Below are 288,358 nucleotides of genomic sequence, written 5' to 3'. Positions count from 1 at the left end.
CTCAATCAGCAACCAAGCTAAAACACAAAGAGTTAAAATCCTTGAAAACTATATATAGTTTATATAGAATATAAAGTGCAATGTCCAGTGCAGAATAGGACAATTGAGGATGGTAGATGAAGATGAATTTGGGAGTGGGCCAGGGCACTGGAGGGTCTGGTTGCGGGTGGCCTAATTTACACACAAAGGACAGAGGGTGCTAGTCTAGAGGGACCCATGGCACCCGACTCGAGTATAAGCCGAGGGTGACTTTTTCAGCACATTTTGGGTGCTGAAAAACTAGGCTTATACTCGAGTATATACAGTATCTCTCTATACAAGCTATGGACTATCTTAGAGAGAAAACTAAAGCCTAACTAAAGCAGTAGGGCAGAAATGTTGTACATTATGTCTGGTGCTTCTGTTCCAGCTCAGGGCAACCCCAGCCCTTTAGCAGGGAAGATCTGTGCCCCTGAATATGCCCCCAGTAGCCCCCCATCTTCTTTTCGGCTGCTGTCACTTACCTGAGCTTAGGGCCCGACTCACAATATACTGTATATACAGAATATAAATTCCACAATTTCTAATTAATACATATAATTACTACATGGCAGCTCTGAGACCAGTGCAACTATCATCAAAATTTAATAATCAGACCTGTAGCATCAGCTTATATTTCAGGCCAGCCTTGATTTCTGCTTGACGACCCCTAAGCTCAACCTCCCAGCTGCTCCGAGCGTACTGAGCATGTGAGTGTCACTGACACTTCCAACAAAAGCCAAGATGGGGCGCTCCTGTGATAACTGTAAAGACCTGGATCATTGCTGCTATAAAGATGCTGAAACTGGTGCAGTAAGTTCAGTGGCTTCTTGTAAAGGTGAAGACAGACAGAGCTACTAGTAGCAGCTACTTGTCATCGCTACTAAAATAGACAATGCTGATCATTTACTGATAATTGTCTCTACGTGTGTTTTAGCAGAGGCAATTCTTGGTATTGTCTATGGCAGGGGATTTTCTGGCATTAAGCAAATTGACAAGTAGCTGCTACTAGAAGCTCAGTGTGTCTTCACCCAAAGGGCCACCAAAGCAAGTTTATATTCAAAGATAACTTTTGTTTGGGGTCCAGCTGCGCACAGCATTGATGGGCATAAGGCCTAACTGCCTGGCATAGTACTGGTGGTATATACAGGGCCAATTTTATCTGAATGCTGAGCAAATCAGAGCAGAGGACAGGAGGTTGTCCTCTATAATACAATGAATACTTCCAAATATAAAGGCAATCTAAAAAAGAAAGTTTAGTTACCCTTTACTGGAATACATTCCTTTAGTAAATAGTGAAATATGAGAAAACAAGACACAATTTTGTAAACTTGCAAGTAGCCAATTAATATCAAATGGAAACGCCAGAAGTCTGAGTAAGACTTATATGTTTATACTAATAATAAATCCTTAATTTGTTCTTAAATGTTTTCAGCCACATTCATTTTCACATATATTGCTTGAATAATGTTTCCACGTTCCCGTGTGAAAAAATTCATGCAATTGTTTTAATTACCAGGAGCGATGTTTGCCAGTATTGAGTGGGTAATATAAACACCAGCGTATGACCTCAGTTATTTGGGTAATTCCACTCATCACAGTTCCATGAGGAATGCCATCGTGTATGCTATGGCATAAATAAAGTATAAATCAGTATTTCGCTACAGTGATTATTCCCATAAGGTGTTGCCGTAATGAATTTAGGGAGAGTAAAAAAAGGTTAAAAAATGTTTTACAGAATTAAAAGTGTTTAACAGGTTTTTAACTACATCAAGGCTCATTTACAAGAAACTGCTCTAATCAGACACATATTGCTATTTTTACCCATAATGCAGCTCTGGTTTTTAGAATTTTAGAATTCTAGCATAATAGTGGGCACCGATTAAGTAGTGTGCACTGCAACTTGTAACCAATCAAAGCTCACACTGGGCTCAAACTGGGCAAACTTGCATTATGGCGTATTATTTTCTAGTCAGTAGTAATGAGCAAATCTGTCCGAAAAATTCTTGAATCTTTGAAAAGAGTCACGAAGTGGCGAAAAATTTTCAAAACGCAAAAAAAGGTTGCGGGGTAAAAAAAAAAATGTTATGCTTGCATCAAGAAAAATGGCATCCGCAACAATTTTTTGATGCAAGCATTAAAAAAATTACGCAGCAAATTTTCCAACAGTTAATTTTGCCGTCCATTTTGCGAAAAAAATTCGCCAATGGCGAAACGTGGAAATTCACAGAGAATCCATGCCTGCCGAATTATTTCTCCCAACACTACTAGCAAATATATTAATCTTAAATTTCATTGAATTTTACCACATTATGAAATTTTAAGCATCAGTTCGGCCAATGGCGAATTTCCGCATTTCGTAGTGGAAAAATTGGTCGCGTGACAAAAGAAGTCACAGTCGCGTCAAATTGCCAGCAGTCATGTCAAAATAGGCCTGGTCGCATCAAAATTGGCACAGTCGCAATGAAATAGACACGTGTAAAAAAAGAAACCGGCGACAAAAGACACGGGCGACAAAAGAAGACGTGGGCAACAAAAACTTTTTTGGGAATTTTTCGCCGTTTTGCGAATTTTTCTGCCGTTCAGTGAATTTTCTGGCAAAACGAAATGGGACACTCCTTCACTCATCACTAATTGTGAACCTTCAAGATAGAATTAACCCAAATCAAGTGCTAGAAAATGATGTAACAAATAGGATAACACATGGTAACGACTCACGTAAATCAAGAATAGTCGTGTAAATTCCAGATAAAAACGTATATATCCGATTCCAATTTTTTTCAATGGTATCTTGGAAGCTGGAAAGATGATCGATTCAAGTTTAATATATAATAAATCTGATGAAATCTTCAAATTGTTCTAGAAAATGAATCCCGCTAAAAAGTTGCCCAACATTGATCCAAAACTCTTGTCACTAATCAAATTCAATTTGGATTTTCCAGATAAATTTTAAAAAATCTGGAAAATTTGAATTTAAAAACACTTTGTCAACAAAAACCTAGGAGTTTCTAAAGCAGTCACTGGGAGGTGTATTTGTAAAATAAATGCTATTTTGTTTATTTATTTTTTTAAATTTAAAAATTGTAAATCAAAACAAATTCACTCCCCCTCCCATCAGAATGTGTGATCTGAGCTACCAGCAGCTAGAGCTGCAGCAGGAAGCTATGAACACCAAGCTAAAATGGCAGCTGCACTCTTAAACAAACAGAGACAGCTTCTAGGGCTCTTTACTCAGGTATGGTAAAGCTTTCTGCAGAAAAAATATATTGTTCTAGGTGGCACTAATGTGGCAAATCTATTCGCAGTAAAATGCCAAAATGACTTTGCTTCTGCTTTAATTACTTGCTTGTCGTGGTGCCTGTTTTCATAGTAAAGATGGTGTACACCTATGAGTGTGGTGTCAACAACTGCATTAATGTTGGATTCACTTGGTGTAAGTCAGTTAGGCCCACGGATATAACCTGCCTGGGGGAATCCTGGACTTATTGCTTTGAGATCCATGTCATCAGAATATACTGATTGGACCCATTGGTGTTCTCTGCAAAGTTGCTAGGGGCATGTATGGGCACAGGTACCTTGTGAATAGCGTCAGCGTGAGCTCAATTTTGCTATGTAAATGAGCCCAACGAAAAACAGCAGTTTGGGGCAATAATCTCTTATTTTTAAGTACGTAGCCAGAGCATCACAGTTTCCATTTCCTACAATCAGTCTTATTCTGTGACCGGGGCAATCCTTATTCTGTGACTGGGGCAATCCTTATTCTGTGATCGGGGCATTCCTTATTCTGTGACCGGGGCAATGCTTATTCTGTGATCGGGGCAATCCTTATTCTGTGACTGGGGCAATCCTTATTCTGTGACTGGGGCAATGCTTATTCTGTGACCGGGGCAATGCTTATTCTGTGACCGGGGCAATGCTTATTCTGTGACCGGGGCAATGCTTATTCTGTGACCGGGGCAATGCTTATTCTGTGACCGGGGCAATGCTTATTCTGTGACCGGGGCAATGCTTATTCTGTGACCGGGGCAATGCTTATTCTGTGACCGGGGCAATGCTTATTCTGTGACCGGGGCAATCCTTATTCTGTGACCGGGGCAATCCTTATTCTGTGACCGGGGCAATCCTTATTCTGTGATTGGGGTTCCCCTAAAGGAAAAGGAAAGCTATAAACCATGGGTTCCATTAGTCTCTATGGAATTCTTGGAATCAATCATTTTTCGAAGTAACCCAGTAAAGCATGCAATTCCCATTCCCCCCCTAACAAGACTCAATACAGAACTGAGAATATTAAACCGTGGTCATTTCAAAAGGTGCAACCAAAAACAAAAATAGGTTTTTCTTTTTATTCTAGGGAGCAGATATTTATTGCTCTACCTGAGCGGGGCCAACGAGCAGAGCATCAATCACTGGGCAGGATGTGTCGCCAAGGCCCCGATGAATGATGACAATCAATTCCTTGTCGGTTTCACATGGCTTTGATCAATCAATGCACTCTAGGTGAACTGAAGATAAGTATTTCTGAGCTGATATCTACATTTCCAGTGGAAGTTGTAAGAGGATCAGACATGGGGGGGGGGGGTATAGGTGGAGGCAAATTAAAAACACCTGCTGTTTGGTATATAAATAAAAATGCTGCAACAAAAGATCAATAGTTTCATATGGAAATTGGGTATTATTCTCTTCCTAGTCTCTTACTTTTTTATCAATAACTCAATACAAGCTATGGAGGTACTCAACCAAGAATGAGTCTAGAGGCGCTACACCTTCAGCTGGAAAAAAATCTGTACCCCTGAAGATATGAAGACACACCATTAACCCCCCGTATTCTTTACTCCTGATTCCCAGCACATGCTCTGGGCTGCTGTCACTTACCTAAACGTTGGGACCCATTCACAATATACAGAAACAGTGCATACTACTAGTGAGGAAAAAGTTGCGGTAGCATCAAAAAAGTTGCGATCGCGTAAAAAAAAGTCGCCGTCACATCAAATACATTGTGGTTGCATCTTGGTAGACTCAAAGTTGGTAGACTCTTTGAAAATGATGAGTATGATGATGAGATTGTGATTGCTTTTTCAACTCGACAAGGTATAAATTCAAATTCAACTCAATCATTGCTGTATTTATAAAATGTTACGATAATGCTTGAATTGTTCATATGAACATTTTGAGTTTCCATTCCTGAATTTTTCGAGTTGAAAATTTGAGTTTAAATGGAAGTTTGTTTCCATGAATCCTTGAATTATTTTTCCCAAACAGGAATTGCCCCAGCAGCCATTTAAGGAGCATTGGCACTCATTCTTGAAACTGGGTGAAACAGAAAACAATTATGGGGTTGACTTCCCCTTGAAAACGTGTGAAATAGAAAACAGTGAGGGGATTAGCTTCCTCTTGAAGCTGGGTGAAACTGAAACCAATGAGGGGATTATTTCCCCTTGAAGCTGGGTGAAACTGAAAACAATGAGGGGATTAACTTCCCCTTGAAACTGGGTGAAACTGAAACCAACGAGGGGATTAACTTCCCCTTGAAACTGGGTGAAACTGAAAACAATGAGGGGATTAACTTCCCCTTGAAACTGGGTGAAACTGAAAACAATGAGGGGATTAACTTCCCCTTGAAGCTGGGTGAAACTGAAAACAATGAGGGGATTAAGTTCCCCTTGAAGCTGGGTGAAACTGAAAACAATGAGGGGATTAACTTCCCCTTGAAGCTGGGTGAAACTGAAACCAATGAGGGGATTAAGTTCCCCTTGAAGCTGGGTGAAACTGAAAACAATGAGGGGATTAACTTCCCCTTGAAACTGGGTGAAACTGAAAACAATGAGGGGATTAACTTCCCCTTGAAGCAGGGTGAAACTGAAAACAATGAGGAGATTAACTTCCCCTTGAAACTGGGTGAAACCGAAAACAATGAGGGGATTAAGTTCCCCTTGAAACTGGGTGAAACTGAAAAACATGAGGGGATTAACTTCCCCTTGAAATTGGGTGAAACTGAAACCAATGAGGGGATTAACTTCCCCTTGAAACCGGGTGAAACTGAAAACAATGAGGGGATTAACTTCCCCTTGAAGCTGGGTGAAACTGAAAACAATGAGGGGATTAACTTCCCATTGAAACCAGGTGAAACTGAAAACAATGAGGAGATTAACTTCCCCTTGAAACTGGGTGAAACCGAAAACAATGAGGGGATTAAGTTCCCCTTGAAACTGGGTGAAACTGAAAAACATGAGGGGATTAACTTCCCCTTGAAATTGGGTGAAACTGAAACCAATGAGGGGATTAACTTCCCCTTGAAACCGGGTGAAACTGAAAACAATGAGGGGATTAACTTCCCCTTGAAGCTGGGTGAAACTGAAAACAATGAGGGGATTAACTTCCCCTTGAAACTGGGTGAAACCGAAAACAATGAGGGGATTAAGTTCCCCTTGAAACAGGGTGAAACTGAAAACAATGAGGGGATTAACTTCCCCTTGAAGCTGGGTGAAACTGAAAACAATGAGGGGATTCAATTCTCATTGAAAGTTCACAGACTATTCTATTCCTCTACTATTCTAAGCCTCCATAGGACACAATGGTACTTGACAGATCAAAGATTTTTTTTTTCTTGACAAAAAAAGTTAACTAAACATTAATAAATCACAAATTATGGGAGTTATTTTCGAAAATCTCGAATTTTTCGGGAAACAATAACGAAAACCAATTCATAAATCACAAAATTATCTAGAAGTAAGAAAAAATCCGACTTTATCTCAAAATTGCTTAGTAAATGAGCCCCTAAGTGATTTTTCAGGATTTTAGTTATTTTAACAAAGAGTTTTCGGCGGAATGCTATCAGGTAGATTAAAGAATTGTTGTAGAAAATAGCAATATCTGCATTTTTTTTTTTTACACAAAATCAAGAATGTAATCTATTTTTTTCTTTATGTCATGGTTTCGGGTTTGTAAATCCATCTCCAAACAGACAGGGAAATGGGAAACTTCACTAGGCAACGACTTGTCTAATGTTCTACTTTTTACACATTTGATACATTCCGAGTGCAGCTATCTAGTCAGATTCTATTTGTCCTTTTGCTGGAGTCACTATTGCAGGAAATTACTGTCTTCCACACCTAGATTAACTTGATTGAAAAATGCACCACTTTCACTCAATGGTCCGTAAATCAAAACCTAAGTATCCCCAACAGCATCAACATGATATGGCTTCATTTCCTTAGCTCTACCTCTGATCATCGGAACAGCCGGGGACGAGAAGAGAATACTGATATTAAACTTTTCTACCATTGCAGCAGTTTATTTAGAGCCATTACACTGAGTTGCTCTGGTCTGGGAAATTTCAGTCATCTCCCCCCTCCAAAGATTTATATTTGTTTTTATTCATCAACTTTTTTTTAAAAAGGGTAAAAACAATTACTGGGTAATTTAAAAAAGGCACCAGGTGTAAGAACACCTACCTCCTTGGGGTAGAAAAGAGTCAAAGTGAAAAAGATTGTAGAAATGTTACTACATCTACAGACATTTGAGTAGGTAAATGTCGCACTTTTTAAACAGGGGGCCAGTCAGTGTCGGACTGGCCCCCCAGGATACCAGGAAAACTCCCGGTGGGCCAAGGTGTCAGTGGGCCCTCCTGCTCCTGACCATTTGGCCTGTTTCATGGCCATTCCCTGTTTTGGAATGGGAACAAAGAGGAGAAATAGATGGAAGAATAGATGCTAGCATGTAAATAAAAGAGACTAGGAGAATAAAGAGATGGAAAGGAGGAAAAATAGTTTGGAGAGCCTATGATCTAAGGTTTTCTGGTGGGCCCCTGGGGTTCCAGTCCGACACTGGGGCCATAGTTCATGGTCCCTCAGATTGTTCGGGGGTCGGACTTTAGTCCTCAAACTAGCCCCCTCCCCTGCTCCCTGCTGCGTCCTCAAACTATGGCCCGCTCCCCACTGTATTCTCCCACTCCCTGTTCCCCCACTCCCTGCTGAGTCCTCCCCCAACCTGCTCCCCGCTGCATCCTCAAACTATGGCCCAATCTCTGCTGCGTTCTCCCACTCCCTGTTCCACCTCTCCCCGTTGAGTCCTCCCCCAACCTGCTCCCCGCTGCATCCTCAAACTATGGCCCGATCCCCGCTGCATTCTCCCACTCCCTGCTCCCCCACTCCCCACTGATTCCTCCCCCAACCTGCTCCCCACTGCATCCTCAAACTATGGCCCGATCCCCGCTGCGTTCTCCCACTCCCTGCTCCCCCACTCCCCACTGATTCCTCCCCCAACCTGCTCCCCGCTGCATCCTCAAACTATGGCCCGATCCCTGCTGCGTTCTCCCACTCCCTGTTCCCCCACTCCCCGCTGAGTCCTCCCCCAACCTGCTCCCCGCTGCATCCTCAAACTACGGCCCAGCTCCCTGTTGTGTCCTCAAACTACGGCCCAATCCCCGCTGCGTTCTTCCACTCCCTGTTCCCCCACTCCCCGCTGAGTCCTCCCCCAACCTGCTCCCCGTTGCATCCTCAAACTACGGCCCAATCCCCGCTGCGTTCTTCCACTCCCTGTTCCCCCACTCCCCGCTGAGTCCTCCCCCATCCTGCTCCCTGTTGCGTCCTCAAACTACGGCCCAATCCCCGCTGCGTTCTCCCACTCCCTGTTCCCACACTCCCCGCTGAGTCCTCCCCCAACCTGCTCCCCGCTGCATCCTCAAACTATGGCCCGATCCCCGCTGCGTTCTCCTACTCCCTGCTCCCCCACTCCCCGCTGATTCCTCCCCCAACCTGCTCCCCGCTGTGTCCTCCTGTTTCCTCCTGCTGCATCCTTGCGTCACGTCACCGTGATGAGACAGACAGGTAGTAGCCAGGGGTGAAGACACAGCAGGGGCCGGAAAAATTACCTTGGGGACCCATGGGCTATAGTTTGAGGACCCCTGACTTATATCAATTCACCAGGAGGCTGAGGCAAAGTCAAATAAAATCAAAAGAAGAAAAGGAAAACTGCTACTCCATTAGAGCCGTTGTCATCCTTTCCTTCTTCTGATTCTGTGATAGTGAAAGCCGCGGAGGCTATGCCCCTGAATTACATTCTGTTGTGTGTGTAACTAATAAGCAATGGTGAGTCTGGGTTGGGATCCTCCTTCCTAAGTCAAATCAATCATTAATGGTTATTTTATAAAACAGGTCAAGTTGGAAATACAGTATAAGTAAAGGGCTTATTTACCAATGCAGCCGCAATAGCGGTCAAGTAAAAATGGACACAGTTGTTGCATGCATTGACATCATTCATTAAAGCTCCTTGTATTCATTTCACCTTTCCAACTGCGCAGAACTGCACCTATTGATTGAGGGGAAGCTGGCAGCAATTCCAGGCTCCTTTCTGGGGGCTCCATCAAAAGGTACAGTAGAGTTGTGGCTAAAGAATGAGACACATTTTGATGCTGGGAACTGGAAAATTTAAGTGCAATTGAGTCAAATTGTTAAAATGCGTGGGGCACAACTCATTTTCACAGGCGCAATTACGCTACATTTATGGGAAAACACTGCAGATTTGGTAAAAAAGCACAATAGCTTCTGTCTGAAACTGCACTTAGCACCCCTATCATTTTCAAACTTTAGTTTTTTTATACATAGGGACCTTAATTCAAGTTTTAATCTCAGAAAACAGAGAGGAGTGGACAGGGCTCAACTGTCAGTCAGTTTTACAAAAATTGTTTGGTTTTTTTTGCAAGTTTCTTTAATCATGCAAAAACTTTGAATAAATAAACCCCATAATGTTTAATGAATAGACTAATTAAGCCTTTGTGAAGTGTGAGTAGCCATCAACCCTACTTCCCCTCCAACTTCCTGTATAATCCAGTAACTTCCTGTACAATCATAGAAAGACAATGAGTTCCTTTGGCTACATTTTACAAATTCCAGATCTGCTGGAACCAAGTAGCAGACTGCCGCCCTATGAGCCAATGATTGGCTGAATATCAGGGTCACTTCTGATATTTTGAATTATTTTGAAACATACGTGATAACATTTTCGAACTTTCTACCCTACATCGCTACAATAATTCATGTCAGCGGAATGCTAGAATGTTAGAGGTAGCAGCCCAAAAGTGGCTAGAATTTGCAATAACTGAGTTTAGTATTAACAATGAATATGTCTACAATACACAATTTTGACCAATAGACCTTGGAAACCCAGGGCTGACGCCCTCTTTGCATTACACCAAAGTCATCTCTGGCTGGCACAATACAAGATGACAGTTACTAGTGACGAGCAAAACTGGACCATTTTACTTAATTGAAAAGTACACAACAATTTTGCCAAATGCATTGGAGTCAGTGGGGCTCATTTATCAACACTGGGCAAATTTGCCCAGTGTTGATAAATGACCCCCAGTGGGTGTTTTTGTTGCTTTTTTTTTTTTTTTAGAAAAAAAACACAATCAAAAAAACAAAAAAAAGCATGTCAATATTCAGTAAAAGATCTGTATCCCTGCCAGTGACTGCTACTATATTATATATATTACTATACTATACTAATCAATGAGCCTGTCATGCCTTATACTGTATATCTCCCATTATGTCTGATACTTCTTCCATCTTCCCATCGCCCTTTCTATAACATAACAATCGATACATATTCGCAGTACTTCTCTTTTGACTTCCATTGTTCCATTGTCCTTACGAGGTATTTGATGGTAGCAGAGATCTCCGAGATACAGTCTGGCGCGAGCATTTGATACATCAAAAGAATTTCACCCTCCGCTCCAACTTCATTGAAAAACTCTGCAACTAAAAGTGCATGAAAATAATAGGACGGTAAATTACTCTTCGCCGCATACACAAAGTTGCTAGGGAACAAGTCATTTCCTTGCGAGCTGCCAGCACGATTACATTTGCAAACATTTGACAAGGACTGACCTTTGTCTACTCCTCGCTGTCTGCCAGTTACCAGGCATGGAGTAGCTTTGTAACTTGACGGACAGCCATGATGGGCAGATTTCCAGACAGTTTGCCGTGTGAATGGCGGAGCTCGCCTTGTCTCGAGATCTGCTAGGAATCAAGAAGTCTTTAAGTGAGTCCTTACATCGTAACTGTTTGAGAGAATAAAAGCTTCTACATTGACTGGTTTCAATGGAACTCGCAGTGATGAAGTGCGGAGCTGGATACGCCATTGTGTGTTTGCGAGTTATAAAGAGCAATATGTTTGTTGGAGAGTTCGGACCAGGAATCTAAAATCAATATGAGACATGAATAGAGGCTCACACACAGGTGTACATACAGTATATAATACGACTTTTTAAAAAAGTATATTTTACCCATGATTTTATCAGTTTATTATAACTTAGCACCCAAACAAAACACAAATGTATGTATGTATGTATGTATAACTTTATTTATAAAGTGCCACAAGGGTACGCAGCGCTGTACAGTCTTACAGAATACAAAATTACACACAGGGAGGACAAGGGATATAATAAATAAATATATATATATATATATAAGTGCCATGTGGTATGAGACACAGTAGGAAGGAGATTCCTGCCCCGTAGAGCTTACAATCTAAGTGCTTGGGTAACATACAGGCACAAACTGGAAGGTAAGAGTGCATCAGGTATGGGCATTTGCCATTAAGCGCAGGACTGGGCAAAATAATGTGGGGAGTGTTCCCCAAATCATTCAAATATCCATCATTTCTCATTTTTGTTTTACTTTCAAATTCGACTAAATTCATTTTCCTGAATGTCTGATATTTTCTAAAAAAAAAGTTGCAATTTAACGTTAGAAAAAGTCATGATTCTCGGACAAAACCCAGCAAATTACCAGCGAGATAAAATAACTTCAAGGAAAGGGAAGGGACCTTTGCTATTGACTTCTACACGAACGCGGTAAATTTTATCTGGCAATATGTCGAATTTCACATAATTTTTTCTCTGTGACTTAAACAAAAAAAAAAAAAAAAAACAGAATTGAATCTAAAATAAAAAATCAATGGTTAGCAAATGAGCCCCTGAGTGTTACCAACGCACTTGGTGAGTTTCGTGAGTGCAATTTACTTGTGGAGCAGCAGCAAAACAACTAGAAATATTTGGGGTCACCCCTGTGACTCCGCTTACTGGTTCTTAACCAGATAGTTCAGCCATAAGGCTTTATTATCACTGGCAGCAGACAGCACCCAAGCTCCTCTGGGAATTCCTTCCATGGGCAGGTAGGCTTTCTGCTCTCTGTCCTGCTTAGAGGGATCATCCTAAAATAACAGACAGCATCAAGGTTGCAGGAGATGGATACCCCAACCTTACTGCTTAACTGATCCATTTCCTTCATTTGACCTTTTGGGGACAAATATCCAGTTTGTGGATTTTAAAGGACACAGCCTTAATTAGAATCAGAACAAAACTACAAGTCAAAGATTTAAATATAAAGTAATTGTGGTTGCCAAGAATAGCCACCATATAGCTTCCTGGGCTTCCTGACATGATAGCCACACAACTCCCAGGGTTCAGGTTGTACCAAACCTGCAACAAACCGATAGCTGTGACAGTATTGATAGCCTAAATATGTGTGGGTGCCATGATGGAATAAAGGCTTTTTAACTTTATTTTTTACCATATGGTGCTGTCTTTTACATACATTACACATAAAGCCTAACTTTGCTTTCCCAACCAACAACTGCTTGGTCTTTTTAACTATTTTTCTGTTCTTAACTGTAAAATACAGAGTAGAGCAGCAGAGTTGCTGCGCCCAATCTGGTGCCACTTTGGTTTTCAATGAAAGAGATCCAAAGAAGCGTCAGATATTGCCTTCCAACCCGAAATGTTGGGCGGAAAAAAAAAATTGTCATCCGTGACTATTCTTTTGACACCCACGACTATTCTTGCAACAATTTTTGGACACGCGGTGAATTTTTCCGCAGTGAATTTTTTTCATCTGTTTCACAAAACAATCCGCCAATGACGAAACGCAGAAATTCGCCGTGAATCCATGCCTGCCGAAACATTTTGCCCATCACTAGTCATTGGTTGTAAGGGAAGAGAAAGACCTGTGGAGGGAGCTGAGGTCCCTCTCCCTTTTTATCTAGCCACTGGAATTGAAACTGTGAAGGAAAACGTGATCTAGAAAGTGAATAGTTCAATATTTGAAAGTAGTGATGAGCGAATCTGACCCGTTTCACTTCGCCAATAAATTCGGCAAAAAATTCACGAAATGGCGAAAATGTTGCACGGAAAAAAAATTGTCACGGGCGACTATTCTTTTGACGCCTGCGACTATTCTTGCAACAATTTGGACGTGCGACTGTGTTTTTTTGACGCCTGCGACTATTCTTGCAACTATTCTTATGACTATTCTTGCGATAATTTGGACGTGTGACAATTCTTTTGACACCTGCGACTATTCTTGTGACAATTTGGACGTGCAACTGTTTTTTTTTTACCCCTGCAACTATTCTTGCGACAATTTGGATGTGCGACTGTGTTTTTTTTACGCCTGCGACTATTCTTGCAACTATTCTTATGACTATTCTTGCGATAATTTGGACGTGTGACTATTCTTGCGACAATTTTTGGACGCGCGGCAAATCTTTCTGCAGCGAATTTTTTCATCCGTTTCACAAAACAATCCGCCAATGGTGAAACATTTCGCCCATCACTATTTGAAAGGATTGCCCCCTGGTCTTGTTTCCTTCCAGGCCTCGGCACCCCGGTCTGTTACTGGTTAGGCCCTGTACATCCCCAGTAGTTGAGTGTGGAAGCCAAACACCTAATACGACGACATTGCAACCTGTCTGGTGAGTGCTGTCTGTAACTTACACAAATTATAACGAAAATGACAAAATTTCCCATAAAAACACTTCAGATTCAACTTTGTAATCATCCCACAATATTGCTTTAATAAGTCCATTTCCTTTCTCGCTAACGATTTTGTGCCAAGGACGTGACAAATTATTTACAGAATTTAATAATTGCAGCTTTTCTCAGAAGTGACAAGAAAACAATCTCGGCACGAAACTCCTCCGTGAGAATGGGGGGGGAAACGCACATTGACATTAAAAAAAGACTGTCCAATTAAAGGTTGTGCAATTAATTAAGTGCGCATTCTGTAAATCTCCACCAAGGAGAATATTCATCAAACCCATGAAATATGACCTATCTCGTCCCAGAGCCAAACACATTTAGCAAAAAAAAGATGAAAATTGATGGCAACATTATTACAAGTAAAGTGCTGGTAGAGCAAGACGGGGACAGGTGCGCGCTGATTGGGCAGCAGAAGGTTCACCTTATAGATAGAGACATTCATCTTCTGCTGGAGTTTGTAAAACTTCTTCATCTTTAGTCCCTGAAGTGCCATAGACTCTATAATGAGCTTCAGTCTTGTGACGTCTCCTCAGTCATTGCCCATGTACCAAATAATATGGAAGAACACTTTGGGCCTTCAAAGAGAGCTGTTGAGCCAAAAGCCCGCCTAGCTGTCTAAAACTGCTGATATCTCAAAAACCACTGAAAACAGGATATTAATGCACATGGCAAAAGTACTCAGGGGACCACTGGGAGTAAGATTTATTTATTTATTATTTTTTGGGTTAAGTTTCTCTTTAGTTTATTTTTTAATGTAAGTCATGTCATGTTTTAGAATAGGGTCAACAGTAGTGATGAGCGAATCTGTCCCGTTTCGCTTTGCCAATAAATTCGCAAATATTTCAAAAGATTCGCAAATGGTGAAAATGTCGCGCAGAAAAAAAATTGTCGCCCGCGACTATTCTTTTGACACACGACTATTCTTTTGACCCCTGCGACTATTCTCGCGACAATTTTGGACGTGCGACTATTCTTTTGACCCCTGCGACTATTCTGGCGACAATTTTGGACGTATGACTATTCTTTTGACCCCTGCGACTATTCTTGTGACAATTTTGGACGTGCGACTATTCTTTTGATGCCTGCGACTATTCTTGCAACTATTTTTGCAACAATTGTCCGCACAACTATTCTTTTGAATAACACACAGGATGGGCCTCTGCTGTGTGGCAGGATCAAGGGGAAGGTAGTGCAACTACAACCCACTTAAGCTGTGTACAAAAGTAATGAAATAAAGGACTCCAAAGGGTTCTTGCAGCTCAAACAGAACTGGTTTTATTTGCCAAGACAAATGATTCACAGGGATAAACACAAAATGATAGCACAACATAGATTTAGAGCAATGGATTGGCAGGTTCAATGCATAACAAGTGAAATACTGGTGCACTACTTAATGTACAGCACTGCGGAATATGTTGGTGCTTTATAAATAAATGTTAATAATAATAATAATAATACTGTGGAGAGTAGCTTGGGCAGTAAAAAATGTCCTTGGGGTTTCTATCTCTGGTGGTCCGGATCCCATACAGCAGACGTGGATCAGGGAAAATAAATCTATGCCTGATACCCTTGTCACTACTGTGGTACCTTCACTAAGGCAGCAGAGCCTGTAAAGGAGAATACTCACAGCTATCTCTCCCGGTTGGAGCAAAGAAGCTGCTCTTGCTAGCTAATTCTGATCTGACTTACTTTCCTAGAAAGTGCTATAACATATATCTATCCTGCACTAACCAATCCTAGGTCATGGGGTCCCTTTGGCTTTCTCTATGGCCAAACACGTCTGGGTCGTGTGGATCCCAGGCTTCCTGGAGTGTATCCACATAGATCAACAGCTGAAGGCCAGGAAGGAAGATCCACCCCTAACCAAACACTCTGTTAAAGTGTGGCAGGAAGTGGTCATAAGGCATATGGCCAATAAAATATAATACAATATGTAAAAAGGAAAAAGAGATACTTGGGCTTCTGCCCAGTAACAATGGAAATAAGGAAGGTAGGATTAAAAGCTATAGGGATTTTTAACCTTTAGGTTCCTGCACATACTTATTTGCTACACTGGCTGGACTGCCCACCCTACGGGTTATAGCATTGGTTTTATATACAGAGGATCTCATAAAGAAGCCCCAGCAACTCTACCATTGTCTGATTGATACACACCCGCTTGAGCAACTTCGCAAATTAACAGAACTTTTCTGAAGCTGACAGTAAAGAAAACTGACGTGACGCTTGTTGTGACTGCAGGAAATGAAAGCCTGTTCCGTTCATATTAAAATGTAATGGCCCCATTAAAGCAAAGAGCCACTGTTAAACTTGATTAAATAAATTAGTTAATTAACCATAACACTCCTTCCAGGCATACCTCTATACTTTGCAACAAGGAGGACTTGTGTATTTTTCCGTTTAAAATAAGCACAATGTAGGACTATTCTTATCTAATGTTCCACTCATTGCTGCAGCAGCCGGTATTGGGGTTTGCGGACTGGGGGGGGGGGGGGGGGGGGGGTGAATTCTGCTTTGCAGTTTGCCATGAAAACAGAGGAAATCAAAACCTTGTTTCATCCCATTGTAATTTGTCAATGCCACTAAAACAAATTCTGAAATGTTTTCTGACACTTCACTTGTCTCTCCTTGAATTTCCCCTGCCTCGGGGCACTTTATGGAACAGTCTGCCCTTTCCTTCTTCATTATAAGGGCATTTTGCTCTGATTGCAGACACACGCATATCTAATAGTATCGTTCATGTGAAGCTTCACTCAGGCCCTGTGTTTAGAGCAGACACTCAGAGATATCTACAAAGACAGACTGCGTCACAATGAGGTGGAGGGGCCCAACAATATGCACAAGGACCCATTAACCACTCTCCTCGTCTCTTCAATCAGTTTCTCTCTATTTTGACTCTCCCCAACTGTTCATTGTCTCTCTGCCCTTCCTTTCCTTTCTCTCTTCTCCTTGTCATCTCATCTGTTTTCCTTTTATCCCCAACTACTTGTCCTTACTCTTCCTCATCCTCCCTCTTCTGCTATTTCTCATTACTTTACTATTTTTACTTCTTTCTCCATTTATTTGACTTCCCTTCTCTTTCTTAAAAACTTGAAAGGGTAACGCCAAGCCTTCTCTTTCTAATACCATTTTCCCTCCCCTCTATAGTGTCTATTGCAACTGTTGAATAGTTTCCAAAAAAGCCGCAACCCTGAGACCCTGCTTTACAAGTTCCCAGTTGTGGTCCTGATGGAGGCCATGTTAAGGAGCACACTGCTCTTTGATTGGACAGGAGGTGAGGCCTGAAATTCCTGCAGTGCCCTGAAGCAAAAGTGTTATAAGAATATACAGCTGCCCCCATACACTGATGCTAAAGGTGTTCACACTCAGTTAATCCTTTTTACATTACCACATATTGCCTGTATATAATCTAATAGGGTATCTACAGTACTTTATTTCTATATGGAGACATTTACTAGATTTCAGACCAATGTAAGTTTACATGGATAATGTGTAAGGGTAATTCATAGATTATTTAAACGTGGCATAAAAACTGTAAAGTGTTTTGAACCTAGATATGCACGTTAGTCTCCACTTTTAGCTCATAGTATTAGGCTGGGCCTCTTAGGACCCACCAGAGAACCTGACTTTCAAAGGCCAATATTAGGAATATGTAAAGGTTGCTGGGAATTTTCCTTGACTAGGACCCACTAGGACTAAGCACACTAGAATATTATCTGGTACTCTGGCAGCTCAATCCAAGCTTGGGTGCCACTGAATATGGGGTATCTCCCAGCCAATTCCCTAAAAAATATTAATTCATGGAACATAATGTTCAGCAATGCAAAAATCTTTAATTTAGCTTAAACAAAACAGTAATAAGAAGGATAAGTAAGGAACGCTGGAGAACAAGAACAGCTCTGCTCATGTGTTCAAGAAAATACCAAATTCCCAAATATCCAACAATTATACTGGTCTCCATGTTTCCAGGCCTATTAAGCACAAAAATACCCCTCCATTTAATTCTATGTACAAGAGCTGTCACTCCATCACCCTGGAAAAAGCTGCCCTCGGCTGAATGTGGAGATCAGTCATTTAATCCTTTGAAACCCAATGCATGTGCAGAAATGGGTCATTGGTTGGCTTTTTTTGCTTGTTTTGGCCAATCAACTTTATCCCAATGGCTTATCAATAGGTAGAGCGACCGCAATCTCTTGAAAGTTGACTTAATTCTATGGAAAAATAGGATGGGTGGCCATCTTGAGTGCTCTATAGTCTGTGAAGAACAGAAGCGTGAAGTTTTGTATCTTTGATCTTGGATCACTCTTGGATCATGTTCCAATGCACTTATAAAAGGGAAGGATGAAGATAACTTGGAGACATGCTGTTGACGAAGGGACTATGGGACAGTCTTGGAAGGAAATTCCAAGATTAAGTATCTACTTTATTTCTAGGGTATCTACTTTATTTCTATATGGAGACATTTAATAGGTTTGAGACCAATGTAAGTATACATGGATAATGTGTAAAGGTAATTCACAGATTATAAATATGGATAAGTAAGGAACCCTGGAGAACAAGAACAGCTCTGCTCATGGGTTCAAGAAAATACCAAAGTCGCTACAAGGGATGGAAATATCAGATTCCCAAAGATCCAACAATTATACTGGTCTCCATGTTTCCAGGCCTATTAAGCACAAAAAGCCCCCTTCCATTTATCTTGGATCACTCTTGGATGTTCCAATGCACTTATATAAGGGAAGGATGAAGATCACTTGGAGACATGCTGTTGACGAGGGGGTGAAGACTATGGGACAATCTTGGAAGGAAATTAAACTTCTAGCTAAAATAGGGTCAGGTAAGCTTTGTAGAGAACTATGGTTCAAAGAGAGATTGCAGCCATTGGGGTCAAAGACCAATCACTTTCTGGGAAGGTTTCTGCTTTCTTTACCCCACTATTTTGCTTTCTTTTTTTGTTCAGAAATCAAGAAACTTCCACCGTTTCCAGCTAAACAGGGAAATTACAAGCCACTTCACTGATAGTCAGGCTCCATAAACCGTGAAAAATGCATAAAACAATCTAACGGGTGGACAGCTGTTCCAGGGATCCATCACTTAAAATAAAAGATATGTAGTGATTACTTACAGTAAAAATGCAAACAGCTTAGCATTTGCAGATTGATTTTTTTTTTTAGGAAATGCGAGCAGCATCTTGCGATCATGTGCACAATAAAGTAAGTGCTTCTGTTCCTATGCCAACCAGAAGAAAAAAATAAGAGAGATATATAAATTTGTTTCGGTCTCAGAAGTGCGGCAAGAAAGCACTTTTAATCCCACGTGACTTTAAAACAACCCTATGAGTGCCGAACGGATCAATGTAAGGGATATGTCTAACGTATAAAAAAAAACAAAAACTTCCCAAATCTAATTTCGAAAGGAAAACACAGCATATATCAAAATCACCTATAGGCCACGGCAGCTGGTCAACTGGTTTCTATCACAATTAATATTAAACAGAGCTCGGCCGTTATAAATATTTATTTTACGGAATACATACGGTCTGGGGCTTTCATGTAGGTTAACGCTGTAATCTTTGGCTTGTCAGCTTCAGGATATAGCAGAGGATAAATCACGCTCTCTTGAACTGATAGATGTCTGGGCTGTTGTATACAAATGGATGAATATGTCAGTGTGTACGCTAGTTTAGGTTGCATTTTCTATAAACACTGACATTCCAGAAGAGTGAAACCATTTGCTGGCTGAGGAGTTAAGGGCTTCAGCGCGTTTGATGCTTTTTTCGAGTTTTAATAAGATCTTAATGATTTCAGATGTTTGCAATTAATGAAGCCGAGATTAATTGGCGGATTATGGCTACGGGGATTTCACTACGTGGTGACAAGACATTTAAATTGGCGTTCAGAGGCTTTTCCCGCAAGTGATCGTACTTTTATGAATCCTCACCCTTGCATGAAAAGTGTATCGAGGTTCTGATTGGAAAAAAAGAGTATTGTATTTTTGTAATGGGATTATGCGGTTGGATTTGGTTGAATGAGATAATTACACAGGTACATGGAAGAACAAAAAACATAAAACATTGAATGTTTTGTATAATCTGGAGTTCATGTGGCCCCTATAGCTGGTTTCCAACAGAAATAGTACGGTATTTTTGAGATGAGGATGAGGTTGGATTTGGTTGGGTGAGATAATTGCACAGCTATAATCCAAATCTTGCGCAAGGTAGAACAAAGAACATACAACATAGGGAACATTTAAAGCCACATTTTGTACAAAGTGGAGTTTGTGTATCCCCCATGGATGGTTTGCCTCTACAGTAATTGTAATGGGATTTGGTTGTATGTGATAGGTACATAGGTACGACCCAAATCCTATGCAGAAGCAAAAACAAAGAATAAAAAAGAACACACTGAATGTTGGAAGCCATATGTGGCCCCTATAGCTGGTTTCCAACAGAAATAGTACGGTATTTTTGAGGCGATGAGGAGGTTGGATTTAGCTGGGTGAGATAATTGCACAGGTACGATCCATATCTTGCGCAAGGTAGAACAAAGAACATACAACATAGGGAATATTTGAAGCCACATTTTGTACAACGTGGAGTTCGTAAAGCCCCCATGGATGGTTTGCCTCTACAGTAATTGTTATGGGATTTGGTTGGATGTGATAGTTACACAGGTACGACCCAAATAGTACACAGAAGCAAAAACAAAGAATAAAAAAGAACACAGTGAATGTTTGAAGCCATGTTTTATATAATCTGGAGTTCATGTGGTCGATATAGCTGGTTTCCAACAGAAATAGTACAGTGTTTTTGAGGTGATGATGAGGTTGGAGTTGGGTGAGATAATTGCACAGGTACGATCCAAATCTTGTGCAAGGTAGAACAAAGAACATACAACATAGGGAACGTTTGAAGCCATGTTTTGTAAAACATGGAGTTGGTGTAGCCCCCTATGGATGGTTTACCTCTACAGTAATTGTAATGGGATTTGGTTGGATGTGATAGTTACACAGGTAAGAACCAAATCCTACGCAGAAGCAAAAACAAAGAATAAAACAGAACACAGTGAATGTTTGAAGCCATGTTTTGTATAATCCGGAGTTCATGTGGCCCATATAGCTGGTTTCCAACAGAAATAGTACGGTATTTTTGAGATGATGATGAGGTTGGATTTAGTTGGGCGAGATAATTGCACAGGTACGATCCAAATCTTGTGCAAGGTAGAACAAAGAACATACAACATAGGGAACATTTGAAGCCATGTTTTGTTCAACGTGGAGTTCGTAAAGCCCCCATGGATGCTTTGTCTCTACAGTAATTGTTATGGGATTTGGTTGGATGTGATAGTTACACAGGTACGACCGAAATCCAAAACAGAAGCAAAAACAAAGAACTATCTGGAGTTCATGTGGCCCCCATGGCTACTTTTTTGCTGCTTACATTGGAGCAACCCCGGCCGGCTGAGGTTTGCGTAACTACAAATTTCAGGCTAGCGATGAACCCACGGAAACATCAAAACTCACCAAATCATTTTGTTTCTCTCTAAACACAAAATGCAGCGTTACACCAATGGCTTTTCTTTTTCTTCCTTCATTTTTTTGCTTTTATTGCTTTTATGATCTTTCCTTCTCTTTTGCTCTCATGATGATTTATAGTCATTTGTGTGATTGTCTCCTTGCTTTATGGCAGTTTATGTCATCCTGCTTTTGTCACAAATGACTTCCATAAAGAGCGGTAGAACACTATAAAACATTAGCTCAAGTCGCTGAATGTCAAGGTTCTTGAGTGTATAAAAATTGACAGATAATGACAACTGATCCAAGCCAGAGAATCGTGGGAAAACGCAAGGGGTCATTTGAAGAAGACCTTCTCATGACAACTTGTATTGCCCCATTTTTCACCCCAGGGCTCAATAGTCTATGTCGACGCTGCAGTTCTTAAAGGACTGTCACTGTATGGGTGAGTAATGAGATGAAGCACATCTTCCCGAAATGTACAAGTTATAAAGATGTAGTGGCATTGGTGCAGTGTTTTCCAATAACAAAAGCACAGACTTAGAGACAAAAGACATAAATGGTCTTATATATAAAATGATACGTAAATGATGCTTCTTCCCTCAGCATTAGCCAGAATGCTGGGAACTGTAGTTTAGCAACATCTGATGGGCTTGAGAATGCCGAGCTCTGTAATAAAGCATAAGAGGTTAGCCTTTTGAAGAATATTAAACGTATGAAGGACTCTCTTCCTCTTCAATTGGCTCTTAAACTGGGATTTAATTGACGCCAAATCTGTGAAATTACATTGGTAATGGGTCATTGGGTTTCTTGCCGGTGTAAAGAAAAAATGGGATATTGTGATGGATAAAATGTATTCAAATAATATGTACAAACTAGAAATTCACTATATTCACTATTTGTCTGTCCTCACTTTGTCCCTAGGTTTTCAAGTCAGGAAATGTTTCTGCATTTAGCCACTAAAAGCAGTATTTCATTTACTATTGTTGCCCTACTATACCCTTTATATACCAGCCCCAGTCCCTTCCCAAAGGCTATAATCCCACTGCTACTATAGGCACCATCTCTCCCTACTATACCTGCTATCCCACAGCCCCAGTCCCTTCCCAGAGGCTATTATCCCACTGCTACTATAGGCACCATCTCTCCCTACTATACCTGCTATCCCACAGCCCCAGTCCCTTCCCAGAGGCTATTATCCCCCCACTGCTACTATAGGCACCATCTCTCCCTACTATACCTGCTATCCCACAGCCCCAGTCCCTTCCCAGAGGCTATTATCCCTCCACTGCTACTATAGGCACAATCTCTCCCTACTATACCTGCTATCCCACAGCCCCAGTTCCTTCCCAGAGGCTATTATCCCCCCACTGCTACTATAGGCACCATCTCTCCCTACTATACCTGCTATCCCACAGCCCCAGTCCCTTCCCAGAGGCTATTATCCCCCCACTGCTATTATAGGCACCATCTCTCCCTACTATACCTGCTATCCCACAGCCCCAGTCCCTTCCCAGAGGCTATTATCCCACTGCTACTATAGGCACCATCTCTCCCTACTATACCTGCTATCCCAGAGCCACAGTCCCTTCCCAGAGGCTATTATCCCCCCACTGCTACTATAGGCACCATCTCTCCCTACTATACCTGCTATCACACAGCCCCAGTCCCTTCCCAGAGGCTATTATCCCCCCACTGCTACTATAGGCACCATCTCTCCCTACTATACCTGCTATCCCACAGCCACAGTCCCTTCCCAGAGGCTATTATCCCCCCATTGCTACTATAGGCACCATCTCTCCCTACTATACCTGCTATCCCACAGCCACAGTCCCTTCCCAGAGGCTATTATCCCCCCACTGCTACTATAGGCACCATCTCTCCCTACTATACCTGCTATCCCACAGCCCCAGTCCCTTCCCAGAGGCTATTATCTCCCCACTGCTACTATAGGCACCATCTCTCCCTACTATACCTGCTATCCCACAGCCACAGTCCCTTCCCAGAGGCTATTATCCCCCCACTGCTACTATAGGCACCATCTCTCCCTACTATACCTGCTATCCCACAGCCCCAGTCCCTTCCCAGAGGCTATTATCCCCCCACTGCTACTATAGGCACCATCTCTCCCTACTATACCTGCTATCCCACAGCCCCAGTCCCTTCCCAGAGGCTATTATCCCACTGCTACTATAGGCACCATCTCTCCCTACTATACCTGCTATCCCACAGCCCCAGCCCCTTCCCAGAGGCTATTATCCCCCCACTGCTACTATAGGCACCATCTCTCCCTACTATACCTGCTATCCCACAGCCCCAGTCCCTTCCCAGAGGCTATTATCCCACTGCTACTATAGGCACCATCTCTCCCTACTATACCTGCTATCCCACAGCCCCAGTCCCTTCCCAGAGGCTATTATCCCCCCACTGCTACTATAGGCACCATCTCTCCCTACTATACCTGCTATCCCACAGCCCCAGTCCCTTCCCGGAGGCTATTATCCCATTGCTACTATAGGCACCATCTCTCCCTACTATACCTGCTATCCCACAGCCCCAGTCCCTTCCCAGAGGCTATTATCCCCCCACTGCTACTATAGGCACCATCTCTCCCTACTATACCTGCTATCCCACAGCCCCAGTACCTTCCCAGAGGCTATTATCCCCCACTGCTACTATAGGCACCATCTCTCCCTACTATACCTGCTATCCCACAGCCACAGTCCCTTCCCAGAGGCTATTATCCCCCCACTGCTACTATAGGCACCATCTCTCCCTACTATACCTGCTATCCCACAGCCCCAGTCCCTTCCCAGAGGCTATTATCCCCCCACTGCTACTATAGGCACCATCTCTCCCTACTATACCTGCTATCCCACAGCCCCAGTCCCTTCCCAGAGGCTATTATCCCCCACTGCTACTATAGGCACCATCTCTCCCTACTATACCTGCTATGTCACAGTCCCTTCTCCAAAGGCTATTTTCCTCACAAAAATTACATTTGTGGGACATCATAATACATTTCATCACTTTCCCACCCACAATTGATACTCTTCAGAGCATTATTATTTATGAGGTCTGAGGCAGTCACACTGATTGAACACTGCTAAAGACATAAATAATATTATGGAAATTGGAGCGTTTTTCCTTGCAGAATCAGCTTTGACTATTTTACTAAACATGCAAAGTAAAATAAAATGAAAGTAAAAACTGTATATAAATATCTATTTTTATATTAAAAAGAAAACATTATTATCTTCCAAATAAAGCCACACATATTCGTGAGTTTCAGATATCCTCCTGTTCAGAATGACTTTTTTTAGCTTCCAGACATAACTTTGATTATTGGCTCCTGCTGGCAGAGCCCACCTGTTCCATTTTCCATATCGAGGGCCATATTATTTATATTGCTAATAGATGTTTATTGGAGGTACTTGGGTTAGACAGCAGCAAAGTTAATAACAACGTCGGTGCACAGCTGGCATAGACTTTACATGTACGATAAGATATGCAAAAACACACAAAAAAATCAGAATGAAATGTATGTCTGAATTTATAATTATCATGTATTCAAAGCTGTCCTGGTCTAGGGTAGTGTTCCTTAAGGAGAACATATCACATATTATGTTGAGGTCTCTTCTTGGTTTGATGATTAATCAAGAGGTCATTTCCAGGAGATTCTCGATCCAAACATAATTTGATTTCAATCATTAAAGTTTCGAGTGAAGGCTATAACCATGTGTAGGGGTGCTTGTGAGAATTATAGCCCTGGGGGTGGTGCTCATGAAGCTTGTAACCATTGATGGTCTTGCTCATGAATTTTAAAACCATTAGTGGTGGTGCTCATGAAGCTTATAACTATCAGTAGTGGTGTTTATGAAGTTTATGGCCATTGGTGGTGGTGTTCATGAAGCTTATAACTATCAGTAGTGGTGTTCATAAAGTTTATGGCCATTGGTGGTGGCGTTCATGAAGCTTATAGCTATCAGTAGTGGTGTTCATGAAGTTTATGGCCATTGGTGGTGGCGTTCATGAAGCTTATAGCTATCAGTTGTGGTGTGCAGGAAGTTTATGGCCATTGGTGGTGGCGCTCATGAAGCTTATAACTATCAGTAGTGGTGTTCATGTAATATATGGCCATTGGTGGTGGCGTTCATGAAGCTATTAGCTATCAGTAGTGGTGTTCATGAAGTATATGGCCATTGGTGGTGGCGTTCATGAAGCTTATAGCTATCAGAGTGGTGTTCATGTAGTTTATGGCCACTGTTGGTGGCGTTCATGACGCTTATAGCTATCAGTAGTGGTGTTTATGAAGTTTATGGCCATTGGTGGTGGCGTTCATGAAGCTTATAGCTATCAGTAGTGGTGTTCATGAAGTTTATGGCCATTGGTGGTGGTGCTCATGAAGCTTATAGCTATCAGTAGTGGTGTTCATGTAATATATGGCCATTGGTGGTGGCGTTCATGAAGCTTATAGCTATCAGTAGTGGTGTTCATGAAGTTTATGGCCATTGGTGGTGGCGTTCATGAAGCTTATAGCTATCAGTAGTGGTGTTCATGAAGTTTATGGCCATTGGTGGTGGTGCTCATGAAGCTTATAGCTATCAGTAGTGGTGTTCATGTAATATATGGCCATTGGTGGTGGCGTTCATGAAGCTTATAGCTATCAGTAGTGGTGTTCATGAAGTTTATGGCCATTGGTGGTGGCGTTCATGAAGCTTATAGCTATCAGTAGTGGTGTTCATGAAGTTTATGGCCATTGGTGGTGGCGTTCATGAAGCTTATAGCTATCAGTAGTGGTGTTCATGAAGTTTATGGCCATTGGTGGTGGCGTTCATGAAGCTTATAGCTATCAGTAGTGGTGTTCATGAAGTTTATGGCCATTGGTGGTGGTGTTCATGAAGCTTATAGCTATCAGTAGTGGTGTTCATTAGAGATGTAGTGAACTGTTCGCCGGCGAACAAATTCGCGCGAACATCGGGTGTTCGCGAACGCATATGTTCTCGAACTTTCAGCGTATGTTCGCAGTTTGGGTTCACGCCGCGTTTTCCGCCGCGTTTTTTATCTTCGCAAAAGTATTGTACAATACCCCGCACAAGTCACACATGGCGTTTTTACGCAAAACCCGTTTTTATGGTGTTTAGCGCGACATAGCAAAAAAGCCGCATATTTTCGCTAGAATAGATTGCGTTTTTTGCGCAACGCCGTGCCAACAAAGTATTTTTCACAGAAATTTTTGCCCTTGATCCCCCTCCTGCATGCCACTGTCCAGGTCGTGGCACCCTTTAAACAACTTTAAAATCAGTTTTCTGGCCAGAAATGGCTTTTCTAGGTTTTAAAGTTCACCTTCCCATTGAAGTCTATGGGGTTCGCAAAGTTCGCGAATATTCGCGGGTTTTGGCGTAAGTTTGCGAACATGTTCGCAAACTTTTTTTTTTAGGTTTGCTACATCCCTAGTGTTCATGAGGTTTATGGCCATTGGTGGTGGCGTTCATGAAGCTTATTGTCATTAGCAGTTATGTTCATGCAGCTCCTGACAAGGTAGTACCATCTAAGGGAATGGGCATACTTTAACCCTTTGAGGCTCACTCAGTATTGTGTCACAACTGCAACAACAATGTGATCTGAAAAAAAGGAAATGTGCTCTGTTGTTCTTTACACAGTGGCCAAGCCAAAGGGACATGTATGTGTTTAGCATTTGCTTCACACATGAACCATACAGATTTTGGAAAAATCTGAAAAAACCTATTGTAGGCAGTTATTAATGATATATGGTGCTGGTTTCACTTTGCTCTAAAATGTAATACTATCTGTAAAAATGGTCCTTTTATTGGTGTTCACAATAGATCCTCTCAGGTCTCTGTCCATGTTTCAAAAGAGGGGTGGGCGTGTCCTAACAGTTTCTGCCAGAAGCATAGTAGGAGGGGAATAGGCAACCACAACCCTGCAGTCACATAACGTGTCTCAGTTGCCTATCAGGTCACCCTAGCTGCTGATTGGTTCCTAACCTACAGTGCAGTGTGCTGAGCGCTGCTGGCCCCCCTGAACAGCCTGGGAAAGTAGGCAGCAGGAAGTGGAACAGATGGGCAGATCTAGTAGGGTTTTTGGGGAAGTTTTTACACTGATGGCTCAGCTAAATCTAGTCTGTGGCTGATGCAGGATATGGTACATAAAGGTTTACTTAAAATGAATATGAACAAGTCACCAGGGCCAGATGCAATACACCCTCGGGTACTTAGCTTAGTTCCGTTTTAGACCGGCCTCTAGTCCTCATTTTCTTAGACTTGCTTTCATCTGGTATGGTCTATGGAGTGGCGGAAGGTTTATATAATTCCTATATTTAAAAAGGGATTACGATCTCAGCCTGGCAATTATAGGCCAGTAAGTTTGACATCTGTGGTGGGCAAGTTATTTAGAGGCTTGTTAAGGGATCACATTTAAAATAACGGCTGCTTTCTAAGCTCTGGTCTGTTGGTCTTAGTAAAGATGTATGTACATTGGGTACAGAGGGAGGTTGTTAATGGTACATTTGTTACTTGGTGTAAGGTTCTAATTGGGGTTCCACAGGGTTCTAGGTTGGGTTCAGTTTTATTTAAATTGTTCATTAAAGGGGTTGTTCACCTTTGAGTTAACTTTTAGTATGACGTAGAGAGTAATATTCTGAGACAACAAGCAATTGGTCTTCATTTTTTTTTTATTATTGGTAGTTATTTATTTATATTACTTTTTGTTAGGCAGCTCTCCATTTTGGAATTTCAGCGGTTATACTTGTTGCTAGGGTGCAATTTACCATAGTAACCAGGGAGTGGTTTGAGAGAGTGACTAATATATGAATAGTAGAGGGACTGAATAGAAAAATAAGCAATAAAAAGTAGCAATGATAATGAAATTACAGCCTCACAGAGCAATCGTTTTTGTCTGCTGGGGTCAGTGACCCCAATCAATAGCTGGAAAGAGGCAACCAAAGAAGGAAAATAAATGAAAAACTATACAAAATAAAAAAAGAAGACCAATTGAAAAGTTGCTTAGAACTGACCATTCTATAACATATTAAGTTCCGTAAGGGGCAACAACCCCTTTAATGACTTAAAAGAGGGTATTGTAAGTAATGTATTAGTGTTTGCAGATGACACCAAACTCTGCAGCCCAATTAACTTCATCTATCTTGACAAACTGGCAGTCTGGGCGGCTAAGTGGCAAATGAGATTAAATATGGATAAATGTAAGGCCATGCACCTGGGATGTAAAAATATGCAAGCCCCGTATACCCTTAATGGGACTGCACTAGGCAAATCCCTAATGGAGAAGGACCTTGGAGTCCTTGTAGATAATAAACTTGGCTGTAGCAAGCAATGCCAGGCAGCAGCTGCAAGGGCAAACAAGGTTTTGAGCTGTATTAAAAGGGGTATAGATTCACGGGAGGAGGGGGTTATTCTTCCCCTTTACAGAGCGCTGGTAAGGCTCCATCTAGAATATGCTGTTCAGTTTTGGTCTCCAGTGCTCAAACGGGACATTATTGAAGGCAGAGAAGGGCAACTGGCCAAGTTGGGGCTGTTTACGCTGGAGAAGAGATTCTTAAGGGGGGAATATGATAACTACAGTACGTATAAATACATAAGGGGATCATATAATAATCTCTCTAATGCTTTATTTACCAGTAGGTCCTTCCAGCAGACACAAGGGCACCCATTCTGATTGAAAGAAAGGAGGTTCCATCTTGTTGTGGAATTCTCTTCCTGACTGACTGATACATTAGATGTCTTTGAGAAGCGGTTGTATGGCTGTTTAGCTAGTGAGGAAAATTTGCCCCCTAACGCCCCCCTCAAGGCAAATTAGAAAGGGTTTGTTTTTTTTTCCTTCCTATGGATTAACTAGCAGTTAGGCAGGGTTTTATATAGACAAAAAAGGTTGAACTTGATGGATGTGTTACTATGACGGCATCTCCTCCATATGCTGCTGGCTTTGCTGCCTCTATCTATAAAGCACCACACATCAAGCCAAATATCAGACTGACTTTAATGTGCGTGAGTTTTGCACTTCTGTTACTACATGACAGTATTAAGATTCAAGACCTACCTATTCTAAGAGAGGCCTAGTGGGTTTAAGACCTAGATAGATCCAGAACTGATCAGTGGGAAAAGTACAAGTCAACTCAATACTGGAAGTACAAGAAGATAAATGAATATAAGGTATGGCAGCATGACAGAGACCAAGTACAAGACACATGATGCATATATGAATGGGTACTGTATTAATAAGTCAAATAATGGACCCCCACATATGGTTGGCCTATTGCAATGTGAGTTCTGTATCTGTCAAGAATTTGGTGTAAGAGATGACATCTTGTATAGATTGCATTATTTTCCGTATGATAGGAAATATGCTTGCAAACGTCTGGCAAGGGGGAATCAGATAGGCACCCTTTTTTGCCGATATGGCTAAGATGCAGGAAGAATACAATATAGTACCCATATATATGTCTGGTCCTGGGGTGGTGTGGGTAAAGTTTATCTGTAGTTTGTGTTTGTGTAAGTGTTGCTCATACTATGGCATCACAATGACCCTGTTAAATATTTGAATTGTGCTTAGTACAGGGGAATCCCTATGCTGCCATAGTTTTATGGTATCTCTCTGTACAGGCTGTGAGCAAACTTAGGGGGCTGTTCCTGCTGAATTGTGCTTAGTACAGGGGAATCCCTATGCTGCCATAGTTTTATGGTATCTCTCTGTACAGGCTATGAGCAAACTTAGGGGGCTGTTCCTGCTGAATTGTGCTTAGTACAGGGGAATACCTATGCTGCCATAGTTTTATGGTATCTCTCTGTACAGGTTATGAGCAAACTTAGGGGGCTGTTCCTGCTGAATTGTGCTTAGTACAGGGGAATCCCTATGTGCCATAGTTTTTGGTATCTCTCTGTACAGGCTGTGAGCAAATTTAGGGCGCTGTTCCTGCTGAATTGTGCTTAGTACAGGGGAATACCTATGCTGCCATAGTTTTTGGTATCTCTCTGCACAGGCTATGAGCAAACTTAGGGGGCTGTTCCTGCTGAATTGTGCTTAGTACAGGGGAATACTTATGCTGCCATAGTTTTTGGTATCTCTCTGCACAGGCTATGAGCAAACTTAGGGGGCTGTTCCTGCTGAATTGTGCTTAGTACAGGGGAATCCCTATGCTGCCATAGTTTTATGGTATCTCTCTGTACAGGCTATGAGCAAACTTAGGGGGCTGTTCCTGCTGAATAGCATCTGGGTGCCTGGGTACTTTGCACCTTGTGAGTAGTGCATGAATGCAGTTTACTGCTGGGTGTTTGTATAATTATATTTATAACAACTCCCCAATAAAAGACCTTAAGCTACCCATGCCAAGCACACTCCCCATACACATGCCTGGGTGCGCAGGGAATGAATATTCAATGTAGAACTGTTGTTCCAAACTTCTCTCTCTTTTTTGTCCCTTGATTATTGGAAAAGATTTACTGGAATCAGCCTGTCTGAATGATGAAACGGAGGAAGCTTTTAACAGGCACCTATATCACATTAATGTAGCCGATATGTACAAAAAGCCCTGTCTGCTTTTTATTACGTCAAATAGAGACAGACTATTAGTTTGAAAAGCTTTCTCTAAAACCCACATGATGAATTGCGCATCATAAATGCACCGCTCCGCTCCGACTAGATCCGCTTGCAATCCAAACCCGAGGAATAATTACTTGTAAATAGCAAAGAGGCAGATACAGCCCCGAAATGTGGCTCTTTTCTATGTAATATAGGATATATACATTTTATATAATTTATATAGACAAAGACACACACATGCAGGGTATGATAATGTTCTCCAATACACAGCTCATGTATATATGTACCTTCGCTTCTGTAACACTTGTAATTATAAACAACTTGCTTGGGACATTTCCCCACAGAAATAGGGGTTGGTAGCACTAGATAGGTACCTAATATATAGGGACAGAGACAGGGGAAAGTGTTGGGAGGGTTACTGCCTGCCCTGCTCTCATTTCCCTACAGAAATAGGGGTTGGTAGCACTAGATAGGTACCTAATATATAGGGACAGAGACAGGGGAAAGTGTTGGAAGGGTTACTGCCTGCTCTGCTCTCATTTCCCTACAGAAATAGGGGTTGGTAGCACTAGGTAGGTACCTAATATATAGGGGCAGAGACAGGGTAAAGTGTTGGAAGGGTTACTGCCTGCTCTGCTCTCATTTCCCTACAGAAATAGGGGTTGGTAGCACTAGATAGGTACCTAATATATAGGGGCAGAGACAGGGGAAAGTGTTGGAAGGGTTACTGCCTACTCCGATTCTAGTATCAGTGAGGCCTTATTTTGGGTATTCCTCTTTTCTCTTGAGCCTGCCCTGACCTTGAAGGAGTTGTTTCATGTTCTTTACATCAGAGAAACAGGTGCTGTATAAGATACAGCCAAGAAACAGATGTTTTGGAAGAAAAGTTGGCAAAACAGAAACAGAACAAGTTATTGAGAAGAAGAAGAAAGTGAGGAATCTGCAGATAAGCATTTCATTATCATTGGTCACTGTGCCAGGACTGTAATTAGAAGGGACTTTTAATTTAAACTGCAAACGTGGAATTCTGGGGTAAAACATGATTAGACCCAAGGCTTCATACTGGCACCACAGTTACAGGATGCCATTAAGCCCTTCATCAGGATGAACCCCCTGCATCGTTGCACAGCCCTAGGGTTCCCTGTGTTTGTGTTGCTATCAGTGACACATCGACAGTCCCACCTATAGGAAATCTGGACACAGACATTCCAGTCAAACACACAAAGCCTGTTTTTCATTCCTGAAAGAATCTGATCCCTGTATTCGGCTGTAGCCCCAATAGGTGCCATAAAATGAAAGATATCAATATTCTGACCATTTGATTGGCTGGTGGGAACCCTTGCATCCCATGCATTACTAGTGTATGGAGATAAACACTCTAGCAGCCAATGGGGAGGAGAGACAGTCAGTGACTTGTGTAGTAGGCGGGGCTAGGACATTCTAGAAAACTATAGGGGGAGGATCAAGGTGTCAAGGATAACCTGTACTTTTCAGTCAGTATAATATAGTACTACTACTACTTTCATTATTTATTAGTAGCCTGAGTTTGGTAAAGTTAACCACTGAAATTATATCTCTCCCTGATTTCTGCAGGTGATACAGGTATATACACCAAGTTGGTTTGCAAGCAATTATAATATTATGAATTATTAAAAATAATATTACAGATATAGAACTCGTTATCCAGAATGCTCGAGTCCAAGGGTATTCTGGATAAGGGGTCTTTCCATAATTTGAATCTCCATACCTTAAGTCTACTAAAAAAAATCAATAAAACATTAATTAAACCCAATAGGACTGTTTTGCATCCAATAAGGATTAATATATTTTTGTTGGGATCAAGTACAGGTACTGTTTTATTATTACAGAGAAAAGGGAATCATTTAACCATTAAATAAACCCAATAGGGCTGTTCTGCCCCCAATAAGGGGTAATTATATCTTAGTTGGGATCAAGTACAGGTACTGTTTTATTATTACAGAGAAAAGGGAATCATTTAACCATTAAATAAACCCAATAGGGCTGTTCTGCCCCCAATAAGGGGTAATTATATCTTAGTTGGGATCAAGTACAGGTACTGTTTTATTATTACAGAGAAATAGGAAATCAGTTTTAAAATTCTGAATTATTTCATTAAAATGGAGTCTATGGGAGATGGGCTTTCTGTAATTCGGAGCTTTCTGGATAATGGGTTTCCGGATAAGGGGTCCCATACCTGTATATGCCGTAAAACATGATTACTGCAGTGTGTTATTTTTCTGTCTTTCTGGGGTTGGAATATTTTTTGGTTTGCAAACCAGTAGAGAGCACTCTTTCTCTGCTACAGTATTGGTTCAAGCTAGTGGCAGCATAAGGATTCCCCTGTACTAAGCACAATTCAGCAGGAACAGCCCCCTAAGTTTGCTCATAGCCTGTACAGAGAGATACCATAAAACTATGGCAGCATAGGTATTCCCCTGTACTGAGCACAATTCAGCAGGAACAGCCCCTAAGTTTGCTCATAGCCTGTACAGAGAGATACCATAAAACTATGGCAGCATAGGGATTCCCCTGTACTAAGCACAATTCAGCAGGAACAGCCCCCTAAGTTTGCTCATAGCCTGTACAGAGAGATACCATAAAACTATGGCAGCATAGGTATTCCCCTGTACTGAGCACAATTCAGCAGGAACCGCCCACTAGTGCTCACCTGACCGTGTGTGCTGCTGGGTGCTGATCGCAGGTTGTGTGGTGCTCGTTGAGCTCAATCATGAGCAATTGCAGCCCTGGAGGGTGTGGTGCGCCCAGGGATGCTGATCCAGGAAAGCCCCAGGCCTCATCTGAGTCACCTAGGCCTCGGGGTGCTTCTGCAGAAGGAGGAGTTTCTGAGGGGCCCCAAGCGGAGTCCCCAGTGCAAGTTGCGGGGTTTGACCCTGACATGCTGCCGCATGAACCGGGATTCCAGGAAAATCTGGCCAAGGGAATTCAGAAGTTTAAGGAGAAAAGGGCTGAGCTTGCGGCTCTGAAATCTCTAATAAAGACCAAGAGGTATGAGTGCGCTAAGGCCTACAGCCTGGCCCGGCCCCGCAAGAAGGTAGAGATTGCTGCCCTGTGCGACAAACAGCGCACTCTGGAGCGGGAGCTGGACTTCCTTGGCAAGGGAATCGGCGCGGTAAAGGAATCCTTTGATAATGCCGAGCGGTTCCGGGAGATGGAGCAGAGGCGCCAGGAGGAAAAATACAGGCATCGCTGAGAAGCAGAGCCATTACAGAGGTGTCCAGCGATGAGGAGCCTGAAAGCTCTGGGGCCCTCCAGCCAAACCGGCCAGTTCCAAAGAGCCCTGGGATCCCCACTGGCACTCCTACTGGTACCCCCACTGGTACCCCCTCAGGTACACCGGGCCTCCTAAGGGAGATCAGGCAGGTGGAGTCTCCTTGCTCCCTGAGACCGCAAAAAATGGTCTTTTCTATGGAAGAAATTGAAGATATTGACCCCAAGGAAAAGGTAAAAGCGAAGGAAAAGAAACAGCAGCTGGAAGTAAGTAGCTTTGTCTACACAGAATCTGATTTCCCTGTCCTGCCCTCACCCCAAAATCAGCCTATATCTATGGGTGTCTCCCAGGCTGCCCCTCAGTCAGCTGAGGATGTTGGGGTGCAGTCAGCCCCTGCTGCGTTGGCCAGTTGGGCACACAAAGCAAATGCCAATATGGCTACAGCAGGGAAAAGTGAGAATCTGCCATCTGGGAGGAATGTAGGGCAGCCGGCGCAGAACATGGCTGAAAGGGAATCAGTTTGCCACACTGCTGCAAATATCGGTGCAGAACAACTAGCGGGCCCTGAGGGTGTCATCTCACAGCAGCCAGAGGCCACTACATCCACTACTGTGTCTCTCCCAGAGCAGGAAAAAGCCAGTTGTGATGGGAACAACTCGGAGCGGAACCATAAAGGCAAAGCTGCAGTCGCTGAGCAGCAGGAGGAACAGCGAAAGGGAAAGAAGAAGAAGAAGACCAAGCCTGCTCCTAAATCTGGCAGGAAGAAGGCGGCTGCAAAAGACTCTGCAGCGGACTCTTGTAGTTCAGCAATTCCAACTGCTGCCATTTCCAATGGTGCAAGTGTGCGTGGGCGTGACTGCAGTGAGGGGATCGGTGAGCGACTGCCTGAGGCTGGTGAGTGCACTGGGAATGTGAATTCTGTGGGTGTAAATGTGTGTGGGGGGAAAGTGTTGGGGGGCTCGGGTCCAACTGTGCAAGGGTCAAATGCTGTTGTGCAAGAGGTGAATGTGGGTGCAGATACAAGTGTTGTGGGTGCAGGTATGAGTGCTGTGGGTACAAGTGCTGTGGGTGCAGGTACGAGTGCTGTGGGTGCAGGTATGAGTGCTGTGGGTGTGGGTACAAGTGCTGTGGGTGCAGGGGTGAATGACCCAACTGGTGCAGTTAATGCCACAGCGGCGGGTGTGAGTGCAGTGAATGAGGTGGCGGGAGTGAGTGGCCAAAGCTTTGCTAATATTGTCCGTGGCAAGGCTAAAGTGCCTGGCAGTGTGAATGTGGCGAAGGTGGCAGTGAGTGGGGCGCGTGTGGGTGACAAACCTGCAGTGGGGAATTACCCCCGACGTGGGAGGATCTACCCCGCAGACTCGGGGAGGCGCAGGAATGTGGTGCGGTTGCAGTGGGAGGGGGAGGGTCCCTTGCCTGAGGGAAATAATGTTATTGATAAGATCTGTGATATGGGCTTCACTGCAAATGATATTTATTGTTTTGTGCATAACAAAGTTTTCAAAGATTATACCATCAGCTTCATGAGGCCCCAGGAGTTAGATGAATTCTGGGAAAAGTTTAGGGATGCCACAGGGATGTGGGAGGGGTTTCGGGCAGTGCCCGTGTCTAGGCCGGGGGTCTGCAAGGTCACCATTCTAATAGAGAATGAGTCCATCCCCCCCGCAGACCTTAAGATCTGGCTCAGAAGGTATGGGGATGTGATAGGGGAGCTGGAGAGGGACTTTGGGTACAGGGGGATATGGACGGGGGGCTGGCAGGCTAAGGTGCGCCTACGCACAGTAGGCAATGTCACCCAGCACATCCCCAGCTCCGCATACATTGGCCGGGATTTAGTCTGCTGCTTTTATCCCGGGCAGCCCAGGGAATGTTGGAAGTGCGGCTCCACCAGGCATTTCAGTATTAGTTGCGATGTACTGAAATGCGCCATGTGCCTTGGGGTAGGTCATGTGGCAAAGCACTGTCCCAAAAGTATCCGGTGCAACTTGTGCGGAGAGCTCGGCCATGCGTACGGTTCCTGTCCTATGTCGTGGCAAAGCATTGATGAGGAATACCACAAGGAAATGGGGGTGCTGGAGTCCGAGGCCACACAGGGTCAGGTGGTTGGGGAAACTCAGCCTGTGCCTGATCCTGACCCCCCGTTCATCCCCCATAATTCATCTCAGCCTTCCCATGGCCCCCAGCCTCCCCAGGGCCCCCAGCCTTCCCGGGCCCCGCAGTCTTCCCAGGCCCCGCAGTCTTCCCGGGCCCCGCAGTCTTCCCGGGCCCCGCAGTCTTCCCAAGCCCCGCAGTCCTCCACATCCGTTAGGGCAACACGGGGAAGGGGGAGAGGACAACCTAGTGGACGGTCACTAATGTCCCAAAGGGTAGTTCAGGAGACCCCCCCTTCTGAGCGGCCTAGTGCGGCTAACAACACATTGGGGGATTGGGTCAAAGTAGGCGAACCCCAGAAAGCCACCTTGGCCAAGCAAAAGGCTACCAACTCGAGTGGGGGGAATCACAGAAAGAAAGAGGAGAGGGCAGAGGGTGCCCATACAAAGGAGGGGGCTGATCCCTTTCCTTTATCCGTAAACAGATTTGCTCCTTTATCTTGGGGGGAGAGGGCAGAGTTGGAGGAGGAGGAGGAGCTAAACAGGGAGCTTGGCCAGTCTGATAACGCCAACTCTTCCTCTTCGGAATTTGAGGACATAAGTCCTGCTGAAGCTGAAAAGCTTCCATCTGGTCTCTCTGCAAAGAGGGAATGCTCTGACGATGATAGGAAGGTAAAAAGGAGGGTGGAAACCTCCTCATCTTAATCACCCTGTAAATGGCTGTTCCCCCTCCGATACGCGTCGTGACCATTAATGTCGCGAGCGTTAAGTCTGTAGGTGCAAGAGACACGGCCTTCTTTTTTCTCTCCCGAGTTGAGGCAGACATTTTATTTTTGCAAGAGACCAGATTATGCAATCTTCAGGTGCTCCATAGGGCCAAGAAGGAATGGGTGCACGGTCCTTCTTACTGGTCTCTTGCGGCCGAGATGTACAGCGGAGTGGCGGTCCTTTTTAAGACCAGTAAGGTAACAGTCAAACGGGTGATTGAGGTAGAGATGGGCAGATGTATGGTCTTAGACGTCCTGCTGAATGGGCAGAATCTTCGCCTTATTAATGTGTACGGTCCTCAGACCCTAAAGGCGAGGAGGGACCTGTTTAGCAGGATTAAGCCCTTTCTTTTACAGCCCGGCCGATAATTTTTGGCGGTGACTTTAACACCGTGACTAGGCCTATGGATAGGGGAGGTGCCGCAGGTCGGCTGGGCTACGATAGCATTTACCTGAATAGCATAGTTAGTCAGGCCGGCCTAGAGGATGTGCACATTCGCCACTTCCCTGACCGCACGGGTTTCACTTTTTATAGAGGAACATGTAGAAGTAGGATAGACAGGTTTTTTGTTAAACAGGACTTCATAGTGTCTCCTCCTGAGGTGACAGCCGTGGAGTTCTCCGATCACTGTATGGTGAGTGTGTCCTTGAATGTTTCAGAGTCCCCTCAGAGGGGAAGGGGTCTTTGGCGCCTGAATTCGGCCCTCCTGGGGGAGGAGTGTGTAAATCAGTCCTTCAGGGAGTTCTTTCAGGCTCAGGAATCCTTATTAGATCTGTGCAACACTAAGGCGGAGTGGTGGGAGATGGTCAAAAAGAGGGCAGCAGGACTCTTTCGAGGCCTAGCAAACAAGATACAAATTGATAAAGATCGTGCCTACCAATCTCTCAGGAGAAAGTTAGACAGACTGGTGTCTGATGGGGCCCAAGGTGGGGAAGTTGCCAGGGTCCGTGCCCTCATGAAGGAGTATCAGTATGACAGGTACTCTTCCCTGGTTTTGGAGAGGGACTACGGGAAGCACCACTCGCCCGACCCTTACCAAAACTGCCGGGAAGTGTTTTCCCGCAAGTCCATACACGGCTTGCAAAATGAGGCTGGGGTGCTAGAGACTTCGGTCCCTGGTATTCTCAGAGTTGTTAAGAACTACTATGCTAAACTCCTGAAGGGGCAGGGGCTCTCCCGGGCCAGTATGTCTTCCTTTCTGGAAGAGACCCCTATTCTGCAAGATGAGAATATTTCTTTGACGAATTGGAGTGTGAGATTGGAGTTGAGGAGGTCAGGAAGGCAATTGAAGGCTTAGGCCTCAAAAAGTCTCCAGGGCCTGACGGTTTAACAGCCGAATTTTATAAACAGTTTGTTGATGTCCTGGCCCCTCGTCTCACAGAGGTATTCAATAGCACCCTGGAAGAGGGCCTACTCCCTCCCTCTATGAGACACTCAGCTCTTATTCTCCTCTCCAAGGGTTTGGACCAGTCTAAGGTTGAGAACTGGCGCCCCATCGCTCTTCTCAATACAGACCGAAAGATTCTGGCAAAGGTCATGTTCAACCGCCTTTTTCCTTTTGCAGAAAGGCTTCTTTCCCCCTCTCAGCACTGCACAGTGAAGGGCCGCAGCACCTTTTCCGCTGTCCTTGGCATCCGGGAGGTCCTAGAGCGGTGCAGGATCTGCGAGTGGGGTAAGTATCTGCTGACTTTGGATCAGTCAAAGGCTTTCGATAGGGTAAACCACGAGTATCTCTGGTTGCTCCTTGACAGGTACGGTCTTCCGGGTAAATTTGTTAATTGGCTAAAGATTTTGTATAAAGGGGCCGAGAGTTTCCCACTTGTGAATGGTTGGTCCGGGGAGAGCTTTGGGGTTTCTTCTGGGGTCCGACAGGGCTGTCCTTTGAGCCCTTTGCTTTATGTATTTGCCATTGATCCCCTCATAAGGCGGATAGAGTGCGATGCATTAGCAGGGGTTCCTCTGTCTCCCGGGAGGGCCCTGAAGGTCTCCGCTTATGCAGACGATGTCACAGTAGTCGTGTCTAGTGGGGAGGAGGCAGAGACTGTGGCACGGGTGCTAAGGGACTACTCAAGGGCCTCTGGGTCCTTGATTAATCAGAATAAGTGCAAAACTTTCTGGATGGGGAAGGGAGATCCTGCCTTCGATCTTCCGGATGTCTTCCCAGTGGCCCAGCCCAAAATTAAAATTCTTGGTATCGAATTTGGCCATGGCGATTATGCCAAGCAAATTTGGGAGGGCAAGTTGGAAACCGCATCTGTTCTGGTGAACCGGTGGAAAGGGTTGAAATTTACCCTCAGAGAAAGGGTGGATCTTATCAAAACCTACCTGATTCCAATCTTTTTGTATCTCAGCCATGTGTGCCTTTTGCCAGAAGCTTTCTACGTTAAGATCAAAGGTCTCTTCTTCCAACTGTTATGGGGGAATAAGACAAACCTCATCAAAAGAAATATTACCTACCTACAAAGGAAGGAGGGGGGTCTCGGTATGGTGAACCCCGTTGTGTTCTTCGTGAACACCTTTATTAAGTATAACTATAACAACCTCCTGTTGGAGAAGCCTCCTTTGTGGGTGGAGATCTTCAGAGTTTGGGCCCTTCCTTTTCTTGAGTGTTGGAAGAGAGGCGGCTTGGTAAAGAGCGTGCGTGCTCCTCATGCCCCTCTCCCGCCTTATGTTGCCGTGAGTCTGAAGGTGATGAGGCGGTGGTGTGTGTCTGTTGGGGAGATCAGGGCTTCTCCAAGAAGGGACATCGATAGGAGAGTCTTGGGTTCCTACTTTCATGCATCACTGGCCCTGAAAGACTGTCCAGACGAGGTGTTGAGATCAGGGCTCTCTTTAGTCAATTCCCCAAGGGTTCCCCCGAAGCTCAGGGATGTCGTCTGGCGCTCCTTCCACGGGAAGCTCTATGTTAATGGGAATCTGAAGTACAGACGCACTGATGACCGTGACTGCCCACGAGAGGAATGCTCTGGGGAAGTGGAAACGATGGACCACTTCTTGCTTCAGTGCCCCTTTAACATAGATGTTTACAAACAAGTCTCTGCTGCCTTGGGCATTCCTTGCCTCTCTGGTTGTAATTACCAGGAGTGGGCCTATGGGGCATTCAAGCGACACAGGGGGTATGATTTGGGCACTCTTTTCTTAGTCAGCTCTGTTGTCCGCTTTTACACCTGGAACACACGGTGCAAGGTTTCTCTCAGGCGTGAAGTCCTCCCCTGTCCAGTGGTGGTGGATATGGTACTGGGTGAGCTCGGGAAGATACGCTCTTTGGAGAGACAAAGGATGGATGAAGCAAGGTGGAAGGGTCTGTGGAGGGGCATTCAGTTTGACCCACCGTGAGTCTCTTGCTAATTCTGATGTCTCTTTGGTGTTGGGCTAGTTCTTTTCACCCCCCTTAGATTTTTGCCTTCGTCGTATTTTTCTGATGGGGCTTCATACAGTTTTAGGTGAGTAGCCCAATCTTTTGCCTTCCTGGAGTCAGAGCCATGTTTTGTGTATATAGTTGTTTATAGTAGAGTGGCCCCCAGCCAGGCTGAGCCGCTCATTGAAGTTGAGTTAAAGTTGGAAATTGAGCAGCGTTGTATAGCTCAGGTGCGACTATACATCAGCTTTGTAACATTTGTACAGTTGCCCACAGAGCAAGCGGATACGTTTTATGGATAAGCTAATTATGTTTACTGCATGTAAATCTATTTAATGCTTTTGCTTATTTGTTATGTTATTTTAAGCTTTATTGTATTAGGATGCAAGAACTCAATAAACAAAAATTTCCCCTGTACTAAGCACAATTCAGCAGGAACAGCCCCCTAAGTTTGCTCATAGCCTGTACAGAGAGATACCATAAAACTATGGCAGCATAGGGATTCCCCTGTACTAAACACAATTCAGCAGGAACAGCCCCCTAAGTTTGCTCATAGCCTGTACAGAGAGATACCATAAAACTATGGCACATAGGGATTCCCCTGTACTAAGCACAATTCAGCAGGAACAGCCCCCTAAGTTTGCTCATAGCCTGTACAGAGAGATACCATAAAACTATGGCACATAGGGATTCCCCTGTACTAAGCACAATTCAGCAGGAACAGCCCCCTAAGTTTGCTCATAGCTTGTACAGAGAGATACCATAAAACTATGCCCACAGGAAGCAGTATATTATTAGGGTATTGCAGGCTCTTTAGGTATAGCCAATCTCTTGACAGAAGCATAAGCCATACCACCCACCCTCTGCAGTTCACAAAATATTAAGCAAGTCATCAGTTTAATTAGTTTTCTTCAATTAGCCTTAAATTAAGTACATTACTTGCAGGCTGCTGAGTCCATGCGCATCGGCTAATTAAGATTATCTGTTTGTTTAGTGGTGACATCATAATTAATAAACAGAGGCCACAAACAAGGCCGAAACTTACTTTCACTTTTAATCCACGTGTAGGGAATGATATGTGTGTGTGTGTGTGTGTGTGATTATTGGTGCTTTAGGTTGGGGCCATAGACCCCATATGGGGTAAGTATTAATATCAGGCTGCAGTTCTTACCTAACGTCTATCACCATCTGCCTGCTCTATTGTTTCATTCTGTACTGAGCTCCCTCCTCCTGCAGGGGCAGGACCTGCATCCTGGCACCTCAATATGGAACACTTTTTTCTAACCTTGTGAGCTCCACCTGCTGGAAGGAACAGATTATTACAACTTAAATTTAAAAAAAATGGCACATTGCCTCCCCAGAGAGGCAGAGAAAACAAGTAGCAATTATGGAAAATATTATCACTCACCTGTGACCCTATTTCCCAATTACTGCTACTTGCCTATTCATTGAGCCCAAGATGTCTGCCATGATCAGTTATGTGTCTAACCAGACTTAATGCGCCCAAAGCCAGTCTTTGCCCACTTTGCTCCCAACAACACCTATATTTCCATATTGCTTGTGTCTCGTGGTGGAGGCGGTAGACACAAAAACCACTGGAATTCTGGGAAATCACAGCAGGGATTGCTAGATATCTGACACTTTCAGGGTCAGTTTGCTCACTATTTCATTAACATGATTAATATTTCGTTAATAGGTGCGCACAGGATTACTGTATCATTAGCTTTAATATATTCTTGGGAGCTGACAGTCTCTTTCTAGGGAGCATATACTCTAGAGTTCAAAATGTCAAATTTGATCAATTTTGCACAACAAATTCTGCCATATTAACTTAGTATTGAAGAACATTGGTGTCTCCTCGCCAGTAGCAAGCAATTTGCCCTGTTTTGCTTCAACAAAAAATCCGCAAAATGATGTGGCGACTTTTTTTTACATGACCACAACTTTTCCGTCAAATTTTTGCGTCCGTTCTGTGAAAAAATCTGCAAAAAATGCCACATTTTACTACGAATCCATGCCTGCTGAAAAATTTCGCTCATCGCTACTCGCCAGGCGTAATTAGTAAACAGAAGAGTTTAAGATTTTTTGTTTCCCAATTAAAGGTACAGTAATAACCATAATTAACGTTTCATTCATTGCCATCGCTCCCAAATATTATTAATATATTTTCAACGGAAACTTTGCCCTCGGCTGTTGGCGAAGCAGTGGGTTCCTGCATGTCTGACTCCCCGGCTGCTCAAATATGTTTTCAACGCTTTATATGTGAAATTTCTGCAAGGAAGTAGGGTTTTTACTGAACATATTTGTGCCAGATGACAAAAACGTTGACAGGGTGCAAATTGAACACAGATTTGCCATATAAAAATAGAATAAACCTTTAAAGGGGAAAAAATACCCCCAAATTAACTTGTAAGTGTCTGAAACGCGCTTCGTTTTGTATTAAGCACCATTACACTGCGTAGCTGGAACTACACAAAGGCTTTAGAATGAGAGAAAAGGGTTAAACCTGATGGGCATATGACTTTTTTCAGCCTTATGTTATTACTGCGTTATATAGAATATAGCACTTTTCCTAGACATGCAAATATTTCTCTGTTTTGGCAAAATTCCAATTAATGAGCTATGAAATGTGGGAACGGGACAAGGTTTGGCCACGGTGGCCTGATTAATGCTAGCCGTGTCAGCCTTTCACAAAGGCACAAATGATCAACAACTCAGAATCGTTTGCACTATGTAAACACTTCATTAACGGTTTCGCCACTTCGCTCCAATCTAAGGGGCTAATTAAAAGAAAACAATAATAATAGATGTGAATGTGTTTTTGCTCAGCTGAAGGTTTAGTTGAAACCCATTATTTTTGCCTCCATGTCCGTCCCCAACCATTATTCCTTCTCACAGGTTTATAATAGTTATTCATGGCTCTACTGCAGGTATCTAAATCCAAATCTGTTGATATGTGTCTAGGCAAGCCTACAAACCCGTGAATATATAGAGTCCCCTTTCTTACCCGCTAGTCATCTCAGTTGGGCTCGGTATTGAAATAGTACTGAAATTGCCCTTTGGTGCTAGTTTGTCAGGTTGGTTTGATGGGTCAGACGGAGGCATGAAGATTTAATCCTATATTTACTGATCAGTGTTGTAAAACTATACCCCCAGACAATGTAGGTCTCTATAAAAATGTATTTCATAAACTCATATGTAAAACCCTGCTTCATCTAAATCAGTGATCCCCAACCTTTCTTACTCATGAGCCAGAGTCAAATGTAAAAAGACTTGGGGAGCAACACAAGCACCATAAAAGTTCATGGAGGAGCCAAATAAGGGCTAAGATTGGCTATTAGGGGCCTCTATGCACACTATCAGCTTACAGGGGGCTTTATTTGGTAGGAAATCTTGTTTTTATTCAACCAAAACTTGCCCCCAAGTCAGGAATTCAAAAATAACTCCCTGGTTTGGGGGCACTGAGAGCAACATCCAAGGGGTTGGGGAGCAACATGTTGCCCCTGAGCCACTGGTTGGGGATCACTGATTTAAATAAACCATTTTCATACAAATATACTTTTTTAGTAGTATGTGCTATTGGGAAATCCTAAATAGAAAATTGCTATTTTAAGAATTAAGGGCCGCCTCCTGGGATCATAGGATTCACAGTGCACACAAACAAGCCAAGCCATACATGCTAGGCCCCATCAGCCATTAAATGGACAGAGTTCTGCCTTTTGCTTCCACACTACTTCCTGTTACAGTCAGAGCTGCATTATTTCTGGTCATGTGATCTCTGAGGGAGCACACAGCCCATCACTAAATGGCGGCTCAAGGGAAAGGATGTAAAAGGGCAATATTTACTGATACTGTATATATATTCCAGTTTGGTGAGATTCTTTAATAGGCCACTTAACATAATATAAACTGTCTGTTGGTTAAGTATTCATTCTGAGGGTATAGTTCTCCCTTAATATGAAGCACTTTAAAAGGAAACCCATTGTCAGTAATCTGAGATCTCTTGTCCAGCCAAATCAGTTTGTTACCGCTGTTATATTACCCAGGGGTTATTTAACTTAACTTATTTCTTTTTTCCTTGGTGCGGGATCTCTATGCAGTTTTGACACTTAGGGGCAGATTTACTAATTCACGAATCCGAATCCCGAAAGGGAAAAAATCGTATTGGAAACGAAAACTTTGCGACTTTTTCGTCGCCGTTGCGATTTTACGTATTTGTCGTGACTTGTCGACTTGTCGCCGCCGCGACGTTATCGTATTTTGCGCGACTATTTCATCGCCGTCGCTATTTTTTCGTATTGAGCGATAGTAAACGGCGAAAAAACAAATCCGATTTTTTCTCGACGGCGCCGAAAAAGTCGCGGAAAATATATGAAAAAGTCGCGACAGCGACGAAAAAATCACAGGACATACAAAAAAGTTGCAACAGCAACGAAAAAGTCGGAAAATTACCGATCATTGCGAAAAAACGCATTCGGACGCCTTCGGACCGTTCGTGGATTAGTAAATCTGCCCCTTAGCATCTTAAAAATACCGGTGAGACGTAAGACTGGGTCCATAGCTTTGCCTGGTAGAACAGGACGTACAGTGCCCTTGGGTAGGGTGGCTGGCATGACAGGTAACCCACAGTCTGTGGATGGTGGCTAATTGTGGCATTTTATCGGGGGTTAGTTAAGTCATTTAGTTATGTCTGTAAATGTAGTTGTAAATGCAGTTATTAATATTTCTGAATCAGTTATTAAAGCTGATTCCCCCTTTATTACTATGGTGTAACCAGGCCCTCACAGCTAGAAGATTTAATAATCTCAATTAAATACTGTATTAGGTGGGTTGCTATTTCCCCTCCATTGATTTCTATAGCATTTTACAAATCCCCCGTAAGTGCAAAATTATATTCCATATGAATCAGATGATCTGCTCCTGGCAGTTAAGAGCTTTAACCTATGCGACTTATTTGATGTCTGCTAAAGAAACTAAGCGTATTGATTTATTGACTAAAGCATTGCGTCCCCAGAGCTTACGCCCAGAGCCGCTGAATTCCACTACTGTGTTTAGAACACAAATCCTCCCGATCAGGAATTAAATAAAAAAAAAAAAAGCGGTTAGTGTCTGAAATGCTCGCCAGATTTTCGAAAATCCTCCAGAGACTGGTTTTCACAGCGGAGGCAGATCTCCCCACGGAGATTTTACATTACAAGAATTACAGGTTGTAAATGTATTTAAATCCATATGATTATGGGAATTTCTAGTTCCCTTCTCTGTGCGAACTGGCGTATTGTTTTAGCAACCGATACCGGTATTTTGGGGCAATAGGGCTTTTTATAATCGCTGTTTCTCAACCCATTTTCCACTTTGTTTTACATAAATATACATATATATATAGAGATTATATATAGAGAGATAATAAATATAAATATAAATATATATATATATATATATATATATATATATAGAGAGAGAGAGAGAGATAATATATATATATATATATATATATATATATATATATAGGATTGATCTGCTCCCAATAAGGGGTAATTATATCTTAGTTGGGATCAAGAACAGGTACTGTTTTATTATTACAGAGAAAAAGGAATCATTTAACCATTAAATAAACCCAATAGGGCTGTTCTGCCCCCAATAAGGATTAATTATATCTTAGTTGGGATCAAGTACAGGTACTGTTTTATTATTACAGAGAAAAGGGAATCATTTAACCATTAAATAAACCCAATAGGGCTGTTCTGCCCCCAATAAGGGGTAATTATATCTTAGTTGGGATCAAGTACAGGTACTGTTTTATTATTACAGAGAAAAGGGAATCATTTAACCATTAAATAAACCCAATAGGGCTGTTCTGCCCCCAATAAGGGGTAATTATATCTTAGTTGGGATCAAGTACAGGTACTGTTTTATTATTACAGAGAAAAGGGAATCATTTAACCATGAAATAAACCCAATAGGGCTGTTCTGCCCCCAATAAGGGGTAATTATATCTTAGTTGGGATCAAGTACAGGTACTGTTTTATTATTACAGAGAAAAGGGAAATCAGTTGTAAAATTCTAAATTATTTGATTAAAATGGAGTCTATGGGAGACAGGCTTTCCATAATTCAGAGCTTTCTGGATAATAGGTTTCCGGATAAGGGATATATTCCCCTTTTCTCTTTTTCTTCACATTTATAATAAGATGAGTTATTTGCTGCACATTCTTCCCCTAAGGCAGATGGTGGGCTATATAGAATTTCTTCTGGGCAGGGCAAAATGCCCATATAGAGCAAGAAAAATCTGCAGCAAAATAAAATGCCCATTGCCTCCAATAAATTTGGAATGAGAAAAAAATTGAGAAAAAACACCCAATAACTCCAGTGCATAGAAATGTCACCATTTTTGCAACAGGGTAGTTTTCTAATAGACAGATAGCAGCTTATAATGAAGGAAAATACCAGAAAGGCTCATTTATGAACACGAGTTGCCATGTTTGTTACCCACAATGCAAAGGTAAATTCCACTGCCCCCAATGAACTGACTGACTTTTTAGCACATGAATTATGTTTACTATTTTTCTGAACTACTACTGACTAGTTATTGGGTCCCACAGAAACATTATTAACTTCAGCGTTTACGTAACTTATTTGTAACTTTTATACCAATCGGTGACAGCATAGAGCAGGGGCAGGTAGGTAGGAAGGGGTTAAACTTTGGGCAAACTCCACTGACCCCCTATAAACTGAATGACTTACTAGCACATTAATCAATGGATAATAAACTGCTTATTATAGAGTATTTATTTATATTGCAAACACAAGGGGTGTGGGCAAAATGTTGGTAATGTTTGCTTGCATTTATGGGGGACCCCATATAAATAACTTGTGCAGTCCCCAAAGTTTCTGATGGTGGTCCGGGATGGCACCACTTGTGGCATTCAGTATTTAGATATTATTTGTATGTGATACTTTGGGCACGTGTTCAGGCAACTTGTTGGTGAAACCCCAGAGCTACTGCCATGTTCAGGGTGGGGGTAACACCAGGGTTCCCCAGGATCAGTGGGGACAGTTTTTCCATTGGTGGCAGAATGAATGGGTGCTCAGCTTTAGAATGTTTGAATGCAAGTACATTCAATGGACAGTGTAAATACATGCACAGTCTTGCTTCCATTTTAGCTCTTCCTAGAAAATCCAGATTATGTTCCCGTGGGGGTTAAATGCAGGAGACTCGCTTCCACCACTTGACATGCCATTTAAAAAATACAGGAACATATGCATCTCCTTATTTAATCCAACAGCATCTCAATCTTCTATTGCCTGAAGCAGCCCCTTGGTTAATGTTCCAGCCGAGCAACTAAGTGCCGATCCCAAGAAAACTTTCCTCACTCCTGTGACCGAAGGAGGAGATGATTCAACTTCATAAAGTCAGCAAGTGACAGCGGCAGGAATGCTCCCGGGGGCTTGGGAATCATATAAATAGATACTATGTTTGTAAATCAGTTTAGTTATTAAAGGAAAGGGAGTAAACGAAGGTAAAAATAAGGAATATAAGTCTGCTGCCCTACTGCCTAACTGCAACCTGGAGACTTGGGGGCCATGGGTGAAATGAGTGGGGATTAGGTAAACGTGTCATTGCCAATGCAACAAAAAATGAACTGTAGGGGCCTAAGCAGGTATTAAGGGAAAATAATGGTATAAAATTATCTGTTGCCCTTAATCTATCATTACACTACAATTCTCAGCATGATGATATCACTGAACAGGAGTCATCTCAATGTCATGAGTCACCAAGTGCCTGAACCCACAGGACGTCATTGTACGTGTTAATATGAGTCAATGTAATGCCGTTGTTCAGTAATCAATAAAAGGTGCAAAAACCAACAATATATCATTCAGAATGAGACAAAATGATATAAAGAAATATAGAAACATTGAGGTGATAGCTATCCTGCTATAGTTCCAGGGGTACCCAGGGCACAAATAACCACTCACCCCAAATCCCCCCCTAACTGGCCTTCAGGCTGGGCCCCCTTAGCCCATAACAAGGTTACAGATATATAGAAACACTGGGGTAACAGTCACCCTGCTATAGTTCCAGGGGTACCCAGGGCACAAATAAGCACTCACCCCAAATCTCCCCCTAACTGGCCTTCAGGCTGGGCCCCCTTAGCCCATATCAAGGTTACAGATATATAGAAACATTGGGGTAACAGTCACCCTGCTATAGTTCCAGGGCCTGACCATTAGCTATGAGTTGCGATTCCTCCAATAACAAAAGCAGACATGCTGCTCATATAATGGGTTTGCACCTTTAAGGCTAAGTATTATAAGAAAGTGAGTGCAGGGCAGTAAAACATCTCCCGCTTCCTTATGGCGCTCATTTCCAAGGTTGTTTTAGGGCTAGCAATTAAATTTTACACTTTTAATTTCCTCCATCATCACCGTTTTTATTTTTATTTTCTACCCCTGCAGACATTTAATTTAAACAACCAGAGAAAAAATACTGTTTTCTATAAAGGGAAGTGCAATTACTCGGCGCTGCGTATAGATTTACAGCAATAATATTTTACCAACCGAACCAGGCAAAGTGTGGGCTGCGCGGGCTGCAGGGGGAATCAGCTTGTTAATTAGCAAAATTAACAGTGCGCTGTTTAAATGTATTGACAGCCATAAAACTGGAGCTGTGTAACTGATGCACTCACAATTGAATGGGGGGGTAACAAAAAGAAAGAAAAAAAAAAAAGGCAGATGAGATATTTACACCAAAGCTGTTGCGACTTTTGAATACAATGTCGGGAGAAGTGTTTTCATACTTGAGAGCTGACGTTTGCAGGATAAAAGATGGGCAGAGCTGTAATCACAAGCTTTACTTCCCCCATGTCTTCACATAGCAACCATATGAATATTTATATGGGGGGAGCATTGAGAGCAAGAGCAGAGATCTTACTGTAGGAAGCCAATGAGTCCGTAAAGAACTTATCTAGAACCATAACTAACCTGGATATTCGGAGGTGGAATCTTCCAGATAGGCCATTACTGGGCAATATTGGCCACCGGGAAAAGGGGCTGGATGAAGGCATATGGGGAGGGACCAAGAGTTGTTACACATTGGGGGGGGGGGGATTTAGCTTTGGCTGGTGTTTTATTGGCTAAACTGGTTATATACAGTACCATCCAGGTGGCAACCCTACTGGTACCAGCAGTGATGGAATCTCAAAGAATTAATGTTCAATAAAAATCCCCCCCCATCATCCTCCTCCCACATAATGCACTCGGACGATCCAATGAGAATTCTACTTGGCTCCCTGTTCTTTCTACATGTGGTTGGTATGTTAAGTATGTTATAGAACCGCCTATTCTTAGCAAGTTTACAATTGGTCTTCATTTTTTATTCTTTATAGTTAGTGAATAATTTGCCTTTCTGTTCTGACTCTTTCCATCATTCCAATGGGGGCCACAGGCAAAAAACCATTGCTCTTTGAAGCTAAAGTTGTTTTTGTTACGGTCTATAACCTATTTCTCTATTCAGGACCTCTCCTATTCATATTTCTGTCTTTCTTTCAAACCACTGCTTGGTTGCTAGGTTAAAGTGGACCCTAGCAACTAGATAGCAGCTGAAATACCAAGCCGGAGGGCTGCTGAACAAAAAGCTAAAAAAATTGCTAAACAATAGAAATAATATTAACAATAACAATCCAATCTGTTTGGTTGCCAGGGTCACTAGCCTTAGCAGCCTGATATTATTCTTATTTCCACTTGCGAGAAAAACCGAATACGTCAGTTTGCATAATTCTAACCATTTAAAGGGTAACTTTCCCAACATGTTCTTTCCGTAATCAAGCCCAGTCTGTGCCAACTTATAAAACGAAAATGGGTCTGCTGTGCCAAAAGCCTCTTAAAATGTGACATTTGGTTCAGAATAAAACCATTAAGTTCTTCTTTTATCTTTTCTGTTTGCTAAAGGTGCTTGTGTGTGAGTCCTCTAAGGACACTTACCAGCATCAGATGAAATGACTTTCAATAGATTCCTTAGTTCGACACTCCAGCAGAAAGATGGAAGATATTGCTTGCCGAATGTAATATACAGATAGTGCACTTTTCTCTTTTTTTTTCCCCCCCGATGTGATTTACATGCACTGGAAAGCTAATGTGCAACAATATCCTGGCGTATTGATTTTACAAGGTAATTCTAATGTCTAGGTCACAGTGGGCAATTTCCCTATCTATCAGAGCTGCTCTAATCCTGATCTCACCAATAAATAAAGGGCACAGACACTGGACATGTCCTGCTCGAAATCTCCCCGTCTGAAATACTGCAGAGATGCTTAACCCTTGTGCCTTCCCGCGGCAGATAAATTAGAACTTTTGGTGCAACGGGAAAGAGTGAAACTTAACTTGGAAAGATTGCCCATAATTCTCAGTGTACGTTAGGCTTTTAGCTGAAAAATGGTTGTTTATGCCACTGAATGTAATTATCGGTACAGGTATGGGACCTGTTATCCAGAATGCTTGGGTCAATGTACTGTTTTATTATTACAGAGAAAAGGGAATCATTTAACCATTAAATAAACCCAATAGGGCTGTTCTGCCCCCAATAAGGGGTAATTATATCTTAGTTGGGATCAAGTACAGGTACTGTTTTATTATTACAGAGAAAAGGGAATCATTTAACCATTAAATAAACCCAGTAGGGCTGTTCTGCCCCCAATAAGGGGTAATTATATCTTAGTTGGGATCAAGTACAGGTACTGTTTTATTATTACAGAGAAAAAGGAAATCATTTAACCATTAAATAAACCCAATAGGGCTGTTCTGCCCCCAATAAGGGGTAATTATATCTTAGTTGGGATCAAGTACAGGTACTGTTTTATTATTACAGAGAAAAGGGAATCATTTAACCATTAAATAAACCCAAAAGGATTGTTCTGCCCCCAATAAGGGGTAATTATATCTTAGTTGGGATCAAGTACAGGTACTGTTTTATTATTACAGAGAAAAGGGAATCAATTAACGATTAAATAAACCCAATAGGGCTGTTCTGCCCCCAATAAGGGGTAATTATATCTTAGTTGGGATCAAGTACAGGTACTGTTTTATTATTACAGAGAAAAGGGAATCAATTAACGATTAAATAAACCCAATAGGGCTGTTCTGCCCCCAATAAGGGGTAATTATATCGTAGTTGGGATCAAGTACAGGTACTGTTTTATTATTACAGAGAAAAGGGAATCATTTAACCATTAAATAAACCCAATAGGGCTGTTCTGTCCCCAATAAGGGGTTATTATATCTTAGTTGGGATCAAGTACAGGTACTGTTTTATTATTACAGAGAAAAAAGAAACCCTTTTTAAAAATGTGAATTATTTGATTAAAATGGAGTCTATGGGAGATGGCCTTTCCGTAATTTGGAACTTTCTGGATAATAGGTTTCCGGATAAGGGGTCCAATACCTGTAGTTTTAAAAGGCGCTGCTACCCCTAGAGCAGCCAGAAAGCCCAACTTGAAGTCAATGAGGGAGCTGAAAGGTAATTATTGGAACTATGGCGGAATGACTGGCACAATTTTTTTCACAATTTCTTCTCTAACCCAGTGATCCCCAACCAGTAGCTCAGGGGCAACAAGTTTCTCCCCAACCCCTTGGATGTTGCTCTCAGTGCCCCCAAACCAAGGAGTTATTTTGAATTCCTGACTTGGGGGCAAGTTTTGGGTGAATAAAAACAAGATTTCCTACCAAATAAAGCCCCCTGTAAGCTGATAGTGTGCATAGAGGCTGCCTAATAGCCAATCTTAGCCCTTATTTGGCTCCTCCATGAACTTTTATGATGCTTGTGTTGCTCTCCTAGTCTTTTTACATTTGACTGTGGCTCACGAGTAAGAAAGGTTGGGGATCCCTTCCTTAACCATATCAGGTTATATCAGGCCTGATCAAAGGTTGGACTTCTATATTGGGTTTAATATGAAAAAGTCCAACAACACTTTAGGATTACCAGGATCGATTGGCATATAACTGATTGTTGGTGATATATTTCTCCATGGGGGTTGCTAAGTTCTTTTTTCCACTGGAATGGGGGGGGGGGGTGTGGCTTAGCAAGAGTAAATGAAGTTGGCCCATAGCACATAGCCTGAAGTCAGAGACATAGCTTGGCATCAGGTACAGGCATCTGACTGGATTAGACAGAAAAAAGGTGTAGCCTAAGTTACGTCTTATTCATTACCCCATGGATGGTCCCATTACCCTCTCTGCCAATAGCTATACAGGTACTATGGTCAACTCCACCTGCTAGGATCATAAACCCACACACAAGATATCTTAACAGACCATACGATTCTAGATATTCTGTTGCTTTATATGCCTTAAATGAATGGTTACAGTTTTATAAAGATAAAAGGATAAAGCCGCTATTGGTGTATCTTTACATAAGTGGAGGACAAGGACTCAATAGAGTGTATATCCTTTAGTATTGCCAACAATACTGAGAATGGATGTGCTTTGGGTATAAAGAGGTCTGCTTCAATGTCTAATTAACTGTATATTTTACACAAAGCTGATAATGTATTTTAGCATTTTGCCTTTTAGACACCTAAGGGCTCCCTAGTTAAGAAGCCATGGCATTGAAACTAGTGCAGTACTGTCCTCATGTTTAGTATAAAGAACTGCAGTTGTGACAACCCTCTTACTCTATTATTACATAATGGGTTACCCTAAATTTAGCTTATGAGTAAGTGCTCCTTTAGACACAGAATGCATTAGGTTTCCCTTGTCCTAAATGAAAGCTTTATTTAACCCTATAATTGGCTGCTACTATTTTTTTAAATCAGGGATCTCCAACCTTTCTTACTTGTGAGCCACAGTCAAATATAAAAAGACTTGGGGAGCAACACAAGCACCATAAAAGTTCATGGAGGAGCCAAATAAGGGCTAAGATTGGCTATTAGGCAGCCTCTATGCACACTATCAGCTTACAGGGGGCTTTATTTGGTAGGAAATCTTGTTTTTATTCAACCAAAACTTGCCCCCAAGTCAGGAATTCAAAAATAACTCCCTGGTTTGGGGGCACTGAGAGCAACATCCAAGGGGTTGGGGAGCAACATGTTGCCCTGAGCCACTGGTTGGGGATCACTGGTGTAAGGTATCACCTTTTTTGGTTGGGATTTTATTTCCTACTTTTTTTTTTATTTTTTATTCTAGAGATACATTTTACTTTCCCTATCTGGATGTTAGGCCCTTCCAGACCTCCAATGACTCCTCTCCCTGTGATAAAGATGGAAACGTGTGACATCAATTGAAGGCAATCATGGCCTAATCGGAGGCACGGTGATGGTATTAGCTCTGTATGGAGAGCTAAGCTTATAGAATGACAGAGCTAAACCCTCCTGAATATTTCACATTAGGTTCACGTCTAAAATATCATCTTGGTTGAAATATGTTAAAGCGAATGTAATGCAGTCACTGAACATAATGAAAAGTGACATGTTTTTGCAATGTGTATAAAAAGTGCTTAGCAAATCAGAAATCTTACATTACCCTGAGTATTCGGCTTTTTTTTCCCACTAGCTAAGGCATGTTGGCACATCATAATTCCCAGAATAAATGTGTATTCCACCATCTATATATCATGACAAAATATCACTTATGATTCCCCTAACCAGTGGAGAGGGGCCTTAGGCTTTTTTCCCCTTCATTTTGGTAATAGAAAATGAGTGGCATAAAAAGTAAAAGAGCGGTTCCTTGCTGTACATGGCTCCAGACCCAGCAGGTATTATTTGAATGGATAACCCACAAATGAGGAATTTGGGAGATTTTACCATCAAATATTATGATCCCTATGGATGCACAATAAAAATCCTCACCATATTCTCTTTACCCACAAGGCCACGTTCATTGCCAGAATTCCAGCGTAATTGCTCGTTATGCATCTATAACTAGTGATGGGCGAAATGTTTCGCCAGGCATGGATTCACGGTGAATTTCCACGTTTCGCCATTGGCGGATTGTTTCACGAAACGGATGAAAAAATTTGTTGCGGAAAAATTCACCGCACGTCCAAAAATTGTCGCTGGCGTAAAGAATAGTCGTGGGCATCAAAAGAATAGCCGGCGATGAAATAATAGCCGGCGACAAAATAATAGCCATGCGACGAAATAATAGCCGGGCGACGAAATAATAGCCACGGGGACGAAATAATAGCTGGGCGACGAAATAATAGCCGCGGGCGACGAAATAATAGCCGGGCAACGAAATAATAGCCGCGGGTGACTAAATAATAGCCGGGCAACAAAATAATAGCCGCGGGTGACAAAATAATAGCCGTGCAATGAAATAATAGCCGAGGGCGACAAAATAATAGGCGGGCAACAAAATAATAGCCGTGCGACAAAATAATAGCCGCGGCAACGAAATAATAGCCAGGCGACGAAATAATAGCCGGGCGACAAAATAAAAGCTATGGGCGACAAAATAATAGCTGCACGACAAAATAATAGCTGCAGATGATAATTTTTTTGCTGTACGACATTTTCGAAACGGAACAGATTCGCTCATCACTATCTATAACACTATTTGCAAGTGACTCAGCTGGTACAAGGGTGAGCACCAATAAACACAATATGGAAACAAGTGCTTTGTATTCTGCAAAGCAAGTTCAACCATCATATTGGCCCAAAGGGCAAATACTCAGAAAGCATTTCAAGAAATGGCAATATGATGGGTGCAACTATGCACCCATTCCTGCACCCAGCACTATGCCTTTTGATCAAAGATCAAGTTTGTGCAGAAATGGGGCTGATATGGAAGCGTGGCTGAACCTCTACCAGAAATGAATGTGTTTTCAGAGGTGCAGGGTGATGCTCTCCATACTGGATTCTTCTTTCAGGTGGATAAAGTAATGTGAGTCTAAAAAAGAAATTAATACACAAACATACAAAATGCGGATCTTATGAGAGAGGTTGGGCGATGAAACGAGAAGCTCTGCGAAAGCGAGGGCTAAGAATAAACGAAGCAGCATGCGGTGATGCACTTGGAACAAACAGAAGAGGAAGGAGGCAATAAAACAGCCTTTTCTACCCCCTACACAACGCTCTATAAATGGGAAAGTGGGCAAGTGAATCGGTTCTGCAGTCTGTGCCAGAGGGAGGAGATGTGCCAGCACCGTCCCACACTACAGATAACAAGGAACATGCAGTGGCACAAACACTCCCAAATCTGTTTGTTAGAGCTGAATCTTCTTGGCAACCACCATTGCAGTCAAATGTAATCAACCGAAGCATTTCATTGCCTTTGGTTCAGTGTGTGCATCATGGTGGGACTGGGAACGTTAGGCCTGTGTTGGACTCACAAAGGAAATTGGTGCCACAAAATCTTATAGAGCCTTGCTGAATGGGGTACCAGTGATATCTCACTACTTGCGTCAAAACATTTAAACTGTATATTAACAGAACCGCTTGGCCAAAGGTGTTGTTTCATTACATGTCATGTTTGGAGAATGATTTGGTTATAGGACAGAATACCATAGCCTGCCTTTGATGTCTTTTATGACCCTTTCCTTGGTCTTTAATACATGACATGTTAATATCAGTTAGTGGCAGTGTTCCAAAATTTGCTCTTTGGGTATGTTTATTTGTGTAAGAGACTGGTTGTAAACACCAGTATAGTCTTCCCCCTGGACCTGGTCACCCCAGGCCTGCTAGAAGAGTGTGAGGAGCAGGCTCGCAGCACCAAGAGCCAGGGAGAGCAGCAGGAGTAATCCAAAGGCTGAAGGACACAGCTACAGAGATCCCCCACATTTTGGAGGGTTAATAACAAATATTGGTTGAGGGCTGCAGGCGTTGAAAGAAATGTGACTTTCTGCTCGACCCTCTTCCCCTCTAAAGATATTAAAGTGGCTGGTAGCCTTGGTCCTTGGCCAAATACATCACCAGAGCTAAAATTGGAATTTTGTCGTAGAGAAGAATTAGAAGTGAACTGTGCTTGGCTTTAGAGGTGCCATTAGATATTAAGACTGACAGTAGGCATGACCTTTGGCAAGAAGAATTCTACTTTGTGATTGTCAGAGAGTTTGCACCTGTTACTATAGCTGAGGCCCTCTGTGTCTTTATGGCAATTGATCATCTTAGCTAGTGATGAGCGAATCTGTCCCATTTCGCTTCGCCATAAAATTCGCAAAACTGCATGAAAATTTGTGAAACGGTGAAAAATTTGTGATACGCATTTGTTGCGTGAATGTTTTGTCGCCCGCGTCTATTTTTTTCCGCCTGCGGGTTTCTTTGATGTGACAAATTTTTCTGTGGTGAATTTTCATGGAAGTTTCGAAAAACTATTTGACAATGGCAAAATGCTGAAATTCGCTGCGAATCCATGCCGGGCAAAAAAATTCGCTCATCACTAATCTTAGCAGTTGTCAGCAATTTTGAGAGACATTCACCAGAGCTTTAAGTGTACCCATGGGTCCAGGAAAATGGTATACAAATTAATGGGACAAACTGGATCATTTTGTAGTTTGTCTATTGAGCAGCAATTCACTTGGGCAACAAGGTCCCTAAATTGCACTGGCTCGCCTGTCCAATTATAAATAGGCCTTGTAGTCTCCTAATGCATGTATGGTTCCTATGGTTCCCTTTGAAAGACTGGAACCATATACATCAAAAAAAGTCCCATGTGACTACTCTTGTGATAGAGGAGGTGGGTGGGTCAGGGATTTACAGCTAATGTTATAGCATTGATTTGTTGTTCTAGGTTAAGAAACACTAAATTGCTGTTTCAGTGTATACCCGTAGCAACACAGAGAATGTGCAGTAGGAAATAAAAAAAAAATAATATCTGCAATAACTACACGAACAGCAGATCAATATAATTAAATAGACATCACTGTGCATTGCTGCTTTCCTGCTGGTTTATTTGTTTTTTTTTTAAATAAAATAAGTGGATTTTCTCTGTAGACATACTACTGACTTTGGTGGGGACTGATACAGGTCTTGTAGAGCAGTAGTAAGTAGGAAGAGGGGTAAGCGGGAAGGGGGGCGGAGTAGCGGGTCCAGTAGGGTATAACAACTTAAGGACCAGATGATGACAGAAAGGCAGTCTGGTGAGATGCAATGTAGACAGATAGAAACAGTAGCACAAGATGGAGACAATAGGACAAGATGGTATGACAGGAAAATGTGGTAAAAGTAGGACATGATGGAGACTGCGTGAAAAGATGGCAACATAAGGGCAAGATTGTGTCAAGTAGGGCAAGATGTTGACATTAGGAAAAGATGGCAGTAGGGAATGATGAAGAAGCTTGGACAAGATGGTGAATAGCAACAGTAGGAAAACATGTAGACAGCAGGGCAGAATGCCAACATAAGGAATAGATGGTGCCAGTGGACAAGATGGTGACAGGAGGGAGGCATGGCAATACATGGCAAGATGAAAGTAGAACATGTTGGTGACAGTAGGGCAAGATACAGACAGCAACATTTTCTATTAGTGTTACCCAACCTGTAGATCCTTCAGTAGCACTTCCAAACTGGGTAATATTGGCAGAAAAGTAAACTGTCACTATCTTGTCCTTTTGCCACCATATTTGAATACTCTTGCCATCTTGCTCTACTATTGCTCTGTAGTCTTACAATCACCAAAAGGGGGGTTGTGGGAGCACACCAAGGGTAAGTAAAAATATATAAGTACATTGGAAGTGCAAGTGATTTGGCTTAATTTGCTACAAGCATACAAAAGAGAGGGGGGGTTGATCAATGCACATTCCCTGGTCCCCGGTTTCACTAGTAATTTAGTATCTAACCAAATTTATATAAATATATATATATATATACTGGTTTGTCCCTGAAGAATAACACATTTAGGGGCACATTTACTTACCCAGGAACGGGCCGAATGCGTCCGATTGCGTTTTTTTCGTAATGATCGGTATTTGGCGATTTTTCGGAAAATTGTCACGACTTTTTCGTTGCCATTCCGAATGTTGCGCAAAATTTGGCGATTTTTTCGTAGCGTTACTACTTGCGTGAAAAGTCGCAACTTTTTCGTAGCCTTCGCGCCGAGTACGAAAGATTCGGATTCATTCAAGCTTCAATATGGTGACTTTTCTTGGGCCAGGTTGGAGCTGCAGGGTGCCATTGAGTCCTATGGGAGGCTTTCCTAGGGCCAGGTTGGAGCTGCAGAGTGCCATTGAGCCCTATGGGAGACTTTCCTTGGGCCAGGTTGGAGCTGCAGAGTGCCATTGAGCCCTATGGGAGACTTTCCTTGGGCTGGGTTGGAGCTGCAGAGTGCCATTGAGCCCTATGGGAGACTTTCCTTGGGCCGGGTTGGAGCTGCAGAGTGCCATTGAGCCCTATGGGAGACTTTCCTTGGGCCAGGTTGGAGCTGCAGAGTGCCATTGAGCCCTATGGGAGACTTTCCTTGGGCCAGGTTGGAGCTGCAGAGTGCCATTGAGCCCTATGGGAGACTTTCCTTGGGCCAGGTTGGAGCTGCAGAGTGCCATTGAGTCCTATGGGAGGCTTTCCTAGGGCCAGGTTGGAGCTGCAGAGTGCCATTGAGCCCTATGGGAGGCTTTCCTTGGGCCGGGTTGGATCTGCAGAGTGCCATTGAGCCCTATGGGAGGCTTTCCTTGGGCCGGGTTGGAGCTGCAGAATGCCATTGAGCCCTATGGGAGGCTTTCCTTGGGCCGGGTTGGAGCTGCAGAGTGCCATTGAGCCCTATGGGAGGCTTTCCTTGGGCCAGGTTGGAGCTGCAGAGTGCCATTGAGCCCTATGGGAGACTTTCCTTGGGCTGGGTTGGAGCTGCAGAGTGCCATTGAGCCCTATGGGAGACTTTCCTTGGGCCGGGTTGGAGCTGCAGAGTGCCATTGAGCCCTATGGGAGACTTTCCTTGGGCCGGGTTGGAGCTGCAGGGTGCCATTGAGTCCTATGGGAGACTTTCCTTGGGCCGGGTTGGAGCTGCAGAGTGCCATTGAGTCCTATGGGAGGCTTTCCTAGGGCCAGGTTGGAGCTGCAGAGTGCCATTGAGCCCTATGGGAGGCTTTCCTTGGGCCGGGTTGGATCTGCAGAGTGCCATTGAGCCCTATGGGAGGCTTTCCTTGGGCCGGGTTGGAGCTGCAGAGTGCCATTGAGCCCTATGGGAGGCTTTCCTTGGGCCGGGTTGGAGCTGCAGAGTGCCATTGAGCCCTATGGGAGGCTTTCCTTGGGCCGGGTTGGAGCTGCAGAGTGCCATTGAGCCCTATGGGAGACTTTCCTTGGGCTGGGTTGGAGCTGCAGAGTGCCATTGAGCCCTATGGGAGACTTTCCTTGGGCCGGGTTGGAGCTGCAGAGTGCCATTGAGCCCTATGGGAGACTTTCCTTGGGCCGGGTTGGAGCTGCAGGGTGCCATTGAGTCCTATGGGAGACTTTCCTTGGGCCGGGTTGGAGCTGCAGGGTGCCATTGAGTCCTATGGGAGGCTTCCAAAATCATGCTAAGTCTGAAAGTTTCGGCCGCCGCTTACGAGCGCTCAATACGAAAAAGTCGCGACAAGATACGAGCGAATCGGAATGGCTACGAAAAACTCGCGTTTTTATATATATTTATATAAACCCATATATTTACAAAAACTTTTTTTTAGTTACATAATTATGATTGTAAAATTGACAAGCCACCATACCACATCAAGGTAAACTATGTAGAGAGGTGCCAGCCTATGAGAAATTTGACCGGGGGAGAATAGTTAGGACCAGCACTTACTGTAGGGTTTTAGGGTTTACCTTGACTTGCTTTGGTGCCTTATCGATCTTATTATCATCATTTTGTAACTAAAAACCCCTTGTTTTTTTAAATATATGCCCTTGCATAGATACTAAATGACTAGTAAAACAGGGGACCCGGGTGCATTGAGCAATCCCCCCTCTCTCTTTTATAGTCTTACAAGTACTTTATTCCTCCCTGTCGTTCCCTTGCTCTATACTCGCTATCTTTCCCTTTTTTCTAGGTGCTGCTCTAGGTTACCTCACTATATCTGGGACCCTGTTTGGACCCCATAAAAACAGCTCTCCAGTGAAACATTAAATAGATTAAAGGGTAAGAACATCAACATCAACTCATGAAACTCAACATTTTTTTATTCTTTGGAACTTTCTACAAAACCAGTAGGGGGAACCATTAGTTTTTTGCAGCCTTTGATGTGGGATTTTTTTTTTTTTTTGGAGTCCTGGTTATAAAGAGAATAGTAGAATAAAGCAATAAACTAAGAAAATGGATCCCATAACCAGGATTATTACTGACCATCTGGTCACAGCAGGATCAGAACCTTCCAAACTCGGCAAATTTAACGGCTTTATAGAAAAAAAAAGTTTCCTTTCCTTTGAAAGTTATGAACAAAATATTTTTTGAATGCAATTAGGTTTTATTTGCGACGCTGACATGAGTATGCCTTTTTTTTTGGAAACCTTCCACCCAATTCTTAGCAAATAACATGCCGCTCGGCGAATGGAGCCCCCTTTGAAATATCACAAGTAAAATGCTGGCGTCGAGGCCAAGACCCACCCACTGCCTTGCTCTCTCTCTTAATGACAAACATCTCGCTCAAGCTGTTCAACAAACAGTTGCTGAAAGCCGACTCGGGGAAGAATTTCCTACGTGTTTACAGCTCTATAAGGTTGTGGGGGGGAACTTTGATGTCAGCGTTCGTTGCTGGGTCAGACCTGGGGAAGAATTATTTTCACATGTGTGTATAATGCTTATATATATGTATGTGTGTGTAATGCTTTTATGGGGAGAAAGGAAGGGAGAAGAGATCAACTGGAATCTTTTTGTAGTTTGGAAAATTGGACTGATACTATAGAAAATTATATCAAAATTAAAATTTGAGCTCAAAAAGTGCAGGGGTTACCAGCAAATACACAATCTGATTGTTTTCGTCTCTCTGGGGAGGGAAGCCGCCATTTTGTTTTCTTGTTTTAGATGGAATGTTTAGTGTTGTCCAGTAGCTGAAACCTGCACCATAACAGAGATGATATTACTGGCCTGTAGAGAAGGAGGGTATTGGTATTGAAGGCTTTCCATTGGAGGACTGAAGATTTAGAGGGGGGTAGGGGTTAGACTCCCCAAAAAGAGGCAAATTGCGCTATATTATTATATAATGATAGGTTCCCCAATGGAAAGACTTTTATTGTAGCCTCCCTAAACCTAAATCTCACCCTTCTCAGCTGCACATAATTATCTGCACCAAAAGTATCAAAAAGTGCAGAAAAAATGCTGCATATTGAATTGTGTCAAAAAATGGCAGTTTGCACACTATAAGTAAATGCCACATATGGTTCCACAAAACTGATATAACAATCTTGCCTTACTGTCGCCCTCTTTTTGCTTCTGTTTCCATCTTGTCCTACTGTGTGCATCTTTCTCTATTGTGTCCATCTTGCCCTACTGTATTCATCTTGCCATACTGCCTCCATATTCTCCTACTTTCTTCATCTTTCTCTATTGTGTCCATCTTGTCCTACTGTCTAAATCTTGTCCTACTGTGTCCTTCTTTCCCTACTGCCTTCATCTTGTCCTACTGTCTCCATCCTGCCCTACTGTCTCTATCCTGCCCTACTGTCTCCATCTTGCCCTACTGTCTTCATCTTGTCCTACTGTCTCCATCCTGCCCTACTGTCTCTATCCTGCCCTACTGTCTCCATCTTGCCCTACTGTCTACATCTTGCCCTACTGTCTTCATCTTGTCCTACTGTCTCCATTCTGCCCTACTGCCTCCATCTTGCCCTACTGTCTTCATCTTGTCCTACTGTCTCCATCCTGCCCTACTGTCTCCATCTTGCCCTACTGTCTTCATCTTGTCCTACTGTCTCCATCCTGCCCTACTGTCTCCATCCTGCCCTACTGTCTCCATCTTGCCCTACTGTCTTCATCTTGTCCTACTGTCTCCATCCTGCCCTACTGCCTCCATCTTGCCCTACTGTTTTCATCTTGTCCTACTGTCTCCATCTTGCCCTACTGCCTCCATCCTGCCTTACTGTCTTCATCTTGTCCTACTGTCTCCATCCTGCCCTACTGCCTCCATCCTGCCTTACTGTCTTCATCTTGTCCTACTGTCTCTATCCTGCCCTGTTGTGTCCATCTTTCCCTGCTGCCTTCATCTTGCCCTACTGTCTACATTTTGTCCTACTGTCTCTATCTTGTCCTACTGTTTCCATCTTGCCCTACTGCCTCCATCCTGCCTTACTGTCTTCATCTTGTCCTACTGTCTCCATCCTGCCCTACTGCCTCCATCCTGCCTTACTGTCTTCATCTTGTCCTACTGTCTCTATCCTGCCCTACTGCCTCCATCCTGCCTTACTGTCTTCATCTTGTCCTACTGTCTCCATCTTGCCCTACTGCCTCCATCCTGCCTTACTGTCTTCATCTTGTCCTACTGTCTCTATCCTGCCCTACTGTCTCCATCTTGCCCTACTGTCTTCATCTTGTCCTACTGTCTCCATCCTGCCCTACTGTCTCCATCTTGCCCTACTGTCTTCATCTTGTCCTACTGTCTCCATCCTGCCCTACTGCCTCCATCTTGCCCTACTGTCTTCATCTTGTCCTACTGTCTCCATCCTGCCCTACTGCCTCCATCCTGCCTTACTGTCTTCATCTTGTCCTACTGTCTCTATCCTGCCCTGTTGTGTCCATCTTTCCCTGCTGCCTTCATCTTGCCCTACTGTCTACATTTTGTCCTACTGTCTCTATCTTGTCCTACTGTTTCCATCTTGCCCTACTGTGTCCATCTTGCCCTACTGTCTCTATCATGTCTTCAGTTGTCTTTTCGCTCTTCCTATCACTGCAGATGAACTCTACTAGATCTAAGGCCATGGGCAGTTGCACCTTTTTGGACAGGGAGTGACAGTAGTTTTTAAGACTTAATTATAAGACACCAACATATTCAGTAGAGATGACACCCCCTGATACATAATTCCTAATCTAATAAAACAGAGGTAGAACATATTGAATAAACATGCTATGGGGACAGGGCAAGGCTGTGATCTCTTTTAACCCATTAAGTGATATATAGAGTGAGTAAAGCAGATGTGCTGTATGGGGATATTGCTTGGTAACACTTCTATAATTGCCAAGTGCTTGGCACAGATGGTCCCACAGTCCCACGAGATGAGTTCAGTGACTCTGCTTTATTTTAGTCTTCTGCTGAAAACAGCTTTATATTTGGCACTAATTATTGGTCTGTGAAACAAAAGAACAAGAGAAAAAGATTGTGATCACATTGTTTCAAGTTCCCCTACATCAGATGCTGGTTCTATGGACAAACAACGTAGTCATTACAGAACTCCTGCGCCAGAAACTTTGTTCCACCCAGAAGGTCAGACAGGAACGGCAGGGAAGCAGGTGGCAGGTCCATTTTCTTATTTCTTGGCTCCTTTAAAAGGGCCCTGCACCTTCACGTTTTATTTTAACATTGGACTGGTCTAATCTCACTACAAGCTGAGTCTGCCCTAGTCTTGCCCAAACTGCCCTTGTCTTGTCTCAGTCTTATTCTCCTGTACTAAGCACAATTCAGCAGGAACAGCCCCTAAGTTTGCTCATAGCCTGTACAGAGAGATACCATAAAACTATGGCAGCATAGGTATTCCCCTGTACTAAGCACAATTCAGCAGGAACAGCCCCCTAAGTTTGCTCATAGCCTGTACAGAGAGATACCATAAAACTATAGCAGCATAGGGATTCCCCTGTACTAAGCACAATTCAGCAGGAACAGCCCCTAAGTTTGCTCATAGCCTGTACAGAGAGATACCATAAAACTATGGCAGCATAGGTATTCCCCTGTACTAAGCACAATTCAGCAGGAACAGCCCCCTAAGTTTACTCATAGCCTGTACAGAGAGATACCATAAAACTATGGCAGCATAGGGATTCCCCTGTACTAAGCACAATTCAGCAGGAACAGCCCCCTAAGTTTGCTCATAGCCTGTACAGAGAGATACCATAAAACTATGGCAGCATAGGGATTCCCCTGTACTAAGCACAATTCAGCAGGAACAGCCCCCTAAGTTTGCTTATAGCCTGTACAGAGAGATACCATAAAACTATGGCAGCATAGGGATTCCCCTGTACTAAGCACAATTCAGCAGGAACAGCCCCCTAAGTTTGCTCATAGCCTGTACAGAGAGATACCATAAAACTATGGCAGCATAGGGATTCCCCTGTACTAAGCACAATTCAGCAGGAACAGCCCCCTAAGTTTGCTCATAGCCTGTACAGAGAGATACCATAAAACTATGGCAGTCCTAGAGTTTTCTGATGTTTTTTTTTGAGTCACAGGTTACTGAATCCAGAGCAAAATTTGAACCTATTATTATTTTACCCCCTAAGGAGCAGGAATGCAGTGCTGTATGACAATGACACCATGTGTCCTCTCTACAGGCCTCGGATTCCTTGGGGACTCTCAATGTTCTTTTAAATGACAGTAATACAGAGATATCTTTAGAATCTGCAAAAGCTTAGTGACTTTATACAGGTCACAAAACACCAAGGTGAATCCTCATATATATATATATAGTCATTTATATTTGGGAGAGTATCCCCTGATTCACACTTGGGGCTGAATGCTCTTGCCTTTGCTTATGCTTAATGGAGAAGTTAAAATCACTGGGGTGTCAAATGTTAGGGACCCCCAACTGATTGTAATCGATTAGTCAAAAAGGGGTTGTCCACCTTTGAATTAACTTTTAGCATGTTATACAGAGGGCTTTTCTGAAACAATTTGCAACTGGTCTTCATATTTTATTATTTGTTGTTTTTGAATTATAAAGCTTTATATTTAGCAACTCTTGGAATTGTAAAAGCTATGTGGTTGCTAGGGTCCTAATTACCCTAGCAGCCAGGCTGTGGTTCAAGGTTAAAACTGAATTATGAATTGAAATGGGTCTGACTAAAAAGATATATAATAAAAAGTAACAATAACAAGGAAATTGTAGCTTCAAAGAGCAACAGTTTTTTGGCTGCCGGGGTCAGTGACCCCCTTTTGAAAGCTGGAAAGAGTTAGAAGAGAAAAGCAAATAATTAAAAAATGTAAAAGAATAAAAAATGAATACCAGTCCTTCCAACACTTTCCCCTGTCTCTGTCCCTATATATTAGGTACCTACCTAGTGCTACCAACCCCTATTTCTGTAGGGAAATGAGAGCAGAGCAGGCAGTAACCCTTCCAACACTTTCCCCTGTCTCTGCCCCTATATATTAGGTACCTATCTAGTGCTACCAACCCCTATTTCTGTAGGGAAATGAGAGCAGAGCAGGCAGTAACCCTTCCAACACTTTCCCCTGTCTCTGCCCCTATATATTAGGTACCTATCTAGTGCTACCAACCCCTATTTCTGTAGGGAAATGAGAGCAGAGCAGGCAGTAACCCTTCCAACACTTTCCCCTGTCTCTGTCCCTATATATTAGGTACCTATCTAGTGCTACCAACCCCTATTTCTGTAGGGAAATGAGAGCAGAGCAGGCAGTAACCCTTCCAACACTTTCCCCTGTCTCTGTCCCTATATATTAGGTACCTATCTAGTGCTACCAACCCCTATTTCTGTAGGGAAATGAGAGCAGAGCAGGCAGTAACCCTTCCAACACTTTCCCCTGTCTCTGTCCCTATATATTAGGTACCTATCTAGTGCTACCAACCCCTATTTCTGTAGGGAAATGAGAGCAGAGCAGGCAGTAACCCTTCCAACACTTTCCCCTGTCTCTGCCCCTATATATTAGGTACCTATCTAGTGCTACCAACCCCTATTTCTGTAGGGAAATGAGAGCAGAGCAGACAGTAACCCTTCCAACATTTCCCCCTGTCTCTGTTCCTTACCTTTCCCCGGCCCTGTGTTTAACCTAACATGCTCACCCCTTGCTTTATGATTGTATTTAATTAAAGTACTGGCAATAAATTAATGCTATGATGTAGTTATTCAGTTTGGATGTATACAATGCACCAGTGGATATTTCCCTGCACTTTACAAATCCCCCTTTCCCCTATGTTTGAACGTGGAATTCTGGCTTCTCTTCTCATTGGCAGTTTCATCCCCTTAAAATTAAGTTTACTGCGCAACGGTCTCCATAATACAGTCAGGCAGTTAATCTGGGCTGTCACTGTGCGCCAGTCTATAATACGGAAGAAAGGTGTAATAGGGGTCTTCGTGTTACGGGCCCTTGGGTGAAGTTAAATACAGTGAATGATCTCCATAGCAAACGCTGACTTGCCTTTGGTCCCAAAACCTCAACGTGTCCATCTGCGAATCTCATCATCCCGGCGTTACATCGCACTATACAGCCCCCCCTTTGCCAATATTTTATATTTCTCTTGCATCGTGAAGCCAAGTGAAGGCCGAGCGAGATTTATTACCAACCTCTTCGCACATCATCAGACTTTCCCCCAGCTGCAGAACAATAGAAAATCATTTGAGAAACAGCTAAACATCTTCTTAAAGAGATAGTAATATCAGATATTTATTTAAAAAAAAATAGGTTTGTCCCCGTTACATTAATTAAAACTGTTCTTAGTTTAAGTGCCATCTTGGAGTCAGGAAGAAATTTTTTCCCCTCTGTGGCAAATTAGAGAGGCTTCAGATGGGGTTTTTGCCTTCCTCTGGATCAACTAGTAGTTAGGCAGGTTATATATAGGCATTATGGTTGAACGTGATGGATGTACATCTTTTTTCAACCCAACTTACTATGTTACTATGTAAGAGGTATTTTAATTAGCTATGAAAGAACTGATATTTGCACTCTTGCTGTGGGGAGGGGGGGGGATGGATTTTTTGGTAGCTGCCCCTGATTGGTTTATGGCAGGTTTCCGAATGAGCCCTCCTATCAATTAGAATGAGGCTCATATTAAAAGAGCACATTCATTGGCCTTGCCTTATTATGTCCGAATCCCCACAATTCCCCCAAACCCTGCTTACTCCCCTATAAGCTCCACCCCCTCTGCTCCTGACTGTAGCACCTCCTGTACCTCCTGTACCTTTCTGTTGGCCTGTCTTGATACCATGAATTTAAATGGCATTAATGTGGGAATATTTGATGTACATCAGCGCCATTTTATGTCCCTATATTATAACAATGTCCCTTTGTGCCGGAGGAGACGCAGCCGCAGCACTACAGTAGATCTAGTCACACAGACACCTCTGAATGTATTTTCCTATTATCCTAATTGCTGCCGGCAGGGATATGACTGGCACATTTATCAAACTCAATTGTTCTTTGGAGCTTCATAAAAACTCTCGTTTTTTGGGTAAATAATTATCATATTCTCAGTTTTCATACAGCAGGTCTCCCGAATCACCCTGCCTGGGTAAATGGGATAATTACTATTGTTAGTTGTTTCACATTGTGTAAATAATGAAAGGAGCTCTGTCTTTATCATGTGAGTCTCAGGATAAGAACTGTAGCCAAAGGCTTAAGTAAAATGGAGCTGCTGATGAAGGAAAAAAGAAAAAGGGGTGGGACTGTAGGAAAATGGGTGGGATTTGTGGTATCAAGGTGGGTCTATGAAATAGTGGGAAGGAAGTGGTGAGCATACAGGAAATTGGCTTCCATGAAAAGGATACTTGCACCTTGAAATATGTTGTGCTCTCTGAGAACATAGTCAGGTGCTGATATACACCATCTTGTCCTCCCTTCATTCTTCTCCTCTTTCCTCTCTAAATCTACCCTTTCTTCCTTTTTTATTGTCGTTTGTTTTTTTGTCACCCTTTATATTCTTCTCAACTATTTGGCCTTACTCTCCCTCATCCTCTCACTTCTCTCTCCTTCAGTATTACATCCTCTTCTTTGGTCTCGCTACGCTATTACCCTCTTTTTCTTACTTTTCTTTCCCTCTTCTTTTTCTCTTTCATCACTTCTGCTCCCCTTTCCAACTGGTTTGCCTTACTCACCCCTATCCTCTGTCTTCTCTCCTCTTCTATATTCATCCTCTTTTTCCCCATTTGTCTCTCTACCTCTCAATCTCCTTTTCCTTATCCTCTCCTTCTAGCTCTTATCCCCTCTTTTTTCCTTTTCTATTCTGCCCCATCTGTTTGTCTCTCTACTCCTTAACCCCCTTTCTCCTTCTGTGTCTCATGCCCATTCCTTTCCTATCCCCCCAGTTGTTTGGCCATACCCTTCCCTATCTCTTCTCTCCCCTTAATTTTTCCTCTGCATTTGTCTCTAACAATTTCTGGTCTATTCTAGATCTAAATCTCTACTCCATATTTAGTGTGGAGATGGCAGGGGCCCACCAGAAAACCTTGGACCATAGGCCCACTTTCTAAACGATTTTTCCTCCTCCTTTCCTCACTCAACCTCTTTATTATCCAAGTGTTTTTTCTCTATCCTCCCATGTCTTTTTCCCCACACAGAAATAGGGAATGACCATGCAATTGGCTAAATAGTTAGAAGCAAGAGGGCCCACTGACACCTAAGCCCACCAAGAATTTTCCTGGTATCCTGGTGGGCCAGTCCGACACTGTCCATATCTCTCTTTGTTTCTCCTTCTTTTCATCCCTTGTTCTTTCCTGTATTCTCTTTAACTATTTAGCCTTACTCTCCCACATCCCGCTGCTTATCATTCCTTTCCATTTTTCTCCATACTTTCTAACCACTTTTCCCCATCCTATCCTTTATCACATCTATTATCCTTTTTCACTTCATCCCTCTGTTTGGACATTTGACCTTGATTTTCTCCTATAGCGCTCAGTTTCTCCTCCCTTCACTCACCCAGACATGGGGTGGTACTGTACAAGTTCCAGTTGCTGGCAAAACGGCAGATATTTTACATGTACACTGCCCCAGAGTGCTTGTTGAGTTTATGATATGGACCATGCTTGAGATATCCCTACATAAGGAAGGAGTGCCATGGTGCTTGCAGGGAATATACAATGTTATCCTGCTTACCAGCACTTAGCAGATATGGACATCTGAACTTGCAGCCTGAACTTTCCTCGCCTCCTTGTTTGAACACAAGCAACCGCCAACGCACTTCTCTTGGCTAACGTCACACTCAGTGCAAACCCACAGCCACTAATTGTGTTTTCATTAGTTCTTTATAGAAGGTTAGTGCGTCGCCGAGATTTCTCATCAGGAGACTCCATTCTTGTAATTATCACAGCGTTGCAAATTGAAGGCGCTTCCCCTGGAAGTGAGTTAAACAGAAAAGCAAAGGATTCTTTATTTTTGGTAACGTGGAATTAGACTTAAGCGGGGAGCGTGTCAGGGCTGCTCTTCATACCTGTTAGCTGCAGGCTTCTGCTTAATGGCACAACCCCCGAAAATACAACTTTCTGTAGCAAAATGGAGGCAATGTTTTCTCTTTTCTCATACACGCACCAGTATAATCGCATGAAACATAGTTTTGAATGATTTTCAAACCGTGTGTGGGCTCCAAAATATCATCCTGATCATATTTGTACCATGGCGATTGGTCATTTAGTTGACTGGACAGGTTAGAAAATTTTGGTCGGATAACAATAAAATCTGTGCGTGTATTATGTATCTGACGATATCCTTGGGGGGACCTACATGCATTTCCATGAAGTTACTTTCTGGTGTCTGGCAACTATTTCATGTTCAAAGCATCCTTCTATTTGTTATTTTTAGTGCTTTATCCTACAATTTCAGTCTGAATGTTAGTTTTAGATCATTGCATTTAAATGTACAATTGATATCTGAACGTTTGTCAGTAGAAGACCAAAATCGAAATGTGTATGGCCATCTTTATTCTGAGGAGAAGCAACAGAATTATCCGACTGCAGGGTGACCTTATTGGATATGTGCCTTTTCCATCCCTAACTGCTCTGTTACTTGTTTACAAGGCCAATACAATGTTAAATTAAAAAAAAAAAAAATGAATTTTGCAGTCAAAAGACAAAACAAAAGCCATGTATGGGATTATTCCTAAAGTCAGAAGATGTGACATTAATGCTACATACTTTGCATCACTTTAATAGGCTTAGTGGCAGGAAGTCTTATGTGCACAGGAAAATTGCATTGCGGACACGGCAGAACATAAAAGGTTGATGAAGAGAGCACTCTGGTCAGATCCCAGGACCCCAGACATCATGACAAAAAAATCATCTTATATTATAATCCCCATATGTTGTAGCCTATTATATACTAAGGGCTTATTTACATAACCAGTGTTGGACTGGCCCACCAGGATACCAGGAAAACTCCCGGTGGGCCCAGGTGTCAGTGGGCCCTCCTGCTCCTGACCTTTTGGCCCGCTTCATGGTCATTCTCTATTTCTGAATGGGAACAAAGAGGAGAAATAGATGGAAGAGTAGATGTTGAATTGTTTGGAAAGCGGGCCTATGGTCTAAGGTTTTCTGGTGGGGCCCCTGGGTTCCCAGTCCAACACTGTACATAACCAGTGCAAAAAGGCTTAGGGTGCCAACAAGCTGGCATTTCATGGCCCTAGCCATTATTACATATTTACTGGGTATCTACTTTGTAACTGTAACTATTTGTCCTTACCTCCCCACCCTAAACCTCTCCAAACCTTTCCAGTCCTCCATACCCACTCCCATCACATGCAGTTTCCCTACCTGATATCACTGACCCGCCCCATCTCTGCAGGCCAGTAAGGTGCCACCATAACCAAGGCTGCCACTAATTTTAGGCTTCCTTCACATCACTGCACTTGTATGTAATTCATCAGAGCAGCCTGGAGGGGCGCATTGGCATTTCCATGAATTGGTGCAAGTTCCTTTCTGAATAGCGTCAGGGTGCACTCAATTTTTTGTCCATTTGCATTTGAACACAAGCCCTTAACTGCATAAACCATAAGCATTTGGTGTCTGCCCTTGCCAATAGGCCTCCCTCTTGAATAATAGGGGATTAGCTACTATAGAATGACCAGACATAAAGGTGGGATAGAATTGTGATGTATCTGGGTCATGTAAATTCTGCTACCCGCACCTATAATATACCTATAAAGCTTCCTGCACCCCATCTTCATGTTGCCCGGTGCACTCATTTCCTAAAGATTTCCATTTTTAATATAAAACATCTTGGTCGGGAAAGCGACAGTGCAACATTTATGAGTGACAAGACTGTAAAAGTATTGTAATACGTGTTTTTTTTTTTAAGGGTATTTCTGCGCTGAGTTATTTCTTGGAGATTCAGATAATGACATTATAAATCTTTCGTTGCAGGCAATTACTAAGGAAGAAACAGCCTATTCCCCATTGGCTTATAGGCTCAGCTTACTGACATATTACAAGCAGTCTTACCACGGTCATTAAGAACTGATCTGGGATTTATTGTCCCTCTTTAAAGTCTCAGTACTTTGGAAAGTATCGAGCAGGAAGGAATACAGATTCCTGTAAAACCAACAAGCACATTAGATAAATATACAGACACACACAGTATATACACATACACACACACATATATTTGTTAATATTATTTGTCTCTTGGGTGGAGTGTGGAGCATGTGGGTGTGGCCTGGTAAATAAGGGGTGTGTTAGTTCTATTAACAAAACATTCCCTCCCATTTGTTGTCCTTTTTTACCCAGGACCCTAACCTTAATATTACACTGCCTTTCATTTCATATAATATACCTAGTGTGCCAGTATCCTCTGTCTGCCACTATTGAAAATATGCCAGTACTCATTGTCTTTTATTACATATAATGAGCCTGGTGTGAGCATTTTCCAACTCTAAGCATGTTAATTTGAAATAAAGCACCCGCAATTGTACTTCTGTGTGGCTCCCAGTGGTGCAACTACTGGAGGTGAGACTGCACCCAGGCCCTTTCCCCTTGAGACCTAATGGAGGCGAAGAAAAGGGGACCCAGGAATGGTTCTGGGTGCACCTCTTGGCCCCTGGCCCAGTCTACCCTAGTTAAGCCATTGGTGGTTCCCATTGAAGTCAGTGAGGTGCAGGAGATACTAGGCCTCTCCAAACCAAAAAATCATCCTAAGCCTACGCTTGTCATCATATTAATGTAGTGTGCTGGCAGTGATTCCAATTAAACTCAAATATTGGCACTGGGTCTAATGGTGATGGTGGGGGGAATGCATTTCCTGGGTCCGGAGGGGTCATGGTTATGGGAACACTGGGTGCATTTATTTTCATTAGGATCCTATTCTACTTGTTGGCCGGGCCTACCATTCAGGGACTAATGGGCTAGTAATTTTGATTGTGCTAGTAATTGTGCTAAGTTTGTACATGCAACTTGAAATCAATCTGCCAGATGCTAGTTTGTGTCCATATCAGTAGAGATGTAGCGAACTGTTCGCCGGCGAACAAATTCACGCGAACATCGGGTGTTCGCGAACGCGTATGTTCGCGAACTTTCAGCGTATGTTCACAGTTTGGGTTCGCGCCGCGTTTTCCGCAGCGTTTTTTATCATCGCACAAGTCACACATGGCGTTTTTACGCAAATCCCGTTTTCATGGTGTTTAAGCGCGACATAGCAAAAAAGCCGCGTATTTTCGCTAGAATAGCTTGCGTTTTTTGCGCAACTCTGTGCCAACAAAGTATTTTTCAGAGAAGTTTTTGCCCTTGATCCCCCTCCTGCATGCCACTGTCCAGGTCGTGGCACCCTTTAAACAACTTTAAAATCAGTTTTCTGGCCAGAAATGGCTTTTCTAGTTTTTTAATGTTCGCCTTCCCATTGAAGTCTATGGGGTTCGCGAATATTCGCGGGTTTTGGCGTATGTTCGCGAACATGTTCGGGAACTTTTTTTTTTAGGTTCGCTACATCCCTACATATCAGTGGATCAAACGCAAGTGGTGATGGTTGTGGTTGCTGGAATTCTGGGCAAAGCAATGCATTGTGGATACAAATGTGCAAACCTGCTTCCAAAAATTGCACCATAGGTTACTTTAGTAAATGAGTCATCTCAAGAGAAAAGTAATAATATCGCACATTCGGATAGGGGCCACTTTTAATATTCTCCTGAAACCAAATGTAATAAAAGTAATTAACGGGAGAATAAATATGTTACATTCTTCCCATCCACACAATAGACTATGCAGCAGGTTTGCATTGTGAGCAATTATAACTCGCATTATAATCTCTGTCTAATAAGGAAAATCACATTCCAAAATGCGAATATTTCCTCTCCTTTATGCAACTTTTTCCATTTATGACTTTGATTCCCTCCCCTATATAAGTTCTATAAGTATATAAACCTGCACTCTGCATTATAATGACACGCAGGCTTTATTCCATAAGGATAATTGGCTAACAGCCAGGTTTATAATTAAAACGTGCCCATTAAAACTTTTTGTCTAGATTTAAATTCTTTAATATGCTGAATGACCTTTAAGCTTCTGAACAGAAAATATTCCAATAAAAGTTTATCGGCAAAATATATATATATATTTATATTTTATTACATGCTGAATTTCTTCCATATGTTTTTACAAATTCAAAACAGAAAATAATGAAGCTCCACGACACCCCAGAGGTGACCAAATGGATTCCTATAGTACTCGCCTCCTTCCTTGTTATTGCAATAAAATTCTCTGTAGTGCCCCCAGAGGAACCCGGCGGGTCATTGCGCTGGCTTTATAAAGAGAATAAAAATACAGTATGTTATAAACAATGGCTAACAATCAACCAAACCCAAATATTCTCACTCCCTTCTATTTACCAGAGGGAGCCAGAGGAGAATGGATACATATAACAGTCACTGGAGTTAAATGAACTGAGAGCCGTACAAATCTCAGCCAAACTGCTATTTGCTCATTGGCCCGTGCATGTTCCACTTCCCTTAAACACCCTGAAGCTCATTGGCTGAGTTTGTCCCCTGAGCGCACATATTACATACCCCATTTAGTATCTAATTATACCCCAACAGAGGCCCTTGTATTCATTAGGCTGAGAGGGAGCCTCCTAGACAGGGAAGAACTCACAGAACTTTTTTTCAGCAAATTTCTCATATTTTTTTTCCTTTTTATTTGGGAACTTAAAAACTTCAGTGTTACATTTTGATATACAGAATATTTATTTACAGTTCTTATCAATATCAACAGAATTTAGGAATATATTAATATATTTCCATCTGAATCTTCCCACATAATTGGTGTCATCCACATATTGTCCAAGTTAGCATGAATAAAGTCTTAAGACCTGATTTGTCACATACCAAGTTAGCACTCATTACTTTCTAGATCCCATTAACACACCATAAGGTTACGGCCCTAAATATTCCTTCCTGGGATACTAAACTACAGTAATTTCTGTTTAGCGGATATCAGTAGGGTGGCATCGGCAAGTGAATGGAGACTCTAAATAATGAAGACTTGTAGCCATGGACTTCTTTTTCTTATGGATCAAAGCAATTAATATATCATACTATGATGAATGGCCTAGGGCATTTATTCATAGGATAATTTTCTATCATTAAAATGTTAACATTCACTGAGTAATGATGAGCAAATCTGCAAAAAACTTTTTTCACGCACCTGACTTTTTTGATGCAACCACACCTTTTTTTTACATGAATGTGCCTTTTTTCTGACCCTGCCTTTTTTTTTTCTACGCGACCGTGCATTTCTTACGGCTAAATTTTTTGATAGTTTCTCCAATGGCAAAATGCAGAATTTTGCTGTGAATCCACGCCGGGTGAAAAAATTGGCTCATCACTATCACAGAGCTCAGTAGGTAGAACTTAAGAATATTCCATAATAATTTTTCTCCACCCCATCCTCTCCTCAGGGTCCTTGTAGCTCTCATATGGAGCAATGGGGATAGGACGCGCTGACGTTTTCTGCGTGTCCCATCCACAGTGCTCCGTATGTGAGGAGTTGCTGGACGGCATGCCACCCCAAAATTCATGCCACCCTAGACCTGGGCCTTTGTTGTCTCGCCACAAATCCGAGCCTGAGTAGAACGATTGTTAGTAGAGGCCCAGAGCTGACCAACCCCTTGCTTGACCAATTGAACATTAGGAGCATTGTATATGTTCCAACAAAAAGCTTAGTTATCACGGTGCAATTAATGTATGAATTAACACTAATCATTAAAGGTACTTGGGTCCAAAGCTGCTTTTTGTGCAGCAACATAGTTGTGCCTAATTCCAAAGTGGCTGCATCAGTCTTTGCCGACAGCCAGAAATGACACTTTTGCTCCAAGCATGCTTTGCACACTGCAGTTGCACTCCTGACTCCTAATGAGCACTTGTCTTGAAAACTTTCCGTACGTCGTCAAAGTGCAATTAAAGAATAAATCTCAGAAATTTTGGAAAACTTAGCCAGAAGCGATAGACACAGGTTTGTGAATTATTTGTGAGTTATTATTGCCCTGAGACTGATGCAAATCAATGAGCAACCACCGCTGGGAAATCTCTGGGAAACTTTCTTGAAAACACTGTGACTCACTGATGACTTTAAGAATATTCCATCATAATTTTGGAGAATATTCCATCATAAATTTGCACCAAAAGACCTCATGATGCATTCGTGAATCATCTCAAAGTAAAAGTGATGACAAATCCAAAACCATTATGGAAAGAGAGGGGGACGGTGTCTTAGAAGTTACATTTGACAAAACCCCTCAGTTGAACCCCAAAATCTGCAACTGGAAATCCTCAAAATCAGAATCTTGCATCTCTGCCATCTTACCTTTTCCATAGGGAGATAACAAGGATTACTGATATACTAATTCGGGCAAAGTGTGGTTGAGTTGCAGTATTGGGAAAAGGGTGTCTGTCTATGGTTTCTGAAACTTTTCACATTATATTTGAAAAGGGTAAAAAAGTCCCATAACAGAACAATTTGTACATCTGCTGCATTCACCAGAGATATACACAATACATGCATCGTGGTAGTATATACACTATCCCTCCTGGGAGCCAGGGAAAATGATTTTAAAAGGCAGAAAACAGCAATTACATGCCTTAGGAAAAGTCTTTGAAGAGATGATGGTGTTGTTACAAGCGAAACGCAGCTTTAGAGATATTTCTGGGTGTATATTGTGTGTGCTGTGTTTTTGGTGAATACAAATGGCTGTAATTTGTCAACTGCTAAATATAATTTCTACAAAGAGCAAACAAGGCAAAATTACAGGAGCCGCGCGGAACGCAGTGTGGGATCTTCAGTAATGGAGAGATAAACAGAGCCGGGGCTAAATGCACAGTCTCATCATATGCTCTGGGGTACTGGGATTGTTTGATTTGTTGGGGTTTAGTCATTTGTGGCCCTCTGTCTTAGTTCCCCATAAAACAGAAGTCATCTGACTTATCCATTTAGATCTTATAGGCTCTCCTTAGCAAGCTCTGCTTGCCTCTGTATAGAGCAGTGATCCCCAACCAGTGGCTCAGGGGCAACATGTTGCTCCCCAACCCCTTGGGTGTTGCTCTCAGTGCCCCCAAACCAGGGAGTTATTTTTTAATTCCTGACTTGGGAGCAAGTTTTGGTTGAATAAACATAAGATTTCCTACCAAATAAAGCCCCCTGTAAGCTGATAGTGTGCATAGAGGCTGCCTAATAGCCAATCTTAGTCCTTATTTGGCACCTCCATGAACTTTTATGGTGCTTGTGTTGCTCCCCAAGTCTTTTTACATTTGACTGTGGCTCACGAGTAAGAAAGGTTGGGGATCCCTGGTATAGAGCTATATGTATGGGGATATCCAAGAGTTACTTCCCAAGCCAGATATTAACCCAACTGACCTTCAAGTCAGGCACCTTCATTCAGTGCTTAGGGGCCCCAAGCCCCACAGTTTGGGAACCATCACCATAAATATAGTGCACCTATTGACACATCTGTCTATGGGAAACCAGGGTGGCAGTAGCTTTAGGATTCCCTCAGAGAGGTGCATTAATAGGCACAATTGCACCGCCTCCACTGGCACCAGTGATAATTGCCTGACCCACAAGTGCACCAACAGGTTGCAGGTGGTGATAAAATTCGCAAAATGGCAAGAAAATTTGCGAAACGGCGAAAAAATTCACGAAACACATTTGCCGCGCAATTTTTTTTGTTGCCCGCATCTATTTTTTGTCGCCCTTGTATATTTTATTGTCGCCCACGCTTTTTGACATGACCGCGCCCTTTTTGACACATCCGCGCCCAATTTGATGCGCGACAAAAAAAAATCCGTTCAACGAATTTTTCCCAGGCGAATTTTCACTGAAGTTTCGTGAAACAATTCGCCAATGGCGAAATGTGGAAATTCGCTGCGAATCCATGCCTGGCGAAAAAATTCGCTCATCACTAGTTGCAGGCAATTATCAGTGGATACAGGGGCAATACCCAATGTTAAGGTGCCTACCGAGCTGGAAATCTATGGTTTGTTATTGTTAATTGAATGTTAAATGTTCTTGAAAGCCAAGTCTATCAGTCAGTTATGGGGAAGGGCTTGTTTTTGACATTCCTGGAAGTACAGCAGGGTGGCCAATAGACAATATATTTATATAATTAGTATCCTTGTCATTTCGTATGGCAGTGGGGGGTGGAGCCCATCATTACATATGGCAGTGGGGGGCGGAGCCCATCATTACGTATGGCAGTGGGGGGGCGGAGCCCTGACCAGCACAAAACAGTCATTTGGCCTCTGCTTCTGTCTATGTTTCCCCCATTTCACACTAGAAATTATAAAGGATAAAGGAATATTCCCAGCTGCGTCGCTCAGACAGTACTGATCCAGCAGAGACAGCAAATCAATAGAACAAACATAGAACCCTTTGCAGAAGGGATTTCAATAAATAGCAAGATTATCTTCCAACTCATAGAGATCCAGAATAATGGTATTTGGGGACTGGAAGATAATAACACTAATCAGAAATCATCGGGGGGGGGGGCATTGGAGAGCCATATTGAGTCCCCAAAGGGGAAGGAATTGCTACGGAGAGTCACTTAGGGGCTGGAGAGACATAGAAACTGCCCTTTAGTTCACATTTAAATGTGAGATCTTTAGCCAATCAGCATCCAGGCAAGAGGCAATGCTTAAAGTGGAACTCCTCTGGGTGCTGTGTTAAGAAAACCAATGCTGGCCTTTTTATGATTTATAATGTAATAATATGGTTTGGAACAGTTCCCTAAGCCCCACCCCCTGTTCCCCTGCTGATCTGGCTGACTACTTTGAGGCTCAAATAAAATATAACAGTAAGTGAATGTCATCAACCTGCCTTCAGTCTACATCCTCCCAATCCCACAATTCCCTGCACACGTGATGTCAATAAGAAATGGACTATCACAGTGCAGTGCATTGTGGGTTATGTAGTTCCTGCATGTTTTTGCTAAGCTGTACAGAAGTTGTTACAGTTTGTAACATCATTGTTTTAGTCCCTCCTCCCCTGCCAGGCTTTCAAATGATGAAGAAAGGCATAAACTGTTTTGCAGCTGGATTTCAGCATTTGGTATTTATTCATCATTTTACAAGGATAGGTATATTAGGGGTTTCTCTCTTTTGTGGGGCTCTTTAACAGATGTTGGTTTGGAAGCTGGCGTTCCCCTTCCAAATATAAGACTTTGCAACTTTCTGCTTCTTCTGCTGAGCACTCGCTACTTAATATATGGACCTTCATTTACCCATGGGGGGATCCCCCAGTGTCTCACTTAAGCTTATTATCCACTAGGGCCTAGGTGCTCACAGTTTAGATGCCATAGCCATTCCCACAATTCCCTGGCATGGTGGGTAATAATCATTCTCACTGCAAAACAAAGTTTTGGGGTCCCTGGATAACTGAAGTCCTTTATGTAATGGTGTCTGTAAGGTACCTATGATGCCACCGCTTACACGCAATTCAGCTACCTACAGGCTGCTTGTACCTACCTCTTCTAATCTACCCAACTACACAACCCGCCCCGCTGATGATTTTGTGATATATTGGCAGTTTTTATTGGGGACTGCCAGAAGGAATGTTTATCTCACAATTGCTTTGCCTCCCACCATAGCGAAGAGAAAACACAAGGGGGTAAATCGGCAATGAATGAATGCTACATCCGGATGGTAAAATATTTATGGCACTAATATTATTTTTGCCCTTGAGTGCTTTGGCGGCAATCAATACAGCGCAGGGTACAGCAGGTTGCACCGTGGAACATCCCAGCGTGAGACTTTCATAGCAAGGCATTTATTATCTTGCAGGAGAGCAATGCAGAACAACAGTCTCGGGGCTGCGCCATGTGGCCGATGCGTTGCTACACACACCCGAGTTACATAAGCACTTAAATAGGTTTTATAAACCTTTCATATAACCTCTTGCATAGATTGTCAATAGGGAAAAGGGTGTGTCACTCAATAACAGCAGCGATGTATAGTTTTATCCTATAGTGTTGTAAGCTTAAGTGCAACTAAGCATTTCTATCCAGAAACCCACTGTAAACAGCAGTCCTGCCCTGCTTTATGGCTGAGATTCTAGCTATCTGTATAACAGAGCATTCTGTCACAGTGGCACAGATCCTATCTGATACCCATTGTAAGCAGCAGTCCTGCCCTGCTTTATGGCTGAGATTCTAGCTATCTGTATAACAGAGCATTCTGTCACAGTGGCACAGATCCTATCTGATACCCATTGTAAGCAGCAGTCCTGCCCTGCTTTATGGCTGAGATTCTAGCTATCTGTATAACAGAGCATTCTGTCACAGTGGCACAGATCCTATCTGATACCCATTGTAAGCAGCAGTCCTGCCCTGCTTTATGGCTGAGATTCTAGCTATCTGTATAACAGAGCATTCTGTCACAGTGGCACAGATCCTATCTGATCCCCATTGTAAGCAGCAGTCCTGCCCTGCTTTATGGCTGAGATTCTAGCTATCTGTATAACAGAGCATTCTGTCACAGTGGCACAGATCCTATCTGATACCCATTGTAAGCAGCAGTCCTGCCCTGCTTTATGGCTGAGATTCTGGCTATCTGTATAACAGAGCATTCTGTCACAGTGGCACAGTAAAAATGGCGACTTGCTTTCCTAACTGTATTAGAAATTCAGAAGTAGAAAGTACATTTTAAATATATTTTTGTAACAAAAAGTAGAGACCTTTAAAAATCCAACATTTGCTACAAATAAATGTATTTCTCTTGCTGGTCCCTGACACATTGTTTTCCTTTCTTGGCATCTCTTTGCAAACTACCGATCTTCCTCTGCGCACATTACCTCTCCGATCCTCCACCTAAATGAATATTCAGAGGTAGCAAAGACATTTCAAGATTTTCACATCTACATATAAAACATATGGAAACCTTCCATAAACAAACTCAGTAAGAGCGTGTTATGTTGCATTCTCAAAATGCTTCTGCCAGTTGTCAAATCAGTTGCTGTTCACCCTGCTGCCGGGCGCCTATGCAAATGTACCACCTTTTGGAGTAATTTCATTTGCAGCTCTTGATTTGTACATAAATGGGAGAGCGGAGAAGGAATGAGAGACACAAGATGTGGCCAACATAGCTCATTAACACGGCCATTTTGCTTTTAGCTACAAAATTAACCTATGTAACCTTTATAATTTAAGTTCATTGGGTCAACTCCAGACTAAATAGTCATGTTATACAAGCTTAAGTGCTATTAGTACAGATCTGTGGAATATAAATAACATCTTAGCAAATTTGGAGCTTTCCTACCCGATTCCTACCATATAGTAGGGAGAGATGGTGCCTATAGTAGCAGTGGGATAATAGCCTCTGGGAAGGGACTGTGGCTGTGGGATAGCAGGTATAGTAGGTAGAGATGGTGCCTATAGTAGCAGTGGGATAATAGCCTCTGGGAAGGGACTGTGGCTGTGGGATAGCAGGTATAGTAGGGAGAGATGGTGCCTATAGTAGCAGTGGGGGGATAATAGCCTCTGGGAAGGGACTGGGGCTGTGGGATAGCAGGTATAGTAGGGAGAGATGGTGCCTATAGTAGCAGTGGGGGGATAATAGCCTCTGGGAAGGGACTGGGGCTGTGGGATAGCAGGTATAGTAGGGAGAGATGGTGCCTATAGTAGCAGTGGGGGGATAATAGCCTCTGGGAAGGGACTGGGGCTGTGGGATAGCAGGTATAGTAGGGAGAGATGGTGCCTATAGTAGCAGTGGGGGGATAATAGCCTCTGGGAAGGGACTGGGGCTGTGGGATAGCAGGTATAGTAGGGAGAGATGGTGCCTATAGTAGCAGTGGGATAATAGCCTCTAGGAAGGGACTGTGGCTGTGGGATAGCAGGTATAGTAGGGAGAGATGGTGCCTATAGTAGCAGTGGGGGGATAATAGCCTCTGGGAAGGGACTGGGGCTGTGGGATAGCAGGTATAGTAGGGAGAGATGGTGCCTATAGTAGCAGTGGGGGGATAATAGCCTCTGGGAAGGGACTGGGGCTGTGGGATAGCAGGTATAGTAGGGAGAGATGGTGCCTATAGTAGCAGTGGGGGGATAATAGCCTCTGGGAAGGGACTGTGGCTGTGGGATAGCAGGTATAGTAGGTAGAGATGGTGCCTATAGTAGCAGTGGGATAATAGCCTCTGGGAAGGGACTGTGGCTGTGGGATAGCAGGTATAGTAGGGAGAGATGGTGCCTATAGTAGCAGTGGGGGGATAATAGCCTCTGGGAAGGGACTGGGGCTGTGGGATAGCAGGTATAGTAGGGAGAGATGGTGCCTATAGTAGCAGTGGGGGGATAATAGCCTCTGGGAAGGGACTGGGGCTGTGGGATAGCAGGTATAGTAGGGAGAGATGGTGCCTATAGTAGCAGTGGGGGGATAATAGCCTCTGGGAAGGGACTGGGGCTGTGGGATAGCAGGTATAGTAGGGAGAGATGGTGCCTATAGTAGCAGTGGGATAATAGCCTCTAGGAAGGGACTGTGGCTGTGGGATAGCAGGTATAGTAGGGAGAGATGGTGCCTATAGTAGCAGTGGGGGGATAATAGCCTCTGGGAAGGGACTGGGGCTGTGGGATAGCAGGTATAGTAGGGAGAGATGGTGCCTATAGTAGCAGTGGGGGGATAATAGCCTCTGGGAAGGGACTGGGGCTGTGGGATAGCAGGTATAGTAGGGAGAGATGGTGCCTATAGTAGCAGTGGGGGGATAATAGCCTCTGGGAAGGGACTGGGGCTGTGGGATAGCAGGTATAGTAGGGAGAGATGGTGCCTATAGTAGCAGTGGGGGGATAATAGCCTCTGGGAAGGGACTGGGGCTGTGGGATAGCAGGTATAGTAGGGAGAGATGGTGCCTATAGTAGCAGTGGGGGGATAATAGCCTCTGGGAAGGGACTGGGGCTGTGGGATAGCAGGTATAGTAGGGAGAGATGGTGCCTATAGTAGCAGTGGGGGGATAATAGCCTCTGGGAAGGGACTGGGGCTGTGGGATAGCAGGTATAGTAGGGAGAGATGGTGCCTATAGTAGCAGTGGGGGGATAATAGCCTCTGGGAAGGGACTGGGGCTGTGGGATAGCAGGTATAGTAGGGAGAGATGGTGCCTATAGTAGCAGTGGGATAATAGCCTCTAGGAAGGGACTGTGGCTGTGGGATAGCAGGTATAGTAGGGAGAGATGGTGCCTATAGTAGCAGTGGGGGGATAATAGCCTCTGGGAAGGGACTGGGGCTGTGGGATAGCAGGTATAGTAGGGAGAGATGGTGCCTATAGTAGCAGTGGGGGGATAATAGCCTCTGGGAAGGGACTGGGGCTGTGGGATAGCAGGTATAGTAGGGAGAGATGGTGCCTATAGTAGCAGTGGGGGGATAATAGCCTCTGGGAAGGGACTGGGGCTGTGGGATAGCAGGTATAGTAGGGAGAGATGGTGCCTATAGTAGCAGTGGGGGGATAATAGCCTCTGGGAAGGGACTGGGGCTGTGGGATAGCAGGTATAGTAGGGAGAGATGGTGCCTATAGTAGCAGTGGGATAATAGCCTCTGGGAAGGGACTGGGGCTGTGGGATAGCAGGTATAGTAGGGAGAGATGGTGCCTATAGTAGCAGTGGGGGGATAATAGCCTCTGGGAAGGGACTGGGGCTGTGGGATAGCAGGTATAGTAGGGAGAGATGGTGCCTATAGTAGCAGTGGGGGGATAATAGCCTCTGGAAAGGAACTGGGGCTGTGGGATAGCAGGTATAGTAGGGAGAGATGGTGCCTATAGTAGCAGTGGGGGGATAATAGCCTCTGGGAAGGGACTGGGGCTGTGGGATAGCAGGTATAGTAGGGAGAGATGGTGCCTATAGTAGCAGTGGGATAATAGCCTCTGGGAAGGGACTGGGGCTGTGGGATAGCAGGTATAGTAGGGAGAGATGGTGCCTATAGTAGCAGTGGGGGGATAATAGCCTCTGGGAAGGGACTGGGGCTGTGGGATAGCAGGTATAGTAGGGAGAGATGGTGCCTATAGTAGCAGTGGGATGATAATAGCCTCTGGGAAGGGACTGTGGCTGTGGGATAGCAGGTATAGTAGGGAGAGATGGTGCCTATAGTAACAGTGGGGGGATAATAGCCTCTGGGAAGGGACTGGGGCTGTGGGATAGCAGGTATAGTAGGGAGAGATGGTGCCTATAGTAGCAGTGGGATAATAGCCTCTGGGAAGGGACTGGGGCTGTGGGATAGCAGGTATAGTAGGGAGAGATGGTGCCTATAGTAGCAGTGGGGGGATAATAGCCTCTGGGAAGGGACTGGGGCTGTGGGATAGCAGGTATAGTAGGGAGAGATGGTGCCTATAGTAGCAGTGGGGGGATAATAGCCTCTGGGAAGGGACTGGGGCTGTGGGATAGCAGGTATATATAGGAAGTTATAAAACTCTTACTTTACCTAGGGATTTCCTCTGGATACCGTCAGCTCATTTATTCAACAACCTGGTTACTCAGTACATCTCTTCTCTCCAACTTCATACTCCACCTAAACACAGTTTGCCTCTCCTTACACAATGACATGGAAGGAAGCCTTGGCATAGGTAACACATGGATGAAATGCCACCCCGCTAATTAAGGTGAACAAAGGGGAGAAAATAGTGGGAGAAGCAAGCAAAAGATAAAGGAATGAGACTTACGCTACAGAAAAGAGCAGAAAATAAAACAATTAAAGACAAACTAAAGGGGGGGGGCATGTGAGAAAACTTAAGGTGGCCATACACGAGCAGATCCGCTCGCTTGGCGATGTCGCCAAGCGAGCGGATCTTCCCCCGATATCCCCACCTACGGGTGGGCGATATCGGGGACCATTTAGGTAAAAAAAATAATAATCCGATCGTTTGGCCCTGGGGCCAGACGATCGGATTATGTGGGCGGCAATGGGGCAGTCGGATCGGGGACCGCATCAACGAGCCGATGCGGTCCCCGATCCGACCAGATTTTCTAACCTGGCCGATCGAGATCTGGCCAATTTCAGGCCAGATATCGGTCGGCCAGGCCGATCTGCTCTCCCCATACACGGGCCGATTTGCTGCCGAATCGGTCCAAGTAACAAAATAGAAGGATATTGGGGAGAACACTAAAGATAAGGAAGAGGGAAGCAGAGAGAATAAGAAGAGAAAGAGGCTGTAGGAGAGGTGGAAGACAAAGCACAAGAAACAGGGCACTTTTAATCCATTGATAAAACAATGGGTGCAGCACTGCATCTGCACTTTACTGTAGAAGACATGTACTGTCTGTAATGATTGTGCGGAGCAGCTGGAGTTCTCGGTACACAAATAAGCCACGGAGAGTCAGTTGAGCTCAGCTCAAATGAAGATAACATCTGAACGGATGGAGAAATATAGTCTTTGCCTTGTCACATTACTGCGGCCCTATCAAGCAGCAGTTTATCAAGAGGCAACTCACAAGGTTTTAATGAGCATGCTGCCTGTTCTTGTACAATACTAATTAATCCCATTTTTTCCACCCTGGCTTGATTGCCTCGTGAAACCCGGCATTGTTTCATACTCAGCAGCAATGTAACAGCGGCTGATTAAATCTCGTCTTCCCATCGCCGGAGCCTGACAACTGAATTATACCTTGCTCAAAATAATAATAGGTATCAGCTAATAAATATGGTTTAACGCATACGCAAAAAAAAAAGGGGGGGGGAAATAAAAGGAAAACCAGCAGCCAAAATCCCACGGCAAAGATGGAATCCCTGAATTATGGCACAGCAGGGCCCGCATTAACATCTGGAGCGTAATTCATCGGTTCCTCCCCCCCCCAACACATAATAAATGAATTGATGAGAGCACAGGCAAGTGTATTTATTAGCTAATTGTTTATATCTTGGCTAACGAGTTTCCTTATGTTATTAGGGAAATAAATATGAGCAGGGTTCTGTCGGAGGCTAATTTCGCCTTCACATTTCCTCTGTCAATTTGATATTGTTGCCAGAATAAAATAGTTCCATTGTGTATTGGGGAGGTTATCTGTCATGTGATTGTCTGACTTCCTTTTTGGCAAAATTGCAGCATTCCTGTCTTGCTTTATGGGATGGAGTCAATATCCACAACACAACAATATGTAGCGTAGATAAGAGTCAGTGGCAGTTGCACCTAGCCCTTGGAAAAATCACCCTATATTTTCATATTATATATATACAGGTATGGGATCCGTTATCCGGAAACCCTTTATCCAGAAAGCTCCGAATTACAGAAAGCCTGTCTCCCATAGACTCCATTTTAATCAAACAATTCTGATTTTTAAAACTGATTTCCTTTTTCTCTGTAATAATAAAACAGTACCTGTACTTGATCCCAACTAAGATATAATTAATCCTTATTGGAGGCAGAACAGCCCTATTGGGTTTATTTAATGGTTAAATGATTCCCTTTTCTCTGTAATAATAAAACAGTACCTGTACTTGATCCCAACTAAGATATAATTACCCCTTATTGGGGGCAGAACAGCCCTATTGGGTTTATTTAATGGTTAAATGATTCCCTTTTCTTTGTAATAATAAAACAGTACCTGTACTTGATCCCAACTAAGATATAATTACCCCTTATTGGGGGCAGAACAGCCCTATTGGGTTTATTTAATGGTTAAATGATTCCCTTTTCTCTGTAATAATAAAACAGTACCTGTACTTGATCCCAACTAAGATATAATTACCCCTTATTGGGGGCAGAACAGCCCTATTGGGTTTATTTAATGGTTAAATGATTCCCTTTTCTTTGTAATAATAAAACAGTACCTGTACTTGATCCCAACTAAGATATAATTACCCCTTATTGGGGGACAGAACAGTCTTTTTGGGTTTATTTAATGGTTAAATGATTCCCTTTTCTCTGTAATAATAAAACAGTACCTGTACTTGATCCAAACTAAGATATAATTACCCCTTATTGGGGCAGAACAGTCTTTTTGGGTTTATTTAATGGTTAAATGATTCCTTTTTCTCTGTAATAATAAAACAGTACCTGTACTTGATCCCAACTAAGATATAATTACCCCTTATTGGGGGCAGAACAGCCCTATTGGGTTTATTTAATGTTTTATTGATTTTTGCGTAGATTTAAGATATGGAAATCCAAATTACAGAAAGATCCCTTATCTGGAATACCCTTCGTCCCGAGCATTCTGGATAACAGGTCCTATACCTGTACAATATATTACTTTATAAAAGGGTTGTTCAACTGAAAAATTCTTGCTGTTGTTAAACTACAACTCCCAGCATGCCCAGCAGTCCTCCCCAATGAGCCAGTTAAGTCAAGAACGGTAACGTAATAAAAGCAGAACTTGGTGCCGAAAAAGATTCCATTTACATACGATAAACAATAGCTAAATAATGAAAATGTCAAGCATTCTGGCATCTTTCATGATAATTTGGTCACTGGGGGCAATAAATGGCCTTTTATATTACCTGAGTAAGGAACAGGCCGGCTAATATATGCAAGTATAGCGACAAATAGGGCACTGAGCAGACTAACAAACGCCGGTGTGTTTTTCTCCAGAAGTGAAAATACACACGACCTACAGTATATAAAGTGATCCGATATATTGCTATTAATAATGGTATTTACAAATGCAAGCTAAAGAGCAGCAATGGAACCCAATGAGCAAGCACTGAGGCTATTCAGAAAGATACATGCACTTGTCCCTTTAACCTGCTTGTACTTGGTCAGATCCTCTCATTTGGTGAGGTCCCTAAATGAATGGATCTTTACCCAAACTGGCCACCAATGTGCCATCAGTACATAGTGAGGGCCTATAGAGTCCTTGCATGGTCGGGTTTTTAAACCACTCTCAGACTGCATCCCTCACCACTGTGGGCTTAACCTGGCAATACATCAAATGGCCAAATAAGTGGACCTTTCCCCCAATATTCCCACCTAAGGTGGCCGATATCACCCTAATCAGATCATTTTGCCCTACAGAGCTGATATCTAGTGATCGGGCAGGTTTGTTTTCCCTATTGGATCTTGGACTGTATCGGCTTATTGATTAGGTTCTCCAATGGGAAAATTAAACCTGCCGATCACTAGATATAGGTTGGGTAGACCCATACACAGGCAGATACACTGCTGACTTGGTCTGAAGGACCTCAATCGGCAACTTAAATCAGCCTGTGTAGGGCCACCTTTAGTCTGAATTGGCAGTTTTTATTGGTCTGGGCAATGCCAACGTAAGGTCCCCATACACGGGCCAATAGTAGCTGCCGATTGAGGTCCCTTGGACACAAGGGAAGGCTGGAGGTACCGACAGTTTGGGCCTGGCAGTAATTCCATGGTTCCTACTGTGGACTCAGTAGCCAAACTGACTTGTGCCAAGTGAATCAGACTCTAATGCCATTGTAGCTGCCACAACTTGCACATGATATACCATGGTGCACTGGAAGCAATGGGAGGAAGCGGGTTGTACTTTACTTAAATGGGTAACTTAATGGATGTGTCTTTTCTAATCTAATGTATAATCCTCTACCTTATTCTTGCAGATACAACTCATTAGGCTTCATTTGCCACCTGGGTGGTGCAAGTGCGACAGCATTAATGGGTGCAAGAGTAGTGCAGAAGAGGCACCTGCCTAGGGCACAACGATTGGGGGGAGCCAGGCAGGAACCCCTCCTGCCTACCCCTAGCCCCCACCGCTTGTCATTACGCGGTGGGGGCAATGACTCCCTCCCGCCACTCCCCACCTGACGAAATTGTACATGAAGTTCCGAGGAGCAGGAGTGAAGTGGCAAACCAGGTTGCCTATGGCACCTGGTCGGCTTGGCCCTCCCCTGGGCACAACCCAGCCTTGTCCTTATGGCTGCCTTAGCGCGGGCAGTGTGTGCCCCCTGCTGCTCTGTACCCTGCATGTCTGCATGAAGTGCAAGGTGCAGGGCAGGTACGGGGGGTGGGGGAGAGGGGACACCTCTGCAGGTCTCTGCACCCTGAAATGGAGGGAAGAGGCCTGGAACTGTTTGTCCTATGCCCCACATGGTGGGTAAAGTGCAAAAAATGACCGATTGCAGCCTTTTTTGCACTTGCCACAATGCATGGGTCATAGCAAATGACCCCTCTAGTTTTTATAAAGGGTTGGATGCATTTTTACCTTTAAGCATTGGTGTTCCTACCTTCCCCCCCATACATAGGCTTTCCTTGGTATGCTACTGGGCCCAAAGGGTCATTTACAACTGCACGTGCAATTTTGAGTCCCACATTGCAGTGCAGAATTCCAGCATCACTGATGTGTCAACATTAGTGATGAGCGAATCTGTCCCATTTCTCTTTGCCATAAAATTTGCGCAACAGCAATAAAATTCGTGAACCACATTTGTCGTGCGTTTTTTTTTTTTGTCACCCGCATCTTTTTTTTATGCGACTGCGCCCAATTTGATGCGCGGCAAATTTTTCCGTGGTGAATTTTCACAGACGTTTTATGAAACAATTCGCCAATGGCTAAATGCGGAAATTCGCTGCGAATCCATGCCTGGTGAAAAAATTCGCTCATCACTAGTCAGCATCAGTCGGACTACCACCTGGTTCGAACGTGGCGGTAGCTCCAGGGGTTCCTCGCATCAATAAGAAAAGTTTCGCCAGGCATGGATTTGCGGTGAATTTCCGCGTTTCGCCATTGGCGGATTGTTTCGCGGAACGGATGAAAAAAATTGCTGCGGAAAAATTCGCTGCACGTCCAAAAATTGTCGCCGGTGTCAAAAAAGAATAGTCGCAGGGTCAAAAGAATAGCCGCGCGACTAAATAATAGCTGCGGGCAACAAAATAATAGCTGCGGGCGACAAAATAATAGCCGCGCGACAAAATAATAGCTGCGGGCGACAAAATAATAGCCGCAGGTGACAATTTTTTTTGGCGAATGACATTTTTGGAGTTTCGCTAATTTTTTGGCGTTTCGCGAATCTTTTGAAAGCAAAATGGAACAGATTAGTTCATCACTAGTAACAGGAGGCAGATACGACAGAACAGCACAAGTCCTTTTCACGCAAGTTCATTTAATAAAATGGATTTTTTGCGTTAGGAAATATATCATGACTGTAAATGAGCCCCCTTCTGTTTCGGAATGGGGAAACGCACCCGTAAACAAACAGCTGAATCTTTATTAATGAGATTACAGGAGGGCGAATTCCATCAGGAACCTTTATTTCTATACATTTGTGTTAGTAATAACGTTTCACCTTCGACTGGCGAGATCCGTTGCAACTGTGGCGGCAACATATTTACAAAAGCGGAGGAGGGGCAAGGGGTTTGTAGTTTAATACCAGCTGATATGTAGCTTGATGGCACTTTGAATCTTATTAAGTGCTTGAATTTCTTCCTGTGTCTTTTTAGCCGGGATGACTGTCTCTCTCGCTCGGTGACAGCCTCCGCGCCACCAAATTGACAGCTCTTTAAAGCCGGCTGACGGAAAGCAGCATTAATTAAGTCATTGCCGGACGGTAATTGTGTTAAGAAGTAAAAATCTAATATGAGAAAAGGTTACTCAGCCCTCTCTTGTGTCAGACTTTCTACTCTCCATGAATATTAATGGCCTTAATGAAGACAATCTTTGCTTCATCAGACGCCGCTCTGTATTCAGGTGCCAAATCTCTCCGCCATTGATTTGTTTTTAAAGAACAGATATGTCACACACCGAGCGACTGTCCTGCTCCTTATCAACATCGCACGGGAGGCTTTGTGCGTCCCGCAATGGGGGGGGGGGGGTGATATAGGGTTTCTGGGTAGCGCCTACGTGACTGCTGCTAGGTAATAACGCCGAGCGCTTAAAGACAGTTTAATATCGGGGTAAAAAAAAAAACGCATAAATAGAAGCAATGAGTTTTTAATTTTGTTGTCAGAAACAACAGACGGGATGTCACAGGGAAGAGAGGCCGCGGATATTTTCTTATTGATTCCGCCGCTCTCCATAGGAGATGGTAATTTTATCAGGAGGAAAGTGTTCTACCAGGCATCCTTAAGGGGACAATCTAACCTATTTATACTGGCTTTCTCTGGCTTATTCTCCCGTTAATGCACAATACAGAGTGAGGGAAAAGCTTATTCTTCCTTCCGAAAAGTTCTTCTTTCTATATCTGTAAATGTTATTTATATTTATATATATTTATGTTTGAAGCTGCCATGTTGTTTCCTCAGTACAGTATAAGGGTGTAACTTGTGCACAGAACATTTGTTTACTGCAGCGGTATGTACCCTTGTACCCTCATCTGTATGTGCCCCTCACCTTCCCCTCTGTCTGGGCAGGTCCATCTGTGGTTCCTCAGTCTGTATGTGCCCCTCACCTTCCCCTCTGTCTGGGCAGGGTCCCTCTGTGGTTCCTCAGTCTGTATGTGCCCCTCACCTTCCCCTCTGTCTGGGCAGGGTCCCTCTGTGGTTCCTCAGTCTGTATGTGCCCCTCACCTTCCCCTCTGTCTGGGCAGGGTCCCTCTGTGGTTCCTCAGTCTGTATGTACCCCTCACCTTCCCCTCTGTCTGGGCAGGGTCCCTCTGTGGTTCCTCAGTCTGTATGTGCCCCTCACCTTCCACTCTGTCTGGGCAGGGTCCCTCTGTGGTTCCTCAGTCTGTATGTGCCCCTCACCTTCCCCTTTGTCTGGGCAGGGTCCCTCTGTGGTTCCTCAGTCTGTATGTGCCCCTCACCTTCCCCTTTGTCTGGGCAGGGTCCCTCTGTGGTTCCTCAGTCTGTATGTGCCCCTCACCTTCCCCTTTGTCTGGGCAGGGTCCATCTGTGGTTCCTCAGTCTGTATGTGCCCCTCACCTTCCCCTCTGTCTGGGCAGGGTCCCTCTGTGGTTCCTCAGTCTGTATGTGCCCCTCACCTTCCCCTCTGTCTGGGCAGGTCCCTCTGTGGTTCCTCAGTCTGTATGTGCCCCTCACCTTCCCCTCTGTCTGGGCAGGGTCCCTCTGTGGTTCCTCAGTCTGTATGTGCCCCTCACCTTCCCCTCTGTCTGGGCAGGGTCCCTCTGTGGTTCCTCAGTCTGTATGTGCCCCTCACCTTCCCCTCTGTCTGGGCAGGTCCATCTATGGTTCCTCAGTCCGTATGTGCCCCTCACCTTCCCCTCTGTCTGGGCAGGTCCATCTATGGTTCCTCAGTCTGTATGTGCCCCTCACCTTCCCCTCTGTCTGGGCAGGGCCCCTCCGTGGTTCCTCAGTCTGTATGTGCCCCTCACCTTCCCCTCTGTCTGGGCAGGTCCCTCTGTGGTTCCTCAGTCTGTATGTGCCCCTCACCTTCCCCTCTGTCTGGGCAGGGTCCCTCTGTGGTTCCTCAGTCTGTATGTGCCCCTCACCTTCCCCTCTGTCTGGGCAGGGTCCCTCTGTGGTTCCTCAGTCTGTATGTGCCCCTCACCTTCCCCTCTGTCTGGGCAGGTCCCTCTGTGGTTCCTCAGTCTGTATGTGCCCCTCACCTTCCCCTCTGTCTGGGCAGGGTCCCTCTGTGGTTCCTCAGTCTGTATGTGCCCCTCACCTTCCCCTCTGTCTGGGCAGGGTCCCTCTGTGGTTCCTCAGTCTGTATGTGCCCCTCACCTTCCCCTCTGTCTGGGCAGGGTCCCTCTGTGGTTCCTCAGTCTGTATGTGCCCCTCACCTTCCCCTCTGTCTGGGCAGGGTCCCTCTGTGGTTCCTCAGTCTGTATGTGCCCCTCACCTTCCCCTCTGTCTGGGCAGGGTCCCTCTGTGGTTCCTCAGTCTGTATGTGCCCCTCACCTTCCCCTCTGTCTGGGCAGGGTCCCTCTGTGGTTCCTCAGTCTGTATGTGCCCCTCACCTTCCCCTCTGTCTGGGCAGGGTCCCTCTGTGGTTCCTCAGTCTGTATGTGCCCCTCACCTTCCCCTCTGTCTGGGCAGGGTCCCTCTGTGGTTCCTCAGTCTGTATGTGCCCCTCACCTTTTTTGGGAGTACCATTGTCAGATATTTACCAAATTGTCCTGTAATATGTTACCTTTACTTTTTTTTCAATATCTTCCCTACAGTTACCTTATGGAATGTAATTTATCACCAGTATGAATAGTCCTAGACACCACTGATGAACCTACCTGATCACATTCCATACATCAATAAAATGGTACGTTTGGTTGCTATGGTGGCATTTGTTCTTGAGCAGGCAGGGGTTAAATTAAAGCCAATGATATTAGGAAGATGCAGACCCCCAAGACATAAGCTGGAGCATTACCGTATGGCACCTTCTCTCCCAAACAAGGTGGAGCAAGATGACTTGTTTACCATTGGCGAGCAAATCCCTTTACAGAAAGCAGATACCGCTCACACAATTATGATAAAGCGGCAGCTAAATTTGGTGAGAGCGCGCGCTACATGCCTTGTTAATAAGAATCAGAACAGAGCTAACATATGTTCCTGGGAATTTCTCAAAGCAGCCCCATTAGTCATAGAGGAAAGATGATGGCGTTCTGATAGATTGGTTTGAAAAGCGAACGTTACACCTATTTGTGTTGTACAATTTGCATAGATTTTCCAGCAGCTTTTGCTGTAAGTTCCAAAAATACAAGCCTGGTAAATGCTCAGGCGCCCAGAGGGTTTGTCTCAAGCAAAGTACAGGAGATTGATGGGAATTTGTATATACCGGCGGGATCTGCCATACTGCCTCCATCAGGGCTAACGCAACATTTCTTTCACTGGGGCTCACTAGAAAACCTTAGGCCAAATGCCCAATCTACAAGCTATTTATCCCTTTCTCATCATTCAGCCTCTTTATTCTCCTAGTCGCTTTTCCATCCAAACACATTTCTTTATACTGTGTCTTGTGCTGAAGAGCCATTTGCACCTGCTTTGTAGCCTAAGTAGTGTTACCACCTGACCAGGTGGCCAGGGCAAGAATTTCTGCTCCTGGTCCACATCTGACCCACCCCAAAACCCTTTCTCTGCTCCCCCAAATCCTGCCTATTCCTGGCCCAGCTGACCCTAAGACCGGGGTCCCCAACCTTTATTACTCGTGAGCCACAGTCAAATGTAAAAAGACTTGGAGAGCAACACAAGCACCATAACAGTTCATGGAGGAGCCAAATAAGGGCTGTGATTGGCTATTAGGGGCCTCTATGCACACTATCAGCTTACAGGGGCTTTATTTGGAAGGAAATCTTGTTTTTCTTCAACCAAAACTTGCCCCCAAGTCAGGAATTCAAAAATAATTGGGCACTGAGAGCAACATCCAAGGGGTTGGGGAGCAACATGTTGCCCCCGAGCCACTGGTTGGGGATCACTGCCCTAAAACATCATGGCTCCACCCACCAAACATTACAACTCCTCCTTCACTGCCCCATCCCCTAATCCATTAACCAGTAACACATGAAGTAAAAGGTGGCAACCGTATTGACCAACCTAGCTGCTAAATCTCCAGCTACGGAGAGTAAACTTGGCCCTTTTCTTTCCTTACCTTCATGAACAGCCCCCAGCTGGTCACCCTTACCTGCCCCCAATCCCACCCAGTTCCTTCCACATGATGTCACTGCTCCACCCTCATAAAGTGACCTATCAAACCCTCATCACTGCAGGTTGGCAACGCTATGTGCAAAATAAAGAGAATACAGATGCCAGGGATCCCTGGAATTAAGACCTGCATTGGAGAGAGGGTACCTCTGGGGCTTCAATATTTGCAAAGTAGAAAGTGAATGGACCACATGATAATGGTATTTAATGGAAGGATTCCTGAGTTGGAAATGCTGCACCCACATTAACAGCTAAATAAACACTATTTTGCCCAATTGACTATCCCTGACCATCATGACCATGGCCCCTAAGGAATTAACGTTACTTCTATACCCTCCATTCTATAAGTCCATTCACAGGATCCCAGTTGATCCAAATCTTTCATGCTCAGCCCATCCCAACGCAAAAAGTTATTGGACAATTAAACGTGAACCTATACCTTATATGTGTATAAGGGGGCACATTTTCCCATGAACGCCCCTTTGTACGTATGTGAGCAGATATTGGCATTCCCTCCCCTCTAATAACTACGAGGATGAAACTCTTTAACAGGCGAGCACGGAGCACGTTAATACCCATTTAGTAGATCATCTCTGCCAGTAACCCCCTTTTTACAGCCATTAACCTTATATCTAATGGACTTGGAAAGTCTGCTTTAACTTCATTTAAAAGAAGGAAAAAAAAACCCTCTAATGACTTTGTCAAACTCGCGGCCCATCACAATTCTCCATTTAGCTGCCTGGGAGAAGCAGGAGAAGGAGATTAATTCAGCCCTTTAATTTATGCCATTTATAAATGATCTGAGCCCAGAAAAGGCGTTTTCCATTCACTCTTATAATTACGTAGCACATAATAATTACAAGTAATTTCAGGCTGGATTTGCTTCCCTGTCTCTTCCATACAATGCAGTAATATATCCAGGGATTAAATCCGCCGGCAGAATGAGGAGCAATTCCTTCAGGAAGTGGAATCTCAGGGAAAGGAAATGGCGTTACAGTGCAACTTTCGCCGTTACTGGTTGCAAATTCATTTATTTTGCTTGGTGACTTGACGGTCTGGGAAGCATTTGGGTCTCTTGGCAAAGCATCTAGGCCCTGAAGGCTAAAGGCTTTTATGCCCACCAGGCCACACCTAGGGCATGGCCCATAACACTATCCAATTCAACCAATCCAGGTCGGCAAGCTCTTGTCTCTTCCTAGTAGTCCGGCCCTTCTACTGGGACCAGGTCCCTGACAGGCCCCCCTCAATGTCCCCTCCTCATGGTGGAAAGGCATTGGGCTAAAGCAGTCCATCCCAATGGAGCCCATTGGATCAACTCATCAATAATTGGGTGATGTGAGTGATGTAAGATGGCAGAGCTATAAGTAATCAGGGGGTAGGTACTAGGTTTGCCTTCAGCCAGGTGCCACATTGTCCTTCTCAAGTGTGGAGGCTACTACTATTTATAAACCCCTCCTGATGGCTTTGCTTAAGGCCTAGTAACCCATAACTACCAATCAAATGTTTGCTTTCAGACAGATGACAAGTCATGTAAATGACCCCTAAGGAGTCACTGGTACCTGCCAATTGCTTTCTTTTTTACTAATGTAACATTTTGTGGGCCACATTAAAAAAAATAACAGTAATTGTCCCAGAATGAACCCAATTCCTAGTTTCTGGGCATCAATGGCTGCCAATTACGAACTGTCAGAGTACAGTTCCCTAAGGAACACTTGACTCCTGAAATATGCCTTGAACATACAACAGTCACTAGTGCTACCGACCTCCAGATACATTTGTTACGCTCTGCAGACCAGATCTTTGTAGGGTGTAAGGGGAAAGGGAGGACAATTTGCAGTAGAATTTGAAAGGCCACGGGAGCATCTAGACCTGTGAAAACAGAACCTGTTGTGATATGAGTACATATGGATGGGACTCTCATTTTCAGGTGAGGATGCTGGGAAATTAGGTAGATTAGGTAAATTAATAAAAACTGAACTGGGCCCGAGGCCAGCCAACCTTGGGTATGGGTTCATGAATCTGTTCCACTCTACAGTGCTGACCACACTGGCAGGATGCCCTAGGAAACCCAGCTGGCATTCTTGCCCAACCAATTCCCCCAACCACGCTTACCTCCTCAGCACCCCCCATTGCACCCTAGGAACATGCCTATTCTGCCCCCCCTTAGTTCCGGCCCTGCCACTTTACACAAAGTATAATTACTGATGCAAATTTCCCAAGTTTTTACCCATAGTGCAACATTTCTCCTATAATTCCAGCCTAATTGTAAGCATGTTCTGAGTTGCGTCCATCATGTCAATAAGGAGTCAATAGGCAGTGATTATTTTTGACTCAATTTGGGTACAAGTTACACCTAACAATTTCACAGTGGCGGTTGCATCACATTCAAAATGGCACTTGCATCCTGCATCCAACTCTCCTCCTATTGACTGGAGCCAATAAGAGTCTTAGAATGGTTATGGGGATATAAGAGGGTTGTGGAACTTATTCAACTGCAGCTCCGATATTACAATGTTGCTTTATAGTAGATTACAGAAAGTGGTACCCCCCATAGAAAGGCAACATTTCCATAATATCCATGTGTTATGAGGACATTAATAGAAAAGCCTGCGTATTCCCTGGCTCCCTGGGGGGGTGACGCTCTTGCTGAGCTTCCCAGATTAACATTCACAGTGAATTCCGACTTCACCTATGCAGACTCGCTACACTGTATCCTTAACACGGGCTTTGATCTCGCCCGCTCCGCGCTCTGCATCCTTGACCCCTCCGGTGAAGGGCTGCCATCCTCGCTGTCCCTCTAATCATGATTATTTCTGCCTTTGTCCCCCCTCCGCCTCCCCTCCCTCGCCTCCGCTCTCAATTCAAACAGTTAACAGGCCTTAATTTTTCCTCACTTTGTGAATATTTAATTCCCTCTTCTTTTTTTTTTTTCTCAACATCATTTTCAGGTTGTGTGAATCATTTTCAAAGCCCTTGCCAGTCTCCTTCCACTATCATCTGCATATTTTATGAAATGGCTCGGTAGGCTCTCCAAGGGCCCTTGATAAAAACGAAGCTGGCAGCCTGTTCATTAGCTGTTTACCTGGAGCGCTGGTGATTCCCCAGAAATTGGAGATGTCCCCTTTGGATTTAGGATGCTCTGAAAACCAAGAATCCTGAATTAGGCTTTTTCTGTTTTTCATTTTTCCTACTGAGCCTCATTATATTTCCTATTTTAGTAACTGCGGCTGAACAGAAAAGTAACGGAACTTGCCCAGACAGCACCTAAAAAAAGGGCCAACTTATACATGGAATTCAGGGAATAGTCAGTGTCCATGCATCAATACCTTAAAAATGAATTAGTGCCATTGCCCAGGCAACATAATAAGACAGTTTGCAGTTGGTCATTATTTTATTTTTTATTATTGATTTGTTTTTTCTGTCTTGCTTCAGTTTGGAGTAAAACTTGTTATGTGGTTGCTAGGGTCCCTGCTACGGCCTGATAAAATTATAACAATAACAATAACTTGTTCTTACGATTAACTTGTATGTATGTATGTATAACTTTATTTATAAAGCGCCACAAGGGTACGCAGCGCTGTACAGTCTTACAGAATACAAAATTACACACAGGGAGGACAAGTGATATAATAAACAAATACAATAAATACACATATGTATATATATATATATATATAAGTGCCATGTGGTATGAGACACAGTAGGAAGGAGGTCCCTGCCCCGTAGAGCTTACAATCTGAGTGAACAAAACTTGTTTGCTGGGGACAGAGCAGGGGCATCTGAATGATACAGAAGTTAAGGGATAGATAGGAAACATGATGGGTGACCCCTTATAAATACAGCAGTGGCAAATTCATTGGGTGGGCACAGGTCTCTGCACCCCAGAAACAGAATGCAGAGACCCAAAAGAATTCTTCACTGTGCAGGGCAGGGAGCAATGTGCAGAGAACATGGTGGATTGTGTCTGTAATTTTGCTCCCAGCGCTACACATAATAAATGACCCCTTGTACGTGAACAGCCAGCAAAGAAAACCCATAGAAAAGCAAGTCTTCAGTACAAAATTCCCTTGTAGGCATAGCAGTGCACTTTGTCCTTTGTGTCCACCAAGTCACCAAATATATGCTAGGCGCTAGTGCTTTATGGGCACTGGGCCCACTCTTACAATTTCTATATCACATCGTTAAACTCCCAATTCTGCGTTAGATAATAGTGCAGAGGATGGAAGTTTCTTTTTTGAAAGGAACTATGGCAACAATACATGTTTTCCTATAACAACAGGGGTTTAATTGTATGTTCCGTACTTGGCATATTATCAATAATAATGTGTGATATAGTCATAATTTGCGAGTGTAGGAGAGTATGAGATTCTTCCTTTAGCTCTCACAGATAATTGGTCTGATAAATGACTTGAGTTACTCATATACATACACCCTTATAGAACTGCATAAAAACAGAATCTAATTTAGATCAGGAACAATTTGCTGCGCTTAAACACAAAAAGGTGCTAGGGTGAAGAGCATGTGGGTGTCCTGAAGAGCGGCAGTTGTAAAGTAGGGAGAGATATAGAGGTCCCATGATTTCTGAAGGCACCCCTGCCCCAAACAATAAGAAATACAGATGGAGCAATGGGAAGGCAAGATGGCAACAGTTGAGCAACATGGAGACAGTATGACATGATGGACACAGTATGACAGGAAGGAGATGGTAAAATAAGGTGGAGAAAGTAGAGCAAGATGGAGCAGAAAGCCAAGGTGGTGATAATGTTGCATGATGGCAACATGAGGACAAGATGCTGATTGTAGGAAGATAAAGAAAGAAGGGCACAATGGGGATAAAGAAAGAAGGGCACGACAGAGATAAATAAAGTAGGGCAAGTTGACCACAGTAGAGCAAGATGGTGGACACAGAGAAAGATGCTGACAGTAGGGCAAGTTGGAAACAATAGGGAAACATAGCAACAGAAGCATTTCATACAGTTCAACTTTATATCAATGCATACAGTGGGCATCTTTAAAGCCTGCCCCATAAGGATAGTTTTGTTGTGTTGTGTTGATGTTAATAGTGCAGCCCTATCATCCCTTACTATAAGGTTCTAAGATGACCCACAAGGTGGTATTGCCAGTTTAGATTGATATTGATTCTGATTCAAAGTTGTGCATCTGTTTTGATTGCATGTTTCACAGACACATGGACTTTGTGGACAACAGGTTTTTTACATTTATTCGAAATATCTTCACTTCAGGCTTACAAGCCAACATCTCCTTAGCTTCTTCACTTGGTGCCAAAACTATTCTTTTTATCACATTAACCAAATTCTGTTGTTTTGGTGGTGATAGCCAATAAACTAGCCAACTAGACTTCCTCATTGTTTCTCTTTATAAATGTGCCCTGATAATCCCCCATCACTGAGATTATTGTCTTGGGGGTCCCAACTAATTAATTCCCTCTCCTAGTGCCTTGGACCCCATATAAGCACCATATGGGCCCAGATATTATCTTGCCTGCCCCAGTAGGGCCTCAAGAGCTCCTGCTCCTATACCAATGACCATAATTAGGTTTTGCATTGCAATGCAATTGTAAATAATGAGTAAATGTCTTTTAGTGTCTGCTAGTTATTGGGGGCAACATTAGGACAAGGTGAGTTGATGGTTATGTAAGAGCCATAAGAGCATGGGGCCATTTTGCTTTCATTATTCCTGTTCATACAAGGGCCACCACCACCAGGCAGACTCTAGATACTGAAGCAAGTAAGCTGAGCATCCCTGTAGGTAAGTTGCCAGGTTGCTGTGTACAGTCAGTAAGTGTCTTAGATCAGTTGAACCCAAACATTCAAGGGAGCAATGACTAGGACTATTGCAGTCATTAAGAATAATGGCCCAAGTATTCATAGTAGAGTAGAAATATGGGGTCTATATGGGACCTTGCTGGCCAGTAGAGATGGAAGCCTATAGGCCGAATATGACAATGCTTCTATGACTGTCTAATCTGTCTTCCTTCACAGACTGGTTCCACCAAGCATGGTTGGCATAGTGGGTAATTCTCACTCCAGGATTTGTATCAGACTGACTGCCCCCTACACAATCAGCTAAAAAATCATATTATGGTTCACACCCCTGGTCTGCCCCAGCCACACCCAATCACGTTGAAATCTCCCCTGATCCACCTAAACAACGGCCATTGTCCTGTAAGCTTCCCACCCAAATTGGGTTTAGTAATAGAAAAAAAGAGGAGGGATTGGGGAGGTCTTGGCATATGGTAAGATTTAATACACAACATATTTCTTTTCGAAAGCATCTTCTTTCAACTGCTTGTTTCATCCATAGTAACATAGTAAGTTGGGTTGAAAAAAGACATACGTCCATCAAGTTCAACCATAATGCCTATATATAACCTGCCTAACTACTAGTTGATCCAGAGGAAGGCAAAAAAACCCCATCTGAAGCCTCTCTGATTTGCCGCAGAGGGGAAAAAATTCCTTCCTGACTCCAAGATGGCAGTCGGACCAGTCCCTGGATCAACTTGTACTGAGAGCTATCTCCCATAACCCTGTATTCCCTCACTTGTACTGAGAGCTATCCCCCCTACCCCTGTATTCCCTCACTTGTACTGAGAGCTATCTCCCCTACCCCTGTATTCCCTCACTTGCTAAGAATCCATCCAGCCCCTTCTTAGAAGTTATATAATGTATCAGCCAGCACGACTGATTCGGGGAGGGAATTCCAGAACTTCACAGCTCTCCCTATTTAAAGGTAACAAACAGTTATTTTAGACTCCACCCCTTATACTTTTTTTTCACTTTGTTTTTCACTTTCAACCTGCCTCTGATATTTTAGATTGGAACACTTTGCCTAGTAGTTTCCTATGCTTAAATGCTAATTAACCAGCATAGCAACTGCACCAGAGCAGTTACCCATAGCAACCAGCCGGATGCTTGCTTTCATTTTGTATCCAATGATAGACTTATTCAGTCTCATTACTGATTGGCAGCTACACCTATGTTCCCAAATCTGCCCCTCCTCTTCTCACTGTGCATCACAAACATCCTAAGGCAAAGCACTGCTTAGTCAATGAGTCCCACGTCGTCGGTGGTGGGAATTGAACTCACAGAACGGTAAATCCAGGCGAAGCTTCCGTTCCTCCATAAATCTCCCTGCCTCCCTTTTATGAACTAGATAACACAGGCTTCTATTAATCACAAGCAGGTCCCTGGGTATTTTGAAAACTGATGAGGCTGCCAATTTGTGTTCCTCACTTTGTATGCAAATGATAAATTATAAATGAGAAATGGCGAGAAAAAAAAACACGTTTCTTCCTGTTCCATATTGAAAGAGGCTGGGTTAATAACGGCAGGTGGGGGGGGGGCAACTACGTGTATCCTTGGCCTATTCCTAGTGACTTTGTTTGCCCGTCTCCCTAAGCATAAAAATGGCAATGATTAAAGAAAGCGCGGGGAAATGAGTAAAGTGTTCCGTAACGTGTAAGCAGGGCCTAATAATAATTAATGAGCGCCTCCTGTTTAATAAAGCTCATTTTTAATTCTTGATGAATCAGGGCATTATGTGAGCGGACGGTGTCCTTGTCAGCGGCATGTAGGGAAAAAAAAGAAAAGCAGCGATCACGGAGACGTCAAAGCCTTTATCATACGGCGAGCGTAAATATTGGATGATGGGATCCGCTCGTTAACCTTGGAAATCATTTGTAATTTTCAGAAGGCGGCAAAAAAAAAAAAAAAAAAAAAATTGCAGATTCAGCAAATAAATGGCCGTAGGGTCTCCAGGCAAAATCTACTGCAAAGGAGGCCATTTTTCTGGTGGGTTTCCTGTGATTGAAAATGTTTGCCAAGACCCCTCGGTTACAGCGTGCCCACCACCAATCACCGAGCAGCATTTATAGAATGTTACAGAGCCTGCCGTACTAGGCATTAATGATAGATATTGACTGAAGCACCTGATTGGCAGTTGCAGGCTGGTGGCCCATTGTTGATCAGGAGAGTTTGCATCTCCTTTAACTCCACAAGGCATAGCCATGGAGAAGACTCTGGTACCCATTAGTAGGGCTCGCTTTAGAAGTAATGGGGCACCTTACACCTGGCTGGCCCCACACACTGGTCACCCCCATTATGCAAAAGCACACCCCTGGTCTGCCCCAACACCAGCTCCTCTTGGCATGTCAGGACCCCTCTCTGCCCCCCATAATGGCAGTTCTGCCTATTTTTTCATGTAGGGCAGGCAGGGTACAGCAAAGGCCAGTAGCCTTGGACAGCATGCACATTAGGGCCTTACCTTATTGCAAGATGCTGCTAATCCCCATGCACTGCCCCCTAATGGACACGTGTGGTCAAGGACCAGTAACGTTACACCTATATGGCCCTATATGTCTCTGTGTGAACCCAAATACCCCACCTGTAAAGAAAAGCACTTTCCAGACTTACAAACAACATCCTATTCATCATCTGTTTAAATACAGCCCTTCCTGGCCAAGAACCCCCATAATGCTGGACCCTTACTGTGGCAAATAGAGCAGCATGACAATAAGCAGACAACTTCCAATGGATTCTGCACATGTGTGAGTGGCTGCTGAGCACTATTTGCATTTAAAAACCTATATTTATCCTCGTTTTGCCTAATATATAGGGACAGCGACAGGGGAAAGTGTTGGAAGGGTTACTGCCTGCTCTGCTCTCATTTCCCTACAGAAATAGGGGTTGGTAGCACTAGATAGGTACCTAATATATAGGGGCAGAGACAGGGGAAAGTGTTGGAAGGGTTACTGCCTGCTGTGCTCTTATTTCCCTACAGAAATAGGGGTTGGTAGCACTAGGTAGGTACCTAATATATAGGGACAGAGACAGGGGAAAGTGTTGGAAGGGTTACTGCCTGCTCTGCTCTCATTTCCCTACAGAAATAGGGGTTGGTAGCACTAGATAGGTACCTAATATATAGGGACAGAGACAGGGGAAAGTGTTGGAAGGGTTACTGCCTGCTCTGCTCTCATTTCCCTACAGAAATAGGGGTTGGTAGCACTAGATAGGTACCTAATATATAGGGGCAGAGACAGGGTTAAGTGTTGGAAGGGTTACTGCCTGCTCTGCTCTCATTTCCCTACAGAAATAGGGGGTTGGTAGCACTAGATAGGTACCTAATATATAGGGGCAGAGACAGGGGAAAGTGTTGGAAGGGTTGCTGCCTGCTCTGCTCTCATTTCCCTACAGAAATAGGGGTTGGTAGCACTAGATAGGTACCTAATATATAGGGACAGCGACAGGGGAAAGTGTTGGAAGGGTTACTGCCTGCTCTGCTCTCATTTCCCTACAGAAATAGGGGTTGGTAGCACTAGATAGGTACCTAATATATAGGGGCAGAGACAGGGGAAAGTGTTGGAAGGGTTACTGCCTGCTGTGCTCTTATTTCCCTACAGAAATAGGGGTTGGTAGCACTAGGTAGGTACCTAATATATAGGGACAGAGACAGGGGAAAGTGTTGGAAGGGTTACTGCCTGCTCTGCTCTCATTTCCCTACAGAAATAGGGGTTGGTAGCACTAGATAGGTACCTAATATATAGGGACAGAGACAGGGGAAAGTGATGGAAGGGTTACTGCCTGCTCTGCTCTCATTTCCCTACAGAAATAGGGGTTGGTAGCACTAGATAGGTACCTAATATATAGGGACAGAGACAGGGGAAAGTGATGGAAGGGTTACTGCCTGCTCTGCTCTCATTTCCCTACAGAAATAGGGGTTGGTAGCACTAGATAGGTACCTAATATATAGGGACAGAGACAGGGGAAAGTGTTGGAAGGGTTACTGCCTGCTCTGCTCTCATTTCCCTACAGAAATAGGGGTTGGTAGCACTAAATTGTCATATAATATATATATATATATATATATTGAATATAATATTTATGAATAGGATATCCTTTCACTTTAAATCAAGGATAAACCCTGCATTGTGTGTCCTCATTTCACTCTGTCATGTATTTATTATTATTATTTCGTATAATTGTCGCGCCGGCTTATTGCCGGCATCCTGTTGAGCCCATTTTATTCTGTGGCAGCGCCTAGATCTGAGTACAAGTCACTGGAATATATTACCCCTGAAGCACAGGTAGAATTGAGAACCCTGTGGACCGTAATTCTTGCCTTATCACTGGACATTGGTTCTAATTTATACAAATCCAATTACACCCAGCTTTATGAAATCAGTAAGGAAAAGAGAAAGCGGCAGGGAGAGCGCCCACTTCAGGTCATGCTACGCGTGCACTGTCCGTGGATGAGTAGAACTCATTGCTGGGGAGATAGGGATTTGGGGGAGACGTTAGATCCCTATAGCTTATTCCTATGTAACAAGCGCTATTGCTCAACACTGCTCAGTCCCTATGGAAAAAAGGCATCTTTTTTTTTTTTTTTTTTTATTAACGGCGTGAATAATTAACCCCAACCTGTAAAATGTGCGAGATATGATTTGTGTTCCCATTCAGGCAGGTTCCAGTGGCTAATGTGTCAGGCGGCCTTATTATTTTATCTTTATTGCCTCCTGAGTGATGAATTGCCGCTCAGTGTGTTGATCGGTTTCAGAGATGGAAAAAAAATCTGATTTCTTTGCAGATCTCCATGAACCGGGGCACTGGCGCTGTTAAATCAACTGGTTTCCCCCCTCCCCTGGCAGTTGCAGGTGGTATTGCCTAGGGAGTAGGGCTCATTTGCAACTGCGACCTGATTGCAGCTGCTCAAATATGGACGCAGTTGATGCCATTACTTTTAGGTACTTGGTCCAAAAACACTTCCAGCTCTTTTTCATAATAGAGCTTAGTACCATTGTACCAGTGCGTCCGAACTGTCTCCTGTTCCGAATCGCACACAAGTGGGCCTATTGGCGCAGGCGAACCCTGGAGATGCTTCTAGCTGGCAGTAATTGCAATACGGACTGTGGGAATAAGCACGACAGACTTGTACCTATAGATCCAGTGCCAAGCATTAAATTACACAGTGTTAACTTTTTAAATTCCGTTCAATTCAAGCCAAAACGCAAGCACAATTTTGAGCATTTTTACACATTGGGTGCAATTGTGTCAGACTCAAGTGCCTATTGTGGCCATAATTATGGAAAACAAATGCTGCGTTGTGGGTAAATTGCATCTGAACTTGCGATATGCTCACTGCACTTGTTTGTAAATGGCTGAAGAGTGATATATCAGTCAGGCGTCTGGGCATTGTCCGGTGTGCTGAGCCTGTAGGCAGGACTTTGGGCTGAGGGGCAGAAGGCATTGCTATCTGAATAATCAAAAGAGAAGAGAGGGTGTGCCCCCATAGTGTAAAATCAATAATACAATTTATTAATTAAAAAATATAGCTCTTACGCATTTAAGCAGTACAATCAGCATCTCAAATGATACAATCCGAATTGACAGCCCAGTAGCCCAACGCGTTTCGTCTATATTCAGACTTGAGGAAGTCTTGTTGGGCTACTCTCTATAATCCCCAGGGGCTTCCAGAATTTCTAGGAGCTTTAACATTGTTATTAGACATGGTTCTTACATGGGACTTGGAGTTTTCTGGACCTGCCAAGCTCACTACTTTGGATTTTGCTCCTTCAGACCCCCGGGAGCAACAAATTCTTACAAATAAATCCGCTACAAAAGCATAGACTCTTCTTGGACTGACACTGCTTTTGTCCAATTGTCAAGTTCTTCATTAAGACCAGTGAACTGAGAGGGTGAATTTTGGTTGTATAATGTAAGTTTGAATTATTGGCTGGCATGACGATATGCGTTATGTTAATCTTTTCTTGTGAAGTTTTTTAATAAAAAACATAAAAACCCTATATATTAGGTACCTATCTAGTGCTACCAACCCCTATTTCTGTAGGGAAATGAGAGCAGAGCAGGCAGTAACCCTTCCAACACTTTCCCCTGTCTCTGCCCCTATATATTAGGTACCTACCTAGTGCTACCAACCCCTATTTCTGTAGGGAAATGAGAGCAGAGCAGGCAGTAACCCTTCCAACACTTTCCCCTGTCTCTGTCCCTATATATTAGGTACCTATCTAGTGCTACCAACCCCTATTTCTGTAGGGAAATGAGAGCAGAGCAGGCAGTAACCCTTCCAACACTTTCCCCTGTCTCTGTCCCTATATATTAGGTACCTACCTAGTGCTACCAACCCCTATTTCTGTAGGGAAATGAGAGCAGGGCCAGCAGTAACCCATCCAACACTTTCCCCTGTCTCTGTCCCTATATATTAGGTACCTACCTAGTGCTACCAACCCCTATTTCTGTAGGGAAATGAGAGCAGGGCAGGCAGTAACCCTTCCAACACTTTCCCCTGTCTCTGCCCCTATATATTAGGTACCTATCTAGTGCTACCAACCCCTATTTCTGTAGGGAAATGAGAGCAGAGCAGGCAGTAACCCTTCCAACACTTTCCCCTGTCTCTGTCCCTATATATTAGGTACCTACCTAGTGCTACCAACCCCTATTTCTGTAGGGAAATGAGAGCAGAGCAGGCAGTAACCCTTCCAACACTTCCCCCTGTCTCTGCCCCTATATATTAGGTACTAGTGCTATCCTTTGCCCCATCTGCCCTGAAAAAAAACCCAGACAAAAGAAGCAATGAATGTGTTCCTACAGAGTCTTCTCTCTGCCCCTCTATTACACTTTTCCCTCTTGGCTTGGAGACATTAACATGTCAGCCAGGGAAGCAAGCACAAGGTTTCCCAGAATAGAAAATGACAAACGCAGCAGCGATAATATTTTATGTACAGCATTGTATATGTGCATGGCACCTAGGCAGTGTTTTAATTAAACAGATAATATTTCAACAACCCGTTTCCTCTGTTCCTCCTGCCTGATATGTTCCTGTCCTTGACCTGAGGTTTTTTTGTATGTGATCTTCCAAAGAACTGGTTTTATCCTGTGAATATAACAGCAGAATATGTGTGTGTGCATTTGATCTCCTGAACCAAAAAAACACAATGTTTTATGTATCCTTTATTTAATCAGAAAAGTTTATTTCTTAAAGAAAAGGGAACTTTCAAGATGTGGAACAGTATAGTGATAGACATTATTATTGCTGCTGAATTGCTCTAAATGCAGGGAAATACATATGTGGGTATAGTGATATTCGTAGGGGGTACATTATCCCTTATAATACATGAGTGATACTCAGAGTTCCCTGTATAACTCAGCCTGCAGCCTTGTGCCTTTATATGGTCACAGAACCCCTCAGTGACTTCTAATATCCTTATCATTTACAGTAGGGGGTACATTATCCCTTATAATACATGAGTGATACTCAGAGTTCCCTGTATAACTCAGCCTGCAGCCTTGTGCCTTTATATGGGCACAGAACCCCTCAGTGACTTCTAATATCCTTATCATTTACAGTAGGGGGTACATTATCCCTTATAATACATGAGTGATACTCAGAGTTCCCTGTATAACTCAGCCTGCAGCCTTGTGCCTTTATATGGTCACAGAACCCCTCAGTGACTGCTAATATCCTTATCATTTACAGTAAGGGTACGTTATCCCTTATAATACATGAGTGATACTCAGAGTTCCCTGTATAACTCAGCCTGCAGCCTTGTGCCTTTATATGGGCACAGAACCCCTCAGTGACTTCTAATATCCTTATCATTTACAGTAGGGGGTATATTATCCCTTATAATACCTGAGTAATACTCAGAGTTCCCTGTATAACTCAGCCTGCAGCCTTGTGCCTTTATATGGGCACAGAACCCCTCAGTGACTTCTAATATCCTTATCATTTACAGTAGGGGGTACATTATCCCTTATAATACATGAGTGATACTCAGAGTTCCCTGTATAACTCAGCCTGCAGCCTTGTGCCTTTATATGGGCACAGAACCCCTCAGTGACTTCTAATATCCTTATCATTTACAATAGGGGGCATATTATCCCTTTTAATACAGGAGTGATACTCAGGAGTCCTTATCACAAGTTTTCCAGTCCCTTAAGAGTCATAGTACACTCCTCATGGTTAGATTATATTGAAGCAAAATATTACATTTCCCATAATCCTATATTTTTTTTATTACTGTTTAATGTATTCCTTTATTTTCTACATTTTGGGATAGTAAACTGCCTTTGCATTGGGGGAAATGTAACAATATTTTCTTGTAATTTGTTTTATTTCATCAGAATAGAGACTTGTGATGCTAACATTCTATTATGTACAAATGATACATGGTTATGCAACGCCTGCTACATTTTGCATTATTGTTCAGTAGCAATAAGATGTATTATCCCCATTTTTTTCCCCTTTTCCGCTGAAGGATAAGTGTACTTAATTCTGTATTACCTAATCTCCCAAGCCTTCAAAGAGACATAATGATGCTGAAGTGGTGTAATACGGTATACAGTATATTTTTATTAACTAGGGGCTTACATAATGCATTGCTTTCGAATGTATTTGAGCATTGATAACTTCAAAGTGTTTAAAGAATCACAGATTTGAATTATCCAGGATGCCATTAACTAGGGTTTCTGTGTTTGGAGCAGGGAATGAAGCTGTAAAACTCTTCCACCGAGCTTGTCGGGGTTTTAAAGCAAATATTCTCTTTATAAACGTTTTTTTTTTTTTGGTTTGTCTTAAATCCTCTGTTATTACTATATTTTCTTTCGTTTTTTGGTGACTATCTCTTGTTATTGCATTGAATTCCTGCTTCTTTCATGACTTGGAACAGAGAGTCCGACTGTCATTGGTTCTTTAGTGATATTGATACTGTTCAAAGGGGATATAAACCCAAGTATGACATATTGTATCATGTAGGCAAGTGTAATTCTTAGCAGCATTGCAATATTTGATAATTATGCAATTTTGTTGATTTTAAAGTTATCTATATATGTAATTGCTACTGAAATCCATATCTGTCTCACCTTTAGTATCGGCGGCAGTGCTGGTTCTGACTACATGTACCATTGTAAAAATAGTGCAGTAGTCAGGTCTCCTAGAGAATTTGCTTAGAGTTGTAAAGGGCAAATATAATCCCCCCCCAGTTCTCATTTACCAAGCAGTTGACATAACTCTGCCTATTAACAAATGGGAAAAATGGAGCTACAGACCACACTGTACAAATGGTCAGGCAGCCAGGTGAGTTTTGAATGTGAGTTTTAAATGATAGATCAACGCTAAATAGTAGTGTGTTGGGGGGATCACTAACGGACAAGGTCTGCAGATTTTTGTGGATAACAAGCTGTGTCATTCTGTGGCTACTAAAGCAAATAAAGTACCTTCTTCCATAAAAAGGGCATTGATGCAAGGGATGAGAACATCATTTTGCCTCTTTATCTCTTGTAAGGCCTCACCTTTATCTCTTGTAAGGCCTCACCTTTATCTCTAGTAAGGCCTCACCTTTATCTCTTGTAAGACCTCACCTTTATCTCTAGTAAGGCCTCACCTTTATCTCTAGTAAGGCCTCACCTTTATTTCTAGTAAGGCCTCACGTTTATCTCTTGTAAGGTCTCACCTTTATCTCTAGTAAGGCCTCACCTTTATCTCTTGTAAGGCCTCACCTTTATCTCTAGTAAGGCCTCACCTTTATCTCTTGTAAGGTCTCACCTTTATCTCTTGTAAGGCCTCACCTTTATCTCTAGTAAGGCCTCACCTTTATCTCTTGTAAGGCCTCACCTTTATCTCTTGTAAGGTCTCACCTTTATCTCTAGTAAGGCCTCACCTTTATCTCTTGTAAGGCCTCACCTTTATCTCTAGTAAGGCCTCACCTTTATCTCTAGTAAGGCCTCACCTTTATCTCTTGTAAGGTCTCACCTTTATCTCTAGTAAGGCCTCACCTTTATCTCTTGTAAGGCCTCACCTTTATCTCTAGTAAGGCCTCACCTTTATCTCTTGTAAGGCCTCACCTTTATCTCTAGTAAGGCCTCACCTTTATCTCTTGTAAGGCCTCACCTGTATCTCTTCTAAGGCCTCACCTTTATCTCTTGTAAAGCCTCACCTTTATCTCTAATAAGGCCTCACCTTTATCTCTTGTAAGGCCTCACCTTTATCTCTAAAAAGGCCTCACCTTTATCTCTAATAAGGCCTCACCTTTATCTCTAATAAGGCCTCACCTTTATCTCTTGTAAGGCCTCACCTTTATCTCTAGTAAGGCCTCACCTTTATCTCTAGTAAGGCCTCACCTTTATCTCTAGTAAGGCCTCACCTTTATCTCTTGTAAGGTCTCACCTTTATCTCTAGTAAGGCCTCACCTTTATCTCTTGTAAGGCCTCACCTTTATCTCTAGTAAGGCCTCACCTTTATCTCTAGTAAGGCCTCACCTTTATCTCTTGTAAGGTCTCACCTTTATCTCTAGTAAGGCCTCACCTTTATCTCTTGTAAGGCCTCACCTTTATCTCTAGTAAGGCCTCACCTTTATCTCTAGTAAGGCCTCACCTTTATCTCTTGTAAGGTCTCACCTTTATCTCTAGTAAGGCCTCACCTTTATCTCTTGTAAGGCCTCACCTTTATCTCTAGTAAGGCCTCACCTTTATCTCTTGTAAGGCCTCACCTTTATCTCTAGTAAGGCCTCACCTTTATCTCTTGTAAGGTCTCACCTTTATCTCTAGTAAGGCCTCACCTTTATCTCTAGTAAGGCCTCACCTTTATCTCTTGTAAGGCCTCACCTTTATCTCTAGTAAGGCCTCACCTTTATCTCTTGTAAGGCCTCACCTTTATCTCTAGTAAGGCCTCACCTTTATCTCTAGTAAGGCCTCACCTTTATCTCTAGTAAGGCCTCACCTTTATCTCTAGTAAGGCCTCACCTTTATCTCTTGTAAGGCCTCACCTTTATCTCTAGTAAGGCCTCACCTTTATCTCTAGTAAGGCCTCACCTTTATCTCTAGTAAGGCCTCACCTTTATCTCTAGTAAGGCCTCACCTTTATCTCTAGTAAGGCCTCACCTTTATCTCTAGTAAGGCCTCACTTTTATCTCTAGTAAGGCCTCACCTTTATCTCTAGTAAGGCCTCACTTTTATCTCTAGTAAGGCCTCACCTTTATCTCTTGTAAGGTCTCACCTTTATCTCTTGTAAGGCCTCACCTTTATCTCTAGTAAGGCCTCACCTTTATCTCTTGTAAGGTCTCACCTTTATCTCTAGTAAGGCCTCACCTTTATCTCTTGTAAGGCCTCACCTTTATCTCTAGTAAGGCCTCACCTTTATCTCTAGTAAGGCCTCACCTTTATCTCTAGTAAGGCCTCACCTTTATCTCTAGTAAGGCCTCACCTTTATCTCTAGTAAGGCCTCACTTTTATCTCTAGTAAGGCCTCACCTTTATCTCTAGTAAGGCCTCACCTTTATCTCTAGTAAGGCCTCACCTTTATCTCTAGTAAGGCCTCACCTTTATCTCTAGTAATGCCTCACCTTTATCTCTAGTAAGGCCTCACCTTTATCTCTAGTAAGGCCTCACCTTTATCTCTAGTAAGGCCTCACCTTTATCTCTAGTAAGGCATCACCTTTATCTCTAGTAAGGCCTCACCTTTATCTCTAGTTAGGCCTCACCTTTATCTCTAGTAAGGCCTCACCTGTATCTCTTGTAAGGCCTCGCCTTTATCTCTAGTAAAGCCTCACCTTTATCTCTAGTAAGGCATCACCTTTATCTCTTGTAAGGCCTCACCTTTATCTCTAGTAAGGCCTCACCTTTATCTCTAGTTAGGCCTCACCTTTATCTCTAGTAAGGCCTCACCTGTATCTCTTGTAAGGCCTCACCTTTATCTCTAGTAAAGCCTCACCTTTATCTCTAGTAAAGCCTCACCTTTATCTCTAGTAAGGCCTCACCTTTATCTCTAGTAAGGCCTCACCTGTATCTCTTGTAAGGCCTCGCCTTTATCTCTAATAAGGCCTCACCTTTATCTCTAATAAGGCCTCACCTTTATCTCTAATAAGGCCTCACCTTTATCTCTAATAAGGCCTCACCTTTATCTCTTGTAAGGCCTCACCTTTATCTCTAATAAGGCCTCACCTTTATCTCTAATAAGGCCTCACCTTTATCTCTAGTAAGGCCTCACCTGTATCTCTTCTAAGGCCTCACCTTTATCTCTAGTAAAGCCTCACCTTTATCTCTAATAAGGCCTCACCTTTATCTCTTGTAAAGCCTCACCTTTATCTCTAAAAAGGCCTCACCTTTATCTCTAATAAGGCCTCACCTTTATCTCTAATAAGGCCTCACCTTTATCTCTTGTAAGGCCTCACCTTTATCTCTAGTAAGGCCTCACCTTTATCTCTAGTAAGGCCTCACCTTTATCTTTAGTAAGGCCTCACCTTTATCTCTAGTAAGGCCTCACCTTTATCTCTACTAAAGCCTCACCTTTATCTCTAGTAAGGCCTCACCTTTATCTCTAGTAAGGCCTCACCTTTATCTCTAGTAAGGCCTCACCTTTATCTTTAGTAAGGCCTCACCTTTATCTCTAGTAAGGCCTCACCTTTATCTCTAATAAGGCCTCACCTGTATCTCTAGTAAGGCCTCACCTTTATCTCTAGTAAGGCCTCACCTTTATCTCTAGTAAGGCCTCACCTTTATCTCTAGTAAGGCCTCACCTTTATCTCTAGTAAGGCCTCACCTGTATCTCTTGTAAGGCCTCACCTTTATCTCTAGTAAGGCCTCACCTTTATCTCTAGTAAGGCCTCACCTTTATCTCTAGTAAGGCCTCACCTTTATCTCTAGTAAGGCCTCACCTTTATCTCTTGTAAGGCCTCACCTTTATCTCTAGTAAGGCCTCACCAGTCCTTAAAGGTCCCCATACACCATAGGATCCGCTTGGCAATGTCGCCATAGAAAAGATCAATGCACAAGAGAAACAGAACTTCATTTGAAGCAGCGCAGGGGCTTCTTCGTGGTGAGGGCAGTGAGGTTGGGGAATAGCCCTTCCTAGTGATGTTGTGATGGCAGATTCTGTTAATGCCTTTTTTCTTGGTGGTCCCGGGGCCCACAAATGCTCAGTAGAGTAAAAAATCTGACTTTCCTGTTAAAGTTGGGCTTCTCACTCACTGTGTAGGCACAAGCAGCACAAAGAGAATCGCTCACTGGCAGCTACCCCGGCTGGTGCAGTTTTCTGCTGACGGGGGCACCAGCCAGACATAAAAAAACTATATAATAAAAGTCAGTCTCAAATTAATCATGAAACCCTAATTCCTTTTTTTATTAACATATTCATAACCATTATAAAAGCATTTAAAGATCTCAGCTGTCAGTCATAAAATGCCTGCCCTACCACTATGCCTCAGTCATAGAGGCGGGGCAGGTCATTTTTTTTCCTCCATTCTATCACATAAACAAGCTATTGGCATGATACAAAGCTTGCCTTAATAACAGGGCCCACAAAATGGTGCCTGCCTGCTTGCTGTGACTGAGTAATTCCAAGACTGGAGGAAATAAGATTTATATCATTTATATAGTGTAAGTGAAGTTTATTTTGCTTGACAAACACGTTTGAAATGATTTCTTAGGGTGACAAAGTGCCTTGGATGATTTCTTAAACAAGCATAATAGCCAAGGCTGTTGTGATACTACAATCTCTAGTTAGTACAGATATTTGCATGTATAGTTTGTATATGTGAGTGTATAGATAGGTCAGTGTGGGTCTGTATGTGAGTGTATAGATAGGTCAGTATGGGTCTGTATGTGAGTGGATAGATAGGTCAGTATGGGTCTGTATGTGAGTAGATAGATAGGTCAGTGTGGGTCTGTATGTGAGTGGATAGATAGGTCAGTTTGGGTCTGTATGTGAGTGGATAGATAGGTCAGTTTGGGTCTGTATGTGAGTGGATAGATAGGTCAGTATGGGTCTGTATGTGAGTGGATAGATAGGTCAGTATGGGTCTGTATGTGAGTGGATAGATAGGTCAGTGTGGGTCTGTATGTGAGTGGATAGATAGGTCAGTATGGGTCTGTATGTGAGTGTATAGATGGGTCAGTGTGGGTCTGTATGTGAGTGGATAGATAGGTCAGTTTGGGTCTGTATGTGAGTGTATAGATAGGTCAGTATGGGTCTGTATGTGAGTGGATAGATAGGTCAGTGTGGGTCTGTATGTGAGTGTATAGATAGGTCAGTATGGGTCTGTATGTGAGTGTATAGATAGGTCAGTATGGGTCTGTATGTGAGTGGATAGATAGGTCAGTGTGGGTCTGTATGTGAGTGGATAGATAGGTCAGTATGGGTCTGTATGTGAGTGGATAGATAGGTCAGTATGGGTCTGTATGTGAGTGGATAGATAGGTCAGTATGGGTCTGTATGTGAGTGGATAGATAGGTCAGTGTGGGTCTGTATGTGAGTGGATAGATAGGTCAGTGTGGGTCTGTATGTGAGTGGATAGATAGGTCAGTGTGGGTCTGTATGTGAGTGGATAGATAGGTCAGTGTGGGTCTGTATGTGAGTGGATAGATAGGTCAGTATGGGTCTGTATGTGAGTGGATAGATAGGTCAGTATGGGTCTGTATGTGAGTGGATAGATAGGTCAGTATGGGTCTGTATGTGAGTAGATAGATAGGTCAGTTTGGGTCTGTATGTGAGTGTATAGATAGGTCAGTATGGGTCTGTATGTGAGTGGATAGATAGGTCAGTTTGGGTCTGTATGTGAGTGTATAGATAGGTCAGTGTGGGTCTGTATGTGAGTGGATAGATAGGTCAGTATGGGTCTGTATGTGAGTGGATAGATAGGTCAGTATGGGTCTGTATGTGAGTGGATAGATAGGTCAGTTTGGGTCTGTATGTGAGTGTATAGATAGGTCAGTGTGGGTCTGTATGTGAGTGGATAGATAGGTCAGTATGGGTCTGTATGTGAGTGTATAGATAGGTCAGTATGGGTCTGTATGTGAGTGGATAGATAGGTCAGTTTGGGTCTGTATGTGAGTGTATAGATAGGTCAGTGTGGGTCTGTATGTGAGTGGATAGATAGGTCAGTATGGGTCTGTATGTGAGTGGATAGATAGGTCAGTATGGGTCTGTATGTGAGTGGATAGATAGGTTGGTAAGAGTGTGTGTATATATGTGCACTGGGGATCCCTTGGCCTTTTTTCAACCCAACCTAACTATGTAACTATCATATAGATGTTTCTTTTTATGTTAATGGTACGAGTGAATGATCTTTTCAGCGAATGCCATGGCTCGCCCTTTATCCTCCTTGTCTCTAATACCAAATACCCTCATAAGGGCTGTTACAGTCGCTCTGTGCCAGTGGGACATTGAACCACAAATACATTATCATTTTATTCATGATTAACATTCCCACCAATGCAATATAACAGCGCCCGCTACATCCCCAAGCCATCTATCTATGCGGAATAATATGTGAATTGACCAATCAGTGTAGAGTGGCCCCCAAACCATCCCAATGTTCATAAAACTGAAATTATATAAATCATTTTACCCACTAATGGATTGGAGCAGCACTGTGTAAGTGCTAACTAGAAACCTTGCATGTTGCAGGTCCTTAGGGGTTGTTTTCTTCGCAGAAGAGAAATTAGAATGCATGTTATCTTGTGCTAAATGAGTATCCGTTCCAGGAATCAGCTTCATTATAATGACAAAAGAACATCTCACCTCTTCCTTATACAACAGCTATTTGTGCCAATGCTCCTTGCTTTATAAGCTGCATAGTTTGGGTTATTCTGCTTCAGTTGGATCATTGCTCTGATTGTATGTGTCACATGGTATAACTGAATTAGTGAAGCTAAAGCACCCCTAAATATGTGAAACACCTCATTTTGTTACAGGCCACACCCACTAAGCCATCATTACTTACCCATCATTCTATATGTCACATGAAAGCTAATACAACTATTAAGGAGACAATGCCGGAGAAAAAAAGACATCTATATTAAAGGGGGCAAATGTTTTTAATTAACCATAGGCAGTTACATTACTACCCCAAGAATACTGGTGCCATGATACCCGTTTTGCCCAGCTCTAGTCATGGTGACCCAACATAAACCAGGCCCAAAACACACACTTTAGCAAGTTTAGTAGCATATAGGAGGAGGGTGACTTTTTTGTTTGGGGCAGCTAAAGATGGGCCATACATAGACTGCCTCTTGCGGTCCCCATTGACTGCCAGGGATACTGCGCAAAAGTGCGGGTGGGAGTGCTTTTTTCACCCTATAATGCTTAGGATGTAAAAGTATTAATACATGCACTTCTGTGAGGGGTTCTCCTCCATTTGTGTTTGTGATCAGTTAGCTTAAATGTATTTTGGTTAGTTTTATAGCGAGAAAGGCAGTGGGTTCTGACATCTCAGGCACATTATATACAGTCTAATTCATGTTAAAGCGGACCTGTCACTCTCACCTGAAAATTCAGCTACTGGTTCAGCTACTGGTGCAGAAAAGCAGCGCTCTCTTTTTTTTTTTTCCTTTTCTGTGTCTTTCCGCAGATATTGCCTATTATCTTTATGCCCTGTCAATCAAAAGTATTCAGCTACGCCTCTATGCCTTAGGCATAGAGGCGTCTCCTTGTATTCTACGTCACCACTCCTTCAATTCTCCCCCTCCCTATACAGACTATCAGTCTCGCGTAGCTTTAATGAGAACGCGCACACGTTATTATGGTAGAGACGCGCCTAACTATTGTGAGCGAGCTCTATACTGAGATTCTTGGAGGTGCACAGACTCGCAAAGGAGCGTGACAGTATCTCAATTTGGATGCGAGGAACTATACGCGCCCCTTCATTTACAGCGTATGCACGATATTAAAGAGCAGGACAGACGTGAAACATAAAGATGGCGGATCAATATGGCGGCTCGCACCCAGCAAAAATGCAGCAGTGGGTTGGGATACAACGGCTTTGCTTACAAAGGTAGCAGAGATCTAGAATAAGTTCTTAAACGATATAGTTTATATTTCGAAAGTTTATTTTGGATTTGTGAAAGGTGACAGGTCCACTTTAAAGGTTCCAGAGCAGTGCAGAAACGGAATGGGTTTTTTTTTTCCTTTTTAAGGTGCCAAGCAGGTTTGGGGAGGCTTAGCCTCCCCTAGCCTTATTGAAAATCCGCCTATGGTAAAAAAACTAATAAATGTGGCCATTGGTGGTGGCGGCAACCTCCAGCCAACGCCCTCAAACCAAAAATTGTTTATGCCATTATTGTGAGACAGTGATGTCATTAAAAGACGCATGATCCCACCCCATTACATCACATAGGTAACAAAAGAGGAGGAGTATGTTTAGGCACGTGACAGCAATGGCAAAATGGTTCTCTTTGCTGCCTCTCAATTCTAGGTTCTTGGGCTTAGTTCTGACCAGGGTGATGACCAGTTCTGACCAGGGCAATTGTGCAAATTTCCCCCAAAGCTAAATCACCCCCCACCCCTATTGCGCCCAAGGCACTTGCTTACCCCTAGCCTAGTATATTGATATAAATGTTGCTTAGGGATGTCTTCAGCTCTAATCAGTAGTGATGAGCGAATCTGTTCCGTTTCACTTTGCCGGAAAATTAGTGAATCTTTCAAAAGAAAAATTTGCGAAACGGTGAAAATGTTGTGCGGCAAAAAAAATTGTCGCCCGCGACTATTCTTTTGTCGCCCTCGGCTATTCTTTTGTCGTCCTCGGCTATTCTTTTGTCGCCTGCGGCTATTATTTTGTCGCCCGCGGCTATTATTTTGTCGCCCGCGGCTATTATTTCGTCGTGCGGCTATTCTTTTGACGCCTGCGGCTATTCTTTTTTGGCGCCGGCGACAATTTTTGGACGTGCAGGGAATTTTTCCGCAGCAAATTTTTTCATCTGTTTCGCGAAACAACCTCCAATGGCGAAACGTGAAAATTCGCCGCAAATCCATGCCTGGCGAAACATTTCGCCCATCACTACTAATCAGCAGTTAGTGATGTCCCTCGTCTAATAAGTCACTGCAGCTGGTATATTATCAAAAATAAAGCATTTATTTATATTTTAGGAATGTGATATCCTACATACCAATCCTAGGCCCCTTCCCATAGCACAACAGGGTTGGTGGACGCCATCTTGGATGCCTTGGACCCTCTTTCTTTTGTACAACTGCTGACTATAACCACATGCAGTTAAAGCCAGGTCCACTTTGTCTTTAGTCGCATACGCCAACATTTTAACATCCCCGTTATAGTTCTCCTTGCTGTCACTTTGTATGAAAGCCCACTATATGATTACGAATCTCTGCAACTTATTATATTATATACTGACAATATTCCTATTTGTTATTTTACTTCTCTGCTGGGGGTGCCTAATCCCGTACCCTGTTATAACAGAATTCTAGATCAAATCATACAACATTATATATTTATAAGCCGCTCTTTGTTGTTAAGGTAACACTGAATGCACCCAATGTTTTATTAAGATAATGATCATTTTTTCCCTGAGCTTCCATCACATTATGACAGTGGAGAGGGGGCCAGAATTCGGCCTGACACTCCTGCCGGGATCAGGTGACTATCACATCGCATGGATGCCCGCTTCCGTTCAACTGTAATTAGGCGCGGCCTCGTCAATCAGCATATTTTCTGTCTCCTTTCTAATCTGCATAATTACCTGATTGCAATACAGAAAAACATTTAACATCAGCCATTAGGCAGAAGGTAGCATTGTTTTCTTCAACTGTCACCAAAGTGATTTTCAATCAGGACACAATTTAAGGAAACAATTATGGAAATTAGTCTGGTTTATAAGTTATATAAGATTCATCTGTTCTGGCAACACAATATGTAGGGTGAAAAAAATCCAATTTAAAAAAGACCTTTCCTATTTGATACACAGGCAAGTAACAGCTGATTTAATAGCTGATGGGATTGGCACGTTTATTCTCTTGTTTCCTGCTTCCCATTTAGCTCTCATTGTTTAACCAGAAATTCTCTTTCTCCATTGAACTAATTGTGCGCCCAGAGCATTCCTTTTCTGCATTTATAGATAAGGGAAGAGCTGCCATATTGTTTCCTTAGAAAGTACAGTAAGAGGGTATAGCTTATTGTGTGCCCAGAACATTCCTTCTCTGTATATTTGTATTTATACATATGGGAGGGAGGTGCCATAGTGTTTCCCTTAGACAGTACAGTAAGAGGGTATAGCTTATTGTGTGCTCAGAACATTCCTTCTCTGTATATTTCTATTTATACATATGGGAGGGAGGTGCCATATTGTTTCTCTTAGACAGTACAGTATGAGGGTACAGCTTATTGTGTGCCCAGAACATTCCTTCTCTGTATATTTGTATTTATACATATGGGAGGGAGGTGCCATATTGTTTCCCTTAGACAGTACAGTATGAGGGTACAGCTTATTGTGTGTCCAGAACATTCCTTCTCTGTATATTTGTATTTATACATATGGGAGGGAGGTGCCATATTGTTTCCCTCAGACAGTACAGTATGAGGGTACAGCTTATTGTGTGCCCAGAACATTCCTTCTCTGTATATTTGTATTTATACATATGGGAGGGAGGTGCCAGATTTTTTCCCTTAGACAGTACAGTATATGGATATAGCTTATTGTGTGCCCAGAACATTCCTTCTCTGTATATTTGTATTTATACATATGGGAGGGAGGTGCCATATTGTTTCCCTCAGACAGTACAGTATGAGGGTACAGCTTATTGTGTGCCCAGAACATTCCTTCTCTGTATATTTGTATTTATACATATGGGAGGGAGGTGCCAGATTTTTTCCCTTAGACAGTACAGTATATGGATATAGCTTATTGTGTGCCCACAACATTCTTTCTCTGCATATGTTTTATGAATAAATGTCTTGACAATATGATAAGGATATTAGAAGTCACTGAGGGGTTTCTTTAACCATAGAAAGGCATAAGGTCAGATATTTATTTGAGTCACATGACACTAGATACTGTTTATAATGGGTTTTTAGGAGAGGATGTATTCACAGTAATTATATATTTCTTGTATGTCACCACCACACCAGTAATCCCCAACCAGTGGCTCGTGAGTAACATGTTGCTCCCCAACCCCTTGGATGTTGCTCCCAGTGGCCTCAAAGCAGGTGCTCATTTTTGAATTTCTGGCTTGGAGGCATGTGTACAGCCAAGCAGAGCCTTCTATAGGCTGCCAGTCCACATAGGGGCTACCAAATAGCCAATTATAGCTCTTATTTGCACCCCTAGGAACTTTTTTTATGCTTGTGTTGCTCCCCAACACTTTTTCCTTTTGAATGTGGCTCACGGGTATAAAAGGCTAGGGATCCCTGATCTGGACCTAATGCTGGTAAGAGTGAGCTTGGGAAGTCAAGGTTACTGATTCACCCAAGAAGGCCCAATCCAACCACGCTGGTATGTAAACATATTTCCCATACCTCCCCCCATATTCTACACCATTTAATTGCTCGTATTGAAACTGTGGCCGCACAGAACATCTGACAGAATAGACGATGACTCTTCCCACACTTCCAAGCAGCCTATGATGGGCAATCCATAATTTACCTAAGCAATCTGTTCCACTGTTTAACCACTACAATAAGGTCTAATTTAAGCCTCCCTCGTTGCAAGTTAAAGTCCATTACTTCTTGGCCTTTCCCTCGATGGACCCTGCGAAATCATTGATCATGATTCTCATTATGTCAGCCTTTGTATCTCTGCTCCATCGGAATGATCAAAGATTCCATTACGTTGCATCACCGGGTCTGAATGTGCCATCCGAGACTTAGACTTTGCTAGAAGAACCCGGCTTTCAATTCATCTCTCCGAGGCTCCAGCGTAGCTTCTCCGCTTCCTGCTGCACACGGCCTAAATGCCTCCGAGTTTGTTTTGGGGAAAAAAAAAAAAAAAAACTTGCGGCTTAAAAAGAAGAGAGAAAAAAAAAAAAAAGAAAGAAGAGAGGAAAAACTCCCGGGACGTTTCACTCACTACTGTCAGCAAAATATTATTACTTCAGCCTTCGTTTGTGAGACAAGTGAGGGCAATTTGCATAGCACTTCCAGATTGTCAAGATTTGTAGGTCATAAACTGTCTGTTCTAATTGATGAAAAATGTTACAGAGGAGAGCGGAGAAGAATCCTGCCGTTCCACAACCATTCCGTGACTAACTGAAAGCAAACGCCATGTGTCCAACACTCGGGAGGGTTTCTCTACGTGCTCTATAGGAGAAAACTCTATTATGGCTCAAATATGTGGTCCCTTTTGGGATGGGAAAAATAAAGGTCATTATCTAAAGGCTGGAAAAACGTTATTTTAACCCTGTAAGTGCTGCCCATGCTGGCCACTGCAGTTGCGGATGCCATGGCACAATGCTAGGTGACTGTTTTTTCCTATAGGGATAACAAGAACTCAGAAAAGTAGAGTCTACAGGGCTGATATTCTGGAGAGTGTGGGAAACATAGATCCTACAATCTATGGCACTTAATAAGGCTTATGGTGCACTGCCCCCCACTTGTTTAAATTGATTACATCAGGGTGTGCAGCCCTACATTTTTTGCAGGAGTACGCCATTGGGCAGCAGGCCCTCAAGCTATGGCTAGTCTCTTATCGTGTCCTTTTCTGACCTCTACAGCAGGGATCCCCAACCTTTTTTACTCGTGAGCAACATTCAAATGTAAAAGGAGTTGGGGAGCAACACAAGCATGAAAAAGGTACCTGGAGGTGCCAAATAAAGACTATGATTGTCTATTTGGAAACCCCTATGTGGAATGGCAGCCTAAAGAAGGCTCTGTTTGTCTTTACACTTGGTTTTATGCCACCAAAACTTGCCTCCAAGCCAAGTTATCAAAAAATGAACACCTGCTTTGGGGCCACTGGGAGCAACAGCCAAGGGGTTGGGGAGCAACATGTTGCTCACGAGCTACTGGTTGGGGATCACTGCTCTACAGTATCTTCTTAAATGGCACGCTGCATGACTATGGATACCAAAATAAACCATTAAATATGGAAGTATACTAAAAGGTGCAGCAGGCTGGGACATGTATTTGGAAGCCACCTTGACCATCCCTGCCCTGAATCCTTCTGTAACCCAGTAATGAAAACTTTTGAGTTAATGGTGAATTCGTAGAAACCACAGATGCCTATTTTCTCCTTGGATTAATTGTTTACATCAAACGACCCAACAAGCAAGAAATACTTGGTAGAACTAATGAGATGAGAGGTCTATAAAAGATCAAACCCATCAATCTATCTCTGACAATAATCATCAGAGTTGTCCCAGATATGGAATTTTCTGTGTGTGGAGGTTGGACAGTAAAGAATCAATACATTGAAAATACTGTAGACTGTAGATGGGAAACAAACAAGTGGATCCTTGACCTGATAAAACCTGAGCTTCAAAGTATAGCACAAATGGCTAAATTATAGCTGTCTTATTTTGGGCATATGAGAAGACACAATTCAATGGAAAAGGCAGTATTTTAGAAGTTTTTGTATCCAAAAATACATTATTAATTATGGAAAACCACATATTCCTATATTGGGATCCAAGCCAGGAACCTCCAGGTTTCTGGACAGTCTCTTTAACCATTAGGCCAGGAGAGCAGCTGGTGAGTTCTTTCATGCTCATTAATTCCCAGGTTTTTACCTTGCTCTCCCATAACAGCTCACAGCCCCACAACTGCCCCGACTTGTTGATATGGATTACATCAGGGCATGCAGCCAATCACAGCTGGCCAAGCCTTATTTAAACCCAGCACTTACTTCACTTCTTTTGCCTGAGCATTGGCTTCTGATAGCTTGAGCATTGTGGCATGTCCCTGATTCTTGCTCCCTTGCTCTGGCTTCTGTTTCTAGTCCTGTTACTGCTCATAGTCCTTGTCCTGTTTCAGTCCTGTCTGGTTCTGTTCCTGCCCAAGTCCTGCCCTAGTTCTCTTCCTGCTCTGGTTCTGTTTCTGCTCCAGTCCTATTCCTTTTTCAATCCTGTCTGTTTCTATTCAGCCCTATTACTGCTCCAGTCCTGTTCCTGCTTGTCCATATTGCTCCTGAATTTCAGCCTCTCCTATTACAGTACCTGTCTAGTTTCTTTTGGTCACAATAACCAGTCCTTGACTGAAGGACTCAGCTGGAGGTTCCCGGCTCAAATCACAACTGTTCTATATCCTATGTCTACAGTTGAAGAAGTTTTGGTAGCCCCATTGTGACCTACATCAGATTTTGCCATAATGCAATGATGGCACAAGTAAAAGCCATTTGCACAACACTGACATACGCCAGCACAGACCGGGATGGAGAGAATCTTAACCCGCCTTACCAATGACCTCCCAATGATTTGGGGGGGGGAGGGGTATATGGTTTATAAGCGGTTGTCAGAGAGCAGTCTCTACACATGTAGGATATAAGATGGTGCAGTCTATATGCAGCTGTCTTGATGCTTAATAATGAATCTCACGCAGAACTGCGTTACAATACATTCTTTTCTACACAATATTGTTGTGTGCATGAACGGGTTAAAGAAGACAATTTACTATACATTTTTTTTTTTTTTAGTTGCCGACCGATCAATACCTCTTCCCACAGTTCATTTGTGTCAGTCCACAAACTACTACTGGTTCAAGTTGACTTGACATTACGTCAATAGATTTACAGGATTTTCGTTGATAGATACATTTGAAAAAGCCTCCGAAGATATTAGTGAAGGTGGATACGGTGAAGTAATTTTATAAAGTCTCTTAAACCTGGCGAAACCCAAGAGCCATATTGTGTTTTGATGTAATTATTGCGAATGCACAAGGTAATTTCCTGAAAACATGTACGATTTTTGATGGAAATTGGAAACCGGTGGTTGAAGTTACAGCATCTTAAGGCGTCTACTCCATTCTCTAGAATATCTGGTAACAGATTAATAGCTGAGATCCTGGGAGATTTCACAACCATTGATTTTACATAGTACATTCAAGAAACCATTACAACAAAGAGCTGAGCTTTGGAGAAGTATATTCTACCAACACATGTTCTACTATAATCGTCAGCTGTCAGTGATTCTGGCCGTAGGGTATTTTCCTTTACCTTTAATATAATATTTTGAAAGTTTTAAAATAACAAGGAACTTTAGGAATATAAGAACCTATTCTGACAATAAAGTAAAATACAGCCAAGAAATAATACATGCACTTGAGGATATTTATTGCCCGAAAGAAAAAAAAATGACCCCTTAACCAATCAAAAACATTCAAAGACTAAAGGCATAACTGGTCATTTTTCAAAGGTTTCATTATTATAGAAATGTAAAACCGTTGAAACGATTTCCTGAATGATGAAATTATAGATTAAAATGGTTGGTTTGGTAAATCAGCCTAAGAAATGTCAGATGAATGCCCAGTGGACATTAAGACACCAATAACAGTGTTCTAATTAGATTGTTCTACCAAGAGGTCATCAGTAGTTCTTCCCCCTTATAAATCATTATCGAGTGATTCTCTGATATTAAGTTCTTCCGGTCAATAAGCAATGGAAAGTTCCAATAATCCACGCTTTCTCATCCTAATTGAAGGTATTACACCAGTAATGGAAATATGCCTCTATGTATTCTTTGGGAGGGAACCAAAATGGCTCAGCAACCTACATTGACCCTAATGGTCAGACATTGTCTACCAACGGCAAGCTATTCAAGCTGGTGCGGTAGATCCAAAAATAAATTAAACTGAGGAATACAAAGCATGGTTCCTGAGTTAATGAAGCACAAAATGACATTCTATCATGCTTAGAGCCATGTGTAAAAATGCTGGGAAGGCCCTGTATGGCTATAAAAAAACAAAGAGATCTTAATGACGAATTGGGGTTGTTGGAGCAAGTTTGCAGGGCAATACACTGAAGAAGATAGCCAACTTGCTGATGTATCATGAGGAACATAATTTTGCCTCTTTATAGGTCCCTGGTAAGGCCTCACCTTGAGTATGGGGGGCAGTTTTGGGCTCCAGTCCTTAAGAAGGATATTAATGAGCTGGAGAGAGTGCAGAGACTGCAACTAAACTGGTAAAGGGGATGGAAGGGTTAAACTATGAGGTTAGACTGTCAGGGTTGGGGTTGTTTTCTCTGGAAAAGAGGCGCTTGCGAGGGGACATGATTACTCTGTACAAGTACATTAGAGGGAATTATAGGCAGTTGGGGGATGTCCTTTTTTCCCATAAAAATGATCAACACACCAGAGGTCACCCCTTTAGATTAGAGGAACGGAGCTTCCATTTGAAGCAGCGTAGGGGGTTCCTCACGGTGAGGGCAGTGAGGTTGGGGAATGCCCTTCCTAGTGATGTGGTAATGGCAGATTCTGTTAATGCCTTTAAGAGGGGCCTGGATGAGTTCTTGAACAAGCAGAATATCCAAGGCTATGGTGATACTAATATCTACAGTTAGTATTAGTGGTTGTATTTATAGTTTATGTATGTGATAGTATAGATCTATAAATATAGGTTGTGTGTGCTGGGTTTACTTGGAAGGGTTGAACTTGATGGCCTCTGGTCTTTTTTCAATCCTAAAACTATGTGACTAACTAACTATGTAACATGGGCTATGGGGGTGTTGGTATGGAAGTTGTGGGGAAGGTGCATATGTCTTATGCAAAACACAGTAGGGGTCATTTATAAATACTGGGCAAATTTGCACATGGGCAGTAACTCATAGCAACCAATCAGTGATTGCTTTTTTCTGCCAGCTGCAATTCATGCTAAACCACTACATATATTTACATAAAAAAGGTCTACTAATGCATCAAATGTATTTGCTTTATATAACTTTTGTGTCTGCAATCTTGGCTTGTATCTGTGCCATATCCTTCTGCTAAAACTGGAGGCAGGGCATGTACATTGGGATGGTGGGCTTCTGAGAGTTATCATTGACCCATGGGCCTCACTAAAGCCTAAAGGTCCCCATACAGTGAGTGGATCTTCTCCCAATATCCCCCACCTACGGGTGGGCGATATCGGGAGAATCCAGGGTAATTTGATCGTTTGGCCCTATGACCCTATGACGGGTATAGGCAAAGTCGGTCTGGGGACTGCATCAACGAGCTGATGCCGTCCCCGATCCGACAAGATTTTCTAACCTGCCGGATCGAGATCTGGCCGTTTTCAGGCCAGATATCGGTCAGGCAGGCCCCTCGTTTCTGTCCCTACACGGGGCGATAAGCTGCCGAATCGGTCTACAGGACCAATATCAGCAGCTAGAATCGGCCCGTGTATGGGGACCTTAAGAAATCCTCTAAGATTAGGCACCCACAAGATCTGGGCTTGGCTTGGAGCAGTGTACATACTCCTCATCTGAGATAGGACTGGAAAGGAGCGGAAGAGGGCTGAGGATAGCCAACACTGATGGAGCCAATCATAGGAGTGAACTGGTAAAACCTTACAAGAAAGACCAAGTTTGTATTAACCACATTACTAATGACACGGATATCAACATGGCCATTACTAAATATTACGGAAAATAGATTCTAATTTCCGATGAACCACTTCCTTGCCTATTTATACAGTAGATCTCTCCCCGCAGCGTTCTGTTGTTAAGCAGTTGATTAAAAAAGATGTTTTTCACTTTCCGTGTATCTAAAATGTTGATGCAACAAACCTGGGTTGTGTCATTAATTACAGCGCGTTTTGCATTTTTGGCCCGAAAAAAAAATCTCAAATATGAAAAAAAAAACTACTCCAGAAATTCAAAACAAAGTCACTCAGAAGTGTGTGTTTTGGAGCGGATTCCAATGGTATTCCATGTCTCCCCCAAGATGTTGTTGACATATCAGTGTTAAACAGAAGCACTCAGACTCTTGTAGAGCTAAAGATATAAAACAACCACAAGCACCATACTGTTTATTAGAAATTATGCCGTTAAAACTGCTCTCTGTTTCACACCAGTGGGATCAAGCTGTTAATCTAAATAAAACTTCGCGCAGCCCATCTGAAGCAGTTGACATAACATACTGTAAAATGGGATTTTAAAGAGAGATTGTCAAAGCAAAAATTGCTGGGCCGTGTGGTTAATTACCATTATCTCACCCTAAGCAGAATCTCGTCGCGAGGCTACGGGAGAATAAAATATTTCCGAGGTGTTTAAACAGACAGAACGCGTCAACTGGGGAAGTCACTCACTAATCAACCCTGCGCGAGTCTATTCGTGTTATATTGACAGGATGCTGAGAGCGGATATTAGCTATATACTGTAGCATTTGCATAGTTATTAAAAGCACCGATGAAGGTCAACCATGATATACAATTATTCAACACCCCCATATGCCATTACTTTTTTTTAGTGACAAGGGGACTTCCTGTTATTGCAAAGGACAAAGTGGATGCCATTTTGGCTTTGTCAAATGGACAGCAGGCAAAAATAAACATTTATATTGTGAAATGAGGATAATGGGATTCAGCCATGCAGCTCGGGGAGGTTGTAATTAAGACTGAAATGTGCTATTCTTGGGTAAATTACCTGCACCGATAGATTTTATAGCATGTTAAATTCAACTATGTTATGTCCACTATCATCAGAGGATGAAGGCAAAGAGACTTGATAGAAATTACCTCCCAAGTGGGCATTAATAGAGTGCAGGACTATTTTGTCTATTCTGATCTATGTAAATACAGCCATAAGCACTCACAGAAAAGCTGCATAGAGTCCTCTATCACCAGAAATACAGGATTTCTTGTCTCCTTTCTTGTAAACATGTTCTTCGGTATCTGACTTCCTCTCTCAGAAAAATTCTTCATTCCCGGGGCCAAAGGCTGCGCAGTTCTCTCCTCTCTCCCTTCACCTGCTCCCCCCTCCCATAAGAATTCATTAGAACTCACTCCCACCTCCCAAAGAATTCATAAAAACTCACTCCCCAATATGGCTCTTGGGTTTCGCCAGATTTAAGAGACTTTATAAAATTACTTCACTGTATCCACCTTCGCTAATATCTTTGGAGGCTTTTTCAAATGTATCTTTCAACGAAAATCCTGTAAATCTATTGACGTAATGTCAAGTCAACTTGAACCATTAGTAGTTTGTGGACTGACACAAATGACCTCCCAAGTGGGTATTAATAGAATGCAGGATTATTTTGTCTATTTTGATATATGTAAATACAGCCATAAACACTCACAGAAAAGCTGCACAGAGTCCTCTATCACAAGAAATACAGGATTTCTTGTCTCCTTTCTTGTAAACATGTTCTAAGGTATCTGACTTCCTCTCTCAGAAACATTCTTCATTCCCTTGGCCAAAATCTGCACAGTTCTCTCCTCTCTTCCTTCACCTGCTCCCCCCTCCCATAAGAATTCATAAGAACTCACTCCCCCCTCCCTTAGGAATGTGTAATCTGAGCTACCAACAGCTAGAGCTACAGCAGGAAGCTACTTAAAATGGCAGCTGCAATCTTAAACAAATGGAGGGAGCTTCTAGGGATCTTTACTCAGGTATGGTAATGCTTTCTGCAGAATAAATATAGCATTCTAGGTGGCACTAATGTGGCGAATCTATTGGCAGTAAAATGCCAAAATGACTTTCCTTCTCCTTTAATCACCATTGATAGACTGGTAGATAAGTAGGACAGGGTCAACTGATGCCTTTAAAGGAGAACCTTAAAATGTTGACACAGGCTGGCAGGTACTTTACGAGGAAAATTGGGACATAGTTTAAATGAAGCAATAGTGTGGATTGTTGGTGGGACAGCGGTTTGTGGGTTATTGGTACCACTGACTTTGTGCATTGATGAGAAAATTAAGAGAAGATTACAATTTTAGGAAGGCTTCCAAAAAACCTGGATATGTGAAGACCTCATTGTTGGGTCAATGACTGGAAAAGGTGGGTTTCAATTAGCTAAGCCAAGGCTGCTCTAGATACATAATTTGGGACAAGGACATCCTGGAAGACATATGAACTGTGCATGAAAAAGGTGATGATAAAGGTCATGTGGATGATGAAGTAGCGAATGGAATTGGGTGACTAGGTTGACAGACATAGCACAGCACATTTCTTCTAGCTTTGGAGAGAACTAGAATGATAAACCACAGAAGTCAAGCTGGAAGTGGACAATATTTTTGTTTTTGTTGATCACTTTGATCATAAAGAGACCAATAGGTACAAAAGGAACTAAAAATATTGGTTGAGGAGCCCGTCTTGTTTTACCACCATTTAAAGGAGAAGGAAAGTTACAATCCCTGGGGTTGCCAAAATGTGTGGCACCCCCCAGTGATTGTAATTGCTTACTTGAAACCCCCAGCCAGAGATCTTGTTAGGAGAAAACTGCACCGGCTTGGGTTCACACATGAGCAGTGGAGAGAAAAGCTGAACTTTAATAAAAAAGCTGCAGGATCTTGCCAAAAGGAGAAAGAAGATCACTTGTCTGCATTAACCCCTGGCCAATGCAGTTTTCTCCTGACAGGAGCACCAATCAGGGGTATCAGGCAAGCCATCCAATCATTTGGTACTCCCCAGTGATTTAGCCTTTCTTTCTCCTTTGAGTTGATGACACTCATGGATACCCACTAATCTAAGGCTAATATAGATAACTGAGATGGGGTAAGGACATAAAAAAGATGTATGAACTGTGTAGAGTGGGAAAACCAACTGTCATTACATATCAATGATGATAAAGGTCATTTTGATGATTAAAAACAATATGGATTAAGTAACTGGGTTGAAAGACTTGGCTAAGCATACTTTTTTAGGCACTGGATAGGAACAGAATGATGAATCATGGAAATCAAGATAGAAGTGAATAATATGTTTGTTTTTTGTTGACCGCTGTAACCATTGAGAAGGCCAAAGGGTAAAAAAGAAACTAATACAATTGGGAAAAGAAACCCTTTTGGCTCTTTCTAAGTTTATGGTGAGCAGATTCAGTCTGGCCTATTTCAACCAATCAAGTGGACAACCAACAGACGTTTTAGACCAGTGATCCCCAACCAGTGGCTCGGGAGCAACATGTTGTTCACCAATCCCTTGGATGTTGCTCCCAGTTGTCTCAAAGCTGGTGCTTATTTTTGAATTCCTTGCTTGGAGGCAAGTTTTGGTTGCATAAAAAGCCATTGTAATGCAAAACAGGGTCCCATGTATGCTGCCAATCCACATAGAGGCTACCAAATAGCCAATCATAGCTCTTATTGGCACCCCCAGGAACGTTGTTCCTGCCTGTGTTGCTCCCCAACACTTTTTCCATTTAAATGTGGCTCACAGGTATAAAAGGTTGGGGACCTCTGTTTTAGACAATGACACCCTGGTGAGGTCAACTGCCATCAGCACATGTATAAGGTGATGGTCCAGTAAAGACGACAAAGCAGCCAACAATGCCTCATAGTGAGTAGTAAGGGTGCAAATCACTTGGATTAGTGTAATTTAGCCCTCCATGTGTCATCAAATTGCAGAGTACCCAACTCACTGGACAGCTTATAAAGCAGCCATCTCCATATAAATATCAGTGATGATGGAGGACACCTACACTGCCCTATATTAAAATGTGGTAAGGAATGAATAAAACTACAAAAACATAATGATAGTTTTCATGTAAGAGTGACGGCATCGGGCGACTTCTTTAAATACCATGGCTGTTTTATCTAATGAAAGAGTATGTATAATAAAATTATATTGTGCACAGTCAGAATTAATCACTCTAGGGAAACATTTGACGGGAGGTATGATAGTACATGAAATCAAGAGCAATAAGCAAAGATGGAGTTTGCATGGCAAACCATTTCAATTGGTTCTTAAGGGCATAAGGGCAGATGATCTTTCACACATGTTGATATAATCAGATGTTGAAATTTGCCACCATGCCTCAGCTAAATCGGTTCAATCCTCTCCTTACTATCTCCCATCGCACTCCTATTTTGTTGTAATATATGGCCAAATATCTAAGTAGAAGTTGCTTTCATAATCTGATGCTCCATTCTACAGTGTTATTTCATGTTACCATCATTTATTTAGACATGGAATGGTAGGAGGTCAACGATTGCTTTTTGCTGACAAAACAGTCAACCCCCACTTCTGATATCAACATTCCATAAAATAAAAGGTTTCAGGGACTATCCTCTTACCCGCAAGAGGGCAAGAATCCCTTTTTTTAACTATCCCCAACCTGCAATATACTAGCTCAGGGGTCTTCAAACTACAGCCCGCAGGTTGGATACGGCCCCCCAAGATCATTTACCAGGCTACTACCTGTCTGCCTCAGCGTGGTCCTCGTCCCCAGCGGTGTGACCGCTGTGACTCGGTGACGCACTTGGGCTGAGGACCACGCTGAGGCAGATAGGTAGTAGCCAGGGGTGAGGACGCAGCCAGGGCGGGGACTCGGTGGGGGGGGCATAGTTTGAGGACTAACTATAGTCCGGCTCCCCTACAGTAGTAGATTGTGAACTGGGCCCGTTTAAAAAGTTTTAGGACCCCTGCACAAGCCTATCAATCTGATCAATGACCTTGTACCATTCTACAAGGCTCAGTAGCATTGTTGTCATTAACCTTTTGTCCCAGCAAGCCACATTTAGATATAGAAACTATCATTTTCTCCAGAGTTTGAAAATAAGTTCTATGATTGGCTATTGGTTTGCCTATGTGGACTACCTGGCTATAGCAGCATCTGATTAGCTGTAGACTTTTATCTGTGGATGAGTTCCTGTTGTGTTCATGCACAATACAGCTAAGTATCTGTTATGAGACCTTTGCTAACCTCTATTGATATAATATGGTTGACTGTACCCCTACATCCCCCCCGGGGGCACCCAGATATATGATATCATTTTGGAATGATTCCCTTTGTATGCAGCACGTAGCTTGGCTCATATCCTTTATTCCAACACCAGGTGCAGCTCTGTGCCCATTCTAATACCTGACTATCACTCCCAAAGACACCCCAAGGTCAGCCTGATCTCCTTATAACATCCCTGCAGGCTGACCACCGCTCGGCACTTATTTGGGGGGGGCGGGGGGTTCATTCATGTTCCTGAAATTGCTTTTGTAATCTCTCCCTGACAGGTAGCTATTTGTTTGCAGAGCTCAAGCTGACATTAATTGTTCATATAAAACTCTAATAATAATAATTAGCAACATTTTAGTTTCGCCTGGGTTTTAATGCCGGCACACAGCAGCTATAAACCATCTCTGAACCTTTCCGACGGGCAGGATAGTAGGATCCAATTTAAATATAACAATGGGGTTGTGGGATAGGAAGAAATACCAAGTCCAGAATCATATTTGCACATTGCCACGTCAGGTTTGTTCTGAGATAAGTTTCCAGTGCTGGGATTCTAAAGCATAAATGGGAAGTTCACCTGAAATTAAAGGGTATAACGTTGGATATAGATTGTCATTTAGTATCATTTATTTAGCAATTGCAGTGACTAGCTATTCAGCTTAAGCACCATATCCCATATTGTCTTTGCTGCAATGTCACCAAACCTGCCCTTATTTGGAATCCATTATGTAAAGGGGAAGTAAATGAAAATATATTTTTTTTTCTTACGTACATGATTCAATAATCAAAAGTTCCTTACACATTTTGTTGCACATACATGGGCCAATAATATCTGCTGACTCTTAATGGACCAATTATGGGGCCCTTAAGCCTGTCCAACTTATATTTAGTTGAAAATTGGACAGATATTAATTGGGCAGGTTTACAGATGCCCCCAGGTAAGGACTGGTCTCTGTAGCACCACTGCATGATATGATAGTTGGCAAACCTGGCCAAACCAGGCATTAGGCGAGATCCCTATACCATGTATGGCCAACTGTACCTGTACTTGTAAATGTAATAGTTATTGAAAGCAGTTATAGGCTGTCCTATGCACTACTGGTCCTGACTACTTGTGCCATTGTAACAATGTCGGAGTACATAGCTCTTCATTAACCAAGACTGCATCTCCCACAATGCCTTGCAGATGTCAGGCATTTTCCTTCTATTAAGACGGAACATGAAAAGCATTGTGAGAATTGGCGTCTTGGCTGAAGGAGCACTGACGACAGTTACCGGTGACTGTAAAATGTAATTCTGTCGGAGAAATGTGAAAATAAAATGAAGACCAACAGCAAATTGCTTAGCTCTGTAACCTAATAAAATGGCATTTTATGTAGACCAAAAATCAGTAAAACCCTGACCGTATCCGCTAATGTGGCTTCAGCTTTACAATATGGCTGCAGTCTGGATGTCGCCGGCGTGGCACTGCATCGTGGCTTTTACAGCAACTTGATCTCAAATGTGAAGTCTATTATTTCTGGAATTAGAATAAAGCTCATTTGTGTATGAATCGTTATGTTAATTTTGTTTAACTTTGTTTAATTTAATTTTAATGTGTTTAATTTTTTTTATTCATTGCCGCATGTCACAAATCGCACGGCAAATGACAAACAATTAACACGAGCGCCAAGCCCGTCTGCCAAGTAGAGTAGGTATTCCACAACAGGGAGCTCACTGTGTCATTTGGAACTGCATTGGCACTGGGTGGGGGCAAGGGAGACTCCCTCTGCATGGCAGGCCCAAAAAATAATGAAATTGGGGAAAAATATTATATTTTGGTGTTCCGTGAACCAAGCCTTGAAGGTAAAATGAGCAAATGGCTACTACTGATTTTTAGTATTTGACTATTTAGATTAAATTGACCATTTATCTATTATTAACTAACCAATAACTGAATATTTATTGACAGATTCTGCCACTAGGTGGAGCACTCAGTGACAACGGAAGGAAAGCAGTGGAAGATGGCATTGCTGCAAGGGCTCTAGACATTATCAAAACCAACCCTCTCAACATTCATATCACTCCCTTCATTATAAATAGTGATGAGTGAATCTGTCCTGTTTCGCTTCGCCGAAAAATACGCAAATCTTTCAAAAGATTTGCAAAACGGCGGAAATGTTGCGCGTCAAAAAAAACCTGTCGCCCGCGGCTATTCTTTCGTCGCGCAGCTATTCTTTTCGTTATTTTGAAGCACGGCTATGATTTTGTCCGAGGCAAATTTTTTCATCCGTTTCGTGAAACAATCTGCCAATGGCGAAACGCAGAAATTCGCCGCGAATCCATGCCTGGAGAAACATTTCGCCCATCACTAATTATAAATATAAATATATATGGTGCCTTGCTTTAAACCCAAACAATGTGTAGGCATATAATAAGGCAAGTCATAATATGCATTTGCTTCCTCCAGTCTCGATCTTGCTTCTTCAGGTCAGAATCTGACCCAAAGACATTATTAAAGAAAACTATACCCCCAGAATAAATACTTAACCAACAGTGATGTTAAGTGACCTATTAAAGAATCTCACCAAACTGGAATATATATATACAGTATCAGTAAATATTGCCCTTTTACATCATTTCCCTTAAGCCGCCATTTAGTGATGGGCTGAGTGCTCCCTCAGAGATCAGCTGACAGGAAATAATGCAGCTCTAACTGTAACAGGAAGTAGTGTGGGAGCAAAAGGCAGAATTCTGCCCATTCATTGGCTGATGGGGCCTAGCATGTATGTGTGCCTTGGCTTGTTTGTGTGCACTGTGAATCCTATGATCCCAGGGGACGGCCCTTAATTCTTAAAATGGCAATTTTCTATTTAGGATTACCCAATAGCACATACTACTAAAAAGTATATTTTATAGAGACCTACATATTTGGAGGTATAGTTTTTCTTTAAATCAAAATAAGAGAGCTGTTGTTGGGTGTTGGCAGTTGTACTTCAGCAACAAGTAAAGGGCTGAAGGTTGGGCAGTACAGATATAAAGTTACTGCCACCATATTGATTTTCCCTGTCCATCTAAACCTTAATGTGACAGCTTTCCCTACTGTCACCATCTTGCCCAGCTGTTGTCATTTTGCCCAACTATCCCTAGGAGGGACCCATGGCCGGTGACCATATTTGCAACTAATCTTAAGAAAACGATGGATCTGCACTATAGAGAGAATGTACACAAAGCAAAATTATCCAGGCATTATTCAAACCCTTTCATTACGTGGGGAAGAACAGAGGGAAGGGAATCTTTATGAGATCTCATTATTAATAAGCTGCTTTGTTTTACAACAGGAATAGCAATTGCACAATACACCAGAAATGCATTCTCATAAGAAACAATAAACACAATTTATATGCCGCCGATTCTTTTTGACGATGCATTTCTGGTGCGAATGTTACTAAATACTCATTACTATAAAAGCAGCTTGTATTTTCACACCGGGAAGGATTTGCACTGTTAAATAGTCCCCTGTATTTGCTGAATTTGTACGTACGCTAGACATCTGTCTACAAACAGCCAACCTGGCACAGATTCCTTTTGCTTCAGGACTCAGTGTCTTTAATCCGGTGATGAGCACATTGTGAGGCACAGAGCTGGTAACCTGCCCTCCTGGCAAGAGTAATTATAGCACACTTCTCCCAAGGCTACCTGCAAAATGAAACTTCACATTATCATCCTTGTTAATTAATTAACACTATCTGGAGCACACCAGACAATCCAGCTTCCATCTTTGCATGGCCTGATATGACTCGGTACGGAAGATGGATGAAACGATATAGAGACACTGATGATAATAGCTGGGCCGGAAGGATCAGATCAGGAAGGTTCTGTGCTAGGGTATCATTTGAGCACAACAGACATGAGCAGAGACTTTGTTAGGGAGGCCAGACGGCTGGAGCACTGAGAGATGGAAACACAATGGAAATGTTTTGATGATTGAAGCTGACACAAGCCTGGAAAATGAAGATGATAACAGATTATACCCAGTGCCAGAGGGCAAGACCACACTAGAGCAAAAATGGGATGTTAAACTTTGTGCCTTGCCCAGTCGTGTTTTAATAATAAACTGAGTGAGCTGTCCATCATTGCCTGCCTGTTTAACCGTGCTTTCCTCCTCTTGGTTGTCCATAAACATTTTTATTCTACTGTCCTCTCCTACTATCCACTGCCTCTTCAACCCAATGGCCGCTCCTACTTCCTACTAACTGTCTTCTCCCCCATACATTCTCACCTTCATTTCCTATCCATTGTCCGCTCTGCTCATACTTACACACCATCCTCCCCTACCTTTGTAGCTCAGAATTTTCTGCTAATCCCCTCAGCAAAATTCCATCCAATGTATGCCATCTTCCCTACCTACCTCTCTCACCCATAGTTTTATTTACTCTTCCCCTCCCTTGTTCCCTCCTACCTCTCCCACTCGCTACTACAATCCCACTATCCCCTTCTTTCCACTTCCACCTCTATAACTGCCACTATCTCTGGAACTCACAATCCTTTCCTACATCTATTGCCTACTCTCTTTTCTTACCTCTCCTAACCACTGTTTTCTCCTACATCTACCACTCACTGTCTTCCCCTACTCTTTCTGGTCACTGTTCTTTCCCATTTACTGCCCTTTTCTCATCTCCAGCTTTCCTTTCATATACATCTGTCCACTAAGCATCCATAGAATATTCTCTTTTCCCTTTGTCCTCTCCCATATTCTTCTCCACCATCTTTTATCCACAGTCTTCAACAAAATCTTCTCCTACTTATTAATTTTCCTTCTTTTTGTCTTTGTCTACTTGTCGCACCAACCATTCTCTCCTACTCTATGACCCAATATCCTTTCATATTTTTCTCAGTGTCCTCTCTTCTTTCTCCCACCCTCGGCCCTTACACACTGCATTCACCAACGTTTCCATAACTTTCCCACCGACTATCCTCTATCCCACTGATCCCCTTATTCCCGACCCAGCTGCCATTTAATGGACAATGATTAATAACAGTTAGTTTTATAAATATATTTATAGATAGATACAGATAAACAAGCTTGTTGATTGGCAGAAGATGTTTAGGCACATATAATACTTCAACAACTGGACATAGTCAGTAACACTGTCTGCTGTTCTAGGAATGTTTGCACACGAATCTGGGACTATTTTAGCATGTTCTTTCCTATAACAGATGTAGATTTGAAGGCATTTTCCTTAAAGTCTGCTTTGGAAAGGTACAGAGCTGATGATATCTCATAATCTTTCAAAACATTTAGGAAAGTGGCCAAGTCTTTCCAGTCGCCTGCCAATTATTCTATTCCGTTATCCCACACAATATTATGTTTCCTTCTCTTTTTCATCAAAACCAACATTCTGTTTGGACAAGATGTCTCCAACTATTGTCCTTGTGATGTTAGTGCCCTCTACAAAGATGTAAAACAAAATTGAAATTATTGATGTTTATTAGTGAAGGGATTCCTCTAGTAGACCAATTCAAATGTATCTTTGTGGTGCAGCACTACAGGTTAGTCACACTGCACCAGAATATGATACATGTCCCTCACATGTTGTCTTCCTGTAAGGAAAATTACCAGAAGGGTTATGTGTAGGTTGGGATAGGGGAGATGTTTTCCATCTGGGAGAGGTCCTACAGGGAGGAGAGAATGCTTTATAACCTACTTGCTGCATGTCCTTTAACCTGAGGAAGGACGGCAATAATTGTATCCCTATGATAATGTGATCTGATAATAATGATTATTGTTGGATTGGACCTCCTAGGGTCCACCACAGATCCTGACATTAGGGGCCTACTGCCACTGTTATTAGATATTTTTTTTTTTTACAAATCATTGGCACTCAATCAGCCTATAACAGATCTCTTTTAAGAGTGCATGCTGGTAGTTATAGTTTTGCCCCATACAGGGTAACCTCACCCTCCCGTAAGCAAAAGAACTTCAAACTGCCATTTTTCCGTTGGAAGTTAAGTGGAAAGTTAAATATCTGCACCAAGATCTCGCGGCCCTGTGCAGCCCGTATCCCTCCCCATGATGTAAACATCTGTCAGGGCTCATTAATATATTTAGGAGACAGAGCAGAGCAGGAGATTAGTGCTTGTCTGCAATGAGAGCCTGTCAGATGATAAATATTGTTATGGCTTCTAATTGCCAGACGCAATGTTTCCTGGGCTTTTTGTGTTGGCCCATTTTTGTCTCATTCGTGATAAATGCCGCCCCAAGACGTACAATAAAGGAAAAAAAAGATTTTTATTTCACCTTTGATTTCTCTCCTAACAATAAACATCACTGCAGAGACACAAAAACAGGCTGGCAGTTGATGGGGGGGGGGGGGGGGGGGGGTTTACAGCTATGTCCTATCTATCTATCATCTATCTATCTATCTGTCTGTCTGTCTATCTATCTATCATCTGTCTGTCTGTCTATCTATCTGTCATCTATCTATCTATCTATCTATCTATCTATCTGTCTGTCTATCTATCTATCATCTGTCTGTCTGTCTATCTATCTGTCATCTATCTATCTATCTGTCTGTCTGTCTGTCTGTCTGTCTGTCTGTCTATCTATCTATCTATCTATCTATCTATCTATCTATCTATCTGCAGTGAGACCAGCCATACAACAACCTCCCGTCCTATAGAATCACACACACTATATTTCACCAATCCCACACCAGGGAATGATACAACGAAGATATGGAATTTGTTCTACATTTTTATTTGGTGGAAGAATAAAAATGTTCTTTTTTTCACTGTTTTATTAGCATGGTAGGCAAAGGGATTGATTGGGAACAGATGATTAAGGCAGCCTATCAAATGTGATTATCTATGAGGATTTCCATGCATTTGGATAAAAATAACTCGGCACGCAAATTCTGCCGATTCAGACTAAGGTCAATTATATTTTTTTATGTCCTTATAGTTCTATGGGGCCCGCCCTCCTAGAAGGGGGACATTTAGCATGAGATTTAGGGAGAATGCCTATATTCTCTTCTAGGAAACCAAGTGCTTATTAGCATGCTTATTTGTGCCCTGGGTACCCCTGAACTATAGCAGGGTGACAGTTACCCCAATGTTTCTATATATCTGTAACCTTGTTATGAGCTAAGGGGGCCCAGCCTGAAGGCCAGTTAGGGGGAGATTTGGGGTGAGTGCTTATTTGTGCCCTGGGTACCCCTGGAACTATAGCAGGGTGACTGTTACCCCAATGTTTCTATATATCTGTAACCTTGTTATGGGCTAAGGGGGCCCAGCCTGAAGGCCAGTTAGGGGGGGATTTGGGGTGAGTGCTTATTTGTGCCCTGGGTACCCCTGGAACTATAGCAGGGTGACTGTTACCCCAATGTTTCTATATATCTGTAACCTTGTTATGGGCTAAGGGGGCCCAGCCTGAAGGCCAGTTAGGGGAGATTTGGGGTGAGTGCTTATTTGTGCCCTGGGTACCCCTGGAACTATAGCAGGGTGACTGTTACCCCAATGTTTCTATATATCTGTAACCTTGTTATGGGCTAAGGGGGCCCAGCCTGAAGGCCAGTTAGGGGGAGATTTGGGGTGAGTGCTTATTTGTGCCCTGGGTACCCCTGGAACTATAGCAGGGTGACTGTTACCCCAATGTTTCTATATATCTGTAACCTTGTTATGAGCTAAGGGGGCCCAGCCTGAAGGCCAGTTAGGGGGGGATTTGGGGTGAGTGCTTATTTGTGCCCTGGGTACCCCTGGAACTATAGCAGGGTGACTGTTACCCCAATGTTTCTATATATCTGTTACCTTGTTATGGGCTAAGGGGGCCCAGCCTGAAGGCCAGTTAGGGGGGGATTTGGGGTGAGTGCTTATTTGTGCCCTGGGTACCCCTGGAACTATAGCAGGGTGACTGTTACCCCAATGTTTCTATATATCTGTAACCTTGTTATGAGCTAAGGGGGCCCAGCCTGAAGGCCAGTTAGGGGGAGATTTTGGGTGAGTGCTTATTTGTGCCCTGGGTACCCCTGGAATTATAGCAGGGTGACTGTTACCCCAATGTTTCTATATATCTGTAACCTTGTTATGAGCTAAGGTGGCTAGGATTGCCACCTTTTAGGGCAGGGATGTCTGGGCAGGGGCGGGGTGGATGACATCAGAGGGTGGGTCTGTGCCATAAGGGGAGGGGTTATAACATAGCGATCAGTGATGACAATTTTGGAAATAAAGACAGCCCTTCCAAAAAACTGAGCTATCCAGGTGAAAACTGGACAGGTGGCAACCCTAAAAGAAATCCAGTATGAAGGCCAGTTAGGGTGAGATCTGGAGTGAGTGTTTAATTGTTGTATTTATTTCACTGTACCGCATGAATGTATAATTATTTAAAGTAGATGGATGCTGATTGGGTTCTAGGCCTTACGCCACAGGGGCAGCAAAATCAATTGCCAGTCTCCAGCCCCAAGTTTCTTGCTAAAAATGTGACGGAAAACCGAGATGCTAAATAAAAACCAGGAAAAAAAGATGTTTTAATAAGTTGAAAATCCAAATGTTAAAATAATGAGCCATCTGTACGGGTGGCCCTCTCGTGAAATGCGCCAAGAGCTTTGCCATCTGTGAAACATTCACCAGCTGTTCCTCTCCTTTTTGTGAGACTCTAAGAACTCATCACAGTCAGTAATTTTTAGTGATGCATTTTATCAAAGAAACCGCTTCTTCTTCGAGGGTTTTAATGGAGGGGGGGGAGGTGTTTAAAAAATTGGCATTGGGGTAATGGGTTCGTTAAATGAAGCTGATCTCTCCCCAAGTCACACTAGGCCAGAAGTAGCGTTATGTCACCAAGTCCCTGTACGAAAGCCCTGCCATATTATATTGGGGAGGTGAGAGCAAAAACAAATTAGTGATCATTAGGCCAGAGAGGGAGAAAGGCTTCGGGTCAGAAGGCAGCGCCACAGGTTCCACGCTGATGGATCAGAATCTAGCAAGGAATAATATTCTGGTAGAACACTGGTATCAAATGAGTGACCTTCAAGTCTCTCTCCAGGGGAACAGGGCACTAGGCCAAATGGGATTTTACTAATTGGGCGAAAATGGATGTTGGCTTTGGGAAACCTGGTCCCTTTTCTGCCTGATACAATTTATATGAGCGCTACGAACGCAAAGCAGATTCGCTCACACCAGCGCCTTCTGCCATAATCATAGGCATCCTATGGCTGCAAGTATAATAAGCCCAAAGGATACCATGTAGTGTCACAGTATAGCCCCCTATTAGGGTTGCCACCCAGCCGGTATTTGGGCCAGCTCGGTCCGGTGCCAGTATTACATATTTACTGGCAATATATCTGCCAGTGAATTTGTAAAGGTGGGAACCCTACCCATAATCCTTTCCTTCCCTGACTCTTTCCACAGCAGATCACTCCCTTTTATATAGAGGCCAACCTCTGCCCTGCCTATTATCCCCACTCACCTACTCATTTCCCTTTCTCTGCCTAGCCTGCCCATATCCCAACCCCCAATTGACATCACTGCCCGTCCCCAACCTAACGGCTGGTATTAATAGCAAAAAAGGTAGCAATTCTACCACCTATTGTACGACTTGCCAGGGCCAACAGCCCAAATAATCATAACTGGAAGAGCTGTGGCTCCTATCATTTCCTCATCAGCTGATGCACCATATGCTGGCGATATATCAACCTGCCCAATCGACGGGTACTTTACTGGTCATTTACGATGTGAAAGGTAGCAGTGGCATAACTAGAAACCCATGGGCCCTGGTGCACCATGTTGCTGGGCCCCTCCTTCAACAGAGCCCCTTTTTGGACCTGCACACATGCCCATTGGCTGTTACCACCACTCTCCAAATTGATTCCTGAAAATTGTCCCTGCAGGCCCCACAGGTGGCTGGGCCCAGATACATTTACATCCGTGTCCCCATAGGCTCTTTCCACCCAGCCCTGCACACTTACTTGCCACTGGTCTCTTTGCTTCCCAATTAAAAACGTGCTGCCTGTGTTTTGTAGCACTGTATTCATAAAGTGTGTGGGGGGGGGGAGACATGTAAATATCCCTCCTTGCTCTTAACCAGTGGTACCCAACCAGTGGCTCATGAGTAACATGTTGCTCCCCAACCCCTTGGATGTTGCTCCCAGTTGCCTCAAAGTAGGTGCCATTTTTAAATTTCTGGCTTGGAGGCAAGTTTTGGTTGCATAAAAGCCAAATACAGCTTTCTATAGGCTACAAGTCCACATAGGGGCTACCAAATAGCCAATTATAGCCCTTATTTGCACCCCAGGAGCTTTTTCCATGCTTGTGTTGCTCCCCAACACTTTTTCCATTTGACTGTGGCTCATGGTTATAAAAGGTTGGGGGTTATCCCAAAAAACTTTTGAAAACCAATAAAAAAGTTAATTGAAAAAAAAAAAAAAGGTTGGGGGTTAAAAATTTTGGGAAGAAGCAGTAAATACAGGGCCCCGTTCTAGACTAGCAGGGGCTCTTAACTTATATGTCAAGTCTAGAACGGAGCCCTGTATTTACTGCCTGATGTAAAGGACAACAACATGCATCTGTTAGTTCTGACTTCATGCACCATTCCCACAATGTCTTGCTGACTACTGCAAAAGATTGTACATTTAGTCACATAAGCAGCAGTGCATGTGATTGCAAGGGACAAGTAGTCACATTTACACATAACTAAAACTTACTTAAAGCACAATGAAAGGTTAATATAAATTAAAAGTAAGTCTAAATGCATTCTTTTTAAGTACTTACTGCATATCTAAATTCCCAGATCCCTGCTTGCTTCTCTGAGATATGGTGCTGGCAGCCTACAGCAGTGTGAAGCCTACAGTGACATCACTGAAATCTCTCTCCCCTTCCTGTAGGTGCCAGCGGCAGCCTTCCTATTCTCTGAGCATGTGTGTAACTTGATCCTGTCTCCTGTTCTGAGCTACACATGCCCACCAGCCAATCAGAAGCGGATCTGGCAGAGGGGAGGGGGAAGGGAATGAAACACATGTGCAGTATGAAGCAAGGAGGGAAAGGAAGGGAGAATGCCTTTTTAGAGATGGCTGCCTGTTCTAGAAAATGTGAGTAAGTGTGACTGAGTAAATATGTGATTAGGTGAGCCAAAAGTGTGGCGTATTTACTAAACAATAGGAGGACTATTGGGCAGTATGCTTTTTACATTTTGACTTGCATTCTCCTTTAACTAATGTGTGTATTGGAAAGTCTCATAGCATTTTCTTCCATTAAGAAAAATGTATATTTGGTTTTGCATCCCCTTTTAATAGGGACAAGAGGACACTCCCATAAGAATTGTGCCTAATGCAAGAAGCGCCACATGTGAGCCCACATATACCTGCTGGTTTTCATACGAACAAGGGCTGATGCTTTCAGCTCTAATAATAAACTTAATAAGAGCAAATTTTGCATTTGTAAGGGACCAACATGTGTACCACCCTGCACCCATATCAAGCTCCTACGGTTTCATGTGACAAAGTCTATCCTTCTCCTGCAAGAGCTAAAGAGCAAAGATGATGGATTTATCTTACTTATCTTTTCTTGGACCTTGAGATACTAATGCTACCTGCTCTTCCTCCTCTTCTTCACCACTTTTGACTGCTACCTCACCGCCACATCTGCTTTGATAACCTCCTTTGAGTACTGCCTTCTTCTTCTTCCACTTCTACATAGATCATTGTCATAACCTACTGCTTGCTTAAAATGGCAACGACACAGCAATCACTGCATTGGCCTTATGCCTACTCTGATTTCTGCCATGGCCTTCTCCTGTCCCTTGTCTGTCTTTTACCTGTATTTGATCATTGCTTTCCCACCCCACCAAGCTCAACCAATACCTTTTTAGATCATATGCTTTACCATGTCATGGTCTAGGCATGTACTCTACATTAGTCCCAACCTTTGCCTGATGCCTACAATGGCCTCACATTGACTATTGTTTCCTTCACCTTCTACTGGGCAACCAAGCTTAGCCACATTTTTCCTTTGGTAAATAGATCTTCTGCTGTCATCGGTGCTACCATCAGAGTGGTACAGGGGGTAATCCAGTCAGGGTCCCCCTGGTATAGGACAGAAAAGTGAGTATCATAATGGTGCAAAGATCAAGAGCATGAAGACATTTGCGCACAGAATTGTTTCTCCTTGGGGCTCCACTCTACTTGTTAGCAGGTCCCACCCCCCCGGGGGATAAAAATTGTGGGAAGAAGGGCGCTGCTAATTAAGTAGTATAGGGCCCCATGATTACTAATGATGAGTCTGGCTGTCCTAATGCCTGGAGCCCTAATATCTATAAATTATCCAGAAACTAATGGGGAACAGGACCTGTTTTAGCATCAAATTCCTTTATGAATGTTTACTCTGCAATACCAGTGACATTATTCAGGGATGCAAATCGTCCCCAACTGCTGCAGATCATGTATATTATTTTGGCATCCCTAATAAAGTAGACGTGATAATGCTCTTGCATGGTTAGTTTAATAAAGTGCCCTATGAGATGGGGTAAAATCAATGCTCAGTCTTGAGTAACCATTCAGGACTAGACAGGGTTGCCTAGGCAACAAATGATGCTATACAGTAATAAGTAGGGCAAGCAACCTTCTTGCTGCTGCTCAGTAGATAATGTTGTCAGGCAAGAGGAAAATTGGTCTTGTGATTGTTTGTAAGTCAGTAACCAGCTCCCATTTTTATGACTTTCTAACCAGATTCTCTTGACTGTAAAACCTATTGCCCAAGAGCTGAACTTCAATTTCGAGTTACCTCTGACTCGCACCATTTTAGCCAGTGGCTATCATTCCTACTATAGGCACCATCTCTCCCTACTATACCTGCTATCCCACAGCCCCAGTCCCTTCCCAGAGGCTATTATCCCCCCACTGCTACTATAGGCACCATCTCTCCCTACTATACCTGCTATCCCACAGCCCCAGTCCCTTCCCAGAGGCTATTATCCCCCCACTGCTACTATAGGCACCATCTCTCCCTACTATACCTGCTATCCCACAGCCCCAGTCCCTTCCCAGAGGCTATTATCCCACTGCTACTATAGGCACCATCTCTCCCTACTATACCTGCTATCCCACAGCCCCAGTCCCTTCCCAGAGGCTATTATCCCCCCACTGCTACTTTAGGTACCATCTCTCCCTACTATACCTGCTATCCCACAGCCCCAGTCCCTTCCCAGAGGCTATTATCCCCCCACTGCTACTATAGGCACCATCTCTCCCTACTATACCTGCTATCCCACAGCCCCAGTCCCTTCCCAGAGGCTATTATCCCACTGCTACTATAGGCACCATCTCTCCCTACTATACCTGCTATCCCACAGCCCCAGTCCCTTCCCAGAGGCTATTATCCCCCCACTGCTATTATAGGCACCATCTCTCCCTACTATACCTGCTATCCCACAGCCCCAGTCCCTTCCCAGAGGCTATTATCCCCCCACTGCTACTATAGGCATCATCTCTCCCTACTATACCTGCTATCCCACAGCCACAGTCCCTTCCCAGAGGCTATTATCCCACTGCTACTATAGACACCATCTCTCCCTACTATACCTGCTATCCCACAGCCCCAGTCCCTTCCCAGAGGCTATTATACCCCCACTGCTACTATAGGCACCATCTCTCCCTACTATACCTGCTATCCCACAGCCCCAGTCCCTTCCCAGAGGCTATTATCCCCCCACTGCTACTATAGGCACCATCTCTCCCTACTATACCTGCTATCCCACAGCCCCAGTCCCTTCCCAGAGGCTATTATCCCCCCACTGCTACTATAGGCACCATCTCTCCCTACTATACCTGCTATCCCACAGCCCCAGTCCCTTCCCAGAGGCTATTATCCCCCCACTGCTACTATAGGCACCATCTCTCCCTACTATACCTGCTATCCAATAGCCACGCATTATGAATTAAACATGCTATACCCCCACCCTGGCATTAGGAACTTTCACCCATCCTCCTGATCCACAAATAACTTGGTTATGAGGAGACATGTTCATCTTTCTGCAACTTTCAAAGAGGAGAAAAGGCATCAGAACGTGTGGAAACATTTCTAAGGCTGTCTCTTCACTTCTCTCCTCTTTCAGATCACTGCCTCACAAATCTGCCAGTCAGTCCTGTATCCCTGCTGCTTCCTCCCCTGACAAGAAACAGATTTGGTTTTTGTGAGTTTATGAACGGCCTTAGAAGCCGACCAAAGGTCTCAACGAGAAACAAATCAAACGCTACATATGGTGCAGTGATCGCTAGGCCTTCTAGCTAGGAGCGAAAAGTTGCATTTGACCTTGGCGAGGATGTTCATTCTCATGTTTTCAGGGATTTTCAGTCTGTTCCTTACCCTGTCTGAGATTGAACTACAAATCTCAGCATCCCCAAACAGATTGTAAGGTGTAGTAAGTAAGGTAGTACGACAGCTGGCAAGAGGTAGGTTATGATCTCTGCTTAAATTAAACAACTTAATGCAGCAAGACCAGAGGAAAATGGAAAATAATATGAATGCATCAGTCAAAATAGTATGTATTTTGTATTTATACATATGGGAGGGAGGTGCCATATTGTTTCCCTTAGACAGTACAGTATGAGGGTACAGCTTATTGTGTGCCCAGAACATCCCTTCTCTGTATATTTGTATGTATACATATAGGAGGGAGGTGCCATATTGTTTCCCTTAGACAGTACAGTATGAGGGTACAGCTTATTGTGTGCCCAGAACATTCCTTCTCTGTATATTTGTATTTATACATATGGGAGGGAGGTGCCATATTGTTTCCCTTAGACAGTACAGTATGAGGGTACAGCTTATTGTGTGCCCAGAACATTCCTTCTCTGTATATTTGTATTTATACATATGGGAGGGAGGTGCCATAGTGTTTCCCTTAGAGAGTACAGTATGAGGGTACAGCTTATTGTGTGCCCAGAACATTCCTTCTCTGTATATTTGTATTTATTCATATGGGAGGGAGGTGCCATATTGTTTCCCTTAGACAGTACAGTATGAGGGTACAGCTTATTGTGTGCCCAGAACATTCCTTCTCTGTATATTTGTATTTATACATATGGGAGGGAGGTGCCATAGTGTTTCCCTTAGAGAGTACAGTATGAGGGTACAGCTTATTGTGTGCCCAGAACATTCCTCCTCTGTATATTTGTATTTATACATATGGGAGGGAGGTGCCATATTGTTTCCCTTACACAGTACAGTATGGGGGTACAGCTTATTGTGTGCCCAGAACATTCCTTCTCTGTATATTTGTATTTATACATATGGGAGGGAGGTGCCATAGTGTTTCCCTTAGACAGTACAGTATGAGGGTACAGCTTATTGTGTGCCCAGAACATTCCTTCTCTGTATATTTGTATTTATACATATGGGAGGGAGGTGCCATATTGTTTCCCTTAGACAGTACAGTATGAGGGTACAGCTTATTGTGTGCCCAGAACATTCCTTCTCTGTATATTTGTATTTATACATACGGGAGGGAGGTGCCATATTGTTTCCCTTACACAATATGTGTTGTACCACCCACAGCCTAGGGTACAGCAGTCTGCACCTTCTATCATGAAACACTCCAGCAAGAGGATCCCAGTCTTATTTAAAACCCCAGTAGTAAGGCAGATATAAATACTCAGCAGTAAGATGCTGTGGTGGAAGCACAAGGCAATTAGCAATATCCTTTAAGGGATGAAGTCACAGGGCTCAGTGGAACAACTCTGCCATCTGTTCTCAGACATGATCTCAAAGCCCCCCCTGTTGGCACATAATCTAATCCCAGACAATCAACGGGGACTTGGGACGGATCCCACACCGAGGGTTACACATGTAATCAACTTCAATCTTATCACCCACTTCTGTTCCAGGGTCCCTCTCTAATGAGCTGCTACCAATCTACCCCCTGTTGCACCAGGAGGCAAGTCACGGAACTGTCCCTGATTGGGGAGTTCCACTTAGCAGGGTCCTGGCACGGTTGCCCAAGGAAGGAGCAAGGGGAGCGAGAGGAGAACGGCTCATTTTCAAGTGATGCAGAAGGACGGAAATCTGCTTTGTCCCTAAACAGTAAAGGAAATGATTGCTCCCAAAATGTGCCCAAGTTTACTTAAACAAGGGGGGGTGCAGGCCCGGATTTGTGGAGAGGTCACAAAGGCCCGGGCCTAGGGTGGCAGAAATTTAGGGTCTTCATGCCGCCCCGCTGCAACTAAATTATTTGCCCCCATACGGAGCAATGGGGACTTCTCCCCACTGCTCCCTATGGGAGTTTAAATGTTTGCATGCTCTGGGAGGGGGGGGGCGATAAAGGGGGGCGGCCTCGGGGCGCTCAGAATGCGAATCCAGCGCTGGGGGGGGTGAAGTTGAGGTCTTTATATAAATATAAAGACTTTTTCAAGGTTATGTATATTTATCTTTTTACATTGATCCATTTGTTTTGGGCAAAATGAGAGGAAAAAGTTGAAGTACAGAGAACTGAATGGAAGGGAATTCCTCTGGTTAGTCTAAAGGTGGCCATACACGGGCCAATTGTAGCTATCTATATCTATATCTATATCGGTCCCTTAGACCAATTCAACAGCTTATCAGCCCATGTAGGCGCAGCAATGACAGGCCTGTCCGACCGATATCTGGCCTGAAATCGGTGAAGTTAAAAAATTCAGTCGGATTGGGGACCACATCGGCTCGTTGATGCAGTCCCCAAACCGATTGCGCCTATCACAGTCATTATAATTTGATTGGCCTACATTTCCCCGTAGGTGGGGATATCGGGAGAAGATTCGCTCACTTGGCGACCTCGCCAGGCGAGCGGATCTTTACGTGTATGACCACCTTAAGGGTGAAGACACATGGAGCAACTAGTACTTGTTGTAGCTACTAAAAAAGACAATGCCGATCATTTACTGCTAATTGTCTCTGTGTGTGTTTCAGCAGAGGTAATACTCAGTATTGTCTATGGCAGAGTCTAGTAGCCTTGAAAAAGTAGCTGCTACTAATAGCCCAATGGAAAAATTGGAGTTTGAGGCCAGATCCTTTTGATCATGTGACCATGGCCATTGTCCACCATTGTTTCATTATTTTCAAGAATGCAGTAAGAGACTTCCTGGCTAGGTACATATCTACTAGGCATTCTAAGGCCCTTGCAGTCCAAGCATAGAGACATATTTACATTTCATGTGTCCCTTACCAGAGGCATGTGTAAGTAATTATAGCACTTGGATGACCCTGTCCAAAGCATTCTGGCCATCTCCACATAAACCAGTTCATCTACACCCAGAATTTCCCTTCCAGTCCAACGACTGTTTCCCTATTTATACTCTTGATATGATTTTAATACTCTGAGTATGAAGAACAATGGAGTCTAATGCAGGGCTGAAACAATCACACCCTCATAAAAGTTAGGAAACAGCCGAGCAATCACTGATCCATAAACCTGTTCAGTAAAGCTCCATAAAGTTAAGGGATTTTTTCCCCCAAAGTCTGTCTGGGGATGATGGGAGCTCTTGATGGATATGTAGAGGTGTAAACAAATCAGCAGCAAATGATTAAAACATGGATTGCCTTTGGGTGGAAGGATGAAAAAGAGAGGGAGAGAGAAAGAGTGAAGGAGACGGTGAATGACAGAGTAAAGTTTAGTGCAACCCGGAATAGCGACTTTGATTTAGTATGAAAGTGACAGCTCGGCTGCTGCCTCGCTAAATTGATGCTTCTTTGGAGTTGTGGTTTTGTCTCCCTGTGAGTGACAAGCTGCCGGGCGTGTGTGTGCCCCCCGCTCAGAACTAATCAGCGGATCAGTGCTCCGGTCCAGGCAGGCAAAGTGTGGGGACACCTTCTGATCCCTGGAAATGCTGCAAAGCTCTCTCTCCTATACTCTAAACATTAACATTTATCCACTTTGTGTCCCCTCCCTAATGTATCTACTGAGGGGCCCTTCAATGTACCCACCATCAGCTCCAACTATGGGATATTATAAAGGTGCTTCACCTCTGAATTAACTTTTAGTATGTTATAGAATTGCTAATTCTAAGCAACCTTTCAATTGGCCTTCATTTTTCTTTAATAGTTTTGGAATCATTTGCCTTCTTCTTCTTCTGCCCCTTTCCAGCTTGAAAATGGGGGTCACTGGCCCTATGTAAAAAACAAATGCTTTGTAAAGCAACACATGTGTTGTTATTGCTCATCTTTCTATTCACCCCCCCCCCTCCTCTTCATATTCTAGTCTCTCATTCAAACCATTGCATGGTTACTAGGGTAATTTGGACCCTAGCAACCAGATTGCTGAAATTGCAAACAGGAAAGCTGCTGAATAAAAAGGTAAATAACGCAAAAAGCATTAATAATAAAAACAAAATGAAAAACAATTACATATTGTCTCAATATATCATTCTCTATATCAGTGATCCCCAACCAGTGGCTTAGGGGCAACATGTTGCTCCCCAACCCCTTGGATGTTGCTCTCAGTGCCCCCACACCAGGTAGTTATTTTTGAATTCCTGACTTGGGGGCAAGTTTTGGGTGAATAAAAACAAGATTTCCTACCAAATAAAGCCCCCTGTAAGCTGATAGGGTGCATAGAGGCCCCTAATAGCCAATCACAGCCCTTATTTGTCTCCTCCATGAACTTTTATGGTGCTTGTGTTGCTCTCCAAGTCTTTTGACATTTGACTGTGGCTCACGAGTAAGAAAGGTTGGGGACCCCTACTCTATATCATACTAAAAGTTATTTTAAAGGTGAACAACCCCTACCCCTGTGCGACTGCAGCATTTCCAAGCGCCTGGAAGTGCCTCACCCAGGGGTGCCATTAAAATGAACAGGGTGCAATTCTGTTGCCAATCTGGAAAACTCCCATGTGGCATTACTGCCCTACATTGACATTTGCAGCACTGCAGGCTGGAGATGCCTGTGACTGATTCAGCTATAAGTGCTGGAAAATATGGCCGGACCTGGAAGCTTTCTCCGCTCTTTCCTGCCCCGCCAGGCTTTGCAGCTTCTGCCGCTGGGTGTGAAAGGGTTAAGGTTGGAGATCATCTAAATATCCACAATTTCTGTTGAAATTAAATTAAGTCTCGTGCTTCCCCCCCTCCCCAAAAGGGCATTTCAGTTAAAAGGCGCTGCCTTTGTTCATTGGGATGATCAGTGCGTGTGCAAAGCAGGAATTCATTTATCTTTCTCTGACAGTTTAGCAGCAAATTGCACGGCTGGGCGGGTGGCACGGATTCCGCTACAAGTGGCAAAGTACAAATTCCGCATTCCAAAAACACTGAAATTGCTCACCTTCAAATAACCGCGATGGGGAGGCCCAGATATTCCTCGTTCCTTCCCAGATATAGAGAATACAGTAAATGCTGTCCATAGGCTAGGCCTCAGATACAGAGGGCTTTACAGGCCCTGTCCCATTGGAGCTTACAATCTAATTCCCCTACAGCCCACTAAGGCCAATATCATTAGCAGCCAATTAAAGGGTAAGTAAATACTGCAGCCAGTAAATCCTATAGCATGGGCACTTGAACAGCACCATGTTGGATTCCCTATACCCCTTTGGTTGCCTCCCATTGGAGCAACTTGTACACGTAACTAGGGACACCGGGCCAAGTAAGGAGGTTGGCTTCTCCTCCAGTGACCCTTTTTAGTCATGTGTCCAAGGGCAAGCTGCGGCCAATAGCTGCCCTACACAGAGGTCTTCCATGATGGAATTCAGGGCCCATGACTATTTAATGAAGAGGAGTTCAGTAAATATCTGTAATGCCCCATGCTACAGGACAGCCCTAGCCAATATTGCCTGGTGACTCAAAAAAGAAAGAGAAAAGTAGCAAAGGTTCAGGGAAAGGCAACCAAATGAATTAAGGGAATCACCAGTCTTTATACTTTTTAAATGATCAGTATTTTTAGTTGCCTGGTTTAGTCCAGCTTTCTCATGGCTAACTCCGTTACAAGCTTCTCCAGTAAGCAGAGCTGTATAAGTTTATGTGCTTTCAGATAAAGCATAACTGGCCCGCTCATGTCTTATGAGACTACTGGTCTGCTCCTATAACCTGCCATAAAGCAAGACAAGGCTGCTGTTTTTGTCGAAAAAAGTGTCAGTCTTATGTATGTATGTATAACTTTATTTATAAAGCGCCACAAGGGTACGCAGCGCTGTACAATCTTACAGAATACAAAATTACACACAGGGAGGACAAGTAATATAATAAATAAATACAATAAATATATATATATACAGTATATAAGTGCCATGTGGTATGAGACACAGTAGGAAGGAGGTCCCTGCCCCGTAGAGCTTACAATCTAAGTTGTTGGGTAACATACAGGCACAAACTGGAAGGTAAGAGTGCACCAGGTATGGGCATTTGCCCTTAAGCGCAGGACTGGGCAAAATAATGTTTTAGTGCTCCAGAAGGTAACAGATGAATGCCATGGCTTTGGATCCACTGAATCCACAATTTTAGGACAAAATACCAAACCTGTTACAAACGATTTAGCCAAATAAGCAAAAATCAGCAAATAAGCAGAATTCTAAAATTCACCTTCGCTTGTTAGTGATTAAAAGTCACATGATATTAAGGGTTTGGATCAGCCAGGCACCAAATTTCAGCCGAATCTCAGTCTTGCAAAAAAACTGGGATTTGAGCAAATCCTGAACTGATATTAAAAGAAACTATTATCACAGCATGTAATCTGCCCATTGTTGCATGGCATAACTACATGGGGTGTTAGCCTGAGGTCAGTGCCCTTAGGGTGCCACTTTGGGTCAGTCCATCATTAGAGATGTAGCGAACTGTTCGCCGGCGAACTAATTTGCGCGAACAATTCGCGGACTTTTGCCGATGTTCGCCACTTTGGGTTCGCCGCGGTTTTTTTTTGGCGCCGCGTTTTTTCGCCTTGGTTTTTCCGCCGCGTTTTTTCGCTTCGTTTTATCGCCTATGCATATACATAGGAATAGCTTGCGGGGTTTTTTTTGGCGTTATTTTTTTGCGTTTTTTTTTTTGCGTTATTTTTTTGCGGTTTTTTTTGGCGCTTTTTTTTGGCGTTTTTTTTACAAGTATTTTTCAGAGAAGTTTTTGCCCTTGATCCCCCTCCTGCATGCCACTGTCCAGGTGGTGGCACCCTTTAAACAACTTTAAAACCAGTTTTCTGGCCAGAAATGGCTTTTCTAGGTTTTAAAGTTCGCCTTCCCATTGAAGTCTATGGGGTTCGCAAAGTTCGCGAATATTCGCGAGTTTTGGCGAAAGTCCGCGAACGGGTTCGCGAACATTTTTGCGCGGGTTCGCTACATCCCTATCCATTATCTGCATTTCAGCAAATCTGCTTTGTGGCGCAGGAGAAGTTAATAGACTTTCCCTTTATCCTCTTTCAGTAAAGAGGATTTGGCTCTAAATCTTCACAGGTCTGCCGGTGATACTTGCGGAGCCCACAGACAGGAGAAGGTGCTATTTCCTATCCAGACCCAAAGTGCCATTATATTTCTCATAATATGGCAAAAAATGATTCTGTACCACTGTGACAGAATGCTCTGTTATACAGATAGCTAGAATCTCAGCCATAAAGCAGGGCAGGACTGCTGCTTACAATGAGTATCAGATAGGATCTGTGCCACTGTGACAGAATGCTCTGTTATACAGATAGCTAGAATCTCAGCCATAAAGCAGGGCAGGACTGCTGCTTACAATGGGTATCAGATAGGATCTGTGCCACTGTGACAGAATGCTCTGTTATACAGATAGCTAGAATCTCAGCCATAAAGCAGGGCAGGACTGCTGCTTACAATGGGGTATCAGATAGGATCTGTGCCGCTGTGACAGAATGCTCTGTTATACAGATAGCTAGAATCTCAGCCATAAAGCAGGGCAGGTCTGCTGCTTACAATGGGTATCAGATAGGGTCTGTGCCACCGTGACAGAATGCTCTGTTATACAGATTGCTAGAATCTCAGCCATAAAGCAGGGCAGGACTGCTGCTTACAATGGGTATCAGATAGGATCTGTGCCACCGTGACAGAATGCTCTGTTATACAGATAGCTAGAATCTCAGCCATAAAGCAGGGCAGGACTGCTGTTTGATGAGAAACACTGTCTATGCAAGCACAAGGGACACTAACCTGCTCAAGGTGAAAGTAATCATTTCAGCAGGGCAACTCTACTTTTTCTAAACATTTTACTTTATTCTCAGGCCAAACACAAACTTGATTTTTTGATGACAATTCCATTTTAAGCCAAAGAGAGAAAGAGAGAGAGAGAATGAGAACATTAACCTTTTCCTTGCCACAGAGGAGGACAGAGAGGCAGCTGACGGTGCGAGTAGAAACAAAAGCTGTTCTCTGTCAGAGATGAGTGAGTTATCCCGGTTGCTGCCAGTGGAAGGCGGCACAGGGAGACATAATGGAAGCTGCTTCCCAGGGAATGCACAGGAACTGCTCAAGCATAGAGAAACAGTTAACCCCGCTCTTTGCCTCTTGCAGAAGTAGCACAGTAGTACCGGTGCCATCCTTGCTCTGCTGCCTGTAGTAATGACAGTGCCTGGGACTAACTAGTTTTAACAGTACTGGTTGACCAGTAGTGGGTGCTGGGAGTTGTACTGCAATAAGAGCTGAACAGCTGTTTGCCCAAGAATGGTGCTGGTTTTCCGTCTCCATCTTGTCCTTTTGCCACGATACTACCTGGTGCCACCATCTTGGCCTTCTGCTGCCATATTCTCTTTCTGCCACCATCTTGCCTCCTCCCACCAACTTGCCCTTCTATACCTAGTATCCCCAACCCCTACCCACTACTACTGCTGCTCTGTAGGCACCATGGGGGGTGTAAAATGGTGTTTTTGCAAATGGTTAGTGCTATTCACAACGTAATACTATTCAATAAACATTTATTACATTGTAAATGCTTGAAGATGGCGCAATTGTGAGCGCGAGAAGCACGAGAACTTTTATTACATTCACTGCTCACGTGCGCAAACTAAAAAAGTTGCAGTCGCAAAACTTCTCTGGCAAGAAATGCAAAGGGTTTGCCACTTTGGTCCCATTTCGGACGTTTTTTCCATTAGCGATAGGTATTACATTGCCCCATATCAAACCCATCAGCTCCTAAGGGCTATGGCACACGGGGAGATTAGCCGCCCGCGACAAATCTCCCTGTTTGTGGGCGACTAATCTCGGCCGAAATCGCCTGCGCAGCGTGTGCCATCCCACCGGCGACTTACATTTTCGCCGGTGGGATGGTAGTTCGGGGAGATTAGTCGCCCGTGACAAGGGAGATTTGTCGCGGGCGACTAATCTCCCCGTGTGCCAGAGCCCTAAGGGCAGAGCCCTTGTTATTTATGTGCCTACAACCAACCCTTAGGGCCATATCTGCACTACAAGGGGCCTATTTATTATGCTGTTTAAATGAAATTCGGCGAAAAAACGGTATAAAAAGCAGTGTAAAATAAATGGAGAAGTTTGCCGGTCAAACGCGAGATTTTACACCGTTAAGTTCTGACGGAAGCAAAAGATGGATAAAAAAACGATGCCAATTTTACGCAGTTTTTTATATGGCGATATGTGGTGAATTTTGTCGCCGTCTTTTACACAGCATAATGAATCTGCACCTAAATGTATCTGTAGAACTATAAACAGTGTCTGCCCCCAAGGATATATATATATATACTGTATAGTGGCCCCCTCACTGTCACGTGGGCTAGTGAACTCCCTCCAATTACTATCTGTATTGAATTATAACAAATTAACCCCTTATGTGCAGGGTGGGAATGATGTCATGGAAAGGATATAACATCACCAGCCGCAGAGAAAGGGAAGGATTTAACCCCTTGTTGTGCTGAAGAGTGGAAATAAATATTAACCCCAATGCTTTACAGGTTCAAGCAGGCGGTGGGCATAAGTACCAGCACACGCAATCCATGCAGTGAAATGACACACGCGTGTAGGTTACACACACCTCACAACCTATAAAGGCAGCTCAGTAAGCGCGAGATGGGAGAGATGACACCTTTAAAATAGAACTGATAGAGCAGGGTAACATATTAACCCCTTAGTTTCCGCAAACATATACCATATGGTGACTTTCCTCACTGGAGGCTGGGATCAGGCCAAAAGGGGGTTAATTTTAAAAGGATACTGATCATAAGGGGTTCGGTGTTTTTTTGTGGAACTGGGTTACAGAAAGGTTATACCTGAAATTCATATTCATATAGTGTATTTAGAAAGTGATTTTGGCAAGGAGTGCACTGAGTAGAGGGGAATAAAGAGTTAACTTTTCTGGTCGAGGTGGGAAAGCATTTTGTTTCTGGGGCCCCTGGTGCTTATGGGGTTAATGCGTCACTTGAAGGGGTTTTTTATTATCTAATGTCAGAAGGCATGATAGATAGACTTATCTGTTAACCATTTAGTTGCCTGCGAGAGCTACTAGGTAGGGAAAATGTCAGCTGTTAACCATTTAGCTGCCACAAACACCTGTCAGAAAAACTTCCCTTTTAACCATTTAGCTGCCATTAACGCCTGTCAGGATAACTTACCTGTTAACTATTCATCTGCCATAAATACCTGTCCGTACTTACCTGTTAACCATTTAGCAGACATGAACAGATGTCGAGAAAACCTTTAAATAATTTAGCTGCTGTGAGGGTTATGCACTTTTTAACTCGTTTAAATCTGAAAAGGTGGCAAACGATAAAGTGTTAACCATTTAGCTGCCTGTGAGGTGTATGAACATATACCTGCCATAGCCCCTAAGCTACCTGTTAGGGTTATAAAACATTACCTGTCAGAAAAGGTGGAAAAATAAACTATTAACCATTTAAAGCCCAACAAAAGTATGAAAAAAAATACAAATTAACCATTTAGCTGCCTGTGAGAGGGATAAACACCTACCATTGCAGAATAAAACACCTGCTGGGGAAACCCTCCGTTAACCCTTTAGCTACCTGTGAGGGTAATACATATTTACCTGTCACAGAAAGTTTTAAAAAATTAACTATTTAGCTGCCTGTGGTGGTTATAAACACTGAGCTGTCATATCTGCCATAAACACTTACCTGCTGGGATAATGTACAAAAAAGAAGAAGAAGAAGAAAAAAAAAAAACAGAAAAAAAGTAGCATATATTTGCTGGGGGGGGGGCTATAAACAATTATCTGTCAGAAAATATAGAAAAATGCAAATATTAACCCTTTGGCTAGGGGACATCATAAAATTAAAAAAGGGAGGCTGTTTAGCTGGTAGTGTGGATGCCTGAATAGAAGGGGGGAGAGCTAACAGCCCATGATGGCAGAGTGGCACTGCCCTGGCACAGTAGCAGAGTTGCTGTGTAGTTGCCCCTTTGCCCCAGTGGCTGCCCGGGATGGAGCCAGGACAGGGAGAGGGGTGCTTGGCTGCTCCTTGCTGTGGCGCCCTCCCTGTGTAACTCACTATAACACTGACACACACACACTTGCACTCACACACACTCACACACACACTCTCACACTCACACACACACTCTCACACTCACACACACACTCGCACACACACACACACGCACTCACACACACTCGCACACACAAACTATCACACTCAAACACTCTTATACACTCACACCGACACACACACTCTCACACACACACACTCTCATACACTTACACACTCACACACACACACACACACTCTCTCATACACACTCACACACACACTCACACACTCACTCTCTCATACATACAACTCACACACTCTCACACACACTCTCTCATACACACTCACACACACACTCTCACACACACACTCTCACACACACACTCTCTCATACACACTCACACACACACTCTCTCACACACACACACTCTCTCATACAAACTCACACAAACTCTCTCATATACACACTCACACACACTCTCTCATACACTCTCACACACACACTCTCACACACACACACTCTCATACAAACTCACACACACTCTCTCATATACACACTCTCTCATACAAACTCACACAAACTCTCTCATATACACACTCACACACACTCTCTCATACACTCTCACACACACACTCTCTCATACACACTCACACACACACACACACACGCACGCACACACACACACACACTCTCTCATACAAACTCACACACACTCTCTCATATACACACTCACACACACTCTCTCATATACACACTCACACACGCTCTCTCATACACACACACACACTCTCTCATACACACTCACACACACACTCTCTCATACACACTCACACACACACACACACACACACACACTCACACACACTCTCACACACACACACACACACACACACACTCTCTCATACAAACTCACACACACTCTCTCATATACACACTCACACACACTCTCTCATATACACACTCACACACACTCTCTCATACATACTCACACACACTCTCTCATACACACTCACACACTCACACACACACTCTCTCATACACACTCACACACACACTCACACACTCACATACACACACTCACATACACACTCACACACTCTCTCATACACTCTCTCATATATACACTCACACACACACACTCTCACACACACACTCTCTCATACACACTCACACACACACTGGCTCTCCTCTATCTGCCTGAAGTCATTTCTCTCTGTCATCAGGTCGGGGAGGAGGAGGAGGAGTTCTGCTAATACTCAGTTTGTTCAGTAGATCCATGCTGGCTGGCATCGCCTCTCCCTGCCCGTGTGATTGAAGAGGCTTCTCCCCAGCTGCTAGCAGCTTCCCCCCTGCCCAGCGCACTCCCAGGCTGGCATCAGAGAGCAGCAGCACTTCCTTCCAGCCTGCACCCCTGTCTGACCCTCTCCCCCCAACCCAGGAGAGGGGGGGTCTCACCCAGCTGCATCCCCCCTCTCTCCTTCACTCTCTTCCATTCTCTCCAATTAGTCCTCTTTTTTTTTCTCCCCCTTTTTTTCCTCTATTTTTCAGCCCCCCCCCCAACCCCTTTTGTGTTTTTCTGATCTCCTTGAGATCTTGGATGGGAATCAGGAAATTTAGGAGCTTTGCAAGATCCATTCAAGAAAAGAGAAGAAGGAGGAGGAGGAGGGAGATCTAAGCCAAATAGGAAGAGAGGAAGAAGCAGCAGAACAAACCCAAGGCATTTTTTTTTTCTTCCTATTTGTGATTTTTATTTTTTTATTATTTTTATTGTGATCTGGATTGAAGAGGAAAAAAAAAACATCACTATTAACAAAAAAGGCTTTGGGAGAAGGTGGTGTGGACTGGAGAAGAGATGCCCAGGAGGAAACAGCAGGCACCAAAAAGAGCAGCAGGTAAGGCTGGCACCCAGTGACATGGCCCCCGACACCCTCCCCGTCCCCCCGGTTCCTTCCCTCCCAGCCAGGCTCATATCCCCATCTGATCCCACTACCTCCTGCAACTTTGTAACTTGTAGTCTCTCAGGCAGTGCAACTTTGTTGCTACCTTTTTTCCTTGGGAGGGGGATACTATAACAAGTAGGGGGTCTCTGTGCCATTGAGCGGCTGCCAGAGGTTTTATAGTTTTTAAATATCAAGTGAACCCCACTATTTATTAGTTTATCTATATATATGTAGCTAATTATCATGTATGAGTGTGAGTTTGCATTTCCCCCTATTGTATTTTATATCTATCACTTCAATGCAATACGCTTAGAATAGAAACTATGTCTATTTAATTACAGCAAGTTACTTACAAATTCAACTTTTTACAAAAAAAGGAGCATTTAGGGCCACCTTTTCATTTTATTAAAGCTCCTAATTGGTCGGTTCATATTGCAATGGCGGACTTCTGGCTTGCAGTGGGATTAGGGTAGCATTTCTAAATTATACTGGACTTTTAACCCCTATATGCCAGTGTGTAGTCACATAAACTGGCTTAAGGGCAAACATTTGGTGTGAAGCAGCGTTTAAAGGGCCCTGGATAGAGGGTCAAAGCTCCTGTTCCAGGGCCCTGTAAACGCTGCTCTATCAAATCTCCTAAAGTGTTTGCCTTTAAAATGTTTTTGCTGGGAAAGCAGTCTGTTGTTTTGAGAGTGGCGAGGTGAGATATAAAACTTATTCATTATATATATATATATATATATATGTATATATGTTCCTTATTTTTGTGTTTGCTCCCCCCCCCCCAGTTTCTATTTGCCAGCCGCACCCTGGCTTTTCCAGATGATTGCCACGTTTGATGTGACACATGATTGATCGGCTGTCATGTGTGTGGCCTCTCCCCCCCCCCCCTTCTCTCTTTTGATCTTTTCCATTCTTGATTGATATCAATAAATCATTTGCCATGGAAACACAAGAACCATTGACGCAATCCTTGGCCTTAGCTTCTTTTCGCCCTAAACTGGCACAATTATTATCTTGTTTGGTTTTTTTTTTTTTTCTTTAACGTGGGTGTATTTTTTAATGTTCGGGAGGGAAACTGAAAGGAAAGAGGGGGGTTGAAACACAGCTTTGTTTTTTAAGACTGGCAAAGAAACATTTTTTAAATTTCCACTTTCTTCCCTGTCGTTTTTTTTTTTTTGTTGTTTGTTGTGGCCTTGTTTAACCCCTTTGCTTCCAGATTGGCGCTGGTGCCAAGCGAGTGCCCTGTTTGCCCATAGAACAGCAACCAGAATCATTTCTTTTTTAGTTTTGGTTAAAGTTAGTAGAATCAGTGTTACTTTTCCTAAACTAAATGAGTTCATCACCAAAGTTGCCCCAGCCTTTGAACTTTACACGGACAGCCCACCTCTTCCTCCAAAACAATATCATATCCTTTGGTCTTAGGAGGGTACAACAGCTTTCTGCATAAGGTTCTAACGAGGCCATTAATTCATTAACCTTACTGTTTTGAAAACCCCAGTTTCAAAGGGGAATGTCACCCGTGCCTAAAGAATACCAATATACATTCATTTAAAGTTACTAATAAATGGAATTGGTATTGGAAGCAGCGTCTGTCTGTCCCTTTCTCTTCTCTGCTTCCGATTCTTCAAATAATGTTGCAGAACTGATTGCTTCCGTTTCAGACCCAAAGAACAGACACTGCTTTATATTACATTTACCCCTAATTTTAAACACATTGAAAATGAGAAATGATTGTATACTGAATTACATTTTCTTTGATTATGCCAAATACTGTACTTGGGTGGAGTTCCCCTTTAGCCCAAGCTGGCCCTTTCATTTTAAGTAGCTGGCAAACTTATTCAAGTTATACAAGATTTGTAGTAGCTGAAAGGCCTTGGCTAACACATGCCCAACGCTGCCGACCTTAGGCTGAATCCTCCGTTTGAGTGTGTGAATAGGTGAGATTGTTTGTGCACTTTGGTGCCTCTCCGTGACTTGGTATCAGTACAGAACCATGGAAGAACAATTCTGCTTCTGCCTAATATCAAGACAAAATCTCATTGTTAATGGTAATGGTTAGTTTGGGTTGAAAAAAAGATAAAGTTCTTCAAGTTCAACCCCTCATACTTATACTGTTATAATATATGTTATATATATATACTTAGATTGTAAGCTCTACGGGGCAGGGGCCCCCTTCCTACTGTGTCTTATACCGCATGGCACTTATATATATATTTATTGTATTTATTTATTATATCACTTGTCCTCCCTGTGTGTAATTTTGTATTCTGTAAGATTGTACAGCGCTGCGTATCCTTGTGGCGCTTTATAAATCAAGTTATACTTACATACATACATACATATATACATATATATACATACATACTTACATACATACATACATATATACATATATATACATACATACATACATATAGTCCTACATATATACAGATATATATATATATATATACTTCAATGCACAAATTGTCTTAATGTCCTTAATGGGGGAGTGAATAGGTGTATTGTCTTTTTCTAAATCTATATATAAATCCATATACACACTTACACACATATATATATCCTGTGTGGAGCGGCCCGTCTGTTCAAGTCTCTACACACATATATATATATATATATACATACAGACAGACCTCTCTGTATACATATTTGATTATCTCGATAGATCTGTATAGGCATGTATGTATATATATATAATATAATCAAATATATAACAATATCTTTAAACATACCAAAGCAGACCTATTGATACACTCACATATATAAAAATATATACACATACCTATACAGACCCTATTCAATAAACTCACAAATATAAAAATATGTATGGTTTACCGTCTTGAATTTTCTTAGCTCAGTGAACACAGCACATAGACATTAAGGTGTATATGGAATGGAAACTTGGCTGCAGAGATACATTGCAAATGTCCTAACTGTTTCTAGTACATTGTTGGAATTCCATGTATCCGTGTATCACTGGGCTTAGGTTATAATTACGTTGCCTTGTCTCTAAACACCAAATAAAGAGCAGAATACGTTATTTCGAGTGGGAGAGTAGATTGTAAGCTCTTTTGGGCAGGGCCCTCTTCACCTCTTGTATCGGTTATTGATTGCTTTATATGTTACTCTGTATGCCCAATGTATGAAACCCACTTATTGTACAGCGCTGCGGAATATGTTGGCACTTTATAAATAAATGTTAATGTAATGTAATGTAAAGGGGTATTGGTAACGCTGATACTTTGTGATTGTCTGTAGATTTGGGGGGGGGTTGAACGCGACAACGTTGCTGTTATAAACTCCCAGGTCACTCACAAAAAGGAGCAATGTTTCAAGTGTCTTGTACTAAAGGTAGAGCAAAAAAAGGTTAAAGGGGCACTAAAGTCGTTAACTTGGTTACAAATTAACACCCCCCCCCCCCCCTTTGCCAAACTCCTTGTAGTGGCTGAATTTTAAAAAGCCTTTCTTGCCATTTGATTAATGAGTAATCAAAAGCTTTTTTTTTTTTTTTAAGGGGGGGCTAATTCCTCCTAAACATCTAGGTGCTGTTGTCCGATTACAAATTTAATTGGGGGGAATATGGCAGCTATTTTTATTTTCTATAATCAGAGTGGGAGCTGACATCTTGGCTGTAGGGACTGTGATGCATTTGGAGTGCGGCGTCTTGAATCAAAGCCGAACCAACGCTTATTATTATTACTATTATTTTTTGTGCCTAATACAAACCTTTTTGCGGCTGCTATCTTTCAGAGAACCCAGGGCCCCTGTTTACCGTGACGTAAGAGCCACCTAAAGCCTATAATTTCAGGATTACACAAACGCATGCAAATTTATTCACGCGCTGGGCTCGTTTTATTCCTCTGAAGTAAATTGATGCAAACACCGCGCCGCTAAAAAATCAGAGTGTTCATGCTGTGAATATTTTATCAGGTTCTTTCAAAGAAAAATAATATATATATATAGATATATTCCCCCAACTTCACTTCTAGTGGGTGTCTGTTAACCCCAGTGCTGCCAGGCGGCTTTAAAACCTTAATGATATAGTGCTACTTGTATACGCAGTACTGTGCTTTTATATAATATAGTAACAGGGAGCACAGACAATGCAATTATCAATATAAAAACACTAAGAGAGACCTGGGGGAAGGAGGTCCAGGCTGTCTCCTTCCATCAAACGAGGGGTTAATACTTTATTTTGTAATAAAGCGTGACTTTGGGATTGATGGGTGCATAACGCAGGATAATAACGTGTTTGCAGGTACCTGCAATGTATATAGTCTTGCGGTGGATTTCACGATCAGAGACATATCGCAATTAGCAGGCGTTCGTTAGGCAGCACAGTCATATTCGGCAAGGCAAATGAGAGGCAATGCGCACGTAGCTTTAAATGAACGCAGGCCTGGAAAGGTTCTACTGATGCCCATAAGTGGGAGCGACTGTGTGTATACGGAAATATGCAACGTCCGTATCGTGATTGGGAGATTAAAGCCTATATCATATACTCTGCAGCACCGTTATTATTATTAACATGTACAGGTATGGGATCCCTTATCTGGAAACCCATTATCCAGAAAGCTCCAAATTACCGAAAGCCTGTCTGCCATAGACTCCATTTAAAACTGATTTCCTTTTTATCTGTAATAATAAAACAGTACCTGTACTTGATCCCAACTAAGATATAACTACCCCTTATTGGGGGCAGAACAGCCCTATTGGGTTTATTTAATGGTTAAATGATTTCCTTTTCTCTGTAATAATAAAACAGTACCTGTACTTGATCCCAACTAAGATACAATTACCCCTTATTGGGGGCAGAACAGCCCTATTGGGTTTATTTAATGGTTAAATGATTCCTTTTTCTCTGTAATAATAAAACAGTACCTGTACTTGATCCCAACTAAGATACAATTACCCCTTATTGGGGGCAGAACAGCCCTATTGGGTTTATTTAATGGTTAAATGATTCCCTTTTCTCTGTAATAATAAAACAGTACCTGTACTTGATCCCAACTAAGATATAATTACCCCTTATTGGGGGCAGAACAGGCCTATTGGGTTTATTTAATGGTTAAATGATTCCCTTTTCTCTGTAATAATAAAACAGTACCTGTACTTGATCCCAACTAAGATATAATTACCCCTTATTGGGGGCAGAACAGCCCTATTGGGTTTATTTAATGGTTAAATGATTCCTTTTTCTCTGTAATAATAAAACAGTACCTGTACTTGATCCCAACTAAGATATAATTACCCCTTATTGGGGCAGAACAACCCTATTGGGTTTATTTAATGGTTAAATGATTCCCTTTTCTCTGTAATAATAAAACAGTACCTGTACTTGATCCCAACTAAGATATAATTAATCCTTATTGGGGGCAGAACAGCCCTATTGGGTTTATTTAATGGTTAAATGATTCCCTTTTCTCTGTAATAATAAAACAGTACCTGTACTTGATCCCAACTTAGATATAAATAATCCTTATTGGATGCAAAACAATCCTATTGGGTTTAATTAATGTTTTATTGATTTTTCAGTAGACTTAAGGTATGGAGATCCAAATTACGGAAAGACCCCTTATCCGGAATACCCTTCGGTCCCGAGCATTCTGGATAAAGGGTGCTATACCTGTATTTATAAAGTGCCAACATATTCCATGGCACTGTACAATAAAAATCTATATATCATGTATAGATTTCATATGAACCAATACAGGAGGGCCCTGCCCAACAGAGCTTACAATCTAAGTGTATCAAGGGCCGGTTAGTGGATGTTCTCAGATAAAGGGATTCTTTCCTGCCTTGGATTAATGTTTAATACAAGATCCAGTTTCATGTATTTTAATGTATTTTGAAAGTTCGTTGGCCACAGCCCCCCCCAGCAATTCTATAACTGAAAGTATAAGAATATTTGCACTGCAGATAATTATAGACACACAGGGTCAATATTTAGCATCTTTATTCTGGTGAATATTGTAAGCGAATATTAGATTTTCCATATTAAGGATCATCGATCCTGTGCAGTGAGACAAATGCACCGATTCTAAGCGTCTGTCTAGACTCCCTGCCATAAAGAGAGACATAGGTGCTGCATGATGGCCAGCAAGGAAGTACAGGTACCAGGAAATACACTCCCCCCCAACAAGCATAAAAAGTATTTTTTTCAGAAGTACAGGATTTCAGTTTTCCCTAAAATGTAAATAAGTTTGACTCTCTTTTCAATAAGTCTTGAATACTTGAATATAGACTAGTTGTAGTTATTGTGTGCCCAGAACATTCCTTCTCTGTATATTTGTATTTATACATATGGGAGGGAGGTGCCATATTGTTTCCCTTAGACAGTACAGTATGAGGGTACAGCTTATTGTGTGCCCAGAACATTCCTTCTCTGTATATTTGTATTTATACATATGGGAGGGAGGTGCCATATTGTTTCCCTTAGACAGTACAGTATGAGGGTACAGCTTATTGTGTGCCCAGAACATTCCTTCTCTGTATATTTGTATTTATACATATGGGAGGGAGGTGCCATAGTGTTTCCCTTAGACAGTACAGTATGAGGGTATAACTTATTGTGTGCCCAGAACATTCCTTCTCTGTATATTTGTATTTATACATATGGGAGGGAGGTGCCATAGTGTTTCCCTTAGACAGTACAGTATGAGGGTATAGCTTATTGTGTGCCCAGAACATTCCTTCTCTGTATATTTGTATTTATACATATGGGAGGGAGGTGCCATATTGTTTCCCTTAGACAGTACAGTATGAGGGTACAGCTTATTGTGTGCCCAGAACATTCCTTCTCTGTATATTTGTATTTATACATATGGGAGGGAGGTGCCTTATTGTTTCCCTTAGACAGTAAGGTATAGCTTATTACCCAGAACATTTCCTTACTATATTCCTAAAGTGAAGACCAGGATGTCATTTATTAACTTACTAAAAGTTCCTTCCCCTTTAAATTAAAGCTGCTGGAATCATTTTTATTAGATATCATCTTTGTATTGTTCAGGTATATATTATTATTCTACATTATTAATCAGTCGCAGGCCATTAACCCTTACGTGGCTTCAGGCGTTCTACTGTCCCCATAGCTGGTCACTAACTGCTACAATTAGGCAGCTGGCTTGCCTTCCCCCGGGGGAGCAGTGTGTAGTTCCAAGCAAATGGCTGTGCCTGAATGAAACTGCAGCCATGGAAATGATCTCCATAAGTCAAGAGGAGAACGCATTCCTTTGGACCCAGCAATTGAAAGGGACAGCTCAAAAGCAAATTTCTTTTAACTCGTCTATTGATTTTTTTTCCTTCCCCCTTTTTTTTTCCTTTAATATACATTGGTATTAAGCGCTCCGTATTAACCCTCTTAGGGAGATTATGAATGGTAAGTCCGAAGGAACAGAGACCACTTACTATAGATTAGCCAGTGATAGATCTTCTCTAATCATCCCCCGGGGAATCTAGCCTGAACCCATCTTTATTCGGAGATTAATGCACTTTGCAGTGGGCTGGCATTTAAATTGTGGCTCCTATTGGTTTATTTATAAATAAGGCAGACTGAGGGCCCGTGTGGCGCAGAGCCACGTCATCCCAGGACTCAGGCCGCCGGGGTCCAATACTAATATTATCCTCTTTTATACAGAACGGATATATTCTGCAGCACTGTACAGCGATTATACATCATCCCCATCAGTCCCTACTACAATAAAGCTTACAGTTTAAGGTCCCTATCACATTCCCATCAGTCCCTGCCCCAGTGGAGCTTACAATCTAAGGTCCCTATCACATTTCCATCAGTCCCTGCCCCAGTGGAGCTTACAATCTAAGGTCCCTATCACGTTCCCATCAGTCCCTGCCCCAGTGGAGCTTACAATCTAAGGTCCCTATCACATTTCCATCAGTCCCTGCCCCAGTGGAGCTTACAATCTAAGGTCCCTATCACATTTCCATCAGTCCCTGCCCCAGTGGAGCTTACAATCTAAGGTCCCTGTCACGTTCCCATCAGTCCCTGCCCCAGTGGAGCTTACAATCTAAGGTCCCTATCACATTCCCATCAGTCCCTGCCCCAATGAAGCTTACAATCTAAGGTCCCTATCACATTTCCATCAGTCCCTGCCCCAATGGAGCTTACAATCTAAGGTCCCTATCACATTTCCATCAGTCCCTGCCCCAGTGGAGCTTACAATCTAAGGTCCCTATCACGTTCCCATCAGTCCCTGCCCCAGTGGAGCTTACAATCTAAGGTCCCTATCACATTTCCATCAGTCCCTGCCCCAGTGGAGCTTACAATCTAAGGTCCCTATCACATTTCCATCAGTCCCTGCCCCAGTGGAGCTTACAATCTAAGGTCCCTATCACGTTCCCATCAGTCCCTGCCCCAGTGGAGCTTACAATCTAAGGTCCCTATCACATTCCCATCAGTCCCTGCCCCAATGAAGCTTACAATCTAAGGTCCCTATCACATTTCCATCAGTCCCTGCCCCAATGGAGCTTACAATCTAAGGTCCCTATCACATTTCCATCAGTCCCTGCCCCAGTGGAGCTTACAATCTAAGGTCCCTATCACATTCCCATCAGTCCCTGCCCCAGTGGAGCTTACAATCTAAGGTCCCTATCGCATTCCCATCAGTCCCTGCCCCAGTGGAGCTTACAATCTAAGGTCCCTATCACATTCCCATCAGTCCCTGCCCCAGTGGAGCTTACAATCTAAGGTCCCTATCACATTCCCATCAGTCCCTGCCCCAGTGGAGCTTACAATCTAAGGTCCCTATCCCATTCCCATCAGTCCCTGCCCCAGTGGAGCTTACAATCTAAGGTCCCTATCACATTCCCATCAGTCCCTGCCCCAGTGGAGCTTACAATCTAAGGTCCCTATCCCATTCCCATCAGCCCCTGCCCCAGTGGAGCTTACAATCTAAAGTCCCTATCCCATTCCCATCAGCCCCTGCCCCAGTGGAGCTTACAATCTAAGGTCCCTATCACATTCCCATCAGTCCCTGCCCCAGTGGAGCTTATAATCTAAGGTTCCTACCAAATTCCCACTCACTAGGGACAGTTTTATTAGGAGTCAATTAACCAGCCTTTATGTGTTTGGAGTGAAGAAGGCAACCCACACAGAAACATGCAGAACATACAACCTGGAAAACATGCAGATAGTACCCAGGACCCCAGCACTGCCAAGCCGCCATTGTGCTGTCTGGCACAACCTTCCCTATTTCCACCCACAGCCCTGATGGGATGCTAAAATGAGCTAAAATGAATAGAAATATCATGGTATGTCATGGTAGTAGTTGTTGCATAGTGCAAAGGGTCAGTGGCAAGTTGTGGCTGGAATTGATTTTCAGGTGTTTGTATTAAAAGAGGTACAGACTGACAGAAGGTATTCTTCCCCTTTACAAAGCAGCAGTAAGGCCCCATCTATGCACCTACACATTCATTCATTTGCATGTTCCACTTCAATGCCTCTATATGTATTTATTTGCCAGCGTGCATGGCTGCAATCTGCAATTTTATTCAAACAAAGGCTGTGTCTCAGGGTAAATTCCCTACGTTCTGTTAATGTAATTGCCTTGAGTGGGACGTTCTCTGCTTCTTCTACTTCTTGTTTGTGTTAATGTCGTTTTTATTGGGAGAAATAAATACATTCTTACATGCAGAGGCCTGCAGTCTGTACACTTACCTGCTTCTAACGGGGAATAGAACAGAAATATATATGTGACCATATAAAGGCACAATGCTCAAGGCTGAGTTGTACAGATAACTCATCACTCATGTATTATAAGGAATTATGTACCCCCTACTATTAATTCTAAGGATAGTATAAGGATATAGGATAAAGTTGTAATTCACCCTCAGTAATACTTATGTAAAGATCAGGATGTTTTGATTAAATTTTGATTGTAAAACCCAGAATGTTTCAGAGGGTGCATTTGTGTTGTGGCTGGTTTGGATATTATGGGATCTGTACAAACTTGATAGTCCTGTGTCTTTTTCTGCATCAACTACTAGGTCTGTTTGCATATACACAACATGGTATTGTGTGGCTCTGTGTGATTCAGATACAACAATCTTCAGAAAGGTCTCTTTAAAGGGATTTTGTTATGATTTTTATGGTGTAATCTTTTTTCTAAATTACACTGTTTACATAGCAAATAATTCACTCTACCATTTAAAATGTTATTCCTTTACCAACAAATGTATTCTTTAGGCGTAATATTGGTGTATAGTACTTTGTGCCTGAGTCTGAGCTTTCAGAAGGAGCCAGCGCTACACATTAGAACTGCTTTCAGCTAACCTATTGTTTCTCCTACTCCCATGCAACTGGAGGAGTCCCAAGCCGGACTTGGATTTCTTACTATTGAGTGCTATTCTGATACCTACTGGGAGCTGCCTTCTTGCTCACTTCCCATTGTTCTGCTGATCGGCTGCTGGGAGGGGGGTGATATCACTCCAACTTGCAGTAAAGTGTGACTGAAGTTTATCAGAGCACAGGTCACATGGCTGTGGCACCCTGGGAAATAAATAACATGGCTAGCTCCATGTGAAATTTTAAAATTAAACATAAAAAAATCTGCTTGCGTTTTTGAAATCTGAGTTTCAATGCAGGATTCTGCTGGAGAAGCTCTATAAACTGATGCGTTTTGAAAAATAGATATTTTCCTATGACAGTATTTCCGGATAAGGGATCCCATACCTGTGCATTATTTACATACCACACCATCAAATTAATGTCACTTTTGTCACTTTCTTGCACTGTCTCCATATTGTCCTACTGTCTCCATATTGTCCTACTGTCTCCATCTTGTCCTACCGTCTACATCTTGTCCTACTGTCATAGGCCTGCTGTTATCATCTTTCCTTTGGTCTCTGTGCTCACACCTTTCCTTAATGCCACTGCACTGTCTCCATCTTGTCCTACTGTCTCCATCTTGTCCTATTGTCTCCATCTTGCCCTACTGTCTCCATCTTGCCCTACTGTCTCCATCTTGTCCTATTGTCTCCATTTTGCCCTACTGTCTCCATCTTGTCCTACTGTCTCCATCTTGCCCTACTGTCTCCATCTTGTCCAATTGTCTCCATTTTGCCCTACTGTCTCCATCTTGTCCTATTGTCTCCATCTTGCCCTACTGTCTCCATCTTGTCCTACTGTCTCCATCTTGCCCTACTGTCTCCATCTTGTCCAATTGTCTCCATTTTGCCCTACTGTCTCCATCTTTTCCTATTGTCTCCATTTTGCCCTACTGTCTCCATCTTGTCCTACTGTGAATGGCCTGCTGTTGTCATCTTTCCTTTGGTCTCTGTGCTCCATAACTATCACACCTTTCCTTAATGCCACCATCTTTACCTATTGTTGACAATATTCCCACTGTCCACATCTTGCCCTACCATCCTTATCTTGCCTTATTATATCCATTCTCCCTACCTGCAATTACGGCACAGAGTCCCTAAAAGCATATCACGCCCTGAGACAAATTCCAATATACTAAGTTGCAGTGGGCTTTACTTGCCCTTTAAACCTATAAAGTCAGAGCATTTCAATAATCCAATCTCGAGCTTTTTTCCAGTTAATTTTTGAAAGCCCCAAAGTTTGCAGTGAAGGATTGTCTTCTCTTCTGGAATGAAGCCCAGCTTTGCACTGGCATTACACAGGAACCGAGTGTGGCTCTATACGAGGGGAGGAAAGAAAAAAAAAAAACCTTAAATAAAGGATGTGAGAAAATATACTTTCTGAGTTCAAAAATAACTTGAGCTGTCGCTGCTAATGGCTTCTCCTCCGCCAGTTTCGCGGCTTTCTATTAATTTATGCTGAGTTTGTTTGCAGTGTAACCTTGGTGTTTGGAATCAGTCTAAAATTTTCCACATGAAAGAACTGATGGGAGCAGAAATTTCTCTGTTCAGAAGATAGCGTATTTATGGCGGAATCTTGTATTGAGTGGGAACGATGCAGCAAATGTATTAAACATGGTTAGAAAGGGGGCAGGAAATCACGCTTCTGATGATATTAGAATTATGCAGACATATTCTGCAGTGATGTACCATAGAAAGGTTCTATCTCAGTTGGGATCAAGGACAAGGTACAGTTTTATTATTTTAGAAAAAAATGAAATCATTTTTAAAAATGTGAATTATTTGATTAAAATTGAGTCTTTATGTAATGGCCTTCCCAAAAATTAAAAACTTTCTGGATAATGGGTTTCTGGATAAAGGATCCCATACCTGTATTATCCTCTGTAGCAGCAACATATTCTGCAGCACTGTACAGAGATTATACATCAGTCCCATCAGTCCCTGCCCCAGTGGAGTTTATAATCTACGGTCCCTATCACATTCCCATCAGCCCCTGCCCCAGTGGAGCTTACAATCTAAGGTCCCTATCACATTCCCATCAGTCCCTGCCCCAGTGAGCTTACAATCTAAGGTCCCTATCCCATTCCCATCAGTCCCTGCCCCAGTGGAGCTTACAATCTAAGGTCCCTATCACATTCCCATCAGTCCCTGCCCCAGTGGAGCTTACAATCTAAGGTCCCTATCACATTCCCATCAGTCCCTGCCCCAGTGGAGCTTACAATCTAAGGTCCCTATCACATTCCCATCAGTCCCTGCCCCAGTGGAGCTTACAATCTAAGGTCCCTATCACATTCCCATCAGTCCCTGCCCCAGTGGAGTTTATAATCTACGGTCCCTATCACATTCCCATCAGTCCCTGCCCCAGTGAGCTTACAATCTAAGGTCCCTATCACATTCCCATCAGTCCTTGCCCCAGTGGAGTTTATAATCTACGGTCTCTATCACATTCCCATCAGTCCCTGCCCCAGTGGAGCTTACAATCTAAGGGCCCTATCACATTCCCATCAGTCCCTGCCCCAGTGGAGCTTACAATCTAAGGTCCCTATCCCATTCCCATCAGTCCCTGCCCCAGTGGAGCTTACAATCTAAGGTCCCTATCACATTCCCATCAGCCCCTGCCCCAGTGAGCTTACAATCTAAGGTCCCTATCACATTCCCATCAGTCCCTGCCCCAGTGGAGCTTACAATCTAAGGTCCCTATCACATTCCCATCTGTCCCTGCCCCAGTGGAGCTTACAATCTAAGGTCCCTATCACATTCCCATCAGTCCCTGCCCCAGTGAGCTTACAATCTAAGGCCCCTATCACATTCCCATCAGTCCCTGCCCCAGTGGAGCTTACAATCTAAGGTCCCTATCCCATTCCCATCAGTCCCTGCCCCAGTGGAGCTTACAATCTAAGGTCCCTATCACATTCCCATCAGCCCCTGCCCCAGTGAGCTTACAATCTAAGGTCCCTATCACATTCCCATCAGTCCCTGCCCCAGTGGAGCTTACAATCTAAGGTCCCTATCACATTCCCATCAGTCCCTGCCCCAGTGGAGCAGTTATCACAATGTACAGTATATCCACAAACACTGCAAGCAGAGGTCAGTTATTCCTTATTAACAAGGTACATATAGAGTAGAACATATAGAAGGATGAATAGATTAATTTATTATAATAAAGAGATAAATAGATAAAAACAGACATGACAGATAGAGACACGTAAATAATATTAGAGACAGATGATAGAAAGATTGATATGAAGATAGACAAGAATATGGACAGACAGGCAACCAACCAAGCGAGTAGATGATAGAAAGGTAGCTAGATATACAAATAACAGACATGAGAGATAGATAGATATGTTGTATACAATAAGATGATCAAATAGACAATCTAGATAGATAGATAGATAGATAGATAGATGAGAGATAGATGATAGATAGATGATGATAGATAGATAGATAGATAGATAGATAGATAGATAGATAGCTGAGAGATAGATGATAGATAGATGATAGATAGATAGATAGATAGATAGATAGATAGATAGATAGATAGACGTGTGGCTGTGTGTTTAGTAGGCATGCTGGGTGCCTGACAGGAGTTACATGGGAGTATATCTGCCTTCGCCTGTGACATTCAGTGGTTAATTATTGCTCCTGCCGGCTGGCATTTCCAGACCGGTGCGTTACAAGGTGATATTCCGCAGATGGGAAATCGTCTCTCCTGAGTTTTACTTCTCTATAAAATCTAGATGGAACACCCCCTTAGAAAGTTTACAATCAGATCCACCCTCTTATTAAACAGAATGTTGCGCTTGTTAAATTCGCGTGTGCAAACCTTCTGAGCGTCTCTTTCTATAAACTCCTAATACCCAAACCGTAATGAGCATGCCACGTACCACTTATCTTACGTGGGCTCAGTCACAATGTTATGGAACCTGCAAAACGGCAGTGTAGTTGAACTCACAGTGTCAGACTGGGGTCCTACATTGCAACTGAATGTGCCAAGGGTGCTACTTAGTATGCCAGAGGGGCAGTGGGTAACTGTATAAGGTGAGCAGTGTGGCTCTGCAGGGCACCTGGGCCCACCGGGAGTTTTACCAGTGTATTGGTCGACCAGTCCAATACTGGAGGCATTTGGTGGGTTATGGATAGGAGTAGTTGATGTGGATATGGGTTTGGGTCAGCAGGTGGCAGGTTGGCACAGTGGTCTTAATTCTTCAGTACATCAATAATGGCAAGTTAGGTTGTGAATAAATCAGCTGCCGCCAGAGTAGCAGGTTCAAATGTGTAAAAATGGAGGTTGCAGGTGCGGATACATTTCTACCTGTTTAGATCCCTGTTTACTTCCTACCTGCCATTTCTTTCCTTATTAGTTACACATTTATAGAGACCAGGGAAGCCCCCCCAATAGAAAGCATATGAATTCTTTGTTATTATATAATATATTTCCTTAATGTTTTAATACTGCAAAACATAACATGAATATAAGCAAAACATAAAAATACAGGTATGGGACCTGTTATCCAGAATGCTCGGGACCTGGGGTTTTTAGAATAAGGGGTCTTTCTGTACTTTGGATCTCTAAGTCTGCTTAAGAATCATTTAAACATTAAATAAACCGAAGAGTATTGTCTATTATAGTGTTATCTATGGGAGAAAGTCTTCCGGTAATCCGGAGCTTTCTGGATAACGAGATTCCGGATAACTGATCCCATATCTGTAAAAGGATGAATATAAATTGGGTATATTTTACTTTAATTCCTAGTTAATCCTAGCACCCCGGCGCTCCTGCATTTCACCCATGATTGGCTCTACCCCACCAATTTGCACTTCTCTGTGACAGGGTAGTTGTTCGGTCGCTGACTATTTGCTCAGTCGCACATAAAAGAAACTTACTTGGTTAATTATCTGTTAATTTGAGAAATGCGTTAACTCTGGCCCCGGAGCACTGAGCCGAGTGACCCCTGTATTCAAAACCATTTCAGACGTGGGTGTCTCTTTGAATCCGTCTGTGTCGGTGCTGTGTGACACAATGATATTCACGATTTACGTATTTCATCTCTTTTATCTCGCTGTGACCCCCTTTTACATGCGACGCAGCAATGCAGAAAAGGTTTGGGGAGCGCCGCAGCCAACGGGTTAAACACTCTGCACGGAGCTTCAAATGTCACCTAATTGCCCTGCGTTCCGTGCACGGTAATTGTACGAAGCTGAATTTACTAGTGTTCGGGGGGTAAACGGGAGAAAATCTGTTTCCATTTTTCTAAATAAAAAGGGGGGGGGGGTTTAATGAAAAAGAAAAGTGCATTATTTTTTTTTCCTGCTTTCCCGAGCGCGGAATGGTTTTACTGTGCTCCAGAGACAGAGAAAATTACAAGGAGTTGTTTGGCTTCCAATTCGCCTTCCCCCAAGAATTATTTAATAGGAACGGGGATTGTTTTTTTTTTTTTTTTCAAGTTTTGGCTCATGGAGAACGAGGAAAGAAAGGTGTGATATTCCTATAAAGCCTTTTAGTTTTTCCATAATTAACGACCTTAAAATCCCCCAGTACCCAATCATTCGATTTAAACAATCTCTAGAGGAGAGGCAAACATTAATTAGGGGATTTTAACACATGTTTGCAGTTTGTAACATGAACAGAGTATCAATTTACCCCCACCTTTCTCCCTGTACCCTAATGTGACCCTATCAGGAATCACATTCTGTCACAGTGGCACAGATCCTATCTGATACCCATTGTAAGCAGCAGTCCTGCCCTGCTTTATGGCTGAGATTCTAGCTATCTGTATAACAGAGCATTCTGTCACAGTGGCACAGATCCTATCTGATACCCATTGTAAGCAGCAGTCCTGCCCTGCTTTATGGCTGAGATTCTAGCTATCTGTATAACAGAGCATTCTGTCACAGTGGCACAGATCCTATCTGATACCCATTGTAAGCAGCAGTCCTGCCCTGCTTTATGGCTGAGATTCTAGCTATCTGTATAACAGAGCATTCTGTCACAGTGGCACAGACCCTATCTGATACCCATTGTAAACAGCAGTCCTGCCCTGCTTTATGGCTGAGATTCTAGCTATCTGTATAACAGAGCATTCTGTCACAGTGGCACAGATCCTATCTGATCCCCCCATTGTAAGCAGCAGTCCTGCCCTGCTTTATGGCTGAGATTCTAGCTATCTGTATAACAGAGCATTCTGTCACAGTGGCACAGATCCTATCTGATACCCATTGTAAGCAGCAGTCCTGCCCTGCTTTATGGCTGAGATTCTAGCTATCTGTATAACAGAGCATTCTGTCACAGTGGCACAGACCCTATCTGATCCCCATTGTAAGCAGCAGTCCTGCCCTGCTTTATGGCTGAGATTCTAGCTATCTGTATAACAGAGCATTCTGTCACAGTGGTACAGATCCTATTTGATACCCGTTGTAAGCAGCAGTCCTGCCCTGCTTTATGGCTGAGATTCTGAAAACAGGCAATACTAAAAATTCGTAGTTACTGGGCAGGGGTAAATAGGGCGCTTGGAGCAGTCCCTGCTGGATCAGTTTGCAGAGGAATAAATGTCAATCTGCCCTGATCCACCCCAACTGGCATAGACTGGGAGGAGTAAACATAAATCCAATATCTCCCAACATTCGGGCTGTGACAGATCAGATTGGCACCCTGACAGTTTACAGTCATCAAGTTATTTCATTAGCCAGGGTGTGTCCTCTGCCAGGCACAGAGCTGCTATTCATTTGTATTTATAGAAGGAACATCTTCAGGTGTCAATTATTTATTTTTTGCTTAGTTTAATGAGTTTATATTGGTGGAAATGCTAAGGAGATCCAGAATCAAAGCTTCCCTGAGACACGTTGGAGGGTGTGACCGTATATAAACAATCCTACCAAGGAGACTGCAAGTATCTGCTTGGGCCTGACAACTATTATTTTCTTCCAATCCCATCTGCAAGGCACTTGTAACCTAAATGTGGCCATACACGGGAAGATTTGCACTTACCCACTAAAGTTTATACATATCTCCGAATTGGTGCACACTCACAAGCACCCAGTGGCTCTGCACAGTGCAAGTACCAGTCCCTCCAGGACAAGATAAGTAGAGACACAAGTGAATAAGTGCTTACACTTCATAGAGCTACTGTACAAATGGAAGTGTACACCAGTGTATACAGGAGAATCTTATTTAAAAAAAATTAAAATGTTTCCAGTTTCAGGTTTCATGAACAGAAGATTTTCTCATACGAAAGTAAAGTAAAGGTGTGAGCATTCTATGGGGAAGGCTCGTCCTTCATAAGAATCCCCACGTGGATTGGGTGTCGGTTATAAGTCCTTGCAAATTTCTTACTGCACTCTTTAATGAGTCTTAAAATTAGTTTTATCAGCAAGAAGGGTTTTATAGAGCAGTTTTGGCACTAGATTCAGCACAATGGGGACTGAACGTCAATGAGCGAGCTCTGCTAGTCAAACAAATGGTTTCCTGGCTTTTCAGGCTCTGATATGAGTAAAGTAAAGGTTACTGGCTGGATATAGCAAAAAATAAGTTTACTGCCTGTGTGTCTGGGTCAGTTGTTCATGGTATATTTGTATTTATACATATGTGAGGGAGGTGCCATATTGTTTCCCATAGACAATACAGTATGAGGGTACAGCTTATTGTGTGCCCAGAACATTCCTTCTCTGTATTTTTGTATTTATACATATGGGAGGGAGGTGCCATATTGTTTCCCTTAGACAGTACAGTATGAGGGTACAGCTTATTGTGTGCCCAGACCATTCCTTCTCTGTATTTTTGTATTTATACATATGGGAGGGAGGTGCCATATTGTTTCCCTTAGACAGTACAGTATGAGGGTATAGCTTATTGTGTGCCCAGAACATTCCTTCTCTGTATATTTGTATTTATACATATGGGAGGGAGGTGCCATATTGTTTCCCTTAGACAGTACAGTATGAGGGTACAGCTTATTGTGTGCCCAGAACATTCCTTCTCTGTATTTTTGTATTTATACATATGGGAGGGAGGTGCCATATTGTTTCCCTTAGACAGTACAGTATGAGGGTACAGCTTATTGTGTGCCCAGACCATTCCTTCTCTGTATTTTTGTATTTATACATATGGGAGGGAGGTGCCATATTGTTTCCCTTAGACAGTACAGTATGAGGGTATAGCTTATTGTGTGCCCAGAACATTCCTTCTCTGTATATTTGTATTTATACATATGGGAGGGAGGTGCCATATTGTTTCCCTTAGACAGTACAGTATGAGGGTACAGCTTATTGTGTGCCCAGAACATTCCTTCTCTGTATATTTGTATTTATACATATGGGAGGGAGGTGCCATATTGTTTCCCTTAGACAGTACAGTATGAGGGTACAGCTTATTGTGTGCCCAGAACATTCCTTCTCTGTATATTTGTATTTATACATATGGGAGGGAGGTGCCATATTGTTTCCCTTAGACAGTACAGTATGAGGGTACAGCTTATTGTGTGCCCAGAACATTCCTTCTCTGTATATTTGTATTTATACATATGGGAGGGAGGTGCCATATTGTTTCCCTTAGACAGTACAGTATGAGGGTACAGCTTATTGTGTGCCCAGAACATTCCTTCTCTGTATATTTGTATTTATACATATGGGAGGGAGGTGCCATAGTGTTTCCCTTAGACAGTACAGTATGAGGGTACAGCTTATTGTGTGCCCAGAACATTCCTTCTCTGTATATTTGTATTTATACATATGGGAGGGAGGTGCCATATTGTTTCCCATAGACAATACAGGATGAGGGTACAGCTTATTACATGTGCAGATTCAGGTACAGGTGTAGGGGGGGATGGGTTTAGTTATGTTGATAACCTTTTTTGTTAAATGACTTTAGAGTAGCACAGAATTTGCCCCTGGAGGACCCAATAATGGTAAAACATTGAAAGTATACATATACAAGTATACAAGGACATGTATTTTTAACATGCAGTGCTATGTATCTAGTACATGCACAAGGATCTATAGAGGGCAGTAGCACCAGGCAGATATGTCTGAGAGTTGTTCCTATTTGTAAAGACAGTTCCAGGGTTAACTTTCCCTTTAAAATATTTCCAGATTTCTGCCTTTGGAAACCCAACCTTACAATGAAAGCCAGGTCAGTGGGAAGAAGATAAGGAGTCATTACAGAGAGCTGGCTTTAGGAAATTGCTCCTTTAATGATGAATCTGTTGTCCCTGGGTGTGACTGATCCACCTCTAAAAAGCAGAGAGCTATTTGCTAAAAGGTCCATCTGGTGTATATCACAGGGCCGGCCCTGATTGCTCTTCTCACACAGGTCTGACACGTCCGTAGTTATGAATCATTCCCTGCCAGATGGGGCGATTCAGGGGGAGAAACTTTTTACTGGATTTGTGGCAAGGCCACGTGGGGTGGCCTCTGGGCGCCGTGGTGAAATCTGGCACTAAATCTGGTGTAAAGCTTCACTGTGAGTATATACAGCTATATATATAGTGCCCTAGCAAGAGGACTTGAGTTTCGCAGATACGTAATGAGATTGGTTGTCAGTAAGAAAACTCATTGGTCCTTGGGTTTTCTAGCAGTTTCAAGAATCTAATCAGAGCCTTAGAATATTCACAGGGCTAGACCAATATTTACTTATTTAGTAATACTGGGTAAATTTGCCCATGGGCAGTTACCACTGGCAACCAATAAAATTGCTTCAATCATTGGTCTACCTGCAGCTGGCTCACTTATGGGTTGCTATGGGTTTGCTTTTGGGTTGCTATGGCACTAGGGAATGGCATCTCAAAGCAAGATGGAGACAGTAGGATACTATAGAGAAAGTAGAGCAAGATGGGACAGCAGGGCAAGAAAGAGACAGTATGGAGATGGGGAAAGTAAGGGTAAATAAGGACAGTAGAGCAAGATACAGACAGCAGGACAAGAAAGAGACAGTAGGGCAAGATGGAAACAGTAGGGGAACTATAGACAGTAGGGCAAGATGGCGACAGTAGGGCAAGATGGCGACAGTAGGGCAAGATAGAGACAGTAAGGGAACTAGAGACAGTTGGGCAAAACGCAGACAGTAGGGCATGATGGTAAAGCAAGATAGAGATGAGTGGACAAGATAGAGAAAGTAGGATAAGATGGGGATGGTAGAACAATATGATATCTTAAAGGTCCTTTTTTCCCCTGGCAGCACCACATCTAAAGAGACCTTCTGTTTTAGGAATCAGAGGTTTCCAAATACTATTTTAACCTATTAGACCATGCAAGACATAGGGGGATTTAAGAAAGAGTACATAAATCATCTTACAGTCCCTTTGATTTTACACCTAAGCCATTAATTACACCACTCTGTTGGCTTAGCTGGATCCTAGTATTTTTTTTTTCTTTTGACTTGTGAAACCCATGAATTATGCAGTGCTGTGGATTGTAAAGAAGTAATGTTCAAGCAGGGATTTAATAGCGGAAAATAGTGTTCCACTTTTGATATATGACATCCTCACCGCCATTCATGTTGGAGCAACCATGATGTAATTGGGGCTCAAAACCCCACACTTCTATATGGTGGTTTTTGTTCAGGACACTCCCTTGGGTCACATCACATTCTGGCCCATATTTTACAGTCTACGATTTAAATGTAACATGAGCCAACATTTTATTTTAAGAGAAAGGAGGGGGGGTTGAATATAAAGACAAATTAGCTATCCATTGGTGCAAAATTATTCCCTTCCTGCTCTAACATTTGGTTAGGCCCCATCGGCTACAAATAGCTAAATACATAAATACATAGAAGCATCATAATAGCAGCAAACAGTTTGACCCAAATCAGTGTGTACTCCCTTTCCACTGCTTAGGAGAGAGAGAGAGAGAGAGAGTGAGAGAGAGAGAGCAGCCTTCCTTGTTGGAGATGCTTGATAGGTAAGAGGTGGTTATCTGAAATTTAAGCCTACTTTGAAGGTCCAACAATTGGACAGTGCCCCTGAAAGCATAAGCTATATAGAGACTTAAGTGTAACAGTCACCCTGCTATAGTTCCAGGGGTACCCAGGGCACAAATAAGCGCTCACCCCAAATCTCCCCCTAACTGGCCTTCAGGCTGGGCCCCCTTAGCTCATAACAAGGTTACAGATATATAGAAACATTGGGGTAACAGCCACCCTGCTATAGTTCCAGGGGTACCCAGGGCACAAATAACCACTCACCCCAAATCTCCCCCTAACTGGCCTTCAGGCTGGGCCCCTTAGCTCATAACAAGGTTACAGATATATAGAAACATTGGGGTAACAGTCACCCTGCTATAGTTCCAGGGGTACCCAGGGCACAAATAAGCACTCACCCCAAATCTCCCCCTAACTGGCCTTCAGGCTGGGCCCCCTTAGCTCATAACCATAACAAGGTTACAGATATATAGAAACATTGGGGTAACAGTCACCCTGCTATAGTTCCAGGGGTACCCAGGGCACAAATAAGCACTCACCCCAAATCTCCCCCTAACTGGCCTTCAGGCTGGGCCCCCTTAGCTCATAACTAGGTTACAGATATATAGAAACATTGGGGTAACAGTCACTCTGCTATAGTTCCAGGGGTACCCAGGGCACAAATAAGCACTCACCCCAAATCTCCCCCTAACTGGCCTTCAGGCTGGGCCCCCTTAGCTCATAACAAGGTTACAGATATATAGAAACATTGGGGTAACAGTCACCCTTCTATAGTTCCAGGGGTACCCAGGGCACAAATAAGCACTCACCCCAAATCTCCCCCTAACTGGCCTTCAGGCTGGGCCCCCTTAGCTTATAACAAGATTACAGATATATATACACTTGGTATAACAGCCATAGTTCCTAGAATATCTAAGACATCACATACGTTTTTACCCCAAAAGGCACCCGAATTTACCTCCGAACAGAGCTTTCATTTTTATATAGAGGAGAGCACATAGACTTTCTCCCCAAATCTCACCCTCAGTAGCCTTCAGGCTGAGCCCCCCTGCAACTGTACAAGCCCATCACAGGGTGAGGGGTAGACCCACTAGTTGGGATAAGGCTGAATTATATGATATTATATGAATTATATGAATTATATGATCTGAGTGCGCCTAAAAGCCAAATAAAATGGAACATAAACACCATTTATAGATAAGCTCTATTTTCTCTTTACACCCTCCACCATTGTCTGCGGCAGTCCCCAGGCACCAAACCCCGAACAAATCCCTCTAATGACAGAACAGATGCGTTAGCAGGCAGGCATCACTGACAGTTCCACTGGGACTCGGTACCTTGGGACCCAAAGTTCTACAGAAGAAAACAACACAGAATCTACTTGTCCTACACAGTTATTGCCGACCTCTCGTGGGAATTGCCGCGATGCTGCAATTAATATAGATTCTGTGATCATCATTCCAAATTTTCTGTAATTGTAACTTTGGGTGAATAATGATGCCTTCTGTCTATACTGAATGCCCAGCCGCATGTTGGCATGACACCTCATCTGACCTTGGCATTACCATCTTGTGGTTCTTGACAGACAGCACTCATTGTAGGGTTCTTCAGGATGTAACTTGGGTTCTAACAAAAATATATCTGGTGGAGACGCTAGACTTTATAACAATGATATGGTCTTGCTCAAATGTACTGAAGATATTGGCAGTTCTCAATTAATAGGGCCCATCCCCTTTGGCGTCCCAGCCTGAAGGCCAATTACGATAAGATCTGAAAAGAATTGTTCTTCTCCAGGGCACTTCACTTTGAGCTCAGTTAAAGGAAAACTGTCATGGGAAAACATGTTTTTTTCAAAACAAATCCGTTAATAGAGCTTGTCCAGCATAATCCTGCATTAAAATCCATTTTTCAAAAACACGAAAAGATTTTTGTATATTTTATTTTAAAATTTGGGGCTAGCCATATTATTCATTTCCCATGGTGCCACAGCCATGTGACCTGTGCTCTGATAAACTTCAGTCACACTTTACTGCTGAGCTGCAAGTTGGAGTGATACCCCCCCCCCCAGCAGCCAATCAGTAGAACACTGGGAAGGGACAAGATAGCAGCTCCCAGTAGGTATCAGAATAGCACTCAATAGTAAGAAATTCAAGTCTGGCTTGGGACTCCTCCAGTTACATGGGAGTAGGACTGTGGTGTGCGAGGCCCATTGGAGTTGCTACCCTGCTCACCCACCACCATCCTCTCCCCCCCTTCCCGCGCACCTTATACTTACTTTTGCTGTGATCGGGGAAGGGGTTGCAAGAGCAGATCAACGGGAGAGGACAGGGAGGAATAGGTTCTGAGTTGGCGGGCCCACTAAGTTTTTCCCTGAGGTCCCGCCTGGCCAACACAACCCTGAACATATATCAAAAACTGCACATAAAACAGGACTCTGCTGCCCCTCTGATTTCCCGCTCTTGTTTTCCAGATTTATTACTGTTAACCCAAGATTAACCCAGCCTGCAGAGAGTAATAACGTAATTGCTTTTTTTTCCATTCATCACCAGCCAAGGTATCAGGGAGTTAAAGCTTTGTATTGACTCTTTAATAAGAAAGCCCTGAGTGAATCAGTAAACATCCCGGCACCTCAGACTCACCTGGAGTGACTTGGGCTGTTTGCAGAGAGCAGGTGGCTTGTGTTGAGGTTACAGGAGACTTGCAGGCTGAAGAGCACTGATTAACTGTCACACTCCTGATAAATAATGCAAGGACAAAGTCCGGTCTTACACTGAGCTGATTCAGGCACCGGCACCATGCAGCATCCCTATGGATATACAGGCAGAATAATGATATGGTAGAAGAGATTATCCAAATTAAGTAAACCAAAATACCAAAATATTTGGAATTTTGGGTAATGAAATAAAAAATGTGCACATGTGTACCAGTCTAGTAACTCGTAGCAACCAGCCAGAAGGCTGCATTTACTGGTCACCTGTTTAAAACTGGTTGCTCTGGGTTACTGGACCTGTGACAGTTCAGATGGGGAACTATGCCATTTATTTTACACAGCTGTTTTTTTGGTGAATTTCATTTTACACAGCATAATAAATAAGCCCCTTAGCCCCTTGTCTTTAAAGGAGACATATTGGATAAATGGGAAAACCCTAATTTTGTAGGCAATTATGAATAATATCCGGTGCTAAAAATGAAATGGCCCCTTTATTGGAGCTCCCTATAGATCGTATCATTTCTCCGTCCAGTGTGAAATGGAGAGTGGGCGTGTCCTAACGGTCCCTGCCAGAAGCACAGTAGGAGGGGGTGAGCCAATCACAGCCCTGCACTCACACAAGCAAACACAGGCTTCAGTTCCCTATCAGGTCAGCCTAGCTGCTGATTGGTTCCTATCCTACAGTGCAGTGTACTGAGGGGCTCCCCTGCACATCCAGAGAATTCAGCCAGCAGGAAGTGAAATGGAAGGGAGGGGCTAATGGGGTTTGGGTTTCCTCAATAATGGGGTTTCCTCAATAAATCAGTCCAAAACACAACTTTTTTAGCACAATCCTTCTATATCTAGAGGAGTACAATTCCCTGGTAGATTGTTAATTTTTATAGGATATGTCTCCTTTAAAGGATGTAGAAGCTCCCTCTCTTGGCTGATATTAGAACAACCACAGTTGGTTGTCCAAGCTTGTGGCACCAATGCATGGACATCATGGACAAGGAAGAGGCACTTTCCCCCAGAGTTGCCCCCTAGGTGGTGCCTTTCCCTCAGGTTTATATGTTAAAATCCCCCTTTGCCACTGTGATGCCTCAGAAGTCTTTCTTACTGTTTCTACTGCCAGACCTGCCCCCGCTATGCCCCCTTTCTCACAGTCACTATGGGCTAATTCAGAGGTAATTGTGTCTGAATGACCACAACATGGTTAATAAAGATTGTCCAACAGCAGCCATACAGAGGGTAGCTTCATTATAATCCTCTAGAACTTACTGCTAATGAACCAGGGGGTCAGGGCATACTCTGGGAAGATGGCTCTGGTACCTTCCTTGGCAGAGTAACAATGTATTATATTTAAAATGGGTGAACCTTTCATGTTTTAGAGTTGCTGGTAAATTAAGGGAGATTTATTAAAATAACTGTAATATATATACTGTGTATATATATATATATATATATATGTAGTTCACAAAAAGACCAGCAACACCGGGAAATGTAATGAAAAACCAAATGTGTATTTAGCAGGGACATACATATATATATATATATATATATATATATATATATATATATATATATATATACACATATATATATTTGTGCCAGATTAATTGTAGGGCCTCTTTGGTGGCATACGGAGGTGAAACACCCATTAAGCCTTTGTTACTCAGTCTGCGGATTCAGTATCTGTCTCCTTTCCATCATGGGAACATTATATCCTCCCCTTGTACTGAAGGCAGCAATTATACATTTGGCAGAATATATTGTGACCATGATTTTCCCAAGTGCCTTTATACCTGATAGCTAAGGATTCCAACCCTATGGCCCCTGGGAACTGCAGACAGTGCATCGACTTAAATGCGATAACAACCTGAAACTGCGGCTTTCCCAAACCCAGTCCAATTAGTGACAAACGCTGGACTCGCTCTCATGTAAAAGCAATTCGGCAAGCAACGTGGACGCTGGAATTAGAACAGAGTTCAATGCCGCCATAAACGAGCTTTTCAGAGAATCTCTGATGTGCTTCTTAAAGGGCAACCATCTTACAATCAGGCTGATCATTTGGAAGTACATGTGCCAGCAGTGGCCCAAATTGGATTGGTTAAAATGTATAGCTGATTCATACAAACTTCTTTTTCAGTGGATCAGCACAGAATAATAAATATATAAGAACATAACTTGATGGCAGAACAGGGTAGGAGGTGCCATATATCTTCCCTTAGACAGTACAATATGAGGGTATAGCTTATTGTGTGCCCAGAACATTCCTTCTCTGTATATTTGTATTTATACATATGGGAGGGAGGTGCCATATTGTTTCCCTTAGACAGTACAGTATGAGGGTACAGCTTACTGTGTGCCCAGAACATTCCTTCTCTGTATATTTGTATTTATACATATGGGAGGGAGGTGCCATATTGTTTCCCTTAGACAGTACAGTATGAGGGTATAGCTTATTGTGTGCCCAGAACATTCCTTCTCTGTATATTTGTATTTATACATATGGGAGGGAGGTGCCATATTGTTTCCCTTAGACAGTACAGTATGAGGGTACAGCTTATTGTGTGCCCAGAACATTCCTTCTCTGTATATTTGTATTTATACATATGGGAGGGAGGTGCCATATTGTTTCCCTTAGACAGTACAGTATGAGGGTATAGCTTATTGTGTGCCCAGAACATTCCTTCTCTGTATATTTGTATTTATACATATGGGAGGGAGGTCCCATAGTGTTTCCCTTAGACAGTACAGTATGGGGGTACAGCTTATTGTGTGCCCAGAACATTCCTTCTCTATATATTTGTATTTATACATATGGGAGGGAGGTCCCATAGTGTTTCCCTTAGACAGTACAGTATGGGGGTACAGCTTATTGTGTGCCCAGAACATTCCTTCTCTGTATATTTGTATTTATACCTGTGTGGGAGTTGACATATTACATTCCTACTTACCTATAATTAGAAAAAAGTAACCCATTGTAATTTTCCTTTTATTACTTTAATCTACTAAATATAGTGAAATCTAATTTTAGCTGCACTTCCTCTTTATATTGAATAGGGCCCTTATCATTGCTTGGTGACTTTGTTCTTCCATAATAGACACAGTAGTGTGTTTCACTAATTGTTCTTAGTTGTGGGAACATTTGTATTCCTGTTCATTTGTATAGAAGTGATGGTGTTTGCCTTAGGGCTGATCTCATATCCAGGGCTCGGTGCTGAAAATATCCGGAATAATTCCGCTTTAGATGGACGCGTTGCCTTCTCTTTCACGAGGAGTCATTTTGTTGTGGAAAGTAGACAGTTCATAATGATAACTACCATATGGTTAAAACAGAAATTACAGCTGTCACCTTATTAACTGTGGTGTTTGGTTGCCGTCATTAGCCAATGTTGATGCTGCGACAGATGGTGCAGTGATCTTTGCTTGGTCTGAACGGGGAGGTGACCGGCAGATTGATATACTAAGAGGGCAGTGTATTGACTTTGCTTTCCCATAGTTCAACCAGAGTGCACAGCTCTCTAACACTATTAGGAAAATATTCAGTTATTATCATTAATATTCTTACCAACTGGAAAATGTGGAGATTATAAAATGAGCAAGAGTAAATCCATTGTTGTAATTCTACCTCTTAGGTCTCTGGAACACAGGATGGCACGCAGGAGGGGTGACACTTACTGCCCTAATGTATAAATCAGCAATCACCGCAATTCTTATCCCAACTGGCCTTCAGGCTGGGCCCCCTTAGCTCATAACAAGGTTACAGATATATAGAAACATTGGGGTAACAGTCACCCTGCTATAGTTCCAGGGGTACCCAGGGCACAAATAAGCACTCACCCCAAATCTCCTCCTAACTGGCCTTCAGGCTGGGCCCCCTTAGCTCATAACAAGGTTACAGATATATAGAAACATTGGGGTAACAGTCACCCCGCTATAGTTCCAGGGGTACCCGGGGCACAAATAAGCACTCACCCCAAATCTCCTCCCAACTGACCTTCAGGCTGGGCCCCCTTAGCTCATAACAAGGTTACAGATATATGGAAACATTGGGGTAACAGTCACCCTGCTATAGTTCCAGGGGTGCCCAGCGCACAAATAAGAACTCACCCCAAATCTCCCCCTAACTGGCCTTCAGGCTGGGCCCCCTTAGCCCATAACAAGGTTACAAATATATAGAAACATTGGGGTAACAGTCACCCTGCTATAGTTCCAGGGGTACCCAGGGCACAAATAAGCACTCACCCCAAATCTCCCCCTAACTGGCCTTCAGGCTGGGCCCCCTTAGCTCATAACAAGGTTACAGATATATAGAAACATTGGGGTAACAGTCACCCTGCTATAGTTCCAGGGGTACCCGGGGCACAAATAAGCACTCACCCCAAATCTCCTCCCAACTGACCTTCAGGCTGGGCCCCCTTAGCTCATAACAAGGTTACAGATATATGGAAACATTGGGGTAACAGTCACCCTGCTATAGTTCCAGGGGTACCCAGGGCACAAATAAGCACTCACCCCAAATCTCCCCCTAACTGGCCTTCAGGCTGGGCCCCCTTAGCTCATAACAAGGTTACAAATATATAGAAACATTGGGGTAACAGTCATCCTGCTGTTGTTCCAGAGGTACCAAGGGCACAAATGAATGCCCTATGAATGAATACCCATGCAAGGTATTAAGCTCCCATAGGAACATTGGAGCAACAGTCACCCTGTTCTGAGTGTATCCTGCACAGTAAATTACCATTCAGTGAAATCGTATCCTGGCTGAGGTTCAGACTGGGCCAGCGTGTACGTTCATTTGTAAGGGGGGAAGCCCTGCAGTTTGGCAGCTTCTGCTTTACAGCAAAGAAACCGTTAATTGGCAAAATTAACTGGAAATTTACAAGTTATTATCACATAGTTGAAAAGTAACACAGCATGACAGACAGAGCGTTTTCAGGGCCAAATGGGGCTGATGTCATATAGTGCAATAATCACAAAGGGGTGATGTCAGGCGTTCTGAAATATGTCATCATAATAAATCTGGAGCGCAGTGAGAGATTGTCAATAATTGGGCCTAATTCACTATCAGTCTTTGCTTCTTGTGAGTAATTGAACTTTTACTTTCTTTTTTGCCCCGTATTTCTTCCTGTTTCCAAAGAAATTCCTTACCATTCTTAATAAAAACCTGGTGAAAGCCAATTATTTCCTGTAAGGCACAACAGATCCTTTAAGGAAAGCTGATAGATAGAAATATCTGATATTTTCCTGCATTTTTCCTGGTTTTGTTGAAGTAACTCAAATGCTATTATCATAGTGGGATTTGGCAAAATAGTACTATATATAACTGCTAAGTCCAGCAGGATACATAAATTGTTAGGTCCTTATAAGTAATCAGTAACTTCTAGGTGATCAAAGCTTATACTCCACTTTTCATCTTGTAAAATTTGATGGCTGTCCAACTTTTACTGCTTTGGGTTAGTTTTAGGTGGGAAGACCCACATTTTGGAAAGCTCTGATGTTCCCTGATACACCCTAGACCAGTGTAGAGTATACTTTGTCAGGAACTTCACTCTTTGGATGTATCGGGGGCCTATTCAGACAAATTGTCCTAGAGATTGGAGGGCAGATGGAGTAGGAATGGACAATTACTTAAAGCAACATGGGCTGGTAAATCAAAGCAAAAAGGTAGGTCCTAATTCAGGCAAGTCAAGCAAGGACACAAAGGCAGGCAAGGCAAGATTGGCAAAAGTCCACAGCAAAGCACAGAAGGGATGAATGGGATCAGAGTCCAAGTTCATGCAAGGCTCAAGGCTGACAGGAGATTGGGTAAAGGAGTGAAAAGGCGAAGAGGGCATGGTGATCAGGAAAGGATTTGGGAGAATTTGGGCACACAGAGATTGGGGCAGGAGTATGGATATGGCAGGCGGGTATAGACTGGCAAAGGTGTATGGAGATAAGGGAAAGATTTGAGAGAAAGTGGAAAGGGCACAGACACTGGGGAAGGAGTGGGAAGAAGATAAGAGAGGTTTTAGTGATAAGGGAAGGACTTCGGAGAAGAGGGGCACACAGACATTTTGTAGTGAGTGAGGAAGAAGACAGAAAGGATATGAAAGGGAAGCATTTGGGAGAAGAGGGGCACACAGACATTGGGGAATGATTGAGAAAAAGAGAGGATATGGAGGTAAGGAAAGGATTTGGGAGAAGGGGGCACACAGACATTGGGAAAGGAATGAAAAGAAGACAGAGAGGATATGGAGGTAAGGGAAGGATTGGGAGAAGGGGGCACACAGACATTGGGAAAGGAGTGAAAGAAGAAAGGATATGGAGGTAAGGGAAGGATTTCGGAGAAGAGGGGCACACATACATTGGGGAATGATTGAGAAAAAGAGAGGATATGAAGGTAAGGGAAGGATTTGGGAGAAGGGGGCACACAGACATTGGGAAAGGAATGAAAAGAAGACAGAGAGGATATGGAGGTAAGGGAAGGATTGGGAGAAGGGGGCACACAGACACTGGGGAATGTGTGGGAAGAAGAGAGGATATGGAGGTAAGGGAAGGATTGGGAGAAGGGGGCACACAGACACTGGGGAATGTGTGGGAAGAAGAGAGGATATGGAGGTAAGGGAAGGATTGGTAGAAGAGGGTCACACAGACATTGGGTAAGGAGTGAAAGAAGAGCGAACATGGAGGTAAGGGAAGGATATGGAGGTAAGGGAAGGATTGAGAGAAGGGGGCACACAGACATTGGGAAAGGAGTGAAAGAAGAGAGGATATGGAGGTAAGGGAAGGATATGGAGGTAAGGGAAGGATATGGAGGTAAGGGAAGGATTGAGAGAAGGGGCACACAGACATTGGGGAAGGAGTGGGATGAAGCAGTAGAGGGCATGGAGATCAGGGAGGGATTTGGGAGAAAGTGGAGAGGGTACAGTCATTGGGGAAGGCATGGAGAGAATATGAAGGTTTCCAGGTCTCTAGAGCTCTGTGCTGCGCCGCCTTTTATTTACAAGGGATACAAAATGTGCCTCAGCCCACTCGAATGCACCCAGCCTACATTTCTTCCTGAGTGCCCTGAATCGGAGCAGAGATATATACACGCATTCCCATTAAATTATGTTTACCAGCCGCCTCCCGCCTCACTGAGAATGTGTTTGACTCAGCACAATAGCAGCTGTAGGAGCGAGCGGGCCTGTCAGGTAGATAAATGTATTAAGTGATACTGCCTGTGCGAGCTAAACACAGAAATAAAACATAATGCCGGCCTTTCCCCCTCAGCTCTGTGCCATTGTCAGATGTTGTTCCTACGCTGCCTTGATAAACACCCGCCCGTTCCCCTCTCCTCTCCCAACCCAAAGTCAGGACTAGAGCCGAGAGGACGGGGGAACTGACACCGAGGCGGTTTCCTGCGTCACAATCTATTACGGCATCTCCGTGAGAGTTTGGCCAGACGGAGAGTTGGAAGCTGCGCCGTTTAACCCTTGGGATTCTGGGCCAAAGTGCGCTGCACGGAGTTATAAGGATAGGATTAATGTTCACCGACAGGCCATTTGTATCCAGTGCATAGGGAAATGTTGTCTTTGAAGCACAACTGTCGGTTTTTATTGCTACCAGTTCTGAGGTGTTCAGCCATCTTTTATCTGGGGCCTAAGCCCGGCCCATTATGGAGGGAAGCCCTAATCTATGGCAGGGGTATCCAAACTTTCTTTATTCCTTTTGTACCACCTCTAAAGGTGGCCACACACGTGGCGATTTGCGATCATTTGTGTGACCACACAAACGACAGATAAGGAGGGAGGCCTTCTATGGCGCCCGATCAAAATCTTTTAACCCACCCGATCGGCGAGTCGACCGATATCAGCAGCCTCCTGCGATATCGGTCGACTTGCCATACACGCACCGAATATCGTACGAAACCTCGTTTTATTATCGGTGCGTGTATGGCCAGCTTAAGGTGCTGACAGCAATATGGTGCTCACTTTTACTGGCAGCAAAGGGGACAGGCCTATGACATCAAGAGGCAGGCTGTGATGTTTTGGGGGCGGGGATATGACATCACACAAGGATTTGTGTGCTTTTACACAGGTGGGAACTGTAGACAGGGGGTGTAGCCCCAACAGGTGTCAGGTGAGTGAGGTGGATTAGGCCTTATATATATATATATATATATATATATATATATTAGAATTCCTACAGTAGCTCTATGCACTATACTGCACATATAATTGATATAAACACAGAATATATTCAGGGCATTATGTGCTTTCCCACATCGCCTGACAGAGCTCCCAATGATTTAACATTCACTCCTGTATCCGGTTGGTGTGTTCCCGACAGACTTACATACATACACTGTGCCACTAGCAGAATGCAAACAGGATTCTGGGGATTCAGAGCCAAACTTCTACAAGATGTTGTTTAAAAGTACCGCCTCTACTGGGAGGCAGTTTCTCCTTGCCCTCACACTTTCCCATAAGGTTCACATCACAAACTAGAACTGTGAGGCAAGCAGACGAGTGTCTCCGATACACGAGTAGCACATTCAGGTGTCAATTTACCCACTGGGCTGGTGTTAAAGCGCCAGGATAGACTACTTTCTCCAGATAAACTATTCTCTGCATTGGTGGGGGGGGGGGTCCTATTAATTATGCTTAATAAATATTGTAAGTGCAATAATAATAGCATAGTTTTATTCTTTCTCCCAGAAGAGAAGTCATGAACAAATTTAGGGGGCTGTTCCTGCTGAATTGTGTTTAGTACAGGGGAATCCCTATGCTGCCATAGTTTTATGGTATCTCTCTGTACAGGCTATGAGCAAACTTAGGGGGCTGTTCCTGCTGAATTGTTCTTAGTACAGGGGAATACCTATGCTGCTATAGTTTTATGGTATCTCTCTGTACAGGCTATGAGCAAACTTAGGGGGCTGTTCCTGCTGAATTGTGCTTAGTACAGGGGAATCCCTATGCTGCCATAGTTTTATGGTATCTCTCTGTACAGGCTATGAGCAAACTTAGGGGGCTGTTCCTGCTGAATTGTGCTTAGTACAGGGGAATCCCTATGCTGCCATAGTTTTATGGTATCTCTCTGTACAAGCTATGGGCAAACTTAGGGGGCTGTTCCTGCTGAATTGTGCTTAGTACAGGGGAATCCCTATGCTGCCATAGTTTTATGGTATTTCTCTGTACAGGCTATGAGCAAACTTAGGGGGCTGTTCCTGCTGAATTGTGCTTAGTACAGGGGAATCCCTATGCTGCCATAGTTTTATGGTATCTCTCTGTACAGGCTATGGGCAAACTTAGGGGTCTGTGCTTAGTAAAAGGAAATACCTATGCTATTATAGATATATAGGATCACTTTGTAAAAAAAAAAAAAAAAAGTTGTTCCTAATAATTCTTACCTTGGCGTATTCCATTAATGGGCACTTTTACTTATCCATGCTCAGATTACATCAGGCCACACCCTTGAACTACTAGACCACACCTCTGAACTACTAGACCACACCCCTGAACTACTAGACCACACCCTCCCATGGCTTCTTGTAAGGGTATTTTTTTTCTTCAGGGAAGCTATAGGGGTAATAAAGAAGAAAGTGTATATAATGGAGACAGAATTTGCAAGTTGAATAATATCCACCCATATTCACTGGGGGTGGGGAAAGAATTATCCACTCACCCTTTAATCTTCCATTTAGACAATTTGTAATGGATTCCCACTTATGTTATGATATATACTTTATCTAAAATGGGGGAGACTTGGGTGGGGGTCCTAACTTGTGAAAATAAGACTGATGGATCAGGGTACAGTAACTCAAGCCGAAGGGGGGGGGGGGTGCAACTTTTCTCCATTCACTGTTTTTTCTCTCTGTGAACTTCTGAGAAGATTCCTGGGCGATCGGCTTACACGCTTTTCACAACAAAAAAAAAAGAAAGAAAAAAACGTCGGGGCCCGTCTGTAATCTGGTAAAATGTGTCAGCCCTACGGAGAAATAAGCCTTCCAGAAGACTTTCTTCATTGTTGAGGTAATTGTCTTCCCTCTGACAGGCACATTCATCAGTGGCTTAATGGTCAATCAAAAGTTGGCAGGCAGAGTGTTTTCATTCGAGGCTATCCACTACATTAGGCATACTTAATCAAAATGTCTCAGCGTAATGGCTGTGAAGAGTTCATGACTGAATGATCCGTTGTCTGTGCTGATAGAAAATTAACAGCTCAGTACTGGAAAGATGTGAACCCACAGATAAACAAATTGTACATTAATATTTCATCTCGGGGACTTGGGATGCGCTATCGGCAGCAGCGGCGGCGGCAAAATATATTCCGGCTTTTTTTTTTTTTTTCCCCTAACACCCTGAGATTCAGAGATTTGCACATGCATATATAAGTCATAATAAAATGATCTATGTGTTTACACAGATATAGACGCGGTCCGTAAAAGGTTCTACTCCATCTTTTTTTTTTTTTTTTTATTACTCCGCTCCTTAAATCAGCAAATTGAGGAGTAATGAAGGGAAAAGGAGATCTGCTGGTTGGGGTAGAGTGTTTAAGCAGGGGGAGAATCTAGGGAAGCTTTGGTTGTCTAATGGAACGTAATTGTGTTTGCGCACAATGAATTAAATGGCAAGTGTTGTTATAAATTCATATAAGCTGGAATTTACAAAATATATTCTGGTATTACAAGTAGCTTTTATTTTAATACCCTCAATCATAATAAAATATAGTGGTCTATGGGTTCATTTATGAAAGCCATGGACACAAACATAGCACTACAGGGCAATACAGTATCTCCTATGTAGGCAGGCTAAGGCAGTTGCCCTTGGATAGCTATATAAAATACTCCCTGGTACTCCTTAATGTTTGGTTACAGAGAACTTTTAAATACAACAACACCAAAATTTGCTCTAAGCCACTCATCACATCAGATCTAATTTAAAATTTGAAACAGCCAGTCTCAATTGGCATTCGCTCACCCCTTCATAAAGTTGCTCCGGGTGCCGTGCCCCGGACCCTTCACCCGTGGAAAATTATTTTTTTACGACTATTACTTCATTAGATTATCATGTAAATCTCAGTTTTTCATGGACACTCACCCCACTGATCCAGTGGTCCAGGTGCAGCAGTCTAGACCCGTAGCAAAGGGAGACCCAGCAGTCACAAGCACAATTTCTCGATGGGTACGCACTCCAGACACGGGTGAAGGTGGTTTAAGAAATAGCTTTATTCACATTTGTCGAGAAATTGTACAGAGAACTTTTAGTTACAGAAAAGTTGTGCCTGGGGCATACCTGTAGAGCGGTTGTGGCCAAGACGTCGGTTGCGGTCCACCAGTGGATCCCTTGTGGATTTCTAGTGGACCACGTCTAATCCGAGGGATGCAGAAGGGTGGCGCGGAAGTGCAGCGCGTTTATTGGGAATGCATACGTACGCTGCATCTTGGGGGAGGAGTCAACGGGACAAAGTCTGGGCACCCCCGCCGTAGAGCAAAAAGCTGTGGGTGCAATGGCAGGGGGTAAGTATGGGATTGTGTATGGCCTTCGTTTTCATGTCTGAATGCTCGTTTGTGTCGAACTGATGACCACGTGCGTCCATAACCCACCCCTTATGAATTTAGCGCTGCTGAAAACAATTTAGAGACCTGTAAATATGGGTGCTAATCATAGGACATAGTACAAAGGGCACTTTCCGCCCTGCCCTGCAAACTGTAAAGGAGAACTAAAGCTTAACAAAGATGTAGGGTATGTTGTACATTATGTTTTGGAATTCTGTACCAGCCCAAAGCAACCACAGCCCTATAGCAGGGGAGATCTGTGCCCCCAAGATGCCCCAGTAGCCCCCCATCTTGTTTTCAGATTTACTGCAGATGTTCTGTGCTGCTGTCACTTACCTGAGCTTAGGGACCAACTCACAATATACTGTATATATAGAATAGAAATGTCACAATATAAGGCTGATTAGTAATTTATTTACATTGTGTGGCAGTTCAGAAACCAGTGCAATTTAAGGAATTTAATAATTAGCCCTGTAGCAGCAGCTTCTATGAAAAGGGGACCTCATTTTCTCCTTGTTTATTTGCTTAGCTTAGCGTCTCAGCAGCTGCTCAGGGCACACTGCACATGTGCGTGTCACTGACACTCCTAAAGAAATCTAAGATGGTGAAGTCCCAGACTATTACTTATAGAGATTCTGAAACTATAAACTTATGCTGTAAGTGTTAAGTTCTCCTTTAATAAGGCCCATAGACCTTCTAAATAAACCGGGTGTCAAGTTAGTATTTTAGGGACTGCATGGGGCCCATTCACTCTCTAGGCTCTTATACTCTGTTCAGTTTAATGGGATTTTTTTATTTTCTTTATTAGTCAAGTATAATATATATCAGTGTTACCAGTGCCTCCCACTGAGTTTTACACACTCATTTTGGCTTGTGGTGTCATTTGGGTTTGACATTCCTGATATCGAAGATTCTCCTTCAAGTTTCTAAACTCCAGTCTTCTATTTGCAAGTTATAACAAATCACTGTGGGAAAGCATATCAGTGGGTATAAAACAATGTGATTGGGGGTGTACAGATCAGGTTCATGGGTGGGCCACAGATATGCTGTTCTGTGGTGAATTCCGTATTTGCTCCCCATGCACCAATTAATATTGCTCATAGCCTGTACAGAGAGAGATACCATAAAACTATGGCAGCATAGGTATTCCCCTGTACTAAGCACAATTCAGCAGGAACAGCCCCCTAAGTTTGCTCATAGCCTGTACAGAGAGAGATATCATAAAACTATGGCAGCATAGGGATTCCCCTGTACTAAGCACAATTCAGCAGGAACAGCCCCCTAAGTTTGCTCATAGCCTGTACAGAGAGACCATAAAACTATGGCAGCATAGGTATTCCCCTGTACTAAGCACAATTCAGCAGGAACAGCCCCCTAAGTTTGCTCATAGCCTGTACAGAGAGATACCATAAAACTATGGCACCATAGGGATTCCCCTGTACTAAGCACAATTCAGCAGGAACAGCCCCTAAGTTTGCTCATAGCCTGTACAGAGAGATACCATAAAATTATGGCAGCATAGGGATTCCCCTGTACTAAGCACAATTCAGCAGGAACAGCCCCTAAGTTTGCTCATAGCCTGTACAGAGAGATACCATAAAACTATGGCAGCTTAGGTATTACCCTGTACTTAGTGTTGTCACTTGGCTGGTATTTTACCAGTCTGACTGGCAAAAATGTTGCTGGATGCCAATGTTATTAGTAGGGAAATAATAGGAATTTATTTTGCAGGTGGCAACCCTACTTGTACTAAGCACAATTCAGTAGGAATAGCCCTCTTTGTGAAAGCAAAGTGCCAATAAAAATTCCTGACTTAGCTTGCTGAACAGCCTGCACAATGTATTTTATGGCTGAAGACATAATACTGAAGAAGTAAACATAATATAAATGATAGTTGCCTTTTCACGTAATAATGATTCACATTGTTCTTTCCTGATTTCCCAGTTGACAATATAATGAGTTCTTGACACACAGGCTCAAAATGGCTGCGCACGTGTCAGTTTCCCAGTGTGGCCTTCATCGCTCTCCTACTTTGTGCCTTGCGTGGCACGCAATGCCTGTCTCCCATATACATGTCTTCATTTGTGATGTAAATGGCTGCCATTCTCTCCTCTTAAATCTACTCCTTCCTGAAGGCCATCTTTCCCAGGCTGTGTAAAAGCGCAGTGTCATAGAGAAAACAGATTCTGATTGGTTTCTGGAGTAATCACAGCATCATTTCCCAGCGCACCCTGTTGATCTCGGGTGAGAAGAGGAGGTGGATTTATATGACTGTGAATCATTTGATTGGCAAGAACTGTGGGTGGCACTTAGCAATAGACAGACGTCATGGTTTGTAAATATGCGTGGGGGTTAACTGTCCCTATAAAACCACTGAAAAAAGGTTACTGAATGTAAATTGGACAGTTGCATTTTCTATTATTAGGCAAAAGCATATGCTTTTAGGTAGAGTTACACTATCATTGTGTCTATTTGGAAGGGTTGTTGTATCTCTGTGACCCAGAATTTTTTTTTCTTCTTCCTGGTCTTTAAAGGAGAAAGAAAGTAGAATCCCTGGTGGGTATCAAGTAGGGATGCCATCTACTGGTAAATTTGTATTCCCTAGTCATTCTGCTCCGGTCCTGCCCCTGATCTGCCCCAATCCCTATTTCCTGTTCTCAATCTATCCCCTCGACACCCTGTAACCCTGCCTACTCAGCAAGTCTCTACTCACTTCACCCACTCATGTCACAGCCTCAACCCCTTCTCTGACCTCCATTTACATCAAAACTCCACCTCCTCTTGCCCCTGCCCCCACCATATGCTGGTATGGAACTGAACAAAGAGTGGCAAGTTGGCAACCCTAGTGGCAAGTTGTTTGGTACCCCCCCCAACAGGGATTCTAGCCACTTACCTTTTATCCTGAGCACCCTGGGGGTTTGATGTAAGTGAGTGGTATCAATCAGTATTTGTATATTTGACACCTGCACTTTTATGTTGGACAGCACTGTGCTGTACTTGGTTCAGCCCAACCAATTGCCCCCCAGAGGCGACTTGCGGATTAACTGCCAGCCCATCTTCTTTATGACCTATCTGTGCCACTTGAACCCCACTTCTGATTGAGAGGCACTTGTTTATATACTCACATTCACCCCTTCCCACCAACTACGAAAATGTCAGAGAAGGAAGGGGTCAGGCTTAGGTGTAGTGGGGCGACACAACTGGCAGGTTCGGGCCCCTGTTGTACTAGGGTGGGATAGAGTTGGGTTGACCTGTGCATGACTATTGCAGAGTATGTTGGTGCATTATACATACATGCTCATAACGACACCTGTAAAGTACTGGAATGTGAAAGCACCTTGGGATTTGTGGCTCAGCGCTGGGAAAGTGGAGCAGCGCGTTTCAAACAAACCATTATTTATGTCTCGCCCTATTTGTGTCAGTTACCACTCCTGCCCATGAAAACTCTTCTTCCTATTCCAATTCAACACCCCCCCCCCCTTTTTATAAGGTGTTTTTTTTTATATTTTTTTAAGGCATGAGAGTCGCCAAGTGATTTATAAAACAGCAGATGTTCCAGAAGCTTGAGACAGAGCTGCTCGCTATCAAACCTGACCTGCTTTGGTAACTTGACTCTGTGAACAGAACATTTTGCACATACGAGACACAAACCCTTTTGTTTCTGCCGGTGTTATTATGTTCTTGCTCCTAGGAAAGCAGACAAAAGGCCCGGCGAAAATAAGAAAGAATAAAAGGGGAAAAAACACAGAAAAAGAAAATATAAGGATCTCGTCTGTCTTTTCTTTATCCGCCTTAATCGCTTTGTAAGCGCCTGCTGGCTGCACTCAAACAGAAACCTTTCTCTGGGATTTATTCAGCGTGGGTAATAACTGTGTTTTATGCTTTACTTATGCCAAACATTGTTAATGTTATTTTCAGGTATTTTTTATAATGAACTGCTGGGAGGTATTAACAGCACAATAACACAGGGGTAAAGGGAAAGCAAAGTTAGGCAGGTCACCGTGTCTGCGTGGGTTAACTCCAGGTACCCCGGTTCCCTACCACAATACATACAGGCAGGTTAAAGGTGGCCATACAGCTTACAATTGATCGTTCATTCTGTCCGCTGAAGTTCAGAGCTGAATCGTCAGATATAGAGGTAGAAACAATAGGGATTCTACCTCCACCTGACGATTCAGCCCTAATGCAGATTTTGCTTGGGCGCCTTCTATGGCGTCTGAGCAAAATATTTCGTCCCACCCAATTGACAAGACGACCGATATCCAATGCGCCTGAGATATCGGTCATCTTGTCAATCTGCCATACACACACCAAATATCATAATATCTGTGCGTAATATCTGTGTGTGTGATAGGGTCTGTGTGGCTTTAGTAACCATTCAGATGTGTGTTTGCAAGTAGTAAATCCAACCCTATTTGCGCTACTGTCCCCATCTTGTTGCTGATTTTGAAAGTCATGTTCTAACAGATAGAAAGCTCTTTGTGGCTTTAGTAACATTTCAGATGTGTGTCCGCAAGTAGTAAATCCAACCCTACTTTCCCTAGTGTCCCCGTCTTGTTCTACTCTTTCCTTCGTGCATTTCACTTGCCATCTTATGCTATTATACCTATTTGTATTTTCTGTTGCAATCTTGCTCTACTGTTTCCATCTTGTCCTACTGTCTCCATCTTGTCCTACTGCCCCTATATTGCTACTTGCAACCCACTATGTACAGGGTCCTAGACTGACTCCTTAATTTGGACCTTCTCATAACAGTTCTGCAACAACAGCAACCATCTCTTATGTTCTGCCTAATGCCATTATGCCTGCAAAACATAGTATATTCTTGTGGGCACCACTTGTTTCCAACCTGTCCCCTTACCAGAAGCAAACGAAAGTACCTTCAACCCGCATACGCCCTGACAACACAGTATTAAAGATATAACAAACTCACGGGAAGTCCTAGAGGTTGCCGGCTGGTTATTAATATGTGATTGTCACTGAGCAGGTGAAAGCGAGACACTTGCGGGTGCAGAAGAGGGAATGTATATAATTACGGTGCAGGGATGTCAGCATTGAATAGTCAAGGAGAGGGTGCACGTAATTGGAATATTCTGCATATTCAGCCTGTGAGGATCCCATCAGAGGGAGACTTGCAACTTTGCGCTTCGCCACTGATCCGGGGATTTTTCATGTATTTAATGCATAGGACAGCAGATTTAATGCTAAATAATAATGTGCTGTCTCCAACATTAAAGGGCTCTCCGTGTCTCTGCTCTGTGGCTGTCGGTGCAACGTGCACATTCTATAAATGTAACTGGCAGCTTGCAAAGATAGAATATATGTATATATATGTTATACATGAAATGTCATATTCACAGAGCTAGAGAGAGGGTGCATATTCATTCCCATCAGCCCCTTACCTAGGGGAGCTTACAATCTATTTTACCTATCACATTCTCACATTAAAGTCTGTCTCATCAGGAGCCAATAAACCTGCCAAGATGTTTTTGTAGTGTGGGACAGTTGAGCCCAGGAACTCCCCCAAACACTGGGGAGCACTAAGATTGTGACCTGGTGGGACTTGAACTTAGGAGCCGCTGCAAATATCTAAAAGCTGTCTCTGTTTTGGCACAACTGTCTTGTTTTGTTTGAAACCAGTCAAAAAAGTACATGGGTTGAAATAAAGCCAGGGAGTGGCGTGTAGGTTGTGGGCCTGACCTAAATGTTTGGGAATTCGTGACCTGGTAAGAATCAAACCCTCAACCTCAGCACCATAGGACAGGGATGCTATATTAACCTCAGCACCATAGGACAGGGATGCTATATTAACCTCAGCACCATAGGACAGGGATGCTATATTAACCTCAGCACCATAGGACAGGGATGCTATATTAACCTCAGCACCATAGGACAGGGATGCTATGTTAACCTCAGCACCATAGGACAGGGATGTTATAGGAAGCAGCATTGTGCTGCACATAGGTGTATGTTGGTTCTGAGGGTGCCTATGTGTGCATTGTATTTGTAAAGCAGGCAAAGCATTGTATATTTGATAGCAGTGTACAGAAGGATTCCAGCAGGAAGAGCAGAGAGTAGATATGTGATCCCCTCGCCGCAGTGTGACTGCAGTACAGGCACAGATAGCAGGTGACAGGGGAGGTTCTGTGCCGATCATTAAGCAGTGTCCCTAATAAGAGCAAATGCTCCATTCTGCGCAACTCTCTGCTATACAAACACATGCACCCCCCTTATATAGAGAGATAAGCAGAGAGCTCACAGGCAAATCTGCCTTAAAGCTAAGGAACACAAGGCTATGCATCAGTGCTCATCTCTAGGTGGATCCTTGATTGAACTTAAAAGGACAGCAACATCAAGCATACTGTATGTGACAATTTTACCCCTTCATTCATACATGAGCTACAAAACTGAACATTCCCTTGGGTTTATATCCCCTTTAAAAGATTTCTGAGCTCTTTCAGGGGTTAGCAGTACTTACCCTTATAGCAGTGATCCCCAACCAGTGGCTCGTCAGCAACATGTTGCTCCCATTGGCCTCAAAGGAGGTGCTTATTGTTGAATTCTTGGCTTGGCGGCAGGTTTTGTACTGACAAACAAAACCTCCTGTAGGCTGCCAGTCCATATAGAGCAGTGATCCCCAACCAGTGGCTCGGGGGCAACATGTTGCTCACCAACCCCTTGGATGTTGCTCTGACTTTTGGTTGAATAAAAACAAGATTTACCACCAAATAAAGCCCCCTGTAAGCTGATAGTGTGCACAGAGCCTGCCTAATAGCCAATCACAGCCCTTATTTGGCTCCTCCATGAACTTTTATGGTGCTTGTGTTGCTCTCCAAGTCTTTTTACATTTGACTGTGGCTCATGGGTAATAAAGATTGGGGACCCCTGATATAGGGGCTACAAAATAGCCAATCACAGCTCTTTCTTGGCACACTAGGAACTTTCTTTTTGCTTGTGTTGCTCCTCAACACTTTTCACAGTTGAATGTGGCTCTCGGGTAAAAAAGATTGTGGAACCCTGCCTTATAGGAAGCATTACTCCTCACTTCTTCCAATCCTGGACTGGGATTCAAAATAGGCCTTGGCATTTCAAGTACACAGATGCTGAAAGAGCACCCCACAACCCCAATGAATAGTGAGTGTCTATGGCATCTTACAGCAGCCCCTCTGGCATTTCCCAGAATCCACAGATTGCAAGTCCGGGCCTGTCTCCTTCCATGCTGCACCCCCTTGTTTCTTAGCCATGGGCCCCCTGTGTCTGTCCATATGTATATATCAGCCATGAAAGAATGACCCTACATAGAAAGAGTTAACCGGTGTTTGCTACCCTTGTCCCTTATTCCTCATGTCACTGTACATGAACTAGAGCAAAAGAGCCTTATTTATAACATTGATTTTTTCCCCCCATAAACACCCCCCTGTTACGGAATCACTCATGGCTCCTCTGATGCACGGCAATTATCCACAGAGCCCCCTACCCTTGCATCTCGCTCTGTGATGTCAACTGAACCTCCCTCATTAAATTAGCAATTGCTGGAAATATCTGTTGTCAAGGGGACCCCTAAATCTCGCCGGCACCCTCAGATCTTTCCATGTGGGATGATAGGATTAAAGCATTTAAATGGAATGGGAAAAACAAGAGAAAGTGCCTCTTTATCAGGCTGGAGTCCGCTGAATGTCACATTCTGAGCCGTGCAGCAGCAGCAGCAGCAGCAGCAGCAGCAGCGTCTCTATTTAACATTAAAGCTGATGCCTTTCTGACAGGTTTATAGTTGACAGTTTCCAAAGCGACTCATGCAGCACAATTATGTTGGAGCTAATTTGATGAATCAACTTGATGTTTTTAAGTCCCTGTTGGCTGCGCTAACGTATGTGCTCAATTTTCCGCTGGAGGTCAAAACTGAGCTATTAAAAAAAAAAAAAAATCCGGCTAATCGCGTTACGTCCGCCTGGCGAGATCGGGTTCAGGGGGAACTTTATGTGATGGAGCCAAGCCAGTTAGCGAGAAGAGCAAGTGGGGTTAAAGATCTGGAAAGCCCGGAAGCACCTCTCCCTGGCACTTTAGTCTGATACAGAATGACAAGTGGGGCTGTGCGGCTGCAGCACTCCAAGGAACAAACTGGACCTCTCACATATACAGCACTGTACAATCACCCAAACATTGATTTTGCATTATGGAAAAAAAAATCTTATTCTAAGCAACTTCCTTATAGTCAAAAATAATCTCTTTACCATTAAAGTGATACTGACACTAAAAAACTACTCTTCAAAATATGAATGTACATTAAAAGTTCCCCAACAGGGGCCCCAGCCACTGCCCGACATCCTCCCCTGATCAAGTGTAAGTGAAACGAGTCAGGGGAGGGACACCTGCGAGCAGGGGAGCGCCAACAGGGGTCGGGTCGGGGCCCGCCGGGGTTTTTCCTGGTGTCCCGGTGGCCCAGTCCGACCTTGGACTCCTCATAAAGGAACATAAGGGATCAAATAGGTAATGTAAAAGAACTGGCCAAATACTTTCATGCCTACATTTAAATAGCATGTAAATACAATGTTATGATAGAAGCAAAAATGATTTAATTTTTGGTGTCAGTATCTTTTTAATAGTATTAGTTATAATATTTATAGCCACGCCCCTAAAATAGAACTGACAATTAAGACAGACACACCCCTTTTTACCTGGTTGGAATGGCAGCATCAAGAATAAAGAAGAATAAAGAACACCAGCATTTTATAGACACTCTGTGACCCCCCAAACATCTTGCTGTTATTTAATAAAAGGAGATTACTGTATTATTTTCGCTTCCCAGTACAGGTATGGGATCCCTTATCCGGAAACCCAATATCCAGAAAGCTCCGAATTACGGAAAGCCCGTCTTCCATAGACCCCATTTTGATCAAATAATTCAGATTTTGAAAATTGATTTCCTTTTTCTGTGTAAAAATAAAACAGTGCTTTGTATTTGATCCCAACTAAGAGATAGATATAATTAATCCTTACTGAATAGAAAATAATCCTATTGGGTTTAATTAATGTTTTATTGATTTCTTAGTAGACTTAAGGTATGGAGATCCAATTTATGGAAAGACCCCTTATCTGGAATACCCTTGGTCCCGAGCATTCTGGATAACAGGTCCTATACCTGCATTAAACTGTTTGGGTTTGCATTGCCTTTAAGGCTGACTTTCAGACCGTAATTTGGTGCTTTTCTGCAGTTTACAAAGAATCTTTGTCCTAGAATAGACACACACAGACAGGCGCATGTGATTATATACATTTTGTGGTTCTTGTAATCTCAGCACAAATGGCTGCTGATTGATTCTGCACTTCTGGAAAATATTTACAATTTATAGATTTAGCTGAGGCCTGGAGTGTGTATCTGTCATGGAACGTTGCACGAGGGAGGGGGGACTGGCCGGTTGATTTACTATGCATAGGAGCCCGACATACAGACAGAACTGCACTTGAACTTACATTCTGCCTCATCTGATTGTCTTACATAGCAACAATTCCTTGGTCATGGCGCCTGCCCCTCCTTATGTAATAATATGTCTCTTCCTTCTTAAAGGCAAAGTCATGACACATATTGTAACTGTAAAAGTTGTAAAATCTTCAAAACCCAGTACTGTAGCTCAGTCACTATAGACAGGATCTGTGCCACTGTGACAGAATGCTCTGCTATACAGATAGCTAGAATCTCAGCCATAAAGCAGGGCAGGACTGCTGCTTACAATGGGTATCAGATAGGATCTGTGCCACTGTGACAGAATGCTCTGTTATACAGATAGCTAGAATCTCAGCCATAAAGCAGGGCAGGACTGCTGCTTACAATGGGTATCAGATAGGATCTGTGCCACTGTGACAGAATGCTCTGTTATACAGATAGCTAGAATCTCAGCCATAAAGCAGGGCAGGACTGCTGCTTACAATGGGTATCAGATAGGATCTGTGCCACTGTGATAGAATGCTCTGTTATACAGATAGCTAGAATCTCAGCCATAAAGCAGGGCAGGACTGCTGCTTACAATGGGTATCAGATAGGATCTGTGCCACTGTGACAGAATGCTCTGTTATACAGATAGCTAGAATCTCAGCCATAAAGCAGGGCAGGACTGCTGCTTACAATGGGGATCAGATAGGATCTGTGCCACTGTGACAGAATGCTCTGTTATACAGATAGCTAGAATCTCAGCCATAAAGCAGGGCAGGACTGCTGCTTACAATGGGTATCAGATAGGATCTGTGCCACTGTGACAGAATTCTCTTTTACAGTGGCATAACTATATATACAGCAGACACAGGGGGGTCCAGACCACGGGGTCTGCTGTACCTTAGTCCCCCCCAACCCAGCCCCTCTCCAACCTTAAATATAGCAGTGCGGTCGAGGCATGGGAGGGGGAGGAGGTAGTTGTCACACTGGTGGGCCACGGACACCCCAGTCCGACACTGCTTACAAGTATTTTTTTTTTAGAATTTTACACTAAACATTGCATGTTGTTTTTGAGCACAAAAAGGTTCTATTTAGGTAACAGTGTTCCTCTACCTTGGAATAAAGCTGTAATAGGTCAGTGGAATCTGGGATTTTAAGGGTTAACATCCTGATTACTTAGCGATGGCCGCAGATGTGAACCAGCAATTCCGGGTGAGGAATTTCTGGACAGCATCCAGAGTGCATGCTGCATGTTTAGACTTCCTAGTGTGGCACTTTGTAGTCTTGTCCTGCCTACTCTTTTATTGCCGAGACTGGGGAGCTGAGAAAATACAATTCTGAACTATTCATTGTGTTTTTATAATACAAAGTTGTACCATTATACAGTGAATAAAGTACCTCCTATTGTAAAATATAGGGATATTATAAGTCACCGAAGGCAGAGTGCTTTTATACAGTTCATGGGACTCCGAGATGACTTCTAATACCCTTATATTTTACAACAGGGGTTATTTATTTATTATAATATACAATTTAGTAAGTCATGTGACAGAAATGAAATCACTAAGCTCCAATTATAACTGATGACATCACTAAGCACTGCTTATAAGGATATAATTTACAGTTTGGTCCCATAGGAAAAAGACCATATTGTATTATATATATATGTACACATACATACAAACATATGCCAAAAGTTTCAATTGTGCTTAGTACAGGGGAATACCTATGCTGCCATAGTTTTATGGTATCTCTCTGTACAGGCTATGAGCAAACTTAGGGGGCTGTTCCTGCTGAATTGTGCTTAGTATAGGGGAATCCCTATGCTGCCATAGTTTTATGGTATCTCTCTGTACAGGCTATGAGCAAACTTAGGGGGCTGTTCCTGCTGAATTGTGCTTAGTATAGGGGAATACCTATGCTGCCATAGTTTTATGGTATCTCTCTGTACAGGCTATAAGCAAACTTAGGGGGCTGTTCCTGCTGAATTGTGCTTAGTACAGGGCTATGAGCAAACTTAGGGGTGTGTTCCTGCTGAATTGCGCTTTGTACAGGGGAATACCTATGCTGCTATAGTTTTATGGTATCTCTCTGTACAGGCTATGAGCAAACTTAGGGGGCTGTTCATGCTGAATTGCGCTTTGTACAGGGGAATACCTATGCTGCCATAGTTTTATGGTATCTCTCTGTACAGGCTATAAGTAAAGTAAGGGGCTGTTCCTGCTGAATTGTGCTTAGTACAGGGGAATCCTTATGCTGCCATAGTTTTATGGTATCTATCTGGAGGCTGTTCCTGATGAATTTTGCTTAGTACAGGGGAATAATGGTATAGCAGATCTTTGGGATGGGGGGTTGGACAAGAGGCTGGAATATATTGCTTAATACCATGTTTTCAGGCTGCAGAGGCATTATACCATCGCTATAATAAAGCCTGGCCTCCAAAGTGGCAATGTTGAAACCACAATGACCAAATAAGTTTAAATACTCTCCAGCATCACATCAGCTTGCTATTAACTTTATCCCCTTATTAATTAACTCCGCCTGCTAGCAGACACAAAAGAAATCAATGTTAATTGTATACAGCAGAATAAAGAGCGCGCGGGCTGCTGCATGTCACCGAGTGTAACACTTATATAAATGAGTCCAAAGTGAATTCCCCGCTCTGTAGCTAAAGAGCGGATGCAGATGGGAAGGAAGATATATTTATATATATATATATAAAAGGGCTACAGAACTATCGATCACGGCATATTATATCTCCGATGGATCAGCTCTTTGCATGTGTCTGTTTCTCCTACAAGTGCTGGCGGATATGATAGATAGCTTTAAGAACATATTACTGCAATGTGACTGGGTATTAATACTAATAGTGCAATGCTGAACCAAGGGCTGGGCTGAAAATGGCACAAAATAGCTGGAGCAATTTTTACCGCAAATGCAAATTTTTCTCTAAAACTCTTCATTTTGCACCCCTAGCTCTCCAAAAAGAAGGTGTAGCCAGTTTTAGTGCATATTCATATGTAGGACTCCGGCCTTGGTCCATGCTGATGCTGATGATGCTCCTTTGTGTCTTCTTCATAAGGGACTGTAGTTTAGATATACCGGTATCGGACACCTTATCCGGAAACCCCTTATCCAGAAAGTTCCAAATTACGGAGAGGCCATCTCCCATAGACTCCATTTTAATCAAATAATTCACATTTTTTAAAATGATTTCCTTTTTCTCTGTAATAATAAAACAGTACCTGTACTTGATCCCAACTAAGATATAATTACCCCTTATTGGGGGCAGAACAGCCCTATTGGGTTTATTTCATGGTTAAATGATTCCCTTTTCTCTGTAATAATAAAACAGTACCTGTACTTGATCCCAACTAAGATATAATTACCCCTTATTGGGGGCAGAACAGCCCTATTGGGTTTATTTCATGGTTAAATGATTCCCTTTTCTCTGTAATAATAAAACAGTACCTGTACTTGATCCCAACTAAGATATAATTACTCCTTATTGGGGCAGAACAGTCCTATTGGGTTTATTTAATGGTTAAATGATTCCCTTTTCTCTGTAATAATAAAACAGTGCCTGTACTTGATCCCAACTAAGATATAATTACCCCTTATTGGGGCAGAACAGTCCTATTGGGTTTATTTAATGGTTAAATGATTCCCTTTTCTCTGTAATAATAAAACAGTACCTGTACTTGATCTCAACTAAGATACAGTATAATTATTCCTTATTGGGGGCAAAAATTAATTACTGTTTAAATAATAATAATTAATGTTTTTAGCCATCTTTATGTAGGAGATCCGAATTACGGAAAGATCCCTTATCCGGAAAAGCTCAGGTCCGGAGCATTCTGAATAATGGGTCCCATACCTGTACTGAGTTTTATAGATCTTGCTTAATATTAGTGGTCTTTCTGTTTTGCTGTAAACACAGATACACACCGCACATGATGGCACCCTGAGGCGTTGGAGCACCCGTATCTAATACTTTCATATTTCTGTGCAGCACCATGCTTTCCGGGACAAATAAATTAACTAGGTCATGGTTTCACCTCGCCCTGACTGCTAATATGTTTTAAAGCTAATGAAATCCGGGGCAATAAGTATATTTGCAATTGCAGCTGTTTGCTTGGGGAGCAGCATGTATCCTTGTTATGGGCGGCTCATAACCATTTGTGAAGTTTGCTTCTTGCTAGTGATGGGTAGAAGCAGTGTGGCCTTCAAACAATGCAATGGACTTTATATCTTGATGTTATAGCTGCTACTAAGAAGTGAATTGCCTAGTTGATGCAATGGGTTGATGTGATGACACAATGAGGCGATGTGATGATGCAATGCGTCAATGTGATGATACAGTGGGTTGAGATGATGACACAATGAGGCATAAGATGATGCAATGCGTCAATATGATGACACCGTGGGTTGATACGATGACACAATAAAGTGATGTGATGATACAATAGGTCAATGTGATGACACAGTGGGTTGATTCGATGACACGATAAAGTGATGTGATGATGCAGTGGGTCAATGTGATTAAACAGTGGGTTGATACGATGGCACAATAAAGTGATGTGATGACGCAGTGGGTCAATGTGATGACGCAGTGTATTGATGTGATGATACAAAGGGTTAATGCAATGATTTGTAGTGATGATACAGTGGATTGTAATGATGACACAATGGGTTGATGCAATGATACTATGGGTTGATATGATGATACAGTCGGTTGATGTGATAAGACAATTGGGTGAGATGATGACACAATAGGTTGATGCCATTATGCTGCTATGATATGAAGGATTTCTGTAAGGATACTATAGATTTGCTGGGTTTGGATTTTCAAAAATCCATTGTTATTGTTGCTGGGCTAGACTACACCTCCCTCCCATCTTCAACATATGCTGGGGAATGCTGGGAGTGCCAGTTCAGGAAGATCTGGGGGTTAACAACACTACTGTGGAATGATTATGTCCACCTTAAACACCCAGTGTTATTTTAGAGTGGAGGTGGAACCTGGATTATCTGGAGCAAAGCCACCTAGCCACAGGGAGAACATACAAACCCCCTGCAGATAGTGCCCTGGCTGGCATCAAACATAGGATCCCAGTACTAACCCTACTGTAGAACTGTGCCACTAATTCTGCCATAAAGTCATTGACTCATCTTTCTGCAGTCTCTGTTACTTATGGAAGGTATTAGATCACTGGTATTTTAGGGGACTGAGAAGGAAGAAAGGATGTCCATTAATGTAAATTTGGGCTTAGGGGCCTCTAGTTGTGCCAGATTCCAGGGCATAACTCTTCTTCTCTTCCCCCTCTAGGGCTTATAGGAGTGTATGAGCCAGGGATTTGCTTTAAAATGCTTTAACAAAAACCCTCCATCAATCATAATAGAAGAGGTCCATGTCCCCTCTTCGGTGCCATATGGGCTATGAATATACAGCGTCACAAAGGAGGATAAATGTGTTATTCTATGCTTTTTGTTTGCTCGGCTTAGAATATGTAATGGTTTGGAGAGGGGCTGCGCATCCGTTATTGTCACACGTGAATGATAAGACCCTTATGATCGATGACTTGGCACCATTGAGTGATTTATGAAATCTTACCCCCATCCGTCTGCGCTGGGGGGGGGGGGGGGGGTTGCAAGTGAAGATGAGTAGAAGATGGATAGGACTTGGAACGTTCTAAGCTTCCCATCTGGCAAGGAAGATGCTATTTAAGCAGTGATTTGTTTTCTGATTAAAAGTATGCATCTACCGCGTATCGGTAAATTTGCTGATTTCGGCGCTTCTGCAGGGATTTTGCATTATGTTTTGCTGTCTGATGTCTTTTATACTGGCAGACAAATCCCTGGATTCTACAGTCTCAACCCACAGATTGGTTGAAAACCTTGTGGTTAATAAAAGGATAATGTCATTGCATGATTAAACCTCGTAATCCCATCTCTGTATTTAAACAAGTTCGTAGAGTGCCGTGCCACATTGGAGGCTCCAATTTTATTTATTGGTTCATTTTAAAAGTTTCTGGGTCTTGTTTGTTTTGTCTAATGCAGAGTTCTTATCTCTAAATGGGAGACCTCTCCAGGCATCAGTGTAGAAACTTTGGACCCAAATCTCAACTTTGTGACCGAATGATACAGCAGGGCCTATGGAAACCTATGCAAGATCTGGGTCAGTGCTTCAGTTCTGTCTTCAATTTGTGGGATTCAAACTGCCCAACAAAGAGGTGTCACTAACCACAAAAAGTTATATTGAATTATAATCCATATATATTTTGTTTTACATAATTTTATGAATAATGGCTCATCTGTGTAACAGACTACTTTTGTATTGTTTCTGTATTCTTTGTTCTACTGGTCTACTGGTGACCAACAAAACATCAACTGATTGTTTTTTTGGAGACAATTGGCTTCAAGATGTTCTAGAATGGAGCAGACCGTAGTTTGTCAGGCTGGTCTCACTTGACACTTCTTATTGAAGACCACCAGGTGCTTGCCCCAAGTGCACCAGTGTATCTGAGTGTTGGCTCCAAGGTATTCACACATGACCGAGTCCCTACAGTCTGATAGATGTTAAATGGTCTTTGGCCGAGCACACGCCTGTTCTAACTAAATCAAACTGCTGGAATGTGCAATGATGGTTACAGTCCTATCACTACAAGCCCTCATTCTTAGGGTTCTTCTAGTCATTCTCTAGGTTAATCTCCTTGCCTTCTCCTAACTATGGACTTAGGCTCTCCAGCAGTAACCACCACCTCCATAAAGTGGACCATAGTTACCCATAGTACCCTAGGGAATGATAGTTACTGTCCTATAACTATAAGATCTTATTCACGAGGCTCTTCTACTTGTCTTCCTGTATTCTCCTTGCCTTCTCCTAACTACGCCTTAGGCTCTCCAGCAGTATCCACCACCTCCATAAAGTAGACTATAGTAACCCATAACACATACCTCCCAACTGTCACGATTTTCGTGGGACAGTCGCGATTTTAACAGCTCAGCCCGCAGACCCAGATTCTTATTGAAAAGGCCCTCATTTCCCTTTGATCCCCTGCACTGAACACCAAAAAGCTACAAAGTTGGAGAGAAAGACTTGAATCTCGAAGGGCAATTTCACCTTCATTAGCAAAACTGTAATAATACATAAAACAAGACTTTAGAAATGCGTTAAAACTTTACATAACCTGCCAAATTATCTAAAATGGGAGTGGTATTTAGGGAGCGTGGACACAAAAATGGGTGTAGTAAAAAAAAAATTGCTACGCTATGCGTGGCAGTTCTTTTTGTCCCTTTTTACATTTTTCAAGTGTTGGGAGATATGATAACACCCTTAGGCAATTATAGTTACTGTCCTATCACTACAAGTCCTCATTTATGGGGTTCTTCTAGCCGTCTTCCACAAGGTATTCTCCTAACTGAGGCCAAAGGCTCTCAGCAGTATCTGCCACCTCCATAGAGTGGACTGGAGACTACCCATAGCCCCCCTAGGCATTGGTAACACTCTCCAGTCTAGAGGATCTCCCATACAGTGGAGAGGTCAACTCTTTGGATCAGTTATCTGGAATTCTTGGGCCCTGTGGTGTTTAGGATAGGCCGATCTTTCTATAATTTGGAACATCATGTATTAAGTTATTGAAACAAAATATTTGCCCTAGGTAAATAGATCCTTTAATCTTTCAGAGACATCAAGCACCCCCCCCCCGCCGAATAAAATGACTGTGTGCTGTTTACTCAGGCTCGGAACAAAAAGACAGTGCAGAGGCTTCCTGTAATTAGCACGTGGGTGTGTTCTCCAAACTGCCGGGAAAACCACCGTGCTTTTGCACACATTTGCACACTCATAGATTTCTTTGCATTCCTATTATTTCCCTGACCGACCAAACTTGCCTGTTCTGCTCCTCGCACATTTGTGAACAATTATGAGACAATGTGGCATTGACTGTACTTGTGTTGTATTCTCTGCAAATCAGTGTAGGAGTCCCCCCCCCCCCCATTAGAACGTTAGAACAACAGGCTGTTTTGTTCCGTGCGATTGCCAAGAGACGTTTACTGAAATCTGACTCATTTTCTTTGTTTATTGCTCACTGATACCCATAAATCATGAGATCTGCAGGCCTCGTACAATAAACTTATCGAGGGCCGCGCAAAGAGGGAAACAGAAAAGAAAAGAATTAAAAATTCCGCGGCACGGTATTTATTTTTCCAAAGGAGGTCGATGAAATAAAGCAAATTCACAAATAGGAACGATGACGAGTGTGCGACGGCTCAGGGTGCTAGACTAAATCATGGAAATTATTTCGGTGGGAATTAAGCTGGTTTTGTAAATGAAGATGAATGGAGAGCGTCAGCAGCACCGCGCTGCCTCCCCCGTGAAATGCGATTGTGAGCCCAAGGGCAGAATGACTGGATCAGCAACATATAAGCTCTAGGGTGCTACTTACCTCCAGGGATGTTAAAGGGGTGGTTCACCTGGTTAACTTTTAACATTTCAATTGGTCTTCATTTTTTATAGTTTTTTAATGATTTGCCTTCTTCTTCTGACTCTCTCCGACTTTCAAATGGGGGGGTCACTGACCCCAGTAACCAAAAATCTATTGCTCAGTGAGGCTGCAATTTTATTGTTATTATTAAGTTTTATTACTTATTTTTCTATTCAGGCCTCTTCTAATCATAGCACAGTCATTCATTCAAACCACTTCCTGGTTGCTAAGGTAATTTGAACGCTAGCAACTAGATAACTGCTGACATTTCAAACTGGAGAACAAAAACTGAACTGTTTAAATAACCACAAAAATGAGTAATAATTTCAAGAATATTACTCTTTGCGTCATACCCTTTACATCTACCCTTTAAAGGAACAGTAACACCAAAAGATGAAAGTGTTTTAAAGTAATTCAAATATAATGTACTGTTGCCCTGCACTGGTAAAACTAGTGTGTTTCTTTAATTTATATAAATACCCTGCTGTGTAGCCATGGGGGCAGCCATTCAAGTTGGAAAAAATTAGAAAAGGCACAGGTTACATAGCAGATAACAGATAAGCTCTGTAGAATATAATGGTGTTTTATCTGTTATCTGTTACCTGTGCCTTTTCTCCTTTGAATGGCTGCCCCTATGGCTATACCAGGGATCCCCAACCTTTTATACAGTGGTGTGAAAAACTATTTGCCCCCTTCCTGATTTCTTATTCTTTTGCATGTTTGTCACACTTAAATGTTTCTGATCATCAAACACATTTAACTATTAGTCAAAGATAACATAATTGAACACAAAATGCAGTTTTTAAATGAAGGTTTACGTTATTAAGGGAGAAAAAAAAACTCCAAATCTACATGGCCCTGTGTGAAAAAGTGATTGCCCCCCTTGTTAAAAAATAACTTAACTGTGGTTTATCAATGTCAATTTTCAATTTCAATATCAATTTCTGTAGTCACCCCCAGGCCTGATTACTGCCACACCTGTTTCAATCAAGAAATCACTTAAATAGGAGCTACCTGACACAGAGAAGTAGACCAAAAGCACCTCAAAAGCTAGACATCATGCCAAGATCCAAAGAAATTCAGGAACAAATGAGAACAAAAGTAATTGAGATCTATCAGTCTGGTAAAGGTTATAAAGCCATTTCTAAAGCTTTGGGACTCCAGCGAACCACAGTGAGAGCCATTATCCACAAATGGCAAAAACATGGAACAGTGGTGAACCTTCCCAGGAGTGGCCGGCCGACCAAAATTACCCCAAGAGCGCAGAGACAACTCATCTGAGAGGCCCCAAAAGACCCCAGGACAACATCTAAAGAACTGCAGGCCTCACTTGCCTCAATTAAGGTCAGTGTTCACGACGCACCATAAGAAAGAGACTGGGCAAAAACGGCCTGCATGGCAGATTTACAAGGCGCAAACCACTTTTAAGCAAAAAGAACATTATGGCTCGTCTCAATTTTGCTAAAAAACATCTCAATGATTGCCAAGATCAATATCTTGTGGACCGACGAGACAAAAGTTGAACTTTTTGGAAGGTGCGTGTCCCGTTACATCTGGCGTAAAAGTAACACAGCATTTCAGAAAAAGAACATCATACCAACAGTAAAATATGGTGGTGGTAGTGTGATGGTCTGGGGTTGTTTTGCTGCTTCAGGACCTGGAAGGCTTGCTGTGATAGATGGAACCATGAATTCTACTGTCTACCAAAAAATCCTGAAGGAGAATGTCCGGCCATCTGTTCGTCAACTCAAGCTGAAGTGATCTTGGGTGCTGCAGCAGGACAATGACCCAAAACAAACCAGCAAATCCACCTCTGAATGGCTGAAGAAAAACAAAATGAAGACTTTGGAGTGGCCTAGTCAAAGTCCTGACCTGAATCCTATTGAGATGTTGTGGCATGACCTTAAAAAGGCGGTTCATGCTAGAAAACCCTCAAATAAAGCTGAATTACAACAATTCTGCAAAGATGAGTGGGCCAAAATTCCTCCAGAGCGCTGTAAAAGACTCGTTGCAAGTTATCGCAAACGCTTGATTGCAGTTATTGCTGCTAAGGGTGGCCCAACCAGTTATTAGGTTCAGGGGGCAATTACTTTTTCACACAGGGCCATGTAGGTTTGGATTTTTTTTCTCCCTAAATAATAAAAACCCTCATTTAAAAACTGCATTTTGTGTTTACTTGTGTTATCTTTGACTAATAGTTAACGGTTTTTGATGAGCAGAAACATTTAAGTGTGACAAACATGCAAAAGAATAAGAAATCAGGAAGGGGGCAAATAGTTTTTCACACCACTGTACCTGTGAGCCACATTCAAATGGAAAAAGTGTTGGGGAGCAACACAAGCATGGAAAAATTTCCTGGGGGTGCAAATAAGGACTCTTATTGGCTATTTGGTAGCCCCTATGTGGACTGGCAGCCTACAGGAGTCTCTGTTTGGCTTTACATTGGGCTTTATGCAACTAAAACTTGCCTCCAAGCCAGAAATTCAAAAATGGGCACCTACTTTGAGGCCCCTAGGAGCAACATCCAAGGGGTTGGGGAGCAACATGTTGCTCATGAACCACTGGTTGGGGATCACTGGGCTACACAGTGGCTTTATTTATATAAACTATAGTAGTCCCTCTGAGTCAAACACACCAGTTGTTCCTGTGCAGGGCAACAGTATTATAATATTATATTATTTGATTTTTTGATGTTACTGTTCCTTTAAATGTCCCCCACAGTGGGGCTTAGTAGCATGAGGGCTTTATATATTAAATGGCTGTAAATTTAGGACTAAACAGGACTGGTCAGCTTTAGGTGTGCCTCATCATGGGCCATTCATCTCACCAGTCTTTGTTTTAATTGGGGTGTCTGCATTTATTATAAGACTGTAATGAAATGAAGAATGTAATTGAGGGTGCAGGGCATCCAATCCAGGGGCTGTATATGATCACCTGCCTATAGGTGTTTATTTTGGCTGCATACAGCCAGGCTTCTCTGTGCTGTTTCTGGCTTTTTATCATTACATATAAACAATTAACCCATTGTAACTTGCAGCCTAATACTTGTAATGACTCCTCCCGAATAATTGCCCTAAATTACAGGCATCCTTTGATGTTGTGACTATAAAGCGGTGCGTGAAAATCCCATCATTCCCAGGTAAAACAAACATTTGTGACTCACTGGCACCTCTAGGAGCTCAGTGCCATCCTCACAGTTATTCCGGTTAAATGGATTATCCACTGCTTCTGGTTTGGTGGATCAATTAAGTCCAAATAGTCTGCAACTCCCAGCATACCCTCAGCGTGTATTGCTATTGGATCTATGAATAGTTTGTTGCCCAGAATTCCCTGCAGCTTTAAATACACCATAAAGGGGTTGTAAAATACCACTACTGTGATATTAAAAGCACGGTGCTCCCCAATACAGAATTCCTCTTTTCTGGAAAAACCCCAGGTAAAAGATTCTATGCTTGTATTTACCCAGAATTTGCTTTTCCATAAATTGCAATATTTAGCCATAGGGCTCGCACTCACAATGCAGGTTATCGCTGAAGCAAACGCTTGTGAGTATGAGCCCTTATTGTCTGGAGGATCTTTTTATTCTCTCCTAGAACCATAAAATTGATGGTGTGATTTATATAATGGCTGATTTTGAGTCAAATCCAATGCATATCTTGGGGTATTGTATTTTCTCATAAGTAATAATGCATAAATCTATTTGACGGCTCGACTCCATGGGAACATCTGTTGTAACAATACGAGCAAGGTCCCTAGTATATATAATATACATTATGGCACAATGGCTCGTCTATGGAGAAGGAGCAAAGAGATGGAGGTATAACCCACGATACCCTCCTAATGTCTCACCCAGTACAGCCTGCAGCTCTATCCCAACAGGCTCTTCTTACACCTGTGACCCCATTATTATTATTTATTATAAGGTAAGATACAGGGTTTTCCAGTATAAACAATGGGAACCATGATATATTATCCAGGCTGTCCCTGCCACACCTTCTGCACAATACGAAAGGCCTATTAAATATAAATTAAAGGGGTAGCTTACCTTTAAAATAATTTTTCCTACAATGTAGGAGGTTGCCCTACGTGCCCCCCTTTCACCCCGTAACTTGCAGACATTCAGACATGAAAGGAAGCGCCCATCAGAGGTATATTCTTTTTGCGTATTCAATAGAGGACAGGGTTTTGGCCGCAGTTAATTGTCTCTCTAAGATTAATGTGCGGCCTCACTTTTTATGAAATATATTGTAATATAAACCTGTATCTGTGTGTATGGCCCTACCTGCTGCCAGCAGAACTATTGTATATGAATGCTGTTTGCCTGGCCCAGACTTTGGATAATAGCGGTTTAATCAAAGAACATGGTCAATACTATTTTTTATTGTTTGTAATTATGAAGTGCAGTCATTTCCAGAAAACCATCATTAATATTGCATAATAATGCATGCGGAATTCAAATTAACAACCACAAGCCTTTGGAACAATCTGACTGTATTCCTACCTCCCCCCCCCCCCCCCCAGTAATTAATCTGGGTCGACTCAAAGCAACATCTATCACGCAGGGAACACAGGCTTCACAATGTGTAATGAATTTGGTGGGATTATTATCATTAATAATATCTTAATACTCGCAGCACCAGAACAGGATAGCGTGCGAGGGATCTCTCATTTGCTTGGCTGCTGTACTGCTATTTACAAAGAGCCGGGGTGTTCTATTTATGCTGTACAATAGGCTTTCATTGTAAATGCACTTATAATAATAACGTGGCTACAGAGCTTTAATTCATTTATACTGGTTGGTTTACATCAAAGAATTAATACTGAGGGTGTGAGATAGAATGTGTGATATTCTGCTTCTCATCTTCCCTTTATCTGGGCAAGGAGTGTCTGTATCCTGTATGTACTACTCACCTCTCCTATGTCTAGACAGGGTATATCTGTGGTTCCTCAGTCTGTATGTGCCCCTCACCTTCCCCTCTGTCTGGGCAGGGTCCCTCTGTGGTTCCTCAGTCTGTATGTGCCCCTCACCTTCCCCTCTGTCTGGGCAGGGTCCATCTGTGGTTCCTCAGTCTGTATGTGCCCCTCACCTTCCCCTCTGTCTGGGCAGGGTCCCTCTGTGGTTCCTCAGTCTGTATGTGCCCCTCACCTTCCCCTCTGTCTGGGCAGGGTCCCTCTGTGGTTCCTCAGTCTGTATGTGCCCCTCACCTTCCCCTCTGTCTGGGCAGGGTCCATCTGTGGTTCCTCAGTCTGTATGTGCCCCTCACCTTCCCCTCTGTCTGGGCAGGGTCCATCTGTGGTTCCTCAGTCTGTATGTGCCCCTCACCCTCCCCTCTGTCTGGGTAGGGTCCATCTGTGGTTCCTCCGTCTGTATGTGCCCCTCACCCTCCCCTCTGTCTGGGCAGGGTCCCTCTGTGGTTCCTCAGTCTGTATGTGCCCCTCACCTTCCCCTCTGTCTGGGCAGGGTCCCTCTGTGGTTCCTCAGTCTGTATGTGCCCCTCACCTTCCCCTCTGTCTGGGCAGGTCCCTCTGTGGTTCCTCAGTCTGTATGTGCCCCTCACCTTCCCCTCTGTCTGGGCAGGGTCCCTCTGTGGTTCCTCAGTCTGTATGTGCCCCTCACCTTCCCCTCTGTCTGGGCAGGTCCCTCTGTGGTTCCTCAGTCTGTATGTACCCCTCACCTTCCCCTCTGTCTGGGCAGGGTCCCTCTGTGGTTCCTTATTGTCTATGTGCCCTTCACCTTCCCCTCTGTCTGGGCAGGTCCATCTGTGACCCTGGGGATACTGTCATCACCTAAATCCTAAATAGCCAGGAAACCCTATAATCTGCACAGCCATATTTAGCCCCCTAAATGAAAGCTGTACCTGTGCTAACCACCCTGTTGGCCAAAGATGGAATAACATCTCTGTATAAAACCCTCAAGCATGCCAGTCATTGCACCCAACACCGGAAAAAGATCATAACATAAACGCTTATTAAGAAGGTCAGAGGGTCAGTGTTAATGTCATCTGTTTTATTTTGTCTTTTTTATGTTTTCTATGCAAATATTGGAAGAAATAAGCCTCACGGTGTTTACAAGACCCTACTGCACATCGCATTGCTTTCTGCAGCACCGGGGTCATATCTGCGCATCAGTTTGTCAATAAAGGTGTTCTTTATCTTTTGCGATGGCGGAACGATTGCAGCAAAGCGAAATTCATTAGATTTTATTTGAAACATCTTCCTCACCAGTCTAATTTATTCTCCAACCCCCACCAGGAAAATTCCCTGAAGTTCTGGCTCCTTCCTTGCAGAGTCCTATGAGACAGGCGTACAACAGGTTCACAACACCAGCTCCCTCCTTCACTGTTGTCAGTGTCAATAAGCGCAGGCAGAAAGGATCTGTTATCTCCCGCTTGAACTATGGGGTAATTGTTTTAAGATTAGAGTATTTATCACCCGTTCTACATTAAAGAGCAATTTCAAGAGCCTGCGACTTACATATAGATAAGAAGGAGGCGAAATGCGTTGAGGCAGTTGAATGATTTCTGGAAAGGGAAAGAAAAAAAGAAATATTCGGTTTTATTGCTTTTCTCTGGTGCTTTGGGGAATAAGCCGTGAAGAGGTTTGATCTCAGCTCTGAGAGGTGTGAATGTATTGTGTGATAATGTTCTCTCCTAGTTACCATCTCGTGCACTGCTGATAGGGCAGCTTCAGGTGAGGTTTCCAACGGCTGTGATAAGGGGCATCATATGGACCAGCTGAATCTATGGAAACATACATGCCCCTTTCACCACCTCCTCTTCTACCCCCTACCCCTATGCGCATGTACCCCCTACCCCTAAGCTCTGACACTAAATTTGCAGTAGGTGTATGGGCGGTGGGCTAATGACTTTCAGATCATGCAGGCACGGGCCTGTATAAAAAATATGGCTCTGTATGTAGGACATCTGCTAATAAGTAATAGTGGACTGCAGTGGATCTCCTGGTGTGTGGCCCAGACCATTAGCACCCCCTTTCTTATTTTCACCAGGTAGGGTTGACACCAGACCTAGACTGGCAATCTGTGTATTCTATCAGATGCCAGAGGGGCTGCTGTAAGATGCCATAGACAGTGACTATTTATTGGGCCTGTGGTGGGCTATTTGGGCCTCTGTGTACTTGAAATGCCAGGGCCTATTTTGGGTTCCATTTCAGGCCTGGTTGACACCTTTCACCTTTGCATTGTGGTGGTATGGGAGCATAATGGGGTGGGCCATTGCTGGTAAATATATAACACCAGCCCCCACTTTTGCTGGTGAGTAACTCGCTACACTGCTGAAATGCCAGGTCACAACCCTAACCATAGGCCTCAATAAGGGTAGGCAGAAGTGGCACGTGGCTAGGGTGCAACGCTGGCGGGCATTAGACACATAGCTCTTCTGTCTGTCTTTCCCCCGGTGGCCTTGTACAGTATTTTAATGGTGACGCCAAACATTCCCCCTACTTGTCACCCCCCTGAAGGGTGGTCGCTGACGAGGCTTTTCTTTGGTTAACTCTTTGCTCAGCCCAGTCCTTATAGGCCTATATAACATCTGTAACTTGTACTACTGCCTACATCTAATTATTGCAAGATCTAACATTTAATAATAATTTGGCTTCTGGGGGGGGGGGTCACTGTTTTACTGTCTTGTTTCAAGAAATAGTATGGCAGCCCCTACTTGGCAAGGCACGTGAGTGACCACAAAAGTTTCAAAATTTGTTAATTTTACAAAAAGACTGAATACACTTAAAAACAGGATGTAAGGAACCCCCCAAAAACTCTATCTCTAATTTGCCTTTATCCTGGGACTCCCCCCGAACCAAGGTTGTGAGTCTGTAGGGATCCAGCCCCACAGTTTAAGAGATGGCATGTGTTACGATTACCTGCTGGGGTTAATTTCTGGCTCATTTTGTTGCAGGATAAGGTGGCTGCCGTGTAACAGGATTAGAGCAAATGCAGAGAGATGATTCGGGGACGATTCATCCTAGTTTTACTCAGCTGCGTCAGAAACATTTAAAAAAAAAAAAAAAAAGGAAAAATAAGCCTCTCGTGCTCGGCAGAAAGGGGACGTTTGTGCCTGTAGGGCGTTTCAGCACATTATGCACAGAGCCAGCCAAACATTTAGAGATCTTCAGCAGTGCCAAAATCCCATGCCATTTTCTGCTTGGGAAGGGAATATATCTACAATGCTTCTTTAAGAACCAAGAACAGCAAATTCCTCCCCCAGATTGTTTAACCCTCACCGCTCCTACTGCCTCCTCATATTAGGCACACCGGGGTGTAGTGCCATCAGTGCCAACAGTGCCCAGAAATTCCCTGTCCACTGGTCCCCACTCCTGATATGTGTGTGGCAGGGGTACTTTAACTATAACTGTTATCCACCAGGTGGCAACAATGGCCAAAATGTCCCACGTGCCATAGGAGATCTAGTTGTATTTTAGGTCTGTGGATTGGTTCGGAGATTTGCCTAGATATTATCCACCCAGCCCCAAACATTTGCAACAAGGACCAATGCTCAGAACTAGGGAATACACAGGGAACTAAACATATAGAAATATAAAAGTTACAAAATACTAGAGAATGGGGTCAATCTGAAAAGAGTTCTACCCAAAATGGGTCATTGTTCTTTGCGTGCCACACGGATATCTCCCATTTGTATATATCATTTACATCTTTATGGACATCATGGACACGAGTGTTATGTCGGCAGCTGTGTTTGGGTCACTTTCACTGGTCTGGCCAACTAATATCTGGCTGAATTCCTGTTGGATGGGAACTGCCTTGGCATACTGATGTGGTCCTCTCGTCACATTGGCCCATTATGATCCGATTAATAAACTAGGGGCAATATGATTGGATCATCCCGATTTGGCCCAGCCTGATGGTTGCCAAACTGGATTAAGATCTACTAGGACCCTGTACTTAATGCCTGGCTTGGGTACACATCTGTGCCGGTTAAGCAAATGAGGCCCAAAGTCTACTTTACCTTTAAAAAAAAAACCAAACTAGGGGAGTTTTTAAGCTGCAATAATTCAGTTACCAGCAAGCAGCAAGGTATTAATACCCCCCATAAACTCCTGGAAATGACAATCAATAAACTCCAGTGTTTTCTGGGAAGGTAACAACCTCATTTTACTGCTTTGCTTAGCAATAAGCATTTTCTGTGCCAATACCCAAGACCTCCGTGAAGTTCTGTTGTTTTTAGTTTTATTTTTTTTCTTTATTCTGTACGGTACTTGGCCTTTAAATCTGCCCGTGGATTGTGTAGCCTTTAATTGCCTTAAGGATCTCAGTGTTTATATTCCCCACTGTTTATGGAGTGTTGCTTCACAAAAGAAAGATCAGTTAATCCCCCAGAAGGAGTGATTGATCACTGCCAGTCAAGCATTGCTCCAGCCTTACCCCCTCCTTCTTGTACGTAGGTGCAGAGCAAGCCCCAGCCGGGCCTGATAAAGAGAGGCATTCACTGGGAGCCAAGTATAGTGTATTGAAGATTTAAGGCAGATTTGGAGGGGCGTGCTGCACTATTTCTGTATACACATTTTCCTTCAACCATATATCTTATTTCATAAATGTTTAACTTGTTCCTCTGAAGAAAGAACACCGCACATACCTGAGTTTAAAGGGGAAGTAAGGCGAAGCTGATACAAATGTATAGAAACGTAAATGGATTAAAGAAAAAGTCATTGGAATTTTGTTTAAAAAGTCTGAATATAAGGCATAATTATATGTACATTTGTATAGTTTTGTAAAACTGATACCGTTAAGGCAAACTATTTAAAGAATCATAAATGATGCTAGCTACATATAGTAGAGTATTATGGGGCCATTTGTGGGACTACTGCTTCCATGTTTTACGAAGGGAATTGGCTGGAGAGCTTCCAAGACTGAGGTTCTGGTCTCTAGTCCAGATGTGTTATTGGTTTCTGTCTATAAATGGCTGGGGAGGCTGAGTTTGACTGACCAAGGCACTATCTGCAAGGAGTTTCATGTTCCCATGTGGTTGTATAAACTCAAAAAAGAATATAAATCTAAGGTTACTAGTAGAGATCCAGCTTACCTGATCAGAGGTCTGGTCCGGGTTCTCATACTCCAGACCCTCAGCATAGGGGAGCCATATAGGAATCCAAAAAATAGGAAAGGCAGGCACTCCAGAGGTCCAAAAAAGTAGAGTAGAAGCTCATAATTGAAGTAAAATTATTAGTACTTTATTTTAATATACATACATGTTATAAAGAAGCCTTACGCATTTCGTACCATTTGGGGTACTTAATCATAGGCCCATGCTCCCATGTGGTTGTGCAGATTTTATTCCCACAGTCCAAAATACACTGGCAAATTCATGAAAATGACTCTTGTGTTAGTGTTTTTCGTAGAGAAATAACATGGCCAGCTCCTCGGGGGCGGGAACTGAAGTACATGAAATGGAATGTGCTGTGTAATATCAGGGCACAATATACATAATAATAATTTAGTTTCACTCTTACTGACGACTGACTGACTATCTATAAGCAGATGACCAATGGGCTTATACTTGGGGGCCCCTGGGAGGGCCCTGCTAACTTAACAGTATAACTGTTTATATTACTATTTGATATATTATCAAAATATATATATATATATATTATCAAAAATGCTTTTCTACTGAAATCAAGGTAGCCATCCCTGGGAAAGATGTAACAATCCTGCGCCTGAATGGCCGCAACTACCAATAGTTATTGAGAGATCTGCAGCCCGCGCTGCGCAATAAGGACAATATAGCGGTGTATTCCATGCTGCTCAGCCTGACTGTGTGTATGGTAGGAATATCCAGAGATCTATTCATACACCTTTTCATTTGCAAATACTGAATGAAACGGATAAGTACGCTTTCTGACGAATGGTTTTGACAGAGACGCACGCCTTCAATAAAGTGTTGTCTTATATCATTACATAATAGGAGTTTAACAGTGGCAGGATCGGAAATAAGATTTATACTGTGTGTAGATAGTGAGTACAACTGGATGCAATGCGTGTCTGTGTGCGGGTGAATACCTGGGTATGTATAATAAGATCTATTCAGCAGAGTTACATTCATTATTATTATTATCATTTATGTAACACAATCATTTCGGAATTTTATCTTTTCCACTGAGGAACACAAGGGCATTTTTAATTCATTTTGTGGCAGTTAAGGTTGGTGGAGAGAGACAAGTGGTATTGGGAGAGAAGAACATTTTGCAGTACTCTGTGTGAGGCAATGATATAAACTGCAGTGATCTTAATGGCATATCTGGGGCTAATGCAAGGCTCTAAATCCATTTTCTGCAGTTACATTATTGGCATATCGTTGGTTAATGCAATCTCAGTCTGTTTTCTTCTGTTACTTTCTGGCAGGTCTTTGGCTAATACAATACTCAGTAATGTTACTGGGAAGGCTTTGGTTAATGCAATGATCTAAATCAGTTTACTGCAGTGAGTTTACTGGCATGTATTTGGTTAATGCAATGCTTTGAATCCGTATTATGCTGTTAGCCTACTGACATGACTAAAGGGAGTTCCACGGTTGTGATGTAACAAAAAGGCCATGATATAAAATTTACAGCCCTGGGTTATTGTCCATTTTTTTGGGCTCCCAGTTTCACATTCGCTGTAGACTTCCCATGATATTCAATGAAAAGATGTTTCATGTTCGCTGTAAGACTACGGTTGCCACCTGTCCGGTTTTGACCCGGACAGTTTTTGGAAGGGCTGTCCACGTCAAAATCTCCTGCCTGGTTTCCCAAATTATGAAAACCAGGCAGGACTCACCAATCGGCCCCCTGACATCACAACCCGCCTTTTCCCTGCCCCGCAATGCCACAGCCCCACCTCTTCCCCGCCCTATGATGGCACAGCCCCACCTCTTCCCTGCCCCACAATGCCACAGCTTCACCTCTTCCCCACCCTATGATGGCACATCCCCACCTCTTCCCTGCCCCACAATGCCACAGCCCCACCTTTTCCCCGCCCTTCGATGGCACAGCCCCACCTCTTCCCCGCCCCCTGTGATGTCACCCCGCCCCCTGCCCAGCTAAGAAAGCCAGCAGAGGTGGCAAACCTATGTAAAACAAAGTGAGAACTCTGAAGATGGGGCCATCTCCCTGAATTGGTAGTGATGGCAGATACAACAAATTGTTTCAAGAAAGGGTTGCGTACCTTTCTGGCAAGTAAAAAAGACAAGGGTGCTAGTATCAGTGCTCATAGTACAGGTATGGGACCTATTATCCAGAATGCTGGGGACCTAGGGGTTTCCGGATAAGGGGGCTTTCCATAATTTGGATCTCCATAGCTTAAGTCTACTAAAAGATGATTTAAACATGAAATAACTCCAATAGTATTGTTTTGCATCCAATAAGGAGTAATTATATCTTAGTTGGGATCAAGTACAGGTACTGTTTTATTATTACAGAGAAAAGGGAATCATTTAACCATGAAATAAACCCAATAGGGCTGTTCTGCCCCCAATAAGGGGTAATTATATCTTAGTTGGGATCAAGTACAGGTACTGTTTTATTATTACAGAGAAAAGGGAATCATTTAACCATGAAATAAACCCAATAGGGCTGTTCTGCCCCCAATAAGGGGTAATTATATCTTAGTTGGGATCAAGTACAGGTACTGTTTTATTATTACAGAGAAAAGGGAATAATTTAACCATTAAATAAACCCAATAGGGCTGTTCTGCCCCAATAAGGGGTAATTATATCTTAGTTGGGATCAAGTACAAGGTACTGTTTTATTATTACAGAGAAAAGGGAATCATTTAACCATTAAATAAACCCAGTAGGGATGTTCTGCCCCCAATAAGGGGTAATTATATCTTAGTTGGGATCAAGTACAGGTACTGTTTTATTATTACAGAGAAAAGGGAATCATTTAACCATGAAATAAACCCAATAGGGCTGTTCTGCCCCCAATAAGGGGTAATTATATCTTAGTTGGGATCAAGTACAGGTACTGTTTTATTATTACAGAGAAAAAGGAAATCATTTTTAAAAATTAGAGGTAAAATTAGGTACCTCGGCTTATATTCGGATCGGCTTATACTCGAGTATATACGGTATTTGCTTATAATGGAGTCTATGGGAGATGGACTTCCCGTAATTCGGAACTTTGTGGATAACGTGTTTCCGGATAACGGATCCCATTCCTGTACAGTTGATATATGGACTTGTTTCTCTATGATCTGGAAGCTACATATGAATTGTTTTAGGAATAGGTTAACATTAACGGGCAGGTATCTTTTTTTTTCAGCCTCATGAATGATATTTATTCCTATTTGTATGTAACAACGCCATTACCGGGATGTCAGAATTTACAGCTAAATTGTAACAGCATCAGAAGGTCACACAAACGTAGCATTTTTTTTGGCCTGCCTTCCTTATAAAAAAAAAACAAAAAAAAAATCAAACTTTTGAGAAAGTTTTTCGACAAAGCAATAAATTATATGATTATAAGCGCTTAGCATGAAACAGCCGCAGAGACGTCTGACAAAAGGCGAGGCTGTACAACATATCATTTTACAGCACAAAAGAAAACCAAAGACTTGAAATCTTTAAAAACTCGCATTAGTGCAACATTTTCCCACTCACAGACGCCATTAGACAAAAAGAGTGTAAATTACATCTCGTAACAAAGCGAAGGTGTTTTCAGTGTTTAAAGGCAATTTTGTATTACCGCTGCTGTTACTTAAACTCTATTTGCAGTTTCGGAAAAAAAAAAAAAATATATATATATATATATACTGTATATATATATATATAAAGACAAAAGGCCCCCCGGTGATATTTTGAGGAGGAAAGTGCAATCATTTCAGTTGCTCTGCGATACGTTTGTATTTTGCCAAGTGCTTGATAGCGACAGAGTTGAATAATTTAAGCCGTAAGTGAAACAGATCCGTTACAATCTGAAGCCCCGGATCGTACGGAGCGCGTTCGTTTGCTGACAGCCGCGTCTTTAGAAACCCGGCGGATTGTCATGATGCACTTATTCCCCTTAGCTGATACCAGTAATTTGAACGGCAAGGAAACGTCCTTTTCTGCCAACGTTTTTGCTTTCTATGTTGTCGTCTCTGGGTAATTGTTGTTTTAAAGGTCCTCATTCACGGGCCAATTCTAGCTGCTGATATCAGTCCCTTAGACCCATTCGGCAGCTAATTGGCCCGTGTATGGGGACTACCGACGAGCCTGCCCAACCGATATCTGGCCTGAAATCGGCCAGATCTCGATCGGGTAGGTTAGAAAATCTAGTCGGATCGGGTACCGCATTGACTCGTTGATGAGGTCCCCGGACCAGCTTTTCCTATGGCCGTCTTTATAATTCAATCGTTTGGCCCCAGGGCCAAACAATCGAATTATCCTGGATTCTCCCGATATCACCCACTCGAATTATCCTGGATTCTCCCGATATCACCCACTCGAATTATCCTGGATTCTCCCGATATCGCCCACCCATAGGTGGGGATATCGGGAGAAGATCCGCTCACTTGGCGACATCGCCAAGCGAGCGGATTGGCCCGTGTATGGGGACCTTAAGGTGGGAAGCGCAGGATATGTTTAAAAACATTTATCAGCGCTCATAAACTTACAGCAAAAATGTTGTTTTTTTTTGTCATCTTTGTATTATGTATATATATTTGTAATATTCTGCCCCTTTACATGAACTGGCGACGTATGAGATATAAAGTGCGTCTATGGGAATTCCCAGATGCTTCACTATTTGTAGCTATTTAGAGCAACTAGGATTTATGGATGGAATATGAATGTCAACACACTTATTGGATCTTATTTGCTACAAATAATAGTCCTTTTGCACTTTTGTCTAAGGTTTTTTGTAGATAACCCCTGTGATCTCTATAATCTGTATTGTTGATGGAAACTAGACATACATAGGTTATATTTAAGCCTAATTAATCTTAAGTACCAAGTGCAAAGGACAAGACAACACAGCTTATGTCCCTTGTAAAACCTGTTCAGTTTCAAACATCAATGTCTTCTTAGCATTGTACCAGAGCTTACTATCTTTTAACCAACCATGATTCTGAAAGATGCCAAAAGTGCTTAGATTTTCTTTCTTGGTATGATGTAGATCTTTCAGGAACTCTAAGCATGTCTGTCTATTTAGTTTTATAGTCTTAGGAGGGTAGGACCCTGTTTAGGAGAACTGAGAAACGGGAACTGTGCATGGCACCGCAGAATGGTTGGTAGGATGGAGACAGTGAGAAAAAGTGGAGACAGTAGGGTAAGATAGATACAGTAGAACATTATGGAGACCAAGATGGAGAGAGTAGGGACAACATGGCAACTGTTGAGGGTATAGCTTGGTGTGTACCCAGAACATTCCTTCTCTGTATATTTGTATTTATACATATGGGAGGCAGGTGCCATATTGTTTCCCTTAGACAGTACAGGATGAGGGTATAGCTTATTGTGTGCCCAGAACATTCCTTCTCTGTATATTTGTATTTATACATATGGGAGGGAGGTGCCATATTGTTTCCCTTAGACAGTACAGTATGAGGGTACAGCTTATTGTGTGCCCAGAACATTCCTTCTCTGTATATTTGTATTTATACATATGGGAGGGAGGTGCCATATTGTTTCCCTTAGACAGTACCGTATGAGGGTACAGCTTATTGTGTGCCCAGAACATTCCTTCTCTGTATATTTGTATTTATACATATGGGAGAGAGGTGCCATATTGTTTCCCTTAGACAGTACAGTATGGGGGTACAGCTTATTGTGTGCCCAGAACATTCCTTCTCTGTATAGTTGTATTTATATATATGGGAGGGAGGTGCCATATTGTTTCCCTTAGACAGTACAGTATGGGGGTACAGCTTATTGTGTGCCCAGAACATTCCTTCTCTGTATAGTTGTATTTATACATATGGGAGGCAGGTGCCATATTGTTTCCCTTAGACAGTACAGGATGAGGGTACAGCTTATTGTGTGCCCAGAACATTCCTTCTCTGTATATTTGTATTTATACATAAGGGAGGGAGGTGCCATATTGTTTCCCTAAGACAGTACAGTATGAGGGTACAGCTTATTGTGTGCCCAGAACATTCCTTCTCTGTATAGTTGTATTTATATATATGGGAGTGAGCTGCCATATTGTTTTTCTTTGACAGGTAAACATAAGTTGTTCATTTCATTTATAAGCCTTAATTTAATATGAATTTTAGCAGCAGGCTGAGGATGCTGGGTTACAACACTTGGTGAGTGGCCTTGTGCTAAAGAATAACTTGCCTTGTCACTACCTGCTCAGTTCCAATGCTGGCAGAGAGCCGTATTCTCCTTCCCACCCAACAGAAGTAACTGCAGAAGAAAGAATGTTAATTGCCGCAGGCGCCTGGAATCTCATTGTTAAGGAAATATAGTTAACGGCTTCTTCGTGCCGAATGTACCAGCCAGGCCATTTTTATATGGCTGACCTACACAATCCTGCCTTTCTCTCAGCACAGCCCATTCTCCTCCAGGTAAATAGGTCACTCTCGGTAACAGGCCTTAATTCTACCCTACGGCGCTAATGCTTTGCTCCCTCCGTGCCGCCTTCTACACGAGAATCACTGCAAAGCAGAAAGGTGCTGCATTAGGCACCGACCTGAAATTTTTTGTGATAAAAAGAAAAGAAAGAAAGAGAAAAGGAAAGGAAGGAAGGGAGGGAAAGAGAAAATAAAGAAAGTAAAATAAAAGCAATAGTAAGTGAAAGGCAGAAATGAAAAAAACAATGAAAAAAGATAGAAAGAGAAAAAAAGAGAAAATTAAAAAAAAGAAAAAGGCATTTCTAATAATTGGAAAACATATATGGACCCTTCAGTGGCCACACCTTTCCATTATCAGGTTTTGTGGTGGCTCCCCTAGCATTTGGGGGCCACAGTTTAATATAAGGGGGGGCACGTTTCGCCCTGTAGGCAGCCTGTTGGTTTAGACCAAAAAAAAAAATCACATTGTAGATGGAAGCAGTGGCCATAACACACAACCCCCCCCCATAGCCTAATGCCCAAGCAGCAACATTTCTCTATAGCATTTTCTAGTTTTGGCAACTATGATATGACTTAGACATATTTGAGTCAGACATATTTATTCCCACAGCTGGGGCGGAGCAAGTTCCTCAGAGGTGGAGCTTTGTCTCTCGGCTGTTTCGCTTGTAGTTGGCTAATGATATCATTATACCTGTGCTGTTTCATAAAATGATTTTAACATGCAATCAGATTTTTATGTCACTGAAACCCCAATCCACCCCTCGCTAAAAAAAACCTATAGGGAAAGAAAGGTTGTTAAAGGGATGCTATGATCATTTATTCCCCTGCTTATTAAAGGGGACATATACTCAGCCAAACAACTTAATGTTAAACTGCTCACACTGCTCTGCAGAGCACTTTTTCATTTTCATTATATTGTCAGTTTTACACTGCAGATATCATGAATTGCTGTTCTTCCCAGTTAGCCAGATGGACAGAACCCAAGATGCAGGATTCATCTCCTGGCTGCTCAGATTTATGTACAGGAGGACTGAGCAGAGAAGAGTCAGGAGATACCTCTGGCCTCAGTAAATGAAACCTTATCCAAAGGCTGCACAGACTATCAAGGAGTGCTCCCAGGGCCTCCACCAATAATCATGGGGCCCCATACTACTATGTTATCTGGACCCACATTCAGGGGCCCACAGTTTTAAGCCCACTAGTCACCTGGGCCCTGCCTTAAATTAAAATGGGGCTCCTATGGAAAACATCCCTGATCCAATTTAGCCACGCTCCGATAATGCCAAAACTCTACTCATGGTCCACCCAAGCCCCACCCTTTTGCAGCCAAGAGTCATACTTTCTTATCTCTGCCCTCCCCCATGTCCATGGGGTCCCTGTACACAGTACCCCTTTTAATTTCACATCACTATAACTAATAACTAGGCCTCTGTTATGCACATGGGTGGCCAAATCGGGGCAAAGAACCAATTGCCAAATGAAAGGATCTTACCGTGTATACCCAGCTTTGCACGTCTTTCAAAATGACTGGTTTAGCAATTTAACAGCACTGATACGGCTGAGGGAGGAGCTAACTAAATCATTTATATATACATTGTTAATCACTACACTGTCCCTTGTGTTGTTTCCTACCTCCATTCAACAAATCTCCATTGTGCCATTGCTTTCTGGTCCTGACCCATTTAGCACCTGGTCTCCTCCCCCTACATTACAGTTGACATTAAGGATCTCATCAAGCTTAATTTCCTCTATAATAACTGTGAGTTTTTGATAAATAAGTCCCTTTCTTTGCAATTTTCCTACTGTGCGCGCCACGTTCAGCTCGGATCTGACATTAACATCTGTGAGCAAGACGTTCAGTTGAGAATCAGCATCTCCCAGAGATGAAAACATATAAAAGGGTGAAAAAAGGACTATTTGGTTCCTAGTTTAGTAGAGCAGCCCTGCTAAATAATAAATGCCAGGATGGGATCATGTTTATTAAGAAGCAACTACCCTGTCATTTACATTTTCTTCTTCAGTGACTCTGCTCCTGATGGGTTTACTCTTTTGGGATCTGCTGCAGTTTAGCCCGAGGCTGTCCTTCCACTCTGCGTTAGACGGAGGATGCTTCTGTTGATAAGAAGGACAATGCGTGCGTTGGGGCCGAGCATGTGTTTGACAGTGGTTGGGTGTTTTTGATTTTTTCAATTATATTTTATGGTGTGTACATTCCAAATAAACCAGGAAATTTAACCCGTGTTCTTGCAGCACCAAATACTAGCCGCAAGGGATGTTGAGAGTTATAGTTTAACAGTAGGTTGAGGGAGGCAGGTGGAGCAAGTACATTCAGAAGACAGTAATATGATCCTCAATCCAGTTTTGGTTTTATTTGTGCAGGACCCAAGGCAACAGAATTTGGGGGACCTCATTGTTTATGTACAATAGAACTGACTAGCCAATGGCTCTACTGCTGTCCTGGCAAAATCAGCAACACTAATATAAAGTGGCACTGCCTTGTCTTATTGGCTCCACTTTGTCCGATAGTATCCGTCCTGTCCTTCTATTTCCATCTTGGTCTAGTGTTTCCAACTTGTCCTACAAAATCCATCTTGCCTTACCGTTACAACCTCTCCCTACTGTTTCCTTCTTTGTCTACTGTTTACATCTTGTCCTACAGTCCTTCTGTTGCTGTTTTGCCCTACTGACTCCAATTGCCCTACTGTCTTCATCTTGTCCTACTGGCTCTAACTTGTCCTTCTATCTCCATCTTGCCCTACTGTGCACATCTTTTCACACTGTCCCCATCTTGTCCTTCTGTCTTCATCTTGCCCTACTGTCTCCATCTTTTCATACTGTCCCCATCTTGTCCTTCTGTCTCTATCCTGCACTACTGTCTTCATCTTGCCCTACTGTCTCCATCTTTCCAAATTGTCTCCATTCTGCCCTACTGTCTCCATCTTTTCATACTGTCCCCATCTTGTCCTTCTGTCTCTATCCTGCACTACTGTCTCCATCTTGCCCTACTGTCTCCATCTTTCCAAATTGTCTCCATTCTGCCATACTGTCTCCATCTTTCCATATTGTCTCCATCTTGCCCTACTGAATCCAACATGTCCTACTGTCTCCATCATGTCTTACTGTCTCCAACCTTCCCTACTGTTTCCATTTTGTCCTATTGTCTATCTGTTGCTATCTTGCCCTGCTTACTCCAACATGTACTACTGTCTCAACGTTTCCTACTCCCTCCATCCTGTCCTTCTGTTGCTTTCATGCCTCAATGTCACCACCTACTCTAGTGCAGCCATCTTGCCATAGTATAGTTGCTACTGGCCAGTCTTCTTAAATACAAATGCTGCTGTATTTGCCATACACAACCACAGGTAATGAGATATAGTTCAGCAACAGCTTGAGAAAGGTAGCTTTTATATTGGTTCTCATCACCACATATTACTTAATAAAAAAAAATGCCATCAATTTATTGAAAATGTATTTGCATATTAGTGCAATTAGCAGCTTGCATTTTACCTGCAGTCCCCCTTTAACTCAAAAAATATTATAAAATACACCAAAATCGAACTTGGCTTCTCCTGTATTCTCTGACGAGGGGAATTCGCTGAAAGAACTTTTTATCCTCATTTCTTCAATTATATTCAACTCACGGATTGCGAAGGGCGCCTAAAGCCAATCTCTGTTTGTTGTAGTTTTAGAAGTATAGCAAGTTTCATTTGTTTTGCTTAATTACGGCTAATAAATCTGTTGTTGTAATCAGCAGTTAAAATGTGAGGAACGAGCTACAATACAATATGAAACAGAATCCTTTCAGGGAGTGCATATTGACATTCACAGCTGGCCTGACAGATGGGTAAGTGGGTGTACGCTCTTATTAAGACTTGTTTTCAATGGTTGATTATGATAAAGTTCCCTTAGAATAGACCAAAATTGTCCAAGTGCTGGGAGATTCGCATCCCTCAATCCTGCTGCTGTGAAACTGTTACCCTTTGTCTAATTCCAATGAATTCCAATCCCATACAACATTGCAATCAACAAGGACTTTTGCTGAGGGCGTATATCATTAAATGAATCTGATTTTATCTGCGGAGATTTGTGGCATAGAAGCGTTCATGAGTGTTTTTTGGTTAATATTGGAGCTTGTATTCTTTTAAGACCATAGGGCGGGTAAGATGGTCACCTCTAGAGGCATACATACATGCCAGTTTTCCCTTTAATCTCAGTTTTTAGGTATGTGGGGGTACTTTTGACTTTAAATGTATCCACTGATCCATTTTTACTTTACAAGTTCCATCTCCAGGTCTGTGTGCTCTTCATCTACATTTCTGATTTTGCAATGTCCATCTGCTGGTATGAGTACTGTTTTCATTAGAGTGAGTTCCTACCTAGTATGTTCTTCTACTTCTTTTCAGCTTCATATTGGCCTTTGGGCAAGTCCCTGCTGGTATCTATATAGTCTTTTCAGCCTCATTGTCATCACAATACGCCCCTATTGATGCACAGGTGTATCTAACACCCACGGGTCATGGAGGTTCAGGTCACTAAGATGGGTTGCAGGTGCAGGCTTGGACAGGTTGCAGGCCAGTCCAGTTGCTGGTATTGCTAGATAGAGATGTAGCGAACTGTTCGCAAGTTCGTGAACTTTTAGCGATGTTTGCAATTTGGGTTCGCCTTTTTTGGGTTCGCGTTTTTCCGCTGTGTTTTTTCTCGGCCTAAAAACGCTGCACAAGCCACACATGGCGTTTTTCAGCCTAGTACTGGTGTAAGCAAATCCCGTTTCCATGGTGCTGCCTTTGCGTTTACATAGGAATAGCTTGCGTTTTTACGCAACGCTGTGTCAACAAGTATTTTTCAGAGAAATTTTTGCCCTTGATCCCCCTCCTGCATGCCACTGTCCAGGTCGTGGCACCCTTTAAACAACTTTAAAATCAGTTTTCTGGCCAGAAATGGCTTTTCTAGGTTTTAAAGTTCGCCTTCCCATTGAAGTCTATGGGGTTCGCAAAGTTTTGCAAAGTTTTGCACTTTTTGGCGTAAGTTCGCGAACAGGTTCGCAAACTTTTTTTTTGAGGTTCGCTACATCCCTATTGCTAGACCTGGGTTATGTGTTCCCATTGCTGTAAACTCTATAATCTTCCAGTGAGCCCTCCTTTTTGGTGATATCATTGCCAGACTCCTCCTCCTTGTGACATCAAATATGGTGAAAAAGTAAGAGTTTGTGAGCTCGGAGCTGTGGTGCAGTAATATTTTTGTGAACCATGCATCACTAGTTCCTACTTAGTAACCGCCATCTTGTTCATCTTTTTAACTTTATAGTGTCCTTGGAGTAATTTCCTACTTAGAAATATCCATCTGCTGGTTTCTATACTGTCTTTTCGGGATCACTGTTCTTAGAGAAAACTCCTATTTGATAAGGTCCATCCAGGGACGTAACTACAGGGGGCCCAGGAGTGTAGACAGCCCAGTGAGGTTCTAATTAATGGGCCATTCCTATATATCTTGGTAGAATAGGTCAACTTAGTTGACCTAAGTTAAATTTGCTGAGATGCCAAGTGACATCTATATACTCCACTGGGTCCATTTACCGTATATACTCGAGTATAAGCCGATCCGAATATAAGCCGAGGTACCTAATTTTACCTAAGAAAACTGGAAAAACTTATTGACTCGAGTATAAGCCTAGGGTGGGAAATGCAGCAGCTACTGCCTAATTTGCACAGAAAGGACAGAGGGTGCTAGTCTAGAGGGACCCATGGCACCCGACTCGAGTATAAGCCGAGGGTGACTTTTTCAGCACATTTTGGGTGCTGAAAAACTAGGCTTATACTCGAGTATATACAGTAAATTGTTTAAGCCTCATAGTTTCCTTATCTATATATATCTATATGGTATCTATTTGGTCTTTTCAGCCTCACAGAGTACATTCCTACTTATTAAGGTCCATCTGCACAATGTACTTGGAGTAAGTTCTTATGAAGTAAGGGGTATCTAATGGCGACTGAACAGTCATATCAGTATCACAGTGAGCTTGGAAAAATATCCTGTTTGATAAGGACTATTTGCTGGGGTTTATACAGTCTTTTGAGGCTTGCAATGTCCATGGAGTAAGTTCCTACTAAATAGTGCTGGTATCTCCACAGTCGTTTTAGCTTCATAATGTCCTGGGAATATGTTCCTTCTTAATAAGGTCCATCTCCATTGCCATTGACTTCCACCCAATACCCACACTGATATGAGTGGTGAGTTACTGAGTACTGGTGCTCAATAATACTACTTACAGTCAGTGTGCCTTTTCTTCCTGGGTAAAGAAAAGGGTTTGTTCAGCATCGGCCAGATGCGTTGTTTAAATATATTACTCATTAAAGCTAATCAGGCTTTCTACCAATGTTTCATGAACAACTAGGCACTGGGGGTGCTCTGTCAGCAGAGCCCTGTTTTGATCAACAAATATCTTGTCAAATTAAACCAGCTGTTGAAATACAACTCCCAGGCAGTTGATGGACTGGGTCTTGTAGTCAACAACATCTGGAGTTAGGCACTAAAAGTTTTAAAGGGAAACTGCTATTCTAATAAATAAATCCACCAGTTCTGGTTCACAAACAGTTTTGTTTCTTCTAATAGTTTGTTCAAATATTTCCTGTTCCATTAGTGACTTTTATCTACCCGGTATCCATTATTCTTGCTCCAAACAACTTACTCGTGCTGCGATTCTCTGACTGATAGCAGAAGTTTATGGTTGTATTGTGCCTAAAATGTCCTGTTTCCAGCAAGGGAAGTATGTGGTAATGCTTTGCCTTTAAAACGAATTTCAGAAAATAAATATCACTTCCCAACCCTTCTGGGCACATTTGGCTAAATTATTCTGAGCCAGTCTGGAGCTGGAGTTGTGTCTGTTTAGCTGGGGATGGGGTGGGGGTGGGAGGGTCACAGAAAAATCTTCTTATTTTACTGCAGAGCCTCCAGCCTCATTAGTATCCTTCCACCAGTTCCTCATTAGTTCTTAGATAGTGTTTTAATGACAACTAGAGAGCTTCAGCATCCTGCCCTTGTAAGTATTTATGATCCCAACAGTGCTAATGTGCACTTAATGAGAAATTCTTGTCTTGCGTATAAATCCTGTAACCGGCATTCAATTTATTGACAGATGTTTGCTTGGGCCTCTTTAAAATTACTTCATAAATCTTCCAGGATAAAAAGCCTCAAGTTTGGTTATATTAAGAGAGGGGATCTGCTGACACTTCCCCAGTTAACTCCTTGTAACCCCATTCTGCCTTTGTAAGCTCTGCCTTTAATCTGATGATTCTATTATATTACAGATGCAATGGCTTGTGTGGATGGATAGATAGAGAGATAGATAGATGATAGATAGATAGATAGATGATAGATAGATAGATGATAGATAGATAGATAGATAGATGATAGATAGATAGATAGATAGATAGATAGATAATAGATAGATAGATAGATAGGTGATAGATAGATAGATGATAGATAGATAGATAGATAGATGATAGATAGATAGATAGATAGATAGATAGATAGATAGATGATAGATAGATAGATAGATAGATAGATAGATAGATAGATAGATAGACAGACAGACAGACAGACAGACAGATAGATAGATAGATAGATAGATAGATGATATATAGATGATAGATAGATGATAGATAGATGATAGATAGATAGATAGATAGATAGATGGGTGGATATATAGATAGATAGATAGATGGGTGGATAGATAGATAGATGATAGATGATATATAGATGATTGATAGATAGATATAGATAGATAGATGATAGATAGATAGATAGATAGATAGATAGATAGATAGATAGGCGGATAGATAGATGATTGATAGATAGATAGATGATTGATAGATAGATAGATAGATAGATAGATGATAGATGATATATAGATGATAGATAGATAGATGATAGATAGATAGATAGATAGATAGATAGATGATAGATAGATAGATAGGTGGATAGATAGATAGATAGATAGATAGATAGGTGGGTGGATAGATAGATAGATGGGTGGATAGATAGATAGATAGATAGATAGATAGATGGGCGGATAGATAGATGATAGATAGATAGATGGGTGGATAGATAGATAGATTAGATTAAATTAGATTTTAGATTAAATAAATAGATTGATGGACAGACGGACTGAGCCACATCCAGACACAACCTGATCTGGGCAAAACCCCACCTACTTTATCTGCTTTATCTAAATGGGCACTGGTTGGGGGGGTATGTATTTATAACAAATTACTTTAGAATCTACCATTGATCGTGTGTAGGAGGCTGTAGAGGGGTTTGATGGGACCTGAAGTTGCACAACATCTGTATGACGCAGGCAGTATTTTATATTTACAGTGGGATAGGTCTGGTTTGTTAAGGTTTCCCCATTTAATCCTTTCCATTAGCATCAGAGTGACCCCGCCGAGGCCTCACTTATTCCACGTATATTGCTTTGTCAGGCCTGATGAAGTGTTGATGCTGATATGAGCTGAGGGAGGCCTTCTCAGGCAACACGACACAGTCCGAGACCGCACGTTACATTGATAAGAACTGAGCGTTAGATGGGCGACTGCTGTCAGAATCGTAGAGCGCACAGAGACAACTGCAAGCTCCACATGAGACCGATCCGTACGGGCTGTTCTAAGTTGGCAAACAGGCAGTCTGGTCTATATCCTCCATATTTAAAGAGACAGAATTCCTGAGGGAATGCCATTCTATATAGCTCTTCTCTAAAACAATAACAAATGTTGCTATTAAAATCATCTCTTCTTACATCATTCTCTTTATTTATAATATGCATTTTTTGTTATGTTTTATAGTCATGTGAAACACATGAGATCAGCGGCTCTTGAAATTCAAAGACCACTAGTTTCCAACATGTGAGGCTGGCCTCCATGGAGTCTCTATTTGCTGACCTGTGAGGCTGGCCTCCATGGAGTTTCTAGTTGCTGACCTGTGAGGCTGGCCACCCTGGGGTCTCTAGTTTCCATCCTGTCAGGCTGGCCTCCCTGGGGTCTCTAGTTCCCGACCTGTGAAGTTGGGGTCTCTAGTTGCCGACCTGTGAGGCTGGCCTCCCTGGGGTCTCTAGTTGCCAACCCATGAGGCTGGCCACCCTGGGGTCTCTAGTTGCCGACCCGTGAGGCTCGCCTCCCTGGGGTCTCTAGTTGTCAACCTGTGAGACTGGCTTCCCTGGGGTCTCTAGTTCCCAACCTGTGAGGCTGGCCTCCCTGGGATCTCTAGTTCCCAACCTGTGAGGCTGGCCTCCCTGGGGTCTTTAGTTGCCAACCTGTGAGGCTGGCCTCCCTGGGGTCTCTAGTTCCCAACCTGTGAGGCTGGACTCCCTAGGGTCTCTATTTGTAAACCTGTGAGGCTGGCCTCCCTGGGGTCTCTAGTTTCCAACCTGTCAGGCTAGCCTCCCTGGGGTCTCTAGTTGCCAACCTGTGAGTCTGGCCTCCTTGGGGTCTCTAGTTGCCAACCTGTGAGTCTGGCCTCCATGGGGTCTCTAGTTGCCAACCTGTGAGCCTGGCCTCCCTGGGGGTCTCTAGTTGCCAACCTGTTAGTCTGGCCTCCATGGGGTCTCTAGTTGCCAACCTGTGAGTCTGGCCTCCTTGGGGTCTCTAGTTGCCAACCTGTGAGTCTGGCCTCCATGGGGTCTCTAGTTGCCAACCTGTGAGCCTGGCCTCCCTGGGGTCTCTAGTTCCCAACCTGTGAGTCTGGCCTCCTTGGGGTCTCTAGTTGCCAACCTGTGAGTCTGGCCTCCATGGGGTCTCTAGTTGCCAACCTGTGAGCCTGGCCTCCCTGGGGGTCTCTAGTTGCCAACCTGTGAGACTGGCTTCCCTGGGGTCTCTAGTTCCCAACCTATGAGGCTGGCCTTACAGACCCAGGGAGCATGGGACAAAGCTGGGCATGGCCAGGGCATTATGAGGCATAGGCAAAATATCCCCCAAACAAAAATATAATGTTCCTGTGAATGTGGTTAAATCTTGCATTCAACTCACCAGCACAACCTTTGACCTTCTATACAAATCCCCAGGTGCCCGGTAGTGGGGGGGGGGGGGGGGGGGGGGTCGTTAACCTCCTAGGAGTTCCAATCATGCTTGATGAAGGGATATACCCCTGAAACATTGCACTACATACAATAAACACTGCAGGGTTTCCAACATTTGCCATGTGTGCCTGGGTTCTTTTCATTAATGTGGTATCGATGCCAGAAGAATTTAGTGGTAATAAAAGTTTCAAAATTTGCACTGGGTCTAGTAACCCATAGCAACCAAATGTTTGCTTCCAAACACTTGACCAGTAAATGATGATACCTGTGACAGATATTTTAAGCAAGTTTAGGTGTAATGGCCCTTTAATTTATGTTTTCACCAGTTCCAACTTTAAATTGGTAATTAAAAAGCCACTTAAAAGTCATGCGTCCATGGCTGTCTGGCACGGACCTGTCACATCTTATAGCCGCCCATAGCCTGTCACATCACTATAGAACGTGCGCAAATGTCGCATTCACTCATCTTATGCCATGCTGACTCTTCACAATCCATGGGGGACTTCAGAAATAAATCAGATTGGATCAAATCTACAGGAATGTCTCCCGGTGTCACTTCGGCAACACGAGAGGCAGTAACGTACCCGACACTCAACCTTATCTGATACCTCGCAACAGGGATTTTTGTAACTCTGCGCAGGCAAAACATAGCTGACCCGGCTTTGTCTCGTGGGACAATGTCTCTGGTTCTGAGAGTATAAATAGGGGCAGATTTATCAAGTCACGAATTCGAATCCCGAATGGGAAAAATTCGGATTGGAAACGAAAATTTCTGAAGATCGCAAATATCACGAAAATGCTTACGAAAAAATCGTATTAGTCACGATAATATCGTATTGGCGATCCAAAAGTCACGAAATTTTCGTATCTATGATTGTAAACAGCGCAAGCATACGGAAAAGTTACGCTGGCGTACGGGAGTTGACAAATTTGACACAAATATGCTCGGAACGTTTGTGCATTTGTAAATGTGCCCCTTAGAATACCTGCCATAAAGCAAGGCAGAGCTGTTGTTATCTGTTAGAAAGGACGTAGTTACATGGCTAACACATCCAATAGGGGCATTATCCAAGTATTGTGACTGTTATATTGTTGTATATATATTGTATATTGTGAGTCGGTCCCTAAGCTTAGGTAAGTGGCAGCAGCAATGTATCAGCAGAGAAGTAGATGGGGGCATCTTGGGGGCAAAGATTCACCCTGCTAAAGGGTTAAAGGGGTAGTCTTTCTTGCCTAAGTCTTTGTTGAGCTTTATTTCTCCTTAAAATACAATAAACAACTCTACAATAAAAAATCCATGAGATTTTTATGCGCAATCCAATCCCTTGTTTCCCAGAGCGACTTGTCCCCGGAGTCCAATCGGTGTGTTTGATCTGCTGAATTTCTGCTCAGAACAAAGTCTATCTGCCGCACCGAGGACACAGGCCGCCCGCCCCGCTGACCCAGGCGCGCAAGTGGCCGATCATATCGGGCCTAATCAGCACGCATTGCCGCTGTCACCAGAAGTGATCACCGCGCGGTGAAATAAATGTGGGTCGCAGGGAAAGATTGCAGGAGATGTATAATACATAACAATGCCATGAGCGGCTGCTCCGCACTGGGGAGAAACAATTACTCACAGGGAACAAGTTGGGATATTTCCTGTAATATATTTCCTGGGAGGATTACAAAGACAATACAGCTGCAAGCGAAGGCGGCGATTTGAGAGGAGAGAGGGCAAGATGGATGGTGTATGTTGCATGTGTGCAGCACAGATCTTGCAGGCCTAGAAAGAACCTATTAACCCTTATGGTTTGCTCATGGAAGCAACTAGTTTAAATAGGCCCCAATGATGGAAGAATGCCCCCCCCCCCCCACCCCCTGGGGCAGTAGTGGCACTAGTGATTTACATTTTGGGTAATGTAGATGTTTTATGCATCTGGCGCCCAGATTGTGCTTATTAAAGGGATGTTTACATGGGGGCATTTTGGATAAATGTAAAGGGGCATTGCATTCCTTTGTAAAATAATTCTGCTTTCAGTTCTATTGGTTTTATTTACATGTCGCTAGGTGCTTACATGGGCCATAGAATTGCATCCATCAGAACTCCAATATCAGTGCCAATGTACTTGCTGCCCTATACCTATATTACAGCCATGCCCAGTTTGCTTTGGTGCTGGGCACTAATCAGGGCTGTATATTTGCCAATGTTAGGGGTAGCCCTATACAGAGATACCAACGGGCATCCAAATTGATCCAGGGATATCTTGGATTTGCCTTTCATGGTAGAGACCCAAGACAACAGCAGTGGTATTAGAACCATGTCCATTAATCATGTGACTGCGGGTAACTGCGACGCATTGTGCCTCCTTTTGGTGCAGTTGGGATTTGGGATAAATGAGACCAATTTGAAAGAAAAGAAACAGGAATCCATCAATCACAGGAGCAGTTTCGTTAGTGCCCAGGTCAGACCACAGCACCGACTGTCGACTCCCTCGTTATCCCAATCGATGGCGGTTAAATGAGTGAATTGATTCATACGAAACCCAATTCTGAACAAATCTCGGTGATTTGCGAGACGCTGATTGACATGTAAATTTCTCAGTGCTGCTCCGTGGCCATTTCCAAGGCAATTAGCACATTCTTAACGACCCGGCCAATAATTCATGGAGGAATCAATGCCAATTTTTAGAGAATCAACACAAATTCCATAATTTAAACCAAGACCATAAATCATTCCAGTGTCTTCTGTTCCTTGAGCCCCTCATCATACAAAACATGAAAATTTGACTTTTTTTTTGGGGGGGGGGGGGTCACGGTTTTATTTTTTTTTCTAGGTGGTCATCAACCTCAGGCTATGGGATTCCCATGGGGGGGATTTGTGATTTATTGGAGGAAAGGAAAATTCACCATCAGCAGAAAAGGGGTTCTTTACTGTAAGGGCAGCCATATTATAGGATTACTAACCAAGAGAGGAGAATGAGTGATTTATTGGGGGGGAGAAAAGGAACTTTTATCATCAGCATATGAGGTATGGGCAGTTTGGTTATGGAATTCCCTACTAAGAGAGGGCAAATAAGTTCATTGGCGGAGGAGGAAAGGAGATTTCATCATCAACATAGGACAAGGCTCTTTACAGTAAGGGCAGCTAGGTTATGGGATTCTCTACTAAGAGAGGGGGAATGAGTGATTCATTGGTGAGCAGGAAAGGAGATTTCATCATCATCATCATCATCATCATAGGATGGGGTTCTTTACTGTAATGGCAGTCAGGTTATGGAACTTACTACCAAGAGAGCAGGTAGTGATTAATTGGCAGGGCTATAAAATGAGGGGATTTATAACTGTGTTTTCAGACCATATCAATTTATCTGATGGGTCTAAAGAGATGGGAGGTTTAGCTCAACAACAGAGATATTCAGAGTAAACACCTGTGCTACAGAGAGCTACGGAAGGGTTACTCCTGATGGTTATTTTATTCAGTCTGACTTATTATGTTAGTATGTAACTTCCCCCTTTAATTTCCACAGCTTTTGTTTACCCCTTAACCCACACACAGGACACTGGGGCATATGTTCCTCTGACCTAACGTGCAATAATAAGAAGAGGAAAAAAAAAAAATCAAGAATGTGTCTGATTTCCTGTTGCACGGAGCCATATATCACCAGCCTCCCATCTGTGCTGCTTGTGACACAATGACAGGTGTCATTTATCAACAAAGCTGGAGGAAACTGGGGGTAGAAAGCTGGAAATCATTTCTGGAAACAGTCAGTGTCTGTGGTCTTCTAGATCATTCAGAAGGGGATTCGCAACATTTACTGATGAAAAAAACATCACATTGTAGTTCTGCTGGGCTACTTTCTCCCTATTGTCCCCGACACGGGATGCCAGGGAGCGGGCATGTTAAACTTAGCAGCGACGTAATGTGGGGGAAAGATGGGGGTATATCTGTGGCTGTATATTATACAGTTACACTATGGGTATATATGATATGGGGGTTACGCTGGGGAAAAGATGGGGGTATATCTGTGACTGTATATTATACAGTTACATTATGGGTATATATGATATGGGAGTTACGCTGGGGAAAGATGGGGGTATATCTATGGCTGTATATTATACAGTTACACTATGGGTATATATGATATGGGGGTTACGCTGGGGAAAAGATGGGGGTATATCTATGGCTGTATATTATACAGTTACACTATGGGTATATGTGATATGGGGGTTACGCTGGGGAAAGATGGGGGTATATCTGTGGCTGTATATTATACAGTTACACTATGGGTATATGTGATATGGGGGTTACGCTGGGGAAAAGATGGGGGTATATCTGTGGCTGTATATTATACAGTTACATTATGGGTATATATGATATGGGGGTTACGCTGGGGGAAAGATGGGGGTATATCTGTGGCTGTATATTATACAGTTACACTATGGGTATATGTGATATGGGGGTTACGCTGGGGAAAGATGGGGGTATATCTGTGGCTGTATATTATACAGTTACATTATGGGTATATATGATATGGGGGTTACGCTGGGGAACAGATGGGGGTATATCTGTGGCTGTATACTATACAGTTACATTATGGGTATATATGATATGGGGGCTACGCTGGGGGAAAGATGGGGGTATATCTGTGGCTGTATATTATACAGTTACATTATGGGTATATATGATATGGGGGTTATGCTGGGGGAAAGATGGGGGTATATCTGTGCCTATATATTATATAGTTATATTACATGCATATATTATATGGGGTTATACTGTGACAGTGGGTGGGAGAAAGATGGGGGGTATACTTGTGCATATATATATTATATAGTTATATTACATGCATATATGATATGGGGTTACACTATGACAGTGGGTGGGGGAAAGATGGGGGTATATCTGTGCCTATATATTATATAGTTATATTACATGCATATATGATATGGGGTTACACAGGGGCTGGGGGAAAGATGGGAGTATATCTGTGCCTATATTATTATATAGTTATATTACATGCATTTATGATATGGGGGTTACACAGGGGCTGGGGGAAAGATGGGGGTATATCTGTGCCTATATATTATATAGTTATATTACATGCATATATGATATGGGGTTACACTTCGACAGTGGGTGGGGGAAAGAAGGGGGTATAAATGTGCTTATATATTATACAGTTACATTATAGGGATATATGATATGGAGTCTACGCTGTTGCAGTGGTTGGTGCTGGGGCAATTCTGGTCTGCAGGAAAGAGGAGTGCTGAAATAATTTTGCTTGGGGGCACATTAACTTTTAGTTACTCCGTGCTTACTGGTATCGGTGGTTCTACTGGGACAGTGAATGTAGTTGTGCCTCAGGGTGGTGAAGAAGCAGAAGGGGACATAGAGGAAACGGATGAACCAATCTGCCAGCAGCCATTAAAGTATCACAATAAATCAGCGGAGAGAGTCAGACTTGAGACTTGATTTTACCACAGGGGCTCCAAAGGAAAAAACAGGAACAATGCCCTCCTAGAATTCACTTGTTCTGTTTGTGCTTTTTAATTGCTTGCATTGTGTGCGATTTTATTATGTTGTGATGAACCGGAAATGTTGTGCAAATGGAATCTGCAACTTGCCTGAGAATGCTGGGAGTTGTAATGTAGCCATTGTTGGGAATATATCAGTGTGAGCACTTCTATGGGGACAATTACGGCCCCTCTTCTCATTTTCATCTAATGAAACTTTAGGGTCTATTTAGGAAAGACCAAAATAGAAGAAATTTCTATTTTGGAAAGTAATTTTGTAGAATTCTACCCCAGAAGCAGTGGAAATACAGTGGATAGTTAAGAAATGGCTGGTTGCTGTTCTTACAAGGGAATAAAGAAAATGTTACCGGTATGAATATTTATAGTACAGTGTTTCTCCAAATTGCTGTATTGAAGAAAAAGGATTGTTTTTCCCCTTGTATTTTCCTAAGTGTTCATATTTCGTTGCTGTCACTGCTTTTTATTTTTATTTTATTTTTTTTTTTAACATTTTTCTTTAAAATATCATTATTTCAACATTTAAAATGACAAATACTAGGTTTTCGTAGCAAGAACGGGCCATTGTCTTAAAAAAAGATGAAATGTTCTGAGCTCTCATCCGAATCCTTTTAGGGGTCGGTAATTGTTCGGTAAATGACTCTATGAAGCCCCAGGATTGTCAGGCAAATGGATTTTGTTGGTTATTACCTCTGTCAATCTCCTGAATATTTAGCTTCGACCCACCGTTCCGTACTCCATTGCCAGAGAGCGAGTCCCCCTGCCGTGCTAAATGATTGCGCCCCAGCCATAGATATTACAAGTAGGAAATCAACACGGCACTCAAATTATATAAATTATAGTAATGTAATAATGACTTAACTTCAGACTTCTCATCGACTCAGGTGGTTGGATATTTCCTTCGCTGCCTGGAGCTGCAGGGGTTGGAATAAAAAAAATATATAAATGTCAGATCCTCGTTGTTAAATGGGAAATTCTTTATTCTAGTTTGTATAGGATATGGGCAGAATATAAAATTACAAGGAAAGAATTGCCTGTTATGAAATTTCACTCCATTTGTTTTTTGTTTTTCTTTTTGTTGAATTGTATTCATGCTCAGGGTCAGACTGGGTTTCACTAGTGGGCCCCGGTAGCCCAGACCCGATCCCTGTCTGTGCTCCCCCTGGCTGCCCTGTGCTCCCTAGCCCATTTTATGCTCAGGGGACAACGGCGGTGGTTAGGGGGGTGCAGTGGGGGCTCCTACGGGGGATATGGCTGTCAGGGGATCTTTGGGGGGTGTGGGGTCCCTACACCCCCCCAGTCCTACCCTGTTCATGCTCAATAATAAAAGCAGAACATTAAAGCAAAATCAAAAATGTTTAAAAATGATGTCAAAAGTTTAATCCAAATTTGATGGACTTCGGCTGTTTTTGTAGCATAGAAAAATATTCGATAAAATTATAAATATAGAAGAATTTGACAATATTGAAGACGAATCATTTTGGTATTATAGCAGAAATTACACTTAGACTGTAAACTTCTCATCTTTACTTGTTTAGCATTGGAACCAATGATATTAATATCCAGACGGCTGGGGAGATTTTGCGTTTAATTTTTCAGTTTTGAAGAATTTTTGCAGATTCCACAAGGAAATCATTTTTAGCCATTTGCTAATGAAAAGTTTTTGTAAAGTCATTTTGGCATTTTACTGCCAATAGATTCACCACATTAGTGCCACCTAGAACAATATATATATTCTGCAGAAAGCATTACTATACCTGAGTAAGGAGCTCTAGACGCATCTGTTTGTTTAAGATAGCAGCTGCCATTTTAGCTTGGTCTTCATAGCTTCCTGATGCAGCTCTAGCCAGTATAGCTAAGATTACACATTTCTAAGGGAGAGGGAGTGAGTTTTATGAATTCTTATGGAAGGGGGGAGCAGGAGAAGGGAGAGAGGAGAGAGCTGCGCAGACTTTGGCCCCGGGAATGAAGGATTTTTCTGAGAGAGGAAGTCAGATACCGAAGAACATGTTTGCAAAAAAGAAGACAAGAAATCCTGTGTTTCTTTTGATAGAGGACTCAGTGCAGTGTTTCTGTGAGTGCTTATGGCTGTATTTACATAGACCTTTCTGATAAAGCTTACTTAGTTTTTACCTTTCCTTTTACCTTACCTTTACCTTACCTTACCTTTAATCTGTACTTTCACTACTTCTATATAATTTCACGAAAGCACACCTGTAGTTTTATTAAGTAAGTCTTTAAAGGGATGTTGGGTGTTCCATTAAACACAATATTTATGTGAAATGCAAAAATTGGTATTATAATTGGTATTATTGGTATTATTGGTATTGAATTGCTTGTGGAATAGTAAAATGTCATTCTCTTTTTTACTTGTTTAGCATTGTGACCATATTTAGAAATATACTGAAGGAATAGGGAGATTTTGACTCTTTTTTTCAGTTGCCAAAAAGAATTATTGCTGAGCCCCCCAAGGAAATAACAAATTTGCCAGATCTGAGGTGGTGAAAAGTTTTTACAGAAACTAGCATTAAAATGTCTGCTGATGAGCTTATGAATAGGGGAAAATGTGTGGGAAGCTGAAATCTGTTAGAATGGAAATGCATCAGAAATCTGTCAGAATAAAAAATTGCTATTGAAACAGGTTTGGAAAATTCCAAAAAATGTAACCGATTTCAACTTTTGATAAAAAAAAAAGGCCTTGATTTGCATATTTCTGTATCATTTCAAAATAGACGTGGTCGCATCAAAATGGACGAATTTTTCTGTCGTTTTCACGGGACAGATTTGCTCATCACTTTTGAAAAAAATTTCAATTGCAATCACAATTTTTTTTCTTGATCTTTAGCATATTTTGGAAAATACTCAAATCAGACAAAGTCAAGTGGAATAAAAATCCATTGTTCCATTTATTTTCTATGAGTCTGATAAAGTTGCTAAAATAACTAGAATGCCAATAATACACCTCCCATGGACTTCAAAGAAGCTCAACAGGTTTTAATTGCCTTTTTTTTTTTTCATTTGAATTTTTGATATTTTTTTATTGATAAATATCAAAAATTTTAATTAAACAACAAATTTCAAATCACACCAGAAATTTTAAATACAGGTATGGTATCCGTTATCCGGAAACCCGTTATCCAGAAAGCTCCTAATTGAGGGAAGACCATCTCCCATAGACTCCATTATAAGCAAACAATTCTACTTTTCAAAACTGATTTCCCGTTTCTCTGTAATAATAAAACAGTACCTGTACTTGATCCCAACTAAGATATAATTACCCCTTATTGGGGGCAGAACAGCCCTATTGGGTTTATTTAATGGTTAAATGATTCCCTTTTCTCTGTAATAATAAAACAGTACCTGTACTTGATCCCAACTAAGATATAATTACCCCTTATTGGGGCAGAACAGCCCTATTGGGTTTATTTAATGGTTAAATGATTCCCTTTTCTCTGTAATAATAAAACAGTACCTGTACTTGATCCCAACTAAGATATAATTAATCCTTATTGGGGGCAGAACAATCCTATTGGGTTTAATTAATGTTTAAGTAATCTTTTAGTAGACTTAAGGTATGGAGATCCAAATTACAGAAAGATCCCTTATCCAGAAAACCCCAGGTCCAGAGCATTCTGGATAATGGGTCCCATACCTGTACAAAGAAACTATGTATTATTTTTGGTTCAGCCGAACACAATAGACGAGGCATTGTTTAGGCCACAGACAAAACAGTAGTAGTGGTAGCAAACCCATTATAGTGGAAATAACCAGGAAGTCAAAGGAAATACTGTACATAATACAAATAAATTGTTTAACAATTTAATTCAGTTTTTACTTTTTTGATGCGGGGGGTCATTTAATGGAATTATTGAGCCAAACTTTTATTTTATATGGAAAGTCTCAGATTGGATTTAGGTCAGCCCAGGCTACTAATCCGCACATCTGTAGATGCTCATTTTACACAATTTCACCTAAATTCCCTTATCGCTTGCTGTGGTTTGCTTGTAAAACCATATACTACGCTTCTAATTTCCTTGATCTAATGTCAGCTGCTTTGTTGCTATTTAACCTCTTACCTTTTATTGGAAGAATGTCTGTGCGTGGAATGCAACTTCACAGTCAAAAATTAATCTCAATTGAATCTGTAATGCACATTTGTTAAGGTCACCGAGTTAGAAATATGGGATTACACAGATGTTTCTTCCGCACACATGGGCTACATTTCCTTGGATTTTCTCTTTTTGTAACTGGAAAAAAGAATTTCTGGATTATATAGGTATATATTCACATACATATATGTATCCCTCCTTGGGTCTTTTGCCAAGATATTGACACATACGGTGAAACAAATATAAAAAAAAGCCTGGTTCAATCAAGGTCAAAGCTCATTGGTCAGACCTTTATAGACTTTTCTCTTGTCCCAAACTAAGACCTATAGATTAATAAATATCGGCTCTACAATAATAAAATACCAAATTAATAAAATAGTGATGATCACTGATAGTGATGAGCGAATCTGTCCCGTTTCGCTACGTCAAAAAATTGGTGAATCTTTGAGAAAGATTCGTGAAACGGTGGAAAATTTGTGAAAATGTTGCATGTCGGGCGTCAAACAAAATGACGCAAAAAAATTGTCACCCGCGTCAAAAAAATTGCCGCGCGTGTAAAAAATAGTTACACTCGTAAAAAAATGTTGCGTGTCAGAAAAATTGTGTTTTTTACACGTGCAACTATTTTTTTTTATGTGGGCGACAATTTTTTGTCCGTGCTCCTAATTTTTCCGTGGCGAATTTTGACGCCCGTTTTGCGTAAAAATCCACCACCTGCGAAATGCAGAAATCCATGCCTACCAAATTATTTCGCCCATCACTAATCGCTGAGAATTTACAGTTTTGTCAAGTAAATTAAAAAAAATCAAAAACAATAATATTCAGTCAGAATCCAAAAGGTTTCCCTTTGTAGCAACATATGTGGCCTATCAGCTCTTTTGGTTTTAACTGCCAGATCAGTTCCCTTAAAGCAAGAAACTGGGGAGGGGATGTAATATTTATACAGAGGGAAATGTTTTACCATTGACAAATGCAACTCACAGTGCTGAGCAATGTTTCCCCCATATGTCCCTTATGTTTTATTGTGTCTACTCCATTTGAATGAATCCACATTGACATGTAATTATATATATATATATATATATATATATATATATATAATGCATTTAATATACAGAGTTAACTGGAAATTGCTTTATGCTGGATAATAAACTTTTTATCATTGATGGACAAAAAGCAGGGGCCATAAATGCACCCATAGCTGTCCCCTGCTTTCATAAAGAAAATATGTTCTCAGAATGAAAATAATTGAATTTGAGTGTCAAATCCAGCTATCTACATAGAAATTCTAGATAAAAACCACATGGATGACGTAGACTGTTCCTAGAGGAGACACTGGGGTATACTGATGGATTTGATACACGTTTGAGCACCGGAGGTAGCAATACATAAAAAGCAGACCTATTATTCATTTTTTCTGCGGTGAATTTTTGCTCCCGCTTCGTGAAACAATTCGTAGAACCATGGAAATTCGCCGAGAATCCATGTCTGGTGAAAAATTTCTGTGTTCCTCTTTGCTCTTGTTTTTGCCCTGTGTACGTGTGAAAAAAGCAAATGCTAAATTATAATTTTTTATTACAAACCGGTTCAGTGCAGTAAAATACATCATGGCCCATTTTTCTAACCAACTATGTTAGACCATCGCTCATACTGTAGATAACATTAGACACCTGATGAGAGAATTCTAACATATCTTAATTGACTAAGAAATTTGTCACAAAAGTTTGTATTACTGATGTGAAATGTCCGTTTTAAAAGAGCAATGGGCATCTGTTTTAGCTCCTAAAATAGCCCTACATTGTATCATTGCTATAACAAAAATTCAATTTTGGAAAAAATGCAGGGGCAGATTTAAGCTGCAAATTCAGGTCCTTCACACCAATATGGGAGCTTATCTGCCCATGTATGGGGCCCTCCATTGGGCCTCCCCAATCAGTATCCGCAGGCCCGGATTTGTGGCAAAGTCACAAAGGCCTGGGCCTAGGGCAGCACAAATTTTGGCCAGCACATACGAATCACTGGGGTTGAGGCACGCTGAAGTTTACTGCTTGTCCTGTCCCCAGTGCTCCATGTGTGAGCTAATAAGATGCGCTTGAGCGCAATCCTGGGGCGGGAGGGGAGACATCGGAGCGAGGGAGAGGAAGAAGGGGCGGGATGGGGGCGGACTCTGGGAGTTGTGTTTAGAAAACCGGTGCTGACTATCTGGCTTATAATTGGCCAGATGTAGAATGGGAAGGCTTTTCCCATCAGATCAAGGATCAGTTCACTGATGTGGCCCTCGTTCCGAAATCTCCTGTCCCCTTTATTGTCATGCAATTGTTTGGCCCTAGGGCCAAATGAGTGGATTAGAATGATATTGCCCACCCAAGTGGGAATACTAGAGGAAAGATCCACTCATTTGGCTCATTTGGATCTTATAGCGTATGGCCACCTTTAGCCAATAGAAACTCATTAAAAAAAAAAAAGCACCACCAACAAAGTTTATGGGTTTGTCGGCTCATGTCAGCTCACACGGAATGTTCTAATATCTTTCCGATCATCGTGGCACAGGTTGGTCTGCTATCCTGACGGCTGTTCCCTGTGCTGCTGGTCTTTCTATGCAGTGTGTGATCAAAGAAAGATTTTTTAATCTCGTTCCTGGAAATAGACGTGTTTCCATTAAGGTTGCGCAAGGGCCTTGTACAAATTGTAAACTACTTGAATCAGCTAAACAAAAGATAATTCTTCTGACCATTCCTCTTGCAACACTTCCAAAAATGTGTCCAAAGAAAAACAGAACATTTTCCTGAAAAATAAACTGGTTTAAAAATAAAAGAGAGCGAGAGAGAGACGCTTGTTAGTGGGGTTTAAATGGTTTTTGATACACTCTCTCCGTATGTTGGTAACCCACGCGGGCGGGCGCCAATACTCGCTTTGATGTTGCATTTTTGCAGATAGGGGTCCAGCAGTTCATCCTTTGCCAAGGAATTCATAAGTCATCTCCAGCTAGGTGCAATAACTTACATATAATTAGCAGGTTCTCCTCTGGTTTGGGAAACAAGATATAAATTACATTTGAGTCAGAACAGAGGAAGGAGGGAGGGTTGCAGAGCTGTGTTAAGGAGAGCCAGTAGAAATGTCTGCCTAGTGAATCCAGAGAAAGATGGAGGCCTTGCTATAAAGTGTTACAGCTGCTGTCTTTCTGTACCACCGCCATCATGTCTACTATATCTACTATCCCCCTGAAACTGGTGCCCTGCAGGACTTATCTGCGTGTGAGGCCAAAGGCAGATGTTTATGTTGGGACCCCATTTATACATGTCAGCAAGGGAGGATTTCCCAACGAGGGGTCTTTACAGTAAGAGGTGGGAAAGCAGACAGAGAGTTGCTAAACATTTCAAGAGAAAAAAATGAATCATTCCCCTGGAACCCAATGACACTGCTGAATGACGGGGTTTGAGATGGGCTTGATTAATGGAGTCTGGATCATATACGGATATATACATATGTGGGTACGAGTTAGGAGGGGAGGTGGGTGTTTTTTTCGCGTCAGAAATAAGTCAATCTGATAACGACATTATGAAATAATTACTTAGCAGTCATACAGGGGTCCTGGGACAGGAAAACAGTTCTACAATTATTCACCCTCGTCCCAGTAGAGAAAAGGTGCTTTTGTTGGGGCCCTAACTTCTGAGATGCTGATTTATAGGGTAGGGAAAGATGCCTATAGTAGCAGTGGGGATAATAGCCTCTGGGAAGGGACTGGGGCTGTGGGATAGCAGGTATAGTAGGGAGAGATGGTGCCTATAGTAGCAGTGGGGGTATAATAGCCTCTGGGAAGGGACTGTGGCTGTGGGATAGCAGGTATAGTAGGGAGAGATGGTGCCTATAGTAACAGTGGGATAATAGCCTCTGGGAAGGGACTGTGGCTGTGGGATAGCAGGTATAGTAGGGAGAGATGGTGCCTATAGTAGCAGTGGGATAATAGCCTCTGGGAAGGGACTGGGGCTGTGGGATAGCAGGTATAGTAGGGAGAGATGGTGCCTATAGTAGCAGAGGGGGGATAATAGCCTCTGGAAAGGGACTGGGGCTGTGGGATAGCAGGTATAGTAGGGAGAGATGGTGCCTACAGTAGCAGTGGGGGGATAATAGCCTCTGGGAAGGGACTGTGGCTGTGGGATAGCAGGTATAGTAGGGAGAGATGGTGCCTACAGTAGCAGTGGGGGGATAATAGCCTCTGGGAAGGGACTGTGGCTGTGGGATAGCAGGTATAGTAGGGAGAGATGGTGCCTACAGTAGCAGTGGGGGGATAGCCTCTGGGAAGGGACTGTGGCTGTGGGATAGCAGGTATAGTAGGGAGAGATGGCGCCTATAGTAGCAGTGGGATAATAGCCTCTGGGAAGGGACTGTGGCTGTGGGATAGCAGGTATAGTAGGGAGAGATGGTGCCTATAGTAGCAGTGGGGGGGGATAATAGCCTCTGGGAAGGGACTGGGGCTGTGGGATAGCAGGTATAGTAGGGAGAGATGGTGCCTATAGTAGCAGTGGGATAATAGCCTCTGGGAAGGGACTGGGGCTGTGGGATAGCAGGTATAGTAGGGAGAGATGGTGCCTATAGTAGCAGTGGGATAATAGCCTCTGGGAAGGGACTGGGGCTGTGGGATAGCAGGTATAGTAGGGAGAGATGGTGCCTATAGTAGCAGTGGGGGGATAATAGCCTCTGGGAAGGGACTGGGGCTGTGGGATAGCAGGTATAGTAGGGAGAGATGGTGCCTATAGTAGCAGTGGGGGGATAATAGCCTCTGGGAAGGGACTGTGGCTGTGGGATAGCAGGTATAGTAGGGAGAGATGGTGCCTATAGTAGCAGTGGGGGGGATAATAGACTCTGGGAAGGGACTGTGGCTGTGAGATAGCAGGTATAGGAGTTACAGTTTAACTACAGCAGATGTTGAACAGTCCCACAGTATGTCTTAAAAATTGAGGCAGGGTAAATACCTGAGAAATATCCCTACTTTTCCTTTAGCCCTTGTTAATTCATTTTCCAGGAAAACTCATTTTTTAGCACCGAAGAGGTTAAGAACATATTCCTTCCCCCCCATAAAGATAATAAACTTTATTTTTCTGTTTGCGTAGAGCAGGCAGATTCTTTGCTGACAGCATGTGGCTTCCAACAGAACATTATACGCCATTTCCAATGTTATGGTAATAGTGTCTTTCCTTGAATTCTTCCTTTGTCTGACCCAGGCTTTGAGATAACAGAGAAATTTTGCTTAGAAAATACATCATAAATCAAGGGCTAAACATAAGCGACTGTAGAACTACACGGGAAATAAATGTCTTGCAAGACATAACTGATGGACTCGAGATACCGGTTTTGTCTGTTACAAAAGGAAGATGTTATAATACAATTGTGTCTTCGGGGTCAATAAAAGCAGCTCGGCAGATGCAAGAATCTTCTATTTTTTTTTGGGGGGGGGGGAGTAAAACAGCTTTAAAGAAGGTCTTTTTTATTTTATCTACACACGCCAGTCTGGTACCATCCTTTTTATTTGTGTTGTGCTGTTACTCAGCTGGTAGTTGGAATCTTTTCAGTTACAGGATAAAAGTCCTGCGGGGAACCTCGGGGCACAAACAGGGAAATTGGCATTCGATAAGCATCGCGTTTCCTACCGTATATTCTCTCCCAGCCACAGGCGGCCATATTGAATTTCATGTTTTGTTTCGTTTTATAAGTGTATCCAGAGTTTACATATATTAAAGCCAGTGCTTAGGAACATTAAATGACAAAGATCATTCATATGAATTGACGTAGCATTTATTATGTCTGATAGCCTAAACTATTGCTTGGTGGCAGTACGGCCCATTTATGATCACTGAGCACAGAATTGCATACACAATGTGCCTATTGAGTGTAGCAAAGGAAATAGCAGGGTGCCATCTGCTGGTTGAAGAGGGGACAGCAGCACAAGTACTTTTCTTAACTCTCAGCCTTTCGGTTGTTTCTGCATTGGGAGATGGTGAATGTGCTGATGTGCAGGTGTTATCCCCATGATTGGTTTATAGAAAAGGATTCTTGGTGTTGCAAATGCAAATGAACTAAGCCAAGTTACTGTTACACTGGTAACACAACTGTGTCCCAACCATATTGGTGCAATATCCACATACATTATCCCTTATAATACATGCAGCCCTGATTTCTAATATACTTATAATTTAATCCTTATAATACATGAGTGATACTCGGAGTTCCCTGTATAACTCAGCCTGCAGCCTTGTGCCTTTATATGGGCACAGAACCCCTCAGTGACTTCTAATATCCTTATCATTTACAGTAGGGGGTACATTATCCCTTATAATACATGAGTGATACTCAGAGTTCCCTGTATAACTCAGCCTGCAGCCTTGTGCCTTTATATGGGCACAGAACCCCTCAGTGACTTCTAATATCCTTATCATTTACAGTAGGGGGTACATTATCCCTTATAATACATGAGTGATACTCAGAGTTCCCTGTATAACTCAGCCTGCAGCCTTGTGCCTTTATATGGTCACAGAACCCCTCCGTGACTTCTAATATCCTTATCATTTACAGTAGGGGGTCCCTTATAATACATGAGTGATACTCAGAGTTCCCTGTATAACTCAGCCTGCAGCCTTGTGCCTTTATATTGGCACAGAACCCCTCAGTGACTGCTAATATCCTTATCATTTACAGTAGGGGGTACATTATCCCTTATAATACATGAGTGATACTCAGAGTTCCCTGTATAACTCAGCCTGCAGCCTTGTGCTTTTATATAGTCACAGAACCCCTCAGTGACTGCTAATATTCTAATATTTTTAAATAGAATCTAGTAATTGAAACGCCGCTGTATGGAACTAAAACTCCCAGCATCCCTTATGGCTTGTGCGAGTTGCCTGCAGTTGCAGTTGAGAGCTCGGAGTCGGCGCTCCTGGCGTGCCCGCAATAAGCCGGCTTTAAGGTTCCGCACTGAAAACAAAACACCTATTGGTTTCCTCAGAATTCAGTTGGCATCCGTCCCTTTCCGCAAACACTCTTAATATTCACAGGCTGAAAAGCTGAAAGGATTTAATGTTTCTCCTGCGTTGGCTTTTATCTTCCCTCTAAGCCATAATTTAAACCTCATCTCAATGCAACGTTTAAGATTGAAGCTTTTCTAAAATAACAGTATTGCCCTTTTTGGGTAATTTTTTTTTTCCCCCCCGTGTAAAACCATAGGCACGAAAATCACTGCCATTCATCCTGTGACAGAAGTAACCACTTTCCATCCCACCCCCCCAACCTTCCAAAAAAAAAAAAAAATCTCTTAAATGTTTACTATACACACCCGCTTTCAAAAATGTAAATGTTTTGTAATATGAAAGCGTGGGCGAGATTTCCATCAGAGAACAAGTATCTGTTCAGCGGCGCCGTGACACAAGATTGACATATTTGCCACAATTAATAGGTACGGATGGCGAGGGAGGCACGACGCTAATCCCCACCCAACTATTTGATCAGAATATAAAATAAATCAGAAGCGTGTTCCTACATGGTAACCCCAAATACACCGGCGGGAATCACATATTTACATTAAATATGAATGGGTTTTTGTAAACAGCACGGATAGCTAAACCTGTAAGCAGCCTTCCTCTGGCACTTACCTGGGCACTCACTCACAGCATCAGAATTAGATCTGATTAGATTAGAATTGATTTATATTATAGTAATGAATTTACATTTTGTCTCCTTTTTTGTTGATACTAGCTATTTATTGGTATTAATATTTTCTTTATTTTCTTTCTGATGAATTTAGTCTCTCCTATTCACCTGCTCTTCAGTCTACATCTTGATATCTAGGGTAATTGTTGCTTTAAGGTACAGATATATAGAAACATTGGGGTAACCGTCACTTTGCTATAGTTCCAGGGGTACCCAGGGCACAAATAAGCACTCACCCCAAATCCCCCCCTAACTGGCCTTCAGGCTAGGCCCCCTTAGCTCATAACAAGGTTACAGATATATAGAAACATTGGGGTAACAGTCACCCTGCTATAGTTCCAGGGGTACCCAGGGCACAAATAAGCACTCACCCCAAATCCCCCCCTAACTGGCCTTCAGGCTGGGCCCCCTTAGCTCATAACAAGGTTACAGATATATAGAAACATTGGGGTAACAGTCACCCTGCTATAGTTCCAGGGGTACCCAGGGCACAAATAAGCACTCACCCCAAATCTCCCCCTAACTGGCCTTCAGGCTGGGCCCCCTTAGCCCATAACAAGGTTACAGATATATAGAAACATTGGGGTAACAGTCACCCTGCTATAGTTCCAGGGGTACCCAGGGCACAAATAAGCACTCACCCCAAATCCCCCCTAACTGGCCTTCAGGCTGGGCCCCCTTAGCTCATAACAAGGTTACAGATATATAGAAACATTGGGGTAACAGTCACCCTGCTATAGTTCCAGGGGTACCCAGGGCACAAATAAGCACTCACCCCAAATCTCCCCCTAACTGGCCTTTAGGCTGGGCCCCCTTAGCTCATAACAAGGTTACAGATATATAGAAACATTGGGGTCACCCTGCTATAGTTCCAGGGGTACCCATGAATATCTGTCCTATATAACAAATATATATTTGTTTTCCTACATTTCAGAAATCAATAAGGGCAAAGAGGAGAGAAAATATAGGTGAGAGACAGAGAAAGAATATAAATAAAGAATAAATAGAAGAGAAAGAAAGGAAGATTAAGAGATGTTGAGCTTAATGATAGATAGATGATAGATAATAACTAGATATAGGTAGATAGATAGATAGATAGATTAATTGATTGATAGATAAAATAGATATATAGATAGATAGATAGCTAGATAGATGATAGATAGATAGATGATAGATAGATGATAGATAGATAGATAGATAGATAGATAGATAGATAGATAGATAGATAGATAGATAGATAGATAGATAGATATATAGAAGATAGATAGATAGATAGATAGATAGATGATTGATAGATAGATAGATAGATGATAGATAGATAGATAGATAGATAGATAGATGATAGATAGATAGATGATAGATAGATAGATAGATGATAGATAGATAGATAGATAGATAGATATATATATAGATAGATGATAATTAGATAGATAGATAGATGATAGATAGATAGATAGATAGATAGATAGATAGATAGAATGATAGATAGATAGATAAATAGATGATAGATAGATGATATATAGATAGACAGATAGATAGAGTGAGAGAGAGATGACAGATACATTTCTTTAGCATGAATTCGTCTGTAGAACAAACACACAATATTTCTTTGTGTGATATAGAAACGCCACACTATTCCCAACCATGCGATTTTATTTCACGACACTTTAATGCACTTGAGTATTTTAATAGACGTTCTCGCTCTTGGTTTTTATTAACGCGCTGGCATTAAAGACGCACGCCTTAAAGCGCTCTCTCCCAGGCACAACCTATCATAACAAAGGCTTTGATGCGTGTCCCCTTTAAGACGCTGAAAAATTAAATGTTCCCGTATGTGAATTTTATTCCGTACAGCACATTTGCTTTATGGCTACAATTAAGTTAGATGTACCGATAACAATGTCTGCTTCCCATTCTAAATCGCGCATTTCAGACGCTGCGAATTCTTTTATTATCAAATCCACATGCTTTTAATTGCAATTATGGTCTCTTATGAGTCTTCTGGGAGGGCATGATTGCAATTAAAAATGTAATTTAAATGTTAATTAATTACATTCATTTTCTAAACTGGGAAAATTCATTTATTATTTTCATCTGTTATGCGCCTATTCCGAACGCATTACCTACTAAATGTTCCCCCCCCCTCTCTAAATGAAGTGTTATGTTTATGAAACAGGGAGCTTAATACCCTTTAACATTTCGTTAAGACGTTTACACAAATTATTGCCTTACAATTAATTGCTGGAAGCCGAGCGTGCCGGCGCGGGCAAGGTGGGTAGGAAGCCGGGGCGTTTCCTGTTGGTAATTGCACTCGGGGGTTTGTCAGCCACTTTTTGCTGTAACCTTTGCCCCTCGGTGCTGCTACCCGGGGGTTAATATGGGGCTGGAAGGCTTTGGCAGTAGAAGGAGAAATACCTTATTGCAATAGGGAAACCTGCCCAACGTATGGACCGCTGTGTATTATTATTATTAACATTTATTTATAAAGCGTCAACATATTCCGCAGCGCTGTACAATAAGGTGATTTGGGCCCTGCCCAAAAGAGCTTACACTCTACAAGGAGAAAGGGTTGAAGTATCTGCCCTAATGATGTGTTCAGTTACCTGCCTAACCTGGGACACCGATACTTACTGCATTTATATATAGCGGGGGCTTGTCACCTGGAGGGTCCATAGTGATCTGTGTGACATCTGTGTGTGGGTGTGGCCACCTAGCCAGAACAGCTAGCTTGTACCAGCAATGAAGGGGATATCGTTAAAGGGTCACTATAGTATTTAAATTATCTGACATATTGTGCTTAGTACAGGGGACTCCCTATGCTGCCATAGTTTTATGGTATCTCTCTGTACAGGCTATGAGCAAACTTAGGGGGCTGTTCCTGCTGAATTGTGCTTAGTACAGGGGAATCCCTATGCTGCCATAGTTTTATGGTATCTCTCTGTACAGGCTATGAGCAAACTTAGGGGGCTGTTCCTGCTGAATTGTGCTTAGTACAGGGGAATCCCTATGCTGCCATAGTTTTATGGTATCTCTCTGTACAGGCTATGAGCAAACTTAGGGGGCTGTTCCCGCTGAATTGTGCTTAGTACAGGGGAATCCCTATGCTGCCATAGTTTTATGGTATCTCTCTGTACGGGCTATGAGCAAACTTAGGGGGCTGTTCCTGCTGAATTGTGCTTAGTACAGGGGAATAACTATGCTGCCATAGTTTTATGGTATCTCTCTGTACAGGCTATGAGCAAACTTAGGGGGCTGTTCCTGCTGAATTGTGCTTAGTACAGGGGAATCCCTATGCTGCTGCCATAGTTTTATGGTATCTCTCTGTACAGGCTATGAGCAAACTTAGGGGGCTGTTCCTGCTGAATTGTGCTTAGTACAGGGGAATAACTATGCTGCCATAGTTTTATGGTATCTATCTGTACAGGCTATGAGCAAACTTAGGGGGCTGTTCCTGCTGAATTGTGCTTAGTACAGGGGAATAACTATGCTGCCATAGTTTTATGGTATCTATCTGTACAGGCTATGAGCAAACTTAGGGGGCTGTTCCTGCTGAATTGTGCTTAGTACAGGAAAATACCTGTGCTGGCACAACATAAACATATTTTTCTGGAAAAAAACTGTGTACATGTTCACGAGTGTGGATTTCATCCTGTGGATTTACACTAAGTAATTCACAGGTTACAGAATCCCTCAGTGACTTCTCATATTCTTTTTACAGTAGGGGGTACATTTTCTTTTATAACACATGAGTAATACTCAGAGTTCCCTGTATAACTCAGCCTGCAGCCTTGTGCCTTTATATGGTCACAGAACCCCTCAGTGACTTCTAATATCCTTATCATTTACAGTAGGGGGTACATTATCCCTTATAATACATGAGTGATACTCAGAGTTCCCTGTATAACTCAGCCTGCAGCCTTGTGCCTTTATATGGTCACAGAACCCCTCAGTGACTTCTAATATCCTTATCATTTACAGTATAATTTAAATGATTGTTGTTACTTGCCCAGAAATAAAGAAGTCTGTTATGTGTAGTAAATGGAACAGCGCCATCTGCTTGTTGAAAATAAAATAGCAGCACATATGGTCCCTGTGTATGTGCACATTCACCTTATGTATTTCATAAATAGAACCAAATAATGAAAGTATAATAGCGACGGCGCAGGGATCGGCCTCGGATATGGCTAAACTAGGAATCAGAATGCCTATAAAACATCCAGCTGCCCCCATAGATTTCCCCTGTTAGACAATAAGGTTAATCCTTTGTTTAAACTCAGATGTCCAAGCATTCCTGACACCTCATCTAACATCCCCCATAATAGTACCTGGCATATCGGAATATATAGTATTCCAGGTCATAATGTAAGTGTTTCAGTCTGGATGGCTTAATCGAGCGGAAACGTGGCTTTATATCACACAAATTCCATTCCTCTCGACCTCCTGGAAAAATAAACGGCGTCACTGTAATTTGCTATTAACCTTTTCATTACGGGATTGAGGTAACCAGGGGTTCTACAGTCATGTCCTGATGGTGAACTGCGTTGCTATAACTAGTACTGTGCCAGGGTGGGGCGCTGTGTGTGGCGCAGATCTGGGTAGTGCCCCACGTGTGTGCCAGGGTTGCCAGGTCTGAGTTTCCAAACCAGCAAAAGTCAGTCCCGGCCCAATACTAGCCCAATGCCACTTCAAAAGTAGCCCAAAAATAGCACAATATCCACTGCGAGAAAAAACCCTAAAAAAGAAGGCATATGTTGGGAGGTATGCCCCAGTAAAAATAGATTTAGAATATTGCATTACCCCAGACATGATATAAATATGGATCTGTTTAACTACAACTCTCAGAAACCATAAGAGACCCTGAGAGTTATAACTTAAGGATCAACTGCAGAGAGTACCAAATGGCAGCCCCCTATAAAGGAATAGATATAGATATACAATATCATATCTGGATATAGCAGGGTGTAATGCAAACAGGTTAGAACTGAGAGGTTAGAACAGCAGCAAAGCAGAGTAAAAAAAGAGACCTTCTTTCTACACCAGAAATGCTGGGTAATGTAGTTTTGCATTAACCTTGGCTGCAGGCTTATATTTAAATACAAACTACATTACCCAACATGCACTGGGACAGGCATGTCAGGTACACTAGGGAAAAAAAAAAATTGGCTAGTACTAGTACAAGTACCTTGGAAACCAGCCTGCGTTTTAAATTAGTAGCCCGATTTGGTGGAAAACTCGCCAACCTGGCAATCCTGGTGTGTGCACTCCTGCACCAATCACCTAGGGCACCCACCTGACCTGGCACTGGCACCCTCTGTATAATATAATAGTGCAACTGTCCTGATTTTGTGTTGGGAGGTATACATTATTATAGTCCTAGATTCTTATCCAAAGTCCCTCATTTCTCTTTGATCTCCTTAATTAGATAAGTAGCTTTTGGCAAAGAGCCCAGAATGCTCAACCCCTGCACTTAGATACAGCTGTAACTAATAAGATAAACAAGTCTCTTGGGGAAACTTGCATCTTAAAAAGAAATTTCACTTTCATTAGCAAAACTGTAATAACACATAAAACAAGACCCCCAAACCCAGAAATGTGTTCAAACTTGATATAACCTGCCAAATTTTGTAAAATGGGAGTGGTATTTAGGGGGTGTGGCCACAAAAGTGGCTGTGGTCACAATTTTTTGTTTTCTTTTTGACCTTCTTTGCATTTTTCCATTGTTTGGAGGTATGATAGTGTTATCCCCTCTACTTCTACTATTGTATGAGCTTCCATAATAACGCAGTGAAAAGGTTTCGACTCTTTAGAATAGGGGGGCATTACAGATTGTGACCTCCCATTGCAAAACAGAAGTCAAATCACTTTCGACCCAACGTTTTGAGCTGAGAAAAGGTAAATCTGTATAGAAAATATTCACCATTTATAGGGCTGCATAAAGAGCTGATTATCCTTTCACTGCTGGACAGTCAGCTCTTTATGCAGCCCTATAAAGTCTATTATCACTGGATACACAGGGCTGCTGCTGGCCAAATGGGTGCCCTAAGCAGAAATTTACTTTTGTGCCCCCTCCCCCAAATATTACGGAAGTAAAAATAAAATAACACACAGTGCCCCCAATTGCCCCCATAGACAATGCCCCCATAGTAAGTGCCCCCAATAGCCCCCATAGACAATGTCCCCATAGTAAGTGCCCCCATTAGCCCCCATAGATTGATTGAACTATCCGGGACAGCAGGATGCGCTATAAAAACCAGCGGGACAGTGTTGGGGGGTATGTTATAATATATAAAAATGTTTTTTTTTTGGAGCAGCTGGGATTGTGCCCCCCTGGGAGTTGGTGCCCTATGCAGACTGAGTACTCTGCTTATAGGGAGCGGCGGCCCTGTGGATACATTAGGGCTGTGGGCCACAAGTTGTGATTCCCCTACCCTTCCTGACTTGCCCGGGCCCCACTGTAGCCATGTACATTGCATGATTGATGTTCATATAAACCATAATGCAGCTGCAACTTTCATTAAACATATACCCGGCAGTGCTGAGTATCAGATCACCACTAAATGATCCCAGTTACTCTCTTCCCCTTCTGCCGGTACAGTCCAGATGGCTCCGAGCCGCGTCGGTTGCCCCAGGCAGTGGGGAAGCCGCGCTTCCATTTGTCACTGGGACTATTATTGGGTGTTATCGCTTCCGAGCGCCTCTAACAGCACCGAGGTTGGGAGTTTCAAGCAAACGCCTTGTCTTGAGGTTTGATAAACGACTTGATGCTGTTTTGTTTCCCCTCGCAGTGAGCAATTGGCTGCAATTTGCTTTACCTTATATCCAAGAATAACACTCTGGCGCTTTCTGCGAGGGAACAGTATCATTTTGTCATGTCGTTCCCAGCGAGCTGGGTGGTCTTGCACAAGACGCAGAAAGGGATGAACACCCAACAGGATATTAACGCTTTCACCATCGGTAGAGAGATCTACCTACAGGCACCCAAGCCCTATTCCTTGTGTAATATCGCATTTTTATTGTGCACTATTGCCCTTATTTAGGCCTATTGCCTTGGGGGTGTTGTAAAAACACAAGATCTATATAGAGGATGCTTTATAGGGGTTCAGAACAACACCCCGCCAAATAGAATACAGGTATGGGATCCCTTATCCGGAAACCCGTTATCCAGAAAGCTTCGAATCACGGAATGCCCATCTCCCATAGACTCCATTTTAATCAAATAATTCAGAATTTTAAAACTGATTTCCTTTTTTCCTGTAGTAATGAAACAGTACCTTGTAATTGATCCCAACTAAGATATAAATAATCTTTATTGGATGCAAAACAATCCCATAGGGTTTAATTAATGTTTTATTGATTCTTTAGTAGACTTAAGGTATGTAGATCCAAATTACAGAAAGACCCCTTATCCGGAATATCCTTGGTCCCGAGCATTCTGGATAATGGGTCCTATACCTGTACCACCAGGGCAAGTTCTCCTTCATCTAGTTAAAGCTAGCCATACATTGGCCAACATTAGATATCAACTTGACCACTCCAGACTGAGCCAGCAGCTCTCTAGGGTGGCAACCCTAACAGGGCCCAATAACTGCCTCCTTCGCCCTTATCTGCAGATAGGTCTCTTTGACAGGTATAATAAATCCCTTTCCGGAGAGCACTTCATAGTGTCATCGATGCCCATATTATGGTGCCAAATGATGGTTCAGCCCAATTTTGACTACTGTCTGGGAGGACTAATTAGGTGGGTGCTCATTCTAAAAGCACTTTATTTAGCAGTACTAGGTGCAGAGCACCTGTCCCATACCACCTGACATAGGGCAGCCTGTCTATGTGCCACCCTCAAGAATAAAGTGCTACTGTAAGCAGGCGGCACTGTATTCATAGTGGGAACCCAGGTGCAGAAACCAAAAGATGCACAGGGAAAAAAGTGTGAAAAACATGGTGGATTGAACCTGATTTTTTTGCTCCCTGCCCATCACTTAGTAAATGAAAAGCAAAAAGTTTCAGTGGTCCTGTTCCCATTGCTCTTTTTTTGTGGCATTCCTACAAAGGCTGCATGCTAGGGTTAAAGTCCCTAGCAACCATAAGCCAGTTTGAATTCCAAATCAGAGTGTTGCTTCTTGCAGGAAGAAGAAGCCCGGGGTACCAGGTAAGTGATCTTAATCACTGGGTGGGGGGGGGAGTGCCTAACATTTGGCACCCCCCAGTCATTCCAACTTTCCTTCTTTAAATGTAGAAGAGAGGAAGAAGCTTTGTATACAGCAATATTATTCATAATTGTGGGAGATGATTTAAAGAAGAGAAGCCTCCATGTTCCAATGAGAAAAAGCGAAGCAGGCAGGATGCACGTTAAGCCATGGTGCTCAGTCGCTTTTTTATGAAATGTGATCAGTTCGGGGGGGAACCTTTCACAAGTGCACGACCCGCATGTCATGTTCCTCTGCACCTTTCCCTGCACTCCCTAGTGAACAAGTCGCTGCTTAAAATGTGCTGTACGCATAATGGGTTTAGCAGGCAGCGTGCCATATCTGTGGCCTGCTTCTTGTAAGTATTAGTGTGCTGAGCAGTGCCACTTAATCTGGCATCACATTCAGCCTGTCAAAACGAATCATATGCTCTCTTCTCTCCGGCATTCAGCGGCCCGAGCAGCAACGCACAGTGTATCTGGAATAGATACAGCCCCACTTCTCTGTGCCAAACCTATATATGTGCCCTGCAGTCCATAGGAAATGGTACAGGGGAATGCCACTCCCCAAAGTCTCTCTGTACAGGTTATGAGCAAACTTTGGGGGCTGTTCCTGCTGAATTGTGCTTAGTACAGGGGAATCCCTATGCTGCCATAGTTTTATGGTATCTCTCTGTACAGGCTATGAGCAAACTTTGGGGGCTGTTCCTGCTGAATTGTGCTTAGTACAGGGGAATCCCTATGCTGCCATAGTTTTATGGTATCTCTCTGTACAGGCTATGAGCAAACTTAGGGGGCTGTTCCTGCTGAATTGTGCTTAGTACAGGGGAATCCCTATGCTGCCATAGTTTTATGGTATCTCTCTGTACAGGCTATGAGCAAACTTAGGGGGCTGTTCCTGCTGAATTGTGCTTAGTACAAGGGAATCCCTATGCTGCCATAGTTTTATGGTATCTCTCTGTACAGGCGATGAGCAAACTTATGGGGCTGTTCCTGCTGAATTGTGCTTAGTACAGGGGAATCCCTATGCTGCCATAGTTTTATGGTATCTCTCTGTACAGGCTATGAGCAAACTTAGGGGGCTGTTCCTGCTGAATTGTGCTTAGTACAGGGGAATCCCTATGCTGCCATAGTTTTATGGTATCTCTCTGTACAGGCTATGAGCAAACTTTAGGGGCTGTTCCTGCTGAATTGTGCTTAGTACAGGGGAATATCTATGACATTTTGAAAACATTTCTTAAAATGACTGGAAAGGAAATAACCCTCAGTTTTACTCTGGGTTTCTACTCTGCTGCCCTTAGTTTCAATGTGAGGAAAACCCGTGCATGTAGGCGCATTAGGCTTCCCGCACAGCGCGTTTCGTCCACTGGGAAGAAATATAAGTAATCTGTTCCCGTATATTTTTTCTTTATACAAATCTGTTTTTTCCCCCCTTAGGCGAAAATTGTTTTCCCTTAACTATAATTTCCTTTTCTGAATATCTGCGCAGAAACTAAACAAAAATAAAGCCTGTGTTTCATTAACCAGGAACTGAACCTGAGATGCTTTCTGTAGGCAAATAGAACTTTGCAGTCACCACTTCTCTGAGAATATAGAATAAGCGATACCCTTGTACTGTAGGGAAACAATATGGCACCTCCCTCCCATATGTATAAATACAAATATACAGAGAAGGAATGTTCTGGGCACACAATAAGCTATACCCTCATACTGTACTGTCTAAGGGAAACAATATGGCACCTCCCTCCCATATGTATAAATACAAATATACAGAGAAGGAATGTTCTGGGCACACAATAAGCTATACCCTCATACTGTACTGTCTAAGGGAAACAATATGGCACCTCCCTCCCATATGTATAAATACAAATATACAGAGAAGGAATGTTCTGGGCACACAAAAAGCTGTACCCTGATACTGTACTGTCTAAGGGAAACACTATGGCACCTCCCTCCCATATGTATAAATACAAATATACAGAGAAGGAATGTTCTGGGCACACAATAAGCTATACCCTCATACTGTACTGTCTAAGGGAAACAATATGGCACCTCCCTCCCATATGTATAAATACAAATATACAGAGAAGGAATGTTCTGGGCACACAATAAGCTGTACCCCTATACTGTACTGTCTAAGGGAAACAATATGGCACCTCCCTCCCATATGTATAAATACAAATATACAGAGAAGGAATGTTCTGGACACACAATAAGCTATACCCTCATACTGTACTGTCTAATGCAAATAATTCCTGGGTGAAACAAAGTGTGGAAGGGCAATATTGTACAGAATTGTCTCCGGGGCCCCTCCTTGTCACCTCTAGCCACTAATGCTTTTCATCTTAAACCTGTTTCTTAATCCCACGGTTTGTGCCCATTCTTATGCTGCAACCCTGCACGTGGCATTGCCTTATGACCTTGTTACTTTTCATTTTTCTCATTCTCTTGTGAAAGATCTAGGACTTCATTCCCAATGGGCTCCATCAAGTCCCAGGGCCCCAGTGCTGTTGTATCTCCGTCACACACTTTACTTATCCTGCTAGATATTCAGCATGATTTTGTAACTGAGTAAAGATGAATACAATTATTTTGAATGGGATGTTTTAATAATTACCGTGGGAGGAGATTAAAAGCTTTGCTTGTTTGCCATGCAGGTGCGGGAAGCTATTTAACCCCTTCTGGTGCTCAGCCAACAAGTAAATACTGATTGGTTGCTAGGCAGACTTTGAAAGTGATAATGAATATATATGAATTCTCTGAATTTCAAATAAAGAATTCCCACACAGGCAATCTTTTTGAGATGTAGGACATATGACCTCCTATCAGGAGCTGGGACCAAAAGTGAGCTTAAATAAAATGTATTTTTATGCCTGGGATGGCTGCAATTCACTGAGATCCAACCTATTTCCATCCAAATCTTTTTGAATTTGTTGTTCCAATGAGAAATGTTGTGTCTTGTTCCAAATGATGGATGAAGTTGTTCTCCAACAGAACCTTTCAAAATGTCAATTTTCCAAATTACATTTTCTAAATGACTCTCTTACTCTAAAGGATAGGCTTGTAATTCTTGCTGTGCACAAAATAGGAATTCGATTTTCAAATTTCAGGCAAAATATAGCGTAAAAGGCATGAATCTAAAGATAACAATATCTATGGGTATAAAAAGCAGTGCCTTCAGCCCAGTCCTATAATCTCTAAATTATGTTAATCTTTTCTTGTTTTCAATAAAAGAAACATAAAATCCTATATATTAGGTACCTATCTAGTGCTACCAACCCCTATTTCTGTAGGGAAATGAGAGCAGAGCAGGCAGTAACCCTTCCAACACTTTCCCCTGTCTCTGCCCCTATATATTAGGTACCTATCTAGTGCTACCAACCCCTATTTCTGTAGGGAAATCAGAGCAGAGCAGGCAGTAACCCTTCCAACACTTTCCCCTGTCTCTGTCCCTATATATTAGGTACCTATCTAGTGCTACCAACCCCTATTTCTGTAGGGAAATGAGAGCAGAGCAGGCAGTAACCCTTCCAACATTTTCCCCTGGCTCTGTCCCACTGGGGGGGTGAATTTTAGTTGTAACTTATAATTATTGGCCAGCATGTCGGTCTGAGTTCTGTTAATTCTCTTTTGTGAAGTTTTTAATAAAACCACATAAAAACCCTATATATTAGGTACCTATCTAGTGCTACCAACCCCTATTTCTGTAGGGAAATGAGAGCAGAGCAGGCAGTAACCCTTCCAACACTTTCCCCTGTCTCTGCCCCTATATATTAGGTACCTATCTAGTGCTACCAACCCCTATTTCTGTAGGGAAATGACAGCAGAGCAGGCAGTAACCCTTCCAACACTTTCCCCTGTCTCTGCCCCTATATATTAGGTACCTATCTAGTACTACCAACCCCTATTTCTGTAGGGAAATGAGAGCAGAGCAAGCAGTAACCCTTATCTCTACTATTAGCATCATTCCAAACCAGGAGAAAATGGAAACTTATCTTTTTAAGATTTACTTTACCTTTAAATTGACTGAGAAGATGGATTTTCTAGTGCAGTGGCACAGAGCCCCTTTGGCAGTGATGGGGTTAAAGTTACTTGGCTAATGATCATTTTATGAGAGCAACTAGACATTAAAAAAGGGAAAGAAATCCTCATGGATCTCCCTCTCTCTCAGACTCTCCCCTTTTTTAATTAAGGTTCTGTATTGTAAGTTGTCAATGCCCATTATTGGGAGAATGGATGTCAATGCCAGAGCTTAGGCTGCCTCTCCTTTATCTTTGTCAATGGTTCAAAGACATGATTTATGGTTCTTCTCTGACTTTAGGGATCATCCATCAAACAGTCGTTTCACAATGGGGCTCCAGGTTGTAAATCATGCGGAAGTCCTGTCACTCACTGATGTTAACCCCTTTCCTGCCAGATTTCTGTTCCTCGGCACCAGAACCGGTCAATTTGATCTCTCTGTCTCTCTATTACTTTCATTTGGATTTTTGCGGCGCTGAATGGAAAGAAAAGAGGGGCCGGTGGAGTCGGAACTTTAGATCTGCTTTAGCCTTAATTAAACGCATGAAATAAAGGGAAAGTGTCAATATCTTTTAAAAAAAAAATATGTAACAGACGACTTCCTTGCTGCTCCCCCAAGCCCTTGTTTTCTGCCTTGTTTTCTCCCCAGCCACACCTTGAGCCTCCCAACTTGGGGATAATAGGGTTGCCAATAGGGATTTGTGGGCCAAAAATGTATCAACAACCCTAACCCACCTTCACCCAACCCAGGCTGCCATTATGTACATACCTGTGCCCAACCCGCTTATCCCTGAGGCAGGCACAAGGGTATAAAATAAAGCCACTGGGACTTTAAGCACCAATACACAGTGCAGCTGACTTTGGGGCACCTCTGCTTTCAATGGGCAGCATAATGGGATGGGCCTACAGGGTCAGACGCACAGGATTCTGGGAGAGAAAATGCAGTCAGTTTCTCTATTGAGGAGAAATGTGTCATTTATACCTTTATAACAAATTGTGTTTATTTTTATAGACAGTAATGCGCGGGCGCTTTTCTAATCCTGTGCCCAGAACATTCCTTCTCTGTATATTTGTATTTGTATGGCAGTCACTGGGGAGTTACGGTTTTCTTATTATACTGAATTTGCCCGATTATATGAGTAATATTAAATAAGTGATGCCACAACAGGAAGGAAGCTGGAGGAAGCTGCTTCTTAACGTCTACTAAGTCTACTACTTTAGGATTCTGGGTGGATCATGGGCAGAGTTCTTGCATACTTGGGGCAGATTATGGGTATGACTGTGCTTTATGGGGCTTTCTATTTTTCATTTGGACTCTATTTTACTTGTTGGCAGTCAGGAAGAATAATTTGGGGGGGGTCCTTCTATGTTAGTAGTATGGGGCCCCATGAATGCTGACTGTGGCCCTGCTGTGTGCTATCATTCTATGCCCTTCATTATTCATTGAAATGAAACACCTTTTCTGCTGTGTTGGGATTAATGATATTCGGACTTTGCCGACCAATTGTCCCCTGCAGCAGGCTGTGGGTAGGCGGCAGGCAATGTAACTGCCAGCCCTTTCCCCAACCTTCCCTGGCTTTCCAAGCCCACTACTGACATCAAATATTAATTGTGGCTGTTATATACAGTATATATGCTCAAACCCATCCTACCCCCTTGTGAGAGATTGATTCAGGCGCTATTATATGAATTTACAAGCTGGGTAGGACATACAGTAGGTTGGTTTAAGGGAGGGGTTAGGTCTTTGACTTATGCATCACTAATTGGGATATAACAATAGAAGAGACCATTGATTCCTCTAAGAACTGTGATTAATAGTTTGCACTAGCCAATGGAAAAAATCTATCCTTTTAGTTACCTGTGTGCCTGTTAGAACTGGTAAATCCAAACTCTAAGTAACATGCTGGTACAATACGGGACCCATTATCCAGAATGCTCAGGATCTGGGGTTTTCCAGATAAGGGATCTTTCTGTAATCTGGATCTCCATACCTTAAGTCTACTAAAAGATTATTCAAACATGAAATAAACCTAATAGGATTGTTTTGCCCCCAATAAGGGGTAATTATATCTTAGTTGGGATCAAGTACAGGTACTGTTTTATTATTACAGAGAAAAGGGAATCATTTAACCATTAAATAAACCCAATAGGGCTGTTCTGCCCCCAATAAGGGGTAATTATATCTTAGTTGGGATCAAGTACAGGTACTGTTTTATTATTACAGAGAAAAGGGAATCATTTAACCATTAAATAAACCCAATAGGGCTGTTCTGCCCCCAATAAGGGGTAATTATATCTTAGTTGGGATCAAGTACAGGTACTGTTTTATTATTACAGAGAAAAGGGAATCATTTAACCATTAAATAAACCCAATAGGGCTGTTCTGCCCCCAATAAGGGGTAATTATATCTTAGTTGGGATCAAGTACAGGTACTGTTTTATTATTACAGAGAAAAGGGAATCATTTAACCATTAAATAAACCCAATAGGGCTGTTCTGCCCCCAATAAGGGGTAATTATATCTTAGTTGGGATCAAGTACAGGTACTGTTTTATTATTACAGAGAAACAGGAAATCATTTTTAAAAATTAGAATGATTCGCTTATAATGGAGTCTATGGGAGATGGCCTTCCCGTAATTCGGAACTTTCTGGATAACGGGTTTCTGGATAACGGATCCCATACCTGTACTATATGAATAAATTGATGAAGATACAGAGACCTATGAGTGGCTGTGCACTGGTTGGAATTCTATCCCTGGGATTGGATAAAGCTTCTATAGACATGGAGCATTCTTGAAACTGGGGGAGACATTGTGGCTCATTCACACATTATTATTTTAACCCCAAGAAAGTGGCGAGACAAAGGCGCTTGTTTTATGAAAAGACGCTATAATCTGTTCTGCATTAACTAAGATGCTTTTCAGCAAGTTTTTTTTTTTTTTTAAACATATAAAAAGGATTAAAAGCTTTTTCCCTTTTTTTTTGCATTTTTTAACAATGGTTCTAATGTACGGCAACAACAAAAGCACTAATGGCTGCTCCTCCGGTACAAAGGAAATCCAGAGCGATGGGGCGAGTTGCATCCGTCTGCAACGCAAACTCTCAAGTCCGAATATTATCTCGTTCGAGTGTATTTGGTAATGCGGGTAAACAATACGCGGCCATTTGTTCTGCGCCCAACAGCATTCCAAATATTTAATTACGCAGTTTCTTTTCTTCTTATCGGCTACGGGGTTCAGTGAATTCTTTTCTACTGAATCAGCATATCCATTTAATGTGCGCAAGGTAATTGTTCCCATTTTAACACTTAGGGGCTGAAAAGCACAAGAACACAGGTTCTGCTTACTAAAAAAACAGAAGGTAAAGGGCAAGTAAAGCCTTAGGTAAGCAAAGGTAATTTTCTTAAATAGTAGTGAGCCATGCTTCATAACTTACAGAACTCTCAATCCACTGAGATGGGTTGGTCAACCTATGTATCACTTTAGGGACACATTGTCAGATTCATTATCAAGTTAAGATTAATCTTTTAATCAGGGAAACTAGGATGTTATTTGTGCAAAAAAAAAAATTGTAACACTGAGCCAGTCCATTTCAAAATACAAATATCAAAAGAAAATGTTGCAAGGAAAGTTGCCTTTGTTATAATTTATTCAGTAATTTCATAGCTGATTGCTTCTCATAACAGATCTCAGTGGTTTGTTCTTCTGAAAGATGATTTGTGGCACTGTATTGCCTCAGTCTGCCCAACTGGACAAAGGCAAGATGGAGACAATAGGGCAAGGCGGAGAGAGTAGGGCATGATGGAGTCAGCAGGTCAAAATGGAGGTAATAGGACAAGATGGAGATGGTAGGGAAAGATAAAGACAGTAGGGCAAGATGGAGACAATAAGGCAAGATGGAGACAGTAGGGCAAAGAGACAGTAGGGCAAGATGGACAAGATTGAGACAGTAGGGCAAATGTTGACTAGGACAAAAAGAAGACAGTAAGACACAATGGAAACAGTAGGGCATGATGGAGACAGTAGGGCATGATAAAGACAGAAGGGCAAGATGGACAAGATTAAGAAAGTAGCGCAAATGTTGACTAGGACAAAATGAAAATAGTAGGGAAAATGTTGACTAGGACAAGAAGGAGACAGTAAGACACAATGAAGACAGTAGGGCATGATGGAGACAGTAGGGCATGATGGAGGCAGTAGGGAAAGATTGACAAGATTAAGACAGAGGAGCAAATGTTGATTAGGACACGATGGAAATAGTAGGGCAAATGTTGACAAGGACAAGAAGGAGACAGCAGGACACAATGGAGATAGTAGGGCACTATGGAAACAGTAGGGCAAGATGGACAAGATTAAGACAATGGAGCAAATGTTGACTAGGACAAGATGGAAATAGTAGGGCAAATGTTGACTAGCACAAGAAGGAGAAAGTAGGACACAATGGAGACTAGGAGTAGGGCATGATGGAGATAGTAGGGCATGATGGAGACAGTAAGGCAAATGTTGACTAGGGAAGGTGCAGATATTAACACAAATGTTGACTAGTGCAACGTGGTGACAGTAGGAGAAGACAGAAACAACACATTGAGTTGAGGAGACTATGATAAGATGGTGACTACAGAGCAAAATGGCACCAGTGGGCGAGATTGACTAAGGTGGAAAAAGTAAGGCAGTACTTGTTTCTATTCATGTTCCCCAATATACAGCTCTTTATTTGCTGTTGAAGCACAACTATCATCCATCAGGCGCTAAAGGTTTTCAGGGGATTCTGGGAGTTGCAGTCCAACAAGAGCTTGAAGGGGTTGCCATTGCCAGTGTGCAACATTCGCATACATTTTGTAGCTGCAAATTGCTGGGTTTGTCGTTTGTTTACTGGATGCGTATTTGCAATCAGCACAGGCGTCCGTACTAAAGTGCAGCGTTACTGATTTATTTACAATGTAAATTTAGATGGCAAATAAGGTGCTGTCAGCAGTTCCCGGGTAAATACTTCTGACAGACATTAATATACATGCGGAGAGGAGTTATAGGACATAAAACTGCATTTTGAATTGTATTTACAGGTTGGTGTTCGCTTGCAGGGGGCTTTGTGCGGAAGGGCATGTTAATGTTATTATAAATTCCCTGTGTGCGGCAGCAACATTGTCTGTATCGGGGATCTATTAATCCTTCTGGGCCTGAATTACTACTCTGCTTTGCTGATACAGCGGCAAAACCACACCGGTGTCATAACCCATAACAACCAGGTAGCACTCACCTTTTATTGGTCGACTGGGGTGGTTGAAGCCAACCATGAAACGTTAGACAAAGTGCCAACCCCCTCATCTGTTCAGTGCCCTTCCCTCTTCTCTTATGTCGTTATCATTTTATTTACTCGTGTCAGTTCCCTGGCATTGGGAAACCATAAAGCCATAAAGCCATAAAGCCTGCTGTATGTGCAGGGAGGTATAGCAGCTCTATGACCACCAGAAGTGTCCCTAGGCAAGAGTTAGACTGCAGTAAAATAACCCCCTTCCTTTCTTCTTCTCCTACGTAAATGGCCCCAGCTTCACCATCTCTATAATTAAAATCTATAATTCTCTTTATGACTTTTGTTTCCTTTCTCTGCACCATTTCTAGTTTTATAACCAGTGCTTTACAAAGCGACTTGACCACCCTTTCTGTTAATCTATAACCTTTATATACAGTAGGACCCTGTTGCAGACCCACATTGCTTGCTATATTCAGGTATTACCTGCTCCTTCTGGATTGAGGATTCGCCTATCTTTAACCCATTAATGGAAAAATAACCCAAAATGCATCATCTTACATTGTATCTTAACTGCGTTTAATTGGAATCCCTATACAAGAGAATAAATTTGGACTTTAGCTTGATTTCCAGTGCAAAAATATAAGTTGACATTGGGGCACGGGACCCTGCACGGGGGGGCAATTAGACAGTCATGTTGGCACTGTAACAGCATGAAGGTCACTGTTGAGCTGCTCTTTCTCTCCTTTTATTCACCTTGCCTGATCTGCAAGGCGCTCGCATTGGCGAGAGATTGATACGATACTCTGTGAGTAATTTGGATGAACTACAGCACTAACCCAGCAAAGTATTATAATTTCAAATGTGCCCGGAAAATAATTGAAATTCCAGTTTAGCTTCATCATCATGCAAAGCGCTGAGATGCATTTAACAGCTGACCGGCTCCTTGTGGATATTGCTCTACAAATGAGGTCATGTTTGTTTTTTTTTGTTTTTTTTTTAAAGAAATTATATTCCTATCAAACACATTTAGAGAGGGGGGGAAATAGGAGACATGTAGGGCAAACCTCATTGTCGCTTTTCATCTGTGTGCTGGTGATATGCTGCGTTTCTAAAAGGCACCACTGTGCTATTGACTGAGGTGCTCTATACAGAAGATATAGCTTATTGTGTGCCCAGAACATTCCTTCTCCTTATATTTGTATTTATACATATGGGAGGGAGGTGCCATAGTGTTTCCCTTAGACAGTACAGTATGAGGGTACAGCTTATTGTGTGCCCAGAACATTCCTTCTCCTTATATTTGTATTTATACATATGGGAGGGAGGTGCCATATTGTTTCCCTTAGACAGTACAGTATGAGGGTACAGCTTATTGTGTGCCCAGAACATTCCTTCTCTGTATATTTGTATTTATACATATGGGAGGGAGGTGCCATATTGTTTCCCTTAGACAGTACAGTATGAGGGTACAGCTTATTGTGTGCCCAGAACATTCCTTCTCTGTATATTTGTATTTATACATATGGGAGAGAGGTGCCATATTGTTTCCCTTAGACAGTACAGTATGAGGGTACAGCTTATTGTGTGCCCAGAACATTCCTTCTCCTTATATTTGTATTTATACATATGGGAGGGAGGTGCCATATTGTTTCCCTTAGACAGTACAGTATGAGGGTACAGCTTATTGTGTGCCCAGAACATTCCTTCTCTGTATATTTGTATTTATACATATGGGAGGGAGGTGCCATATTGTTTCCCTTAGACAGTACAGTATGAGGGTACAGCTTATTGTGTGCCCAGAACATTTCTTCTCTGTATATTTGTATTTATACATATGGGAGGGAGGTGCCATATTGTTTCCCTTAGACAGTACAGTATGAGGGTACAGCTTATTGTGTGCCCAGAACATTCCTTCTCTGTATATTTGTATTTATACATATGGGAGGGAGGTGCCATATTGTTTCCCTTAGACAGTACAGTATGAGGGTATAGCTTATTGTGTGCCCAGAACATTCCTTCTCTGTATATTTGTATTTATACTTTGTAGGGCCCCCATGCTATTTCCTTTTTGATTAGGAAGTAGTTTGTCTATGGAAAATAACCACTAGAGTTTTGCACACCAGGATGTTTAACCGCTAACCCCCAACACAATATGGGCTTCAAATAATATCTCAGAAACTACCAAACAGAGCAAAATTAATGCCAATTGCAAAAGCACTCAGAGGAGCACAATGAATATTTAGTTGAAGGGTTTAGATCCCCTGGAAAGAAATGTGTTTCTTTTCTGTATGACGGTGAATATTACAGTGAATATTACCAGTTTTATCCCCTACAAGGAGCCAAAAGTGCATTTTAGCGCCAGTCCATTTCGGGCCGCTGGCATTTGCAGGAATCTATAATAACTACCTGGTACTCACCGTTCCCTGTCATTACAACTTTGTCAGAGGAACAAAAACAAAAAAAATAATAATAATAAAAACCCCTTGTTCTCTATCATTTCATTCTTTCTGTTATTTGTTCTCTCTGTTCCGGGCACAGATAGGAAAGGTCGTATCATCTCCCTGCGAGATCTGTGTACGCGCGCATTGTAATTGTACACTTGTTCCTGACAGTCAATAATTCAGTCTAAGGCTCACAATGCAAGGGGCGCCCGCAAGTGCCATTTTTTATGCGGCACCAAAGAATAACAAGCCGTTCCAGTAAGGAAGGAAGAACTTTGTATTTTTTTCCCTTCATGGTTTGATTCTGTTCGATGATGGTAGAACAATAGAGCAACGAGGAGGCGTATTTCATTAATCACCAGCATCATTTGGAATGGATTCTGAGTAATGCTCACTAGCCCAGCCTACATGTGGATCTGATACGATACAGATTTCCCACTTCCACCCAATATAACCTGGTTAGAAGCAAAGCCTCTGCTCCTTTTACATGTGCAACATGGTACTACGATGAGGTCACACTAAATTCTTGGGAGATCTGTATTTTGCTCATGAGTGGTGGCTGCCATATTGTGTTGACTCAGAACAGGAGCTCTGGGCAGGCACCACAGCTCCATCTAGTGGTCGGAAGACTTGAAATAAATTAGTACTATATTGTCAAACACCAATTAATTTGTACGGGAAACTTATAATTATGCACTTACTATACACTGTAGGTGGAATATTGTGGCCTGAGTGGTGTGCCAGACAGACCTCACCCCTGAGATAACAGTCTAATCACATGTGGGTCTCTGCAGTGTGGCCTGATGGTTGATGGGATTAAAGGTCCCCATACACGGGCCGATTCTAGCTGCAGATATCAGTCCCTTAGACGAATTTGGCAGCTAATCGGCCCGTGTATGGGCAGCAACGACGGGCCTGCCCGACCGATATCTGGCTTGAAATCGGCCAGATCTCGATCGGGCAGGTTAAAAAATCTAGTCGGATCAGGGACTGCACCGGCTCGTTGATGCAGTCCCCAGACCGACTTTGCCTATACCCGTCGTTATAATTCGATCGTTTGACCCCAGGGCCAAATGATCGAATTAGCCTGGATTCTCCTGATATCACCCACCTGTAGGTGGGGGAAATCAAGAGAAGATCCACTCGCTTCGCGACATCGCATGGCACAATGGGACATATTTCCCAATAGCATGTATCAGTTGGAAGAGGAATGTCTGAACCTATAAGAGGTGCTGAAAATCCCACGTTCCTGGCTGAGGAGCCAATTATGGATATTAGTGGAAACATTAATAAATGTTTTTTTATCATCAAGCACCCCAATCCAAGACTGAAAACAGGCTACTTGAAAGGATTTGGGTCTTCTTTGCTGTCTAAAAAATACTGGTGGAGAATGCGCTTTATAGGCCTTGAGCCTTAGCTCCATTTATTTAGCCAAATGTTACAAATCTCTGAACACGACTCTGCTTTACACTTGCTTTGCCCAAACCATAATGAATAAAATTCATTCCACATACAAACCCCTTAATTATTGATGCTGCTGATCTCTGCTGTTTGTTATCTCCTAGCAGTCACAACCTTCATCAGTATAACCCAGCATTAAGTGACCAACCTAAAACCTAAGCATGTCATTGGACATTTTCTTTCCCAAACCTGCCGTTTTTATGCCGTTTCTGTCAAACCAAAAAGGCAATTTTTTATTCCCTCTCTTAGTGGCTGTTTATTGTAAATGTACAAAACCCTTGTGTGTGATTCCATTAGCTGCCCCACAGCGCTGCAATCTACTCTTTCCCCAAGGCTGTTGTGAAATATTGATGAAAGTGTTGAATTTGTGACTTTGGGTGATGTACAAAACGTTACTTTGATGGAAGACGAATTCCCTTTCTTTTCCTCGTTACTCAAACGACAACTTCATACGGTGTAAAACTAACTCTTCTTGCCTATTCTGTGCTTTGTTCCTCTAGTGGGAAATCTTACATGTAACCAGATAAATACCCGGTGTTGTGGCAGTAAATACAATATCCTTGCATGAAAAGTAAGCCTGGCGTGTATAGGCTTTAGGTTTCTTCCTAGACAAATGTCTACAAACATTGCAAATGTAATTACTACATTTTTGGGGGCATTTCAAAACCATATAGTAAGTATAAGTAATAACATAACATGCCTTAAACCTGTATTTATGGAGAGTCTACCAGATTAAAGTCTTCTCTCCCACAGTAACTGATCAGTCTCCTGCTGTCAGTAATTTGCCCCCAAAACCCAACTTACCCTCTCCATTGAAATACATAGCATCGTCACCCAAAGACCTCCAACATTGTTCAAAGCAGTTTACAGGGAGCACGGCAGAGGGATGGGCAGAATGGGCATAGGACTGGGGTTAAACAGGGACAGAGGCATGACAGGTGTGTGACAGGCTCACCCAGGACGCCCCTGGATCACTTCAGAGCCAGGTTGCCATCTCTGTAAATGACACCCAAACTGCCCTTTTGGGTGTGACTAGGGACCTTACGGGCAAAAAAAGACAGATCGATTAGTCGGTGTAACTTTTAAGAAAACCCCAATCGTGGCAACTAAACACAGTCGCAGTGACTAATCGTGGTGAATAACCCAGGCATAAAATATACAACTCTACCACAAATATACCACTACTGCGTCGTAAAAGTTGCCTAATCGAAACTAATCGCCCCGTCTGTCTTCGCCCTACATTGTTAGCTCACTGGGACAGGGACTGATGGGAATGTGATAGGGACCTTAGATTGTAAGCTCCACTGGGGCAGGGACTGATGGGAATGTGATAGGGACCTTAGATTGTAAGCTCCACTGGGGCAGGGACTGATGGGAATGTGATAGGGACCTTAGATTGTAAGCTCCACTGGGGCAGGGACTGATGGGAATGTGATAGGGACCTTAGATTGTAAGCTCACTGGGGCAGGGACTGATGGGAATGTGATAGAGATCTTAGATTGTAAGCTCCACTGGGGCAGGGACTGATGGGAATGTGATAGGGACCTTAGATTGTAAGCTCCACTGGGGCAGGGACTGATGGGAATGTGATAGGGACCTTAGATTGTAAGCTCCAGTGGGGCAGGGACTGATGGGAATGTGATAGAGATCTTAGATTGTAAGCTCCACTGGGGCAGGGACTGATGGGAATGTGATAGGGACCTTAGATTGTAAGCTCCACTGGGGCAGGGACTGATGGAAATGGGATAGGGACCTTAGATTGTAAGCTCACTGGGGCAGGGACTGATGGGAATGTGATAGGGACCTTAGATTGTAAGCTCCACTGGGGCAGGGACTGATGGGAATGTGATAGGGACCTTAGATTGTAAGCTCACTGGGGCAGGGGCTGATGGGAATGTGATAGGGACCTTAGATTGTAAGCTCACTGGGGCAGGGACTGATGGGAATGTGATAGGGACCTTAGATTGTAAGCTCACTGGGGCAGGGACTGATGGGAATGTGATAGGGACCTTAGATTGTAAGCTCCACTGGGACAGGGGCTGATGGGAATGTGATAGGGACCTTAGATTGTAAGCTCCACTGGGACAGGGGCTGATGGGAATGTGATAGGGACCTTAGATTGTAAGCTCACTGGGACAGGGGCTGATGGGAATGATGAATGATCTCTGTACAGCATACGTAATATATAGTGAAGTTGATACTTCTACCATGCAAGTATCCACTTCTGAATGAAGTTTTTGCTCTAAACCTTGTCATTTTTACTTATTGTTTTTAATTTGCTGAACCCAAGCTACAAATATTCAATCTAACAGGGACTTCTGTTAATTCCTTTGTTATTGAAGAAGTGATGTCACATTTCTATCTATCCATTCAACCTACTTTTGTCCTGTTTGATTAGAAATAAAGACTAAAAAGCGGGAAGACAAAGGACGTGTAATTGTTATTGGTAGTACTACGTAATGCAGACGGTCTCGCTGTCCTCAGGGTGAAATAAATGATTGCGACTCTATAAAAGTGTTCCAAGTATTAATAACTTCCAGCGGTATTCCCAGTATTAATAACCGGGCTTTCCTTGGAATCAGTTCCGATAGTTTAAGAGCTAAACATTCAGGTTTGCGGTTGTCAATCTATTTAATAGACACCGTTAGTCTTAATCCGTGCCAGCTGCTTGAGAAATGCTTTTGTAGACATATTTTTGGCTTATTAATTCGGCGCGCGACGTGCAGATGTTTAAAGGATTTACACTTTACATCGGGAATTTTGTGCCAAAAAAACGTCCAAACATCAGAAATTGTCCTTTGGGCTTTTTGCGAAAAACATTCCAATGTTATTCGGAAAATGTGCCTGCGAGGAAACGATCAGGACTTATCAAATCAGGTACAGGGATGGGATCCCTTATCTGGAAACCCGTTATCCAGAAAGCTCCAAATTACAGAAAGCCTATCTCCTATAGACTCCATTTTAATCAAATAATTCATAATTTTAAAACTGATTTCCTTTTCTCTGTAATAATAAAACAGAACCTGTACTTGATCCCAACTAAGATATAATTACCCCTTATTGGGGGCAGAACAGCCCTATTGGGTTTATTCAATGGTTAAATGATTCCCTTTTCTCTGTAATAATAAAACAGTACCTGTACTTGATCCCAACTAAGATATAATTACCCCTTATTGGGGCAGAACACTCCTATTGGGTTTATTCAATGGTTAAATGATTCCCTTTTCTCTGTAATAATAAAACAGTACCTGTACTTGATCCCAACTAAGATACAATTACCCCTTATTGGGGGCAGAACAGCCCTATTGGGTTTATTTCATGGTTAAATGATTCCCTTTTCTCTGTAATAATAAAACAGTACCTGTACTTGATCCCAACTAAGATATAATTACCCCTTATTGGGGCAGAACAGCCCTATTGGGTTTATTCAATGGTTAAATGATTCCCCTTTTCTCTGTAATAATAAAACAGTACCTGTACTTGATCCCAACTAAGATATAATTACCCCTTATTGGGGGCAGAACAGCCCTATTGGGTTTATTCAATGGTTAAATGATTCCCCTTTTCTCTGTAATAATAAAACAGTACCTGTACTTGATCCCAACTAAGATATAATTACCCCTTATTGGGGGCAGAACAGCCCTATTGGGTTTATTCAATGGTTAAATGATTCCCCTTTTCTCTGTAATAATAAAACAGTACCTGTACTTGATCCCAACTAAGATATAATTACCCCTTATTGGGGGCAGAACAGCCCTATTGGGTTTATTTAATGGTTAAATGATTCCCTTTTCTCTGTAATAATAAAACAGTACCTGTACTTGATCCCAACTAAGATATAATTACCCCTTATTGGGGGCAGAACAGTCCTATCGGGTTTATTTAATGTTTTATTGATTTTTTAGTAGACTTAAGGTATGGAGATCCAAATTACCGCATCGGCTCGTTGATGCGGTCCCCAAACCGACTTTGCCTGTACCCGTCGTTACAATTCAATCGAATTAGCCTGGATTCTCCCGATATCACCACCTGTAGGTGGGGGATATCAAGAGATGATCCGCTCGTTTGGCGACATCGCCAAGCGAGCGGATCTTAAGGTGTATGGGGACCTTAAGTATTGTATATAAGAATCAATGGCCCTATTGTCGTATTTGTTGTTCAACATTTTTCAAGCTACAAGAGGACTGACATTTGTTTTATTTTATTTATTTTGCAGGCTATTTTCAGGATGAAGAGGATTTAAAAGGTGATGAAATGAAGGATGATGAAGAAGAGGATGATGATAGTAATTCCATAGCTCAGCAGCAAGACAGCTCTTATTCACCTACTGATGAAGAGCAGGAGATAGGTGGGGAACTTAAGAGGAGTTTTGGCTACCAGAGTTCCCCAGGAAGTCATCTATGCAACCAAGATGGGGAAAGTGAGTCTGTGGTCAGTGATTCCAGCGATAAAGGTAGTGACATCAAAGGCCCATCTTCTAAAGATGCTCAGGATCCAAAAACCAGCCCTGCTCCAAAGCCTCAAGCAGAGGGGCACGATTGCATGAATAAAATGAAGACAGCCTATGCCAACATATTGTCAGATTCTTACTGGGAAAGGATAGGACTTAATGTCAAGGTGCCTCATTCAGAGAGGAAAGTTTGCGAAAGTCGCAACGGAGCGAGCAAAACTGACTTCGATTGGCACCAAGATGCACTATCCAAAAGTTTACAGCAAAACTTGCCTTCAAAGTCAGTGTCTAAGCCAAACCTTTTCAGTTCAGTCCAGTTGTACCGTCAAAATGCAAAGATGTACGGCACCGTCTTTACCGGAGCTAGTAGGTTCCGCTGCCGGCAGTGCAGCGCAGCTTACGACACCTTGGTGGAGTTAACGGTGCATATGAACGAAACGGGCCATTACCAAGATGACAACCGCAAGAAAGACAAATGCATATCAACCAGCTACTCCAAGTCAAGAAAAAGAGCTTTCCATGATATGGACAAGGAAGATGCTCAGAAAGTCTTAAAATGTATGTTTTGTGGTGACTCGTTTGACTCTCTCCAAGACTTAAGTGTCCACATGATAAAAACTAAACATTACCAAAAAGTGCCTTTAAAGGAACCCATACCAACACTTTCTTCAAAACTGGTATCCCCAGCAAGAAAACGTGTGTTTGAAGCCACAAGGCCGTGTTCACCAGATTCTACCACAGGTTCTTTTGGGGATCATGGCTCCTCACATAAAAATGGCAGCGTACAGCTATCCTCCAACAATCGCTATGGCTATCAGAATGGGGCCAGCTATACCTGGCAATTTGAAGCCTGCAAATCTCAAATTTTAAAGTGCATGGAATGTGGAAGCTCCCATGACACCTTGCAACAGCTTACGACACATATGATGGTTACTGGACATTTCTTAAAAGTAACTAACTCAGCTTCCAAGAAGGGAAAACAGCTAGTCTTAGACCCGCTTGCTGTAGAAAAAATGCAGTCGCTATCAGAATCGTCACCTAATGATAGCCCATCCAAGCCATTTACAAATTCACCGTCTGGCAGCTCAACGCCTGAGCTAAAGGCATGTAAAGAAAGTAGATCAGACAACTTAGAAGATGGAAACAAAGAAGAAAAATCAGAGACAAGCGAAGAACCTGAAGATGCAGTTGAAAAACCATTAGACCCTACTCTCAAATACCAGTATCTGAGAGAAGAAGATCTGGATGATGGTTCAAAAGAAGGTGGTGACATCTTAAAGTCTCTTGAAAACACTGTAACCTCAGCTATCAACAAGGCTCAAAATGGAACTCCAAGTTGGAGTGCCTACCCCAGCATCCATGCTGCCTATCAGATCACAGATGTCATAAAACCATCAGTTTCACTTGGCACTCAAGTAATGCAAATGAGAAATACATTCTCCAACAAATTTCGTCCCATTGCACCCAAGAGTAAATCTGTTTCACACGTTCCCAACACGCCACATGAACTACAGTCAACCCAAGTAAAGGAGGAATCAGAAGTCAAGGAGGATCAAAAAGAGACAACCGATGACTCTGAAACTATGTCAGTGGACAAAGATGAAGATTCTCCAGCAGTGCAAGTCTCTTGTGAGGCCACTAGGAGAGATTCAAGCTGCACCGAGGAGGAAAAGATAAAACAAAACTGCGAGAAAGAAAAAGCAAGAATCCAGGAATCAATGGAACCTTCACTGAGCAGCAACGACTGCTCTGCATTAAGAAGTTCTGCAAATTGTTCTCCAGATTTACCTTGTGTGAATCCACTTAGTGCTTTACAGTCTGTCTTAAACAACCATCTGGGAAAAGCCACTGAATCACTAAGGCCCCAGGCCTGTTCAAACACAATCAAAATATTTCCCAAATCCACTATGAACAAAAGCGAGAGACCAATTGCATGTCTAACTCCCCCACGGCCTGTACGCAGCTATTTATTTGATGCTAATGACCAACCCATAGATCTTACCAAAACAAAAAGCAAGAGATTAGAGTCAGCAAAAGCACAGTCTTGTACATCTCCACCTCAGAAGCATGCTTTGTCTGACATAGCGGACATGGTCAAAGTTCTACCCAAAGCCACCACCCCAAAGCATGCTGCTCCTGCAAGAATAGGTCCTGTAAAGATGGAGATGGACGCCAGATGTCTTGAGGATGTTTCATCTGAAGTGTCCACATTACATAAGAGGAAAGGCAGACAGTCCAACTGGAATCCTCAGCATCTACTCATCCTACAAGCTCAGTTTGCCTCAAGCCTTTTTCAGACTTCAGAAGGAAAGTATCTGCTGTCGGACCTTGGCCCTCAAGAACGCATGCAGATTTCAAAATTTACAGGACTTTCTATGACAACGATCAGCCACTGGTTGGCCAACGTGAAGTACCAACTTCGAAAGACAGGAGGGACTAAGTTTTTAAAAAACATGGACAAAGGGCATCCCATATTTTATTGCAGTGACTGTGCATCCCAGTTTAGAACACCATCTAGCTACATTAGCCACTTAGAAACCCACCTTGGGTTCCAAATGAAAGATATGAATAGGTTGGCCAATGAACAGAAAACTAAGGTAGAAAAGGAGATTTCAAGGGTAAATGCTCATCGGTCACCTCAGTCTATAGCGGGCGACGAGGAAACAGACTGTAAGTTCAAATGCAAGTTGTGCTGTCGGACATTCGCCAGCAAACACGCGGTGAAACTGCATCTAAGTAAGACTCACAGCAAGTCCCCGGAAAATCATTCACAGTTTGTGTCCGAAGTGGACGATGACTAGTTTGTATATTATGCATTAAATCTCGTGTCTGCTATCTATGACTGTACCAACTGAACGGGGCTTGTGTGCTTTCATAGACGTAGTAGACTTACTGAACATGTAAGGTGTCTGTATGATGTATATATTGGTCTACTTTGCATTATGCGGGCAAGGAAGCTCCCTACACACATATACATGTTATTTACTTTGGGTTCTGTAAATGCTGCTATTAAACTTCCAGCCAGGGCATTGGGAAACGCCTAGTTTAACGACCTTATGGACTTTTACCATAGAGTTCAGTGTCCTCTGTGAAACAGCTACAATCAAAGCACCGTTGGAATTGTGTAGTGTCAAAGGAACAGTATTTTATTTTAGGATTTATCTTACATGCATTAGCAGAGAACATTTCTTCGCTTATTATATGCAATGCACTTCTAAGTAAAGGTGCCCATACACTATAAGATCCGCTCGCTTGGCGATGTCGCCAAGCGAGTGGATCTTCACCCGATATCCCCACCTACGGGTGGGCGATATCGAGTAGCAAGTAGCTTTAAAAAAAAATAATCCGATCGTTTGGCCCTGGGGCCAAACGATCGGATTACATTTGCGGCCATGGGGCAGTCGGTTCGGGGACCGCATCAACGAGCCGATGCAGTCCCCGATCCGACTGGATTTTCTAACCTGGCCGATCGATATCTGGCCAGTTTCAGGCCAGATATCGGTCGGCCAGGCCCCTCGTTTCTGCCCCTACACGGGCCGATAAGCTGCCGAGTCTGTCCAAGGGACCGATATCGGCAGCTTCTATCAGCCCGTGTATGGAGGCCTTAAGAGTGGGAGTGGTTATATTTTTTGGCATCTAGACCATTATGTTCTCATGACCACTAGGGGTGCTGTTACATTCGTTTTCAGTTTACTGATAAATATGGCAGCTCCCTTTTCTATGGATAAAGAGAAATGATGAGCAGATTCTTTGTTCACAGTAATCCCTTTTGGGTAAATCCTACTTTAATATACTATGTACCTAACATATCTATACAATTCCATGTGATTTACATGGATACCCGATGGCACTTTTCTTCTATACCCTAATAAGTGGTGCAGTTTTATTGTGTTAACGCAGCAGGACGAGGAAACTGGGATAATTCAATTTCAAACGCATTGATTTTCCATGAATATTATAGCATATTGTCCGTCTGGGCTTAATTACACTCATTGTAGGGAAGGCCATCACCCAAATAACACATCCATGTACAATATGTTGTAGAACGTTGTTTTGAATCAAATGAGGCCACTGTATTGCGCTTCACTGAAACACGGTAACACAGCTCAGTTGGTGGAAATGGCAGTGATTTACTGCCGCCAAGAGTTGAAAAGTGGTACTGCAAGTGAACAAGTGCTCTCAGAACTACTTCAAGCATCAAGTTTCTCAAAATGTTCATATCACAAACCCCCATTCTTCTGGCTGGGAATCACCTTACTATGGTCTAGTCTCCCAGTGTATTGTAATAAACCACCCACAATCCCCCATCTATTTGCACGACCAATCACAAGCAAGGGGGCCTTAACCTTTATTTCCTATTGATTTTGTGCCACTTCGTGCACATTTAAAAGCTGGACCACAAATTTTATTTACAGAAGAAATATATAAACAAAAATAGCCAAAGTTTTTCATAAAACAACAACAGAAACCCCTTCTTTCTCCCTGTATGTGTGATCAATATACAACAAGATGGCATCAGATTCCTTCTACATAGCATATGTGGCTTGGAGATTAGCATTTTTTGTTGCCACCTTTTATCTTGTCAAACAATATTTTTAATTGATTGGAATGGAGGTTTGAATTCAGTTGTTGCCGTAATTCAAAGCCAGCGGATGAGTTTGTTGTTTATGCAGATATGGGAGGGGGAAAAGTGTTTCCATGGTGACTTTGCGATTATTTGCTATGGGAAAGACAAAGTATCTCCAGGGATCAATTAGCAAAGAACTAAGGATCTAGACTTTTCTTTGGTACTGTCGCTTATATTCCACCTTAAATGCTTCTAAATTCTCTATAGGTGGAAATTATATAGTTTTGCATTGGAAGAAGCTTTTATAAGTTTGAGGAGACAATGGTAACCCCAAGAAATACTCACTGATTGGTCAGTTCATCAGCAATTTTCAGTGATCCCCCAGCTTCTCCCCAGGCCGTGCTAATTTCATGCTAGCCAATGACACTTTCCAATTTGCAACTAATGCAGCTGCCCAATACAAACGTGGTGGCCCCAAGGTGGTCTTTAGATGTGAATAAAAATGGGCCACCTGTTGCCATTGTGGCAAGTCTTAAACTACATTTTCATGGCATTTTTTGTTTTGTAGACTTGGTAAGGTACAAACAGGTAGGAGGAACATTGATGGGGCTCCCGCGGTCCTGCCCTGGATGTTATTTATTCCCATTATCCAGACCCCTGTAGACTGGATTTAATTGCTGCCAGTGACATTTTCCAACTTCAGCAGTAAATTCTCAATGTGTGGAGAAGAAATATTGTCCACTCAACCTTCTGTTGATATCTGTGAAGAAGGGTCACCCCAGGAACCAGGAGATGCAGTGAGCTGTGCCCGTCAGAACTTACATTAGGGGTATGAACTTCTTTATGCCAAGGTACCAATACAGAGGGTATAGTTACTCTCTTGACAAATGATACATTACAGTGGGCAACTCATTAACCCCATGGAAGTCCATGCATGCCATAGCAAACCTACCTACATCCCCAAGTAAAAATATCACACATATTTGGCACGCCATCATTTTTCCTTTATCTATTATTATGGCTATTTTTAAAACACAACCATTTTCATGGTTTGAGTCACGTTGGAGAAATGTAACAAAAAAAATGGGAATAAATCAGAAAAAAAAATTGCAGTCTAATTTTTCGGGCATTTTTCAAAGACCTGCCTATGGGTGGCATTTCTGGGGCACAAGAATAAGGACTTTTTTAGAAATGATTACATACATTTCTCACTCATGCAAACCATAAAATGCACCTAATTCTTCCCCATTGACTAAATACATTGAGGGGTGGGGCTTAAAAAACCTATATGACATAGGCAAAAAAAGAAAGATGTTCACTTTGTATTTCTGGTTGGTTGGTCAAATCAGGCAAAATCTAATTGCCAAATCCACACATCCGCCTGTGTGTGAAAAGACAGGAAGCCATTGAGTACTTGGTCACTACTAACCCATTGGCCAGGAAGTTACTGATTCCATAGTAGAATATTTCAGCTTCCTCCATAAAACTTTTGGACAATTACCTGCTTCACAATATACTTTACTGTGCCCCTAGGACCTCCTTTGTCCTCTATGAGTAAATATGAGTGGTGTCAAATAAAAACAATGCCCCTGTCTTAGGTTCTCATCCGACCAATAAAAACATATGGCTTTGAATTTCTCCAATAGGAATCTTCTTGACAATCACTCCACTTTAGATTTGGGTTCACATATCTTCCATCCCATTGTTCTTCTTTCTTCCCCAGTTTGGATGGACATCTTCTTCTTTCAGTAAAGCACTTGACACTTGTATCCTAAGCCAAAGTTCTGTACTGACCTGAAAAACTATATGCAGCCTGGTGACTCCATCTCCTATGCTCCCAGTGTAACCTGTGCAATGT

The 288,358-nt window shown here is 42.7% G+C and overlaps 1 protein-coding gene across 1 annotated transcript; it reads left to right on the top strand.

Moving 5' to 3' along the window:
* The first annotated feature begins 158,050 nt into the window (after positions 1-158,050).
* Positions 158,051-285,271, top strand: tshz2 (teashirt zinc finger homeobox 2). The gene is made up of 2 exons (XM_002935395.5): positions 158,051-158,800; positions 281,700-285,271. The coding sequence occupies exons 1-2, from the start codon at positions 158,761-158,763 to the stop codon at positions 284,732-284,734; spliced, it is 3,075 nt and encodes a 1,024-aa protein (XP_002935441.3). The 5' UTR covers positions 158,051-158,760; the 3' UTR covers positions 284,735-285,271.
* Positions 285,272-288,358: the final 3,087 nt, after the last annotated feature.

The sequence above is a fragment of the Xenopus tropicalis genome, chromosome 10 (assembly GCF_000004195.4).
Source record: "Xenopus tropicalis strain Nigerian chromosome 10, UCB_Xtro_10.0, whole genome shotgun sequence".
NCBI classification, from domain to species: Eukaryota; Metazoa; Chordata; class Amphibia; order Anura; family Pipidae; genus Xenopus; species Xenopus tropicalis.
The sequence above is the reverse complement of the archived record's forward strand: the minus strand, read 5'-3'. Positions and strand labels throughout refer to the sequence as shown.

Bases quoted from the DNA above. Each gene is read 5' to 3' on its own strand.
- tshz2 (XM_002935395.5), top strand. From the start codon at position 158,761: ATGCCCAGGAGGAAACAGCAGGCACCAAAAAGAGCAGCAG. The intron at 158,801-281,699 runs GTAAGGCTGGCA...TTTATTTTGCAG, and splicing joins GGCACCAAAAAGAGCAGCAG to GCTATTTTCAGGATGAAGAG.